Raw genomic sequence first — 288358 nt, 5'->3', positions numbered from 1 at the left:
TCCAACATTGCTTCCTTTGTTGGAAAATAAAGCCTTTTGCTTTTCTTCCTGAGACCTTCTGTTCCTCACTCAAATAATTTAATTATGTTGCATTTGGAAAGAGACTTTTTTTTTTTCTTTCTTCTCATTCCTGTGCAACATTCCTTTGCTGACAGAGAGGCTGACAAGGCAGCTGATACAATGGCTATTACTTTGAGAAGTTTCTAATTTTCTCAAATTAGAATATTTTTGCTGCCCTTCATTTTGCTCATTTTGCTGCCCTTCCACTTGTAGTAAAAATTATAGGGTGCTTGTTCTTTGTGGAACAGTGGGACTCAGCTCCCATGCCAGGGGTCCTGAACCAGTTCCATACTAAGTCCTAAGTCTCAGCAGTAATGCAGTTATTATTGAACATGTCAGTTCACTTGCAGCTTCACTATAATATTAGTACACGTGAGCATGCCAGAAAAATGAGGAGTAGAGCTATAAACCTTGGTCTCAATATGTATTATATGTGTGTGTATAAAATATGCATATTTGTGTACATATATATGCAGGTATATAAATATGTGCATAAAATATGTATATAATATTCTGCTAATTGTAAATGCATCCAGGATAAGTAAGAACAATATTTACAGAAATGTGTGTGACAGATTAGTTGTGAATCTGAACTGGGGGTTGATAAATTCTCATTACCTTTGCCTACCTGATAAATGAAATGACCTGTAAAGCAGCTGCTGAAAATTCAATCAGATACCTGCAAATAGCAAGCATCCCATGTTAAAAAAAATGGATAGGTTCCTGGGAACATCTTGGACTGGAATCACACAGAATGAAAAATAAAGGAGACAGCTTCTCTGTCCGCAGAATCTGCTAGTTTACTTGAGATGGGGGCATGTTTAGTTGCTGTCATCACTCTGTGCCAACCACTTTATGCCAAAATCATTCAAACCACTCTAATTTTCTTCCCATTGCCAGTCCACAGAGAAAACAATCTCTGAATTTTTCTAATCTTGATATTGCCATTAACCCCCCTCCTAAGACCCTACCTATGCACAGGATTGTGTCTGCATAGAGAGCAGAAATCATCAGTACGGAAAACACACACCCATGGTGGAACAATGTGACAATCTATCAATGAGTGGGAGAAAAGTACAAAAATGGCCCTTAATATTTTTTCATATTCCTTTTTCCTTAATTTTTTAAATTTTTGCTTGAAAGATAATTGCTTTATGATATTATATTGGTTTCTCCATACATCAACATGAATCAGCCATAGGTATACGCATTTCCCCTCCCTCTTGGGAGGAAGGGGCCTTATTCTTTTAATTCTCTGTATTTTTGAATACTTTTTTAATGTTTATGACACATTAGTCTAATTGTACACAATATTATTATAAATGATAAATATTGTATAGTTTTATATTATCACATATAAAATACATATAATAAACAATAAAAATGTTATATTGCTCTACAGAATATAAATATTAGAGGTACATGCTCATTTATTAAATTATAAGAATGTGTTATTCTAAAAATTTCAAGATTACTGTTCTAGAGCAGTTCTTTTCAAACTTGAATATATACACAAAGTATCTGGGGATTTTACACAGTGCACACTGCAGCTCCATAGGTCTGGGATGGGGTTAGGAAGTCCGTGTTTCTGACAATCTCCAAGATGACACTGATGCTGTTTAGATTACACTTAGAAGAGCAAAGCGTAAGTATGATTTAATGATCTCCTAAAAGTAATCCTTTCCCCCAATATGTCTCCCTCTGAGAAAGTGGAGATACTTGGAAACACTTTCTCTGTTAAAACTTCTCTCTGGAGGGCAAAAATATTACGTTCTGTTTGTTTGCTTTGGTTTTACTTCAACTTTCCCTGGATAGGTAGAGATTTATAGACATGCTGAAGTTGGGATCCTCTGGGAATAAACTCTGAGACAATGATTGGCAAGCATCAAATTTATTGGGGTGTGTTCTCAGAAGATACAAGTTGTGGGATATATATCAATCAGTCACTAGATAACTCTCTGAGAAAGAAAAAAAAAGTACTCTTGCATGTGATGATGCTCTTCAGCAGTGGGGAATTTTAGGAGAGCTACTAAGCTGAGAATTGTCAACAACCAAGACTCCCAGAAGCTGGAAGAGTGAGGGTCTCTGTGTTAAAGGATAGGGATCTGGGCAGCACACCACAGCATCCACTATAGTTTCTGCTAATTAATACCTTGTTCCACTCAGATACACCTTGTATAATGGGCCCCTCTAGGATTCCAATGGGACTCTTTTCCTGAAGAAATGTAAAATATAGTTGAGTGGGAAGAGCTAGATCTCCCATGATTGATGGTCTTGAATTGCTATGGATAAGCATCAAAGTTGAGCCAAGTGACATCAAGAAGTTTCTAACTGAATAACCTGTGTATCCAACACATTCTTTTCTGCATAGTGTAACAGCAGCCCTGTCTCTTTCTCACAATCAGAATCCCTACCCCTGACTTGCTTTCCTGATGGCCTTGTGAAACAATGAAGCTGAAAGGATGGGGTGGGAACTGTAGCCTAAACTTGAGCAGCAGTCATGCTTTTTTCCTCTGTTAGAAGACTCCTCCTTTTTGGGAACTAGGATCTCTAATCTTGCAGAGCCCCAATTTTTGAAGACGAGGAGCACACGTTTCTCAAGGCACTGAAACTGATAGTAAGTGGTTCCCTCCCAGCTCTTCATCTTGAATTCCAGACTCATGATATAAACTACTGGAATCCTTGATGTATCCTAGAAGATGGAAACATCTTCCCCACAGGGCATATCACCAACCTGGTGCCCTAGTGGTGGCTTGTTTTAGCAGTGTGGCATCATCTGGAGGGCATGGAAATGATAGGCCCAGGCAATCTCATCCCCGGTTATGTACATGTTGCCATACCTTCTTTGTTCTAATCGCTAATAGAGAGATCAGTGCAATTGAGAGAAGAAAATGTTAAAGTGCTGAAGACTCCAGTAGCTAGTTCCCAATTTGCCACCCATGTGATGTCACTTCTTCCAAATTCCTGGAAGGCTAAGTAGAGTGCATTCATCAGCAGATTGAGAACATCATGCCCTACTGCAGAAGAATGCCAAGACAGAGAGATACCAAGTATTACACAATCTAATGTCTACTCTAGTGTGTTGGACTTGTACAGTCTAGTGGATTGGAGTTCACTAAAAAAGAAAATAATGAAAATGTGTAGTCTCAGAGCAGAGGCTTCAGTGCCCTGTGGTGATTGGGAACACTGCCTATATTAGCCCAGTTCCCTGCCCACGCCTGCCCAGTCTCTCACTGGCTGTCAATTAACCTTCACTGAGATACTGATGACAGCTTACGTGCCCTTCTTAGGAATTTCTGAAAAATACTATTTACCTTTTCTATTTACCTTTCCATAACTCTGTATTATACATCTACACATGAACTCAAAGCAATTTCATGTAGTAGATAATATATTTTTCATTTTCAGACAGATGGATTAGGACGCTATATATACAGAAGTTACATTTTGTCTTTTCAACCTTCTCTGTGACCTTATTTACATGATATAGCTTCTCAGAATCCTAGTTTTCTCATCCATAATGTGGCCAAAAGAATGATCCAACTAATGAAAATAAAGGTTTAACAACAATAATGTCCGTCCTATAATTTTCAACTATTATTTGAAGTCATTTCTGGCTTTAATTAAAAAAAAATATATTTGGAGGCAAAGTGTGCAATGTTGTTAAAATTGTGTGTCAGCTGACAATAAATTAATCTAGCACAATTCTGTGAGTAAAGTGCACAGGTGCTTCTAAGTACACATTTTTATAATTACTTTGGCTGTTCATAAATGTTATGTTCACTTTTTCCTTTTCTTTTCCTATAGTTCAAAAACTAAAGTTTTCAGGGAACTGAATGCCAGATAAGTGGGTCCTTTCTCTCACTTATTCTCAGCACTGTCACTGCATAGAAAACATTTAACATTTCATGTTTCAATTTCTTTATCCACAAACTAGAGGCCATCATCCTGACCTGCATCATCAAAAAGCAATTTCTATTAGCAAATTAATGACTGTCGAGGCAGCTATCAATGCTGAGCATCCTTCACATTAGATCAGCCTTCAATTGCCAAACAGAAAGTGAGTCATTCCAGGAAGCCCCACTGGGAACAGGAGCTTAAGTTTTTCTCCTTTCTGGCTGTGAAGGAAAAGTACTGGTCAAACAGAAGAGGAAAAGCAGAGGGGGAGGAGAAGGGCAGGGAGGAGAGGAGATAAACCAGTTCAAGGTTATATTTCCTGACTTCATTCCTGCAATGCTAGCCTCGCCCTTTATGACAAGGTCTGGGGAAGATGTAGTTTATGATGTGCTTCAAGTGTGATAAAGAAGCTGAGAGGTGAGCTCGGGAAGGGTTAGGTGTCCTTGAGGACCGGATGGGCTTGAGTACTCTTTGAGGATGGATGTTATTAAATTGAATTATTATTATTAGCACTTAGACAATGTGGAGAGGAAAAGAGGAGAAAGGAAAGAGAATTAAATTAAAACTGCGGATGGAACACGTTGTGAGAGAATGTGGACAGCCACAGATGACATGTAAATACGGCACAGACAACCCGAGGAGGGCTGGCTACTCAGTAAGCACTCTTTAATCCCACGAGAAATGAGTTTTACCAGGAGTTTTCTTCTGAAAGTTTGGAGGCAAACCCATGCCTCTTGTGTGGTTTCACTGGGAATTGAAAATGTAACTAAATGAGATTGCTAGTTGGCTCTTCGAAGAAGCTCTGTTTGATTCAAAAGAGATTCTTCTATCCTGTTGCCCTGTTTGCCCACAGCATTCCCCCTTCCACAGAATCTTCCTGCTTCTCTTGTCCGGTTTCTGTTCTCTTCTTTCATGAATCAGTTTTGAAATCGCAGCCATAATTTTTATTGGGAGTACTTGACATTTATGAAGTGCTCACCATGTGCCAGGCACTGTGCTAAGCATTTACCATTTATGATCTTGTTTTATCTTCACATGTGCCCTAGGAAGTAGGTTTCCTTGACCTTACTTCACAGTTAAGATTCTTATCTTAGAGAGGTATGGTAGTTTGACCCCAAGGCTCATAATAGTAGGTGTCAGAAATAAGACTCGATTCCAATTCTGACTCCAAATCTTGTGATCTCTATGAGGCCTAAGCAGATACTTATAATCTCTACTGATTTGTCAATCCTACCAGCTGCTCTTCATTGTTGACTTGCCTAGGAGCACAAATCAGAAAAAAAGAAAAAAAAAAAAAAAAAAAGAAGAGAAACTGGGAAGAGTCTTTACTACCCTGAGCAGAATTACTGTCCTGAGGATTATCTTGTACCTGATTTTTATGAACAAGGGGGAAAAAAAAAATTATTAAACCACCAATGGAAGAGAGCTAGAGTCCTGAAAAAAAATTATTTACTATAGATGAGCAAATATTAAACAGTTTTACCATAAAGATATTAGTTTATTTAAACATGTCCCATGGGGCATGTGCTGATGTATATTATTTGTCTATCAGTAAGGATCTACTATTAAAAGATCTCTCCTCTTTAAAATATCATCTTCTCATTCAGCTTTCACAATGGTGACACATTATCCTTTTATTAGGGTTTTCTTTTCCCTCCTTAGTACCTATTTCTCCATGATTCTGTGCCTCTTTTTGATATTTTAAGGTTGGTAAACTCTAGGATCTATCCCTGACACGTCCTTCATCTCCATTCACTCTTTCAGCATATCTGCTTGATCTTCCTTATTCTCATAGCTCTAGTTTGCTTCCATATAGCAATCTGCAAATACCTAATTTCTATCCTAGACTTTCCCTAAACATCAGTTAAGATTATCCAACTAATATTTTAAAATTCTATGTGAATGGCTAGCAGCTATCCCAAAATTTATCTGGCCAAAACAGAAAAAGGCAATTACTAATTTTTTATGGGGAAAAAAAAAAAAAAGATTTTTTAGGAAAAAAAAAAAAGAGAGAGAGAGAAAAGAAAAACTCTCCATCAGCTCAGTTGTTCAAGTAGAGAACCTGAGTATCATCCTTGTTGCTTCTCTTTTACTCAGCCTACCATGCCCTCTCTAGCAAGTCTCATCAATTGCTCCTTCAAAGTGTTTCTCGAGTTGGTTCACTCCTCTAAACATCCATTGTCATTTTAATTGAAGGATTAATATCTTTTACCAAAACTCTCAGAATAAATATCTACTGACCTCCAGCTTCTTCACATGTCCATATTCAATTCATCTTCCAAAAGACCACTGCATGGACTTTTAAAAAGTATAATCCAGATTATACCATTTGCCTGCTCGCACTGTTCCCAGGATGTACCATTTCATTTGAGCAAATACCCCTGACCCTGGCCCACAAAGCTCTCAGTGTGCTGACTCTCATTTCTATTCTCTCTTCCTCTTCCCATCAGGATTCAGTCATTTTGGCTCTTTTTTTCCTTCCTTACACAATCCAAACTCATTCTTGCCTTAGGCCAATCTCCTCTGTCTGGAATGCTATCCCTCCTGACCTTCACAAGGTTTTATACGGCCTCTTATTCCATTATCATCTTAAATGTCACCTCCCTGGAAAGCTAAAGTAGCTTTCAAGTCACAGTGATATCAACCTATTTTACTCATCTGAATAGCATGTATCTCCATCCACTCTTTCCATGCTTATTTTCCATCTCTTCCTTTCTGATTAGGATGCTGATGAATGAAAAGAAACCTTGGCCATTTTCATAATGCTAGTTACTAGATAATATTTAGTACACAGAAAACATTAAATTTTGTTGAAAGAAAGAAAAAATAAACTAATAGGAAATGGAATAAAAAAGAAATAAAAAAAAGAGAGGTCATCTATACCAACACACTGAATTCTTACTGTCTATAGAATGCATTTGAAATATGACGTAAGCATGATGTAACTGCAGTCATGAAGCTGTCACTGAAATTTGCTGAGGCCCGGCAAATGATTAGAAGATAACAAATGAAGACTATGTCTTAAGGAAAAAAAAAAGGTGTTTAAATAAAGGACATGAGGAAATAATGCAATCAGAGAAACTGTTAATAGTTCTAAACAGAAATCCTCAAATTTGCCTGATATAGTGTGGTGAAAAGCAATTTAGTGATTAAATAAGAAAAAAAAATGCAAAGTGAAATCATTGTGAGAAGGTACTATATTCAAAATCACTAGACAAAACACATAGTTACAGTTATTCTAATACAGATCACAAAAATAACACACAAGGAAATTAAAATGTAGGAGTGAGAGACAGAGAGAAAGCTTTTCAAATATTTTCTTTTTTTTCTCAGCAAAAGATAATTATTTAAGAAAACTGAGTATTAGCCCTGATGATTGACTGTTGCTCAAAATTCAAATCAAATCAGTCAGTCTTCTCTGTAACCTGAAGAAAACTGAGTTGCCTAAACAGTTTAGATTAAATTTTATTTAAAAAATCTAATCAACTTGTCTTTATTAAAATTGTTCAAAACCCCACCAAAAAACATGAAAACATATTTTTAAAATCTTTGTTTTTGCTCATAGAATATGCTATGTGCATGCATGAGAGAGAGAGGGAGAGAGAGAGGGGGTGAGAGAAAGGAAGAGAGAGATTTGTGAGTATGTGTGCCACACACATGGTACGTACTTGCCTCATCATCTTTCTATCATCTCTCTGTTTATGCATTCTTAAAATTTCTCTTCTCTTTTGCATAATTTATGTTCTCTGCTCAACCACACTTTTTGTTCTATTTATTCTCTTTTCTTCTACCAGAAGCCCTTTAGTTGATCCAATGTAAATAAAATTAAGCAGTAGTAAGATTTTCTCACTTCTCCTTCTTAGTCACATTCCAATAATAAATAGGCTATCCATCAGCACTGCAATCCCACAGTCAAAATAGAAATAATTCCCTTCCTACTACCATACTATCTACATTCTAGCATTCCATTTCCTCTAGCTTCTTGCAATTGCTTCTTAGTTAATCTCTCTCACATTTGTGCAGAGCAGCAAATAAAATATTTCTGAAATAAATCCATTCAAGACACCTTCTTGTTTAAATTCTTAAATAACTTCCAATTTCTATTAAACTCCAAACACTTTCACATAAGCTGAAAGACCTTCAATCATATGAGAACTTCTGAGTCTTGGAGACTTTCTCAAGTCTTGTTAGACAATTTCATCCTTGTTCTAGAACAGCATGAATTCTATCAGTCCTAAAATATTCTGTGTCCCCTCCTGCTTCTGCACCTCATTATGACTATTCTTTCTTATTATAGTGTCTCCCTTCCCTTTTCTCAGCTAATTCTATTCATTCATCCAATGGGTCAGCTAAAATTTCGCTCAAATAAGCTTGAATCCTCTTATCAGATGTACTAATAGAATAATTACCCTTTCCTCAAATGCTTATCACAATTGTAATTGTGTAATATCTTTTTCCTTCTTAGACTGTAAGCTAACTGAGGGCAATGATATTTCATTTCTGTAACTAAAGGAATTTAACACATAGATGCCATTGCTGAATACTTGAATGAATACATAAATAAATACATAAATAAATCTATAAAAAGTCCATATCTGCAAAAAAGCAGTGGGTGGCATTTTCATGCCTCTCTTTGCTGATAAACTTGCCTTTCACAAGGATGAGAAAACAATAAGCCTCCATAAGTGACTGTAATAAGCAGGAGACCTTGATTAGTAGAGTTGCAGTGACCAGAGACTTGGAGAAAGATGACCACATCATCTTGGAACACATAGCTTCTAGAAAGAAACACGCAGTCTTTAGTAGTTAACCCAGTCCCCCTGATCTGTCTGGTGAGGGTACCAGTAAGCAAGCAACATGAGCACTACAGCTTATTGTGTAGATTTTGCTGCACTCCATCAATATTCAGACTCTTGCCTCTTTCCCTGTGCTTCCTGTCCATTATCAATTATGTTTCCAGAAGCCTTCATAGGGGGAGCAATGATTTAAAAAAATTTTACTTTTATTTTTCTCAGTTCCATACTGATCCCATATTCTTTATGGCAGCTATCATTGGGTAATTTGTATATGTTTTTTTTTTTTTTTTCTGATGCTTGATATGTGTATTCATTCTCTGAAAGAGAAAAATACTAGCTGATTACATATATTCTTACTTCCCCTCTATATTTTCAACTCTCCTCTATGGGAGTGGAGTGACTAAAATGGAAATTAAGTGATGAAGTCATGTTCTAAAGGACATGTGCCGAAGATAGGAAGAGGAACATGCAAACGAGCAAGGATGCTGAAAAGAGCCCTTGTACTTTTAAGAAATTTACTTGGAAAGCAAAAAACCAGAAGGAGGTGAAAAGAAAGAACAAATATGGGATCCAGGTAAATAGTGATTTTACTCCGTACAGAAGAGGAAGAAGAACATGGCTTAGGGTAGATAAGGTACTGTTAAAAATGACAGCAAAGGCAGAATAATTCATTCATCTCTTATTTAACTCCCATTTTATCTATCAAGGAGAATGATCTCCAAACTGTAAAGCATAAAACAAAATGCATAAAGAGTAGATCGTGAAGGAAGATAGAAACCAAGATCTTCAAATGGCATCTGACTGCTTTAAATAAGCTTAATCCTTAGCATATTCACAACCCATGCTGTCTTTTCCATCTGATATTGCAAATACTTGATAATTCTACTTTAGTATCCTAATACCATTTCTGCAACTCTGTTCTGGAATGGTATGCCAAAATACTATCCAGTGGAGCTTTTCTATGAGCCAAAACTTAAGAGACTGAATCTCTAATCCAATAATTAGTCCTTGATTGCTCTTCTTCATAATTTGGATCTTCTACCATTTCTGTGCTCTATCCACTGATGAGAATCTCCTTTACTTCAGCCTGGACTGTGTCCATTACTTGTTTAAATTGTGACTGAAGGTTGGAACCTTTCCTTCTAGGACATTTATATTTTTCCTGCTCTGTTGAATGACTGCAATTGACTTAACCCACCTCAACTATTTAGCATGTGCCCTGTTATGTTCCTTCCCCTGTTTGTAATGATCGAATTTCTTTGCTTTAACAGTCAATCTATATAACAACCCTGTGCTTAGTCGCTCAGTCATGTCTGACTCTTTGTGACCACATGGACTTTAACCTGTTAGGCTCCACTGTCCATGGGGATACTCCAGGCAAGAATGCTGGAGTGGGTTGCCATGCCCTCCTCCAGGGAATCTTCCCAACCCAGGGATCAAACCCAGATTTCCCACAGTGCAGGCAGATTCTTTATCATCTGAGCAATCAGTGAAGCCCAATAATACTGGAGTTACTATCCCTTTGCCAGGAGATCTTCCCCACCCAGGAATCTGACTGGGGTCTCCTAAAAATCAGGCAAGTTCTTTACCAGCTGAGCTACAGGGAAGCCCTTTGTGCTTATTCAAATGCCAAGTCCTAGGTCCAAGAACTAGCACCTTTGTGATAGTTGTGTCACTGTTAGTGACACAAACAGGAAACTTAACTTTTCCTAACAGGTTATCAAATGTGAGGGATCTCTCTGCTTTGTGGTAACGAAGTCTGGGTCTACTTTAACATCTATGAGTTTCATTTTGGCTTTAGAGTCTCTATCTAGTCAAGGCTATGGTTTTCCCTGTGGTCATGTATGGATGTGAGAGTTGGACTGTGAAGAAGGCTGAGCACCAAAGAATTGATGATTTTGAACTGTGATGTTGGAGAAGACTCTTGAGAGTCCCTTGGACTGCAAGGACATCCAACCAGTCCATTCTGAAGGAGATCAGCCCTGGGATTTCTTTGGAAGGAATGATGCTAAAGCTGAAGCTCCAGTACTTTGGCTACCTCATGCAAAGAGTAGACTCATTGGAAAAGACTCTGCTGCTGGGAGGGATTGGGGGCAGGAGGAGAAGGGGACAACAGAGGATAAGATGGCTGGATGGCATCCCTGACTCGATGGATGTGAGTCTGAGTGAACTCCGTGAGTTGGTGATGGACAGGGAGGCCTGGCGTGCTGTGATTCATAGGGTCGCAAAGAGTCAGACACGACTGAGCATCTGAACTGAACTGAAGAGGAATCATCTTGAATACTGCCCCCCATTTCAGCATAGGCTTCCTCAACATTTTATATTTCCTTGCTTGTTTGATTTTGTAGTGTCCTTGACAGGCAAGATTCCTCCCTTTCAAGATTTGTTTTTGAAGTCCACTCATGCTCAGCCTGGTCACCTCTGAGTACAGGGTCTAACATACCTGGATATCAAGAGGGTAATTGCCTGCATGTGTCACTTGTAGAGAACAGGGAAAAAACTTTCTTACTCTCCACCAAAGCATCACTCACTCTAGTTTGTCACACATCATTGAAATGACATATTTTATTCATAAAAAATAACATTAAATTTATAAAAGATAAGAAACTACTACTCTATTTTCTTTTAGAAAAAAATAGTAACAGGTATCACATGGTGTTTTACTGACAGAAATCAAATTAAAATCCTGGTTTTATCATTCTCAGTAGGGATTTTTTTAACTATATTACAATATTTTCTTGTTTTTTAGAGAGAAGCAGAGAGAAAGAGAGAGAGACAGTGAGACAGAAAGAAGGACAGAGAAAGAGGGAAAGGAAGGGAGCAAGGGAGAGAGAAAAACAGAGAGATAAAGAGAATGAGGGAGAAAAAGAGAGAGAAATGGAGAAAGGGAAGGAGGCAGGGAACTGGAGAAAGAGAGAGGTATGGAGGGAGAAAAGAGGAAGACAGAGATAGAGGGGGAAGAGAGAGAGACAGAGAGAAGGGGAGGAAAGGAGGGAGAAAGGGAGGGAGAGAATGAGAGAGAGGAAGAGTGAGGGAGGGAAGAGGAGGAAAAGAGAGAGGGAGAAAGGGAGCAAGGCAGAGAGAAAAGGAGGGAAAGAGAGACAGAAAGAGGGAGAAAGGGAGGAAGAGAGAAGGGGGAGAGAGAGACTGAAAGAGGGAAAAAGGGAGGGAAGGTGGGAGAAAGAGACAGGAAGGGAAGGGGAAAGAAGGAGAAAAGCTACAATATTTGGCTTAACAAGGCATTACCTTTTAAAAAATTACATCGTGTATTTAGAAGTAAAATCCAATATCCAATAGTTAGGGCTTCTGTGGTAGGTCAGATGGTAAAGAATCTACCTGCAATGCAGGAGACCCGGGTTCAATTCCGGGTCAGGAAGATCCCCTAGGGGAGGAAATGGCAACTCACTCAGTATTTTTGCTCAGAGAATTCCCTGGACAGAGGAACCTGGTGAGCTGCAGTTCATGAGGTTGCAAAAGACCAGTAGTTTAGGGGAAATATAAAATAATTTTTCATGAAATATTTTACATAGACTCTGATATACCTATATAAATTATGTATCTCCAAGAGTGAGAGATATAGTATGCAATGCTTCTCAAATTCATAAGGGAGCACAATCCCTTTTTTTTGTTAAAGAACATCTTCATGTATATCTCATTTTGGGAAAGAATGCCTGAATTAATTTCATGACATTAAGAATGTCTGAATTGTTTTTCTTAGTGAATTCCTCAGTACTATTTTCCTGTTTATGAATGTTTTTCTTTGACTTTATTCAGTCTATAATTTATCTCATTTTTGTAACATTTTATTTAATTTCAGTTTCCCATATTCTATTTCCAAAATTTCTCAGTAAAGTTTTTTTTTTTTTTTTGAGACACGACTTAGTGACTAAACAACAAAAAATTGTGAGTTTTGTTGTTTCATTTTCTTTCTCTCTTTCCCTCCCTTTCCAGTTATCTTCACCAATGTAGAGGTTCCACGAGTGCATCTAATTAGTCCAAGAGCTCTAGTTAAGTATGAAGGGTTAGGAGGGCAGTCTTGATTTCTCATCCCACCGAGAAGAGATATCACCTACCTATGCAGAGTCAGCTAAAATATTTATTAAGTTCCTGGTCATGAGGCAAAGCTATAAACTTAGAAATACTTGGCAGAACTTCTCTCAATTTATTTCTTTCATAAGTGAAGGAGTCCATTAAAGGTACTATATTTGGGCCCAGCTCTCCCAACTCACATGGAAGCTTATGCTATTATTTCTATTGGAAGATTCTATTTTCTAATTGTTACTATTAACATGCTTCACAGTTAACTCTTTTTAGAGACCAACAGGTCACTAAATACATAAATACAACTCAATGGAAAATTTTTAAAAAAGATAGTTATCTGATGGAGGCAGATAATGTATGAAACAAACAAAAATTAAATAAATACTCTCCTCATAATTATTTTCAACTATAACAAGAGTAAAATCCACATATAAGATAAAGAATGTTATTTAAAATTTAATATTTCTTTTAAAAATAAAAAAGCTTGTGAAAAGTAAAATATTATTTTTTAGGAAGCAAGTATAATTAGAACATAAAGTCAAACTTTACCATGAAGTATTAAGCAAAAACAGTGGAAATTAAAACTATATAAAAAAAGATAAAAGACAAACATAATAAACACAAGACCTAAACTGCTGATGTAGAGTCCAGAGCAAACATAAGAAATATCGATGTTGGAGAGACAATAACAGTTTTTTCTTTTTAAATTTAAGGATGTGGAACTCTGCATTGAAAAGACAAATGTTCATCTAGTGCCTAGCATCGTGAAATATAATATATCCATATAAGAAAAATTACCGTGATATTTCAGGACAGAGAGTGTTGATGGAATTAATACTCACATGAAAAGTAATGGTTTTATTTATTTTCAAAACAGCAAAATAGAAATGCTAGAAATGAATACTTTTAAAACTCTGAGTAAACATTATTTTCAACCTAGAATTCAGAGAAAATTCAAACTATCAACTGAATTTGAGGACAAAAGAAAGATAAGAAAAGTTCAGAAAAATTTACCTACCAGTCACTCTTTTTAGAGAAGCAACATAATGGTCTGTTCTAGAAATATGCAGTTAGTCAACCAAGATAGATGAATATTTTATAGGCAGGGAAGACTGTAATCACACTGAGAGAAGTTAAGAGAATTCCTTAAGCATAATGAAAAAAAAAATCTTAGAGGTGAGAGTTCAAGTTAGACTGTAGTAAGAAGAAAAGTCTGGTAGGAAAGTCCTCAGAGAATAGAAGGAGATAAGAGAATATATGATATGGTAGAACATTCAGGAAAAATGTGAGGTCTGTGCTTTTTGGATAGAACAAGCAAGAAAAAGAAAGAAAATAAAAAACTGATGGTAAGCAAACTGCTGTAAAGAAAGGGAACTCAGTAATGATATATTATTGGTCTCAGAAGTGAACAGTATTTGTATACTTATAATGTTAACATAACTATTATCTTAGCTAATTGAGTGACTTACTATTTTGGATATATGTGATAGATGAGAGCAGATGTTGTATAAGGAATACTGTCTGAAATCAATTAAAATATTTGCATAGTATTTAGAAATGTGGTGATTACGATAAGACACAAAGAGTGACTCTATAAGAAGTATATTGGGATATAGGATTATCATTAAGAACTCTTTGTATTTTCAAACTATGTGTATGTATTATGTAGACAGACATAAAACTTAAACCTAAATTAGAAAAACAGTGCTTGTTTTCTCTTTCTCTCTTTTTTCCATGAAACTTTCCATGACCACCTCAGTATTCTCCTCTAGAGTCAATAGCAAAACACAGAAAATGATGAGTTACCATTTTCTCACTTCTCCCAAGAATGGTACCTGACTAGCGCCATCATAGATACATGGAAAAGAAGTCAATTCATTATAGTCAAGAGATAGTTTAGGCTGGGCTGTTAAGACAATACTTTTGCTGAATAGGTGGTGAAAGTCTGTACTTGGGCTTTGTTAACCCTAAAATTGCTTTGATTATATTTTGAAGAGTATTTCTTCCCACTACATCCACAATATCTTTATCATCCTGCCTATACTAACTTTCTGCTTTCTAATTTTCTACTCCAAGCCTCTTTCTCAAATTTCCTTACAGGCAGACCTCTAATCTATTTATTATTGTTTTATCATTGCCAAAACATTGCGTGATATTACTTATATGATCCATAGATCTTGATTTAGTTTTGCTAATGAATCCATCAATCTGTGGCCATAGGACTGGAAAAGGTCAGTTTTCATTCCAATCCCCAAAAAAGGCAATGTCAAAGAATGCTCAAACTACCACACAATTGCACTCATCTCACATGCTAGTAAAGTAATGCTCAAAATTCTCCAAGCCAGGCTTCAGCAATATGTGAACCACGAACTTCCTGATGTTCAAGCTGGTTTTAGAAAAGGCAGAGGAACCAGAGATCAAATTGCCAACATCCACTGGATCATGGAAAAAGCAAGAGAGTTCCAAAAAAACATCTATTTCTGCTTTATTGACTATGCCAAAGCCTTTGACTGTGTGGATCACAATAAACTGTGGAAAATTCTGAAAGAGATGGGAATACCAGACCACCAGACCTGCCTCTTGAGAAATCTGTATGCAGGCCAGGAAGCAACAGTTAGAACTGGACATGGAACAACAGACTGGTTCCAAGTAAGAAAAGGAGTACGTCAAGGCTGTATATTGTCACCCTGCTAATTTAACTTCTATGCAGAGTACATCATGAGAAACTCTGGACTGGAAGAAACACAAGCTGGAATCAAGATTGCTGGGAGAAATATGAATAACCTCAGATATGCAGATGACACTATCCTTATGGCAGAAAGTGAAGAGGAAATAAAAAGCCTCTTGATGAAAGTGAAAGAGGAGAGTGAAAAAGTTGGACTAAAGCTCAACATTCAGAAAACGAAGATCATGGCATCTGGTCCCATCACTTCATGGGAAATAGATGGGGAAACAGTGGAAACGGTGTCAGACTTTAATTTTTTGGGCTCCAAAATCACTGCAGATGGTGACTGCAGCCATGAAATTAAAAGACGCTTACTCCTTGGAAGAAAAGTTATGACCAAACTAGATAGCATATTGAAAAGCAGAGACATTACTTTGCCGACTAAGGTCCGTCTAGTCAAGGCTATGGTTTTTCCTGTGGTCATATATGGATGTGAGAGTTGGACTGTGAAGAAGGCTGAGCGCCGAAGAATTGATGCTTTTGAACTGTGGTGTTGGAGAAGAGTCCTGAGAGTCCCTTGGACTGAAAGGAGATCCAACCAGTCCATTCTGAAGGAGATCAGCCCTGGGATTTCTTTGGAAGGAATGATGCTTAAGCTGAAACTCCAGTACTTTGGCCACCTCATGTGAAGAGCTGACTCATTGGAAAAGACTCTGATGCTGGGATTGGGGGCAGGAAGAGAAGGGGACGACAGAGGATGAGATGGCTGGATGGCATCACTGACTCGATGGACGTGAGTCTGAGTGAACTCCAGGAGTTGGTGATGGACAGGGAGGCGTGGAGTGCTGCGATTCATGGGGTCGTAAAGAGTCGAACACGACTGAGTGAACTGAACTGAACTGAACTGAATCAATCCATGAATGTGTAGTCTTGAAGACTGAAGTGTCTCCACAGAAAATGATGGACAATTTAAAAAGTCAAGTCAGAGCTCCAGGTTACCACTCACCAGCTGAATGCACTTGGAAAAAGTTTACACTCTTTGAGGCTTATTTCCTTACTTAGTGATGTTGACAGATTATAGTTAAGCACCTCCTGGAGCTTCCCAGGTAGCTCAAGTGGTAAAGAACCCACCCACCAATGCAGCCAGACACAAGTTCAATCCTGGGTAAGGACGATTCCCCTGGAGAAGGACATGGCAACCCACTCCAGTATTCTTGCCTGGAGAATTCCATGGACAGAAGAGCCTGGCAGGGTAGAGTACATAGCATCACAAAGAGTCGGGAGGACTAAAGTGACTAAGCAGGCATGCAAGCATCTCATGGGGCTGTTGCTAATATCTGGAGAGAAGAGGAAGGAGGTGGTTTTGAGTACTTATCTATACAGAGGTAAAGAGATCTTACAAGTCTTATAGTCCTTCTTGAATGGTGAGGTTGGTCTTCCAAACCCAGTGAAGTATTTAAATTTCCAAAGATGTTCAGAGTTAGCCAGAACCCCCAGCATGGAAGACTCAGTAAGGTGAGGGTGGAGTTTAAATAAAGCAATTCTGAGTACAAGAGTGAGTTTAAATGATGCCCCACATTAGGAAAAAAAAAAAATAGAAGAAAAACGTTTTATGTCCCTCCATATGCTGATTACATACTGAAGTCTTTGAATTTATTGACAAGTTATCAAAAAAAGGTGAGCTGTAGACAGATCTGATAAAAGTTGGATAGCCCTGTGCACAAATAGCTCCCACTGAAGGCCAGCAAAATGAATAATATCTCTGTGTGTGTGTGTGTGTGTGTGTGTGTGTGTTGGATAAACAAACTTTGCCCAAAATAATTCTCCAAAATCTGTTCATCTACTGACTTTCCCCCTCACCATAGGGAAATGAGAATTGAAAATATTTAAATACTGGCAGAGGGATGGGATCTGGGCGGCAAACCAATATTCTCCATTAAAGTCCGAGATTTAAAGATCCATTTATCAAAACCTTTGGTGTGTGCCCAAGTCTTCCTGAATTAATGCATGCATGCATATGAAAATCAATGTTTCCTGCCCATATAAACACTGCAGCTCCGAATCAATCTCTCAAAGCCGAAGAGGGTTAAATATTTAAACAAGCTATGTATTGAAATACATTTTTAATGCCGTGAAGTCATTCTGATGAAAGATTACTCAGGAGCCTTCATTACTGAGTGTAGAGAGTAATGTGGTATTATCGGAACAGATGGCCCAGCTGTCTGTGGGCTCCGGCCCCCCTCAGGGTAGATTCAAATACTACTCCTAGAGTCAGCTGTTGGTAGCCAGTGGCCTGAATGGATGGCTGCCTGCAAGCCACACATCCCTGCATGACAGCCATGCTGGCTGCTGTCTCGGGGAACATTTCCTTAAGGAGTCAAATGCTGATTTGATTTGATTTGATTTCTTTGTGAGCACTTCACACTTCTGTCGCTTGTTTTGAGCAGAAGCTGTTGTTCAGAAATCCAGAATGGACAAGCTGACCATTCTGCTGCTTGCTGTCGGATTACGGCTGGGATACTCTCAAAAGTCTGCATGGGATGTGATTTAAGGCTCCCTATTTTGTTTCCTGTTTCTGATTGAGGCATTATATTGAGTAAAAAGGCCTCTTCATTGTGCTTAAATTTGAAAGTCCTGAGATAAATTTCTTTTGCCTTGATTAGCAGTTATGTGGCTTTGGCAAACTTGCATAATTGCTCTGAGCCCAGCTATATTTATACATGATCACTGATATTCCTTGCTTTTAGAGCTTTCTCTGACCAGATTTTCAGTCCTGTGATTATAGAAAAGAGCCAGAGAGAGAATATTTGTGATAGAGGACTAGATTCAGAGTGAGGTGGAGGGATCTGGTCCCCAAACACCTCTCAAACTCCTTTGCCTTACAGAATCGCAGGTATGTCATCTGTAAAATAAGATGAAATTCCCTCTTCTGTTTACCTCTACTGAACACTTTGAGGCATTTGTTAAAATACTGAAAAATATGTTAAAAGGATACATTTCCAAATGTGAGAACTAGAGGTGAGAAAATAGGGAAGATTCTGACACTGAGGAAAAGGGGTCTGAGGTGGCCAGTGCAGTTTGTATATTTCAGAGCATATGACAAATTTGCAAGTTAAACTCTATGCTGTCCTAAGTCGGATTACTGCAGATGGTGACTGCAGCCATGAAATTAAAAGATGCTTACTCTTTGAAAGAAAAGTTATGACCAACCTAGATAGCATATTCAAAAGCAGAGACATTACTTTGCCAACAAAGGTCCATCTAGTCAAGGCTATGGTTTTTCCAGTGGTCATATATGGATGTGAGAGTTGGACTGTGAAGAAAGCTGAGCGCCGAAGAATTGATGCTTTTGAACTGTGGTGTTGGAGAAGACTCCTGAGAGTCCCTTGGACTGCAAGGAGATCCAACCAGTCCTTTCTGAAGGAGATAAGCCCTGGGATTTCTTTGAAAGAAATGATGCTGAAGCTGAAACTCCAGTACTTTGGCCACCTCATGCGAAGAGTTGACTCACTGGATAAGACTCTGATACTGGGAGGGATTGGGGGCAGGAGGAGAAGGGGACAACCGAGGATGAGATGGCTGGATGGCATCACTGACTCGATGGATGTGAGTGTGTGTGAACTCCGGGAGCTGGTGATGGACAGGGAGGCCTGGCATGCTGCGATTCATGGGGTCGCAAAGAGTCGGACACGACTGAGCGACTGAACTGTACTGAAGTCAGATTAACTAAGTGACTCTGTTCATCGTTGCTCTCCAAACCTTGTTGTAAGTGAGAATATGTCACCAAAAGCCATGTTGAGGGTGAGAATATGTTATCAAAAGCAACCATCTGAGTTTTATTTGTTTGAGTATCAATCAAGTCAAGATTAGAAGCTGTGTGGGCTACCAATAGCCCGTAAATGATGAGTACATATTATGGCTTTGCATTTGGATGATGAGCAAAATTTATAAAGGTAAGTGTGATCATTGGTGAAAATAATTACATTCTTGAGCCAAATGTTTACCCAATTAAACATTTTTGAGGTTTTCTAATCTGCTATCAATCTGCTATTGGTGGCAGGTATTCAGGAAAGAATACTTTACTTTCTCTCTTCTGGGAGAGAAAATAACACACATTCTTCTAAGCAGCCGCAGCTTTCTGTGGGAAGCATGAAAAAGGAAAATTTGGAGAGGATTTAAAAGAACACTTGGCAGCTTTCACATACAGCCTCCTTGTTACAACCCCACTAATTCGACAAGGATCAAGTCATCAACTGTAAGAGGAATTGGAGCCAGACCTTTCGAGTCACAGACTGATAGCTGCCATTTCCATTAGGTAAAGCCTGTCATTCCCTCTGCTTGCTTATTAGCTGTGAAGCTGATGGCTATATATGTACAGCAGGGGCAGGCAGGTGCCAAGCCCTGCAGCCCTGCATTAGTTTGGCATGTTCAGGGTCTCTAGTTTCATTATTTTTTTTCCTACCGACTAACTAGTTTTTACATCCCATCTATTAATTCCACTTCCACCCAGAGGCATTGTAGCTATACCATAGACATCCAACAATGTGTCCCTAGTGGCGATGTCACCGATTCATCCTTGCCCCTTGTGACCCAAGATTGAACCATCTGCTTCCTGGTCAAGTCATATGATTCCTTCTGAACTTATGCTAGTTAAGGTACATGCTTGAATTTGATCTATGTAGGTCAAACCATGAAGCTAATCATGAATCCTCTGGAATATTCCACATAATTTCTCACTTCTATCATTTTGTTTTCTTGATTCCTTCCACCTAGAATATCTATATGCCACTTACTAGGGATGTTTATATTTTTCCCACCCTCTCTGTTCCTATGTAACCTGCATGATTTCCATGAAGTGTATCCTAGCGAACTTTTTGATATGTTCTTTTACTCATCTGAACTATGACACCCTTTGAAAAGCTCTTTTGTCACATTAAGTACAGTATCACACTAGCTAGGTGTTGGGGACGCATTAGCTAGGTGTGGGGACGCACTGGTGAATTGTCCACAGTCCCTATCTCTGTCACATAACTAGCCTGTGTGACTTTGAGAAAATGATGAATCTCTCTCATCTACCATAGGAATGACACCTCCTTCACAAATTGTTATCAGGACAAAATAAGAAAGTGTGAAATTCTTTTGTAAATTTTAAAGTGCTATATTAACACAAGGTATTGATTTTATTATGCCTACTTCCAATAGTATTAGCTCTCAATCATTTGTCTTGATGTATAAAGATCAAGATATTTTTTGTTGGTTTTAGCAGAGTGATTTGCACATAAAGATTGAATTGATTGATTCATTTTTGCCTTCAGATTTATGATCCTAGGTCTAACAATATTTCAAAATCTTGGCAGTCCATGACTGAGGTTTTGAGTTTCCTTTCTCCTTAGTCCTTGCAAGTTCAAATGGAGTTGGTTCCCATCTATATGAGATTGTGATCACTCAAACATGGAAACTCTGTGGGGCTGGAGTGAGGGGCTGTGTTCTACCTATAATCTCATTATACTTTCCTCATAACTTTACAGTTTAGCAAAGGCACCTTCGCCAGCTGTTCTTCACTAACTTTTTTATTTGATTTAACTGATTTTAAAGTCTGCTGACCTCATTTTGGTGTTAGAACTTTTAGCAAAAATACCTTCAGACACAAATAATAAAGAAAAATAAAGAAAGTGAGCAGTAAATTTTGAATGAATTTTTTTTCTCTTTTTAAAGGTATATTCATGTGTATTATTCTATATACTCTTTTGGGCATACTCATGAATAAAAATATTCTAAAACTTATTTTACAGATGAGAAATCCAAGGAAATCAGCTCCAAAATTATAAAGTCTATTTTTTTTCCTCTTTATATCAATGATAAGTTTAAATTTAATTTATTTGAAGAAGTGATTGTAAAATCAGTTTCGCTTCTTATCTATCCAAATTGCCCTACCCTGGGACAGAAAATTGATCTAATTAGATATCTGTGTGAGGAAAAAAAAAAAAATTGGACTCTGACTCTTTTACCCCAGACCACAGATGTCACTGCCATCAGATTTGTAGGCAGATTCAAAGCTTGAGAAGGCACTCAGGCAGGTGCTAGAGCAGGAAATCTGAATGATTTGCTAGTGGAAGACATCATACTTTTGTGTCACCTTGAAGGACATTTATTGTAAGATATAAAAGAAAAATTATTTATGAATGAAAAATAGAGAAGAAACAATAATTGGATATGGTTTTCTTATTTTCAATTTATTTTAATTGAAAAAATTCTTTTAGATGACTTTAAACATAGATTTTTATGAAAAACTCTTTTGTGAAAACCTAAATAAGATACGCTGGTTTTGGAGGTCCTCAGTCTTTTCTAACTCTGACTTTTCTCAGTTACTTCTCTACTTGGATATCAATGTTCATGTATTTGCAAACCATATGCTCTTCTGAACCATGAAGAGAATTGTGGAATCCTCATTCCTTAAAAGGGTGCTCTACTATTGCCTCCAGGAGGTTTTTTTTTTTTTTTTTTAAACAAACAAACAAACTACTGTTATTCACTCTGCAAGCTATGATAGGTGAGCTAATAGCCACCTGACTGATAATAAGTGATGCTACTTTCTGATCTCAGAGGTGTAAAACGTGATGAGACAAATTCATTTTGGTTGTCTGTGAATATATGGAATTATGAATTGCATCTGTAGGCAGGGATTATAAAATGACATGAAAGCAGGAATCCAGCAAATACAGCAAACAAGTGGAGGTCACTCTTGGGTGAGTTGTGGGACTCTCTGTGCTCTATGGGGCTGATACAGCGGTGGAAATGGGAGGATAACCTGAAAATGACTAGCTGCATCCAATAACCCAGGACCAGGTCTACCAAGTCTATCCCATCATTTAGACACTGGACCTGCACAATTCCAATGTTACTTACAAAGCCATCAGCCCAATACTGTTAAGAGGTGGCAGCAGTAAGTTAGGCATGAGGCATCCTAAGTGCCAATCATGCTTCTGTCATTAATTCTCAGAACTGACTTCACTGATCATTATTTTCCTCATCTGAAAATGGAAAGAATCCTGCTTGCCTGCTATTCCTCTGTTTAGGGATCACTATTGGCTTCCATAGACAGTTCTTTAATGACATCTATATACAAGGTAACCAGGTGGACTTAAACTCATTAGTCTTTAACCATGACCCTGTAGCAGAGGGTCCTCATATTACACATGGGGAATCTGAGACTTAAGTCTGCCGAATCATCGCTTTGCTAGTAAACAACAGAGATGGAATTACAATACAGACCTTTTGAATCAAGTCCAGTTTTCTTTTGTTATTGTGTAAGAATAACTGGGAGAACTTAAGACAAAATGAAGGGCCATAGGGGAATATGTGCTAACGATACAGTCACTTTGGATATGGAAAATTTTCTATCTCAAATATTTTAATTAAAGTCTTGTTTCTTTTCTGAATGAGGATATGCACCAATTCTGCTTACTGAAGAATCTTATTCTGTGTCCTTAAGAGTCTTTTTCATGTGTCTCCATTTCCTCTACCATCATCACTACCAAACTGGGATGCTGATTGTTTTCTAAGAAACTTGGACTAAATAAGAATCAGATTGCAAGTCAGTCCCAATAACACCCACAAGATAAAAGATAAATATACAAAATAATCCAGAGTGTGTAAATAGGCATTCACAGAGCTCTTATCATAAACTTGGCATTGTGTTCTATGATTTTATATTTGTCAGTTCAAAAAATGATAAAATTCTTATCTTTCTGATAAGAAACCTGAAGCTTTGACAGTGTTACCCAATTTATCCAAATTCACACAGATAGGTCTTTTAATTTGCTTTAATTTGCTTAGGCCATTCTTTCTATGTGATTCTTTCCAAGTGAGGTGGAAACCAGGGATAATCAAATTCAAATTCCTATAGTTACAGTACAAGACTTATGGTTCTATTGCCAGGGAATTTTCCAGAAAAGGGAATGTGTAGGAATTTCAAGATGGCAGATAGGGGAGCAGACTTTCTTTGACTGTGCCCCATGGCATGGGAATCTTATTTCTCCAGCCCAGTATAGAAACTGTGTCCCATGCAATAGAAGCATGGAGTCTTCACTATTGGACTGCCAGGGGAAGCCCCAGAGACTTTTTACTTTCCATTATGATTTATCACAGGATATCACTGTGCCACACAGTGAGACCTTGTTGTTTATCCATTCTGTGTATGTGTTGTGCTTAGCTGCTCGGTTGTGTCCGACTCTGTGACACTTTGAACTGTAGCCCACTAGGCTCCTCTGTCCATGGGATTTCCCAGGCAAGAATTTTGGAGTGGGTTTCCATTTCCTTCTCCAGGGGATCTTCCTGACCAAGGGATCGAACCAGCATCTCCTGTGTCTCCTGCATTAAAGGCAGATTCCTTACCCCCTGAGCCATCAAGGAAGCCTGAGACTTCTTAGTCTACTGACTACTTTACTTATAAAGGATGCTAGCTTTTTTTTTATGATTTAAAGATCATCTTTCCATAGGAGAGAGGCTTCTGAATAATTATTTTAAAACAAAACAAATAACAAGAAACATACGTGAACAGACACAAATTTGTAAAAATTGTGGGGGAAGCATCTGTGGTGCCAAGGCTAGTCTCCTTTGAAATTATTTTTTGATAACTGGCTAGACAGTCCTTATCCTATTTACATAAAAAGAGCCCTTTTCCATTTTGCATGGATTCCTCAGTCTCAGAGAAAGCTGTGCAGTACACCCAAAGCTACCCTACTTAAACAAGCCTCTGAATGTTGCTGAAATCACCCACCCCTTCTCCCAGATGATAAATGGATGCTTGGGTGAAAAGTCAACACCCTGCCTATTTTATTAAGCCTGACTATATTGAAAGCACTGATCTAGGTCATTTGAAAAGTACAATGACTACCTGCATTAGGTAGTCCCTAAACTTTGACATGGAATAGTTTTATATTTGTGCAGGGAGGAAAGATAAAGCACATGAAACCTAATGCAATACAGGTGTAGGCTCGATTGTTGGCTTGGAAGCTGAAGAGTGAGCAAAGATTAAATGACCATGAACCAAAAGAGAAAAATGGGTTCCTAAAAGAAGTGAGAATTGATCTGGATTCTCAAATTCTTGTTTTCAATTGTCATTTCCATTGGAAAACTTATTTAGTGAAAGAGGCCTCGAAGTTATACGACCAGCATCTAGTAACCTCCCAATCATATTAGGAAAGCCTCTCTCCTCTGAGTTTTCTGCATTTTCCCCTTCTCCTTTCCTTCCTACTGTATGCCTTCTCTCTCTCTCCTTCTACTGCTCTCTGTCTCTTTATACTTCTTTCCCACATAATTTTCCTTATCTTCAAGGCCTTTGACATATTATATCTCCTATGTCTTGTCTTCCTCATGATTGTTTTGCCTTCCTTTCATTATATTTCTCTTCTTCTCTGATATTGCAAAGCCAGTTATAAAGCAAAGAATGCACCAGTGAATTCAGTAGGAAAAGTCCTGGGAATCCTATGTTTGGGTTGCCAAGTATCAAAGAACTTTATGGATCCTCTGCCCAAATTGTGTAAGGGAAACCTCTGACATAGAAAGGTAATGCCTACAGAATTGAAGTGTAAAAGAGGAGGTCCTAGCACAAAGGAGTAAATTGATGTTAGCTAATCTCAACTTTCACCTTGGGCTCATGCTCAGTTATTTTAAAGAAGGAAGAAAAGAATCCCCTACATATTGATTACCTACTATGTGCCAAGACTTGTCCTGGGCACTTTCAAATATTTAATTCTCCCAAGAGCCATCAAGGTGGATATTAGTATCACCCAATTATAGATGGGGAAACTGAAGCTCAGAGAGTTTATCAGCCAAGGTCATGCAGTTGACAACAGCAGAGACTAGCTTCTGTCTCTCTGCCACTGTTTCTAATATGAACTTGATTTCTACTTCCTTTCTCATAAGGACCACTACCACCAGACTATCGACAAAGACAGCAGTTCTAACAGTTGTCTCAGCCTGGTACTGAAGCTTTGATATCCCTTTGTTGTTTAAGGCAGGACCCTGAGGGCCATGCTGAGGAGAGGACAGCAATGTTCTCAGGCAAACCAGGAGGAGGCAGGGCTGAGGGCTTGATCAAACAAGTGTGGGCTGGAAGATACAGAAAGTTGGCAGGTCAGAGGCTACTTTCCAGGGAAGTCAGCTAGGCTAATAGATATCAAAAGCCAAAACAGTCAGGGTCCATAAACTCAGTGATCACAGAAACAGGGACAATGGTTCTATTGAATAGGAGACACGAAGACAAGAAAAGATCCTAGGACAGGCACTTCTTTTATTGCCTGCTGAGTGTGAGCAGCTTTGGATCCTAGGCATTAAAGAAAGTTAGAAGGATCTCAGATACCCACAGGAAAATGGTGCCTCTTCTGGAGCCTAAGACAGAGATGTGGAAATGACTGTGGTCAGTGCTGCAAAGGAATTAACTTTTATATTGATTGGTGCATCCAAGACTTGAGCTTAAGACATGAATAGATGTACTTTTGGCATTGCTTGCATTTCATACGCAGGAATCTCTAGAAACAGTGATGTTTTATGGCCTCCAGTCTCATCATTTCATGGCCATTCCTCCACCTAGAGCCTGACATTAAGTATTATCTATTTATCTTATACCCTTTTCCAATCCCAATCAAAATCTTTTCTCTGATTACATTAGTGGAGAGTAGTTATAGGAGGATAGGACATATTTCTTTGATAGAGGCACTGACTTTGCTCAGATGGAAACCCTGATGAAGTTCACTTAGAAAGACTCTGAGCAAAGACTGAGGTGAGGCAGGGCCCTCTGGATCTCCTGAATTACCAAGAAGTGAGCAAGCAGGTGGCTATTCCACCTACACATAAGGTCAGCTCTGACAGCAGTCAGTTTTTGTTTTTTTTTTTTAATGTGTCCTGGAACCATTTTCTCAGAGTGACATTGACATATGTCCCCATAAATAAATTAGCAACCCTGTCTCAGCTGACACGTTTGGCAGAAACAAGAAGTTCATGTGCCAGTGTGTGGGTTAATTCCCATGCCCATTCCACTGGGAAAGATCAAGTGTATCAGTGCGTGCTCATATCACTGGGAAGCAAAAAGCTTTTCTTTTTCTTGATTTTCATGGAAATACATTTTGACTTCTCTATATAAAAGGTATATGTAGAAGTTATTAAACAGAAAATTAATAGAAAGACACGAGGATGGGTAAAGCAGATATAACATTTTACAATTTATAAAATAGAAATGAAGACTTCACACAGTTTACTCCCCAATATCTCACTGCGCAATGTGGATATTTATGTTTTTTATATTGTAACACTACCTCTGCTAAACCTCCATGGAGAATAAAAACATGAAAAAACGGTAAAGAATTTCTGGTCCCTTTCACACTGTTCCCTCCGAAAGAGTAGTGACTGCTCAAAAATGCCTTTATGCCTTTCTAGACAATCCAGTCAAAAAAGTTTGACAAGTCTTGAATGTGCTGGTTCCAGTGTTAGGTATTCCATGAGGTAAGGAAAAAAAAGAATAAGTGGACAAAATTCCTGTTCCAAATAGTTACCTGGGAGAAGAAATTATTGAAATAAACACAGCATGTTTATCCAATAATTATTGATTGACATGTGAAATGGGTAAGACCCCATGCTAGAATCAGCCTAATTTATACTTATCCTACAAATAGACAATGCTCCTTATCTAGATAGCAGAATTTTACCACAAATGCTAGCTTAGTCCACCCAGTTAAGATATTTACAATACTGTTTGTGCATTCATTTACATATTTTCCCATCACTTACTATGTGTCATTTACTCTTCTAAATGTTGGGATTATGAAAGTGAAGGATATCGATGAAGTCCTTGACCTCATGGAACACACAGTCTAGAGACTCTCAGTCTTTTTTCTTTTTCTTTATATTTTATTTGAAGTATAGTTCATTTATACTCGTATCAATTTCAGGTATACATCAGAGTGATTCAGTCACACACATATATAAGTTTATTCTTTTTCAGATTCTTTTCCATTATAGGTTATTGCAAGTTATTAAGTATAGTTTTCTGTGCTATACATTAGATGTATCTGTTATATATAGTATAATTATACACAGTAGTTTGTATATGTTAATTCAAAACTCCTAATTTATGCCTCTCACTCATCTTTCCCCTTTGGTAATTGTAAATTTGTCTTTTATGTCTGTGAGTTTCTTTCTGTTTTGTAAATGAACTCATTTGTATCATTTTCTTAGATTCTGCATATTAGCGATGTCATATGATATCTGTCTTTCTCTGACTTCACTTAGTATGGTAATCTCTAAGTCCATCCATGTTGTTGCAAATCACATTGCTTCATTCCTTTTTATGGTTGAGTAATATATATTTATTTGTATAAAATGTTCTTTTTCCATTCAGAGACCCTCAGTTTCTTCTGAAGGCAGCACAAAATTAATTTGAGAGTGACCGAACCTATCCAGTGTAATGAGAATAGTACTTTTCTTCCTGATGAGAGTCGACATAAGCTCAAGAAACTCCTGGGCTAGGAATTAGAACAGTTTTTAAATAATTTATCCTTTGAGCATGGTCGATGCAACATCTCTGTGCCTATGTTTTGTGTGCACAATGAGTCATAGATATTCAAGAACTATTTTGAATAATGTGAAAGTCACTAACCTCATATAGCTATTAAAAGTAAATCAAATTACACTAATATTATAATTTAAAATTGGGAACACTTGTACACCCATGGCAGATTCATGTTGATGTATGGCAAAACCAATACAATATTGTAAAGTAATTAGCCTCCAATTAAAATAAATAAATTTAAATTTAAAAAATTTTTAAAGAAAAAGAAAAAAAAATAAAATTTTCATTCTCAATCACATTAGCCCACTTCAAGTGCTTATAGCCACCTGTGACTAATGGCTATCATGTTGAACAGTTCAAAACAAAATATTTTCATCACCACAGAAAGTTCTGTTGGACAGTATTGCTTTAGAAAATAACTTCTGGTGTTAATACCAATGATGGTTGTTTGTCTTTGGGATGTTTGGCTACAGAATTCAATATGTAGCTCTCTACTATGAAGGTCTACATCCTCTTCCTGTACATGAATTACTTGGCATTACTAGGCAAACTCATATAAATATTTATGTTTACTTTAACATTACTCCTCACTTATTCGTGGTTTTGCTGTGTGTGATTTCATTTACTCATGGTCAACTGCGGTCTGAAAATGTTAAATAAAAATTTCAGAAATAAACAATTTGTAAGTTTTAAATTACATGCTGTTCTATGTAGTGTGACGAAATCGCACATGATCCTACTCTGTTTCCTCCTGGACATGAACTGTCCATTGTCCAACATGTCCTCCCATTGGTCACTAGTAGCCCTTTTGATAGTCAGATTGGCGGTCATGGTATTGTAGTGCTTGTGACCAACTAATTCTAATTTTATTCAATGGACCCAATCTGCAGAAGAAGTAATCTGCCAAAGAAAGCTGCCAGAGAGATGCCTTAAAGTGCTCCAAGTGAAAAGTGAAAGTTTTCTGAATTAACATGAAAAGGAAAGAAAATCACACACTAAGTTTGCTAAGATCTATGGTAAGAACAAATCTTCTGCCTATGAAACTGTAAAGAAAGAAAAAGAAATTTTCACTAACTTTGCTGTGGAACTCAAACTGCAAATGTGGCCACAATGGGTGATAACTGCTTAGTTAGAATGGAAAAGGCATTAAATTTAAATAATAGTATATTTTGGGAGTGCAAATTTCTGTGGTAGTTTGAACATTCTTTGGCATTGTCTGTCTTTGGGATTGAAATGAAAACTGACCTTTTCCAGTCCTGTGGCTACTGCTGAGTTTTCCAAATTTGCTGGCATATTGAGTGCAGCACTTTCACAGCATCTTCTTTTAGTATTTGAAATAGCTCACCCTGTCTATCTGCTATGAAGTGATAGGACCAGATGCCATGATATTCATTTCTTGAATGCTGAGTTTTAAACTGACTTTTTCACTCTCCTGTTTCACTTTCATCAAGAGGCTTTTTAGTTCGTCTTTGCTTTGCCATAAGTGTGGAGTCATCTGCATATCTGATTATTGATAATTCTCCCTGCAATCTTGATTCTGACTTGTGTTCCATCCAGTTGGCATTTCGCATGTTGTACTCTGCATATAAGTTAAATAAGCAAGGTGACAATATACAGCCTCGAGCATTATTTTGCTAGCAGGTAAGACGAGCGCAATTGTGTGGTAGTTTGATCATTCTTTGGCACTGCCTTTCTTTGGGACTGAAATGAAAACTGACCTCATTCACTGGAAGTAATGCTCAAAATTCTCCAAACCAGGCTTCAACAGTATGTGAACCAAGAACTTCCAGATGTTCAAGCTGGATTTAGAAAAGGCAGAGGAACCAGAGATCAAATTGCCAACACCCATTGGACTATAAAAAAAGCAAAATAATTAGAAAAAAGCATCGACTTCTGCTTCATTGACTACACTAAAGCCTTTGACTGTGTGGATCACCACAAACTGTGGAAAATTCTTCAAGAGACGGGAACACCAGACCACCTTACCTGCCTCCTGAGAAACCTGTTTGTACGTCAAGAAGCAACAGTTAGAACCAAACATGGAACAATGGACTGGTTCCATATTGGGAAGGGAGTACATCATGGCATCAGCTCCAGTACTTTGTCCACTTGATGAAAAGAACTTATTCATTGGAAAAGACCTTGATGCTGCAAAAGATTGAAGGCAGGAGGGGAAGGGGATGACAGAGGATGAGATGCTTGGATGGTATCGCTGACTCAAGGACATAAGTTTGAGCAAGCTCTAGAAGATGGTGAAGTTCAGGGAAGCCTGACCTGCTGCAGTCCATGGGGTTGCAAAGAGTCAGACATGACTGAACTGAACTGAACTGATATTTTGGGAGAGAGAGAGAGACTACATTCATATATCTCTTATGATAGTATATTTTTATATTTGTTCTATTTTTTTATTAGCTATTACTAGTAATATCATACTGTGCCTAATTTACAAAATAAACTTTTATCATAGGTATACAGGAAAGTAATAGTATATGTGGGGTTTGGTACTATCTGTGCTTTCAGGAATCCACCAGAATTCTTGAAATATATCCCCCACTGATAAGAAGGGACTTCTGTATGTCTTCACCCCCTACTAGTGGAAGCTCTTGAGGGGCAGGGCCACAGACTATTCCTCTATATCCTAAATGCTCAGTACAGTAAGACCTCAATCAATATTTGTGCTCTTGGTGCGGAGGATAATTTCTATATTCAATTGCACCTTAACAAACTGTGAGCTCTGCCTCTAAGCAGCAGAAGGCATTTGTACTACAGAAAAGTCCCGAGGGACAGATCACGAGTTTGGACTTTTGCACATTGAGTTTGATCTCAAAGGCTATTTCTGCACATCAAGCCATCTGGAGATGGAGTGGGTGCCAGGCGCCATGCCTGCGCAGTGATGTATCTCTTCCCTTGGTATTTGAATGCTGTCTTGGCATGGGGCACTGGTGTCCACAATCAGCCGTGGGCACAAAATAAAGTTCTGACTCCTAGTCATGGGGTGCAAACTTGATTTCTTCAGTTCAACTTAGCTATCTCCTGGGACCAGCCACACATCCACTTCTTCAGCTGTGAGTGTTCTCACTCTGGGTCTCCAAAAGTAAAAACACCAAAGTTTATAATAGCAAGAAGAAATTGAGGTTCTAGCGGATGGGTCATATCCAAATTCAATCCATAACAAACTGAAAAATGACGTATGCTCTGGATGATCACATCTGCTCTGGAGGATGAATTATTTTAAGTTAAGTAGACTTCAGCATTATTCAGTTGCGTCAAGGTCCAACTGCCAAGAGAAACAATATTGGAGTCACTTAATGTTTCATGTGATAAAATTGTCTTCTTCTTGCCATTGCTTCCTCCCTTATTGAGGTCCATTTTCTCAGTCCTCTTGTCTGCTTGAATTTCCATCAAAAGAACCTGTGCCATTTTGCCTACAGTGATAGCTTTGGACATTTGAAAGATAAAATCTTTAAAAATAGGTCAGTGTTTGCAGCACATAAGTTTTATTTTTGAGTCTTCTTCCTTGACATAAACTGAGTAAGGTAATTCTTATTTACTATTGAAAATAAAGACTCTGGAGACCTGAAAGCATAAGTGATTATTGAAAGTCACACTGTGAAACTGTGGTGAACCCCAAACCAATGTGGTACTTGAAACAATGTTAGAAGAGAAATTTCATGGTAAGATTTCAGAGATACTGGAAAGGATATCTACCTTTCATACGTCCCTTTGCTTACTAATTATCATGACTATTTGCTTACTAATTACCATGACTATTTGCTAAACACTAAAGCATCATTATGAACAAAGCTAGTGGAGGTGATGGAATTTCAGTAGAGCTATTTCAAATCCTGAAAGATGATGCTGTGAAAGTGCTGCACTCAATATGCCAGCAAACTTGGAAAACTCAGCAGTGGCCACAGGACTGGAAAAGGTCAGTTTTCATTCCAGTCCCAAAGAAAGGCAATGCCAAAGAATGCTCAAACTACCACACAATTGCACTCATCTCACACGCTAGTAAAGTAATGCTCAAAATTCTCTAAGCCAGGCTTCAGCAATACATGAACCATGAACTTCCTGGTGTTCAAGCTTGTTTTAGAAAAGGCAGAGGAACCAGAGATCAAATTGCCAACATCCGCTGGATCATGGAAAAAGCAAGAGAATTCCAGAAAAAACATCTATTTCTGCTTTATTGACTATGCCGAAGCCTTTGACTGTGGATCACAATAAACTGTGGAAAATTCTGAAAGAGATGGGAATATCAGACCACCTGACTTGCCTCTTGAGAAACCTATATACAGGTCAGGAAGCAACAGTTAGAACTGGCCATGGAACAACAGACTGGTTCCAAATAGGAAAAGGAGTATGTTAAGGCTATATATTGTCACCCTGCTTATTAACATATGCAGAGTACATCATGAGAAACGCTGGGCTGTGAGAAGCACAAGCTGGAGTAAAGATTGCCGGGAGAAATATCAATAACCTCAGATATGCAGATGACACCACCCTTAGGGCAGAAAGTGAAGAGGAACTCAAAAGCCTCTTGATGAAAGTGAAAGTGGAGAGTGAAAAAGTTGGACTAAAGCTCAACATTCAGAAAACGAAGATCATGGCATCTCGTCCCATCACTTCATGGGAAATAGATGGGGAAACAGTGTCAGACTTTATTTTTTTGGGCTCCAAAATCACTGCAGGTGGTGATCGCAGCCATGAAATTAAAAGATGGTCACTCCTTGGAAGAGAAGTTGTGACCAACCTAGATAGCATATTGAAAAGCAGAGACATTACTTTGCCGACTAAGGTCCGTCTAGTCAAGGGTATGGTTTTTCCAGTGGTCATGTATGGATGTGAGAGTTGGGCTGTGAAGAAGGATGAGTGCTGAAGAATTGATGCTTTTGAACTGTGGTATTGGGGAAGACTCTTGAGAGTCCCTTGGACTGCAAGGAGATCCAACCAGTCCATTCTGAAGGAGATCAACCCTGGGATTTCTTTGGAAGGAATGATGTTAAAGCTGAAACTCCAGTACTGTGGCCACCTCATGAGAAGAGTTGACTCATTGGAAAAGACTCTAATGCTGGGAGGGATTGGGGGCAGGAGAAGAAGGGGATGACAGAGGATGAGATGGCTGAATGGCATCACTGACTCGATGGACATGAGTCTGAGTGAACTCCCCGGGAGTTGGTGATGGACAGGGAGGCCTGGCGTGCTGTGATTCATGGGGTCGCGAAGAGTCAGACACGACTGAGCGACTGAACTGAACTGAACTGAACAATACTAGAAATATGTGGGCAAATATGGAGAGTATTAAAAGAAGCTCATTGGCCTCTGTATGTTTACAATTCCAGTTTGGAGTGGTTTTGAAAAAATAAAATATCAGAGTAATGTGGATAATAAGAAAAATCAATATATAGGTGATAAATGATTACTAAGCTCAGAGGAGGACAAGTGTTATCACAGGTGAATTATTATTGATTGGGAGGAATGAAATAAAAAGTAGAGATGCATTTTCCATTTGAAGAGTAAGAAAGCAAAAGTAAGAAAATTACATAGATACTGGAAGTCCTATGCTGACTTAGGGGTCTTCCCATGTGGTGCTAGTGGTAAAGAACTCGCCTGCCAGTGCAGGAAAAATAGTAGACTTGGGTTCGATCTCTAGGTCAGGAAGATCCCCTGGAGTAGGGCATGGTAACTCTCTCCAGTATTCTTGCTTAGAGAATCCCTTGGACAGAGGAGGCTGGCAGGCTACCGTCCATAGGGTTGCAAAGACTCGACATGACTGAAGCGACTTAGCACACGCGCTTGCATGCGCACTTAGTCATTGCGGAACATAAGAAATAAAACATGAAAGGCAGACTGGATCTAGATTTTGAAGTTATTTGAATTCCCGGCTAAGAACTTTTGTCTTTATCCTGTGCAATTAAGAGGTACTTTTTCAAAGAATGCTTCAATTCCAACCTGCCCTTCTGACCTTATAATATCAGGCTTATTTGCAATTCCTGCCTTTGTTTTGTGATGCTATTCATACCTTCATTTTAATTGTTTTTCATATCAATTCTAATGGGTTTCAAAGTTTGGCTCACATTCCACCTATTCCAGGAAAGCTGCTTCAACTTATGCAGCAATTATACATAAATTCCAAAACCTTCCACTTACATGTTTGATTATGTATGTTTTCATAATGTTATCTGTTATGCCTAACCACATAACTGTATTGCAGTACGTTATAAGCACTGTTAAAATGTAAACTCCTTAGGGTCAATCTTTGTTTGTATCTCTGTTCTTTTAATGTACAGGTTGAAGTTCATAATAGAATTGTGTTGACCTAAACCGAGGAAAGGCAATTTTTAAGAAGGAGGCATTGTATTTATCCTGGTAAACTTACCGAGGTATAACTCTAGTAACTCCAAAAAAACAAGCTCTAAAGTAATCATTGTATAGTTTCTATTATTCAATTTATGCTTTAGGAATGATGGAAGCAATAGAATACATGATAGACTATAATACGCTTTATTCCTAAAACTACTTCTACAAAGAAAGCTGAATATTTCTTGAGACATTTCAAAGACATTCTCTTAAGACACAGAATCTAATTTTGTGAATACAGAGTTTGTAAAATCATTATTAGCTTTGGCAAAAAGTGCCTAAACTTTTGAAAAATTATTTGTTCAACATTGAAATCCTGATACGTGGGGATGTTGGACTAGTGTGAAGATATACCACAAAGACTTTAGAAAGTCTCTAGAACCTGCAGAGTTTAGGCTCTTGTTCCAACTGCCCCTTGTACATCATTAATTTTAACCAGTTATTGCAATATATGAAATTTCCTTCCTTAAAGACTACAGATCATCAATGAGGTTAGTGCCCTTTTCATTTTTTCTGAAGTCCGGCATGCAAGAAGTTCGTAACCAACGCACGTTTGTTGAACTCAACTGTCAAGTTCCAGGCATTTTACTTCACATCCTTTCAATTAATAACAGATAAGACAATTCAAACTTCATGCCATATATAAATTCTAGGTTCTCCAAGACAAATTAATTGCCCAAGACATTCATGCAGATACATTATAAAGATGGAAAGACCTGGGTACTAAAGAGCCAAGTATTCACACAGCATTCTTTCTATAGATTAGATAGATTCGACATTGTTAACCAAACTGAGAACTTTTCAAAGCATTACTATTTGGAAGTGAGACTTTGGACAGTCTTTACTTTGCTCAGTAAGAGAAAACAGCTTTTGGAATACCATTGTGTGAAAACAAGGAAACTAACACCCCCTAAATTGAATGATTGATCCTACGTATCTGCTCATAATACAGAGGAGAGACAGGAGTTTTTTAGTCCTTTTATTATTGTGAGAAATCAAGCCTCAGGGGACCCAGAGGTGAGGTCCACCCCTCACTAAGGTGAGGTGTTAAAACTCAGTGACCAAATGAAGTCAGTATATGTCCCGACGATATAATTTTTAGAAAACTTCTTCCTCAGCTCATCCAACTGCAGGCTGAAGGTTTTTATTATCCCTCCAACATTTGCTTCCACTCCCTGACATTTTTCTTGTTGCCTGTGATTTTACAAAGCATCCACTTTTCACAAGTGAAAACTGATTTTGTCCAAACAGATGCTTGTTTCTATATTTTGCATTCTGGAAAAAAAATATGGATATGATTTAGTTGGGGAGAGGGCTAGAGAGAGATGGGGAATGAAATCACTGGTGGAGACACAGCTTGGGCTGAAATTAGAAGCCAAGTGAGAGCTGTAAGTAGGAGGAAGGGGGTCTCCAAAGAAAATTTGTTGTATAATAAAATGCTCATTGAAAATATTCTGAAAAAGATCCATAACAAAATTCACACATATCTTTGGCTAGATAATAAAACAGCTTCTCTCTTAAGTTTCTGTGAGAATCTGTCGTAAGCTAGATTTGGACAAGTTATTCCAAATGAGTCAATCAAGTCCTCAATCAGCTCCCCAATCAGCAATCATCTACTGAGCATCCTTTTTCAACCTGATCACTTGTTAGGCATGAATCAGGGGAATCAAGAGAAAAGCAAACAAACAAACAGAACAAATAAACACATCTTAGATGATATCCAGGAGATGCTCATTGTAGAGGTGGGAAACAGGGATAGTAAGCATATCAAAGGCATGAGCCAGAGCAAACAGAATGGAGAGATCCCAGCTACTATTTCTCTGGAGGCACAACTGGCCTGTTGTTCCATAGCTCAATCTTAACACTTCTCAGGACTGGAGAGAAAGCATAGTACCTGATGTCCCACCTGCCCTGCAGGCATCAGAGGTGGTGAGGCAGTGTCCATTCCCCCTAGGTGACCTTGCTGGTCTGAGAGGTACCTCACTGTCCTTTGTGCTGAGCCAGCACATGGGAACTGTGTGTACTCCATCCCCAGCACCCTGAATTTTGAAGGTAGATTTCATCTCCCCAACTAGGGTTGCTGGTACAAATTTTAGGGGCAAAATAGCTTCTTAGAGGAAAGTTCAATCTACTCAATCAAGTACTACAGGAATAAGAGCATCTCACCTTGTGAATGTGGTAAGAGCATCCCTTGGATAGCATCTCAACATTTTACTCCACCTACCACCCCCGTCCCCAGGCCAGGGTGCTGACTAAGAGATTCCAGCTTTCTGCCCAGACACAGGTTATTCACAGCAATGAGTTCTCATGTTCACCCCATTTTTCTGCAGCATCTGAGGAAAATATCATTACATGTGCAAAAGGCACTCCATGACTGGTGCACACTCAACACCACCCAGATGTAGTTGGAATGGCTTCTTTCTAATCCGATTTGGCCTCTGATAACTGCTTCCACTTATACGACCAGAGTTCACTACTGAGGACTTTGCATTCTACATCAAAGTTCATTATTACTTCTACAGTTCAATTAGCAAAAAGATGGCACCAACAAATTTAACAATAGCATACTTATTTCAAAGCTACCAAGGGACAAAGACTTATGATATTGTAGCACTTTTCCCCCTGTTTGTGTTTTCAGCCCTCTTTTATTAAGCAGGCAGATCATTTTTAATTTTAAAATGAAAATGCTTCAAATTATGAGTGTTAGATCTATGGAAAGCCTACCAAACTAATTTTCCAACTTGGAATGAAGATACTGAGGCCCCAAATCTGTACTTTGCTTAAATGATACCAATATGTAAAAGAACCAGCTTTCTAACTAATATCTTTAGGGTCTAGTACTAATGTTTCCGCTTCTTTTTAAGTTCTGGATGCAGAAAAGAGAAGTTAACAAATTCAGAACTGAAGTTACTAGGACTAACTCCTGAGTGCAAGGCATTTTATGCAATTTAATATCTCACACTGGCAACCAAGGCCCTGATCTCTCTTCTGACACCAACTATCTATGCGACATTTGGCCCTGGCTCTCCATGAACTTTTTTTCCCCTTAATTAATTAATTTATTTTAATTGGAGGCTAATTACGTTACAATATTGTAGTGGTTTTTGCCATACATTGACATGAATCAACCATGGGTGTTCATGTGTCCCCCATCCTGAACCCCCCTCCAACTTCCCTCCCCATCCCATCCCTCAGGGTCATCCCAGTGCACCAGCCCTGAGCACCCTGTCTCATGCATTGAACCTGGACTGGCAATCTGTTTCACAAATGATAATATACATGTTTCAATGCTATTCTCTCAAATCATCCCACCCTCACCTTCTTCCACAGAGTCCAAAAGTCTGTTCTTTACATCTGTGTCTCTTTTGCTGTCTCACATATAGGGTCATTGTTATCATCTTTCTAAATTATATATATATGCTTTAGTATATTGTATTGGTCTTTCTTTCTGACTTGCTTCACTGTGTATAATAGGCTCCATTTTCATCCACCTTATTAGAACTGATTCAAATGCATTCTTTTTAATGGCTGAGTAATATTCCACCTGACCTGCCTCTTGAGAAACCTATATGCAGGTCAGGAAGCAACAGTTAGAACTGGGCATGGAACAACAGACTGGTTCCAAATAGGAAAAGGAGTATGTCAAGGCTGTATATTATCACCCTGCTTATTTAACTTATATGCAGAGTACATCATGAGAAACGCTGGGCTGGAAGAAGCACAAGCTGGCATCAAGATTGCTGGGAGAAATATGCAGATGTTTAACTTAGATATTGGTAAATCAAGTTTGTTGTTTGTCAGTCACTAAGTTGTGTCCAACTCGTTGCTACCCTATGGACTGGAGCATACCAGGCTTCCCTGTCTTTCACTATCTCTTGGAGTTTTCTAAAACTCATGTCCATTGAGTTGGTGATGCCAAACAACCATCTCATGCTCTGTCACCCCCTTCTCCTCCTGCCCTCAATCTTTTGGAGAACTGGGTCTTTTTCAATGAGTAGGCTCTTTGCATCAGGTGGCCAAAGTATTGGAGCTTCAGCATCAGTATTTCCAATGACTAGTCAGGATTGATTTCCTTTAGGATTGACTGCTATGATCTCCTTGCTGTCCAAAGGACTCTCAAGAGTCTTCTCCAGCACAACAACTTGAAAGCATTAGTTCTTCTGTGCTCAGCCTTCTTTGTTTAACTTGGGTTTGGAAGGTTTTACAGGTGGCACTGGTGGTAAAGAATCTGCCTGCCAATACAGGAGATGAAAGAGACACTGTTTCAACCCCTGGGCCTGGAAGATCTCCTGGAGTAGGGAAAAGCAACCCACTCAGGTATTCTTGCCCAGAAAATACCATGGACAGAGGAAACTTGCAGGTTACTGTCCATGGGAATACAAAGAGTCAGACATGACTGAATAACTGAGCGCACATAACTTGGTTGTATCACAGAAATAAATGTTTAACTTAATAGTAAACTGTTTGTTAAAGTAGCACATTACATAATCAAATTATAAAAAAAAACAGGCATAAGAATATCTCAACAAACACATTAAAATATTTAGTAGAATTTGATATCTGTATCTATCTATCTATCTCTATACATCTCTAAAAAACCCTATTAAACAATAAACAGAATGAAACTTTCTGATTCTGATCAACAAATCTAATGCGTGGGTTCTTTCTGCACATCAAGCAATTCTCAGACACCATCTGTGTGTCCTATAATTCCAGTCAATTCTGATACAATTAACCTGTGATGCCACCAGATTTCACAGGTTAAGAGTTCGGTCATACAAGACTGCTCCCCCTAACTCCCACCGCCACAAAGTCCAGGTTGTCATTTGTGATTTTGACCAACCAGCTATGGACTGAAAGTTTCCACAACTCTCCCACCTCAGTTCAGTTCAGTTGCTCAGTCATGTCTGAGGCTTTGCGACCCCATGGACTGCAGCATGCTAATATTCTCTGTCCATCACCAACTTCTGGAACTCGCTAAAACTCATGTCCATAGAGTCAGTGATACTGTTCCAATAATCTCATCCTCTGTCATCCCCCTCTCTTCCTGTCTTCAATCTTTCCCAGCATCAGTGTCTTTTCCAATGAGTCCATTGTTCGCATCAGGTGGCCAAAGTACTAGAGTTTCAGCATCAGTCTTTCCAATGAATATTCAGGACTGATTTCCTTTAAGATTCACTGGTTTGATCTCCTTGTTGTCCAAAGGACTCTCAAGAGCCTTCTCCAACACCACAATTAAAAAGCATCAATTCTTTGTCACTAAACTTTCTTTATGGTCTAACTTTCACAGCCATACATGACTGCTGGAAAACCACAGCTTTGACTAGATGGACCTTTGTTGGCAAAGTAATGTCTTTGCTCTTTAATATGTTGTCTAGGCTGGTCATAGCTTTTATTCAAGGAATGAGTGTCTTTTGGTTTCATGACTACAGTCACCATCTGTTGTGATTTTGGAGCCCAAGAAAATAAAGTCTGTCACTGTTTCCATTGTTTCTCTATTTGCCAGGAAGTGATGGGACCAGATGCCATGATCTTCATTTTTGAATGTTGAATTTTAAGCCAGCTTTTTTGCCCTCCTCTTTCACTTTCATCAAAAAGTTCTTTAGTTCCTCTTCGTTTTCTGACATAAGGGTGGTGCCATCTGGATATCAAAGATTATTGATATATCCCCCACTGCAATCTTAATTCCAGCTTGTGCTTCATCCAGCCCAGTGTTTCACAAAATATAATCTGCTTAGAAGTTAAATAACCACGTGCCATGTCCAGTTCTAACTGTGCTTCTTGACCTGCATACAGGTTTCTTAGGAGGCAAGTAAGGTGGTCTGGTTTTCCCAACACTTTAAGAATTTTCCACAGATTGTTGTGATCCACACAGTCAAAGGCTTTAGTGTAGTCAATGAAGCAGAAGTAGATGTTTTTCCAAAATGCTCTTGCTTTCTTGATTATCCAGCTGATGTTGGCAATTTGATCTCTTGTTCCTCTGCCTTTTCTAATCCAGCTTGAACATGGTTCACCTTGTGGTTCACTCTCTTGGTTCACCTACTATTGAAGCCTATCTTGGAGAATTTAGAGCATTACTTTGCTAGCATGTGAGATGAGTGCAATTGAGTACTTTGAACATTCTTTGACATTGTCTTCCTTTGAGATTGGAATGAAAATTGACCTTTTCTGGTCCTTGGCCACTACTGCATTTTCCAGATTTGCTGGCATATTGAGTGCAGCACAGCGCAGCTGGAATTCCATCACCTCCACTAGCTTTGTTTCATAGAAATGCTTCCTAAGGCCCACTTGACTTTGCATTCTAGGATATTTGGTTCTAGGTGAGTAATCACACCATTGTGATTATCTGGGTCATTAAGATATTTTTCATATAGTTCTTCCATGTATTCTTGCCACCTCTTCTTAATATCTTATGCTTCTGTTAGGTCCATACAATTTCTGTCTTTTATTGTGCCCATCTTTGTATGAAATATTCCCTTGGTATCTCTAAGGAGATAACAGATAGGGAACACAGTCCCACCCATCAACAGAAAATTGGAGGAACCAGAGATCAAATTGCCAACATCCGCTGGATCATGGAAAGAGCAAGAGGGTTCCAGAAAAACATCTATTTCTGCTTTATTGACTATGCCAAACCCTTTGACTGTGTGGATCACAATAAACTGTGGAAAATTCTGAAAGAGATGGGAATATCAGACTACCTGACCTGCCTCTTGAGAAACCTATCTGCAGGTCGGGAAACAACAGTTAAACTGGCCATGGAACAACAGACTGGTTCCAAATAGGAAAAGGAGTATGTCAAGGCTGTGTATTGTCACCCTGCTTATTAGCATATGCAGAGTACATCATGAGAAACGCTGGGCTGTGAGAAGCACAAGCTGGAATCAAGATTGCTGAGAGAAATATGAATAACCTCAGATATGCAGATGACACCACCCTTATGGCAGAAAGTGAAGAGGAACTAAAAAGCCTCTTGATGAAAGTGAAAGAGAAGAGTGAAAAAGTTGGCTTAAAGCTCAACATTCAGAAAATGAAGATCATGGCATCTCGTCCCATCACTTCATGGGAAATAGATGGGGAAACAGTGGAAACAGTGTCAGACTTCATTTTTTGGGGCTCCAAAATCACTGCAGATGGTGATTGTAGCCATGAAATTAAAAGACGCTTACTCCTTGAAAGAAAAGTTATGACCAAACTAGATAGCATATTGAAAAGCAGAGACATTACTTTGCTGACTAAGGTCCGTCTAGTCAAGGCTATGGTTTTTCCTGTGGTCATGTATGGATGTGAGAGTTGGACTGTGAAGAAGGCTGAGCACCAAAGAATTGATGCTTTTGAACTGTGGTGTTGGAGAAAACTCCTGAGAGTCCCTTGGACTGCAAGGAGATCCAACCAGTCCATTCTGAAGGAGATCAGCCCTGGGATTTCTTTGGAAGGACTGATGCTAAAGCTGAAACTCCAGTACTTTGGCCTCCTCACACAAAGAGTTGACTCATTGGAGAAGATTCTGATGCTGGGAGGGATTGGGGGCAGGAAGAGAAGGGGATGACAGAGGATGAGATGGCTGGATGGCATCACTGACTTGATGGACGCGAGTCTGAGTGAACTCTGGGGGTTGGTGTGGACAGCGAGGCCTGGCATGCTGTGATTCATGGGATCACAAAGTGTCGGACACGACTGAGTAACTGAACTGACTGAACTGAGCCTGGCCTTGCCAGACAAGTCCAGACACAAATTCTCCCAAAGCCAGTCCCTCCCTTCAAGAAGCTTCCACAAGTCTCTTGTCCTTATTGATCATAGGGCAGACAGAATGAAAATAGAATCACAGAAAACTAATCAAACTGATCATGTGCATCACAGCCTTGTATAACTCAAAGAAACTATGAGCCATATCATGTGGAGCCTCCCAGGAAGGACAGGTCATGGTGGAGAGTTCTGACAAAACATGGTCCACAGGAGAGGAAAATGCAAACCACTTCAGTATTTTTGCCTTGAGAACCCCATGAACAGTATGAAAAGGTAAAAAGATATGACACTGAAAGATGAACTCCCTGGGTGGGTAGGTGCCCAATATGCTACTGGAAGAGAGTGGAAGAATATATCTGCAAAGAATGAAGAGGTAGAGCCAAAGCAAAAACAACACTCACTTGTGAATGTGACTGGTGGTGGAAGTAAGTCTGATGCTGTAAAGAACAATATTACATAGGAACCTGGAATGTTAGGTCCATTAATCAAAGTAAAGTGGAAGTGGTCAAACAGGCAATGGCAAGAGTGAACATCAACATTTTAGGAATCAGTGAACTAAAATAAACCTGAATGGGCAAATTTAATTCAGATGACCCTTATATCTGCCACTGTGGGCAAGAATCCCTTAGAAGAAATGGAGTAGCTCTCAAAGTTAGCAAAAAAGTCCAAAATGCAGTACTTGGGTACAATCTCAAGAAAACAGAATGATCTCTATTCACTTCAAAGACAAATCACTCAATATAACAGTAATCCAAGTCTATGCCCCAACTGCTAATGCTGAAGAAGCTGAAGTTGAATAATGCTATGAAGACCTACAAGACCTTCTAGAACTAACATCAAAAAAAAAAAAGAAGATATTCTTTTATCATAGAGGACTTGAACGCAATTGTAAAAAGTCAAGAGATACCTGGAATAACAGGCAAGTTTGGCCTTGAAGTACAAAATGAAGTAGGGCAAAGGTTAACAGAGTTTTCCCAAGGGAATGCACTGGTCATAGCAAACACTCTCTTCCAACAACACAAGAGATGACTCTATACCTCTATACATAGACATTACCAGATAGATGGTCAATACCAACATTAGACTGATTATATTATTTGCAGCCAAAGATGGAGATCGATACAGTCAGCAAAAAGAAAAGACCTGTTGCTGACTGTACCTCAGATTATGAATTCCTTTTTGCAAAATTCAGACTTAAATTGAAGAAAGTAGGCAAAACCAGTAGACTGTTCAGGTATGACCTACATCAAACCCCTTACAGTGAAAGCTGCAAATAGATTCAAGGGATTAGATCAGATAGACAGAGTGCCTGAAGAACCATGGACAGAGGTTGTAACATTGTACAGGAGGCTATGATCAAAACCATCCCTAAGAAAACTAAACGTAAAAAGGCAAAATGGTTGTCTGAGGAGGCCTTGCAGATAGCTGAGAAAGAAGATAAGCAAAAGATAAAGGTGAAAAAAAATGATATATCCATGTGAATGCACATTTCTCAAGTATAACAAGGAGAGATAAGAAAGCCTTCCTAAGTGACCAATGCAAAGAAATAGAGGAAAAGGATAGAATGGGAAAGACTAGAGATCCCCCACTTTAAAGTGAAACTGAAGTCGTTCAGTTGTGTCTGACTCTTTATGACTCATGGACTGTAGTTGGCCAGGCTCCTCCATCCATGGGATTTTCCAAGTAAGAATACTGGACTGGGTTGCCATTTCCTTCTCCAGGGGATCTTCTTGACTCAGGGATCAAACCTGGGTCTCCTTCATTACAGGCAGACTCTTTACCATCTGAGCCCCCAGGAAGTTTAGATTAATTTGCTAGAGGGGCTTACTGAAGTCAGTAAACAGTTTACTTATTAGGTTATCAGTTTATTCTAAAATAATATACTTTATTATTATTGAAAGAAAGTGAAGTCACTCAGTAGTGTCTGACTCTTTACGATCCCATGGACTATAGCCTACCAAGCTCCTCTGTCCATGGGATTTTCCAGGCAAGAATACTGGAGTGGGTTGCCATTTCCTTCTCCAGGAGATCTTCCCCACCCTGGTATCTAACCGGGGTCTCCCGCATTATAGACAGATGCTTTACCATCTGAGCCACAATAGAAGTCTGAGCCACCAGGGAAGAATATATTATAATTAATATATTCTCAAATAATATAACTCAGGAACAGCTAGATGGAAATGAGTCATAAGCCAATATATTAGGAAAGAGTGTGGAGCTTCCATTTCTTCTACAAGCCATCAGTCTTCTCAAATATGTATGTGATCATCACTCAGAAGCTATATGAGCCCCATCCTTTGGAGTTTTTATGGAGGTTTTTGTTATATAAATATGATTGATTAAATTATTGGCCATTGATTGTTTAACACAATTTCTAGCTCCTCATACCTCTTGAAGGTCAAGGAGATGGGTCTGAAAGGTCCACATATTTAATCATATAGTTGGTTCTCCTGGCAACCAGCTCCCATCCTTAGGTGTTTTCCAAAATCTCCTCATTAACATAAGTTTTAGTGGGCAAATTTAATTCAGATGACCCTTATATCTGCCACTGTGGGCAAGAATCCCTTAGAAGAAATGGAGTAGCTCTTATCACAGAATGTTTCATTGCTTAGTATCTCTGTGCCAGGTATAGGATGAAGACCAAATATATCTTTCTTTCGATAAATCACAATATCACATACTTTATTATTCTGTTAAAAAGAAGCAATCATTTCAGTTCAATCACTCAGTTGTGTCTGACTCTTTACGACCCCAGGGACTGCAGCACGCCAGATTTCCGTGTCCATCACTGACTCCTGGAGCTTGCTCAAACTTGTGTCCATTGAGCTGGTGATGTCATCCAACCATCTCATCCTCTGAAGGGAAACAAAAACCAGAGATGATAATCTACCTAAACTATCACATGGATAAATATTTTAAAGCACTTTCTTTAAAATCAAGAATAAGACAACATGCCAATCATCATCATTTGCAGTAAGGGGTCAGCAACGTGTTAGACATCCCAGGACAGCAAAGTAAGATAAGAAAGGAGAAATTAAAGACATAGAATCAGAAAGATATAAACAAAACAACTTATTTTCAGATGTTATGATTGTTTACATAGAATTCAGAAGGCATTTACAGGAAAATTATTAGTAATAATAAGAGAGTTCAGCAATGCAGCTGTGTATTCTAAGATCAATATACACAATCAATTGCATTTCTATATACCAGCATATTTCAGAAAAATATAATAAAAGAAAATGTTTCCTTTTACAATAACATCCAAAAATATAAAGTATCTGAGAATGAATAAAATAAATGATGTGCTAGACTTCTCAAGAAAATTATAAAATAAAGCCCAACTAAAAGAAGAGATAAATAATGTTTATTGACAGTCATAAAAATGTGACTATTCTCATGTATTGATCTGTGCATCGATTCAATTACAATCAAGACACCAGTAGAATTTTAGTGGAATAGTTAGGCTGATTTCAAAATTTATGGAAAAGCAAATGACAAAAATCACAAGGCTTTTCTCAAGAAAAAGTTGAGACAATTTCACATTCCAGATGCCAAGACATAGTTCACAACTGAGCTAACTAGAAGAGTATAGAATTTGATTAAAGAATTAATTTGTTAACAAACAGGGCTATATTATAAACTGTTTATGCTCCCTAAATGAATATATCAAAGCCCTAAGATGGACAGGTCATGGTGGAGAGTTCTGACAAAACATGGTCCCCTAGAGAAGGGAATGACAAACCACTTAAGTATTCTTGCCTTGAGAACCCCATGAACAGTATGAAAAGGCAAAAAGATAGGACACTGAAAGATGAACTCCCCAGATCGGTAGGTGCCCAATATGCTGCTGGAGATCAGTGGAAAAATAACTCCAGAAAGGATGAAGAGACGGAGCCAAAGCAAAAACAATACCCAATTGTGGATGTGACTGGTGATAGAAGCAAGGTCCAATGCTGTAGAGAGCAATATTGTAAAGGAACCTGGAATGTTTGGTCCATGAATCAAGGCAAATTGGAAGTGGTCAAGCAGAAGATGGCAAGAGTGAACATTGACATATTGGGAATCAGCGAACTAAAATTAACTGGAATGGGTGAATTTAACTCAGATGACCATTATATCTACTACCACGGCAAGAATTCCTTAGAAGAAATTGAGTAGCCCTCATAGTGGACAAAAGAGTCTGAAATGCAATACTTGAATGCAATCTCAAAAATGACAGAATGATCTCTGTTCATCTCCAAGGCAAACCATTCAGTATCACAGTAATCCAAGTCTATGCCCCGACCAGTAACACTGAAGAAGCTGAAATTGAACGGTTATATAAAGACCTACAAGACCTTTAGAACTAACCCCCAAAAAATGTCCTTTTCATTATAAGGGACTGGAATGCAAAAGTAGGAAGTCAAAAAACACGTGGAGTATCAGGCAAATTTGGCCTTGGAATGCAGAACGAAGCAGGGCAAAGACTAATAGAGTTTTCAAAGAAAATGCACTGGTCATAGCAAACACCGTCTTCCAATAACACAAGAGAAGACTTTACACATGGACATCACCAGATGGTCAACAGTGAAATTAGACTGATTATATTCTTTTCAGCCAAAGATGAGGAAGATCTATACAGTCAGCAAAAATAAGACCAGGAGCTGACTGTGGCTCAGATCATGACCTCCTTATTGCCAAATTCAGACATAAATTGAAGAAAGTAGGGAAAACCGCTAGATCATTCAGGTATGACCTAAATCAAATCCCTTATGATTATACAGTGGAAGTGACAAACAGATTTAAGGGACTAGATCTGATAGACAGAGTGCCTGATGAACTATGCATGGAGGTTTGTGACATTGTACAGGAGACAGGAATCCAGATAATCCCTAAGAAAAAGACATTCATAAAAGCAAAGTGGCTGTCTGAGGAGGCCTTACACATAGCTGTGAAAAGAAAAGAAGTGAAAAGCACAGAAGAAAAGGAAAGATATAAGCATCTGACTGCAGAGTTCCAAAGAATAGCAAGGAAATATAAGAAAGCCTTTTTCAGTGATCAAGGCAAAGAAATAGAGGAAAACAATAGAATAGGAAAGATTAGAGATCTCTTCAAGAAAATTAGAGATGCCAAGGGAACATTTCATGGAAAGATGGGCTCAATAAGGGACAGAAGTGGTATGAAACTAAGAGAAGCAGAAGCAGAAGATATTAAGAAGAGGTGGCAAGAATACACAGAAGAACTGTACAAAAAAGATGGTCATGACCCAGATAATCATGATGGTGTGATCACTCACCTAGAGCCAGACATCCTGGAATGTGAAGTCAAGTGGGCCTTGGGAAGCATCACTATGAACAAAGCTAGTGGAGTTGATGGAATTCCAGTGGAGCTATTTCAAACCCTAAAAGATGATATTGTGAAAGTGCTGCACTCAATAAGCCAGCAAATTTGGAAAACTGGCCACAGGACTGGAAAAGATCAGTTTTCATTCCAATCCCAAAGAAAGGCAATGCCAAAGAATGCTGAAACTACCACACAATTGCACTCATCTCACACACTAGTAAAGTAATGCTCAAAATTCTGCAAACCAGGCTTCAGCAATACAAATACATGAACGCTGAACTTCCAGATGGTCACACTGGTTTTAGAAAAGGCAGAGGAACCAGAGATCAAATTGTCAACATCTGCTGGATCATGGAATAAACAAAAGAGTTCCATAACAGCATCTCTTTCTGCTTTTTGACTATGCCAAAGCCTTTGACTGTGTGCTGCTGCTGCTGCTGTTGCTGCTGCTTGTGCTGCTAACTCGTGTCAGCTGTCTCCGACTCTGTGCGACCCCATAGACAGCAGCCCACCAGGCTCCCCCGTCCCTGGGATTCTCCAGGCAAGAACACTGGAGTGGGTTGCCATTTCCTTCTCCAATGCATGAAAGTGAAAAGTGAAAGTGAAGTCGCTCAGTCATGTTCGACTCTTTGTAGCCTCATGGATTGTAGCTTACCAGGCTCCTCCATCCATGGGATTTCCCAGGCAAGAGTACTGGAGTGGGGTGCCATTGCCTTCTCCGTTTGACTGTGTGGATGACAACAAACTTTGGAAAATTCTTCAAGAATTGTGAATACCAGACCATCTGAACTGCCTCTTGAGAAATCTGTATGCAGGTCAGGAAGCAACAGTTAGAACTGTACATGGAACATCAGACTGGTTCCAAATAGGAAAAGGAGTACATCAAGGCTGTATATTGTCACCCTACTTATTTAATTTACATGCAGAGTACATCATGAGAAACGGTGGTCTGGATAAACCACAAGCTGGAATCAAGATTATCTGGAGAAATATCAGTAACCTCAGATATGCAAATGACATCACCCCTATGGCAGAAAGTGAAGAAGAACTAAAGAGCTTCTTGGTGAAAGTGAAAGAGGAGAGTGTAAAAGTTGGCTTAAACCTCAAGATTCAGAAAATTAAGATCATGGCATCTGGTCCTATCACTTCATGACAAATAGATGGGGAAACAGTGGCTGGCTTTATTTTTGGCAGCTCCAGAATCATTGCAGATGGTGATTGCAGCCATGAAATTAAAAGATACTTACTCCTTGGGAGAAAAGTTGTGACCAACCTAGACAGCATATTAAAAAGAACATTACTTTATCAACAAATGTGAAAGTGAAGTCGCTCAGTCGTGTCCGACTCTTTGAGACCCCTTGGATGTAGCCTACGAGGCTCCTCCGTTCATGAGATTCTCCAGGCAAGAATACTGAAGTGGGTTGCCATTTCCTTCTCCAGGAGATCTTCCCCACCCAGGGATCGAATCAGGGTCTCCTGCATTGTAGACAGAGGCTTTACCTCTGAGCCACCAGGGAAGTCTAAAGGTCTGTCTATTCAAGGCTATGGTTTTTCCATTAGTCAGGTATAGATGTGAGAGTTGGACTATAAAAAAAAGCTGAGTGCCAAAGAATTGATGCTTTGGAACTGTGGTGTTGGAGACGACTTGAGAGTCCCTTGGACAGCAAGGAGATCCAACCAGTCAATCTTAAAGCAGATCAGTCCTGGGTGTTCTTTGAAAGGACTGATGCTAAAGCTGAAACTCCAGTACTTCGGCCACTTGATGCAAAGAGCTGACTCATTTGAAAAGATCCTGATGCTGGGCAAGATTGAAGGCAGGAGGAAAAGGGGCCGACAGAAGATGAGATGGTTGGATGGCATCACCTACTCAACGGACATTAGCATGGGTAAACTCTGGGAGTTGCTGATGGACAGGGAGGCCTGGCGTGCTGTGGTCCATGGGGTCACAAGGAGTCGGACACGACTGAGTGACTGAACTGAACTGACCTGAACCCCCAGTGTGATAATATTTGGAAGTGGGACCTTCCACTAATTAGGTTTAGGTAAGGTGATGAGAGATGGGGTTTCTATGATGGAATTAGTGTCCTTATAAGAGGAAGAGACTCGAGAGAGCTATGTCTCTTCACCATGTGTGGATATGGCAAGGTGGACTATCTGCAAACAAGGAAGGGGGATCTCACCAGGAACTAAATATGCTGGCACCTTGATCTTGAACTTCCTAACCTCCGGAACTGTGTGAAATAAATGTCTGTTGTTTAAGTCACCCAGTCTATGGTATATTATTATAGCAGCCTGAGTTAAGACGGACTGGGGCAATTAGTCATTCATACTAAATGCATATGTATATAATAAAATATATATAACAATAGATATACATTTTAAATAACACACTACATGTAGTTTTACATTTTTATAATATTATCTAATATAATGTCACTATCACACATCATATAAGTTACAAGTCTGGGGGGAATAAATCCTTACACATTAAAGATAAAATTTAAATTGTTTAAAATAAAATATAGTACATATGTCTATGAGATAGAGAAAAAAACACAGACTATTAATATAAAAAATTCATTGATGAATTTGACAATATTAAATTAAAAAATGTTCATCTAGTTTACTTGGGCTACCATAATAAGATATCACAGACTGGTGGCCTAAACAACTGAAATTTATTTTTTCATGCTTCTGGAGGCTAGAAGTCCATGATCAAGGTACAAATGGTTTCTGAGATAATTTCTCTCCTTGACTTGAAGATGACGCCTTAGCTTGTCTTTTCTCTGTCTGTATGAGCAGGGAGAAAGCAAACTCTCTTCCTGTTTTTATAAGGACACTAGGAGTCTTGGACTAGATATCCTTTTATATCCTCATTTAACTTTAATTACCTCCTTAATGGTGCTATCTCAAAGTATAGTCACATGGGGGATTAGAAATTCAACATATGAAGTTTGGATGAACAAAATTCAGTCCATAACAGACATCATAGAGATATCAATTTCAAAAGTAAACAGAAGACATAAAGTTAAAAAAGAAACATGCAAGACAAAGAAACCAAATTTAGAACACTTAGACAACTTACAAATTGGTGAGAAGAGACACACAAGACAATAGAAACCGGGCAAGATACTTGAAAGGGTCTTCACAAAATAAGAAATACAAATGGTCCATTGATTTATTAACACATACTCAACCTCATTAGAAACCACAAAACTATAAATTAAACCAGAAGGAGAAATCATTTCACAGCACATGATTTATAAACATTAAAATGTTCACTGGCACTGATTTTGACACAGATGTGGAGCAGTAGCAAGGTACTTTGGTAAACAGCCGGACAGCATGATGCACACATTCTTTGCCCAGCAATTGGAGTCCTAGATACATGTCTAGAGGCAATATGCCACTTGAGAATCAGCAAGTGTGAGCTCCAATATTTGTAACAAAATGAAAAAGGAAATGGCTTGCATATTAATGTTTCTTTTCCGAATGTAAGATCGGATTTTTCTTTCCCCACATGCACACAAGCCAAATTAAAGAGTCATAATGGCTTTCTAAGGGTTTTAGGGTTAAAGACCAAAATCTTCATTATGGTATCAATGCTTATGAACACTGTGGCTTTAGTCGATTTTGTGACATTATCATGAATCTTTTCCTCCTTTCATAAAGATTTCTGGGTCTGTCTACCTCAGAGCCAGTTACCTCTCACCTCAACAGTTACACTTGTTATTACTTTGCCTGGGACACTTTTCCCTCATATTATTATGGTGCTCATTCTTCATAACATTTGTGGTTAGTTAAAATATCTCCTTACATAGAGCTTTCCTGGCCAGACTAAACTTGTTTTCACTCCACCAGTGTCTGTTCTTTATTCTGCTTAACTTTTCTCCATAGCATTTATCATTAGCTTAAATTAAATAATTCTTTAGACTATTTACTAATTTTTCTCACATGAAACAGTCCCCTCCTAGCCATATGGTCTGTTCCTACTAGTACACTTTCATAATGCAATGGGGCGTCTTTGAAAACATTATCCACCTTTGAAATATTTACATGTATTGATAATCATCAAGCAACTGTTTCATCAACAACATGTAAGTTATATAAGAGGGAGACTGTGATTTGTTGTTGTTGTTGTTCATAAATATATGACTAGAGTGTGGCTGAGCCACACTGAGTCCATTTCACCAACTTCATCTTAGCCCCACAGTTCCTCCCACTCTCCTTTCTGCGTAACTGAGCATTACCCTGCTCACAGAAAAGTGTACAGGGAAGTTCCCTATCAACTTTTACCCTTGCCTTCATATGATTTGAAAACTGGAAGAGTGCCTTTTGCTGGTACAAACGGTTAAAGATCATGAGATCCCTGTGCGTGCGTGTGTGCTAAGTCACGTCAATCTTGTCTGACTCTTTGCAACTCTATGGACTGCAGCCTGGTTGGCTCCTCTGGCCATGGGATTTTCCAGGCAATAATACTGGAGTGGGTTGCCATGCTCTCCTCCAGGGCATCCTCACGATCTAGGGATCGAACCCACATTGCTTATGTCTCCTGCATTGGCTGGCAGATTCTTACTACTAGCGTCATCTGATAAGCCCCATGAGACCCCTACAGGAAGGATAAGCTGCCAGTTCCCATTGGCATAAACAATTCTATCCATAGTAGTCAGATTCTATTTTTAACATTGGCCCCTTTAAATTCCCTTACACCCCTTTCTGTTGCACTGAATTACAGCTGCAAATGCCTCTGGGTCACTGTCCACCAGATTCTTTCTGTCTGTATGTAAGATCCCCACAATAAACTTTGTGGATTTGCTGGCTTCATTTTTCCATCTCAAAGCTCCTTCTCAGTTCAAAGATTATTATTCAATATCTTCACCTCACAAGAGTGAGCATGTTACAGAGTGCATTGTGGTAGAGACTTAGTAATTATTCTTTGAATTTGTTCAACTGTGAATGCATGCACATTATTCAATTTCTTCCTTTTGTCCTTTCTCACTGACCTCAGGTTCAAAGACAACTTCAAAGACTGGGCCATCTTCATTCTTCCTTTTCCTGTCATCTTTTGCCCATGGTAGAGCAAGACTGAAAGATAATGATTAATATGTATATACAGTACAGGGTATAAGATACACTGAGTCTGAGATAATATGGCAACTGAAAATCAGGAAAAACATATCAGGAAGTAACATGAAAAAAGGAAAATATAAAGAGAGGAATACATTTGATTTAAGGGAAAAGCTGAGATCCCTAGTAAGTTCAGCTAGGAGACTGTTCTATGTACCATGTTCAAAGTTTTGAGACCACGACATCTTGAAAGTCTTGAAAGAGGTGTGATGGTTTGTCTCTGGCTTCAGATAGGGCAAGATCTTGGCAGCAGTCACATGCTCAGTGTGACAAGGTATGGGGTAGAGAACTGGGAATGCACAGCTGAAGAAGTCTACGTAAAAAAGATAAGGCACAGCACCTGGCACTTGGTAATTAGAATGTGGTGTCCAGGCATGGCTCATGTGCCGGTCACTATCAACATTTGATGGTGAGGTGGGTATTTCAGTATGATAGTCAAAGAAAGACAGTGGCATATGAAAGGTGGGTCTATGGCAGCCAGAGTTCCAGGTGCCAGAATTATTTCCACAGGCTTTTGACAAGAAAATGTAAAAAGAGCAATCTGGATACATAAGAAGCTTTGGTATGGAGGTAAAATGTCTAGCTGGAACCAACACTTTGATACAAAATCTTAATTATTTTATTCATGGTATCACAGGGACTCTTCACTGAATCTTGACTACTCAGTTCCAATTAATAGAATGGAGCAAAAAAAAAGAAAAATAAGTAAAGGAAAGGAAGCTAATAGATATTGGGCCCTTCCTGTGTCTAGGGGTTTTCCCCAGTGGCTTAGCAGTAAAATAATTTGCCTGCCATGCAGGAGTCACTGGAGACATGGGTTTGATTCCTGAGTTGGGAAGATCCCGTTGAGGAGGGCATGGCAACCCACTCCAGTATTCATGTCGGGAAAATTCCATGGACAGAGGAGCCTGGCAGGCTACAGTCCATGAGGCTACAAAGAATCAGACACACCTGAAAAGCATGCATGCACTATGTAAAGCTGTTTTTGTAAATTATCTCTCTTAATCTTCAGAGCTATTCTTCAAGATGGATAAGCATTTAGTGAAGAGTGGTGTTATTGACATCACTTGGGGAACACTTTATCAACAAGAAATCTTTCTGGATGTTTTAATCACCAGTTCCCTCCATCCTTTGAGCATCATTGAGGTGAGTTAATTCTGGAAGATATACCATAATCTCAGATGTTCATTATACAGAAGAGGAGAATGAGGTTCAGAATGGACAAAATATTTCCTGAAAGTGAGTTAGCTAGTGTGGTAGGCATGATAATGTCCTCCCTCAAATCTCTACTTTTTAATTCTTGGGAATACGTTATGATACATGGAAAATGGGAATTAAGGTAGTAGATGAAATTAAGGTTACTAATCAGCTGACTGGATTACCTAACTTGGATCAGTGTAATCACAAAAATCCTTAAAGAGGACAAAGGCAGAAGAGTCATTATCTGAGTGATGGGGTGTGAGAAAAAGACTTGATTGGTCACTGCTGCCTTTGAAGATTGACGTGGTCCATGAGCTATGGCATGGGGACAGCCTCTAGCGTCTGGAAAAGGCAAGAAAGTACATTTCCCTTGAGAGCCTCCATAAAGAATACAGGCCTCTTGATACTGATTTTAAATGTGAGACCCAATCTGAAATTCTGATCTCTAGAAATGTAAGAATTGTGTTGTTTTAAACCATTAAGTTTGCAGTAATTTTCCACAGCAGCAGTAGGAAATGAATAAGTAATTGCAGAGTTCTATCCCAGCTCTCTGACTCCAAAGCCAATGCCATTACCATTTATGCGCTGCCTCAGTGACTATAACCCTCAAAGACAAGAGTACATTTAATCAAGTTCAGATACAAAAGTCCAAGGGTCAGGTTTGTGAAGGGTCAGATCTGTAGGGTGCAAAACCCCATCCTCCATGGAATGAGTTAGGCCATTGATTTGTAATTACACTGCTTCAAGATTGGGTGCAGGTCAGTAGTTCTTAGTGAAAAAAAGTAAAAATGTTAGTTGCTCAGTCATGTCTGACTCTTTGTGACCCCATGGACTATAGCTTACCTGGTTCCTTTGTCCATGGAATTCTCCAGTCAAGAATACTGGAGTGGGTTGTCATTCCTGTCCCAGGGATCAAGCCTGGGTCTCCTACATTGCAGGCAGACTCTTTACTGTTTGAGCCACCAGGGAAGCCCTCAATAGTTCTTAACTTCCAGATGAATATTGGAATCACATCTATGTTTGTAAAAATTCTTTATTCCCAAGCCACCTCTTCCCTTAAATCCTCATATTCCAGAATCAAGAGGGTCAGCAATTAGCTACACTGGGAAGTGGCCGAATTTTTCTCCAGTGCCCCTGTTTCTCCTTCTTATTACACATATACTTCTGTCGTTTAGTCACCCACTCACTTTAATGCTTGTTTTCTCAGTTGAAAGCTACACTTCATAACTTCCCTATATGAGTCAAACTCCAGAAATAATAGGGGAGGAAAATGGATACAAATGAATATATATATATATATAATATAATATAGTGTGTATACACATATACACATACACACATATACACAGAGTTTAGTGAAAACCTGTAATTTAAAGCTTGAATTGGAAGGACTTCCTTGGTGGTCCTTGGTTAAGAATCTGCCTTGCAGTGCAGCGGACAAGGTTTGATCACTGGTGGGGGAACCAAGGGCCCACATGTTGAGCCACCACAGCTACTGAGCCTGCGCATCACAACGAATGATGCAGTGGAGATCTCAATACAGCAGCCCGCTTCCTCCAGAAGTTTGAACTTGAAATGTTAGTGTGCATATGGGTTTTTAAAACAGTATTTCCCATGTATTTAAAAGAACTGGAAATAACAACAAAACCACTAGCTATGAGCATATCTATAAGTCACATAATATTCTCAAAATAACCAATGCCACTGAAAGATAATAGGGTTCTTAGATTTCATATCTGTGACAGAAAATATTTACTATGAACTGGGATATGTTTTCATACCAGGAAACAAAGAAGCTATCAAAAACCTCTGAAGTTGCATCAGAGAGACAATGTGAATAACAAAGATAATAGTTAAATGAATTGGATACATATAGCTTTTATATATCCATGACTTGGCAATGATACTAAAAATTATTAATCACTGTTGGAAGACCCCAGGGAATCAGTCGGTTCTCAAGACTAGGAAATAAAGAAAGAAAAACATTTATAACACTCTGATGCATGGAAGTATGGACCTGATTCTTCACCCTTCCTCCATTTGTGGTGTAACTGCAGATTTCCCCAATTAGAGGCAAAATGTGCCCCCTACCCTCTGACTTTGTCTTAAGCAAGATAATGAATGGATCTAGGGGAAGGGCAACAAAGTACAAGTTTTGATGTCCCCCTGCACTTCTACATGGCCATGAGTAAAACATGCTCCAGCTAGCCTGGTCCAAGGAAGTTGAAATACACATGGAACACACCCAGAGCTAACACGTCAGGTATAAAATCAACAAAGCCACCTCAACTAACTAGCTTTCCACTTAGTGTTCTGTGAGCCATTGTTGATTACTACCTACATACCGAATTTTACTGGGCTTCCTTGATAGCTCAGCAGGTAAAGAATCCACCAGCATGCAGGAGACACAGGAGTCATGAGTTCAATTCCTGGGTTGGGAAGGTACTCTGGAGAAGTAAATGGTAACCCACTCCAGTATTGTTGCTTGAGAAATCCCATGGACAGAGAAGCCTTGGTCCAATGGGATCACAAAGAGTAGGACATGACTGAGTGACTAATCACACAAGCACACACACAATTTTATTATGGATCCTCAAATTGTAGATATATAACATTCATTTTCATTTATTTGTTTGAACACTTTTATAAAGAAAAAAATGTTCCTTAATCAATTATTCGGTTACCTTTACGTACTGTTATAACAAAGGAGTCAATATATCCTCAGTTTTGTCACAAATAGCCACAAAGTCCCAGTTACATTAAAAACTAATCAGGTATTTCTCATATGTTTGTAAAGTTTATAATTAACTTGTAGGGTTGTCAGCACAAGAATCTCTGGTCAATTTTAACATCAAAATCTTAAGAAGAAAGAAAAGAAAAGTAAGCCAAACTTTAGATGCCTCCTGATACAACTGCACACTACTCTTATGAAGAATCCCTGTCCAAGTACCCTGCCTGAATTTGACAAAGGTTCTGCCTTGGCCACGAGTTTATGGAGACAGTGGAAGTAAGAGCATGTCAAAAACCACAGGAGTGTAGTCCTCAAAAGCCAGAACAGAATAATGCTAAGAGGCAGATATCCTGGTTTCTTTACAAGACAGATTATAAGGATTTTTAAAAAAAGAGGAAGAAATTTCTATGAAAAGGAGAGAGTCAAGAAATTTAAGAGATCTATTTTGGATTCTTATTCAAATAAACCAGATATGAAGAAACACAAATATACAGAATTTGGCACTTGTTGGTATTTGATGATGTTAGGGGATACAAACTAGGTATGGAAATTATTTCTATATATGCATAGGTATATGATTCTATACTAAAATGTTTATGGGAAAACATGTTACAATGATGCAGGGAAGGGAAAATGATGGAGAAAGTATGTGTATTCAGTTGCTCATTCGTGTCTGATTCTTTGCAACCCTGTGGACTGTAACCTGTCAGACTCCTCTGTCCATGGAATTTTCCAGGCAAGAATACTGGAGTGGCTTACTATTTCCTACTCCCGGGGATCTTCCTGACTCAGGGATTGAATATTTCTTGCACCTCCTGTATTGGCAAGCAGATACTTTACCGCTAAAATTAGCCATGAGTTAATATTAATAATGAAGCTGTGTGTTGAGTCTGCAGGTATTATTATATTATTTCTCCTTGTATATATGTTTGAATGTTTTCATAATAAAAATTTTATGATTAAAATCAAATATAGTATATCCATACATTGGAATACTTGACAAAAAAAAAAAAGGAATGAAGTACTGATACAGCTATACCACGGATGTAGCTCGAAAACATTATGCTCGGTGAAAGAAGCCACCTAATGTATAATACCATTCGTTGAATAGCCCAGACTAGACAAATCCTATTCTTATGATGAAGCTCTCATACTTTGGCCAGCTGATATGAAGAGATGACTCATTGGAAAAGACCCTGATGCTGGGAAAGGAGAAGGGGGAGGCAGAGGATGAGAAGGTTAGATAGCATCACTGACTCAATGGACATGAATTTAATCAAGCTCTGGGAGATAGTGGAGGGGGCAGAGCAGTCTGGCATGATACACTCCATGGCATTGCAAAGAGTTGGGCACAACTTAGCAACTGAACAGCAACAGGCAAAACCATGGAGACTGAAAGTATATTAGGGGTTGCCTCAGACTGGGGATTAAGAGGACTGAGGTGATGGCTAAAGGACAATAGGTTTCTTTCTCCGTGCTGTGAAAATGTTCTAAAATTAAAGGTGATGGTAGTTGTACTACTCTCTGAATATAGTAGAAACCATTGACCTGTTTAAATGGGTAAATAGTGTAGCATGTTAATTTATCTCAATAAAGCTGTTATTTTTTTTAAAAAAAGTGTTTTTGATTTTTTTTTTCTTTTCTTTTAAAAGTAAAGAAAGGTCCTGGCATCAGCCTTATAAGCCGGCTCTGCAGCTTCGACCTCAGTACTGTTCTCTGCCTTTAACCCCCTGATCTCTACTTACACTCTGACCAATTGCGTGGGTCTCCTACCTACCTCTCACCTTGTGCGTGCTAAGTCATTCCAGTCGTGTCTGACTCTGGGCAGCCTTATGGACTGTAGCCCACCAGGCTCCTCAGTCCCTGGGATTCTATAGGCAAGAATACTGGAGTGGGTTGCCATGCCCTTCTCCAGGGAAATCTTCCCAACCCAGAGACTGAATCCATGCCTCTTATGTCTCCTGCACTGGAAGCCATGTTCTTTACCAGTGGTGCCACCTGAGAAGTCCGCATGACGTTACTTGTTATCATAACGAAACCTGTCCCATGCATCAAGCAGTTTGAATCTGTTTAGGCTTTACGTTGCTATTTCTCTGTTCTGCAATCTTCTCTAGATGGCTCTGTGTGCATATTCTGACCATTATCACTCAAGTCCTGACTAATGAGAATTATGATCTTAGGGTAGGAACTGGAGTAGAAGGTAAACTTTTGCATTGTCACACTATATTACACACCAGGTTGGTAAGTACCTGTATATTATCCTGTCTCCATAATTCTCAGTTACCCTAGTCCATTTTTTCCCATTTCATGTTTTAGGAAATAGAATACTTCAGCAAATATAAAGAAAACAGACCTTGTATTTTTCTGATACACATATTAGTAAGAAAGAACACTTGAAAGTAAAAGCCCTGCTTTTGAAAACAAAACTCAAACTTTTTACCTAATAATTAATATATTTAATGAGAAGTTACAGTGGCCTGAGAGTTAGTTTTGCTTGCTGTGGAACTGATGATGAGCCCATTGACTGGAAAGAGTATATGAGTTGGAAAAAAAGAGTTTAAGTTGCATGTTCTTGATATACACATGATCCTGTTTGCAGTCCAGGAATAAATGTGAATGTTGTGTTCCTGGATCTGTGAGCAGAGGGCACCCAGCATCTGCTTTCTGGCCTAAATTCTGGGAGGCTGGAGTCACATCATATTCCCTGTGCCACTGTGACATTGAGCTGTGGTATTGACTGGAACCAAGAATGTGTCAAAAGGTATCTGGTTCCTGTGGACCCCCAAAAGGAGACAAGGAAAGGGATAAACCTTTTTCATATCTCTGAGAGTATCATGCAAGACCACAATCGTGATGGAGAAAAAAACACAGTGGAAAGGAACAAGGAGGTTGGTCCAAAAATCAGGTAGGAAGTGGAAGTCTCCAGGAATGCCAACTGAAGGGAGATGGCATTCAAGACCCAGAAGAAATGATGGCTCCCAGTGGATATGAACAGGATAAGCACTGATAACTTTGGGCCACGCAACTGCTTCTGAAGGTGTGTGACAGTTTAGGGGACACCTCAGTGACTAAGAAGAAGAAAAGAAATCCCTGAACTGACTGAGTTTAAACCTGGAAAGATAATTTGGACAATGAAATAAATATGACTATATCTTCTGTGATCAAGTGGATTAGAAGACTTAGAGCAGAGATTAAACTGAATTATTAAAAATAAATAAAATTGAAGTTCCAGCACATCTGAGAGAATGATTGAGAAACTGCCAGTCAGATTTTGGTTTACAGATTGGAAACTCTTGGGAGCTGTCACATTCTTGTTTAGAAAGTATGCATAAGATCCTTGTGTTCTGTGAGCAAGTGGATGGGGTTGTTGCAGGTATAGTATTCTCTTCCGTTTACTATCTCGTCTCTTCTCCTTCACTGTTTGCTATCTTCTTCCCAGATAACTTCTTGGGAAACATATTGAAAGTTCTGAAATTTAGAGAAAATAAATAGTTTTCTCCTTGTAAATAGAAATAAGCCAAGTGCTCTTTGGTTGCACAAAAGACTTGGCTTTGCCCATATGTAGAGCAAAAAATAGCACAGACTTATTTATTAGCATTAGTGTTTTTGTGGTTTAATTTGAAAGTGCGGTCTACTTTAGTAAAAAGACTGGCCTAATTAGATCTTTTCTAACTATAAAAGAGTTAAATGCAAAAACACTGGAGTAGAAACCCAAAGTAACTGACACCTTATTCCTGGATTAACATAGTGGCTTTTGATGATTCTCATTGATGATGCTTTGGCAAGTGCCCAAGGATTTGCTTTATGATCCAGCCCTACTGTCAGTGGAGAATCTTGGCCATTCTCAAGTCCTACTTCATATAGCTGGATCCAGTGCCTCCTCTCTCAAACCAGATGAGAAACTCTTTTCATTTCCCACTATGAATCAATCACAGTTGCCATAGCTTCTTGACATAAGTTGCCTTAGGTCCACACAGCACATTCCACTTCATCAATCTGATTTTCTCTTTTCATTAGGATGGCCAACGACCCTCTTCTTTCTCCCATTTCTCCCTTCAGGGTGTCATCTTCCTCTTGATCTGTTTCTACCACTAGCAACTAACTCATTTCCACCTACCAGCAGCCATCAAATTCAAATGTCACAAAAATAAAGTTAGAGGAAAAAAAAGTTTGGTTTACTGTTTCTTATTAGTCTTACTGTTTTTCTCATTACTAGTATTTTTAAAGTACAGGATTATACACTAAGGGCCCTGAAATTAATCCCAGTTCTGTTTTTCTCTAGTTCTATAACCCTGGCAAATTAAAAAACTTGGCTTGCATGTTAGAATCACTAGAGGATCTTTTTTTTTTTTTTGGTTCTTTTTTTAAAAAATATAAATTTATTTGTTTTAATTGGAGGTTAATTACTTTACAATTTGTGTTGATTTTGACATACATCAACATGAATCTGCCACAGGCATACACATGTTCCCCATCCTGAACCCCCTTCCCTCCTCCCTCCCAATACCATCCCTCTGGGTCATCCCTGTGCACTAGCCCCAAGCATCCAGTATCATGCATCGAACCTGGACTGGCGATTCATTTCATATATGATATTATACATGTTTCAATGCCATTTTCCCAAATCATCCCACCCTCTCCCTCTCCCACAGAGTCCCAAAGACTGTTCTATACACCTGTGTCTCTTTTGCTGTCTCGCATACAGTTATTGTTACCATCTTTCTAAATTCCATATATATGCGTTAGTATACTGTATTGGTGTTTTTCTTTCTGGCTTACTTCACTCTGTATAATAGGCTCCAGTTTCATCTACCTCATTAGAACTGATTCAAATTTTTTTTTTTTTTTTAGGGTATAAGGAATTTTTTTTTTTTTTACTTTATTTTACTTTACAATACTGTATTGGTTTGACCATACATCAACATGAATCCGCCATGGGTGTACATGAGTCCCTATCCTGAACCCCCCTCCCACCTCTTTCTCCATACCATCTCTCTGGGTATTCCCAGTGCACCAGCCCCAAGCATCCTGTATCCTGCATTGAACCTAGACTGGCGATTCGTTTCTTACATGATACTAAACATGTTTCAGTGCCATTCTCCCAAATCATCCCACCCTCTCCCTCTCTCAGAGTCCAAAAGTCTGTTCTATACATCTGGGTCTCTTTTGCTGTCTTGCATACAGGGTTATCATTACCATCTTTCTAAATTCCATATATATGTGTTAGTATACGGGCATACACACCGAGGAAACCAGAATTGAAAGAGATGCGTGTACCCCAATGTTCATCACAGCAGTTTATAATAGCCAGGACATGGAAGCAACCTAGATGTCTATCAGCAGATGAATGGATAAGAAAGCTGTGGTACATATACACAATGGAGTATTACTCAGCCATTAAAGAGAATACATTTAAATCAGTTCTAATGAGGTGGATGAAACTGGAGCCGATTATACAGAGTGAAGTAAGCCAGAAAGAAAAACATCAAATATATTCTTTTTAATGGCTGAGTAATACTCCATTGTGTATATGTACCACAGCTTTCTTATCCATTCATCTGCTGATGGACATCTAGGTTGCTTTCATGTCCTGGCTATTATAAACAGTGCTGTGATGAACATTGGGGTACATGTGTCTCTTTCAATTCTGATTTCCTCGGTGTGTGTGCCCAGCAGTGGGATTGCTGGGTCATAAGGCAGTTCTATTTCCAGTTTTTTAAGGAATCTCCACTGTTCTCCATAGTGGCTGTACTAGTTTGCATTCCCACCAACAGTGTAAGAAGGTTCCTTTTTCTCCACACCCTCTCCAGCATTTATTGCTTGTAGACTTTTAGATTGCAGCCATTCTTACTGGCGTGAAATGGTACCTCATTGTGGTTTTGATGTGCATTTCTCTGATAATGAGTGATGTTGAGCATCTTTTCATGTGTTTATTAGCCATCTGTATGTCTTCTTTGGAGAAATGTCTATTTAGTTCTTTGACCCATTTTTTGATTGGGTCGTTTATTTTTCTGGAATTGAGCTGCAGGAGTTACTTGTATATTTTTGAGATTAGTTGTTTGTCAGTTGCTTCATTTGCTATTATTTTCTCCCATTCTGAAGGCTACATGTGATGTCTCATTGGTATTGTTTAGTCACTAAGTTGTGCCTGACTCTTTTATGACCTCATGAATTGTAGTCTGCCAGCTCCTCTGTCCATGGGATTTTCCAAGCAAGAATACTGGAACAGGTAGCCATTTCCTTCTCCACAGGATCTTCCTGACCCATGGGTAAAACCAGCATCTCCTGCGCCTCTTGCATTTGCAGGCAGATGCTTTGCCATTGATTCATCACGAAAACCCCAACATGTGACATCCCAGAACAATTAAAGCACAGTTTCTGGGCTGTAACATAGGCATCCATGCATTTTGACACTCTCCAGATGATTCTAATGTGCAGAATTTGGGAACCATTGTACTGACTTCTTTAAACCGTAGAATGCTAATCAATTTAATATTTATAATTTCACCTCAGATCTTGACTTTGTAGGATTTCATTGATTCTATACATACTAAAGTTCTTTGTAATTTATAAATTAAGTATTTATTAGTATTTTTCATAAAGGACTATATTCTGATAATTAGAAGTAAAATAAATAAAGTTCCTGAGTCTTACAGTAGAGAGGCTTGCATCAACAGGTGATGAAGTTCACTGTACTTGAGTGTCATTAGTTTTAAACCTTCTTAAAGTATAAGCTTCCCTAGTGACTCAGTTTTCAAGACTCTGCCTGCCTATGTAGGAGATGCAGAAGATGAAGTTTCAATCCCTGGGTTGTGAAGATCCCCTGGAGAAGGAAATGGCAACCCATCCTAGTATTCTTGCCTGTGAAATCTCATGGATAGAGGAGCCTGGAAGATTACAGTCCATGGGATCTCAAAGAGTCAGACATGACTTAGTGGCTGAGCACACACAAAGCATAGGATTTCATGAATAGGTAAAGGTGTTCACTGTACTGGAGCATTATTAGCTCTAAGCCCTCTTAAAGTACAGAGCATAGAAATATATATTTCTCTGGCTATTTATATTTGCATTGAAAAACCAATATTTCATACCTCATATATCTAATACCAACCCAGAGAATTCATTCTCATTCTCTCTCTATTTATTTGTAATTCCTTTTTCAACTGTGAAAAAGCTCTCTCTCAACATCCACATAAATATGTTTACTGTTTTCCCAATCCTTTGATGCACATAAAGTACTTTCAAATGTTTTGGCCCATAGCACTGTGAAAAACAAATTTTCTAACGAGAGAATAATGTTTGTGTACAGCTTTTTAGTCTGAGGCATTATATTATATATCAAAATATATTAAAAAATCATTTTGGTTAGTTCTTTATCCCCTTCAGTATGGTCAGGTTATTTGGATTAAAATTATATTTTTTGGTTCTATTTTCAATTCTCTCAAATTTTGCTTGATCATTTTATTATTTATTTTTTGACTATGTGAAAATCAACATTGTTTACAATGTCAAAATGATACAAAGGAATACACAGGAAGGAGTTACTAACTGCCCTTCTATACTAATCCCATTTATTCTTATGCCAACTCTGTTCCTCCACATATTCTATAAGAAATGAAACTCTTTAATCTCTGGTTTATAACTTCTGTATTTTACTTTTGCATAAAGGACTACTGGGAATAAAGAGGTCACAGATACATGTTTCTTCCACTTTCTTTCTTTCTTTTTTTTTTCACTTAAAATTATAGCCTGAAGATGTTCCTAGCAGTCTAATGCTCAGACTATGCACTTCCAATGTGGGGGACATGAGTTTGATCCCTGGTTGGGGAACCAGGAAGCTGCATGCCACACAGTGCAGTCAAAAAGTAAAACCTAAAAAAAAAAAACACACACACTCTCTCTCTCTCTCTCTCCAAATATATATATATATATATATATATATATGTATATATATATATATATATATAGCTTGTATGTGGACTCTAAAAATTAAAATGAATGAAAATTGAATGAATACAACAAAATAGAAAATTCACAAAACAAATTCATAGTTACAATACAAAGAGGGAAGAGGGAGGAGCATGATAAGGTAGATTAACAGACACAAACTACTATGAAGTACTTTAGGCAAAATGAATAAGCTAAAGGATATGTGGGCTTCCCTGGTGGCGCTAGTGGTTCAGTTGAGTTAATCAGTTAGGTCTCACACATTGCGACCCCATGGACTGCAGCACTCTGGCTTCCCAGTCCATCACCAACTCCTGGACTTTGCTCAAATTCATGCTCATCAAGTCAGTGATGCCACCCAACCATCTCATCCTCTGCCATCCCCTTCCCCTCTTGCTTTCAATCTTTCCCAGCCTCGGGGTCTTTTCAAATGAGTCCGTTCTTTGCATCAGGTGGCCAAAGTCTTGGAGCTTCAGCTTTAGCATCAGTTCTTCCAAAGAATATTCAGGACTGATGTCCTTTAGGATGAACTGGTTAGATCTCTTTGCAGTCCAAGGGACTCTCAAGAGTCTTCTCCAACACCATAGTTCAAAAGCATCAATTTTTCAGCACTCAGCTTTCTTTATATTCCAACTCACACATTCATACATGACTACTGGGAGAACCATAGCTTTGACTAGACAGAACTTTGTTGGCAAAGTAATGTCTCTGCTTTTTAATATACTGTCTAGGTTGGTCATGACTTTTCTTCCAACGAGCAAGCATCATTTAATTTCATGGCTGCAGCCACCATCTCACCATCTGCAGTGATTTTGGAGCCCAGGGAATAATTTGTCACTGTTTTCATTATTTCCCCATCTATTTGCCATGAAGTGATGGGACCAGACACTGTGATCTTAGATATTTGGATGTTGAGTTTTAAGCCAGCTTTTTCACTCTCCTCTTTCACTTTCATCAAGAGGCTCTTTACTTTTTCTTTGCTTTCTGCCATAAGGGTGGTGTCATCTGCATATCTGAGGTTATTGATATTTCTCCAGGCAATCTTGATTCCAGCTTGTGCTTCATCCAGTCCAGCATTTTGCATGATGTACTCTGCCTATAAGTTAAATAAGCAAGATGATAATATACAGGTTTGATGTACTCCTTTCCTGATTTGGATCCAGCCTTTTCCATGTACGGTTCTAACTGTTGCTTCCTGACCTGCATACAGATTTCTTAGGAGGCAGGTAAGGTAGTCCGCCATTCCCTTCTCTTTAAGAATTTTCCACAGTTTTTTGTGGTCCACACAATTAAAGGCTTTGGCATAGTCAATAAAGCAGCAGTAGATGTTTTTCTGGAACGCTCTTGTTTTTCCGATGATCCAGCGGATGTTGGCAATTTGATCTCTGGTTCTTCTGCCTTTTCTAAATCCAGCTTGAACATTTGGAAGTTCTTGGTTCATATATTGCTGAAGGCTGGCTTGGAGAATTTTGAGCATTACTTTACTAGTGTGTGAGATGAGTGCAATTGTGTGGTAGGTAGTCTGAGCATTCTTTGGCATTGCCTTTCTTTGGGATTGGAATGAAAACTGACCTTTTCCAGTTCTGTGGCCACTGCTGAGTTTTCCAAATTTGCTGGCATATTTAATGTAACACTTTTACAGCATCATCTTTTAAGATTTGAAATAGCTCAACTGAAATTCCATCACCTCCACTAGCTTTGTTCGTAGGGGTGCTTTCTAAAGCCCACTTGACTTCACACTCCTGGGTGTCTGGCTCTAGGTGAATGATCACACCATTGTGGCTATCTGGGTCCATTAAGATTTTTTTTTTTTATAGTTCTGTGTATTCTTGCCATCTCTTCTTAATATCTTCTGCTTCTGTTAGGTCCATACAATTTCTGTCCTTTATTGTGCCCATCTTTGCATGAAATGTTCCCTTGGCATCTTGAAGATATCTCCAGTCTTTCCCATTCTATTGTTTTTCTCTATTGCTTTTCACTGAATATAACAAAACAGAAACAAATTCACAGATTAAACTCATAGTTACAGTAGGAAGAGGGACGAGGGAGTGGCATGATAGGGTAGGAGATTAACAGATAAATGAATTAGCTGTAAGGATATATGGGCTTCCCAGATGATGCTAGTGGTACAGAACCCAAATACCAATGCAGGAGACAGAAGAAAGGAGGGTTGGATCCCTGACCCCTGGCTTGGGAAGCTCCTCTGGAGTAGGGAATGGCTAAACAGTTAAGTATATCTGACTGGAGAATCCCATAGACAGAGGAGACTGGTGGGCTATAGTCCATAGTGTGATAAAGAGTCAGACATGACTGAGTGACTTTAAACACACATAAGGATATATTGTCTAGCACAGGAAATTACAGCCATTATTTTATAAGAACTTTAAAAGGAATATAATCTATAAAAATATTGAATATTTTATACACCTGAAACTAACATAAAATTGTGAAACAACTATACTTCAATTTAAAAAGTACATGACCTGGATTCACTCCATATCAGTTCATAATAATCATCTTCATTCTTTTTATAATAACTGAATAATACTTCACAGTATAGGTGCTCCAGAGTTCTTCTTTCCAGGCTACTTTTTAAATATACCCGTGGGCCCTTTCAATGTATAGATTCAGGTCTTTCATTTTGACAACTTTCCTTGGGTTATACATTATGATATTGTTCTGCTTTATTTTGTTTTCTTTAGGGACTTCAAATATGTCACCATCATCCTTCTTTGCCTGTCCTTAATTTTTACCACTTTTTTTAAACCACTTTAAAAAATTTCTTTCCCTTATTTTTTTAGATCCATTTCATTCTTCTTTTTCTTCTTCTTCTTTTTTTTTACTTTCTTCAATGACTTGTGATTATTTTAAAATATTCTTTTGGCTATATTAGTCTTTGGGAATTTTTTAAGTTAGTCTCTTTGTGGTTTAAATTTTTCCTTCCATTTCTTTCCTGAGTTCAAACAACCATTTTTGTTTGTTTGTTTGCTTGTCCTTTCTTTCTCCTCAGCTTTTTTTGTTGGCTGATATCTATTCCTCTGTGTGAATTTCTAATTCAAAGCAGTTTCTCTGTCCCAAAATTTTGCTTGGGCACATTTAACTTGAGTTTTGTCTGGTGGTTTCTCGTGGCATATAACTTAATGGAGACTTTGATCACTTGAGGTGTTATTGAATCTCCTTTTCTGATTTTTAAATAATAATTCTACATGGCTTTATCAGTTTTTTCCTGTTCATTTTTTAGTACTAAAATAGTTTAAAGGATTGCTTTTTGTTGTTGTTGTTGTTGTTTGTTTGTTTTAACTATATCAAAGTTCATATATTTACTGGATTTGTGTGAGTGTGTGTATGCATGTGTGTGTGTGGTGGGGATGACATATGTGTCCTCAGATTTTTTTCATGCTGTTGTTCCCTTCGTCTTCAGTTCAGTTCAGTTCAGTTGCTCAGTCGTGTCCGACTCTTTGCGACCCCATGAATCGCAGCATGCCAGGCCTCCCTGTCCATCACCATCTCCCGGAGTTCACTCAGACTCATGTCCATCGAGTCAGTGATGCCATCCAGCCATCTCATCCTCTGTCGTCCCCTTCTCCTCCTGCCCCCAATCCCTCCCAGCATCAGAGTCTCTTCCAATGAGTCAACTCTTTGCATGAGGTGGCCAAAGTACTGGAGTTTCAGCTTTAGCATCATTCCTTCCAAAGAAATCCCAGGGCTGATCTCCTTCAGAATTACATGACTATTAATTTCTCTTTTTTGCATCTTTTAATCTTCACCACTCACTTTGTAAAGTTCCTCTCTCTTTCTGTTTGTTTTCATTCTCCCAGGAAGTATTTTGAAGACTATAACATAGTCTGCACGTTTCTAAGTCCCTTTCCCGTAGACTGTTAGACTGTGTTCTGACCTATCACAATTCTTTTTAATGCTCAATATTTTTACACATAGCATGGACTTACGCAATCTTGCTTTGCTTTTATGTCTACATTATCCCCATGATTAGTTCTGTTCTCCTTTCCCCACAGTTTTTTTCTGGCTTGTATTCACCTGCCACAAGACCTTGCAGTAGGACGTGAAAGCTTGAGATTCTTTGCTGAGATTTATTGCTTTAAAAAAATACAATTGTTTTGAAGCTGAGGTACTTCACATCTTCAAATTACTCTGAAGGTGTGATTTTTTTCTGTATTGTTTCCAGTTATCCAGAATGCTCAAGTTATTAACTGGAAGGAAATTTTGTCTTTGTCTTTGTCAAGGGTTCGGAAACACTACATTCCTTTGAGGCAGACTTCTGTTGTTGCTTCCTTTGTGACTGTCATATCTCTATGCAGTCCTCTAAGTGCCCCTGTTGCCTTTCATGGGTGCCAGAGCAATCAATTTACGATGGAAGAGAGGCCTCTGTCCCTAGAGACAGAGCGCGGCTTGATCTGCTCTTCCCTTTCCCCATGGCTTGTTTAAAAAGGTTTCATTGAATTTCTTGTATGTTGTGCTGCTTGGGTGTACAAAATATTGGCAATGCTTTATAATAAGTAGCAAATCATTATTATGTGCTTTGGTGTTCATCGTATTACCATTAATCATCGTAAATTCACTGAATGTATTCTCACAAATAAGGAAGGTAATTCCAAAGACAGTTTTATTCATGAAACTTTCAATTTATTAATGTATTTTCACCTTTGAAGATACAACACAAGAAGTTAAATCATGTTTTTCAATATCATCAGCATCAAAAGGACTTTTTGGTGTCTGTCAGTACACAGTTCTGCAAAGACCAACCTTTAGCAATTATAGAGGATGGGAAATTCACCTTTTGTGCTCCCTTATTTCCTGATTTTGGAATCACTGGCAAACCCTATATTTTCAGGCTGAACCACACCTGGTTATCCAGATTCACTGACCATCTTTGTCAGTCATTATGGGTACACTCTGTATTTCTCCCTTTTTATTAAACTCTAACATCAAACAAAAAGCATTGATGTCCCTTGGAGACTTCTGTATGTTCTTAGGGAATATTTTGTCTTAACCCAAATCTAGTGCTAACAATGAAAATGTGGGCTTTATAGTGAAAATAACTGAGGAAATTTTATTAACAGACTTCAGTTCATTTCACTTGAAAAACACTCTTTTACTGTTTCAGAAACATGCTTTCAGAAACATGTTTTCAGAAACTGGGTACCTTCAAAGCCTGGCTTCATTGTGTAACATCTGTGTGTCTCTGGCAAGAAATTAACTTTTGAGCTCATTGCCACTTCTATAAAATGAGAAAAAATCATAGCTTCTTGATGGATCATGTTGAGGTTAGGGCAAAGAGAATGTGACATTTTAAATACTGATCCTCACCTTTAAAATAAAGATAAGATAAATGATTATTTGATGATTCAGTGAAAATTCATATGTAAAGAGCCCTAACTTGGCACAAATGTTAGTTCTCCTTCCTTACTGACAGACTAGCCAACCAAATATTTTGAAACCAAGAAGGCAACCTTAACTGGGAAAGCATAAATTTGATGATTTAGGTATGTTTTTACTGTCATATGTGTTTACCAGAAAGGGAGAAGAGAAATCAGCATAGACAGTAGCTTCTAATGGGAATTTGCTATTCTCTATTCCTAAATGAAGTCTCAGAGAGGAGATGGAATGCTGGAAGTGGAACATGTAGAACTGGACGATGCAGCTTTGACAGTGCTGCAAAGCCTGGATGATATCTATTGCATGTGGCGAGGAAGTGACAGGAATAGGATAAAATATCGCTTGCGTCATTCTGCCTAAGCTTTCCTCAGTTGCTGAGCTGACTGAAGATCATCCAGTGCTCTCCTTCCACTGGCATCTCACCATGTAGATCATTCGAGTTTTCAGATTCTCTTTTGATAGTTGAGCCTTCTATTGTGCTAATGCATGCTTCGCTATATATTTTAACACTTGGTATGAGTTTTGCCTTTGGGAACCAAAAACAATCAATCTATCAATCATATAACATCATTCAGATGTTTTAGGGCAGCCATGTTGAAGCTCCAGTACACCACGTTCTACACACAGGAGTCCATCTCTTCCTCACATCATATCATGATACCATTCTGTTTGTCCCTCTGTCTTGTCAGCTCTTCATTCTGCCTGGACAATGGAACTGTCAGTTGAATATCATGCTCCAAATATGCTCTGCCCAACAGAATAAGCAGTGATTGGACTAATCAGGTCCCTTAACTCTTAAGCAAGTATTACCTGAAAACACTATTGCTTTCTGGCAAATAGAATAAGCATCAGTCAAGGAAATCCCCAGAATCTATTTCATGGAAATTGTTGTTTTCTCAAACCCAAGCTTGCTATCCAGACTGTCATTTTTACTTGATAAATATCACCTTATTAATTTGACCCAGTGCTTTCAATCTTCATTTAATCATCTACCAATTGACTATCCTTTTTGCTTCAAATTAAATATAAACATTTTTAAAAAGATTCACTGATTTATTAAAAATGTGTTGAACCACTAATCTTAATACATATCATAGTTGATAATATGTTCATGGATTCTACTTTCAAATAGGGTGGAAACTTATAGGTTAATAAGCTAGATTTTTTAAAAAATCTCTTAAGTGCTATATAAGGGGATTTATATATTTGCTGTTCAAGTAGGAAAGAAAGACACTTAAGGAGAGAGGGGGTACTAAACATTAGTCTTTTACAAATGTTAATTTCTTGATTAAGAAGTGTGTAGCATCATTTGTTGGAAAGTACCTTTTATATAGAAAACATATGCTTAAGTATTTAGGAGTAATGGATCATCATACCTGCAACATATATTCACTTGGTTCAAAAACAACAATAATGCATACAGATATGTATGTATGAAGAGAACGATTAGAAAAAATACCAATTGGGGAAACTGGGTGAAGAGTAGTTTTCTTTCAGCATCTTTGGTATGTTCTTGTTAAGTTTGAAATTTTTCCAAAATAGTTAAACACCAGATGAATACCTGTTGGTCTGAGATGGGGAATTATACCTGCGGTAGAGTTGACAGAGTTGAATGTTGCGCTACCACCCTTTTCATTGGATATTGATTTATATGACATATATATTACAATGTTCAAATAAAGGGAACCCTATTCCTGTGAGAATGTTGAAGGAGTACACTTGATTTTTTTTTTTTTTTAGATAAAATGAGCCAGTAACAGCTAGTATTTGTGTAGATAGAGAGACTGGTAAAGATCTAAAGCCAGTATTTTGGAATTTAGCTTTAAAGAAAAGGGTGATTTTTCCTCTAATATTGCATTAAAAAAAAGAAATCTCTCCTTCTCCTACTAACAACTTAAATCCATTCCTCATTGGAGTTGCAGAATGCTCAGTCAGATCATTGAGTGAATTGACATGTTTCATTAGGTGAAATAATTTGCAGGTCCACTTTTACAAACTGGAACCTTTAAAAAGGTATTTGAGAGTTTCTTGTCCTTCCAGGTTCTGATCCATTCTAACAGATAGACATTTGCCCAGAGTACAAGCTCTTGAGAGGATGAAGTGGTCTATACTATTCTTTTAGTTTCTAATCTAACACCTATGATCTCATGAAGCCACAATGAATTCACAGTCAGAAGACTTGGAACCTAGAATTGATGCCATCAATGACTGTTTGGGTGACTATGTAAATCACTTCTCCTCTCAAAAGCTTTAGTTTCCCATTTGTAAAAGGAGGGTGTGGAATTTGATTTTCCGTCTCTGACATTTTATGGTTCTATGAGCATTTAGTGTTGCTGAATCCTTTCTGCTATGACAGTAATTAGTGGTTCCTTTCTGGATTACTTGGAGTTTTTTGAAAGGTTTATAGCTTATTCTTGATGTAGATAAATGTTTTTAGAATATTTGGTTTTGCCTTTCATGAATAAAAAGGTGATTGAACAAAGCATGCATTTATCATTTCGTTTATTGCCCTGAAACAACAAGTGTAATTTATAAACCAATAGTACTTTAGGGAGTGTTATACACATGTATGAAAAGAACACTTTAGATTAATGTGAGGCCAAGAAGACACCAGTACAGCATCCCCTGGAGGAAGAGATAGGAACTCAACCAGAGAAGAAGCTTAGATACATTTTATTAGATGATATAGGTGATGCTATATTACTTTTACTGGGGCACTAATAAAAGGAGAGAAAAGATCAATGACTCTGGGTTGGTCTCCTCCCTGTTTTCAAAGATGAATGAGAATGAGAGGGTTAGGCTATCAGAACAGCTTCCAACTGGACCTGGCAAATGCTGGAATGTGCGCTAAACGGCACGTCTAAAAGTTACCAAAAAAAAAAAAAACAAACAAACAAAAAAACAAACAACAAAACAAAACAGTCTTTATAAACCATTCAGAGACCTGATTGACTTTTTTGTTGTTATTGTTAAATTTAAGAAATTGCTGGCAAAGCTGTAGGAATTAGAGAAAATCAGAGGTGTTCCACTTTAGTATGACCATGATCAACAAGGAAGAATATCTTTTTAGAAAAAATAGAATTAATGAGAACTTGATAACTATTGGCTGTGATTATTAAATGGCTCACTTTATGAACTTGTTATTTAGTGTGCAGCATCATAAAAGTGATTTCTTACTCAGAATGCCCTTCATTCTCGCATTGCAAAAGCAAATCTCCAATATCTCATTTGAATGTGATTTATACTCTAACTTCCTTGCATTCTTAGTCTCAGTCACATAATTTTCCATGTTTATGGTCACAGCTAGAACTCAACTGTCTCTGAATATCTTACTTCTTTTATTTATATAAAGTATAGCTAAAAATATAGGTGGATGCAAAAATTAACTTTTTGAAGAATTAAAATAAATAAATGTCAGTAAGTTCATACACTAAAGCTTATAAAAATGGTACAAAAGAAGGCCATGTTATGATGTTTTGTAGGACCAATTTACTTTTAATTTACAAAGCATATTAATGAGTTCATAAAGATTAAATGAGTTAATGTACGCAAGGCACTTAGAAAGTGCCTGGTACTTTGTAAGCATTAAATAATGATAATTATTATTTAATTCCATGCCAATAAAATACCAATGATAACAAACAGAAAGGGAGAGAGGAGATGCTATGCATGGGTATACTCAAAATTGAGATAGGTGACATTATAAAGTAAAGGAAAGAGCTAGCCACACAATCAAAATCCGACATAAGAACTCAAAACAAATGCATCATAATTCATTTGGTACAGATCCAAACACATTTCAGCAGTAAGAGGCATCTCTGTTATAGTACATTCCAGCCATAATAGCTGTTAATAACAATAACTTTGAGTCATCAGGAACAGTTGAAATAATATTCAGTATCATCTGTCTAAGGAAGCATGCGAATCTGTAATAAAATTTATAGACTCCTATCCAAATTGATTATGATTTTAATGTTAATGCTTCATATATAAACTCTCTGTACTCTGGAAACCCTATTTTTTAGACCCTTTGAATAATACACATCTAGAGAGAACAGGCTTATGTTAATTTTGTTAATTAAACTTAGTTACTTCTGGCCATAGGTTTAGCTACTCAAAGAGAAGTCCTCTTTCTCAGGGACCAAAATATTTTTCTCAAAGTGCATGACACAAGAATGGATATTTAATTACCCATTCTTATAATATGCACTTCGAGAAAAATACTTTTATATGTATGCAATTTGGGAAAAATACTTTTGTATGTACGCACTTTGAGAAAAATCTTTTTGTATGTAACAAATGATGGATTCCTCTTACATGTTCGGTGGTTGGAGAACAAAATCATTTAGGTTAAGAGAGTTGTCATCATTCAATTTCTGTCTTTGGGTTTGTTTCAGTAAATGTATCTCTTCACAAGAAGCAATGCCCGGATGAGAATTCTAGTGAAAGAGGCTTAAGAAGAGGGCTACAAGACAAAGGATAGAGGAAGGGAAGAAACCTAAGCAGGCATGTCCTGTTTAGTGGAGATTGACTCCAGCCTGACTAATGGCAAACCCTGGAAGATTACTGGCAACATGGGGTTGGTCCAAGAGAACTGGTTTATTCTGCTCCCATGTCAATCACTGCTGATGAATGCAGCCTGGTGAGGATGGAGGTGCGGTGGAGGTTACATCCCAGACAAGGCTCCCAGGTGACAAGTGACTCCTGATCAGTAGAGGGGCAGGTATAAAGAAAATGTGGAAGCCATACTATCTGTTGATACCATGGTTTCTGGGGGATGAACATGGGTGTGCTGTCAGATAAAGACAGTATTGGTGGAGAAAAAAAAAAAAGGGGGAAACACTAAAGCCTACCTTATGAACTACTCATATTCACTTACTTCTCACACTGAGTTCACATTATCCAGGAATAGCTAATCCAAGATTTTGATTGGTCACGATTTCAGAGAAAGAGTTGCTTCTGCAGTTGGTCCTGAACACTAACAATGTCATCATGTCTTCCCATCTAGACTTCCCACATCCACATCCCCAGTCAGCTATTCTAATGGGCCAGCTGGGTTGTCAGGTAGGATGAGCCCTCATGCTAGAGGGATGTGACCCCCTGATACCTTGCCTTTCTCATAATGCCATCATGTTCCCATCCACTTATAGTGATAGGCACAAGAGCACTAAAATACACTCCAGTGAACCACTTGCATGCCAGGCCTTCTTCTCTTGCTCCTAGTACGTATCAGCAGCCCACTTCCTTTCTATGCCTTCTGCTCTATTGACAGGAGAACAGTGAGCTTGACACAGCCACTGCTTTAAAGTTAATAAGTTCTTAGTGAATTCCCTGATGGAAACATCTTGTCCCCGGACCCCAGGATCCACAGTGACAGGGTTGAAAGCCCAAATTCCCAAAGCGGGTCACTGAAGGTCAGAGTAAGAAGCAGCACCTACTCTCACCCCTTGGCTTCCAAACTAGTGCATTCCTCTATCCAGGATACAGCTCCAATGGCCATTGATTTAACGTGTATCTTGTTTTATTTTTTTAAATATAAAAAAAAGAAAGGAAAAAAAATAAAGTGTACCTTGGAATATAATCCAATTAAACAATGGACAGAGAACCTATATAGAAATGTTTCCAAAGAAGACATACAGTTGGGCAACATGGACATGAAAAGATACTCAAACATGACTAATCATCAAGAAAATGCACATCAAAATCACAATAAGATATCACCTCACACCCGTTTTGACAAAAATACAAGAAATAGCAAGTGTTGGCGAGGATGTGGCAACTCTTATGGACTGTTGATGGGAATGTAAATTGGTACAGCCACTACACATCTATCCTCAAAAAATTAAGGACAGAACTCTATATAACCCAAGAATTTCACTTCTGGATGTTTTTTCAAAGAAGACAAAACTTGAAAAGATATATATACCTCAGTGTTCATCACATTATTATTTATACTAACAAAAATATGGAAGCAACCTATATATTCATAAATGAATATATAAATAAGATATATATCTTACATATATATAATATTCATCATAAAAAGAATGAAATCTTTCCATTTGTGACAACATGGATGTGTCTAAAGTATATTATGTTAAGTGAAATAAGTCAGACAGAGAAAGAGAAATACTATACATTTTCACTTATATGTGGAATCTAAAAAATCAAAGAAAATAGACAAATATGACAAAACAGGAACAGATTCACATATAAGAGAACAAATTATCAGTTGCCAAGGGAGGATGGAGATGAAGGAGATGAAGAAGTTCATACTGCCAGTTATGAAGTAAAGTAAGTTACAGGGATGTAAGGTACAACATAGGGAATACATTTAATAATATTATAATAACTTTGTATCATGCATAATCGGTAAAACTTGTTAAATCACTGTGTGAAACTACATCTGAAATGTACAATATTGTAAGGCAACAATATATTGATAAAAATAAATAAATGAATACATGGTCAGTTTCTACCATGGCATAGCTGTACACTAAGAACTCTTTTTCCAATGGTGTATAGTTCTCTGCTGCTGATGGCATGGCTTGCTCCAGAATCCAAAGAGCCTGTCGAGGGCTTTTGTTTTGGAGCTTGCCAGAGGCTTAACCAGGAACACCTACCAACTGTGCATACCTCTAGTCATGTAGGGCTTCCAAGTTTGCGCTAGTGGTAAAGAACCCACCTGTCAATGCAGGACAAATAAGAGATGTGGGTTTGGAAGATCGCTGGGTCAGGAAGATCCCAGGGAGGAACAAATAGCAACCCATTCCAGTATACTTTCCTGAGGAATCCTATAGACAGAGTAGCCTGGAAGGCTATTATCCACGGGGTCGCAAAGAGTCAGACACAACTGAAGCAACTTAGCACGCATGCATGCATTAGTCATATAGGTTCTTCTGGCTTATGGGTCACATGGCTCAAGTGACAAATCTTTACAAAGTCTGGATCTACTACACAATTCTCTCTCGCTCTCTACTCAAGAGCAAGATCAGAGCAGGATCCCAAGTGAGAAATAAGAAGTGAAAGTTCTGCTTCCAGAACTTAAAGAGGCCTGCCAAATATTCTTTCTGGGCACTTCTTTCTTGGTGGTAGAAGTTGCAAATTGAAAGATGCCAATACTTTGAAATGGATGCTACAAGATGTCCAATATTACTGTGCCCCAAAATATGTTATTGATACATCAGGTCTCTTGGTAGGTTGTATATCAAACCATATGGAAAACATCTGCCTTTTCAAAAAAAGAAAAAAAAAAACTAGCCTATTTCTTGGTTCATACTTTTCTGGTTTGATGAACATGATGTCATCAATATAGGGGACTATTTCAATGGTCTCCAGAAGGTCCAGACAGTCAAGTCTGCTCAGACTGTAAAAGAAAATCAGATAAACTACATAGCTTTGGGCCAAAGTACACCTGAATACAACCTGCTTCTGATCCTTTTCTGATGAGTACTAAAAGGAGTAAAGTCATTATTTTCTATTAATTGTCTTTGTAGAGAGAAAGGCAAGGGCCAAATTTTGTTGTTCCAATCACTTCGCCATTGACTGCTGAGTGTCCAAAGAGGAGTACGTGTAACCTCTGGGACCAGGTGGCTCCCCATTTAGACAAGGGCAATTTCTCAGAGAAGGAGTAGCCGTGTGTTACTAACAGGGGATCTGGCAGGGGTACTAACAAACTTACTACAGTATATGATACAGAAGTAGAAACATGTGCCTTCCATAGAATTTTAGGGGAATTCCTCCAAAGTTGAGTTGGCGTATGCTCAAAGAAAGATTAAATTAATATTATAACCTGATAAACATCTTATTCACTTTAGACTAATACTTGCAGATTAATATGAAGCAGATAAATATGATTTATAAAGTATGTACTACTTGGATCAATCTTACTAATAATTCATTTATTTTCTAGTTTTAATAAATATTTGTGTTTTTTCATATATAAAAATTATGCTAATGTGCTTCCCTGGTGGCTCAGACATTAAAGAGCCTGCCTGCAATGCAGGAGACTCCAGTTCGATCCCTGGGTCAGGAAGATCCCCTGGAGAAGGAAATGGCAACTCACCCAACTACTCTTGCCTGGAAAATCCCATGAATGGAGGAGCCTGGCGGCCTACAGTCCACAGGGTCACAAAGAGTCAGGCACAAATGAGCAACTTCACTCATTCATTCACTGATACCAAAAATTATTCAGTCAACAAAAGTGTATTGAGTACTCATTATTTGACAAACACTACTTAAGAGCTGGATTCTTAATCATTTAGAAAATATGTTGACATCTATATTTATTTCTATGCATCATAAAAGGTTATTTCAAAAATAATGTCTCATTTTTTTTAATTTTTACTTTATTTTGAAAATTTTATCTTTCAATATACAGTGAGCTCTTTTAGGTATATCAGAGTACAGATAGGTATCAAACCCACAGGTATAAGTAATTTCATCTCTCTTAAAGCACTTTGCACCTAAGTTCTCCAAACATGAATTTGGTGCTTATTAGATGAAACTCATGTTTTCAGCATTATGGGGAAAAATTAGTAATAATTCAGTCTTTTTCTCAAACAGGGGTTATGATCTTATGGAAATTTTACATAATCTATGCAAAAGAGAATTAGGAAAAAATAAGCACTTTCTGGGAAAGGTGGGTTTGTGTATGCACGTTAAAACTCAAAACAGAGTGCCATGAGTAAGATGTCTCATATACGCCTTAGTCCACAATGGGCTCATTGTTTAGGGATAGAGTATAGAAATATTTGATAAAACATCACCAAATTACTTGAAGACTATAAAATTTAACTATCTGCTTTTGGATTGAGAAAAACAGTATACAATTCTCTCTTTGTTCTTTTCCCCAGAAGCTTGCATGATGTAGTTCCATTTTCAAACAATGTACATAGGTTAGACCATGAAGAAAGTAGCCCTCACTTGAAAGGGAAGCTGAATAAATAAGTAGCTATAATTATACAAGTTGGCTGAAGCCAGGCTGCAAAAAAAGGCTGTGCAGTAAATATGTGTTTTAATTACATGACCCAATACACTAACCATACACTCAATTTTATATATTTTGAATTAAGTATGTTGGTGAATGGGTTTCTATAGTGTTCTATAGTGTGGGGAGGGGTGAGGGCATGTCTCAGGAAAGTTGATGCAGAATGCCAAAGAGAAATGGGCTGTGAAAAATTAAAAGAGCCTTTAATTAGGTATCAAGGTCTAAATGGCATCAGTACTGACAGAATCTTGTCATAGAAAGGTGGCAGCGGGACTGACAGCATGGCAAGAAGTGATGGCTTAAGCACGTTTTGGTCTTTGGTGAAGCTGCTATTATAGTGGGGTTTTATTATTTTATTGGGTGTTTGATCATCTCATTTCTATTATATATTTCCTCTTAACCAGATCATGTATTTATCTATTCATGTATTATGCATATTCTAATTCTTATGTTTAAATATATGTTAGAGAGGACAAATAGTTAGAATTTATATAGCCATATTTCATATATAAATAGTCTATCATTGCTTTTATTTGCTGGGAAAAAAATAAGCCTCATCTATGTACTTCTAGCTCTCCAAGTTCTAGGCCACTCAGCACCATGTATCGGGACTCCAGGAATTTGATCTGACACTGCGGCAGTAGGGATGCCGAGGAACTGATGATACCCTTTGGATCACTACACAGAACTACTGTGGCAACATTACAAGTAAGGCCTGATGAGCTCTACAAGCAAAGAGTTTTGGGATTCAAGGTCCAAAGCCAGCTCCATTCAGTGAGCGATCACTGTGTAGAGCAAGCAGACTGTGTGGTTCAGGCCACCTGGGAGGAAATGCCAGGCACGCGGGCAGGAGGGGGATACAGGAGGAAAGCTCAGCTCCCTCCCACTCTAACAAGGCTGGTCCAACTACAGAATCTACCTGTGTGTGCTCTCAGCCCCTGCTTGCTGGAGGGGGCGGCCTTTAGACAGAGGTCCGCCACCCTCCCCATCCCCTCACTTGCCAGCATCTGAAATAAAGCAAACCTTCCTTTCCATCAACCTGGCCTGTTTACTGACTTTTGAGCAGCGATCAGTCGGAGCCCCCACACGTGCCATTTGGTAACAGAAGGAAGAGGGTTTTGGTTCTAGTTCGGAATCAGAGAAGACTCCATAGACAGGGTAGCAGGAGAGAGGGATATTCCTTCCAGAGTTTCCACAAAGTGGTGTGGAAACTATTTAGCAAAGAGTTCCTCAAGCTTCATCCCAGGGGTTCTCATCTTGTAGGTCAGAACCAACATTTTAAACAAAGATTTGGGTGCTAGTGGCTAAGCTAAGTACCATACCTTGAAGCCAACTTATGATTTTATCCTCTATATCAACAGCAGTATTCAATGTACAAAGTTAAGGACATGCAATGAAATGTTACAAAGTCCTGTTGAAGTTCTTCCTTAAAACTTTATTATTTTTGGCATAATCTTGGATTTGTAAACAAATCTTCATATCGGAACATATTTTCTATTTGACTCAAGTGCATGAGGGAACCACTGCATTTAAATTTCATCACACAGAAATGCCCAACCACATACACTGAGGGATACAGGAAGAAAGGGCCTGGGTGCTGCTCAGTTTTCTATAAACATAGCTGCCCTCCCCCCTCCCCCCCAAAGAAAAACCCTCTGAAATGACTTTCTGATGGAAGAATAGAGCTTTGTTGCATTTCTCCAATGTCAAAGAAAACAAATCAACATGAATTTCTGTCTTGACTGCTTTTCTCACATTTAGGAAGAATAATAAAGCTAAAACCAGGAAATATAACTAATACACTGTCTTCCTACTCTCCATGCTACCACACGAATAAAAAAAATTTCTTCAGCTGATGAAGAAGTTAATTACAGAGCCAGGAATCCAGACTGAGTCTATATTTGGGTAAAAAAACAAAAACAAAAACAAAAAAAAAAACTTAGGATTATATTTTTTAGAGCAGCGGTTCTCCAAGAGTGATCTAAACCAGAAACGTTGGTATTGCCTGGAGTATAGTCAGAAACTCTGGGTGAAGTCCAGAAATCTGCCTTAAAAATCTCCAATAAGTTTATAACCCAGTAAATCCAATGCTATTACTACTCATAGAGTCCATAAAGGAGGCAAGGTGGAGATACTTCAAACAAAGAAGCAGGGGTGAAAATTAAATGTTTACTTTTGAAGGCATGAAATGAAAGATACAAAAGTAAATAAATAAATGCTAATTACAGAAAACAAGATCAATACAAAATTGTTGTCTATATACTTTCTTCAAAGTTTGTTTTCAAAGAGCTTCTAGCCTAATTAATGTTGGTATTCTGTTAGTATTTTAATGAAAATGAAGTCAATCTATATTACAAAATTTAAAAAGTATGCCCTATACCTCAAATACATGATAGAGAACCACATTTTCTGGTAATCCCTCAGAGTTCCTTCTTTTCTTATTTTCAAAACTGGATTTATACTTACTTACCAAATTAGCATGGTCAGAAATGAAACAGTCTCTATTGCTCTTACTTAGGGATCCTTCCCCTTCCCCCTCCCCTACACTTCCTTGTCTCACAATTAGCATCCACTGTACTCTTGCCTGGAAAATCCCATGGATGGAGGAGCCTGGTAGGCTGCAGTCCATGGGGTTGCTCAGAGTCGGACACGACTGAGCGACTTCACTTTTACTTTTCCCTTTCATGCATTGGACAAGGAAATGGCAACCCACTCCAGTGTTCTTGCCTGGGGAATCGCAGGGATGGAGGAGCCTGGTGGGCTGCTATCTATGGGGTCACACAAAGTCGGACATGACTGAAGTGACTTAGGAGCAGCAGCAGCAGCAATTTTTTCCACCAATTATTGTATCAAAATGGTTGTTTTTCACATTAGTATCTTTCCCCTATAGTTATAACGCTTGAATTTCATGCTAGTTACTTAGATGTAAATCTGTGATTAGATTGTTTCAGTTCCTCCTGCTGGTCTCTCTCAAATAACATCTTCAATAGTTTTTCATGTTGAGCAATTGCTTGTGACTAAAGTGTATTTCTTCTCTCTATCTCTCTCTCTCTCTTTTTGAGGGGATGGTAAGGGGAATAAGAGTTTATTAAGAAGTGAGACTGTGATATGCTTCCAGATACATTTTAGTCTGAGTGTATGTGTTGCTTTCAAGCTAATATTTAAAATTTTAGACTTTGTTTCTTTCTATTTACATATATGTATGTATGAAAATATCTATGTATCATTTATCATCTCTCTATCCACGTACACAAAAGATCTTCATAACCAAGATAATCACAATGGTGTGATCACTCACCTACAGCCAGACATCCTGGAATGTGAAGTCAAGTGGGCTTTAGAAAGCATCACTATGAACAAAGCTAGCGGAGGTGATGGAATTCCAGTTAAGCTATTTCAAATCCTAAAAGATGATGCTGTGAAAGTGCTACACTCAATATGTCAGCAAATTTGGAAAACTCAGCAGTGGCCACAGGACTGGAAAAGGTCAGTTTTCATCCCAATCCCAAAGAAAGGCAATGCCAAAGAATGCTCAAACTACCACAAAATTGCACTCATCTCACATGCTAGTAAAGTAATGTTCAAAATTCTCCAAGCCAGGCTTCAGCAATACGTGAACTGTGAACTTCCAGATGTTCAAGCTGGTTTTAGAAAAGGCAGAGGAACCAGAGATCAAATTGCCAACATCCGCTGGATCATGGAAAAAGGAAGAGAGTTGCAGAAAAACATCTATTTCTGCCTTATTAACTATGCCAAAGCCTTTGGTTGTGTGGATCATAATAAACTGTGGAAAATTCTGAAAGAGATGGGAATACCAGACCACCTCACCTGCCTCTTGAGAAACCTATATTCAGGTCAGGAAGCAACAGTTAGAATGGGACATGGAACAACAGACTGGTTCCAAATAGGAAAAGGAGTATGTCAAGGCTGTATATTGTCACCCTGCTTATTTAACTTTTATGCAGAGTACATCATGAGAAACACTGGACTGGAAGAAGCACAAGTTGGAATCAAGATTGCCAAGAGAAATATCAATAACCTCAGATATGCAGATGACACCACCCTTATGGCAGAAAGTGAAGAAGAATTAAAGAGCCTCTTGGAGAAAGTGAAAAAGGGGAGTGAAAAAGTTGGCTTAAAGCTCAACATTCAGAAAACGAAGATCATGACATCCGGTCCCATCACTTCCTGGGAAATAGATGGGGAAACAGTTGAAACAGTGTCAGACTTTATTTTTTTGGGCTCCAAAACCACTGCAGATGGTGATTGCAGCCATGAAATTAAAAGATGCTCACTCCTTAGAAGGAAAGTTATGAGCAACCTAGATAGTATATTCAAAAGCAGAGACATTACTTTGCCGACTAAGGTCCATCTAGTGAAGGCTATGGTTTTCCCAGTGGTCATGTATGGATGTGAGATTTTGACTGTGAAGATAGCTGAGCGCTGAAGAATTGATGCTTTTGAACTGCGGTGTTGGAGAAGACTCTTGAGAGTCCCTTGGACTGCAAGGAGATCCAACCAGTCCATTCTGAAGGAAATGAGCTCTGGGATTTCTTTGGAAGGAATGATGCTAAAGCTGAAGCTCCACTCCAGTACTTTGGCCATTTCATGCAAAGAATTGACTCACTGGGAAAGACTCTGATGCTGAGAGGGATTGGGGGCAGGAGGAGAAGGGGACGACAGAGGATGAGATGGCTGGATGGCATCACCGACTTGATGGACATGAGTTTGGGTGAACTCAAGGGGTTGGTGATGGACAGGGAGGCCTGATGTGGTGCAATTCATGGGGTTACAAAGAGCTGGACATGACTAAGCAACTGAACTGAAACTGAACTGACTCACATACAGATAATTAGCAAATCAAACTATTCTTGGTTTTGCTGTTCAGTCATTCAGTTGTGTCTGACTTTTTGCAACCCCATGGACTGCAGCACACCAGGCTTCCCTGTCCTTTACCATCTCCTGGAGTTTGATCAAACTCATGTCCATTGATCTGGTGATGCAGTCTAACCATCTCATCCTCTGTCATCCCCTTCTCCTCCTACCTTCAATCTCTCTCAGCATTAGGGTCTTTTCCAGTGAATCTGCTCTTTGTATCGGGTAGCCAAAGTATTGGATCTTTAGCTTCAGCATCAGTCCTCCCAATGAATATTCAGGGTTGATTTCCTTGGGATTGACTAGTTTGATTTCCTTACAGTCCAAGGGACTCTCAAGAGTCTTCTATAGCACCACAATTTGAAGGCATCAATTCTTTTGTTCTCAGCCTTTTTAATTGTCCAGCTCTCACATCCATACATGACTACTGGAAAAACTATAGTTTTGACTATTTAGACCTTTCTATTGTTTTCCAAGTGCAAATTCATATACCCTATGCACAGTGAGGCCAAACAACCAAAACATTGGATTTTAGAGCAGATAAAGCTTTATTGCAGAGCTAAGCAAGGAAAACAGGTGGCTTGTGCTCCAAAAATTCCCAAAAATGTTTCAACAAAACATTTTAAACCAAGGTGAAGGATGATGTTATAGGTATGTGATCAGCTCATGCACAGATCTCTGATTAACTGATGCTGTGGTAACAGGAAGCTAATGTTATCAATCCTTAGGTGCAAAAGGTCTGGGAGTTACTGATCATAATCATCAAGTAGTTAATTCAATGATGGTTTAGCATCTTAAAAATTCAGAAAATGTGCATGAAATACTATTATCTGAATATTTTAGGAAAGAGCTCCAGCAGAGGGTACAGGTGAAGGGAGTCTGTCCCAGGAAGGTCCCATATGGTCCTGCTAGGCTATACTATGTCCTCATTATTAAAGTGGACCTTTCTCCTGCTAAACTTTGAAAACTATGACATCAGATAATGAGCCAGTTTTCACAGAAGCTGCTCAAAGATTTCATCAACAAAAAGGAACAAAGACATTGACAGCAGGAAGGGGACATGCAGCTCAGGGAGATGAAAGATATATCTTATGTTTCATTACAGGAGGGATTTAAAAGAAGTGAGACACAGGATATAAGGGAGGATTGGAGAAGCAAAGTCATTGAGTAGCCAGGAAGGTATGAGAAGAATTCTAGAGAGATTTTCTGAAGAATGGAACCAGTTCATCTATTGTATCAAGAAAAGAAGGTGGGACTTATTGAGACAGGTAAGGGCAGGATGGTAGTATTGGGGCTAGGAAGATAAAATAGTTTTCTTTTGATTACTTCTATTTTATCAGTAAAATAAGAGGTAACCAGACAATCAGCTGAGTGATTCAAGGCAGGGGTATTGAAAATGAATAGGAAAAAATGTGAATTACCTGTGGGGGAATATAGTACTGTTTTCTGGTAACAATGAGACCTGTCATCACTGATTGACCTCAGACCGACTCTGAGGTCATACTACTGCTCCCCTGGAGGGAAGAGGAGTTGAATTAAACCAGAGTTGGGGTTGGGACAGGAGAGTAAGAAGGGACAAGGAAGTCAGGAATATGCAAGGCATGATTATAGCAATGTGCCATGGAATCAAGCTATAGAAAATAGGAAGTGAAATTAACAGAAGCCCGATAGAGAAAAAGTAGTAAACACAAAAAGAAAAAAGTATCATTGGTTTTGAGTTATTTATAGTTACATGGAGAGTACTTGTGAAATGTGGAGAGATATAAGTTGGTAGTCAGAGGCATACAACACGAGAGTAAAGCTGTGGATGAGGGCTGAGGAGGTAAGGAGGAAGCTACTGTGGGAGTGGAGAACTCAAGTAACAGAGAGGGTGGAGCCCATTCTCACAGCTTCATCTGTTGCTCTAGAGACTTAACACATTTTTTTTCCAAATGAAACCTCTTCTCTGTTCTTCTAGTATTGTGGTCCTCTGAGACCTAACTGTGAGCCTCACTCATTGTCTGGCTTTGGCTGCCAGCCCTGAACATCTCAGTGGAATGTTCCTGTTGGTGGTCTTTTTTGACAAGCACCCTAAATCCTCAGCTAACTCCAGGATCATTCTCTGGGTCATTCAGTAACTTCTGAATCCTGTTAGAATAGCCTTGGAATCTGCCATTGCTCACTAATTTCAAATGATCCCTCTGCAAAAGTGCCAGGCCATACAGGAGCCTCAAGATCAACTGAGCTCTAGATATCCTGCAGAGGAAACTCTTCTATCTTGAGCATTTTCTCCTCCTCCCATCTAACACAGCTTCATGAGAATTCTCCAGGACCTGGGTCTCTAGGCCTACTTCTTGGGATATTAATGAAGAAGAAAACAAACTTAGATAATCTTTAGTTTTTATATAAAATTGTGCTTTGAAGATCATCTTTTATAAACAAAGGTAAAAAAGTCATATTTGAGAGAAAGCTGATTTATTGGATTCTTTGTCATCTGAGAAATCATTCCCACATTTTCCTACTTCCATTAACCTTGAAGCTAAGTCTTAGAGATAAAGAAGTAAATAGAAATTAAGGGATAAATTAAAACCCATTGGAGAACATTTTCAAAACACTACCCTGTTTTATTAATTTTGAGACACCTTGCCGTATTGGAAAGTGAACCAATGTCAAAATACATGAGTATTAGCTGGACTCGGAGAGTGACTTTCTATGTGACCTCGAGTAACTCACTTCATTTCTCCCAGGTGCAGGTTCCTCATCTGGAAAATGAGAGTGTTGGCTTAGGTGAACTCTGAGGGACCTTCTAGCTGCTGCAATACAGACCCTTAAATGAGGCTCAAAGGCAAAAGTAATATCATGATCTATTGATAAGTCAGTTTTTAAAAATATTTTCACTAATCTTAACTTTTCTGTTATTCAAGGTCATTGGACAAAGATCACGGCGTGCATGAGAGTCTGATGTTTCAGTTACTCCAAAAAGGAGTCATAGATACATATCTAATTGATATTACTGATTCTGGAATAATACAGGCAAATGGAAAATATGGCTTGAAGTTTTCAATGAAAGATTGATAAACTAACCTTTATTTATGCCCCCTTGTTAATGGACACTAAGTTGAATGAATAAAACAAGATGAGCAGAAAAAAAGTAAAAGATTTGGAGGGATCTTCTTACTAGTTCTTAGTTTTTCTCCTTCATTACTGCATGATGCCAGAGTGGAAACTAGCTTTTTTTTTTAAAATTCTTTGCAAAACAGTGAAATGAACTTCCTCCATGCATCTAATTGTGCACTGACCCCATTTGTTGCATTAACAAAATCTTCAAATAAGGCACTTATCTGTATGTCTGTATACTGCAGCACATGGAAAATAACTGTCCATGATCAGTGATACAAAGGAGAAACTGAGATCCTAAAATACAATACCTGAGTTTCAGTAACCTCTGCCAATAGTAACTGTGTATTTAGGCAAGTCACTATTAATTCTAGACCTTGAGTTCCTCCTGTGAGATCAACAAAGTTCTGGCTAGAGTTCTTTCCCACATGATTTTGTTGTAGCAGCTCTAGCAGACTAATACAACACCAAAGTCCTAGGTGGATGTAGCTGGTATACCTTTTCTCAGGTCACTAAGGGTTTGCATTCTCTTATTATTCAGCAAAGTTTATTTTGCTTCTACCTGAATCAGTAATTTAACTTCAGGAAAAGGGAGATGGTGATTTAAGGTTATCTTTAAGAAGAATTTGACCTGAAAGAAGAAAAACAGCCCATTCCTTTCCTGACCAAAAAAACTCTTGGTGGAACAAGAGTTAAGGAAGGAGATAACAATTAAGATGAGGAAGGAAGAACAATTAAGAATGGGTGTGGTCAGATATAAACTCAAACTTTCTGCTTAGAAGTTTTGAGATGAAAAGTGGAAAGAGAGGTATTCCTGTTGAAGGAAAAACCCTAAGACTGAAGAAATTATAACTAAATTATTTTAGGAACTCTAAGAGGAAACACCAGATAGTATATCCAGAGCCAACATGAGACATTTCTAACAACATCATGAGGATGAAATTGTGTGGACAGGGAGTAATCAACTAATACACAACCTTGTTCTGCCCAGTTCCCACGTGGCATGGACACTGAATTGTAACACAGTGGGACCATTTTTAGGGGTGAGGTGGTGAGGAGAATGCTCAGGGAGACGAGATGGGAACAGGGGTGGTTTTCTCTGCTGCCGCTGAGTGATCTGGGTTCTGGCATCAAGAAATATTATAGAATGTTTGAGGACCAGTCAAAGGCTAAATTAGCTGGAAACAATTGCTAATCCCTATTGGAACAAGAATGACAGAGCCAAAATTTGTCATGTTTTGGTGTTTCCAAAGCAAAAGGACACATAGAAGTTGAGGTTCTCCCCACTAAGGCTATGTGGCTTTATACACATCTTCCCAGACTCTACCAGGAAAAGGATTGTGGCAATGTAGAAGCCATCCAGAAGTTGCTTTGCCTAATGGGACTGCTAAAATCATAGGGTGGTGTTAAAATATGCAGATTCAAATAAACATTATCCCCTGCTCCAATTCACCATATGAATGGGCTAAGGAGGAATTCCATTGCAGTTTTAGAGAAATTAAGGTGATGTATAGTCCTTTGCTCTTCAGAGCTGTAGTGTGTTGCTTGCAGACATGTACCTATGTCATCACAGTACATCCATCCATCCCTCCAGGCTGCTTCATCATCCAGGCTGCTACTAATAGCACTTGGGGTCTGCTCTGCTTACACCTCTATTACATGTTAAGGAAAGAGAAAAGAAAAGTTGTAGTATGATGCCCATTTTTCAAGTAGGAGAACAGAAACTTGGTGAGTTTCTACAATCTACTCATGGTAGTAAGTAGTAAATTTGCAATGTATGTCCATATGGTAAGAATATCTATGGCAAAACTGAACACAGTTCCTAGTTCAGGAAAAGCCCTCAATACATGTGAGTTTCATCCAACTTCACCCTTCCAGTTTGAACAATGCTGTTTTGGTGAAAATTTAATACAATTGTAATAAGGAAAAGCCTCCCAGACCTGGTAGTGGGCACAGGTTAAGACCCTGGCATAAGAAAAGGGCTTCCCTGGTGGCTCAGATAGTAGAGAATTTGCCTGCAATGCAGGAGACCCAGATTTGATCCCTGGGTTGGAAAATTCCCTGGAGAAGAGAATGGCAACCCACTCCAGTATTCTTGTCTAGAGAATTCCATGGATAGAGGAGCCTGACAGGCTATAGTTCGTGGAGTCTCAAACAGTCAAACACGGCTGAGCAACTAACAGACAGACACATATGTAAGAAAAATAGTCATACTCCACCTTTCCACTTTATGGAGATGCTATAGAAACAAAAGGATAAGATCAATAATGTTAAAGTATTTAAATAGAAAACATTACATAAATTATTATTAATTATCAATCACTAATCATTTTACTTAGTTTTATTACATCATGCATAAAACTTGATTTTGATATGTTGTTGTTTGCTTAACGTAGAGCACACTGGCAGTTTGGATAAGATTCTTCCCTTCGTTCATATTTTGGCCAAGGTAAAGTCTATACTTGCATATATCGAATAGAAGGTTATGTGTCCATCTAATTTTAAGGCCGCATAGAATGTTCTGCTTCTCCCCAAAGGTTTATATCCACTGATGACTGATGCGCCTACTATTAAAATTTTTTCTTTTGTGACAAATTCTTATGTGAGATACCTTGATGTTACTGTTGCTCAGTCATTAATTTTGTGTCAAACTCTTTGCAACCCCATGGACTGCAGCATGCCAGGCTCCTCTGTCCTCCACTATCTCCTGGAGTTTGCTCAAATTCATGTCCATTGAGTGAGATACCTAGAGTAGTCAAATTTATAGACAGAAAATAGATGCTTGCTAGAGGCTGAAAAGGAAGAGAAAACAGGAAGTTACAGTTTAATGTGTACTGAATTTCAGTTTTGAAAAAGGAAAAGACTTCTAGAGGTGGACAGTAATAATGTTTGTACAACAATATGGATGTACTTAAAACCACTGAGCTATACACTTGAAAACACTCAAGATAGCAAGAAAAAAAAAAAAAAGCATCCAAATTGCCAAGATCGTAAAACTGTCACAATTTGAGTATAACACAGTATTATACACAGAAAACCTAGACTCCAAAAAAACAGAACAAATAAACAAATTCAGTAATGCTGTAGAATACAAAATCAATACACAAAAAATAAATTAATAATGAGCTATCAGAAATAGAAATTAGCAAAATAATCCCATTTACGATTGCATCAAAATGAATAAAACATCTTGGAATAAATTTAATCAAGGATGTGAAAGACCTGTGCACAGAAGACTAGAAGATATTGATTAATGAAATTGAAGAAGACTCAAACAAATGGAAAGACATCCAGTGCTCATGGATTGGAGGAATTGAGACTGTTAAATGTCCAGACTACCTAAAGCAATCCACAGATTCAATGTAATCCATATTAAAAATGTAACAGGCATTTTGAAATATAAGTAGAACAAATGTTTATTTCACATGTTTCAAACAAATAGAATAAATAATCCTAAAGTTTGTATGGAACAAGAGAAGACCCCAAATAACTAATGTAATCTTGAGGAAAAAGAAAGCTGGAGGCATCATGTGCCCTGATTTCAAACTATATTACAAAATTATAGTAATTAAAGCAGTACCACACTGGCATAAGAAAGATATATATGGAACAAATAGAGAACCCTGAAATATTTCCATGTATATATGGTAAATTAATTTCTGACAAAGGAGCCAAGAAGATAAAACAGGTAGAGAACATTCTCTTCAATAAATGGTGTTTGGAAAACTGGACAGCCACACACAAAGGAAGGAACTGGACCACTATCTTACGTATTACAAAAATAAATAAATAAATAACAAAAAATGGATTAAAGACTTGAACATAAGACCTAAAACCATAAAAGTCCTAGACGAAAACATAGGGAGTACTTTCCTTGACATAGGTCTTGGTAACAATATTTTTAAATCTGACTCTGACAGCAAAAGCAGAAAAGCACAAATAAATAAGTGGGACTATATCATACTAAAAAGTTCTACACAGCAAAGGAAATTATCGACAAAATTTAAATACAATCTACTGAATGGGAGAAAATATTTTCAAATCATATGTCTGGTAAGGAGCTTATAAACAAAATAAACAAAGCTCTATAACTCAATAGCAAAAAAGAAAAAAAGCAAAGACAAGCATCGACAACAAAAAATCTGATGGGCAGAAGATCTGAATATACCTTTTTCCAAAGAAGCCATGCAGGTGGCAATAGGTACATAAAAAGATGTTCAGTGTTACTAATCATCAGGGAAATGGAGATCAAAACCATGATGTGATATCACCTCTCACCTGTCATTATGATTATTATCAAAATGACAGCAAATAACAACTGTTGGTGAGGATGTGGTGAAAAGGAAACCATTGTGAACTGTTGGTGGGAATGTAAATTGGTTCAGGCACTATGGAAAACAGTATGGAAATTCCTCAAAAAATTAAAAATAAAATCACCATATGATCTATCAATCCTACTTCTGGGCATATATTCAGAGAAAATGAAAGCACTAACTCAAAAAGACATATAAACTACAGTGTTTATTGCAACATTATTTATAAGAGTCAAGATATGGAAACAACCTAAGTATAATTAATGGATAAATAAAAATTAGTGATATATATATGTGTGTGTGTGTGAGTATGTGTGTGTATATATATAGATGTGTCTATACATATACAATTATATAATTCAGCCATGAAGAGTGAAATCTTGCCATTTGTGATAATGTTGACGGATGTCAAGGAAATTATACTAAATGAAATAATTCATATAGTGAAACACAAATACTGTATAATCTTTCTTAGTGAGGAATCTTTAAAATAAAAAAACAAACAACACGAAAAACCAAAATCTCATAGATAGTGAGAAGAGATTGGTGGTTGCCAGAGGCAGGAGAATGGGGGACTGGGTGAGAGAAATGGGTGAGGAGATCATATACAAGAACCAACTCTCCATAACCACTCTATTTGAGTATATTTTATTTTCTCTGGTACCATGAGACTTTAATAGTGTTCCAAAATGCTCTAATAAAAATATTTTTAATATTGACAGTATTATAAAAGAAATACTTGATTACTATAGAAAAAACAAAAAATGAGCAAAAGTAAAATCAGTTAATCAGTTATGAATTATATACCCAATTAGAACCCTATCAGTATTTTAAAATACATGTTATTTATTAAAAGTGTGTTACATCTATAGAAAAGGAGAACAAGGAATAATTGCAAATTCATATATCCATAATCAAGAGAAAGATAAGTGGTTGCCAGGGGCTGGGCGGTTGGGGAAATGGGAAGAGATTGGTAAAAGGGTAAAATCTTTCAGCTGTAAGACATATAAGGATTGAGGACTTAAGGTTAAACATGATGAATATAGTTGACAACACTCACTGAGTAATTGAAATTTGCTAAATTTCATAGAGACTCAAAAGAGACTCATAGAGTCTTGAAAGAGACTAAAATTTAAACGTTCTCACTAAAATTTATTTATACACACATGCACACGTGTGTGTAGGTTTGACAAGTAGGGTTGTGAGGCATTTAAGGTGTGTACCATGTATGTGCTGCATGTATGCAGTATGAAAGGATTCCTCACAGATGTGTTAATTAAGCAGATGAAAGGAATCCTTTCACAATGAATTGACATATGCATTGGGTCATTGCAAAGTACACTTTGAATGTCTTGCAATTTTATTTGTCAGTTACAAAAATGCTTAAGACAGTAACTTTTATGTTATGCATATTTTACCACAAATAAACATTTTTAAAAATTTCCTTTCGCTTTTTTCCCCTTGGAATCTTGCAGCAGTGACTTCTCACTCATTCACAATCCACATGACTGAATGATTAAAACCTTGCACTGGGGCGGAAGAACCCAGGGGGTGATTATTATATGATGAGGGTGGGGGTGGAGAGAGAGGTAAATGGGAAAAACTTGAGGAGGGAGGAGAAAGAAGACTGGAGATGGTCACACAGAGGGAGAGAGGACACAGGTGTGGAAAGCTCATGGATGCTCTGATATTGTTACATTCACTCAGCAAATACTTTTTACACATTTTACATGCGCTGGGCGCTTTTCTAGGTGCTAGAAAAACACAAGTCAATCAAAAGTAAATTCTTGCCTTGAGGAGCTTAGGTTCTACTGAGAGGAGACTGACAGAAGCAAATGAGCAAGGTAGTGTGTTGGGGGTGATGTGAGAAGAAAAAGAGAAAGATAAGAAATGTAGGTAGTGAGCCCAGATTGTGATCAATGCAATTCCAGATAGAGTGGTCAGAGTAAGCCTCCTGAGAAGGCAACACCTAGGTGAAGAACTGAGGAGAGTTTTTCTTATATTAGGTAAGTTACTAAAATTAAGAGAATTGTCTATGGATGAGGTTTATCTTTTTTGTGTCAGAGACTAACCCTGTTATCTATTTAAAACAGCAGTAATCTTACTACTCATTATTTACCCTGGGGAACCAGCAAGATTTTTCACAAAGGGATGTCAGTACGTCAGATGTGTTCACCTAGAGCCCACGAGCAGGGATGAGGTATTGGACTTCCAGGTTTTTCCCTCTAGAGCTGAAACACTAAGTCAGCCAAGGAAAAAAGGCTGACCAGCCACACTGTCCCTGCTTTGTGCAATGTGTTTTTGTCTGATTTTTTTCTTTTAATTAAGAAAAAAATAAAAAAGCAGAGACGAATAATTGGGTGTCTGGCTGGCTAGGGTTCTGACATGCTTGTCTGAGGCAGTTCTTTTCCTGCAGACATACACTACGTGCAATTTTGTCCAGCCAAAACTGCCATGGGAGCCCAGCTGGGGAGAACTGCAGTTTCAGGGCCCCAGCAAAGGGCAGAACAGTTTTGGAGGGTGGCAGCAGGTGCTGGCGAGTTCTGCTGCAGGCACAGGAGTCCATCATGGTGTCTGTCATCAGCCCCAAGCCTGGCAGACTGCAGGGAAGACACAGGACAAGGAAGGGGACCCAGCATTGGCAGCAGCAGAGGTGGGCCGCCTCCTGGCCAGCACCTTCCAGAAGAGGCACTCTCTCCACCGGCTTGTGCCCACACTGGGTGCCTCATTATTAGCCACTAACAAACGAGAAATCAATATCCACATCAGCTTCATGCCACTGGAGTTCTGGAAAGCAATTTAGTTCCAGGAAATCTAAGTGGTTTTGTGGCTGTGGATGCCAGTTACAGAGTCATTGTGCAAAAAACTGAGAGTGCAGGGGGAGTATACTGATCAAATAAAGTCCAGGGGAATGAGAGTACCCTCTAAAGCAAATGTCAGCTTTATGTTAGCGTGGAAATGCGGGTCCTGAGCCTGCTCAGTGGTGAGAACTCAAGAGGGCTGCACTGAGATTTGGATTTAGACGGGGAGTTAGGCTAGGACCCAGAACAAGAGGGGTGTCTATGCTCACTGAGGTGTAGTGACAACAGTGAGGATTCTAGAAAAGGATAGGGAACAGAGGTTGAGAGGGCAGAAATGAGAGAGTAGAGAGAGTGAGAGAGAGATTTTTACACCTTCAAAATTAGGAAGAAGTCATAAATGGCACTCCCCAAATTGTTAATAATGGTGTATTTCAATGCAGGGGAGATTAAATGGACTGAAGGAAATTTTTCTTACTTTATACAATTTTAAAGGTAGCAGGAATATGGGTAATTTTTTGTTCAGTGTTTTTCAAAGAAAGCAATATATATATACAGACACATAGTAATAGTAGTGTTAATTGCTCAGTCATGTCCGACTCTTTGCGACCCTATGGACTGTAGCTCACCAAGCTCTTCTGTCCATAGGATTCTCCAGGCAAGAGTACTGGAGCGGGTAGCTATTCCCTTCTGTAGGGGATCTTCCTGACCCAGGGATTGAACTCAGGTCTCCCAAATTGCAGGCAGATTCTTTAATGTCTGAGCCACCAGGGAACCCTGTATAAACACATAGAAACATATATACATAGCTATGTCTTCCTGATCATTGAGTAGTGTGTGAATTATATTCGTAAAATTTTAGCTAAAGGAAACCTCATGTGAGAGCCTAATGGAGTTACCCAGTGGACGCACTGCTCCATAAACACACCTAGTGTGTGCTTATTTCAGTGCAAGGCCCTTCCTGAAGCAAAGACAATAAAGAAGGAACTCCTTGCTCTTGTAGTTTCTATATAAAAGGCATCCATATAACATAACCAGCGTCATGTTAGTAACTTGAAATTGGTCATAATGGGGATGTTTATACCATGGAAACTGGCAAAAGTTACAAGCCAGGACTTCAGCTATTTTGTTGATTGCGGAGACACAAGAAAGTTACAGAAAGTGTTAATAAAACAGAATCAACTTAAAAGTGTGTCACATCTGTAGCCATCACACTATGAACAGCAAAAATAAATAAATAAGTAAATAATTGAGGAAACACTTCCAATATCTGAAAACAATTATCTGAGTGAAGATCACTCACAACTCACTGAAAAACACATGCACATACCACATGCATCTCAGTTGTTTCACAACTGTCCACCTCAGTTGTGACTATAAAACAAAGATGGCAAACTACAACCTCTAGGCCAAATCCAGGTTGCCACACTTTTTCGTACAGCATGAGAATAATAATGGTTTCTATATTTTAAGTGGTTAAAAATAAAGAAAAAAGAATATTCCATGATACATGAAAATTATAGGAAGTTGGAAATATCCTTACATGAGGTCTTATTGGAACATCACTGTGTTCATTCATTTAAGTATTGTCTATGACTGCTTTTGGAGAAGGCAATGGCACCCCACTCCAGTACTCTTGCCTGGAAAATCCCATGGATGGAGGTGCCTGGTAGGCTGCGGTCCATGAGGTCGCTAGGAGTCGGACACGACTGAGCTGCTTCCCTTTCACTTTTCACTTTCCTGCATTGGAGAAGGAAATGGCAACCCACTCCAGTGTTCTTGCCTGGAGAATCCCAGGGATGGGGGAGCCTGGTGGGCTGCCGTCTATGGGGTTGCACAGAGTTGGACACGACTGAAACAACTTAGCAGCAGCAGCATGACTACTTTCACATTCCAGTTGCAGACTTCAACAATTGTGACAGGAATTGTGCTCTGCACAGCTTTACATACTTACTGTCTAGTCCTTCACAGTGAAAGTTTTCCAACCACCACTATAAAATGAAAAATCAACCAAAATTGATGCAAGAACTATATTTAGAGTCAGTTCTTAAACATTTACTGGGACACCACTGGGCCAGATGGTCAATAAACTGAGGATGGTAATGTAACTGAAAGTGGGATCTGGCTTCTTTTTGTTCAAAAACCAATAAAGAGGCCAGGCTGGTGGAAAGGAACGTTTCCTTTATGTTGGATGCTGGCAACCGGGGAGTTGGAGGGGACAGACTCCTTTCCAAAGGCTGCCTCCCCACCACTGACAATCACTGGGCAAGAGTTTTGAAGGCTGAGGGAGGGGGCTACATACAGAAACAACACAGTCAGCTCTGACAGCTATGTTGAAATTGGTCATCGGTGGTCTGAACCCCATCATGTTGACAGTTAGCACAGTTAGTCTTCGGTTCCAGGGTCGTTTGTTCCCATTTCCTTGAGGCCAGTTCTCAGAATTGTGCCAGGTTATGTCATGGCTACAATGTGGTCATCATGTGGTTAACTTCTTACACCTGGTGGAGGTTTCAGAAACTACAGGACAGCTCGCAGGATATGGAAGGCAGCTATGCTCACCACTGCACCAACAACATTGCATGTTCACAGCATGTTGTCTATAGCTCTTGAGAAGAAACTAAGATGTCTTGACTATGCTTAATGGCTAAATGATTATTATATTTAATTTTGTTAGACTGTTTTCCTTTGTTTATACATTTTTTAAACGTCTCTGATTAAACTTATTCCTTGGCTAAAGTTTTTCCAAAAGCAAAAGTCAGGCAGAAGGCATGGGGGACAAGGACCACAGGGTCTTGGTCCACTTCAGGAATACAGATCTTAAGGGGAGCAGGGTGGAGAGAAGCATGCATGCTGATGGTAGGGCTAATGGCCTCCTGGCCTTTGGTCCTGTCTGATAACAGTTGGCGGTATCACCTTCTCACCACCCTGTGCAGCTCTATTTACCTTATTCCCAAAGCAGCACATGAGGCCCATAAGGTTCAGAGGCTGAGGTGTTCACTTAATTACTCAGTATCTGGGGCAAAGAGGCCTCAGTCACAGACACTAAGCTCTTCTATCATGACTGGTAAGCACATTTGGATGGAAAGATTTGCTCCCACTTTTGTTCCATATTCCAAACAAAGGTGCTTTTTAGCTAGTGGAGGGTTTAACATCTTGCTTCCCAATGTAATGATTTTCATCACTTATACTTCTATTGTTCTTGGATTAATACTGACCATTTTTGAACAGGCAAATGGGTAACCAATTAGCTTGAATCCTTTACAGTCAGGATTTTCTCTGTGTCTCGATACGCCTTTCTTAATCTTCCTTTTGAAACATGTTTTCTCATTTAGGCCAGAAGTAAATAGCACAAGTAACAGGGTGGTTCCTCCCCCTTCTTCTTTTCTCTCTCCTTGAAAAATAATGCTGAAGGAATTGTTTTGCAGTTGAAAATTAATGTAACCTATTATGTCCAGGAAATTTCTTCAATATATTACTTGCCAAGCCCCTCGGCCATTGTGAAGAAAATAATTTTAATTTACCTCATTTTTCACCGCTGAGTCAATGATTGTTTAACCTAAAATGCCATTGTGACTAAGTGCTCAAACCCCATGGTCCTTGGCTATTTTACGGGGACTCAGCTATTACAACCACAAACCTGGGCTTTTGAAGCACCAAAATTGTCATATTAAAAGGGTCGCTGTCAACTTGCTTTTGTTTTTATTGCTTTTAATTTCTGCTTTTCTTTTTTCTCTGCTATTTATAATATTCTCTTTAAAAGTTCAAAAATAACATCTCTCTCTTTAGCCTCTTGGTTGTTTTCTACTAGTGAGTGTTTCTTTTCCAGCTTTTAGCATGTTTCCAAGGGACAGAGCAATGTCATCAGCTTGGGTGAATTTGACTGTTCACCCAAATGAACCTTTGGGTATGATCCCCATGTGATTCCTTTTAGTTTTACCCAATAGGACCAGGCCAGCCCAGTATCCCAAAGGACTACAGAATCATGGTGATCAAAAGTCCTTTGAATCATCTATAAGTGTTCTAGAAGATTCCACCTCAAATTAAGTTCACTGTCATTTTCAAATCTTAAGGTGCTATTACCATATACATATCTTTTCCATATGCACCTTCCTAGAGAAAACCAAAATTGCTACCACCTTACATTTTGCATCAAGAATATTTCCTTTGTGTTTTCCTGCCCATGTTATATCAGCAAGGTTAAGACTCAGTCTAGGCTCTCCAGAAAGCAGAGCCTGAGAACAAGGCATGCATGTGATGATGCTTTGTGGGGAGTATAGACCCAAGGAATAGAAATAAGGGGTTTGGGGCTAATAGAAGTAAGTCACAGATAGAAAGAGTCAAATATTAGGGCACATTACCAGCTGGCCATGGATGTCTGTAACTTTTGGTTCAGTTCTAGGAAGGTGTATTTCAGGATCTACTCTCTAAAGTCAAAGATGAGGAAGAATTTTCTACAAGTACCTGACCTTGGTTGGTCATGGTTCACCCCATGGATTGCTAACCTAACTGTCCTAAACAACTGGGATGTGCATGCCTAGATTGCAAGCTGAGTGGTTTCTTGGAGTTTCTGACACCATGTCGCAGGCCTGAGGTACTGGTCCAAAGTTGGGTGATTGGACTAAACCAGCAAGAAGCTTCATGGAACCAGAGGAACTGGTCACTGCAGTAGTAGATGGGTAAAAGAGATGAATGAGACTGAGAGATTCTGAAATGGTGAATTAGAGGCATCTGATAAAAATACTTAACTTCAGGGCAGGTGTTTTAATCCACATTTTACAACGGAAAGACAGGGTTACAGAGGATTGAAACTGCTTGCCTGGCTATGTGGCTATTGAGGGCTTCCTGGTTCCAGCCTATTCACGTCCCATTAGGTTGTAATCCATGTGTCAGCATCAGTGCTCCGTGATGCCAGATCCCAAGCTTTCCCCTCCATCCTACAAAACATTGCAGAACCTGGAGGAAGATCTCCCTTTTTCACTCTGAAGGCCAAGAGGAACTTTGTCTTCAAGTTATCCAAAACCTACATGTGTTGGCCACAGCCTAGACAGGAATACATCTATGCATGTATTATTCAAGATTCTTATTAAACAATAGGAAGTGACAAAGTTTCTATGGTTAGTTTGGAAAGGTCATTTACTCATTGAAGTCATTGATGAGGTTATTGATAAACTGCTACTTGATCTCTGTACAATGTTTCTTCATGACAATTATGTTTATAAGGTTTGGAAATGGTTATTTTATTCACTGGATATGAATATTCAATTAATCAACTTTTCATCAAGTACATTCTGTAGTGAAGGTATGAAGATGGGTGCTCTAGAAAATAAAATGGTACTAAAGCACAATCTTTCCCTTGGAAGGTTTCTAATCTAATGAGAAAACATAAAACATAAAACTGTTACTGTCTGTAGGAGGTAAACTCAGTTGAGGTACAGAACTTGAATAGAAAGTAACTGAGTCAGATTCAGAGTTTAGAAGAAGTTTGTGAAGAAGGCTATATGTCAGTTTGACCTTGAAGGATGAACAGGGTTTTACCAGTAAAAGGATGATGAGGGATTAATAACACCCAAAACAAGGAACTCTGAAACTGCACAAAAATGCAAATGTATGGCTAATGACAGATGAGAATGTGGAATGGCTTCAGAGGTTAAAAAATATTGATAAAGGGAAAGAAATAGCAAAAAAATTGAATTGGAAGGTTTTTCTGGTATCAGTCCAAGGAAAGCTTAAACGCCTGCTTGTTTTTTGTTTTTGTTGTTGTTTGCTTGTTTGTTTTCTTTTATTGCTCTCTGAAGCAAAACTTGGATTTTATATCATTGAAAATGGGACAGGAATTATTCATGGCATTTTAGAATGGAAGTGGGGGAGGGTGTGAAAGATATCACCTCGGTTCTTTTTGTCTGATGCTTTTTGACCAACAGGGATGCTGAAAAGTAAAGCACATGGGGGCGCCCCTAACAGCCTCCCAATCACTGGAAACAACTTACTTTGGGCTCTGGGCTCACTGTCCCTAAGCCAGCACAATGCCCCAGCTCCTTCTGTAGGGGTGACTTGTTGGCCCTTTCCAGGGCATTAGGAATCCAAGGACCACCATTCTTCTTAGCCATTCATGAAAAGAACCCAACTCAAGTGTAGATTTCCATGTCTGCTACAGTCCTTTCCATTCCATTATGAGAACTTTTGAGCTGCTACACCTCTTCCCACTGCTAGGATTTCATCCCAAGTCAACCAGGTAAGTAGGTTGACCTTTCCTTACACATAATGTGCTATGTATAGACCACAGCGGGGTGGGGGAAAGGTCTTGCAAAATTTTATCCTACTCTCCAGCAAATACTGTAATCTTTTAACCTCATAAAAATGACTACACTTCTAGGAATCTCAGCCGGTACTAGTTGGGTATCCAGAGAAAAATCAAGTCTACTCTTCATATTGCTAAGATAGAGTTCCTCTCTGTTCATGTTATTGGCATTGTCACCTCTCTTTGTGTATCTTTCAACCTTTCCACTTTCTGTGGTTCTTCCTTTCACCTTTTGTCCACTTCACTCTCTTGAAATCTCCTTGCTTTGTAAGGAAACCATTCTGTGTTCTCAGAATCACCACAGAACACTGCTTCCTTATACTTCTTAATTGTGATGAGATCGTCCCAATACCTTAACCTCCAAAAGTTCCTAGAAGCTCTGTTTCATTTGTTCAAAGTAAGGGAAATGTTACTCTGGAGAGGTCAAATCCCGAGCAGAGACTGTTTATTTACTTCTCCATCTCAAGCGCCGCAAGGCCCCAGGGCCATGTCTGGACTATACTCTTTTATTATTATGTAACACGATTCCTCTTTTGAGCCTCCAGCTAAGTGACTCAAATGTCTTCTGTGAAACTCAGGTATTCACCCATATTTTGTGAAGACTTTGGAAACTGGTTCCAGTCTTTTCTGATATCGTATCTTTTATTAGAGTAAATGATTTAAACACCCAAATGGTAGATCCAGTGGAGACCTTTGACTTCCTAGCCCTTTGTATGTCATGAACTCCGGGGCCCATCACCTGAGATACCTGTCTGCCGAATCACTCTTTATAGATGAGCAAGTGTGGGTCATGCCTTGTGGGTAGTAGCAACATATCAGTGAGAGTCAGAATTTTGGGAAGAAGTTGATCAAAAAGATTAGCAATACTTATAGTTTCAAAAAATATATATGGTAAAGTATAGATAGGGAAACAGTAGAAACAGTGTCAGACTTTATTTTTTTGGCTCCAAAATCACTGCGGATGGTGACTGCAGCCATGAAATTAAAGATGCTTACTCCTTGGAAGAAAAGTTATGACAAACCTAGATAGTATATTCAAAAGCAGAGACATTACTTTGCCGACTAAGGTCCGTCTAGTCAAGGTTATGGTTTTTCCTGTGGTCATGTATGGATGTGAGAGTTGGACTGTGAAGAAGGCTGAGCGCCGAAGAATTGATGCTATTGAACTGTGGTGTTGGAGAAGACTCCTGAGAGTCCCTTGGACTGCAAGGAGATCCAACCAGTCCATTCTGAAGGAGATCAGCCCTGGGATTTCTTTGGAAGGAATAATGCTAAAGCTGAAACTCCAGTACTTCGGACACCTCGTGCAAAGAGTTGACTCATTGGAAAAGACTGTGATGCTGGGAGGGATTGGGGGCAGGAGGAGAAGGGGATGACCGAGGATGAGATGGCTGGATGGCATCACGGACTCGATGGACGTGAGTCTGAGTGAACTCCGGGAGATGATAATGGAAAAAGAGGCCTGGCGTGCTGCGATTCATGGGGTTGCAAAGAGTCGGACACGACTGAGCGACTGAACTGAACTGAACTGAACTGAACTGAAGAGAGACTCTTCATCTCCTGAAAGTGACAGGTAGACAAAACTAAAAATTCCAGGTGAAAGAAGAGAGGAAAAGGCACAAGCTGAAAGAACTGCTAGAACTCATTAGTGAAAGGATGCTGATCCTGTGTCTTGGGCTAGACTTGCCTTTACAGTGTGAAAAGGAAGATGGCAGGAACCACTTTAGAAATGTACTCCCAGAACTACACCTGGAACATTAGAATAGCTCTGCCCCTGAGTTCTCACAGCCTAAAACTCCAAGTGCTGGTCACAATCCGCCAGCTTCCTCTTTTACCACTTAACTCTCACTTTAACAGTGCTTCATCTGAATGAACCCAACCCAACCCAAAATCTCTCCCCCATCCCCATTTCCCCCATTCCCCTTGGCTTTGTTTTTTATTTCTTGCTAAACCCACAACCAACTGAGGAGAAATTTTAACCCATATATTGCCAGATGTTCAAGGGTTTCCTTTTCCTTCTGCAAAGCAAAATCTTGGGTCAATTCAACCGTCTGCCCACATTGGGACTATTGAGAGTTTCTGAAGGAAATCATGTTATTGTACAAAGATTTTAAGACTGTAACAAAGGCCATTTGGAAGTGTGGGTGGGGGTTATAAACAAATTGACTGCAGGTTACTCCAAGTATTTTCTGTCTCAAGAATCCAAGTTAGCCTCTCTGGGAATAAATGCAGTGGAAGCTGGAAGGCAGGAGGCAGGACCTGGAAAGTGGGAGAGAAGAGTTAAGAGTCAATAATCAACGACTCTGAGTCATAAAACCAGAAAGGCATTGAACATTTAGAAGGAGCTCTGGCCCCATAAAGAAAACAATGCCTCTTAGTAAGCATATTATCTGCAACAAAGCAAAACAAATTTTCAAGCATTTTACTGAAACTGCTGGGGAGGGAATTCATGAAAAGTTTCTATTTAGCAAAGGATAGAGAAAGGAAATTAATAATACAGTGCCCATTATTGCTAATTTAAGATGTATAGAATGTCACTGATGTGATCTTTTATACTGCAATGATGTTTTTCCTTTGTTTTCGGGAAGCACAGCAAGGCTGGGAAACAGAAGAGCAGGCTGATTGAAGGTCTAGGTTTTGCAGTCAAAATGCTTGGATTTAATTCTCAGCTCAGCCACTCATTAACTGTACGAACACTGGCAGATTCCTACATTCCTCTATACCTGTTAGGGTAACTTCCTTTTCTCACTTGAGAAAAAGAAATTCTATTATTATTTCTGAACATTTATATATAGAGAGTTGACTATAAGTCATGTATGGTCTAAAGATTTCATTAACACATAGAATTCTCAGAGTGACCCTATTAATTTTATTAATAGTTTCATTATTTCAAAGATGAGGAAACCGAGACATGAAAGATGAAATAACTTGCTCAAAATCACGCAGCTAGAGAGTACCAGTGTCAAATTCCAAACGCTGGCAGTGTGACTCCACTCTGCCTTCTGGTCTACCTGCATTCTTGGAGGGCAGCATGTTAAATGAGTTTACTACTCATTCCAACAATTGGGCAGCAAAGTACCTGCCCCTCCTTTGTCCTCTTAACACCTTCAAGAAGGCCAGCGAGAAAGAGTAAGCTGTGTTTGCCACAGACTGGGCTGGGACTCTAAGTGGAACCATCCTGTGATACTCTTTGGAGAAGTTTATTGGGGATATGTATGAGTGAGGGGAGGCAAGGTGGCGAAAGATGTGGTATTATTTCATTATGATAAATATTGAACATAGTTTTCTTTGAGAAAAAGTAGCAAATAGAGACTGAAGTACTTAACCAAGAGGCTAAAGGAGTAATTAGTGAGGAAAGGTCTGGAGGAGGCAGAAAATATCAATGTAAGAATATTAAAAAAGTAGGGTTCATCTGTGGAGATCTGAGAGCACCAAGGATTTGCAAAAATATAGATAAGTTTGGAGAAGAATGGAAGGTAAATGGAATTATTTCACTCTTATAGATCTTCATTACTCAGTAAATATTTGTCGAACCAATGAATAACTTGTATGTACCTGAAAGGAAAGCCTATGCCTTTTAACTTTTCAAGGATCCTGAACATAAATTTGACACTTAATTAAGGCCGCTGCTGCTTCCATAAATGTTCTCAGACTAAACAATTAATTTTGTTGATTCTTCTCAAACCATACTGACCCATAAACTTTAAACACAAAATAATAGAGCTGGAAGGATCCCTAGAGACCTCCTAACAAGGTCAGCACAAAAAAAGCCATTGAAGTGAGGTATATTGTCTGCAGTCAGTTGTGTTTGCTCTGTAGCCCCTTGTGTTACAAGGTTTTGAAAGAGTTTCCATATTTAAGAAATGAGAGATTTCCTATGAAAAAATGTACTCCCAGCATTGTTGAGATGTTGATTTTTCTTTTTCCCTGGGGAAGGTGGATCTGCATTTCTGCATGTCAGCAATTAGCTGGAGCTGAGGGACCCCTGCCCTTCTAGACAGGATGGTTAGTCAGTTCTCAGAACTCCTTTCAAGTCCTGTGTGCTGCTGCCTGATCATTTCCACCTTCGTCCCAGCCCTGCAGGATGTGAGTTTGTGTCAGGAACCAGGAAACTGAGCCCCAGGCAAGTAAAGGGCTATACCATGTAATGAACACAGTAGCCCCCTTACCTGATTTCCTTCTGGAATAATATCCCAGTGAGGCAATTCTGCTGGGTCTCATTGTGACATGGGGCAAGCTACGGAATGTAAACAAATCACAATCTAAACGGAAATCTTTGATTATACAATGCATTAGTGAGATCCACACTTAGATTACCATGATCAGTTCTGGTCATCACATTATAAAATAAAATATTGAAACACTTGACAATGCAAAGAGAAAGAGATGAGCTTGATCTTCTGCTGTGATTATATTGTATTAATGACTTCCTATCATATTACTGGTTTCTGTAGTCTATTAGAGAAAATAACATGTAATAATATGATGGCAAGAAAGCTAAGAGAGGAGCCATGTTGCTTTTCTAGAGATTTTGAAAAACAATAAAAAAGTATTTTTTTCCCCCCTTGAAAGTAAATAGTGCTTTCCTAATCAGGGTGAAATTATTTATTAATCATTAAGATTGTAAATTAGGGAATTATTTATTCAACAGATGATAAAGTTGTATCACTCAAAAATTATGCTGAAAAAAAACACAATGAATAAAGAAGCTGGTATACTTTACCAATCAGACATTGTATCCAGGGTATAATTTCACATAATGACATAGTGTAGGGAGTAACATAGTTATCAAAGACAGTAATTCTTTTCACAAGGAAGTATGTTACTGAACTATTACAAGGATTCTTGGTAGCTCTCAAAATTTGCTGCTTTTCCAAGCTCATTGACTGTTGATTGGGATGGTGAAGTTAAAACAGGATTCATCCTCTTTAACCTTAGGTATTTTGGCACAAAAATGACAAAATGAAGAGCTTCAAGCAACACTGGCCATTTGGCAGCTCTGATATAATTATATCCAATTTATTTGCTATTCCAATACCATATTTGAGTTCAGATCTTTGTAGCTGCCAACTATTGATATCGTTAACTCCTCTCAGAGAAAGATGGAAGCCATCCCACTCACTTTTGTGATTCATTCCTGTCCTATCCCTTCCCTATAGGTGAGGATATTAATGATTTCTGACCCTTAGATTAGGTGATAGGTTTATAAATGTTAATGTCATACAAAAAAAAAAACACAGAAAGTTGCATAAATACTTTTTATATATCAGATAATACTAATGAAACTTGGGAGCTTTCAGTTTCAGCTTGGAGAAGTAGAAGATGAGAAAGAGCATCTCTCACACATGAAAAAAGAAAAGAGTTGGATGGACTGCAAATTAATGACTTTTCGTAAACTCACCAGAGAACTGACTTCACACACCACATGAATGTGTGTGTGTATATTTATCATTAAAAAGGAAGAATACATAAAGATTAACACTACTTGCTTTTACAACTTCTTCACAACTCTAAAAATCAAAGGAATATGATATTGGTACAATGATAGAAAAATAGATCAGTGAACAGTTCCAAAATAGACCAATATAGAGAAAATTGAATTTCAATAAAAGTGCAAAGGAAATTCACAGAGAAGGAACGGTCTTTTCACAAATCAGTCTTCAGCTGAGAATCAATATGCAAGGAAAATGAACTTTAATCCATACCTGGAACAAGATATAAAATTTTTAACTAGAAATAGATCATTGAAATCAATGTAGAATTTAAATTGCACAATGTCTAGATAAAAATTGAGGACCTTGGTTTACACAATTTTTAAAAAATTTGACACCTAAATCAAGACCTTTTAAAATAGAAAGATAGAATTTTTAAATAAAAACATATCTTAATCCTCTCTTCAAATTTAGTAAAAAGAAAATGAAAATATAAGTGCAGATTAGAAAATATTTGAAAGTCATTTACATGAGAAATAAATTTTATCCAGAAAGTATAAAGAAAACCAAAATTCTTAAATATATGTACAATAAACTAAGGAAAAAACACTCAACATCACTGAAAATTTAGCTGCAGTAAGATATCACTATATATGTGTTACAAGGGCTAAAATGTTGCAAGGACATGAAGAAATTAGAATTTACCTGCACTAATCATGGTGAGATAAGTTGGCACAACCATTTGGAGAGCAGTTAGACAATTTCTTTAAAAAGTCATGCAGTATCCTTTGATCCAGGCATTCTATTTCTAGATATTTATGAAAAAGTAATGAAAACATTTGACCACACAAAGTCTTGTGACAAGAACGTTCAAAATAGTTTTATTTGAAATACCCCTAAACTGGAAGCGACTCCAATATCTATCAATAATTGAATGCAAAAATGAATTTTACTATATCTATAAAATAGAATGCTACTCAAGAATGAAGAGAGTAAACTATTGATAGGTGCAACAAGACTGATAGTTTTCCAAATGATTATGCAAGAGTAAAAGAAGTCAGACAAAAAAAAGAGAGAGAGCATACAATATAGTTCAATTTATACAAATTACATAAAACTCTAATTAATCTACAGTAGCAAAAAACAGATAAGTAGTCGCCCGGGAATGATAATTTGGACCAGGGAGGAGTGAAAGAGACAGATTATTAAGGGAAGAAGGAAGTTTTGAAAGTGATGAGTGTGTTCATTTTCTTGATTTTAGTGATGGACTCATAAATGTATATGTATTTCAAAACATTACATTATATAATTTATATCTATATAGTTTATTATATATAAATTATACCTCAATAGTTTATTTTTAAAATTTAATAATGCCTTTCCATCTCTGAGGATAGCCAAAGAAACAGGAGAAAAATATATTACACTATGTAATATATTTATAAATATATATCTACACATATATGTATACATACTATATTCATTAATGATAGTTATACGACTGATAAAGATAGTCTGTGCTAGGACCATTTGAGATTTGTTATTTGTTCTTGTTTCATTTCAATTCTGCCCTAGTGGTGCATAGTTTTGATGCCCATTTTCTTGAAAAAAGTACTCAGATTTTTTTTGTTTCCTAAAGATTGCCTCAAAGTGGATGATATTGAAAGTGCTACCAAATATAAGAACTCATTTTAAAAATGTCTGGGAAGACTATTATCCTAAAGGATTATTTTCCTCAGGCATGATGGTGAAAATGTAGGGCAAGGATTCTTACCAATAACACTGATCATCAATAATACTAAAGTTAATGAGGGTGCTGCTAAAAATATTAATTGCGCTTAAAATGGCAATGATAATAGTTTTAATTTATTGGAAAGTCAGAGACTATTTCTAAGCCCTTCAAATATGCCATCTGATTTTTATCTTCATAAAGGCTTATGTGATAATCACCATCCCCATTTTCAGATGAACAACCCATAGCACTGAGAGATTAGCATCTTGTTGAGGGGCACATGGTGAGTTTATTTTCTGTCCTCAATGCCTGATACATAGTAATTGTGTGTCAGTCAGGATACTGGCAGGAAGGAGATAACATATCCAAAGTGTTTAATTGAAGAGGAATTATTTATAGCTTTGTGGAAACTCCCAGAGACTAGAAAATGTGGGAACTGCTAGCCATCAAAAACCTTGAAGGGGTAAACAGTCTTCCTAAGGTCTGGAGAAAGCTTGGTGCCATTAGTGAGGGACATTTTTTTTTCTCAGTCAAGAGATTGAAAACCCAATTTTCTGAAAATTGAGCTTGTACTTCCAATGGAGATGTGAACAAGATGACCTAATATTGATTCGATCTTCATTGTCATGAACTTCCAGTGATTCCTTAGAAGTGTTCGTGACTTTTAAAGAGGCACAACAAGGTCATTTTTATAACTGATATTTAAAATTATTTATGATCCTGAATAAAGCATTTTAATAAAAATTTAAGCAAGGTTATTTGAATATAGATTTAAAGAGTTGAACAGAGAATCAAACTTATTCTGTGCATTGCAAAAAGTGGATGGAATATAAAAACACTTAATTGTGTCTTTGTGCATTTTTGAAAACCTTATTTAAATGTCTGTTTGGAAAATAAAATGTCAAGAATATATTGCAACCCCTCTCTTGCAGACAGACTGCTTGTCCCTTGACTGACTGGAAATGTAGTAATTAAAACCTCAGCCATCACGAATATCATATGACACTTCATGGACATAACACTAAATTATTGCAATGCCATCAGGAATATTTATCTTTTGTCTGTAGGATAATTTTAGTAAGTTTTATGTCTAGTTGGCTGAAATGTCTGAGTTTCATTTATAACAATATTTCCATCTCTGGTCGTGGTCTTCCAGAGACCCGGGATCATGTCAGTTCTCAATCCACACCGTACTCTTCTGTACAGAGAATCCTATGGCAGCTTTGATCACAGTGATGCTATCCTCAGCGACCTCACTTCACTAGCAATGCCAAGTTGCTAATGAGAACAAATCCAGGGCTTTTATAATCATCTCATCTGCCCTCTGGACTTTGCCCATCTTTTTAGTCAAAGAGAACACTTGGTAATAAGGATTACCATGGTGTATGTACCATTCATCAGTGAATTTGTTTAACAACCATTTACTGAATTATCTGTTATCTTCAGGAAGAATTATAACACAGGGTATTCACAATGGTGACTGTGGCATTTTGTTTTGGAGGACATTAATGGTAGCAACAGTTGGAGCAACAATGGCTATTGTTATGTGATGGTGGTTTGGTCACTAAGTCGTGTCCAAATCTTCTGACCACAAGGACTGTAGCCCTCCAGGCTCCTGTGTCCTTGGGAGTTCCATGGCAAGAATCCTGGAATGGGTTGCCATTTCCTTCTCCAAGGGATCACTCCGACCCAGGGATCAAACTCACGTCTCCTAACTTGGCAGGCAGTCTTCTGCATTGCAGGTGGATTCCTCACCAACTAAGTTGCCAGGGAAGCCTACTGTTGTGTAGGCTAACTTTTGTACGAATAGAAATTATTGTAATCTCTGGCACAACTACTACTTTATGTTTATAATTCAGTTCCGTTCAGTTGCTGAGTCATGTCTGACTCTTTGCAACCCCATGAATCACAGCACGCCAGGCCTCCCTGTCCATCACCAACTCCCGGAGTTCACTCACACTCATGTCCATCGAGTCAGTGATGCCATCCAGCCATCTCATCGTCGTCCCCTCCTCCTCCTGCCCCCAATCCCTCCCAGCATCAGAGTCTTTTCCAATGAGTCAACTCTTCGCATGAGGTGGCCAAAGTACTGGAGTTTCAGCTTTAGCATCATTCCTTCTAAAGAAATCCCAGGGCTGATCTCCTTCAGAAGGACTGGTTGGATCTCCTTGTAGTCCAAGGGATATTCAAGAGTCTTCTCCAACACCACAGTTCAAAAGCATCTATTCTTCGGTGCTCAGCTTTCTTCACAGTCCAACTCTCAAATCCATACATGACCACTGGGAAAACCATAGCCTTGACTAGATGGACGTTAGTCGGCAAAGTAATGTCTCTGGTTTTGAATATGCTATCTAGGTTGGTCATAACTTTTCTTCCAAGGAGTGAGGATCTTTTAAGTTCATGGCTGCAATCACCATCTGCAGTGATTTTGGAGCCCCCCAAAATAAATTCTGACACTGTTTCCACTGTTTCACCATCTATTTCCCATGAAGTGATGGGACCAGATGCCATGATCTTCGTTTTCTGAATGTTGAGCTTTAAGCCAACTTTTTCACTCTCCTCTTTCACTTTCATCAAGAGGCTTTTTAGTTTCTCTTCACTTTCTGCCATAAGGGTGGTGTCATCTGCATATCTGAGGTTATTGATATTTCTCCCAGCAATCTTGATTCCAGCTTGTGTTTCTTCCAGTCCAGCGTTTCTCATGATGTACTCTACATAGAAGTTAAATAAGCAAGGTGACAATATACAGCCTTGACATACTCCTTTTCCTATTTGGAATCAGTCTGTTGTTCCATGTTCAGTTCTAACTGTTGCTTCCTGGCCTGCATACAGATTTCTCAAGAGGCAGGTTAGGTGGTCTGGTATTCCCATCTCTCTCAGAATTTTCCACAGTTTATTGTGATCCATACAGTCAAAGGCTTTGGCATAGTCAATAAAGCAGAAATAGATGTTTTCCTGGAACTTTCTTGCTTTTTCCATGATCCAGCAGAGGTTGGCAATTTGATCTCTGGTTCCTCTGCCTTTTCTAAAAGCAGCTTGAACATCAGGAAGTTCACGGTTCACGTATTGCTGATGCCTAGCTTGGAGAATTTTGAGCATTACTTTACTAGCATGTGAGATGAGTGCAATTGTGCGGTAGTTTGAGCATTCTTTGGCATTGCCTTTCTTTGAGATTGGAATGAAAATGGACCTTTCCCAGTCCTGTGGCCACTGCTGAGTTTTCCTAATTTGCTGACATATTGAGTGCAACGCTTTCACAGCATCATCTTTCAAGATTTGAAATAGCTCAACTGGAATTCCATCACCTCCACTAGCTTTGTTTCTGGTGATGCTTTCTAAGGCCCACTTGACTTCATATTCCAGGATGTCTGGCTCTAGATGAGTGATCACACCATCGTGATTATCCAGGTTGTGAAGACCTTTTTTGTACAGTTCTTCTGTGTATTCTTGCCACCTCTTCTTAATATCTTCTGCTTCTGTTAGGTCCATACCGTTTCTGTCCTTTATCAAGCCCATCTTTGCATGAAATGTTCCCTTTGTATCTCTAATTTTCTTGAAGAGATCTCTAGTCCTTCCCATTCTGTTGTTTTCCTCTATTGCTTTGCATTGATTGCTCAGGAAGGCTTTCTTATCTCTTCTTGCTATTCTTTGGAACTCTGCATTCAGATGCTTATATCTTTCCTTTTCTCCTTTGTTTTTCGCTTCTCTTCTTTTCACAGCTATTTGTAAGGCCTCCCCAGATAGCCATTTTGCTTTTTTGCATTTTTTTCCATAGGGATGGTCTTGATCCCTATCTCCTCTCCAATGTCACGAACCTCATTCCATAGTTCATCAGACACTCTATCTATCAGATCTAGTCCCTTAAATCTATTTCTCAGTTCCACTGTATAATCAGAAGGGATTTGGTTTAGGTCATACCCAAAAGGTCTAGAGGTTTTCCCTACTTTCTTCAATTTAAGTCTGAATTTGGCAATAAGGAGTTCATGATCTGAGCCACAGTCAACTCCTGGTCTTGTTTTTGTTGACTGTATAGAGCTTCTCCACCTTTGACTGCAAAGAATATAATCTGATTTCAGTGTTGACCGTCTCGTGATGTCCATGTGTAGAGTCTTCTCTTGTGTTGTTGGAAGAGGGTGTTTGCTATGACCAGTGCATTTTCTTGGCAAAACTCTATTAGTCTTTGCCCTGCTTCATTCCGCATTCCAAGGCCAAATTTGCCTGTTACTCCAGGTGTTTCTTGGCTTCCTACTTTTGCATTCCAGTCCCCTATAATGAAAAGGACATCTTTTATATTTATATATATTTATATTTATAATTAGTGGCACATCAATTAAGATGAACTTTCTTTCCACTGTGGCTTTGTCAATAATAGGTTGTGTAATAAATACATAAAATTTAAAAATAATAAAGCAGCCTGTTAGCTATTTGATCTTGGACTGCAAGGAGATCCAACCAGTCCATCTTAAAGGAAATCAGTCCTAAATGTTCATTGGAAGGACTGATGCTGAAGCTGAAGCTCTGATACATTGGCTGCCTGATGCAAAGAACTGACTCATTGGAAAAGATCCTGATGCTGGGAAGGATTGAAGGCAGGAGGAGAAGGGGACAACAGAGGATGAGATGGTTGGATGGCAACACTGACTCGATGGACGTGAGTTTGAGCAAGCTCTGTGGTTGGTGATGGACAGGGAAGTGTGGCATGCTCCAGTCCATAGGGTTGCAAAATGTCAGACATGACTGAGCAACTGAACTGAACTGAATTGAAGGCAGTCTGTATTTCCTAGAGTTCAAGCTTTCCTCAAAGTTCAGTTAAGTCAATCATACATCCTGATGTACCTGGATTTTCTGTAAACATACATTTTGTGGGATTACAGTTCTCTTAAAATATTCTCTGTGTGGAAAATTTTCCAGTATATGAGTTTAATTTCTAGTGCAATTTGGAGGGCAACATTTTTCTTCATGAAAATTTTGTTTGCCATTTTTTTACTTTTCTTGTCAAAATTGAAATATTGAAAAAATTACCATTTCTGGATACCTCATATTCATCAATATAAATATCAATTTCCTGCCATGACGCAGTAGATTAATACTCTCAGTAAGTATGTGTTTCCCAAAGAAAAGTTCTAAACTATGTTTTACCTGCCTCTGTTGTTTTATCCCTTGCCGTTAGTTCTACTTTTCACCTTTTGTGTGTATGTGTGTCTTTATATGGGCATCCTAGGGGCTTCCCAGGTCATGCTAGTGGTAAAGAATCCATCTGCCAACGCAGGAGATATAAGCAACAAAGTTTCCATCTCTGGGTCGGGAAGATTCTCAGGAGGAGGGCATGGCAACCCACTTCAGTATTCTTGCCTGGAAAATCCCATGGACAGAGGCGCCTGGCAGGCTATAGTCCATAGTGTCACAAAGAGTAGGACACGATTGAAGTGACTTAGCATGCACGCACAATGGGCATCTGCCTGGAGCCAGTAGCTCTTAATACATTCTCAATTTTTGGTGAAATAGCAGCAGCATGAGTTTTGGCATTGAACAGCATGACTGGTAAGAGAATAGCCTTGAACAATTTGCTCAAATTCACTGAATTTTAATTTCCTCATTTTCTCTCAAATTTCTTAACCTCTTTCAAAATGAGTTTATTCATCAGTTAGAGAAAATTATAGAATAAAAAGATATCACAGGACATTTTTAAGGTTAAGATGAGGTAATAAATATAAAGTATTTTGCACATGCTTGTGACATAGTAAAAACTCTGTAAATGGTACATGATATTGACATGATCACTAAGTGAGGCAATGGACATGAACTTCTTGGTGTGTAGTATGTGCTTGATAACTATTAGTTTATTTAGTTTCCTCTAAAAATGTATGAGCTCCCATCTGTGTATGTGGATTAAAGTGCATGGGCTTTGTCATTCTCTTTTCTTTATTGCTATGGGGCCATCCTCACTTATTTCTGGGTTCAAAGTTATGTCTCAATAGTTTATATGGCTGGATGTCTTCCTGTAAGGCAATTGTGCTACATATTTTATGCCTAGGGAAACCAAAGAATATAATTATCTGCCTCACTTTTCACTGTACGTCAAGATTTAGTTAATTGACTCCAGTTCATTTTGCCCAGAGCATCTCCTCTGAGACAGATACCATGGTCACTGGTATTAGCTGATAGGAACTGTGGTCCTATAGAGAGAAAAGAGGGATGAGGCTCTCCCAGTCATAGAATTCCCAGTGACCACGAAACAGCCAGTGGCTGGTAATAACTTCCTCTCCCCTCTGACTTGGAATGGATTGCAGGCACTGACCTAGAGGGGAAAGGCTTCATCTCCAAACATCAGCCAATCTCATCTCATTGCAAGGGAAAGGCCCCTGGAGATGTGCTCCTATCCATCATGTGGACAGCTTTGGCCAAAGTGCCCACTACATCACTGGGTTTAATAAAAAGTTGCTGGAGGCTGCAGTACTAGTGACAGATGTAAACCGCTGCATGGCCAGAGCCTACGAGTTCTCCAAAGGTGGAGGTATACTTGAGGAGGAAGAGGAGGAAAGGAAAGAGAAGACAAAAAGAGGAGTGAAAAATGATAAGGCAAACACTTCACAAGAACCATTAATAGTGAATTTAATAAACTGAAATACACCTCTAAAGGAGAAGCCTTTACTCTGAAAAGAAAAAATCTGAGAAGATAAATGACAAAAGAGTACAAAAGATACAACCAAAGAAGTAAATCAGGAAATCATGAAACTTTTCTATTAAATCCAAGCATGCCAGAATTAAGAGAGCAATAGATTACCCTAGAAATTTGAAAGAAATAAATCAAGAAAAATTGTTGAAAAGCATTAACTTTATGGCAATTGTTATCACACAATCTTATCACATAACATGTAAATATCCCTTAATGTATATATAGAACTTCAAGGCTGAGCACATATTAGGCATTTAAAAAAGTTGTGTCAAGTGACTAATGACTTACCAATTAGCCAAATGTCCATACAAAAGACAATCATTACTATTTACACACTTGGTCAAATCACAAGGGTTCAGTTTATATTTTGCATCTCAATATTCTAATTTTTTTCTAACTGGTTATGACCAACCTACATAGCATATTAAAAAGCAGAGACATTACTTTGCCAACAAAGGTCTGTCTAGTCAAGGCTATGGTTTTTCCAGTGGTCATGTATGGATGTGAGAGTTGGACTGTGAAGAACGCTGAGCGCTGAAGAATTGATGCTTTTGAACTGTGGTGTTGGAGAAGACTCTTGAGAGTCCCTTGGACTTCAAGGATACCTCACCAGTCCATTCTAAAGGAGATCAGTCCTGGGTGTCCTTTGGAAGGACTGATACGGAAGCTGAAACTCCAATACTTTGGTCACCTCATGTGAAGAGTTGACTCATTGGAAAAGACTCTGATGCTGGGAGGGATTGGGGGCAGGAGGTGAAGGGGACGACAGAGGATGAGATGGCTGGATGGTATCACCGACTCTATGGACATGAGTTTGGGTAAACTCTGGGAGTTGGTGATGGACAGGGAGGCCTGGTGTGCTGCGATTCATGGGGTCGTAAAGGGTCGGACACGACTGAGTGACTGAACTGAACTGAACTGAATGTCACTATATTCAATAATATGAATGACCCAGCAGTTTTCACATGAAATAGACAATTTTGAAAACTAAGGATTCTTCCTAAGATGTATCATGCATATGCATATACAGGTATGTTCATATGCTCAATTGCTAAGTTGTGTCTGACTCTGCAACTGCATGGACTATTGCCTGGCAGGCTCCTCTGTCCATGCGATTTTCCAAGCAGGAATGCTGAAGTGGGGTGCAATTTCCTCTTCCAAGGGATCTGCCCAACCCAAAGATTGAAATCGTGTCTCTTGCATCTCCTGCATTGGCAGGCAAGTTCTTTTACCACTGAGCCTGCACATAGATAGGCAGGCTATGATGTATTCATACTAAACACAAAGATTCATTCGATGTTGAAAAAAATGGGTCAAATATGGCCCAGGATTTCACAATACTTAAAATCCGTTCTTTCCTGGCATATCATAGGAAAGTGGATCAAAATGCGTATCAGAGAAGACATGGAAGACTTCAGATCCTGGACCTGCAGAGGTCCTTATGTAAAATGTTCTTATAGACTCATGGTGAAGACTTCCTCACCCACATACCTCATTGCCTTGAACAATAATTCCAGAGACTCTCTAGGGCAAGAATCATTACTTCTGTTTTTTTCCCCCCAAATATTTTATATATATATAGCATGTAGAAGGCAAGAGTAAATATAAAACTGCTCACAGTTGTATTCTTAACACTAGAATAGTGCCTGGCTTATCATGGATGTTTAAAAATAGGCATTAAATTAATAAATACACCCTGATTTCAAATACTATAAAATAATGTGGAATCTGGTTTAATTATAGTTGGTACAATGATGTAACAAATATGCAAAACATTTTTTTTTCTCTAAGCTTTATACTAAAGCTGTACCTGTCAGATAGGCCAAAGAATAACTATTAATAACAACTAACTATCTCAGTCACATCTAGTGTAACCAGTCTCTTTCAGCTAAGGATGTTCCAAGAGGTACTGGCCTTTTGTCTGTTTCCTGTTGCAGAGAATGTGAACTATTATATTGTGGATTCTTGATGCATGTTTCTTGAATGAATGAATTCATCAGTGAACAAATCAATAAATGAATATTGGAAAAACTCAGTTTCTTTTGAAATTTAGCTAATTTTTTAAACATTTTTCCCATCCTCCCCTAGATGGGATCCAGATGTATGTGACAGGGGAGCAAATTTGTGTCACAAAGAAGTCAGTGCCCCAAACCAAGTCTGTTCACTTAGTTGAATAAGGACTTCCTGATCTTATTGCATTACTTTCATGCAGTCTCAGCTGCAAACCACTCTTAATTCCCAGATTAACTTTCACTCATATCTCAGTTCTGGCTGCATATTTCTCGTTTGATGCTGCTAATGAATCACTCAATTCCAATTCTTCCACCCCATGGACTGTAGCCCACCAGGCTCCCCTGTCCAATGGACTTTTCAGGCAAGAATACTGGAGTGGGTTACTATTTCCTTCTCTAGGGGATATTCCTGACTCAGGATTTGAACCCGAGTCTTCTGTGTTCCCTGCATTGCAGACAGATTCTTTACTTACTGAGCCATTGGGGAAGGCACATCTCTCTCAGTAGGTCTATTTTACTTCTTGTATCAACGTCTTTTAATTGTTAAGAATCTTTGACACCCCATCACCAAACCCTAAGTTTTTTAACTGAATTATGTTCAACTTTAAAATTTTGATCTGTTTGCTTAGTTGATTTAAATATGACTTAATGTTAACATTTAAATTCAAATTTATAAGAATAAGATGTTAAAATTGAATTAAATTTAAAATAATTTTTCAAATTAAAATGGTGATCTGTTTTTTTTTGTTCATCATAATAACAGCAGATGAATTTATAATTATATAAATCTATACATAGATGATATGAGAGGAGATAATAACAGATGAGAGGCATCATCAGTGAAATTTAGAAAGCTAGAGTTTGGAGTCTGGGTTGATAATCAAACAAGGTGCTAAAGACACAGACATTAAGAGCAAATCTACTTTTTGAATGATGACATCTTCCTGTTTCCTTCTTTCAGCTGACTTCAGAGTACTGGCAACCATCGTTGTCACCTAATCAACAATAGGTATCAAGCTTCCCTCTTTGGAGAAGTATGCATAGATACTGCCACTTGTGGATTTCCAGTAAAATGGCCAAGTTTCTAAGAGCCTTAGAATACAGTTCAATATAAACAAAATTTTACCATCACTCCCACATATAGCTTTCATGCTTTTTGTTATCACGCTCTTAAGTATAAATCTCTATGTAAATATTATTAGAATTTTTTTAAAAGCTCTCCAACAAAAAGGAAAAAGAATATGAATTTAAGTAAAAATGAAAAACACTGAGGGGAAATCAGAGAGTGGAAGAAATATCCCAAATATAAGTTAATACATCATGTGTTCAAGTAAATATCAAACACACAAGGAAAAAAAAAGATTTTGGGAGAGGGAAACTTTCAAAAAATACCTCATAGAATGAGGTTACTAGACAGTGTTCTCTTGCCAACAAAGGTCCATCTAGTCAAAGCTATGGTTTTTCAGTAGTCTTGTATGGATGTGAGAGTTGGACCATAAAGAAGGCTGAGCACCGAAGGATCAATTCTTTTGAACTGTGGTGCTGCAGAAGACTCTTGAGAGTCCCTTGGACAGCAAGGAGATCCAACCAGTCAATCCTAAAGGAAGTCAATCCTGAATATTCATTGGAAAGATTGTTGCTGAAGCTGAAGCTCCAATACTTTGGCTACCTGATGCGAAGAGCTGACTCATTAGAAAAGACCCTGATGCTGGGAAAGATGGAAGGCAGGAGGAGAAGGGGACAACAGAAGAGAAGATGGTTAGATGGCATCACGGACTCAATGAACATGAGTTTGAGCAAGCTCTGGGAGCTGGTGAAAGACAGGGAAGCCTGGGGTGCAGCAGTCCATGGAGTTGCAAAGTCGGTCACAACTGAGCAACTGAACAACAAGTCCTAGTATTCATTATCCTTTTGGATAACTATCCTAAACCCACACTTTAACTAAATTTCAGAGTACTTTTTTTGTCATAACTCACAAATTCAAAAACTTAAATGGAATAAGCAGATGAAGCAAGATTAAGTAGAAAAAATTTTGTATCAAGACCTGATAGATAACACATTAGCCCTTCTGTCATGAGCAAATATAAAACAGGACATAATTTATGTCAATGTTTGTCTGTATTTGGTCACACAGTTATGTCTGACTCTTTGTAACCCCATTGACTGTAGCCCATTAGGCTCCTCTGTCCATGGAATTCTCCAGGCAAGAACACTGGTGTGGGTTGTCATTTCCTACTCTAGATGGTCTTCCAGACTCAGAGATCAAAGCTGCATCTCTTGTATCTTCTGCATTAGCAGGCAGATTCTTTAGCACGGCACCACCTAATTTATGTCTACAGTTTTCAGGAATTATACACGAGACAGTACAACTTTATAATTTCTGAAGGGAGGAAAAAATCCCTAGGTTAGCTCTGTAATCACTCCAGGTTTCTATTTTGTGAAAATTTCCTGATTGTGATACAGAGACCTGCACAAGGATCATAGGGAGCTAAAGAAGCAAAGGCCACAATTTAAAATTGCTGCAGTAGCTCAGTGAGGGGCCATAGCAAGGGAAAGAAGATAGATGCATGAGGGAGGGCAGGCAACTAAGTGGAAGGTCTCCATAAATGTTTGACTGAGAGCTGGGATGTGACTCTATAGGGAAGACTACATGAGAAATTCCAGAGACTGCTCTGGGTTTAACTGTGAACACAGGTATTTGAAATCATGAAATGCTGTAAGATTTAATTCTAGACTTTCTAGAATAGAGAAACATTTTAAATATCACAGGCCTCCAGCTGAGAATTGCAAATTCATACCTTTGGAGTAAATTCCACACACCATGGTTGAGCCTATTCTAGACTGTTCTACAGCTTAAAATCAAACATTAATATAATCCACAGAAGAGGTTATTTGAAGGTAATGAACCAGTAACTTAACTGCCTGCTAGAAAAGAACACACTTAGGATTGTTGTTGTTGTTCATTTGCTAAATTGTGTCTGGCTCTTTGCAACCTCGTGGACTGCAGCATGCCAACTTCCCTGTCCTTCACTATTTTTTGGAGTTTCCACAAACTCATGTCCATTGAGTCAGTGATGCCATCCAACGGTCTTCATCCTCTGTCCCCCCCTTGTCCTGCCCTCAATCTTTCCCAGCATCAGGGTCCTTTCTAACGAGTCAGCTCTTCACATCAGGTGGCCAAAGTATTGGAACTTCAGCTTCAGCATCAGTCCTTCCAGTGAATATTCAGGGTTGATTTCCTTTAGGATTGACTGGTTTCTTCTCCTTGATGTCCAAGTAGATTCTTGTCATTTCTGACTTTTATCATTCCCGTCTTGCCAGAAATGTTCCCTTGGTATCTTGAGTTTTCTTGAAGAGATCTCTACTCTCTGCATTGTTCACTTAAGAAAGCTTTCTTACTGCTCCTTGCTATTCTTTGGAACTCTACATTCAGTTGGGTATATTTTTCATTTTCTCTTTTGCCTTTTGCTTCTCTTCTTTTCTCAGATATTTGTAAGGTCTCCTCAGACAACGATATTACCTTCTTTAATTTCTCTTTCTTTGGGATGGTTTTGGTCACTGCTTTCTGTACAATGTTATGAACCTCTGTCCAGAGTCTCTAAATTTTATAAGTCATGATATTCAGTATTGTGGTGATGTTACTTTCTCAGTTGTGTCTGATTCTTTCTGATCACATGGTCTGTAACTTGTCAGGCTCCTCTGTTCATGGAATTCTTCAGGCAAGAATATTGGAATGAATAGCGATTCCCTTCTCCAGGGCATCCTCCTGATTCAGGGATAGAACCTGGGTCTCCAGCACTGAAGGCAGATTCTTTACCATTTGAGCCACCAGGGAATTCTGATATTTCGTATAGGTCAAAATCATTAATATGAAAGAAATGACTATGTAGGCTGGAATTGAGAAAAAAAATATATATCAGTGGATACCAATCTCAAGCTATCAACTCTCTCAGATGCTGTATGTCTTGGCCAAGACTTTAAAGAATTCTTTAAAGACTTTAAAGAATTATTAGAATGATTATCTAGGACTTGAAGGCAAATTTAGTGATAATAAGTGGATAGACAAAAAGTCTTGCAAGAGAAATGCAAATTTAAAAAGAACTACATGACAAGGCACAAAAGTTAAAATAAAGAATTCAATCTATGGTATAATAATTTGAAGATAAAAATCAGCAAACTTAAAGCAGATCAATAGAAATTATTCATTCTAAAAATAAATAAAAAGAATTAAAAGGTGAACAAAACTTTCTGAATGTTTAGCATAATATTAAACAATCTAACAAGTAATTGTAATCACAAAAGGAAAAAGAGAAAAAAAAAACTTAACAAATTAATAGCTGAAAATTTTCCAAATTTGATGAAGCATATTGACTTCCACAACCAAGAGATGGTGAGAAACCCAAAAAGGATAAATGCAAAGAAAATCACACCTAAGCCTATTAGGGTCAAACTGCTGGAAATCAACAATAAAGAAAAAATCTTGACAGCAGGTATAAGGTAGAAAAAACTCATTACACAGAGGGAAAATAGAAAGAAGTTAGATTTTATTTTTTTATCAGAAAGATACAAGCTAGAATCAAATAAAATTATATTTTAAATAGATAAAGAAAAGATTACTGTTCATCCAGCATTCTTCATCAGAAAAAAAATGCTTTTAAAACAAGAGTAAATATATAGTTTCAAGTAAACAAAAGCTGGTGGATTTGTTGCCAACTGTCCATGCACTTTGGAAAAGGTAATAGGTATTCTTTAGGCTGAAGGGAAATGATACCAAATGGAATCTCTCACCTATAGGAAAAAAGAAGAGCACCAGAAATAGGAGGTATGAAAATAGACACAGCACTTTTTATTTCTTATAATTTCTTAAAGAGACTAGTATGCAAACTAAGAATAATAATATTGGGTTGGCAAAATGTTTATTCAGGTTTTTTCCAGAAAATGGTATGGAAAAAACTGATGAACTTTTTGGCCAACCCAATCTTATTAGTTTTATATGAAATGACTTCAAGAGCATAAAGAGCTATCTGTAAAGTAGGGGAGTGGGCAAATTGGAAACATTATTGCAAAATGATTACATTTGTGACATGAGATGTGCCAACTGGAAAGTGTAAATTGGGAACTGTAAAGTATAACATGATAAAATATTGACTGTAAATAGTTTTTATAAAATTACAATGCATATTTTACCACTAGAATTTGCTTAAACTGTTGCCCACATTCCAAGTCTAGCCTGCTTCTGTATAGTCCATGATAAGAATGTTATTTTCAAATTTTATATATTGTCAGAAAACAAACCTACAAACAAATGAAAGAAATGCACAATGGGACTCAAATGTAATTCCCCAAATAATAAAAATATTTTCTATCTGACCCTTTGAAAAAAAACAGTGTGCTCAATTCTGATATAGAGCAACCAACTAAAAATTCAATAGAGGGAAAAAAATGGATATCAATTCAAAATCAGTAAATGTAAAGGATGAACTAAAAATAAATTAACCAAAAAGAAGTTGATATATGAGGAACAGATAGACAATAACAACAGCAACAACAAAAACCTGGAAGGGACAAATTGGCACAAAATCAAACCTATTAACAAGAACATGAAATGTAACTGTATTGAACACTCTAATGAAAAGGCAGATATGGTCACAGTAAATAAAAATGCAAAACTTAAGTATGTATTATCTATAAGAAACCTACTTTAAACGTAAAGACTATATGTTAAAAAAGAAAAGTTAAAAAATATATATATACAATGCAAATAGTAATCACTATAAAGATGATATGGCTAAATTAATATCAGACAAAATAAAAGACAGATTATTAGCAGAGAGAAGAGGATTTTATGATAATAAATAGGAAAATTCATTAACATATATAGCAATCAGAAATGTACATGTACTAAAGAACAAAGCTTTAAAATGAATGAAGCAAAAACAGGGAAATAACAGGAGAGTCACAATATTGAACATTTTAACTCTTCTCCACCAGAAATTGGTAGAAAACACAGATAAAATATCAGTAAGAGTATAGAAGATATTCACAATGCTTTCAAACACATTGTGCTGTTTGATATTCATAAAACATCACATACAACTACTGCAAATTCACATACTTTTCAAATGTACAGAAAATTTTCCCCATAGTAAATCATAGGTCTGGCCATTAAGTTAGTGTCTATAAATTTCAGAAAAGAAACTTGAAAATTTATGTCTATATTTTCTGATCAGAAAGTAATTAAATTAGAATTCAGTAAAATTAAAAGATTTAGAAAGTCCCAAATATGTGGAAACTTGTGTGTTAGTCGTTCAGTCAAGTTCCACTCTTTGTGACCTCATGGGCTACAGCCCATCAAGCTCCTTTGAAAACTAAATATTTCCAAATAATATAAATTTTTTCTAATTATAAGGGGAATTAGAAAAAATACACAAAAGACCTTATAATGTATGACTTTATTTACATGAAATTCTCAAACAGGTGAAACTAATCTCTGATAATAGAAATCAGATCAGTATCAGCACCGTCCTTGGTCATAGCATAGTGTGAGGGTTAATTGCCAAGTGGCACACAAGGGCTTTTGAAGTGATGATGGAAATGTTTTTTGTCTTGACTGGAGAGCTGGCCACAAGATTTATACATTTGTCAAACCTCATCAAACTATACACATAAATATGTGAACTTTATTGTATGTGAAGTTGATTTTTAAAGATAGTGTAGACATAAAGTGCTACAGCCTGGAGTGAAGCCATTTGGAGACAAAAATTTTATGGACACTAAGCATACCAAAGAAACCATACTTGCGGGCCCTTTGGGGCCACTACTAGCTTCTGAGTTCTGATTACGCTGGCATCAGCATTGTTTTTCCAAGTGATTGTTTACTCCACTTTCTTGGCCCTTTTGCTGTTGCTGAATAACCATCTCCACTTTACTTGAAATCTTATTCATGTTTCTAAGTCCAGAGAATGTCCAAGTATTCTTTAGGCTTTTTAAAGCACACCCAAGAGATTGCCATTTCTTTGAGTACCTAAGATATTGTCCATATATTATTTAGCTTCAAATACAGATGGAGATATAGATCTAGCAAGCCACTTCTGTGCATAGCTCTCAGAGAGCTAGTTTTTGTTTGTTTCATTTTATTATTATTATTTTTTGAAAGAATCCCTTTTTTGGAATACCAAAAAGGACGATTCATATTTAGCTGGTGTCAATCAAAATTCTAAAGATGCAATAAGAGAATAAATAATTCAGCGATGTGACTCTTTCCCCCAACTCATTTGGTGGATATTTTCAAATATAGATAAGTAGAAAGAACAGTATAATGGACCTACATATTTATACATTTTGATCCTAGTTATTAAAATTTGGCCAAATTTGTGCTTTTCTGTTTATAAACAATGTTTAGGAAACCAGAAATCTAAACATTGTTATCAATGTGTATTTCAACATTCCTCCCCAGAAACTAAGGATATTCTCTTGCTGCTGCAAATAACTGTAATACCACAAGCACCTAATAAAACTGACAGCATTATTCCCATGTGGTATAATATCCAGTTTATATTCAAATTTCTCCTACTGACCCCCAAATCTTGTTTGTCAGCCATCTTTTTGAAAAACCAGAATGAATCAAAAGCCATTTGATCAACCAGATTTTGAAAATAGAACATGGTTTACATATATTTAAACCATTTAACATTTACACATCTAACATTGCACACATTATGTATTACACATATAACACACAACATATTACAATGTCATACAATTACATTATATTACACATAATAGCAAGAAGAGATAATAAAGCCTTTCTCAGCAATCAATGCAAAGAAATAGAGGAAAAAAACAGAATGGGAAAGACTAGTGATCTCTTCAAGAAAATTAGAGATACCAAGGGAATATTTCATGCAAAGATGGGCTTGATAAAGGACAGAAATGGTATGGATCTAATAGAAGCAGAAGATATTAAGAAGAGGTGGCAAGAATATACAGAAGAACTGTACAAAAAAGATCTTCATGACCCAGATAATCACAATGATGTGATCACTCACCTAGAGCCAGACATCCTGAAATGTGAAGTCAAGTGGGCCTTAGAAAACATCACTACAAACAAAGCTAGTGGAGGTGATGGAATTCCGGTTGAGCTATTTCAAATCCTGAAAGATGATGCTGTGAAAGCGTTGCACTCAATATGTCAGCAAATTAGGAAAACTCAGCAGTGGCCACAGGGCTGGAAAAGGTCCGTTCTCATCCCAATCCCAAAGAAAGGCAATGCAAAAGAATGCTCAAACTACAGCAAAATTGCACTCATCTCACATGCTAGTAAAGTGATGCTCAAAATTCTCCAAGCCAGGCTTCAGCAATATGTGAAGTATGAACTTCCCAGATGTTCAAGCGGCAGAGGAACCAGAGATCAAATTGTCAACATCCACTGGATCATGGAAAAAGCAAGAGAGTTCCAAAAAATCATCTATTTCTGCTTTATTGACTATGCCAAAACCTTTGACTGTGTGGATCACAATAAACTGTGGAAAATTCTGAAAGAGATGGCAATACCAGACCACCCGACCTGCCTCTTGAGAAACCTATATGCAGGTCAGGAAGCAACAGTTCGAACTGAACATGGAACAACAGACTGGCTCCAAATAGGAAAAGGAGTACGTCAAGGCTGTATATTGCCTCCCTGCTTATTTAACTTCTATGCAGAGTACATCATGAGAAACGCTGGGCTGGAAGAAGCACAAGCTGGAATCAAGATTGCTGGGAGCAATATCAATAACCTCAGATGTGCAGATGATACCACCCTTATGGCAGAAAGTGAAGAGGAACTCAAAAGCCTCTTGATGAAAGTGAAAGAGGAGAGTGGAAAAGTTGGCTTAAAGCTCAACATTCATAAAATGAAGATCATGGCATCTGGTTCCATCACTTCACGGGAAATAGATGCGGAAACAGTGGAAACAGTGTTAAGACTTTATTTTTCTGGGCTCCAAAATCACTGCAGATGGGGATTGCAGCCTTGAAATTAAAAGAGACTTACTCCTTGGAAGGAAAGTTAAGACAAAACTAGATAGTGTATTCAAAAGCACAGATATTACTTTGCCAACAAAGGCCCATATAGTCGAGGTATGGTTTTTCCTGTGGTCATGTATGGATGAGAGAGTTGGACTGTGAAGAAAGCTGAGCACTGAAGAACTGATGCTTTTGAACTGTGGTGTTGGAGAAGACTCTTAAGTGTCCCTTGGACTTCAAGGAGATCCAACCAGTCCATTCTGAAAGAGATAAGCCCTGGGATTTCTTTGGAAGGATGATGCTAAATGAAGCTCCAGTACTTTGGCCACCTCATGCAAAGAGTTGACTCATTGGAAAAGACTCCGATGCTGGGAATGATTGGGAGCAGGAGGAAAAGGGGACAGCAGGGGATGAGATGGCTGAATGGCATCACCAACTCGATAGACGTGAGTTTGAGTGAACTCCGGTGATGGACAGGGAGGCCTGGTGTGCTGCAATTCATGGGGTTACAGAGTCGGACATGACTGAGCAACTCAACTGAACAGAACACAATATATTACAATTCAAAGTAAGTCAAAAGGAGACTTGAACCAGAGCAAAAACAAGATTGATAGGTGAGACAGGACCTAAATAAGTGTTAAAGAAATATAAGCTGCTGCAGGAAGATTTCGGGGAGGGTATGGAAAAGCACTTCAGTAAGAGACTCAGCCCAGCACAGGAAATTTCACTTTCACTTTCAAAGGAAGATGCTTCCCAGGGAGCTCAGGGCTAAAAACCTGACTGCCAATGCAGGAGACACAGGAGATGCAGGTTTGATTTCCAGGTCAAGAAGATCCCCTGGAGTAGGAAATAGCTACCAACTCCAGTATTCTTGCCAGGGCAGTTCTATGGACAGAGGAGCCTGACTAGCCACAGTTGGACATGACCGAGTACACACACACTTCACACAGGAAGATGAGGCTACCACAGCCCTAGAACTGGAAATAATTCAACCACAAAACTGAGCTAAGAATAGAATCATGGGCAAATAAATATTCCATGAAAGTACCACCAAGGTTACATGTATAACAGTTTTTCACTTTGTTGTCTAGCATTTGAATCTCTCCGAATGAGGACAGACACTTTTATAGCACTTTCTGCTTAGCATTGGACATTTGAAGTGGCATGCAATACAAAAAAGAACACTTTTGGCTATAAATTGTGTTTTGCAAAACGAAAGCTGCATAATAATGAATACCAAGGTTTCTCCATTCCCCCCGCCCCCACACACATTTTCATTTTTCTTCTTTGCTCATGAAAAAACCAAATCATTCTGGGAAGGCGTTAGAAGTCAATGACAAAGTAATAGAAAATGCTGACATGTGGAAATCCCTTCAGAGCAAATGAATATAATTTTTAGTGTTATGAGCAAGTTTAACTTTAAGTCAGGTCTGGACAAGAGAGCTTCTAAGAACCCATTCTACCTGCAAGAACTTTTAGGGTGGAGAAGGTACATGGGTGTTTCATGGTCAGGTCACTCAAGATGGCTATTTTCTTCCTCTCTGCACATCCCCTACCTGACCGCTGTCTGCTTCACCTGGATCCTATGATCTTCCTATGTACTTGCCCCCAGGCCCCAGCTAGTGGTTGTTCTTATCAAAGGGGCAGTGAGGGACGGGCTCCTCTACTGGTTTCCTTGGTAACTAATGAGGCCACCTGATGCGAATTCTTCTATAACTGGTAATCTCTCCTTCCCTCTTACACCCAGTCCCAGAGCAAATACTGCCGCCATGTCCTGCCTGCTGTCTGCTGCACACAGTGGACTGTATCTCCAGAACTTTGCTTCAGACATGTAAACTTTCCCATCCATGAAACAACTGATGTCTCTGTTGGTAACTCTAGACTCTTTCTTAGGTCTTGATGCTGGGCAAGTACAGGTCTTGTAAGGCCTGATGGGTATAGCCCAACAGGTTTCGTGAAGTCAGTTACCATGACAATAACGTCATTCAGTTTCCTCATTGGAAATCTTGCCTCAGAGAAGTAAAATGCGGATCACATCAACCCTTGGGATAGAGTATAAATTAATGATTTGCTGACTTATTATGCAGGGCTGCTTTTTGAAAGCAAGAATTGGACTCTAGAGTTGGAGAAAGGGGTTGTTAAGCAAGTTCAGACCCAGGGCACTCTACACAAAAAATACCTGTCAGGAACAGACTAGCCAGCCAACAATCCCAAAGAGCACATATGTACCTCGTGAAATCAGAGTCACAATAGTGCCACTTCAGTACTGATAAGTGGGGAAATAGAAAACAAAGAATCTGTTCCAAACTTCTCTGTGTAACCTCAGAGACTCTCAACACAAAAGTCTCCTTCTAGGTAGAGAATACAACCACTTAAATACATTGAGAAAGATGAGAATATGTATCCAGCCATATCTGATGGTAACTTCAAGAGTAAGCATAAACTTTCCCAATTGAATTCAAGGGAGTTGAGAATTGAGCACAAACAGTATTGACATAAAAGAGACTAGAAAATGGTGTGGAAAGTATCTAATGGATTAAAAAAAATAAAATCTATCAGTCTGCTAAACATTTTCAAGCATCTTAGACACACAACACTCTGCTTTATGTATGCTGTTTTTGTTAAACAAAACATATATTTCATATGTGCTCTTTGGCAGTTGTGTATTGATTCTCTCGCCTGTCTTATTAGGCAATCATACTTTTCAGGATACAATAAAGTATCTATATATTAGCAAATAAGAACTGTAATTCTCTAAATACATACTAAAAATCATTCATTTATTAAATCCATTCATTTTACACACAAGAAAGCCACTCAGAGCCTGAAACTCATTCACCTAAATTCCCATGCCTGTTTCTGTTTCCCACTCCATCACAGATCAATAATAACAAATTAAAATATAGGACAGTGCATTAATATCAATAAAAAGTTACAAGTGAGAGCAGACAGCATTATATATCTGAGTAATTCCTGTGGGCATCACATTACTGCAACATAATATGTAGTACATGTTCTTTTTTACAAATATTTTTATTGAGGTAAATTTTTTTATACTACCAGGAACAGACTTAAAGTATGAAACTCAATGAATTTTGACAAATGTATAAATCCATGCAGCCACCACCACAATCAAGATAATAGAATATTTCCATCACAGGAGAATCTTGCTTTGATTCCTAACACAGCACATTAGTTTAGTCTATTCTTGCTCTTTACATGAATAAAATCACACATATTCATTCTGTTTTGTCTAGCTTTCTAATTTAGCATAATTTATTTGAGATTCATCCATGTGGCAGTTATCAATCTTTTTTCTTTTTTCTGCTGATTTAATTTTGTAAATATATTGGATATACTTATTGAATCACCTACTTATGGGCATTTTGTTTCTCGTGTTTGGTTATAGTGAGTAAAACCTCAAATTCACTCATGAAACAGAAAAAATGTAAATTAATGAGCTAAATGTCCATTTCAAAAATTGGAAAAAGAATGAGGAAACATCTTAAATGTGATCAAAGTAGATAATGAAACTGACATATTTATGAAATAGAAAGAAATCATAAAAAGATTGAATTAACAAAGCAAAAGTTGATCCTTTGCAAAGATGTTATTGCTGAACGTCAAAGGGAAAAAAAGGCATAAAAATAGAGATCAGGACTGAAGATGTCACCACACATCCTGCTGATTATTAAACAATTAGGAGATTTTGTAAAAGAGAACACAGAAACAACTCCCCTTCCCCCCAACAAACAAACAAACAAAAACTATGCCAAAATTCTTAGAAATCCAGTTAAAATGGGACAAATTTCTAAAAACATAAAGAGTATATCTGAGGAAAAGATAGTTATATGAATAATCCTATGACCATTAAAATAATTAACCCAATAATTAAAAACATTCTCCCAAAGGAAACTGTTGTCTAGATGATTCAAGTAGTTTCTAACAAACATTTAAGAAATGAATAATTCTAATTTTATCAGTATTCTTCAGAATATAGAAAAAAACACATCCCAACAAATTTTGTGGGTCTAGAACTGATAGCAAAACAAACAGGAACAGTATAAAAGAAGAAAATAATATGAACATAGATCTAGCAAACTGAGTGTAGCAAGACAAAAATTGATTTTTATGATCACCAAGCTAGTTTTAACCAGGAACATAAGCTTGGTTTAACATTAAATAAATTATCAAAGTTATTCCCTATATTAGCAATTTGCTGGAGAAAAATAAAACAGCTACTTAAATAGATTTTAAAAGTTTTAAATAAATTTCAAAATTCAGTCGTGCTTAAAATGCATAGAAATCTAGGAATAGAAAGGATGGAGAAGAACAAACATAATCTAACAAATTGTATCTCAGAAAAGGAAAGGGCAACTTCATAGTTTCTGGTAAAACGTAGAAAGCTTTTCTCCTGAGTTTGAGGGTTAAAGTAGCATGTCTCTTTCTACTACTTTAATTCAACACAAGTATAGGGATGCCCTAGCCAATACATATGGTAATACATTGATAGATAGATTAAATAGATTATAAGGGGGAAAAAGAGAGAGAGATGGTACAAAAACTGCATTCTGGGGTAAGAGGAAAATTGCCATTATCCGCAAGGGATATTTAGTTATAGATGATATTATATGTAGAAAATTCAAAGGACCTAGGGATGAACTATTAGGAATAATACAATAATATGACATGGTTACTACATACAAACTCATACACAAAAATCAATTTTATTTCTGAACATCACTGAAAATATTCAGACAATAAAATTAAATAATCATATTTATCTATATCTATACATGCCATTTTTATAGATCAAAAAATTAAATTGCTTAGGAATAAGTCTAACAAAATGTGTGTAAAACCCTTCTTGAGACTACCTAAAACTGAAAGACATTAGCAAAATTCTAAATAGATGAAGAAATATAATATGACTATGGATTAGAAGTGTAATGCTATGCAACTGGCTGATTTTTCTTCAAATTCAATACAATTCTGAATCAAATTCCAATATGACTTTTTTTGGAACAGAAAGGATTGATTTTGAAATTCATATGAAAAATGTGAAGGGCCAAGACATGCTGGGAGAATAATGTAGGAAGTCTTGTTGAATAATAATTAAGACAGCATGATATTAGTATAGAGATATATAATACAGTATGTCCAGAAAAGACCCGGGCACATATAAATTTTTTATTTTTGCCAGAGTGACATGTGAGAGCAAGAGAAAGAATAGTATTTTTTATAAAACTTGATAGAAAAATTGAATCTTTATATATAAAAAACTCAGAATTTCTATTTCAATTTCACATCAATTAAAAAAATCACTTTCTTATGGATTATAGACCCAACCACGCAAGATATAACAATGAAGCTTTTAAAAAATGTCATAAGAAATAAAATAAGAAAATAAATCCTTTAGAAAGTAACATAAGACATTTTCATGAATTCAGGATGAAAAAATTGTGTAAACAAAATACCTAAAGTACTGAACATATATAACATCATTAACCAATTTTACAACATTAAAGTTAAGAACTGTAGTTTTCTAGAAGACAATTTCAGAAAGGTCAAGCCATGTAAAGTAAAAGGATTTTGCAATTCATATGGCTTACAAAAGTCTCACTCAAATATAAGAAGAAGAAATGGACAAATTCTTAGAAAAGTATAACTTTACAAAACTGAACCAGGAAGAAACAGAAAATCTTAACAAACCCATCACAAGCATGGAAATTGAAACTGTAATACAAAATTTTCCAACAAACAAAAGACCAGGACCAGATGGGTTCACTGGTGAATTCTACCAAAAATTTAGAGAAGAGCTGACACCTATCCTACTCAAACTCCTCCAGAAAATTGTAGAGGAAGGTAAAGTGCCAAACTCATTCTATGAGGCCACAATCATCCTAATACCAAAATCATACAAAGATGCAAAGAAAAAAAAAAAAAGAAGAGAGAGAGAGAGAGAAAACAACAGGCCAATATCACTGATGAACATAGATGCAAAAATCCTCAACAAAATTCTAGCTACAGAATCCAACAACATATTAAAAAGATCATACATCATGACTAAGTGGGCTTTATCCTAGGGATGCAAGGATTCTTCAGTATTTGCAAATCAATCAATGTCATGCACCACATTAATAAATTGAAAGATAAAAGCCACATGATTATCTCAATAGATTCAGAGAAAGCCTTTGACAAAATTCAACATCCATTTTGATAAAAACCCTCCAGAAAGCAGGCATAGAAGGAACATACCTCAACATAATAAAAGCCAGATATGATAAACCCACAGCAAACATTATCCTCAATGGTGAAAATTAAAGCATTTCCTCTAAAGTCAGGAACAAGACAAAGGCGCCCACTCTCACCACCACTATTCAACATAGCTTTGGAAGTTTTAGCCACAGCAATCAGAGAAGAAAAAGAAATAAAGGAATCCAGATTGGAAAAGAAGAAGTAAAACTCTCACTGTTTGCAGGTGACATGATCCTCTATATAGAAAACCCTAAAGACACCACCCCAAAATTACTAGAGCTAATCAATGAATATAGTAAAGTTGAAGGATATAAAATTAGCATACAGAAATGCCTTGCATTCCTATACACTAACAACAAGAAAACAGAAAGATAAATTAAGGGAACAATTCCATTCACCCTTGCAGTTAAAAGAATAAAATATTTAGAAATAAATCTACCTAAAGAAACAAAACCTATATATAGAAAACTAGAAAACACTGGTGAAAGAAATCAAAGATGACACAAATAGATGGAGAAATATACCATGTTCATGGATCAGAAGAATCAATATAGTGAAAATGAGTAAACTACCCAAAGCAATATATAGACTCACTGCAATCCCAATCAAGCTACCAATGGTATTTTTCAGAGAACTAGAATAAATAATTTCACAATTTGCATGGAAATACAAAAAACCTCGAATAGCCAAAACAATCTTGAGAAAGAAGAATGGAACTGGAAGAATCAACCTGCCTGACTTCAGACTATACTACAAAGCCACAGTCATCAAGACAGTATGGTACTGGCACAAAGACAGAAATGGAGATCAATGGAACAAAATAGAAAGGTCAGAGATAAATCCATGCACCTATGAACACCTTATCTTTGACAAAGGAGTCAAGAATATACAATGGAGAAAAGACAATCTCTTTAACAAGTGGCGCAGGGAAAACTGGTCAACAGCTTGTAAAAGAATGAAACTTGAACACTTTCTAAAACCATCCACAAAATTAAACTCAAAATGGATTAAAGATCTAAATGTAAGAACAGAAACTATAAATCTCCTAGAGGAAACATATGCAAAACACTCTCTGACATAAATCACAATAGGATCCTCTATGACCCACCTCCCAGAGGAATGGAAATATAAGCAAAAATAAACAAATGGGACCTAATTAAAAGCTTTTACACAATGAAGGAAACTATAAGCAAGGCGAAAAGACAGCCTTCAGAGTGGGAGAAAATAATAGCAAATAAAGCAACTGACAAAGAATTAATTTCAAAAATATACAAATAGCTCATGCAGCTCAATATGAGAAAAATAAACAACCCAATCAAAAAATGGGCCAAAGAACTAAGCAGACATTTCTCCAATGAAGACATACAGGTGGCTAACAAACACATGAAAAGATGCTCAACATCACTCATTATCAGAGAAATGCACATCAAAACCACAATGAGGTACCACCTCACAATAGTCAGAATGGTTGTTATCAAAAAATCTACAAACAATAAATGCTGCGGAGGGTGCAGAGAAAAGGGAACCATCTTACACTGTTGGTGGGAATGCAAACTAGTACAGCCACTATAGAGAACAGTGTGGAACTTCCTTAAAAAACTGGAAATAGAACTGCCTTATGACCCAGCAATCCCACTGCTGGGCATACACACCGAGGAAACCAGAATTGAAAGACAGACACGTACCCCAATGTTCACCACAGGACTGTTTGCAATAGCTAGGACATGGAAGCAACCTAGATGTCCATCAGCAGACGAATGGATAAGAAAGCTGTGGTACATATACATAATGGAGTATTAGTCAGCTATCAAAAAGAATGCATTTGAATCAGTTCTAATGAGGTGGGTGAAACTGGAGCCTATTATACACAGTGAAGTAAGTCAGAAAGTAAAACACCAATACAGTATAATAATGCATATATATATAATTTAGAAAGATGGTATGTGAGACAGTAAAAGATAGACAGATGTAAAGAACAGACTTTTGGACTCTAGGAGAAAGAGAGGGTGGAATGATTTGAAAGAATAACACTGAAACATGTATATTACCATATGTGAAATAGATTGCCAGTCCAGGTTCGATGTGTGAGACAGGGCACTCAGGGCGGTGCACTGGGACAACCCTGAGGGATGGGATGGGGAGGGAGGTTGGAGGGGGCTTCAGAATGGGGACAAATGTACACCCATGGCTGATTCATGTCAATGTATGGTAGAAACCACTACAATATTGAAAAGTAATTAGCTTCCAATTAAAATAAATAAACAAATTTACAAAAAAGAAAAAAAAAAAGAGGATTTCCCCTTAGGATAAAAAAAGAGATGGCCAAACTAACACAAAAATGGGAAAAAGAACTGAATAGACACTCTACCAAAGAAAAAGTCTGACTGATCAATAAATATTTTAAAATCTGTTTCAACATAATAATAAGGGAGTTCAATTTAAGTCACAGTGACATACCACTCTCTACCCTCTAAATTGACTAAAACAAAGAAGTGTGAAATTGCCAAATGTTGACTAGAATATATTATGATGAGAATGTCAAACTTTGTTGGTTGAAGTGCAAATTACTATAACTCCTTTGGAAAATCTTTAGTCAATATCTAGCCTTTGAAGAAACAGTTCTCATAGGTATATACACTAAAATAAATCTATGCATACACACAAGGGTACATGAAAAAAATGTTCATAAGAAACAGTATTTTTAACTAGGAAACAATAAATGTGTCCATTAGCAGTATTGTGAATTAATTTAAATCATGATATTTCCATATAATGGATCACTATATTTGCAATAAAAAAGAATAAAGTACAGTTATATATAAGGATGAATTCTAAAATTATAATGCTGATTGACAGAAATTAGACACAAAGGAATATTTAATCTCTGAATACATTTATAAAATACTAAAGAAATTGGAAAACTAGACCATGCCTTTATTTATTTATTTTTTTAATGCATGACCTAGTGGTTAAACAACAGCAAGGATGAGATTACAGTAAAAGTCAGAATAGTCATTGTTTCAAGAGTTTTGCTGGCATTGTATTCTGTCCTGAATGGCAAGGGAAAGGGTTGTTAGAGAAGAATATGCTTATAAAGTGCATTTGTGCTGTATACATTATGTTTAATTTCACAACAGAAGCAAATGAATAAAAATACAGAAATCATATGGTATGCTATAGTATGGCCTATTCCTATTCCAATAATTAAGTGAAACAAAGGCTGTTTTTTTTTTTTTTTTCTGAGACTATTTTTCTTATATCATTATCTTCCTTAATGACCTCAGATAAATGAGGCTCCTCTCTGTTATGTTTTCATATACACAATATACCATCAAAAATGTTGGAGAAAGATAAGGGTTTTCATTATTCCTTGGATTTTATTTGAAAATTAAGTTGCATATAACATAGCCAAGAGCCATTTGCAAACTGATTTCAAAAGGTAGGTCATGATTCAGCCCCTCGCAGCCTTGATGGTGTGTCTTTAATTAACAAAGCAGAGGCTCTAATGGAGAGGCCTCTGAGTGCCACTGCAGTTAATGGCCTGTTAGTGTTTCATTTTAAAGGCCTGGGGATAGAGGGCTTAATGCAGGAAAGAGGACTTGGAAAACAAATTAAAAAACACCAAGTGATTAAGCTCCTTAAAAACAGTTCCATGTAAACCAAAAAAAAAAAAAAAAAAAAAAAAAAAAGAAGAAGAAGAAGAAGAACGAAAAAGAAAAAATACTGGAAAATACAGCATCTTCTCTAATATCATGTTTCCTCCTGCCTAATATAGTCAGTTCTTCTTAAAAATAAAATCTCTAAAACAAATCAATTTTGGTAATGCATAGTCATTTCAACACCTGATAGTAATAAACCCCTTAGGATGAATGACGTTTAATTTCTTTTGAAGATTGTTATCTTTTTGATCAAATAACATTTCATTACAACTGTAGTTCAGTTTGCCCTTCTTTTTCAATTTTAAAGCATTATTTTAGTAGGTGCAAAAAATTAAATACCAGAAAGCCACGATTTCAATGTAGAATAGCCAATAGCTAAGCAACTTTCTCCAATGGAATATAATGAATCCATGAAGAATAAGACCTCTCCAAAACAAAGAATGTGTGTTTGTTTCCTAGACAAATAGATCTCTTACAGGTATACATGTACATATATGTTTGAGGATGAAATAGCAATATATTCTGTAAAATAAAAGCAGAGGAAAGGGTGGTGCTTTCCTTGAAAAAGACAGGTACAAATTTTCCTTCTATTAAACATAGCTATCCTCTAGCAACTACATATACCAGAATGTGTCTTTAGTGGTATTCCATTACGCTTTAGCCTTCTCTCCCTTCTTTAATCTCAACTGAGATTTAGATCCAGCCAACAAGGCTGAAAAGACTGCCTTACAAGTCATTTTAACTCTTAAGAATTAGATATTTTTCTGGCAATGTGGGTAATGGACCAGACTTTGCAGCCATTATTAGTAATTTTTCTATACTAAGATCTCAAGTCTCAACTTTGAATCTCTGGGTATAAGCATTTTTTACTCCCCATATTTGCTTTCCATATGATATTCTTTAGTAGTTGGTAATCTTTTTGAATGTCATAATTTGTCTCAAGGGTGACCCAAGGGAAATTTTGCTTTTTTACGTTGACTTGCATATGTTGATGTGGTGATCATGGAATTATTTTAGGTGAGTATATAGTAAATACTGGGCTTCCCTGGTGGCTCAAACGGTAAAGGATCCGTCTGCAATGTGGGAGACCTCAGTTCAGTCCCTGAGTTGGGAAGATCCCCTGGAGAAGGAAACGGTTACCCACTCCAGTATTCTGGGATGGAGAATCCCGTGGACTCTATAGTCCGTGGAGTCACACAGAGACAGACATGACTGAGGGAATAAGACAGCATAAGGTGATAAGGTTAAGTCGTTCAGTCGTGTCCGACTCTTTGCGACCCAGTGGACTGTAACCTACTAGGCTTCGTCCATGGGATTCTCTAGGCAAGAATACTGGAGCGGATTGCCATTTCCTTCTCCACGGGATCTTTCCGACCCAGGGATAGAACACGGGTCTCCTGCATTGGAGGCAGAAGCTTTAACCTCTGAGCCACCAGGGAAGCCCAAGACAGCATAGCACATAGTAAACACACTCTCACCCTATTGCCTACCCACTACATTAATATCCTCTCTCTAATGCCTGCTTTATTGACTGTGCCAAAGCCTTTGACTGTGTGGATCACAATAAACTGTGGAAAATTCTGAAAGAGATGGCAATACCAGACCACCTGACCTGCCTCTTGAGAAATCTGTATGCAGATCAGCAAGCAACAGTTAGAACTGGACATGGAACAACAGACTGGTTCCAAATAGGAAAAAAGTACGTCAAGGCTGTATATTGTCACCCTGCTTATTTAACTTCTATGCAGTGTACATCATGAGAAACGCTGGGCTGGATGAAGCACAATCTGGAATCATGACTGCTGGGAGAAATATCAATAACCTCAGATATGCAGATGACACCACCCTTATGGCAGAAAGTAAATAGGAACTAAAAAGCCTCTTGATGAAAGTGAAAGAGGAGAGTGGAAAAGTTGTCTTAAAGCTCAACATTCAGAAAACTAAGATCATGGCATCCGGTCCCATCACTTCATAGGAAATAGATGGGGAAACATTGGAAACAGTGTCAGACTATTTTTTTGGGCTCCAAAATCACTGCAGATGGTGATTTCAGCCATGAAATTAAAAGATGCTTACTCCTTGGAAGAAAAGTTACGACCAACCTAGATAGCATATTCAGAAGCAGAGACATTACTTTGCCTACTAAGGTCCGTCTAGTCAAGGCTATGGTTTTTCCTGTGGTCATGTATGGATGTGAGAGTTGGACTGTGAAGAAAGCTGAGCGCCGACGAATTGGCGCTTTTGAACTGTGGCATTGGAGAAGACTCTTGAGAGTCTCTTGGACTGCAAGGAGATCCAACCAGTCCATTCTGAAGGAGATCAACCCTGGGATTTCACTGGAAGAAATGATGCTAAAGCTGAAACTCCAGTACTTTGGCAACCTCATGCGAAGAGTTGACTCATTGGAAAAGACTTTGATGCTGTGAGGGATTTGGGGCAGGAGAAGAAGGGGACGACAGAGGATGAGATGGCTGGATGGCATCACTGACTCGATGGTTGTGAATCTGAGTGAACTCTGGGAGTTGGTGATGGACAGGGAGGCCTGGCGTGCTGCGATTCATGGGGTTGCAAAGAGTCGGACATGACTGAGCGAATGAACTGAACTGAACTGAATGCCAAACCAGCCTATTCTGAACTTTGCTTTGATAAGAAATATGAATTCATTTAGTGGAATTTTTTTAGTTGTATGTTTCATGCTTTGCAAATGCATACACGGTGCCTTTTGTGCAGCAGACATTTGTTGTCCATAGGTTTGGGTTTGGTGTCATTAGATCTTTTTTAAAAAAACACAATCCTATCTAAATAATCTAAAATGCCAGTTCTTTGTTTTTTTGCTTGTTTGTTTTTCATGTTTTTTTTTTTTTCCCTTGGATGTGCTGTTTAGACATTTTTTGATCCATTGTCTTCTTTTATCAATAATGTCCTAAGAAATACTAAGTTCTGGAAACTGAAGACTGAAGTACACAAGGTCAGGAAGAGAGAGTAAACCATTAACCTTTGAGGTTGATGTGGAATTTGTTCACTGAGTAGCTAGGGCAGAGGAGTCCATGTTGGGGTGGGGTGTGGGGGAATACTCTCTAGGGCTGAGGTATAAATCTCTATCTTGCCTGTAATTTAAAATCTTTGATGAACACTTTATCATGAAGCATCATCACAACACTAGGAGAAAAAAACAATATTAAGAAAAAATTCACAACAAGAGATGCATATTTACATATTTTAATGAAAACAAATTATCTCTCCTGAAGGCAATTAATTATCAAATTATTTAATTATGTGACAGTAGTGAGGGGGAAAAAGTGTTTGAGGTTTTTCAGTAAATTCCAGTTTTAAATAAATGGTTATTTGGGGGAGGGAAAGATGGCGGAGGAATAGGACGGGAAGACCACTTTCTCCCTCACAAATTCCTCAAAAGAACATTTCAACGCTGAGCAAACTCCACAAAACAACTTCTGTAGGCTGGCAGAGGACATCAGGCAACCAGAAAAGCAGACCATTGTCTTCAAAAACAGGTAGGAAAAAATATAAAAGACGAAAAAGGAGACAAAGGAGGTGGGGAGGGAACTCCGTCCCAAGAAGGGAAGCCCGTCCCGGGAAGGGAATTTTAAGAAGAGAGGTTTCCAAACACCAGGAAACACTCTCCCTGCCGAGTCTGTGGCGAGCCTTGGAAACACAGAGGGCAACATAACAGGAAGGAAAAATAGATACATAATTAAAACCAACAGATTACAAGCCCACCAGTAACTGCCCCAGCGGAAAAGCAGCACAGATGCCTGCAGCCGCCATTGGGAAGTGGGGGCAGGGCAGGGACGCGCGGGAGGCACGGGCTGCAGTGCTTTGTAAGAATCGGGCAGGAACGCCCCACGCACAACCAGGACGATCTAACTTGGGCTAGCAAACCAGACTGTGGGATAGCTACCACGCAAAAAGCTCAAACATAAGACACCGCCAGGACCGAGCACAGAACAAAGGACAGAACGGTAAAAGCCGGCTGCAGACCATCCCTCACCGGGGACAGGCAGCCAGAGCCGTAAGGACTGGAAAGGGGCAATTGCAGACCCAGAGAGACTTTACTTACCTAACTGCAAGCAGGCTTCTTTGCTAAGACTTCTGGGGGTGCTGGACAGTCACAATCTGCCTCACGGGGTGCGCCAGCGGTCCACCCAGAAAGCTGAGTAGCAGTGGCAGAAAAGGTGACAAGCCGCGGTGATTGCGCTCACCAAACTCCTGAGCTACTCGGACCTGGGAAGGGCACAAAGCGCAGTCCCAGCCGAATTTGTGCATCTGAGGGCTGCCTGAGCACCGAACCTGAGCGGCTTGGACCGGGGAAGTGCACGCAGCCTAGGGCCGGCCCCAGACGGTTCCCGGCTGAGCATCGTAGAGCCGAGCGGTTTGTGCGCCGCGAGAAAGGACAGGTCAAGCGGGGCAGAGATACTGTGTGCACACGACAGTGCTATTTGTTTGCAGCATCCCCCCTCCCCACAGCGCGACTGAACTAGTGAGCCCAAAAAACCAGCAAACAGAAGAAGTTAAACAGAGGGAACCACCTTGGAAGTGATCCCACACGGCCCAAAACATCAGAGAAGGGCCAGGTATATTTTTACTATTTTTAAAATCATTCCTTTTTTTTTCTTTTTTGTTTTTTGTTTTTTCTTTTTTTCTCTAACTTTTTTTTAATTGTTAAGTCTTCTATTTCTCCTCTAATTTTTATTTCTATAACCTATTATTACTATTTAAAAAAAAAGACTATTTTTTTTTTAAGGCAAACACCATATATAGTCCTTGGATGGTTGTTGGTGGTTTTTTTTTTTTGTTTGTTTTGTTTGTTTGTTTGTTTTTTAATAATTCTTTTTTTTCTTTCTTCCTTTTTCCTTCTGCTTTTCTTTAATATTGTATCTTTGAAAATCCAACCTCTGCTCTAGATTTTTAATCTTTGCTCTTAAGTTTTTGTTGTCAATTTTGTACATTTAAAAACCCAAACTTCACTACCCAAGTTTACCTGAGAGCGAGATTACTGGCTTGACCACTCTCTCCTCCTCTGGACTCTCCTTTTTCTCCACCAGGTGTCCTCTGTCTCTTTCCTCCCCTATCTCTTCTCTATCCAACTCTGTGAATCTCTGTGTGTTCCAGACGGTGGAGAACACCTAAGGAACAGGTTACTGGCAGGATTTGTCTCTCTCCTACTCATTCCTCTCTCTTATCCTCCTGGTCACCTCTGTCTACTTCCTCCCTCTCCTCTTCCCCGTATAACTCTGTAAATACCTCTGAGCGGTCCAGACTATAGAGCGCACATAAGGAAGTGACTACTGGCTAGCTTGCTCTCTCCTCTTTTGATCTCACCGCATCTCATTCCAGTTACCTCTAACTACCCCCTCCATATTCTCTTCTCCTTGTAACTCAGTGAACCTCTCTGAGTGTCCCTCAATGTGGAGAAACTTTTCATCTTTAACCTAGATGTTTTATCATCAGTGCTGTATAGATGGAGAAGTCTAGAGGCTACTGTAAAAATAAAACTGAAAACCAGAAGCAGGAGGCTTAAATCCAAAGCCTGAAAACATTAGAGAACTCTTGAATTCAGGGAACATTAAGCAGTAGGAGCTCATCAAATGCCTTCATACCTACACCGAAACCAAACTCCACCCAAGGGCCAACAAGTTCCAAAACAAGACATACCACGCAAATTCTCCAGCAACACAGGAACACTCCCCTGAGCTTCAATATACGGGCAGCTCAAAATTATCCCAAAACCTTTGATGTCTCATAACTCATTACGGGTCACTCCACTGCACTCCAGAGAGAAGAAACCCAGCTCCACCCACCAAAACTCCAACACAAGCCTCCCTAACCAGGAAACCTTGACAAGCCACTGATAGAACACCACCCAAAGTGAGGAAGCTCCATAATAAAGAGAACTCCAGAAATTACCAGAATATAAAAAGGCCACCCCAAACGCAGCAATATAACCAAGATGAAGAGACAGAGGAATACTCAGCAGGTAAAGGAACAGGAGAGTTGTCCACCAAACCAAACAAAAGAGGAAGAAGTAGGGAATCTATCTGAGAAGGAATTCCGAATATTGATAGTGAAAATGATCCAAAATCTTGAAATCAAAATGGAATCACAGATAAACAGCCTAGAGACAAGGATTGAGAAGATGCAAGAAAGGTTTAACAAGGACCTAGAAGAAATAAAAAAGAGTCAAAATATAATGAATAACGCAATAAATGAGATCAGAAACACTCTGGAGGCAACAAATAGTAGAATAACGGAGGCAGAAGATAGGATTAGTGAAATAGAAGATAGAATGGTAGAAATAAATGAATCAGAGAGGAAACAAGAAAAATGAATTAAAAGAAACGAGGACAATCTCAGAGACCTCCAGGACAATATGAAATGCTCCAACATTCGAATTATAGGAGTCCCAGAAGAAGAAGACAGAAAGAAAGATCATGAGAAAATCCTTGAGGAGATAATAGTTGAAAACTTCCCTAAAATGGGGAAGGAAATAATCACCCAAGTCCAAGAAACACAGAGAGTTCCAAATAGGATAAACCCAAGGCAAAACACCCCAAGACACATATTAATCAAATTAACAAAGATCAACCACAAAGAACAAATACTAAAAGCAGCAAGGGAAAAACAACAAATAACACACAAGGGGATTCCCATAAGGATAACAGCTGATCTTTCAATAGAAACTCTTCAGGCCAGGAGGGAATGGCAAGACATACTTAAAGTGATGAAAGACAATAACCTACAGCCCAGATTACTGTACCCAGCAAGGATCTCATTCAAATACGAAGGAGAAATCAAAAGCTTTACAGACAAGCAAAAGCTGAGAGAATTCAGCACCACCAAACCAGCTCTCCAACAAATTCTAAAGGATATTCTCTAGACAGGAAACATGAGAAGGGTGTATAAACGCGAACCCAAAACAATAAAGTAAATGGTAACGGGATCATACTTATCAATAATTACCTTAAACGTAAATGGGTTGAACGCCCCAACCAAAAGACAAAGACTGGCCGAATAGATACAAAAACAAGACCCCTCTATATGCTGCTTACAAGAGACCCACCTCAAAACAAGGGACACATACAGACTGAAAGTGAAGGGCTGGAAAAAGATATACCATGCAAATAGAGACCAAAAGAAAGCAGGAATGGCAATACTCATATCCGATAAAATAGACTTTAAAACAAAGGCTGTGAAAAGAGACAAAGAAGGCCACTACATAAAGATCAAAGGCACAATCCAAGAAGAAGATATAACAATTATAAATATATATGCACCCAATATAGGAGCACCGCAATATGTAAGACAAATGCTAACAAGTATGAAAGGGGAAATCAACAATAACACAATAATAGTGGGAGACTTTAATACCCCACTCACACCTATGGACAGATCAACTAAACAGAAAATTAACAAAGAAACACAAACTTGAAATGATACATTAGATCAGTTAGACCTAATTGATATCTATAGGACATTTCACCCCAAAACAATGAATTTCACCTTTTTTTCAAGTGCTCATGGAACCTTCTCCAGGATAGATCACATCCTGGGCCATAAATCTAAACTTGATAAATTCAAAAAAATCGAAATCATTCCAAGCATCTTTTCTGACCATAATGCATTAAGATTAGATCTCAATTACAGGAGAAAAACTATTAAAAATTCCAACATATGGAGGTTGAACAACACACTTCTGAATAACCAACAAATCACAGAAGAAATCAAAAAAGAAATCAAAATATGCATAGAAACGAATGAAAATGAAAACACAACAACCCAAAACCTGTGGGACACTATAAAAGCAGTGCTAAGAGGAAAGTTCATAGCAATACAGGCATACCTCAAGAAACAAGAAAAAAGTCAAATAAATAACCTAACTCTACAACTAAAGCAACTAGAAAAGGAAGAACTGGAGAACCCCAGAGTTAGTAGAAGGAAAGAAATCTTAAAAATTAGGGCAGAAATAAATGCAAAAGAAACAAAAGAGACCATAGCAAAAATCAACAAAGCTAAAAGCTGGTTCTTTGAAAGGATAAATAAAATTGACAAACCATTAGCCAGACTCATCAAGAAGCAAAGAGAGAAAAATCAAATCAATAAAATTAGAAATGAAAATGGAGAGATCACAACAGACAACACAGAAATACAAAAGATCATAAGAGACTACTATCAGCAGTTGTATGCCAATAAAATGGACAACGTGGAAGAAATGGACAAATTCTTAGATAAGTACAATTTTCCAAAACTGAACCAGGCAGAAATAGAAAATATTAACAGACCCATCACAAGCATGGAAATTGAAACTGTAATCAGAAATCTTCCAGCAAACAAAAGCCCAGGTCCAGAGGGCTTCACAGCTGAATTCTACCAAAAATTTCGAGAAGAGCTAACACCTATCCTCCTCAAACTCTTCCAGAAAATTGCAGAGGAAGGTAAACTTCCAAACTCATTCTATGAGGCCACCATCACCCTAATACCAAAACCTGACAAAGACGTCACAAAAAAAGAAAACTACAGGCCAATATCACTGATGAACATAGATGCAAAAATCCTCAACAAAATTCTAGCAATCAGAATCCAACAACACATTAAAAAGATCATACACCATGACCAAGTGGGCTTTATCCCAGGGATGCAAGGATTCTTCAATATCCGCAAATCAATCAATGTAATTCACCACATTAACAAATTGAAAAATAAAAACCATATGATTATCTCAATAGATGCAGAGAAGGCCTTTGACAAAATTCAACATCCATTTATGATAAAAACTGTCCAGAAAGCAGGAATAGAAGGAACATATCTCAACATAATAAAAGCTATATATGACAAACCCACAGCAAACATTATCCTCAATGGTGAAAAATTGAAAGCATTTCCCCTAAAGTCAGGAACAAGACAAGGGTGTCCACTTTCACCGCTACTATTCAACATAGTTCTGGAAGTTTTGGCCACAGCAATCAGAGCAGAAAAAGAAATAAAAGGAAAAAAAGAAGAAAAGAAGAAGTAAAACTCTCACTGTTTGCAGATGACATGATCCTCTACATGGAAAACCCTAAAGACTCCACCAGAAAAATACTAGAGCTAATCAATGAATATAGTAAAGTTGCAGGATATAAAATCAACATACAGAAATCCCTTGCATTCCTATACACGAATAATGAGAAAGTAGAAAAAGAAATTAAGGAAACAATTCCATTCACCATTGCAACGAAAAGAATAAAATACTTAGGAATATATCTACCTAAAGAAACTAAAGACCTATATATAGAAAACTATAAAACACTGATGAAAGAAATCAAAGAGGACACTAATAGATGGAGAAATATACCATGTTCATGGATCGGAAGAATCAATATAGTGAAAATGAGTATACTACCGAAAGCAATTTACAAATTCAATGCAATCCCTGTCAAGCTACCAGCCACATTTTTCACAGAACTAGAACAAATAATTTCAAGATTTGTATGGAAATACAAAAAACCTCGAATAGCCAAAGCAATCTTGAGAAAGAAGAATGGAACTGGAGGAATCAACTTGCCTGACTTCAGGCTCTACTACAAAGCCACAGTCATCAAGACAGTATGGTACTGGCACAAAGACAGACATATAGATCAATGGAACAAAATAGAAAGCCCAGAGATAAATCCACACACATATGGACACCTTATCTTTGACAAAGGAGGCAACAATATATAATGGAGTAAAGACAATCTCTTTCACAAGTGGTGCTGGGAAAACTGGTCAACCACTTGTAAAAGAATGAAACTAGATCACTTTCTAACACAACACACAAAAATAAACTCAAAATGGATTAAAGATCTAAATGTAAGATCAGAAACTATAAAACTCCTAGAGGAGAACATAGGCAAAACACTCTCAGACATAAATCACAGCAGGATCCTCTATGATCCACCTCCAAGAATTCTGGAAATAAAAGCAAAAATAAACAAATGGGATCTAATTAAAATTAAAAGCTTCTGCACAACAAAGGAAAATATAAGCAAGGTGAAAAGACAGCCTTCTGAATGGGAGAAAATAATAGCAAATGAAGCAACTGACAAACAAATAATCTCAAAAATATACAAGCAACTTATGCAGCTCAATTCCAGAAAAATAAACAACCCAATCAAAAAAATGGGCCAAAGAACTAAATAGACATTTCTGCAAAGAAGACATACGGATGGCTAACAAACACATGAAAAGATGCTCAACATCACTCATTATTAGGGAAATGCAAATCAAAACCACAATGAGGTACCACCTCACAATAGTCAGAATGGCTGCGATCCAAAAATCTGCAAGCAATAAATGCTGGAGAGGGTGTGGAGAAAAGGGAACCCTCCTACACTGTTGGTGGGAATGCAAACTAGTACAGCCACTATGGAGAACAGTGTGGAGATTCCTTAAAAAATTGCAAATAGAACTACCTTATGACCCAGCAATCCCACTTCTGGGCATACACACCGAGGAAACCAGAATTGAAAGAGACACATGTACCCCAATGTTCATTGCAGCACTGTTTATAATAGCCAGGACATGGAAACAACCTAGATGTCCACCAGCAGATGAATGGATAAGAAAGTTTTGGTACATATACACAATGGAGTATTACTCAGCCATTAAAAAGAATTCATTTGAATCAGTTCTGATGAGATGGATGAAACTGGAGCCGATTATACAGAGTGAAGTAAGCCAGAAAGAAAAACACCAATACAGTATACTAACACATATATATGGAATTTAGAAAGATGGCAATGACGACCCTGTATGCAAGACAGGAAAAAAGACACAGATGTGTATAACGGACTTTTGGACTCAGAGAGAGAGGGAGAGGGTGGGATGATTTGGGAGAATGGCATTCTAACATGTATACTATCATGTAAGAATTGAATCGCCAGTCTATGTCTGACGCAGGGTGCAGCATGCTTGGGGCTGGTGCATGGGGATGACCCAGAGAGATGTTGTGGGCTGGCAGGTGGGAGGGGGGTTCATGTTTGGGAACACATGTAAGAATTAAAGATTTTAAAATTTAAAAAATAAAAAAATAAAAAAATAAGCATTATAAAAAAAAATAAAGTATTACTCAGTCAACAAACAAACAAAAAAAGATTACTTTGCCAGAAATGCATTATAATATACTTATTATGTAAGCAATAGACACTGAAATGTTGGTAAATGCTTGTTTCAAGGGTAAATTTAATGGTTTATTTAAAATTTTGTTTTTGCTATTCATTTTCTTTTTCTCAGCATTTTGAGGTTAATCTCAATAATCCAGCAAATGAAAAATCCAGAAGTTAGAATACATTAAGATAGTAATGGTAGGAATTCATTATATCCGAAAGGAAATGAGTGGACCATATTTGTCTTCATAAATTTATTTTCTAATTTGGTTACTCTGATTTATTACAGCAATTAATCAACTGTTTTGTTAATTGTACATTTGCTGTTTAGTCATTCAATTTCTGTTTTCATTTTAAAAAACTGAAAACTCAGAAAATAAAAAATAATTCTTGAAAAAAAAAAAACAGTTATTTGAGTCTGGATTCTTTATTAAGTAAGTCTTTACTATAATCTCAGGATATCAAGCCATTTTTTTCTACTAGCACTACACCCAAATGCAGCAATTATGCAATTAGACAGAGATTGCTCTTGTGGATTTCTTTCAATTTTGAATAGACATTTAGAAAGTGGTAGGAAAAGTATATACAATAGAATTCTTGAGAAACATAGGATGACTTTGAAAAATTTATTCAAGTAAAACCTCTCATTGATTGTCATGTCAATTTCTCAGCTTGCCTGTGGAAAGATAAACATAGGAAAACAGAATTTAATATTTGAAACGAAACCTACAGATTATCTAATCCAGCTCTGCACATAAGCACTACAATCTGTCAGCGGGTCATCAATTTTTACTAGCATGAAATGTGTGGTGTAGAATTCACCATCTTAGAGTTGTTGTGGAAGAACTCAAAATTCTTAAAATTTTGCCTATCAGATTAATTTCTGCTTTTTCACAGCACAAGATGTGTCTAATTACTACTCCACCTTTAGTCCATCAAATATTTATTATATTGGTTTTTTTTTTGTGTGTGTATGTGCCTTTGTATGCCTTTTTCGATTCAGATTCAACCTCCCCTTACTCTCAAGAACCCAAGACATAGCATGATTTACCTATTAGCCACTGTTATGGATCCTCTCATTTGAGGAGCTTGAGCAGGTGAATATCTTCCATGAAGTTTATTTTCCCAGACTTGGCAAGATATTTATAGTGGAATTGGCACCATCATCACAACAGATCAGCCCATCAAGTGCTGAAAAGCCAAGAATTCTCTTTCCTGTGTTCCTAAAATAAATTTAGAGTTAACAAAGGATACTGATTAACCACAAAGATGCCACAGCCAGACCACTCACATCATCGTGTTAGTCATGTGACCACAGACAAATTATTTGACCTCTCTCTGTCATTTTCCTTATCAGAGTAATTAAAGTACCTACCTTGTAAATTTACCATGAAGATTAAATAAGTTAGCAATTGTAAAGTGCTTAGAAATATGTCTCAGTTCAGTTCAGTCACTCAGTCGTGTCCAATTCTTTGCGACCCCATGAATTGTAGCACGCCTGGCCTCCCTGTCCATCACCAACTCCTGGAGTTCACTCAAACTCTTCCATCAAGTCAATGATGCCATCCAGCCCATCTCATCCTCTGTCATCCCCTTCTCCTCCTGCCTCCAATCCCTCCCAGCATCAGAGTCTTTTCCAATGAGTCAACTCTTCGCATGAGGTGGCCAAAGTACTGGAGCTTTAGCATCATTCCTTCCAAAGAACACCCAGGGCTGATCTCCTTTAGAATGGACTGGTTGGATCTCCTTGCAGTCCAAGGGGCTCTCAAGAGTCTTCTCCAACACCACAGTTCAAAAGCATCAATTCTTCAGTGCTCAGCTTTCTTCACAGTCCAACTCTCACATCCATACATGAACACTGGAAAAACCATAGCCTTGACTAGACAGACCTCTTTTGGCAAAGTAATATCTAGAAGTATGTCTAGAAGATAATAAATGTTTTGCAAGTGTTTATTGGTTCCCAAATTGTCCCCTGTACATGGAGGGTAAGGAGAAACCAATGAAAGAGTTAGACCACATGAGATGGGTAGGTGGCAGGTTAGTTACACAAGGGACCTTGCATGTGAAGCTGATCTTGAGCATCACAAGATGAACAGATCCTAGCACCTGCCCATCAGATTCTTAAGATTTTATATAGAAGACTGAACTGAGTCCAGATGTTTGCAAAGTCACATTACTCTTACAAGTCATCCTTTAAAATGATTCCTGCTGTGGGCAGAAGTTATGTTTTAAGCACAAGACAGGAGGTGGGGATGGTGAAGAACTTCCTATTACCTGGGTTTAGTTTGCATTTCAGTTGGTGGTCATGTCTTCTCATGACTTCCTCCTACCATATTTGTTAAGTAAATGGCTGAATACAGGTCTTTATGGATATTAAATTCTTAAGTTTGCTTGGGGTCAATTATAGGCTTCAATTTTTCACATGTATTTGTTTAGTAGAGTGAGTCTTTTGTTATTTTTATTTGTATTTTGCTTCTGATATGGCCAGATATTCAGCTCATTTCTCATAGCTCCTGACGCTTTCAGAAAATTCAAAATAAATTTGTTCTCCCCCAAAAAAGAAATACTATATGGCACTAATACATAATATTATAAATAAAGGATAAGCTATTCTGCATGGCTGGGGTAAAAGTCCAAATGCCTATCTGTAGCTGGAGTGAACCTCAGCAAATATATACTGAGGCAGCCTGGAAGTATCTCCATAGATGCTGGGTTTTGAAAAAATGATGGGGATAAACTCTTTTACCCTATTGAGTTAAAACTATTTTTTGGTCCTGAAATGTATTTCAATATGTGTAGCAATTGTTCCATTCTCTATACATTTCATAAACAGAAAAGTTTCAATCTACCCTTAGTTACAAAAGTATGGTAAAAAATGTCTGAGTTCGACATATAAGACAGTGATATTTCTGAAATATCTGTTCTCACTTGCTGTTATTTAACATTTTCATCTGTGTGAATCACATAATCACTCAGTTCACCTCCTTGCATTTTTCTCGAAACAATGCCTGCCCCAATCAAGGTTTGTCCTATCTACAGCAACCCCCATGACCTGAATGCTTATTAATTCTGTCAAGAAAAAAAACAATAAAGTTTATAAATACTTTATTTACACTTTATGCTGCCTCCTAGGAATCCCTTCTTTTCTTTGTGCTGAGAATCCTTCTGCTCTTTTACCCTTTTAAGAGATTTATCAATGAAGCATGTTCAAATACAGATAAAGATTAGTAAATCTGACATCATTACTTAGTAAAAATTGGCTTTGTATCCTGAATATCAAGAACATTTTTGATCCTTGATTTAACTGGCACATTACCTGATCATCAAAAATTCATACTGAAAATCAAAAGTGATTATTTAATAACGTTTTAAATTTTTTACCCCCTATATTTTAGATATCAAGGTCTGTTGTACCTCCCTAGGACCGCCACAACAAGTTATCTGAAACTTGATGGTTTAAAATAGCAGATATTTATCTTTTCACAACTTCAGGGCCCAGAGCTTGGAAATCAAGATGCTGGGGAATGGAGCTTTCTCAGAAAGCCCCAGGGAAGTGTCTGTTCACTGCTTTTTCCAGCCTCTGGTGGCTCCAGTTCATTCTCGGCTTGCTGATGCGTCAGTCACTCCAGCTTCTGCCTCCATCTTCACATGCACTTCTCTTATGTGTCCCTTGTAAAGACACATATGGATGAATTTAGAGCCTACCCAGGCCTAATCCAGGATGATCTTATCTTAGGACCCTTACACTTAATTACACCTGCAAAGACCCGTTTTCCAAATAAGGTAACATTCAGGGATTCTGAGAATTAGAAAGTCACATATGTTTTTAGAGACCACATTCAATCCAAGATAAGGCCCAAAGGCTTAAATTCAAACATACTTATTAATTCCCTTTATTACTTTTTTCTCTGCTATGCAAAAAGGGTGATGTGTTCAGAAAACGAAGTTAGAAGTTTAGAGAATGAAGATGAGAGTGATGGTGAGGACATTTGAAACCATAACGGAAATGATAAACGGAATAAAGCTGTTTGTTTTGGGAAAAAAAAAAAAAATTTAAGCAGGGAAGTGGTGATGTTTTAATAGCTCCCTGTGTATATTGGTATATTTAAGTATGTTTTTATTAAAGATGAAAGGTGGAATTGACATCTATGTAGTTCCTAAGGGGTAGAATTTAAACTGATGGTCAGTAGTTACCAGAAGATAGATTATAGGTTCAATCTGAGACAAACGTTTCTAAAATGACTGTCCACAGTTACAATGGATGTCTTAAAAGATAGCAAATTACCTATTGCTGAGGGTATCCATATATAGTCACATATAAAAGTTGTAAGATTAATTAAAACCTCTAAATGGTTTTTAAACTGATTCTTCTGTGATTTTAAATCACAATACATATTACAGCTGTTGAAACCCTTTGAAATTTCACATGTTCTCTAAGTAAGAGTAGGGTTTTTGAAATTTCACATGTCTCTGAGTAAGAGTAGGGTCTGAGTGCGTGTATTTAAGAAGCTTCCCAGGTAATTCCCCTTATAACTGTTGGTTTAGATTGACTGATTCCAAAGTGTGATCCCAAACCAGATTGAGAGGCACTGGTTTAGAAGATCTTTAAAGTCCCTTCCAACCCTGAGATTTTTATTTCAAGAGATGGAAGAAAAGGACAATTTATTTAATCAACAACAAATCTAAAATTGAATTGAAAATGTGAACAGAGATTCATTGGCAGGACTGCCAGCAAACTCCACAGAGGCCATATTGTTCTGTGTATTGTTCCTCTAAGCCTGGATAATCATGCTCAATGATGTATATTCACTTTAAGAGGATTTTTCAAGTGGAAAATGTCCCTGAAAGGTTTAAATACCATGAATGAGCCCAAACTCATCATCGTGTCACGGGAGCAGGGGCCACTGAGAATACAATTACAGAGGGAAAATTTAAAAAAAAAAAAAGGAGAGATAAAGCCTTGGCAATTTGATGTAGATGAGACTGAGGTTATTATAGCAGGGTTAACTACCTAGTATGGAGGGAAAACGGGCATTTTGTTATGTACCAATCTAATTGGCTAACATTTGAGAAGTGAACTCTAAAAAACAAACTTTAAGCTTTAAGTAATTATGAAAAGGGGGAAAAGAAGATCACAGACTTAAGAATCAGATTCTAGAAGAATAGCAGGTGCAAACATTATCCTTTCAGTGAACATTTGGATATAGTTGTAGCATCTCTATCATGTGGATCAACATGGGTCTGCTCTTATGCTGCATGTAGAATAGCATGTGTACTTTGGATGTAGAAAGTTTTGTAACCACTAAACCAGCACATATTTATTGCATAGATCTTGGGTGAGCAATAATACCTTAAGATTCTTCTGCTTGCAAGGAATGAGAAGATTAAAACCTCAAATTGATTTTAAAACAAAGAAAACAATTTATTGATTGATATATTGAGAAGCAAAGTTTTTAAGGTTTCAAAAAAAAGTTGATCTGACAGCTAATTGATGATCTACCTAAGAAATAAGGTTTTTAAATTGTTTAATTGGAGGATAATTACTTTAAAATATTGTGATGGTTTTTGCCACACATCATCATGAATTGGTCACAGCTATACATGTCTTCCCCCATCCTGAAACCCCCTCACACCTCCCTCCCCAAACATCCTTCTGGATTGTCCCAGAATATCAGCTTTGAGTGCCCCGCTTCATGCATAAAACTCGCACTGGTCATCTATTTTACATATGGTAATGTACATGTTTCAATGCTATTATCTCAAATCATCCCATCCTCACCTTCTCCCACTGTGTCCAAAAGTCTGTTTTTCACACCTGTATCTCCTTTGCTGCCCTGCATGTAGGATCATCAGTACTGTATTTCTAAATGACATACATGTGTGTTAATATACAGTATATGTCTTTCTCTTTCTGACTTACTTCACTCTGCATGATAAGAAACTCCAGTTTCATCCACCTCATTAGAACTGAGACAAATGGTTTCCTTTTGCTTTTGTTTGGTTGTTTTTGTTTTGTTTTGTTTTTAGTTTCTCTGCTCTGATATCCTGGGTGCTGACTTTAGTTCAACGTCGACTCTACCTGTGGTTGTGTCAGAATTTCATCTACCAAATGAAACTACTTCCCTTTCTGTTCAGGTTGGTGGGAGAAAGGATTTCTCTTTCCCTTCCTCATCGTAGGTCATATGTTCTTCCCTGAACTGATCACCACGTCAAGGGCCTGGGATTGGCTTAGGCTAATTAGCGCTGATGTTTGCACTGCAGAGATAATATCAATGCCTCTTGAACTAACAGAAAGATTCCTTTTTAAAAGGAGAATAATGTGGATGCCAAGCAGGCAATGGGTGATAGAAAGGTCAGATGAGACCTTGCTATAAGTATGGAATTTTTTCTGGAGATAATACTACTGATAAGTTTTTGCTTAAGCCTTATGAACATAAAGTTGTAAGTGATATGTCTATCCATAAAATATTTTTATATTTGTCACCTTATCTTCATTTTTTACTTTCAAAATAAAAACTCAATAGACAAGCCAGAAAACCATTTTATTTTTATCCACATGTGAAGTCTCAGGGCATACGTTTTGCAATAAACCCAGACACTACAGTCTAAATTGAGTATATGTGTAAAACAGAAGGCAGTTTCTTTATGGTTAAAAATAAGGATGGACACCTCAGAGAAGGTAGCATGATAGGATATCAGAAGAGCAAGTAGGTTCAGACTCCTTGTCTGCACAAATCTGAAGCAAATGTACAGACTTCCTTGGTCCTTAATTCACTTACTCACTTAAAATATGAACTTAAGAAAGCAGAACCATTCTTATTGCCTTAAGAGTTGACACCATAAGGTTCTTTCAAGTACACACATTTTTTTCTTATTATCTTACTTTGGACTTGAAACCAGTGGCTGAGAACAACCACAGAATAGGAACTAGAGGGTTCTGAAAAACAAGAGATAATTGTTGGGTCAGTCTCAGGACATTCAGTAATACAAGGAATTTCCCCTGAATTGCCAATTTCTTACTTTAGTAGGAAGACATATCTATCTAAAGATCACCATGTAGTTAGCCAAGCAAGGTGGTACATTGGTCTTCTTTCAAGAGAGTCTTTATATACTGGTTTATTGTTTGTGTGAAGTGGAAGTTGAATGGTACACAAAACAAAGCAATCAAGGGGTAGTTGCTGGCAGGCCCTGTACCACTGATGCATCAGCACAGCAGATAATCAGAAGCAGTCACTTTGGAAGGCAGCCTGCTTCTGCTGCTAAGTCACTTCAATCGTGTCAGACTGTGCGACCCATAGATGGCAGTCCATCAGGCTCCCCCATCCCTGAGACTCTCCAGGCAAGAATACTGGAGTGAGTTGCCGTTTCCTTCTCCAATGCATGAAAGTGAAAAGTGAAAGTGAAGTCGCTCAGTCATGTCGGACTCTTAGAGACCCCATGGATCACAGCCTACCAGGCTCCTTCATCCATGGGATTTTCCAGGCAAGGGTACTGGAGTGGGTTGCCACTGCCTTCTTCTGGAAGGCAGTCTAGACACCTGTAAATATGAGAGCCTGCTACACAAGGGTCTCGCCTTCATCTGTACACTCTTAGGCGGCTTATCAAAGTATTTGGGGGATTGCATTCAATCTTTCCCTGGTAAATATAATTTTCTCCATTGGTCACATTTATAGTGTTGATTTAGAGCCCTTATAGACAGGCACTTGGGGCAAATGGCTCAATGACGGGCTCCTTAATCATCTTCTGCAGCTTGCAGTTTTTACTGTGCCTGCCTTGGCTTCCTGCCTTGGCTCAAAAGCACAGCCCTACTAACGTGAGCATGATTTATAGGTGATCTCTTGTTAATAGGAGAGAGAATGTGATGTAATTGAGAAGACCCTGGACTGAGGGTCAAAAGAGGTCGATTTGCTTCCAAACCTGCTACAAATTAGCTTTGTGGCTGTCAGATTAGGTGCATCATCTACTCTTGGCCTCAGTTTCCTTCTCTGGAAGGTGAGGGGTTTGGATGATGGTTTGTCACCCATGAGTTCTTTTTTTATCTTCCCATTATTTATGCTTCCTCTGCTTACGCACTGTGATACCCCCACCTGCATCTGGAGGGCATTCTTTCTTTCCTATTAAAAGAGATAAAGAAAGACTATGAATGCTTCTCATATTCTTACCTAACTCACAGATATTTTGTAAAAGTAAATGGCATATTTTAAAAATGTATATGCTGAGTGCTGAGTATGTGCATGCATTTTTCTGATTATTTTTTTCCTGCTATTATTTCTACCTATTGGTTGTAAACTTGGAAAAAGAGGCTTTTGTTTTGTTTCAGCAAGTGGCTGTTCTAAGCAGGCACATCTCTGTGGCTGTAAAGTCTTTTGGCAACAGGAGCTGAGTATTTTGGGCAGAGTATCTGATATGACAATACCAATATGATAGCAATAATCCTCTGTTGGTCTCAGTTATCAAGGGAAAGCATTCATGTAAAAGTGTTTCTTTAATACTGCATTGTTTCAAGAGACAATCGTGAAGTAGTATTATGAATTTATCTTCATGTGCATTATAATGAATATTCCTTAAAAACAGGAACTGTTATCTGATCTATTGACTGTTGTATCCTCAGCCCCTGGAACAGTCAGTCCTTGGCTCATAGAGAGAGTTCCACAAATATTGCTGAATTAGGATGTCGTTCAACCTAGTTTAGGTAAGAGAATGAAGAGAGGGGTAGGTGGTTGGTAAGTCCGCCCATCTTGACCTCAGATTCCTCGCTCAACTAAGAGTAGCCCAGCTGAAGCTTCCCTAACTACACCTAACACCTTCAATCAGAGTATACCCTCTGCTCTCCATTCACGTCCTGCATATCTGCTTCCTCCCTAATGTACCACCATGAGCTTTTCTCCCCATTGTTGCCTGATATGCTCTCTGATAATTCTGATATAGCAGAGATTTTCTCCATTACCAGCTGTTTACTTAGCAAAAGTGCCCTTTAATAAGAGTTATCAACTTGTGGAAACATTAGAAGAATAGTTGACTATTATACCCCATCAAATTGACACGGAGTATGTAAGAAATGAAATTGACTATGGCAAGGTCTAAAGAGAAGATGTGGTCATAAAAGTTATTTTTACTGTGTGCGTGTGTGTGTGTGTATTAGTCACTCAGGTGTGTCAGACTCTTTGTAATGCCATGGACTGTTGCCCTCCAGGCTCCTCTGTCCATGGAATTCTCTAGGCAAGAATACTGGAGTGGATCACCATTTCTGTCTCCAGGGGCTCCCCCTGACCCAGGGATTGAACCCAGGTCTCCTGCATTGCACGCAGATTCTTTGTCATCTAAGCCACCAGGAAATCCCAAATACTCTGTAAATATTAGTAATAAAACATTTCAAGAATGAAGAGCTATCTTGTCTGATGCTAGCAGCAGAAGGGAGACTTGTATGATACTCAAGGAGTATAAGCTAGTTAAGGGATGATAAGTGATGCATTATTTATTAGAGAGAAAGGCCCTCACATTCTATCTTCTCAATTGCTATTTACTGAGATTGCAATTAACATTCTGCTTAATAGAGATTGTCTGTAAGTAGACGGGAGAGCTAGTGTTTTAAATGACACATAAAAAATAAATTTGAGCAATTAAAATCTCCTGAGCATGCTTTAAACCTTTGATGGTTCTGCAATCACTACCTGATGTCCAAGTTACTTTGGGGTTATTTTATGAACATTTCTCCCAGCACTTTCTTTTACAGATGACATATGCTCAATAAGTATTTGTTGGAAGAGTGGCTAGATATGAATGGACATCAATAATCTTTGCATTATTGTAGATGGGTAAAGTGAGAGTAGAGAGATATTCAGATATTTCACTGCCAGAATATTGTCATTAAAAGCTTTTCAATCTCAAAGACTATCGTTTCTTTAGAGATGGTGAAGTGATTGCTTGGCATTACATGGCAGGGCAAGGATACAATCCCTAGTGTATTAAACTGCAAAGTAGGATTGTCAGATAAAATAGAGATGCCCACTTAAATTGGAATTTCAGGTAAGTGAATAATTTTCCAATCCAGTTCAGATGCTGTCGTGTCTGACTCTTTGCAACCCCATGGACTGTAGCATGCCAGGCTTCCCTGTCCGTCACCAACTCCCAGAGCTTGCTCAAACTCTTGTTCATCAAGTCAGTAATACCATCCAACCATCTCATCCTCTGTTTCCCCTTCTCCTCCTGTCTTCAGTCTTTCCCAGCATCAGGGTCTTTTCCAACAAGTCAGGTCTTCACATCAGGTGCTCAAAGTATTGGAGCTTCAACTTCAACATCAGTCCTTCCAATGAATATTCAGGGTTGATTTCCCTTAGGATTGACTGGTTTGAACTCCATGATGTCAAAGGGACTATTAAGAGTCTTCTCCAACACCACAGTTGAAATAATCAATTCTTCAGTGCTTAGCTTTCTTTATGATCCAGCTCTTTCATCATTATATGACTACTGGAAAAACCATGGCTTTGGCTAGATGGACCTTTGTGGGTAAGATAATGTCTCTGCTTTTTAATATGCAGTCTAGGTTTGTCATAGTCTTTCTTTCAAGGAGCAAGTGTCTTTTAATTTCATGACTGAAGTTACCATCTGCAGTGATTTTGGAGCCCCCCAAAATAAATTTTGTCACTGTTTCCATTGTTTCCCCATCTATTTGCCATGAAGTAATGAGACCAGATAACATGATCTTCATTTTTCAAATGTTGAATTTTAAACCAGTTTTATAACTCTCCTCTTTTACTTTCATCAAGAGGCTCTTTGGTTCCTCTTTGCTTTCTGCCATAAGTGTGGGATCATTTGCATATCTGAGATTATTTCTATTTCTCCCTGGAATCTTGATTCTAGCTTGTGCTCTATCCAGTCAGGCATTTCACATGACTACTCTTCATGTAAGTTAAATAAACAGGTGACAATACACAGCCTTGAAGTATTCCTTTTCCTATTTGGAACCAGTCCATTGTTCTATGTCGAGTTCTAACTGTTGCTCTTTGACATGCATACAGATTTCTCAGAAGGCAGTTAAGGTGGCCCTGTATTCTCATCTCTTTAAGAATTTTCCAGAGTTTGTTGTGATCCACACAGTAAAAGCTTTGGCGTAGTCAACGAAGCAGAAGTAGATGTTTTTCTAGAATTCTCTTGCTTTTTCAATGATCCAATGAATGTTGGCAATTTGATCTCTGGTTCTTCTGCCTTTTCTAAATCCAACTTGAACATCTGGAAGTTCTTGGTTCACATACTGCTGAAGCCTGGCTTGGAGAATTTTGAGCATGACTTTGCTAGCGTGTAAGATGAGTGCAGTTGTAGTCTGAACATTCTTTTGCATTGCCTTTCTTTGGGATCAGAATGAAAACTGACTTTTTGAGTCTTGTGGCCACTGCTGAGTTCTCCAAATTTGCTAGCATATTGAGTGAAGCACATTCACAACATCATCTTTAAGGGTTTGAAATAGTTCAGCTGGAATTCCATCACCTCCAATAGCTTTGTTCATAGTGATGCTTCCTAAGGCCCAGTTGACTTCGTACTCCAGAGTGTCTGGCTCTAGGTGAGATATCACACGATTGTGGTTATCTTTGTCATGAAGATCTTTTTTGTACAGTTCTGTGTATGCTTGCCACCTCTTCTTAATATCCTCTGTTTCTGTTAGGTCCACACTGATTCTGTCCTTTATTGTGCTCATTTCAAGTCATTGTATATCTAATGTTGAATATTTTAGGATAGATATGTCCCAAGTATTGAATATATTAAATATGAGTGTGTCCCAGATATTGAATGGGACATACTTATCCTAAAATGTTATTCAATTATTTATCTAAAATTCAAAGTTAACTGAGCAACCTGTATTTTTATTTGCTTAGTCTGGCAAACCAGTTCCAAAGTCTTACTGTTCTACACACAATTTCTGTGTGGTCTCCTCTTTAATCTGATATGATTTGGGTCTTTAGGCATATTTGGAAGCCAATTCTCTGAGATTTCATGTCTCCTTCTGCTCCCCATGACTGAGAAAAACAAAATCTCTGCCATGTTTGTCTCTTGCCTTAGTCTTTTTCACAGAGCTCTTCCATTTGCTTTAAAATCTCTGATCATTCTCCCAAATTCTACTCCTACAAATTCAATTGCCATCAGGATGACTTATTATTACCTCAAACTCATCTCATGTGTAAGCCAGACTCTTCTTTCCTGCCACTCTTTCTCCTCCTCTGAGTTCCCTGGTTTTTTAATGTAATAGCCAATTTCCAAACTGTCAGACTTGCAAAACCACAAAATGTCTGTGATCTCTTCCCACCCTTCCTCACTGCAGCCACATCCAGTCAATTTCTTGGTCTGTCATTCCTTTTTCAAAACATTTCCTCAGCTCTTTCTTTGCACTGCTGAGGACCTGAGCCTTAGAAGAGGCTCATATCACCTCATTTTCAGACCAAAGTGGTGGTTTCCTGATAGCTTCATCTCTCCCTCCTCCAGGCAATAGTGCCAAACTCCTGCCAAGGTTAATATCTCTAAATTATAAGATTTTCAACAACAGAAAGACAAATATCCCAATAAAAATGAATAATGTATATGCGCAAACGATTGGCAGTAGAGAAATTACAAATGACTAAGAAATAGATGAAAAGATATTCAAATTCACCAATGATTCAAGGAAATCCATATTAAACTAATAACAAGATATCATTATATGACCAGAAAAAAGAAATGAAAAGAAAAATAACAGCCAATGCTGAGAAGAATGTAGAGAAAAAGTGTCCTTTCATATATAGCACTAGAAATGTGAATGAAGCAATCTAGCATTATTCATCAAAATTAAAAATACATACCCTGGAGTAGGAAATGGCAACCACTCCAGTATTCTTGCCTGGAAAATTTCATGGGCAGAGAAGCCTGATGGGCTATAGTCCCAGTTGCTGCAAAGTCAGACACAGCTGAAGCAACTGAACACCGTATACAAAAATGTATATGTTTTTTGACTAGCAATGCTACTCATAGGAATCTATCCAGTATAAGGAAACCCACCAGTACTTAAACACATATGCACAAAGGTATTTGCTGCAGAGGGCTTTGAAATAGAAAAGCAATTCAAGAAACAAACAAAAAATCCTTGAGGAGAAAATGAATACCAAGGAATTAGAAATGGTTGAATAACTTACGGTCTAATCACACCATAGACTATTATGCAGCCATTAGAAGAATAAATTAGTGTGTTAGCACAATAGAAGTTGATTAAGAGGGCTTTCCATGAGTGAGAAAGGATGTAGAAATGTTTATAGATGATCCCATTTTTAATAGTGACCCGACCCATTTATGGACTTGTATCTTTATAATGCGTCTGAACACACACACACACACATATACTCATATGTTTATATGAACATGAAAAACATTGAAAGATACATTCACAAAGTTGTTAACCTGAGTTACTCTGAGCAGGCAGTCATGGGGTTAGATGTGAATTGGCAGGGGCAGGAGAAAATGCCAAATATTAAATATTAGTTTTGCATCCCTTACCACAGCTTCTATTGGTCCCCCATTGCCTATAAAATAATAATAAAGATTTAGTTTTTACTAGCTGACCTCAATCTATCTCCCTTACTTTGCATAGCACTGTATCCTATAAGAGCTTTCCATCTCAACCAAAATTATCATTTTTACTGATCTCTCCATTTTTCTTGAGTTTTCTCTTGGCCCTTTGTTTTGCCGAAGACCCATAATCACACAGATGTGTGATTTTTCAACCATCCCTTTAAGAAATCACTCAAATTTCACTTGCTTTATGAAGTTTCCTCTTCACTCTGGCCTTCTTTTTGTATTCTTTCTGTAACTGTGCTGTTTCAAACTTTCACAGTGACTCTTCCTTCCAGACCTTCCTGATCATCCCACCAACTCAATTGTGCAGGACAATTTCCACCGACCACAGAGCCTAACGGACCTGCTCTGAGACACCCCACCACTGATCAGCAGAATCATCAGCCCTGCTCTTCCAACTCATATTTAAACCCAGCTTTCTGTGTCCAACACTGCATTTTCTTCATTAAACCTGCTTGCTATACTGTCTTCTTTTTTTTTTTTAATTTTTTTATTTTTACTTTATTTTACTTTACAATATTGTATTGGTTTTGTCATACATTGACATGAATCCACCATGGTATGTACATGAGTTCCCAATCTTGAACGCCCCCTCCTCTTCTTCTGAATGTGAAAGAATGTCATCTCTTGCCTGTCTTTCAAAGACTGATATTATCTTATTTCTGGACCTTACCTTCTGTCTCTGGTTTCCTGGACTCTTGACCTTGCCTTTCTTCAGGCATGCAGTGGAGGCAGTTTGTCATAGCTCCTGTGAATTCTGGCCTACACCCCCACATACATTTAAGGGTTAAACATCCTATTGCCGTTAGTGAAGCCCTGCCTTTGGTTAGGCATCAAGATTAGAACTTTGTAGGCAGTAACCATACAAGTAGTGTTTCATGATTAGCCCTTTTACAGATGATATATAAAATGAGGCAAATTGTCCTGGGTGTGACACATGATTGGCAGAGCCAGAACTCATCTTGTGAAACCTGTGTTCCCTTCCACCACCTTCTACTAGGCAGGTCTATCTTCAGCTTCAGAATCAGGAAAGGGAACACCAACAGGCTAGCATGGTAGGAAGAGCCATATCCTACCAGAAAGAACACAGAACTCTTGGCAAATGCAGTTGCAACTGGCAGGAGTCCACACGCAGGCTAAGATGGGAGCCAGGCGACTGGGACTCATTATGGGAGGCCTTTCTTTGGCCTCACAGGTGATGTACTCTGCAATTGGCTCAACACCTACTTTAAAATCCCTGTCTGCACTTGCCTTGTATGCGTTTACCTCTTATCTCTAATGTATCTTAGTCAATGGTAAGGAATCCACCTGGCAATGCAGGAGCCACAGGAGATGTTTGATCCCTGAGTCAGGCAGATCCCCTGGAGAAGGAAATGGCAACCCACTCCAGTATTCATGCCTGGGAAATCCCATAGACAGGAGCCTGGTGGACTGCAGTCCATGGCGTCACTAAGAGTCGGACACAACTGAACGACGGAGCATACGTGCACGCGCATTGACTGTTAACACAATCAAATCACTTTCTGGATGTTACCTATCCAGTTGTGTCCCAAGTCTAGTTGCTGCCTCCCTGAGTAACAGCAAACTCATCCTGGGAACTATGTATTAGTTCATGTCTGTCTGGTGCTTCAGGTGTGTGCAAGGCTGTCAGCACATCCTTCAGGCAAATGAGTGAAACATAAGGCCCTCAGCCAGAAGGGGTACATCTCAACCTATGTAGAGTGTGCGCCTGACTTAACTCCCTGGGAATTTTAGAGAAGCGATCCCATGGCTGAGGGGCCCAGGTTTCCTCTCCCTGTCCCATCAGCACAGTCTCCATGAGCTGCGGTATTCGCACATGCCCAGCATGCTGCCGGCAGGGATCAAAGACAGTGTCCAAAGAGGCAGAAATAGCAGAAATCCAATTCTGATGCCTTCGCAGCTCGCAGTCATTTAGCATTTCATCTCCATGAATTTCCCAGGGTGCATGCCGGGGTTATGCGTATTTAAGTTTTGACTCTTTGCTGCCCATCATCCCATGCCCTGAGTATTCAGATTCCCACCATTAGTCAAAGAAGAGGCACATGGGGTAATAAAAAGACAATCAACTCTGTAACCTGATCACATTGTTTTAAATAATTCCTAACTCAGAATGACCATATCTCTACCCTTTAGCTGCCACTCCACGGCACCCTTTACCTCTCAGGAATTCTCACTTCCATTCTGGCCTGATGAGGTCAAAATATATCAAAAACCACCCATTTTTAACATGATTCTTATCCATTTCTTTCTCTCAAAACATCAAAGCAGTCAGGGTGTGCTCAGAAACACTGTATATCAAGAGACTGGGTTCTCTGGTTCTCATTTGAACTTTCTTAGGTTCTTGCAACACTAGCTAAAGTTCAGTCAGTTTGATGTTATGACTTTGAGTTTGACGTTTAAGGCGCTATGAAATAAACATCAATACAATGCTGGCTCTTGTTTCATTTGAACTATTTAGCCCTCTAGGGCAGACTCAGGCAAATCCAGAAATTTGAGTTTCACCGATTACTAAACTTTAAAGAAGGACTGAAGTTATGGATTAAGGGAGTCTAACTTTCAAAAAAACTGCTTCTAATTTAAAGTAAACAGCTCAGGCTCCTCATCAGCATTTCCTGAGCCATCTCTGGTTAAAAGTTGGCCCCATTGGAAGTCAGTGTACAGCCTGTCTCTATTCTTCCAGAATTACAGGTTGCCATGGTTACAGTGGCTTCTGGAAATGAACTTCATAATTGCTGCATATTGCATATAAACAGCTGGATTCCCTCTTTCAATTTCACTCTGAAACAATGAAGGCCCAAGAAAATGTCCTTGTATTTGAATCGTTGACATGCTAAAGATCATTATACTGGGAGTAAACCATCATGGCATAGAGAATCTTGAGGAAATGATGAAGTCAAATTCCCCAGGCTCTATATATGTAGATGAATGTAAAATGCATATGTGTGATTCCACAGACACAGAATCAGAACACCTGAAAAGCTGAAAAAATCCTCCCTTTCAAAAACACATTAATCCAATTCCTGTTATACAGGATGTGAAACAGAAACTCAGAGATTGAGAATTTACTGTGTAAATCTCATGGCAAGGCAGGTATAGAATGGGATTTAGAGAACAACCTGGTGCTGTGAATATGTCTTTAGTTTGAGACTCAAAACCTGGGCTTGAGTTCTGGCTACCAGTTGGCCATCTGGTCTCCAAGTGTCATTTAATCTGGCATTTCATCTATGTCTGTAAATTAAGAGAGCTATTTTGAAAGTTTTCAGTGCATATAACTGCCAGTGTTGTCTTTGCTTATCAATACTGGAGACTGAGAAGCCATGATTAAGGGCTGTCTCTACTCTAAATGCCTTCTCTACTGTCCCTCCACGGGCTCCTAAGAGTTTCACACTATATTTTCTTTAAGAGAAGCACATTGATGTGATTGTTAAAATAATATTGCTGTGCAAGTGGTGCAGCCTTTAGTTAATCACATAGCAGTATTGAGGATGTGATGAACATGTGTGTGTGCTAAGTCACTTCAATCATGTCTGACTCTTTGCAACCCTATGGACTGTAGCCCGCCAGGCCCCTCTGTCCATGGGATTCTCCAGGCTAGAATACTGGACTGGGTGGCCATACTCTCCTCCAGGGGATCTTTCTGACCCAGGGATGGAACCCACATCTCCTGCAGCTCCTGCATTGCAAGTGGATTCTTTACTGCTGAGCCTGCATGGAAGCCCATGTGATGCCTGGATGAACAATAAGAAAGGGGCTCTTTTTAGAGAGGATGGCTGGTTGAAAGGGACATATGTCCTGGAGGTTTGTGGGAAACCCAGCTTAACAGTGAGTATTCACCTGGTGGATAGAATAAAAGGAGGATGCAAAGGGGATGCCACACAGAAAATGAGGACAACTGTTTCACAAAATGAGAATTTCTTTTCTGTGCCTTTAAATCCATTCATGAAGTTGTCCTTCTCTGTGAGAAAATCTCAGAAGGCTGCCAAGGAAAGTTACACATAGACAAGCAATGCTATAAGATAGTAATTAAAAAAAAAAAAAAGTTAAGAGCAATTGACCACACACAACTCTTGATAGAGGATCATTTCTTTTTCCTACCTAGAGCTAGCACTGGTAACATCCTAGCTCTGCACGTAAAATCTCTGAGGCCAGCCTTCTTGCTCCCCAGGACTATGTAGCCTTTGTCCTGTGAAGGACTGATGTTCCACAAGTTGAGCTCACTGCGGATTACAGCCTGTAATAAAGAGAGGATGTTCGGCCTCCTCCTTAGAACTCAACTTACTTTTCAGGCAAGGAACTGACCAGCGTATTTTAGGAGTTTTGAAAAGAGAAATATGCAATGCTGTGCAGCAAGTGCTCTAGTTGCCTTTGTTCCCCATATAGAGGTCACAAACTACCTATTTTAAGAAAAAAAGCAAATAATAAACAAACAACAAAACAAACACAAAAAACAATTTTGAAAAACAGTTCTGTAACTCCCAGGGCTACAACTAGGGCTGAGGAAGACCACTCGCAGCCCTTCTATCACTCCTCAGCTGAAAGCAATCTTCCTGGTAATCTGTGGACACGGGTAGAGCCTGATCCATCTTCCATCCCCTCAAAAATGTTGTGTGTCCACTGAGGTTCTTTCTAGATACTTTCATGATTTAGATCTTGTCCCCCGACTTTTGTTTTCCACTTTCCTCATCTATGTTCCCTGTTGTCCCAGTCACTAATGACATCTTTTCAGCATTAAGTCCCCCACTCCATGAAATCCTTACCTTTCCCCTTGGGTACATATCTCCCCCAAAACATTAGATGTTCTTTGAGGAGAACAATTAGGCCCTTCATATTCTGGATTTCTTTCAAAGGACATAGCTCTGAAAAGCTATTTGTTGATTTTTTTTTTTTCTTGAAAAGTTGATATGCCCTAGAAGTTTTATACTCCATATAATCAAAACTATGATTTTTCCAATAGTCATATATGGATGTCAGAGGTGGACCATAAAGAAGGCTGAACATCAAAGAATTTATGTTTTTGAATTCTTTTGCTGCGGAAGACTCCTGAGAGTCCTTTGGACAGCAAGGAGATCAAACGGCCAATCCTACAGGAAATCAACACTGAATATTCATTGTCAAGACTGCTGATGAAGTTAAAGCTCTGATATTTTGGCCACTTGATATGAAGAACCAGCTCATTGTAAAAGACTCTGATACTGGGAAAGACTGAGGGCAGGATGAGAAGGGGGCGACAGAGGATGAGATGGATGGATAGTATCACCAACTCAATGAACATGAGTCTGAGCAAACTCTGGGAGATAGTGAAGGACAGGGACGCCTGGTGTGCTGCAGTCCATGGAGTCACAGGGAGTCGGATGCAGTTTAGTGACTAAACAACAGCAAACAACCACAAAAAGTTTGAAGGCCAGGAAGAATGAATAGAAATCACTCACTTATCAACTTTTTGAGTGTCTACTATCTGTGTGAAATTTTGATAAATGATACATTATTTCTTCAAACTTTTATTTAGGAACAAAGATAAAGTAAACTAAAAATGAGACATAGAGAGAAGTTGGAAGTTTCTGCTAAGAGAGGGACTTTGAGTTTTTACCATTACTGTTTAGAACCCCAGGCTTACAAGTTCTCTCTCTATTTTTATTTCTGTTCATGTGTGGGGAAAGCCAGAGGGATATTTCTGGGTTTGTTGAGGAAAAGATGGAGGTGTAGGAGACATTAAAATAAGTTTTTCTGGCCTCTACTTCCAAGGCTGTACTGAAGACCAGAAAGATATATGGATACAGAGCCTCTGGCTAAAAAACTGTTTTGCAGAGTTCATTTTAGGAAAATAAAGCTTGCCTCTGTTCACAGACAAGTCAGAAGATTACTGAGTGGGGGTAGAAGTGGAGAGGAGTAGTATTAGCAGATAGAACTTTCTGTGGCAGAACTCTGTACTTCCTTGTCTTATGTAATCCTTATCCACTCACCCAGGGCTGTCATTCCTGCCTCCGTGCCCTCAAGAACAAACGCAGCCAGTATAGTGACATTTTAATAATAATACTTTGTACTTATACAGCACCTGTCAGCCAGTGATCTCAAAGTACTTCCCCTGAGATTAACTCATTAATCCTCACAAGGATAAGTGACTTTCCCAAGGTCACAGAAAAGTGAACATCAGGGATGGGTGGAAGCCTGAACTTCCCTGCTCACATCGAAACTCAGAGGCTGTCCACTTGCCTGCCTATCTGCCATGAAACTGCCTCTCACATAGCCCATACTTGCAAAGCCACCATGCCTTTGTAACTGCACGCTTGGGTTTTCCATGGAAATTGTTTTGTTCAATCAATCTAGTAATAATCAAACCAGCTTTGTTTAGAAAATCCCCCATCCATAGCTGGAAATGTAAACATTCTTGAAAGGGGGCAGAAATGATTAGAATGTACTACCCTGTAGAATGTATCACCTTATGTTTTAGATTTGGGGGTTAGCTGCACACATTTTGCTCATCCCAGCAGACTAAAGTATGTGGGGGAAGGCATTTTAACTAGATCTGCTTAACAAACTGCTTCATGAGCAGGCTGACTAAGAGGAAGATTCAGCACTCAAATGTGGCTACATCCTCTCTTTCCCATGGAAGTAAATAATATCCAGTTTCAGGGGTTTAAGCTGGCACAGAAAGGATGCCCAGGGCAATAAGAACACAAAGTCTATGTGCTTGACAAGGTAATTAAGACAAAGAAGTGAGTGCCAAGTAAGTATCTTATACATACACTAAAATATTTTAGAAGAGAGAAAAATTAACCAGAGTTAGTGCTATCAAAAAAATTTCATGTGAGTAAAATTTAAACAAGGCCCTTGGGACAGGTTGGCTGGAATTGAGGGGGTATGGAAGAGTAAAATCATCATAATAATTGCTATGTATGAATCCCCTACTATATGCCAGATACTTAAATATGCATATGCTTCTGAATACAACAACCTCATATGAATGATTATACACAACTTGAAGTTGAGGAAGAAGGATCAGAAAAATATTCAATAATTAAGTAAAGGGGACAGAGCAAGGAAGGGGCAGAAATAGTATTTAAATTCCCCTGTGCAACGCCTATCTGGTGATCATGTCCCTATACCATACCTTTGTCTCTTTTACTCTTCAGGTCAGTTCAGTTGCTCAGTCATGTCCAACTCTTTGCGACCCCATGCACTGCAGCACACCAGGCCTCCCTGTCCATCACCAGCTCCCAGAGTTTCCTCAAACTCATGTCCATTGAGTCAGTGATGCCATCCAACCATCTCATCCTCTGTTATCCCCTTTTCTTCCTACCTTCAATCTTTCCCAGCATTAGGGTCTTTTCAAATAAGTCAGTTCTTTGTATCAGGGAGACAATGTATTGGAATTTCAGCTTCAGCATCAGTCCTTCCAATAAATATTCAAGTCCAATTTCCTTTAGGATGGACTGTTTGGATCTCCTTGCAGTCCAAGGGAGTCTCAAGAGTCTTCTCCACAGTTCAAAAGCGTCAATTCTTCGGTGCTCAGATTTCTTTATAGTTCAACTCTAACACCCATACATGACTACTGGAAAAACCACAGCTTTGATTAGATGGAACTTTGTTGGCAAGTTAATGTCTCTGCTTTTTAATATGCTATGTAGGTTGGTTATAACTTTTCTTCCAAAGAGCAAGCATATTTTAATTTCATGGCTGCAGTCACCATCTGCAGTGATTTGGGAGCACAAAAAAATAAATTTTGTCACTGTCTCCATTGCCTTCCCATCTATTTACCATGAAGTGATGGGATCAGATGCCATGATCTTAGTTCTCTGAATGTTGAATTTTAAGACAACTTTTTCATTCTCCTCTTTCACTTTCATCAAGAGACTCTTTAGTTCTTCACTTTCTGCCATAAGGGTGGTGTGATCTGCATATCTGAGGTTATTGATATTTCTCCCAGCAATCTCGATTCCAGCTTGTGCTTCATTCAGCGCAGAATTTCTCATAATGTACACTGCATACAAGTTAATTAAGCAGGGTGACAATATATAGCCATGACATACTCCTTTCCTGATTTAGAACCAGTCTGTTTTTCCATGTCCAGTTCTAACTGCTGCTTCCTGACTTGCATACAGATTTATCAGGAGGTGGGTCAGGTGGTTTGGTACTCCCATCTCTTGAAGAATTTTTCACAGTTTTTTGTGACCTACACAGTTAAAGGCTTTGGCATAGTCAATAAAGCAGCAGTAGACGTTTTTCTGAAACACTCTTGCTTTTTTGATGATCCAATGGATGTTGGCAATTTGATTTCTGGTTCCTTACTTTTCAATGATGTATAAAAGCAGGAGGAAGGCCTGGGCCATGGCATGAGGTGGGATCCCTGCAGTGCTGTCTTATCAGGGATATATGGGAGCATAGACGGAAGAAGTCTGCAGGTGGGAGTTGAGTCTATAGAGTTCCATGGCCTTGAGTGCCTAACTCAGGAATTTGGATTCCCTCCAACAGAGGTGAAGATTCTGAAAGCGTTATAAAGCAGGATGTCTCCAGAGGGCTATGGTAGGAATATTGTACAGGAGCATCACGGACAGGGCCAGGGAAGGGGAGAATCCTGTGAAGAGCCTCTGGTAACTGTTCAGACATGGGATGGCTCTTTCAGACCTTCAAGTACCCTTGGTGAGAAAAGATGGATGTAAGAACTAATTTTAAAAGAATACTCAAGGGGATGTTGTAGCTGTCAGAGTCATCCACTTGGACCAACTGAGGACCAGGATCATGAAAGCCTCAAGATGCCTGACTTGGCCCTTTAAGAGAACACGTCAGGTTGAACACACTATGCTCAGTTTTCCTCTGGAGGAAGACTGAGAGCAAAGACCCCCCACCCTTCCTTCCTTGTCTTTCTCAGATCAGACCCTCTGTGGTCAGAAATGTCTACCCTTATGCAACTGTAAACTCTCCTGCTTTTATTTAAACAGTAATTTCCTATAGCTAGAAGTTGGTCAATTAGGGCCCTTTAATATTGTATTAAGGAGTGATTTGTAATCCAGCAGTCGGTGACTTCTCATAAAGAAGAGACTGTAAGACTCCACGGCCTCGAGGAATCCACATGTGTTTTGGAGAACAGATTCAGATCTGAATTGACTGCAGGAGAGAAGGTAGATTTTAGGCAAAGAATTTGGGGTAGAATACAGTTATATGACATTTTCTCACAAAGGGGCCTGCATATATCAATTGTCCTAATTCCTTCTGCAATTGACAACCCATTCTTCCCCCCCCCCCCCATGTACTGTTAACCTGCTTATTTCTGTCCACTTCCTCTCTAGAGAGAGGGCAATATCACATAGAGGGGAAATGCAACTTGCCTACATTTCAGCTCTGTTTTCTCTGGGCTCTTATAAAATAGAGACAATAAGAGTTGACAAGCTCAAAGTGTGGATATGTGCTGAGTTCAGTTCACTCCCCTCCAGAGACCCATTTGTCACAGGTTTAAACAAAGAACTACTTGACCATCAGTTGCAAGCATGGGCTTCATGGTGACTCTATGCCAGAGAAGACTGAGGTGCAGGATCCATGGCAGCTGGTGGCAGTGATAGGGCCAAAGGGCCCAGTGGAGAGAGTCCACTGAGTCCATGGTGGCCATAGAGTTTATGTTGGTGCCCAGTATGGGGCCAAGAGGAACTTGAACTCTGGGTGTTGAAGTCCTGCAACACCAGGCATTGGAATAACCCAGGAGCCCCACTGGCAATATAATAGTGTTGTATTGAAAAACTCTCCAGCAGCCAAAAGGTAACACATTCTTTTTTCCATAATCACTGTTCCACCCTCTTCTTTAAGGATTGGCAAGCAGGTACAGCAGTGTAAATCTTTAATTGAATCACCCTTTATATTTTTAATGAGGAATTTCTAGGAATAATGCCCCCCTCAATATAAACTGTCTAACTTCTGATAAATGCAAAGTTAGTATTTCAAGCATTTTCAGGGTAGTGAAAGTTTAAAAAAGTAAAACCAGGAAACCCTCGCCAGATCATAGGATGCACGAGGTCGACCTCTGCCCTCTCCTTTCATGGAGATTGCAGCTGCCATTGAGGATGCGGCGCTGTCACCAAAGTGTGCAATTGCCTCATTACAAGAGCGAGGAGCTGCATCCTGGGAACTTTCCCACCCCCCTGAGGCACAGAGACCCAGGATCACAGCGGGAGATGCACCCCCTGCCAGCTTTTATTGTATGCTAATGCAATGGGGCCATCAGTCTGAAGGCTGTCTATGCATAGAAACGGGATTTCTTTGTGTCTAGTTGGAAGTCATTTGAAATTCCAGCCAGTAGAAATGAGTATGAGTGTTGCAGGAGGGAGGGAAAAAAGAGGAGGACATAAAGTAGAAAGGGAGGGTGAATGGGAGAGGGCAAAATAAGGATTAGTGAGGGAAAATGAGGAAAATTCAGAGCGCTTTCTGCTTTAATGAAGTATAACTTGAACAAAATGCAGAGTAAGCGGTGATACATTTCACATCACCGAAATGTATCCACGAGGCTGGGGTTGCACACAGCAGGGGAGCCCAAGGTCACCCAACTTCTGAAGGATGAGAACTGAGCCCAGGCATGTCTCAAGAGAGTGTTTTTCCTTGGGGAAGAACTGCCACTTACTGTGCCCCTTTCCTTCTTTCCAAAAGGGACAGAATCCTCCTAATGTAATGAGAAAGGCTTCCACGCTCCCTTCGGGATACCTTGCTTTCATAGCTGCATCTATTACCGCAAGTGACTTTGCAGACACTGTTATCAAGTTAGCAGGAAGAACTGAACAAAGGAGGGAGGGTATGAAGAAGGGGAACCTATATATGCTACCATGTGTAAAACAGATGGCTGATGGGAAGCTGCTGTATAGCACAGGGACCTCAGCTTGGAGCTCTCTGATAACTTGGAGGGGTAGGATGGGGGTGGGAGGGAGGGAGGCTTAAGAGGGAGGGGATATATGTATACATATTCTGATTCACTTTGTTGTACAGGAGAAACTAACACACTGTTGTAAAGCAATTGTTCTTCAATTAAAAAAGAAAGAAAAACAGAGGTAGGGAAGAGAAGATAAGGGAAGTAAGAAGGAAGACAGGGATGGAGGGAGAGCAGTAAGGAAGGAAGGAAGGGAAGGAAGAAAGGAAAGAGAAATGTTTCCCTAACTGGTCTCAGCTGTATATTAGATCAGGCACTGGTCTTAACTCATGGCAGTTGTATATATTCTTACTTCATTTCCCCTGATGGATAAGGATAAGGGGCTTGTGGAAGCTTCCTCATGAGAGAGACTGACTGTGGGGGAATCTGGGTCTTGTTCTGATGGGCAGGGCCAAGCTTAGTAAATCTTTAATCCAATTTTCTGTTAATGGTCTGGCTATGTTCCCTCCCTAATGGTTGGCCTGAGGCCAAACTATGGTAGGGGTAATAGTGGTGATGGTGACCTCCTTCAGAAGAACTAATGCCCTTATTGCTGTATCCAGTGCCACTGATCACACAGCAAGCCACTTTTTACCAATCCCTCCCCGAGAGACTCCTGGACACACGCAGGCAAGTCCGGCTCAGTCTCTTGTGGGGACACCGTTCCTTTTTCCTGGGTCCTGGTGTGCACAAGGTTTTGTTTGTGTCCTCCAAGAGTCTGTTTCCCCAGTCCAGTGGAAGTTCTGTAATCAAATCCCATTGGTCTCCAAAGTCCAATTCTCTGGGGGTTCTCAGTCCCTTTGCTAGATCCCCACATTGAGAAATCTGTTCTGCATCCTAGAACTTTCTTAACAGTGTGAAAATTTCTTTGGTATAATTATTCTATAGTTTGTGGGTCCTCTACTCAGTGGCTCTATAGTGGGGCTAATGGTGATCTCCTCCAAGAGCGTTAATGCTACACACCAACAGACCAGGCCACCTCTGGTCTGCAGCAACCAGAGCCCCTGTCCCTACAGCAGGTCACTACTGGTCTGAGCCTCTACAGGAGACATTCAAGATTTATACAGGATTAAAGATTCACTTAAAGTCAAAGATGAAGAAGTTGTATATAGTCAGCAAAAACAAGACCAGCAGCTGACTGGCTCAGATCATGAACTCCTTATGCCAAATTCAGACTTAAATTGAAGAAAGTAAGGAAAACAACTAGACCTTTCAGGTATGACCTAAATTTAATCCCTTACAATTATACAGTGGAAATGCCAAATAGATTCAAGGGACTAGATATGATAGACAGAGTAACTGATGAACTATGGATGGAGGTTCATGACATTGTATAGGAGGTAGGGATCAAGACCATCCCCAAGAAAAAGAAATGCAGAAAGGCAAAATGTTTGTCTGAGGAGGCCTTAAAAATAGCTGAGAAAAGAAGAGAAGCTAAAGGCAAAGGAGAAAAGGAAAGAGACACCCATTTGAATGAAGAGTTCCAAAGAAAAGCAAGGAGAGATAAGAAAGCCTTCCTCAGTGACCAATGCAAAGTAATAGAGGAAAACTATAGAATGTGAAATACTAAGGATCTCTTCAAGAAAACAAGAGATGCCATGGGAACATTTCATGCAAAGAAGGGCATAACAAAGGACAGAAATGGTATGGACCTAACAGAAGCAGAAGATATTAAGAAGAAGTGGTAAAAATATACAGAAGGACTGTACAAAAAAGATCTTTGTGAGCCAGATAAACATGATGGCACTCACCTAGAGCCAGATATCCTGGAATGTGAAGTCAAGTGGGCCTTAGGAAGCATTACTGTGAGCAGAGCTAGTGGAGGTGATGGAATTCCAACTGAGCCATTTCAAATTCTAAAAGATGATGCTGTGAAAGGGCTGCACTCAGTATGCCAATTGAAGAAATTGGCATTCTTCAAATTTGGAAAACTCAGCAGTGACCATAACACTGGAAAAGGTTAGTTTTCATTCCAATCACAAAGAAAGGCAATGCCAAAGAATGTTCAAGCTACCCCACAATTGCACTCATCCCAAATGCTAACAAAGTAATGCCCCAAATTCCCAAGTGAGGCTTCAACATAATGTGAACTGGGAACTTCCAGATGTACAACCTAGATTTAGAAAAGGCAGAGGATACGAAGATCAAATTGCAAGAATTCTAGAAAAACATCTACTGCTGCTTCATTGACTACACCAAAGCCTTTGACTGTGTGGATCACAACAAACTGAAAGGTCACAACAAAGGTTGGACATGCAACAACAGACTGGTTCCAATTGGGAAAGGAGTAAGTCAAGGCTGTGTATTATTACTCTGCTTATTTAACTTATATCCAGAGTACATCATTCAAAATGTCAGGCTGGATTAATCACAAGCTGGAATTAAGATAGCCAGGAGAAATATCAATAACCTCATATATGCAGACGACACCAATGAAGAAAAATTAAAGAGCCTGTTGATGAAAGCAGAAGAGGAGAATGAAAAGCTGGCTTAACACCCGTGGTGGATTCATGTTGATGTGTGGCAAAACCAATACAATATTGTAAAGTAAATAATAATAATAATAATAATAATATTTTTAAAAACCTCAACATTAAGAAAACTAAGGCATCAGGTTCCATCAGTTCAGTTCAGTTCAGTTCAGTGGCTCAGTCGTGTCCGACTCTTTGTGACCCCATGAATCGCAACACGCCAGGCCTCCCTGTCCATCACCAAATTCTGGAGTTCACTCAGACTCGCGTCCATCGAGTCAGTGATGCCATCCAGCCATTTCATCTTCTGTCATTCCCTTCTCCTCCTGCTCCCTATTCCTCCCAGAATCGGAGTCTTTTCCAATGAGTCAACTCTTCGCATGAGGTGGCCAAAGTACTGGAGTTTCAGCTTTAGCATCATTCCTTCCAAAGAAATCCCAGGGCTGATCTCCTTCTGAATGGACTGGTTGGATCTCCTTGCAGTCCAAGGGACTCTCAAGAGTCTTCTCCAATGCCACAGTTCAAAAGCATCAATTCTTCAGTGCTCAGCTTTCTTCACAGTCCAACTCTCACACCCATACATGACTGGATGGAAAAACCATAGTCTTGACTAGATGGACCTTTGTTGGCAAAGTGATGTCTCTGCTTTTCAATATACTATCTAGGTTGGTAATAACCTTTCCGGTTCCATCACTTCATGGCAAATAGATAGGGAAACAGTAGAAACAATGACAGACTTTACTTTTTGTGCATGGTGACTGCAGCCATGAAATTAAAAGATGCTTGCTCCTAGGAAGAAAAGCTATGACTACCCTACACAGCATATTAAAAAGCAGAGCCACTATTTGCCAACAAAGGTCTGTCTATTCAAAGCTCTACTTTTTCCAGTAGTCATGTATGGATGTGAGATTTGGATCATAAAGAAAGGTGAACATCAAAGAATTGATGCTTTTGAACTGTGATGTTAGAGAATACTCTTGAGAGTCCCTCGGACTGCAAGGAGATTAAACCAATCAGTCCTAAAGGAAATCACTTCTGAATATTCATTGGAAGGACTGATGCTGAAGCTGAGGCTTCAGTTCTTTGGCCACCCAGTGTGAAGAACTGACTCCTTGGAAAAAACCCTGATCCTGGGAAAGAATGAATGCAGGAGGAGAAGGGGATGACAGAGGATGAGATGGTTGGATGGCATCACCGACTGAAGGGCATGAGTTTGAGCAAGCTCCAGAAATTGATGATGGACAGGGATGCCTGGCAAGCCTCAGTCCATAGAGTCACAAAGAGTTGGACACGACTGAGTAACTGAACTGAACTGCATCTTATTCCCATATCATCCTTCAACAGTGGCTATAATGGGAGCTACATAACATGGTCCATGGGGTGAGGAGGCTCTACAGTCACTCTGTTCATCATTTTCTTCTTGCACATCTTCTCCACCTCCCAGCCCTTGAGACACACAGCTTCACCCCACGGCTGGGTCCTTCATCTCCTCCTCCAGTTGAGATTGGGGCCTTTAAACAGGAAGCTGAAGCTACCTTACCTCTGTTTTGTTACCTCATGAATAATATAATGAAGAGTTGAGAAAACATCTAGTTTTCAATATACCTTTGTGGAGTCATTTTGTCTGATGTAGATTAAAAAAAAAAAAAAAAAACACAAATCCTTGCAGTATCTAAATTTTAGCTCTATCAGAAAAAGAAGTGTCTCATTGCATAATCTTTGGAAGGAAAGAAAAGTGTTCAGTAGCTTTTCATGTTGACACATCCCTCATATCAAATAGGATTGAAACCATTTGCTATTGGAGGTACAGGTCTCTGGGATGACCTTATGGCATTGTCGGGGCAAGAGGCTACCAACAAGCCCCTTTCTCTTTATCAAAATCCAAGTGCATCTCCTGTGAATTCACATAATCATTTTGCTCTATTTAAAATTCTAAACTCTTTCCAGCACTCACCTGGACCATCCACCTTGACTCATGGGCCACAGGAATGTGTGTGCTTAGTCTCTCAGATGTGTCTAAATCTTGTGATCCCATTGACTGTAGCCCACCTTCTCCTCTGTTCATGGGGATTCCCCAGGCAAGAATACTGAAGTGGGCTGACATGCCCTTCTCCAGGAGATCTTGCCAACCAAGGGATCAAACCCAGATCTCCCGTGTTGCAAGTGGATTCTTTACCATCTGAGCCACCACGGAAGCCCACATAACTCTTACATTCATAAGAAGGTGGGATATTAAAGAGTTAGTGAGGTTGATTTGGAACAGCTCTGGGACATAAGTTCTGCTACTAGTGTGCTGTATAATAGTAGACAAGTGTCATCCCTTATCGTGCCTCAGTTTCTGTCTGCAAAGCGAAGTTAAATTGCAATGAGGTAAAAACTACTATCTCACAGACGTCATACCCCAGGTTTAAGTCTCCAGCCCCACAGCAGGAATTCTGCAAAAACTTCAATCCTGGACACTTCCAATGACTTTCTGCTTTAGAATCCATGGTTTTTCTGACTCTCTTAAAGCTGCCTTGTCTTACACAAGATTTTAATCCTAATGTCCAACAAGGTCAAAGAGAGTCAGCTTCTCAAATGAAAAGATTAATGTTGCTATGGATGGGAGAGAAACCAGAGGGAGATTGCTGCCCAAGCATGAGAATTCTATCTTGTAGGATTTTTTTTCTTCTTTCCACAGCAAATAAGGTTTATGGATTGCAATGAGGAGTCTGTCACATTAAAATAAGTCTTTTTACAGTATTTCCCCATTTAAGCCTCACATGGGCAGCATGCTGGATTGGGCCTGGAAAGGCAGACTCACTAGTTTTTCAATTTAGTTTGTTAATAGCCTGCCTTTCATAAAAGCATCAGGCACAATCACACCCATCCCTAAATCAATAAGATGATGCAGCAATGCCTCACAGAAATGATATTTTTGAAATAAATATATACCATTTCAGCCAGGCCCGTTTGACATCAAATTTATATACTCAATAAGAAAGCACAATTAATGGTCCCGAACTGTATTTTCCTTCACCTATTTCACATTTCAAGAAGCACAGGATTTCTTAAGAAAAAAAAAAAAAAAATAGAAGAAGGAAAGAAAAAAAAAAAAAGCATTCCATTCATAAATGGAATGAAGGTATTAAAAACAACAATGCTGGGTTCTTGCTGCCTCCCTTCAGCCCGTCTATCTTGCCTCTAATCTCATTTCTCACTTGGTTCTGATCTTTCCACAGATATTACCTTTTAAGAGAAAAAGTCTGTGAAACCCCATGTAAAACAGAATCCTTTTCTGTCCCTTTCTTCTGCTCTTCATAACACTTCTTGCATTATACCTTTATCGTCACCCCGCCTCTCAAGATGTAAGCTCCTGGGTCAGGGGACTTTGTCTTCCTGTTCAAGATTGTAGCCCCAGTCTCCAGAAACATGCTTGGCTTCTGGTAAGTATTCAAAAGAATTTTGTGAATAAATGAATGGATAGATGAATGAATAACTACCCCACTTCCTCTCCAAGTTGTATTGATCATGAAGCTGTGCAATCACATTCATATAGTAAAGTAGCTATATGTAGAATATGAACACCTTCCTCTTATTCACTAATCCAATCAATCAGTAAGGTGTGTTATTTTTATGACACGTCCCTCTGATGTGCGTGTGTGTGTGTGTATTTGTATATGTGTAGTATGAACATGTGGTAGGAAAATATTCTATTATAAATGATATAATATTATAACAAAGCTCCGCTAATTAAGGAATACTACCAATACTATTGGGCTTATCTATATCCCTCCACGGTGTCCTAACTTGCTTTATCCTTACCTTCACAGGTTTTCTGTTTTCCTAACTCTTCACTTAACACTTGCATCCATTTATGCCAGCCTAAATTGTAGCAAAAGTGGAGGGAAAAGAATGCTGTGAAATATTACTATGAGTCACTAGAGAAAAACTATTTATGGTCTTCAAAAAATTTAATGAAGACAAGAACCTACATTTTAACTTCTTTAAAATTACACTGGGTTGCTGAGTTGTGTTTTATTTAGTCCAACACATGTTAAAGCTAGACTGCAAGGGACCAAAGATCATGCTTGGGTTTTGTTTGATTTTGTTTGATTATCTCTGCATGAGACTTGTGAAGGTACCTCTCCAGCTATAACTCAAGCAGAATCACTTTCCTAAACTAGCGCCAAGAGTACATTTTCAGAGAGTGCCTAGGTCTATTGCAACTCAAGAAGCTTGAGTTGACCCAACAAAAGCCATCATTGTCGTTGGACTGCAAACACTAAGGAAGATTATAAAGATTTCAGTCAGTTCAGTTGCTCAGTCAAGTCTGACTCTTTGCAACCCCATGGACGATAGCACTCCAGACTTCTCTGTCCATCACCAACTCCCAGAGCTTGCTCAAAATCATGTCCATCGAGTCAGTGATGCACCATCTCATCCTCTATTGTCCCCTTCTCCTGCTGCCTTCAGTCTTTCTCAGTATCAGGGTATCTTCTAATTAGTCAGTTCTTTGCATCAAGTGGCCAAAGTACTGGAGCTTGAGCTTCAGCATCAGTCCTTCCAATGAATATGTAGGGTTGATTTCCTTTAGGATTGACTAGTTTGATCTTGCAGTCCAAGGGACTCTCAAGAGTATTCTCCAACACCACAGTTCAAAAGCATCAGTGTTTTGACACTCAGCCTTCTTTATGGTCTAACTCTCACATCCATATGTGACTACTGGAAAAACCATAGCTTTGACTAGACAGAACTTTGTTGGCAAAGTGTGACTCTGCTTTTTAATATGCTATCTAGGTTGGTCATAAATTTTCTTCCAAGGAGAAAATGTCTTTTATTTTCATGGCTTCAGTCACCATCTGCAGTGATTTTGAAGCACAAGAAAATGGGGAAACATTGTTTCCCCATCTATTTGCCATGAAGTGATGGGACTGAATGCCATGATCTAAGTTTTCTTAATGTTGAGTTTTAGGCCAGATTTTTCATCTTCCTCTTTCACTTTCATCAAGAGACTCTTTAGTTCCTCTTCGCTTTCTGCCATAAAGGTGGTGTGATCTGCATATCTGATGTTATTGATATTTCTCCCAGGAGTCTTGACCCCAGCTTGTGTTTCATACAGCCCGGCGTTTCTCATGATGTACTCTGCATAAAAGTTAAATAAACAATGTGACAATATATAACCTTGACATACTCCTTTCCTAATTTGGAACCAGTCTGTTGTTTCATGTCCAGTAGACTACATTAATGACTGAATTTCAAATTTGAGGGAAAATATGGACAGAAATAAATACTTTAAGAATCAGCCTCACGTGATCATAATCAATTAAAGTTGAAAATTTGCCTCAGCAGTATTTGATATTAGGTATTTTGTCCTAATTTATACAGACATCCATTTTCTGAAGAAATCAGTCATTTGGAGGCAAGGAGAAAGAAACAATGTCAAGTCAAATCAGATCCACGAGGAGCTTCACTGATAAACACAGGCCTTAGGAACTCGTCTCTGTCCTGAGACTAAAATGGCTTTGGAACTTCTGGTTCAAGCTATTTGATTAAAAAAAAAAAAAAGCTTGAGGTGTCTGAAGGCTGTCTTTCTCATGTGCCCTTTCCATGTACCACTGAGAAGTTACTGAGCTCGTAACTGAAGGAAGAGGACTGTTAATCATGTTTAGAGCATGCCACTGAAACAGTAGTGGAATAAACAGCTACAGAGGAAGAAAATTGATGGCCTCTATGGGAGAATTTAAAGAACCAGTATCTATCTACCATGTTGTGGGACATTCTGCCAAATTGTGGGGCAAATAAAGGGAAAAAAAAAAAGGTATATATAATGGTCTCTTCCTTTCAGGAGAAATAAACTATATGCAAACCAATGCACCATAAGTTTCACAAGCAGGATTATGGAAAACTGCTGTTTGGTCAAGCAGGCTATAGATAAGGATACATTTGAGCCAGAATTTGAAGTGTGTCATTATATCAGGTCTTTATGAAAATAATCACATAAATAAAATAATACTGATCATTCTAAATGCTGATTTTGGATTCACCGTGAAACGTCAGTCTAATTCATTAGGAATCAGTAGTTACTCTCAGTTATGGATATACGATGTGCTAAGCAATGCATTTCATCTAATCATCACAACTTCCCTATAGAAGTAGTGGGCATAATTATTGCTGCTCTTTTACAGATGAGAAAACTGAGGCATAGGGAGATTAATAACTTGATCAGTGTCCCAGAGATGAAGGATCCAAAGCTCCAATCATAGTCTACCTGATGCCAAAAGCATTTAACTTAATCCTGCATTGATAATAAAAGCTAAATCTCATTGCATATTTGCCATGAACTGTTCCAAGCACTGTGTGAGTGCTATTCACTTAACATTTAACAACAACACTGTCCAGTAAATGCAAAAGTTTCTCTTTTTACATATAAAGAAATAAGCAAAGAGAGATCAAGCAATTTGTACAAGGTCACACAGATAGAAAGTTACAGAGCTGAGATAAAACCCTGGAAGTTGATTGGAAAGTCAAGTTCATCAGCCCTGCACCCTAATGCCTCACAAGTGAAAATGAAAGTCACTCAGTCATGTCCAATTCTTTGCAACCTCATTGACTATACAGTCCATGGAATTCTCTAGGCCAGAATACTGGAGTGGGTAGCCTTTCCCTTCTCCAGGGGATTTTCTCACCCCAGGGATCAAACCCAGATCTCCCACATTGCAGGCAGATTCTTTACCAGCTGAGCCACCAGGGAAGCAAGATACACATTACCCAAATTGTTCTCCATGTACCTAGTGCCCATTCTGCCCCTTAGGGTGATTTTTAAGGGGTAGCAATGTGTTAACATTTATGCGCTGATTAGTTTTCACTATTCGTCTGATTAATTACCTAATTTTTAAAAATTTTATGTATAACCAGAACAGCTATCTTGACAATGAAAAAGTATATAGAGAATGATCAGAGAGATGTGAAAGTTCCTATTGGCTCAAAATTTCTCTACAGATCCTAGTCAAGATTTGAAATTTCCAATGTGTTGGTGGTAAGAGAGACCTTTGTTCGAAATAAAACCAAGTTGTTGTTAGATTGACTGACCTTCCTTGAAAGAATGAACCAGTGAACTCAACAATTAGGACAGATAAGGAGAATGAGGGGCACTACAGGCAGAATTTATGGAAGGCTGTCTTGGTACTCAGTAGCAACACTCTGGACACTGGATACTTTGGATGGAAAGAGCATCTGATGAAAGAGAAGAGAATCTGTGATGGAAAGGGATACACACCCTCAATGATCTCTGCATCATTTCCTGTGGCCTGATCTTTGTGTCAGGAACCAGGGCCAAGACCCACAGAGCAACAGAGGAATACCAGCTGCAGTGCGGCCACATCCCCACATCTACAGTGGGTACAGACTTTAAGAGAGACCTGTACTGTGTACAACATGAGGTTCAAAACGTGAATGATAATGGCTAGTGTCAATGACTTCCTATTCAGCATGAAGGCAAATCTCCCCTTTCTCTACGTGGGGGCTTATCTGTTGTAACTGCCTCTGTTGCATGTATACTCCTCATTCAGGCACTATGATTATGAGGTCAGTTCAGTTCAGCTCAGTTCAGTCACTCAGTCATATCCGACTCTTTGCAACCCCATGGACTGCAGCATCCCAGGTCTCCCTGTCCATCACCAGCTCCTGGAGTTTTCTCAGACTCATGTCCATTGAGGCAGTGATGCCATCCAACCATCTCATCCTCTGTCATCCCCTTCTCCTCCTGCCTTCAATCTTTCCCAGCATCAGGGTCTTTTCAAATGAGTCAGTTCTTCATATCAGGTGGCCAAAGTATTGGGATTTTAGCTTCAGCATCAGTCCTTCCAATGAATATTCAGGACTGATTTCCTTTACAATGGACTGGTTTAATCTCCTTGCAGTCCAAGGGACTCTCAAGAGTCTTCTCCAACACCACAGTTCAGAAGCATCAGCTCTTTGGGGCTCAGCATTCTTTATGGTCCAACTCTCACATCCATACGTGACTACTGGAAAAAAAACATAGCTTTGACTAGACAGACCTTTGTTGGCAAGGTAAGTCTCTGCTTTTTAATATGCTGTCTAGGTTGGTCATAACTTTTCTTCCAAGGAGCAAGTGTCTTTGAATTTCATGGCTGGAGTCACCATCTGCAGTGATTTTGGAGCACAAGAAAATAAAGTCTATCACTGTTTCCATTGTTACCCCAGCTATTTGCCATGAAGTGATGGGACCAGATGTCGTGATCTTAGTTTTCTGAATGTTGAGTTTTAAGCCAACTTTTTCTCTCTCTTCTTCCATTTTCATCAGGAGCCTCTTTAGTTCTTCACTTTCTGTCATAAAGGTGGATCATCTGCATATCTGAAATTATTGATATTTCTCCTGGCTATCTTGTTTACAGCTTGTGTAACCCAGTGTTTCTCATGATGTACTCTGCATATAAGTTAAATAAAAAGGGTGCCAATATACAATCTTGACAAATTCCATTCTTGATTTGGAAACAGTCTGTTGTTCCATGTCCTGTTCTAACTGTTCCTTCCTGACCTACATACAGATTTCACAAGAAGCAGGACAGGAGGTCTGGTTTTCCCATCTCTTTCAGAATTTTTCATAGTTTGGTGTGGTCCACACAATCAAAGACTTTGGCATAGTCAATAAACAGAAGTAGATAATTTTCTGGAACTCTCTTGCTTTTTCGATGATCCAATGGATGTTGGCAATTTGGTCTCTGGTTCTTCTGCCTTTTCTAAATCCAGCTTGAACATCTGGAAGTTCACAGTACATGTGCTGTTGAAGCCTGGCTTGGAGAACTTTGAGCATTACTTTACTAGAGTGTGAGATGAGTGCAATTGTGTGGTCGTTTTAGTATTCTTTGGAATTGTCTTTCTCTGGGACTGGAATGAAAACTGATCTTTTCCAGTCCTGGGCCACTACTGAGTTTTCCAAATTTTCTGGCATATTGAGTTTAGCACTTTCACAGCATCATCTTTTAGGATTTGAAATAGCTCTACTGGAATTCCATCATCTCCACTAGCTTTGTTCCTAGTGATGCTGCCTAATGCTCACTTGACTTCACATTCCAGAATGTCTGGCTCTAGGTTGGTGATCTCACCACCATGACTATATGGGTCATGAAGATCTTTTTTGTATAGTTATTCTGTGTATTCTTGCACCTCTTCTTAATATCTTCTTCTGTTAGGTCCATACCATTTCTGTCCTTCATTGTGCCCATCTTTGCATGAAATGTTCCCTTAGCATCTCTAATTTTCTTGAAGTGATCTCTAGACTTTCCCTTTCTATTGTTTTCCTCTATTTCTTTGCATTGATCACTGAGGAAGGCTTTCTTATCTCTCCTTGCTATTGTTTGGAACTTTACATTCAAATGAGTGTATCTTTCCTTTTCTCCTTTGCCTTTCACATGTCTTCTTTACACAGCTATTTGTAAGGCCTCTTCACACAACCATTTTGCCTTTTTGTGTTTCTTTTTCTTGGGAATGGTCTTAATCTCTGCCTTCTGTACAATGTCACAAACCTCTGCCCATAGCTCTTCAGGCACTCTGTCAGATCTAATCCCTTGAATCTATTTGTCAATTCCACTGTATAATCATAAGGGATTAGATTTAGGTCATACCTGAAAGGTCTAGTGGTTTCCCCTACTTTCTTCAATGTAAGTCTGAATTTGGCAATAAGGAGTTCATGATCTGAGCCACAGTCAGCTCTCAGTCTTGTTTTTGCTGACTCTATAGAGCTTCTCCATCTTTGGCTGCAAAGAATATAATCAATCTGATTTCAGTATTGACCATCTGGTGATGTCCCTGTGTAGAGTCTTCTCTTGTGATGTTGGAAGAGGGTGTTTGCTATGACCAGTGCGTTCTCTTGGCAAAACTCTATTAGTCTTTGCCCTGCTTCATTCTGTATTCCAAGGCCAAATTTGCCTGTTACTCCAGGTGTTTCTTGACTTCCTACTTTTTCATTCCAGTCCCCTATAATGAAAAGGACATCTTTTGGGGGTGTTAGTTCCAAAAGATCTTGTAAGTTTTCATAGAACTGCTCAATTTCAGCTTCTTCAGCATTACTCGTTGGGGCCATAGACTTGGATTGCTGTGATATTGAATGGTTTGTCTTGGAAATGAACAGAGAGGGAGTTCTGTCATTTTTGAGATTGCATCCAAGTGCTGCATTTTGGACTCTTGTTGACTATGATGGGTACTCCATTTCTTCTAAGGGAGTCTTGCCCACAGTAGTAGATATAATGGTCATGTGAATTAAATTCACCCATTCCAGTCCACTTTAGTTCACTGATTCCTAAAGTGTTGATGTTCAATCTTTCCTTCTCCTGTTTGACCACTTCCAATATGCCTTGATTCATGGACCTAACATGTCTGAGTGTTTAGAGGAACACACTTTACCTCCTGGGCCATCATATGTTCAGTTACTTACTCTTGTGATAGCCTCCGTTTGTCAAATATACATTATAGGTGCTGTTTGTAAAGACAATGTTCCCTACTCTGCCTCAGATGACATCCTAAGCAATACTATGAAGTTAATATTCTTTTTGTAATATAAATTTTTAATGAAGTATAGTTGATTTGTAGTATTATATTAGTTGCAGGTATAAAACATGGTGATTCAGGATATTTGTAGATTATATTTCATTTAAAGTTATTATAAAATATTGACTATATTTCCTGTTCTGTACAATATATCCTTGGGGCTTATTTATTTTATGCGTAAGAGTTCATACTTCTTAACTTCGTCCTCCTTTTCCTCTCCCCATTGGTAACCACTAGTCTGTTTTCTATATTTGTGAATCTGTTTCTGTTTTTCTACACTCATTTTTTTTTTATTTTTCAGATTTCACATATGATAAATAATAATGACAAATGGCAAATACAATGATAATGACAAATATATTTGTCTTTTCCTGCTTAACATTTCATTAAGTGTAATACTCACAAGTCTATTCATGTTGCAAATGGCAAGCTTTCATTCTTTTCTATTATTGAGTAGTATTCCATTGTGTAAATACATATATACAACATATGTTTTTTATCTGTTCATCTATTACTGGTCACTTGGGTTGCTTCCATATCCTGGCTGTTGTAAATAATGCTGCTGTGAACATATGGGCTCATGTATCTTTTCAAATAAGGGTTTTCACTTTTTAAGATATATGACCAGGCATAGAATTATTGAAGCATATGATAGTTTTAGTTTTCAGTGTTTTGAGGAATCTCCATAATATTTCCATAAACTGGCTGCACCAATTTACATTCTTATCAAGAGTATACAAGGGTTCCTTTTTTCCCACAGCCTCACTGAAATTTGTTACTTGTATCATTTTGATGGCAGCCATTTTCACAGGTGTGAGGCGATATCTCACTATAATTTTGATTTGCATTTCCCTGATAATGAATGATGTTGAGCATCTTTTCATGCGCCTGCCAGCCATCTGTATGTCTTCTTGGAAAAATGTTTTTTCAGGTCTTCTACCCATTTTAACTTGGATTCTTTGTTTTCAGATACTGAATTGTATGAACTGTTAATATATTTTTTACATTAAACCCTTGTATGGCTGATAAAGTACAGAAATGTTATAGACCTAACAGAAGGAGAAGATATTAAGAAGAGGTGGCAAGAATTCACAGAAGAACTGTACAAAAAAGATCTTCACCACCAAGATAATCACGATGGTGTGATCACTTACCTAGAGCCAGACATCATGGAATGTGAAGTTAAGTGGGCCTTAGAAAGCATCATTACAAACAAAGCTAGTGGAGGTGATGGAATTCCAATTGAGCTACTTCAAGTCCTGAAAGATGACGCTGTGAAAGTGCTGCATTCAATATGCCAGCAAATTTGGAAAACTCAGCAGTGGCCACAGGATTGGAAAAGGTCAGTTTTCAGTCCAATCCCAAAGAAAGGCAATGCCAAAGAATGCTCAAAATACCGCACAATTGCACTCATCTCACATGCTAGTAAAGTAATGCTCAAAATTCTCCAAGCCAGGATTCAGCAATATGTGAAACATGAAATTCCAGATGTTCAAGCTGCTTTTAGAAAAGGCTGAGGAACCAGAGATCAAATTGCCAACATCCGCTGGATCATCGAAAAGTCAAGAGAGTTCCAGAAAAACATCTATTTCTGCTCTATTGACTATGCCAAAGCCTTTGACTGTGTGGATCACAGTAAACTGTGGAAAATTCTGAAAGAGATGGGAATACCAGACCACCTGACATGCCTCTTGAGAAACCTATATGCAGGTTAGGAAGCAACAGTTAGAACTGGACATGGAAAAACAGACTGGTTCCAAATAGGAAAAGGAGTACGTCAAGGCTGTATATTGTCACCCTGCTTATTTAACTTACATGCAGAGTACATCATGAGAAATGCTGGGCTGGAAGAAGCACAAGCTGGAATCAAGATTGCTGGGAGAAATAGCAATAACTTCAGATATGCAGATGACACCAGCCTTGTGGCAGAAAGTGAAGAGGAACTAAAAACCTCTTGATGAAAGTGAAAGTGGAGAGTGAAAAATTTGGCTTAAAGCTCAACATTGAGAAAACGAAGATCATGGTCTCATCCCTTCATGGGAAATAAATGGGCAAACAGTGGAGACAGTGTCAGACTGTATTTTGGGGGCTCCAAAATCACTGCAGATGGTGACTGCAGCCATGAAATTAAAAGACGCTTACTCCTTGGAAGGAAAGCTATGACCAACCTAGATAGCATATTGCCAACAAAGGTCTGTCTAGTGAAGGCTATGGTTTTTCCAGTGGTCATGTATGGATGTGAGAGTTGGACTGTGAAGAAAGCTGAGCACTGAAAAATTGATGCTTTTGAACTGTGGTGTTGGAGAAGACTCTTGAGAGTCCCTTGGACTGCAAAGAGATCCAACCAGTCCATTCTAAAGGAGATCAGTCTTGGGTGTTCATTGGAAGGAATGATGCTAAAGCTGAATCTCCAGTACTTTGGCCACCTCATGTGAATAATTGACTCATTGGAAAAGACTCTGATGCTGGGAGGGATTGGAGGCAGGTGGAGAAGGGGATGACAGAGGATGAGATTGCTGGATGGCATCACTGACTCGATGGACATGAGTTTGGGTGAACTCTGGGAGTTGGTGATGGACAGGGAGTCCCAGCATGCTGCAATTCATGGGGTCAGAGTCCGACACGACTGAGTGACTGAACTGAACTGAACTGAATGGCCATATCATTTGCAATTTTCCTTTCCCATTCAGTAGGTTATCTTTCATTTTTTTGATGATGTTCTTTGCTGTGCAAACCTTTTAAGTTTAATTAGGTTCTATTTGTTTATTTATTGTTTTTGTTTACTTTTCTTTAGAAGAAAGATGGAAAAAATATAGCTAGTATTTACATCAAAGAGTTTTATGCCTATGTTCTCTTTAGGAGTTTTATAGTTTCTAGTTTTACATTTAAGTCTTGAATCATGTTTCAGTTTATTTCTGTGTATGATGTGAGAAATTTTTCTAATTTCATTCTTTCACAAGGAGCTGTTCAGTTTTTCCAACACTACTGATTGAAGAGACTGTTTTTTTCTCCATTGTATACTCTTCGTTCCTTTGTTGTAGATTAAATGTTCATAGGTGTGTGGATTTATTTTTGGACTCTCTATTCTTTTCCACTGATGTGTATGTCAACACCAGTACCATACTCTTTTGATTATTGTACGTTTGTAGTGTACTCTGAAGTCAGAGATCATGATACTTCTAACCTGTATTGTTTCTCAAGATTGTTTTGTCTTTTCACAGTCTTTTAAGTTTCCACACAAATTTTTTATTTATTTTAGTTTTGTGGAAAATGCCATTGATATTTTGATAGATAAGGTTAATGTTCTCAATCCCATCAATGCATGAAAAAATGGACAGTCAGGCACCCCGTAATTTACTCATAGTTAAAAAACTTGTGGGGACCAAGCCAGGATTTATTCTCATTTCTGTTTGATTCCAGAGATGATGCATTTTACCACTGCTGCCTTTCTGTTTTCTTATACTGTGCCTAATCTTTTGTTGTAAAATGAAAAACTAAATAAACAATTAAATAATTAAACTGTATTCCTTTTCAAAGATATATTTCAGGTATCAGTATGCTGGAGGCCTCAGGTTTTGATGCAAGTGGGGAGGCTGAAAGTTACTGCAGATTCTATCTATTAAAAAGATTAGAACAGTCTCTACGCCATGTTCCAATATGCTTGAGTATTCTCAACACTTGAAATCTTGATTGTATCTCTAGTTTTATTTACTGTTATTTCAAGTGTGACTGATTTCTTATTTGGAGATATACATGCAGGGATAGTGGGGGGGGTCAGGAATTTGTGGAGAAGAATATAATTTAATTTAAATTGTGTTTTTAAACATAGCAGACACTTGGATATCATTCTTTATGCACTAGAATATTTCACTCAGTATATTTATCTGTGCACACTTAAACCTAAAATACCCCACCTCCTGAGTCTGCACTTGTAGTCAGTAGCACTACAATTTGGACAGAGGATGCAAATCTGAGACTTGTGAATCCTGGGTGTTTATTGAGAGACAACAGAGGCCATAGGTCAATCTAACATGAACAGCATGTTCTTCACATGGTAATGACTATGAACTAGAGAAAACAATCAAGAGGTAAGCTCATCCACTGGCTACAGAAGCCTAACTGCCAACTCATTGCAGCAGATCTAGAAAATAAAGAAGAATCTATAACAAAAAGGAAATATAAAGTAATGTTTAAAAAACATGAATGTCTGTCACAATTTATTCATAAAAGATTGGTTGTGTCCATTAAGTGGAAGAGATGATGAAAATTCAGTCATTTAGACTCACATCTCTTTCATCTATGGAGATAGACATTATCAATGGTTGTAGATGTTAAGTCAAAGTCAGCATCTGGCTTATCTATATAAGCTTTCCTGATTCCTTACTCAATCTAGCCAACTTAACCATCTGTCTTGGTGGACAAGAAGATTCTTTGCAGTGAAGATCATTGATCTGAAATCATTTATTCCAAACAGCCATCACTTGAATCTGGTGTTTAGTGCAATCACCTTAAAGATTAAGGTGCTTTTTAATGAACGATTAGCACACAGGCCACCGATGCTACAAAGCTTTCAGGAATTGGACATCATGTGTTCATTGGCCCTGCACTGATTTCCTGCAGGCTACTAATTTGTGATTTGTTGGAGTTCACATCAGCATGGAAAAGTTAATCTACAAGCTGTCCAGAATGGGATTTTTCAGGTTACCAGTTTAGGAGGCTGCAGCTTATCTCATCAAGACTGAGAACTCACTGAAGTCTTAAACTCACCACTTTCCTGCTGGTCTTCATCATTCAAGAATTCTTGTCAACATCTATACAGAACTTTACCCTCCCCAAATGACTTCCACACAGAGCATCTAATTTCATCCACAAAATAACTTCCACCCCACCCTTCCATTACTATTTTTCTCACTTTAGAGTTGAAGAAACAGATTTAGATAATCAGGATGTGGCTCAGACAGAAAGACACAGCAGAGCTAACAACTAATCCAAGACTTCATGGCAGTAAGCTCTGTGTTCCATCCCCCCTTTCCCCTGCCTGGGTCCCTGACCTAAATCTGACCCTCCAGAATTTCCTTCAGTTCTGTCACTCCTCCCAGTGATGCTGCTTCCACAATTCATTATGCAGACACTCCCTGCCCCTCCCCCAGTCTTATAAGCTTCCCTCTTAGAGCTCTGTTTAAGTATTAATATGTCAACCAATTGCTTTCTTTTGGTTTCTACTTCTCAGTGGAAAAAAGCTTTTCAACTAACTTTCAGAGCCAATAAACAGTAATCTCATTCATAGTGCAGTGTAACTGATAATATCTAAAAGTACATGACCTTTCAGAATATTTGGATCCTGAGATAAAATTAATTGAAGAGGCCAAGAAATTAATTTCCAATAATTGAATTTTAGACATGATAACTGGGTTGGGATTGTTTATCATTTGACTCTGTGCACACTTACATCTACTAAACCTTTTTTTTTTTCAAGGTCTGCTTTTGCTTTAGGGTAATTTTAACTAAAATTGGTGTTGGGAAACTGATTATGGAATAATGTGGTGGAGAATGAATGAAAAAGAATGACTTCTAGAAGCATCTTTGACCCTCAAATCTTTCTTTCACTACCTATTATAAGGCTTAAAATTCCAGTCATTTATTCCTTTAGGTTACACATTTCTCTACCCATATATCTCTTTAAAAGTGGAAAACGGTCTGAGAGCAGACTTCATTAAGCTATTTTCGATGTCTAATACTTCATGGTAAATGAGATAATTAGATACTTTTCTCAATCAGAAGAATAGCCATAGCACATGCCTGAAAAATGATAAGCGCTCAGTGACTGTAACTATCATCATTTTATTATCATGAAAATGGGGGCAGAGTATTACATCTACATTTAGGGCCACTGTTAATACGGAGATGTCAATGGATGTGTTTCCTTAACCACTGGTGCTTTTTTTTTTTTTTAAACTGTAATCAAGAACAAAATATTTAACAACTCTGAGTCTCAATTTCTCTATTTAAAAATGACATAATTCTACCTCATAAGTGATTGTATAGATTAAGTGACATAAAAATCAGTGGAGGTAGTGAAATATACTTGGATTTGAAATATAAGGAATTGATTTAAAATAAAGGCATCTTCCATGGGTGCCCAAGTGACAGGGATGACATAAACCCAGCTGCCCCATAAACTCCTCAGGTTTCTGGTCTTATTCAGCCCAGAGGCTCGTGGCAAGATCACTGTGCCCAAGAGATTGTCCTGCATGGAGACAGTCTCCAAACTATGGGTTCTATCAGAGACAGCTAACTTGCAAGCTTCTAGATTTTTCACGGTCAATATTTCAAAAACACTTTTTGGAAATAATTGGGGAACGTTCTCTGAGAGCTCTATGGATTAAGGAGACTGAGATCTTGGAGTTTAAAAAAAATTGTACATCCTGCCCACCACCATTTATAGAATTGCTCTGAATGGTGCCTCTGAGCAATTCAGGCTGGCAGATCCAAGGAAGTATGCCCCATAGACTCATTCATCCACACCTTGGGTGAATTGATGTCACTCAATCTCATCTTCATGAGTCTGGTGGGCATAATCATGATCAGATTCTAGGCAGCCATACCTAGAGTCCTTGGTGAACCCCCCATAAGCATGTAAACCCCATCAGGAGAGAGGTCCCTCAATAAGTCTAGTTACACTGTTTCAGTGTCATTCTGTAGTTGTTGTTGATCTTATATAATTTTTAACAAAGTTATTTATATTTAAAGTTGAAATCACAATTTCACAAACATACACATACTGAAATAATTTCTATAGTCAAACTATTTAATATAATCTATCTTTCCTTGTACGGAGGAACCTAGTAGGCTACAGTCCATGGGGTTGCAAAGAGTCGGACGCGATTCATTTTGTGTTTGTGTGTGTGTGTGTGGGGGGGGAGACGTGAAACATCTGAAATCTGATCTCTTAACAAGTTTGCAGGATTCAGTAACATATTAATAACTCTGTACATTAGATCTCTAGACTTTTTATCTTATAAAACTGCAACTTTGTGATCTGTTTCCCCAACCTTCCTTCCCCTGGTAACCACTGTTCTATTCTCTGCTTCTCTATTTTCATCCCTATGGTGGTATAGTGTGAGAGGCAGCCATCTAGTCATTCTTGAACACTAGAAGTAAACAAAAATACCATCATTTAGCATTTCTTTGGCCATTGAACTGGATAGTCTTGATCTATATGCATGGTGTCTCCACATAATTCCTTGAACTAACTTTCTGGGATATTTTACACTGTTGGCTACAACAGTAGCACCTTTTGGCCACCTCTGTAAAATACACATTGAGAGTGAACTCCTGAGATAGAATTTCTGATTCATGTACTTTCCATCAATGGTGTCCATATAATGCTGAATATGGTATCAGCAATTCTACAGCAAGAACCCCCGTTGTCTGTCAACTATACTATAATTTGGGGCAGGGGGAGGTTAAGTGCTTGATTACTGTGGGCTTTATCATGTTTCAATATTTCATTTTGCCCTAATACATTTCTTCAGAATGAAACCACAAAGCACTGATGAAAACAAAATAAAACTTGAAATAAACTTATTTGGACCTTAGACACCTGTGTTATGGGGTTTATCTGGTTTAGGGGACTAAACCAGATTCTTACAACACTAGCTCTGTGTGTCACAATTGAAGCCTCTTTCACTATTCTGAGAGATATCATGGGAGAAGACCAACTCCAGAGACTTTCCAAAATTGACTCCAGTGAAAGTCTACTGTTTCAGTTGGAGATGGAAAAAAAAAAAAATCCTTACTTTGTTGTTGAGTGTTACAATACACAGAAAGAGTGAGGGTGCCTAGTGGTAATGTGTCCAGAACAAACTTCCCTCTTCAGAATGTGCCTCAGATGTTTAGGCAAATATGAGGAACCCTGGTCCCCTCAGAGAATGTTTGAGTGTCAGAGAGGGTATCTTGAATGTTCTTGACTCTAATAAACCTTCCTTACCAAGCCCAGAAGGGCCTGGGATGAGCAGTTTTAGCCACAAATGGACAAAAAAGTGCAGCCACATTTTGTGCTTGTGGACTTTTTCATTTCTAAGGATTCCAAACTTCTTGCTCTCGTATGACACTCCCTGTCTCCATCCACATTCTTCAAATTTGGTTTCTGCCTTTTTGCCTCACCGCTTGAAAGGACATTTATTCCAGATTTTCCCCTTAATCTTTTAAAAATGTTCTGTCTGCTTTGAATGTATTAGATATTATTATTATTATTATTATTATTTACCATGCTGCATGGCATGCAGGGATCTAGTTCCCTGAGCAGGAATCAAACACATGCCCCTTGCTTGCAGTGTTAATCACTGGACTGCCAGGGAATTCTTGCTTGGATTTCTTGTTTGGCTTCAGATAGCGTTACTACCCTAGCCTGCTGTCACATGGGACACTGTCCTCCCTGGCCATAAACCAGGTTTACTGGCCATCCAAACCTCCAGCAACCCTCCCAAAGCCTCAGCCTGGACCAGCTCTCAAGCAGGAGTACTTGGATAATTACTTCTTGGATAAGTACAATGTAACCATAAAACTCCTTCTCAAAATCTCAAACTGTTACCCACCATATTTTTAAATTTCTGCTTTTATATTCCCAAGGCTTTGCCTAAAGTTTCTGATTCTGTTGGAAATATACACACACTTGGAGAAGGTAAATTTTGCATATTATCAAACATGTTTACCTCCATATAAATTAAACATTCATATCTTTTTAAAATGTAAAAGGTAGGGTAAAAGATTGTGCATCCTAACCTCCAGACTGCAGGTGGGGTAGAAAAGTGTGACTCTGAGGAAGAAATAATGTTTTCACTCCTAAAGATGAAACTTTCCACCTTCTCAATATTGTGAGGTGCTGGCTTCTGTGTATCACTTTTCTCCATGAACTACAGCCACCTGCCACAAAAGTTTTTGATAGGCACTCACCCCTGTTTGGATTTAAGCTGTAAATATTTGCCCAGACCCTAAAACTGATGCCTGAACTTTACAATGCGCATATTGCATAAATATATGTTGATAAATAAACTTGCAAGCTGGTGTATGCGTTGCATGTAAACTCTTTTTTAAGCAAAGATTTGAATTTTATAGACTGTAAAATATGGATATTGCTCTATTTATCTTGATGTACCTCTATGAAAAGGTGACTGCTGTGATTGGAAAGTCATGCCATATAACTAAAATAAGGTACTTTATTTGGAATTTTAAGATATCTCCTGCCCAATATGTATAACCATAACTACCTTGAAAAATTAGTTGTTTATTGCATAAATATTTTCAAGTGCTCTGGCTATAATCCTGAAGTGGTTTATAAGCATTGTGAGAAAGGAGGATCTGGCCACTGATATAAAAAAAGGCTTCAAGAATTCGAGTTGGCCAGCGTAGATCAAGGAGGCTAATAAGGAGAGGCTACATGGTATGGAAGAACAATGTCACCAAACATCAACCACAGTGGCAAACTCTGGCCAAACTATTGGGGAAAGGATTAAAAAAAAAAAAAAAAAAAACTACTCTTATTTTTTAAGTATTTATACTGGAAAAATGTATTCTTAAAAAGACCAGATTGTAAATGTTTAAGGCTTTGTAGGGGGTCAAGCCTGGCCTTTGTTGCAAATATTTCTTCTTTTATTTTTCTTGTCCTTTAAAATAATAATAATAATAATAAAAAACCTATGCTTTAAGAAGAAAAGTAAATGCCATTCCTAACTCATGGGCCATAGTCACTTACTTCAGCTCTAGAGCAAAGCTTTCAAGACCCATTTGAACAGTAGAAAACTTCTGTTCAAGAGAGACCTTATGTCAACTGCAGTTATCAAAATCAACCCTAGTGAGATGGCTGGGATGCTATTGGTGGTCCCAGGACACTGGCTACAGTGCTGTTTCTTCTAGATCCTAGATATCTGTGGGGCAACTATACAGAGTGCAAGAGCTCTTGGGAATACAGTATAAATAGTTAGGTATTGGTGCCCCAGAGAATGTGAAGGACCTTCAGCAAAGTAACAAACCATATGCAGTTATAAAAACAAAAACAAAGTCAGACCTTACATCAACAAGAAAGGAAAGACTTAACAGGCTGACAGTGATGGTCTGTGATTTTTCCTGTGCTAACTACCATGTTCAGTAACCTAAGCAAAAACTTCATTCTTTATCTCTTACCTGCACCATGCCTTGGATAGAAATGCGTTTACAATTTACTCATTTCCTTCCTGTCCCAGTTCTTCCAGAGAGAGTGTACTTTTATCTCTTTTCACCAGAATCACTGTGCAAGTCTCTTAACTGGTTTCCCTGCAGTCTCCTTTTAGACTCTCCATTCTCAGGCTTCAACCAGCCCAACTCAGAGAGGATAAATTTTGTAATTCCATTACTTTGATTTTGTCTCCTCATTTTCTCAATGACCTGAATCCAATTCATCCCATTCAATCATTGATCAGATATTATAATGCCCAGTATTCATTGTGCTGGTGACTGCAGAATCCACAGATATACATTATAATCTCTGCCTTCTCTTAGAAGAGATAAGACAGTGACAAAATGCCTGTGATAGAAGGTAAAATGAGACAAGAGTCATTTGAGTAGCACAACCAAGTTCAATCAGGTAGCTATAGAAACTTTCTGGCTGGTGAGATTGGGAAATACTTGAGAAAGCATTGAAATTTACTAGGAAGTCACTACAAGAGGAAGAAGCTTGCAGGGCATTGTGATAGAGAGAAGGGCAACAGCAGAGGCAGCGAGGTAGGAAGGGAAGCACATGAATGATTCAGGAAATTATGGGCATAAACTTTTAGTAGCTGAATGATGGAATACCCCTGGAGAATGAGTTAAGCCAAGTTTGTGGCAGTGCTGGAATACCTAGCCATGTTGTTTGAACTGCATTCAGTAGACTTAGGAGGAAAGTCAGTATTTTTTGAAGTCCATAAGCCTTATGCCCTATTATTAGGTGAATGCATGTTTGGTTTACTCAGCCATGATGTAATGAAAGGGCTTTACGTTGAGATTAGGGAACTCATAGATTTAAATGTCTATTATAGCTACTTCTATTTCATCTTTCTAGGTTATCAATAAATCAAAGGAAAATGAACAAAATAATCTTCTCCATGTTTATTTTGAATGTGTGTATGAATGATAAAGTGCTGATGTCACACACAAAGTTAAGAAAGAGTTTGAAACTGTGGAAATAAAGGTTGGCTGTGGAATTTCCAACAGCCAGTGGGTTTGTGTTTGGTAAAACGGTAAAATAAAAAAAAAATTTGTCCTTAACCTTTCAACCTATTATGGCAGATCAAGTCTCTCTGCCAGCCTCACATTAGATCATGAAATCCTTGGGGAGAGAAGCATATTTTCTTTGATTCTTGTTTGTATTCCAAGCACATAGTAGAAAGCCTGGCTCATAACAACCACTCAGGAAATGTTTGAATGAATGATCCCTATAAACTTTATCAAAGCCTCCACACTGGAGGAAAATCTGTAACTAAATGCATGTTAACAAATAAATGATTATCCTTAAGTTAAAATTAATTTCCTTTATAAGAGATGAATATGGAATAGACCATTGCCAAGTAAGTCTAATTTTAAAGGCAGCACACACAGAAGAGGAAGCATAGAAGGGCATCAAGGTCTATGCAGCTGAGTTCCCAATTGACTGCTGCCTGCTTTTCCTCCACCAGGGTCCCTAGATTTCCTATTTGAAAGCCTAACTTTTTCAAGTACAACTGTCTTTAAGTTGTCCTATGGCAAGAAAAGGGCCTACAGAGAACCTTGAGTGAGTCAGACCCTCCAGATAACCCTTTTTTTGTTTGTTTGTTTGTTTTCAGATTGTGAGGAACACTTTGTGATTCCATCCTCTGCTGAATATCACCAAACTCTAAGTCAGTGCCCTGATTACTTACCCCCCCTGTCTGGAAAAAAATTATTTATTCTTTCACATGGAAATACTTGCAGAGTTGGACCTTCATTCTGCTGTATTGAGCTGTATTTGTGTTAAATTCCTTTCCTTCAGCACTCAGGAGTTTTGACATGTCTTGGGTTTCTCTGATGACAAGCCTACTGCATAAAGCCTAGACAAATGAATGTCATTGGTCAAGGTGGTCATGTGTCTATTTAGAGTGGGAAGATGCTATGATGATGTAATTTCAGGCACCTAAGGTATCTAAAATGTCTGTACCCAGATACATCTTTTGCATTCATGTTAAATGTGCTATTTTTACTTTCATTTGAGATGATACCCATTCTCCCCGCTATTTTCTGTAACATTCAGAACAGTTTTGGAGAGAATATAGCAAGAATACAAAAATTGCAATAGATACAAATACCATTGTGGATTTAATCCAAATATATAACTTATATATGGCGGCAAAATATTACCACAACGCTAAGAACTAGTAGAAAACCTTGTTTAGGTTGTATATTTCATTTGCAGTAAACATATCGAAAAAATAGACTAACCAGCTCTTTTTTTTTTTTTTTTCTAGATACAGAAATTCAGCTCAAAGAACCACAAATTGGGGATTTGGCAAAGAAGGCTTTGTCTCAATAACTTCTTTCCACATATGGACATGATGGTTTTCAGAACAAGATCGCAGCTGAGAGATAGCATTTCCTGGATAGGTGTATTTTTTTCCTATTGTTGCTATAACAAATTACCATGAACTTGATGACTTAAGATAAATTTATTATCTTACAGTTCTGAAGGTCAAATATCTGAAATAGGTTTCCTGGGGCTAAAATCAAGTTGTCTGCACAGCTGCATTCCTTTTGGGAGACTCTGACAATTCATTGTCTTGCCTTCTCTTGCTTCTAGAGACCACCTGCATTCTTTGGTTTGTGGATCCTCATTTCATCTTCAGAGGGAGCTATCACATCACTCTGAGTGAGCTTTCAGTGTCACAATTTTAACTCTCCTGCCTCTCTCTTTCACTTATAAGAATGCTTGTGATTACATGAGACCTGCTCATATAATCCAGGTTAATCTTCCCATCCCCAGATCTTCAGCCTAGTTCTATCTGCAGAGTCCCTTTTGCCAAGTAAGGTAGACTATTCACAGGTTCTGGAGATTGGGACGTGGAGATGCTTGAGGGAGTCATATTCTGCATGGTATAACAAGCTTGGCAAAAAACAAAAACAAAAACCCTTGGAGAAGAGACAGCAAAAAGAGTAGAGGGGATCAACTGTATGGTGACAGATGGAAACAGAACTTTTGGTGGTGAACATCCTGTAGCATATACAGAAGTCAAAATATAATGTAGTACCTGTCATATGATATAGTGTTATAAAACAACTATGCTTCGATGAATAAATGTTTTAAAAAGTTCCAGGGGGAGAACTTTGGGTAATCTTGCTTCTGTGATATGCTTGTGTCAAATCAATCTATGTGGCTAGGAGGACTGTATACTCTGATGGGTTGACCTGGGTCATATGAGGCGAAGTTCCTTGTGGGTACAGAGATGATGGTTTCATCAGTGTGCATGCAATGGTTTCACTGTAGGAAAAAAAAAGATAATTTCTTATTAAAGTAAGGCAAAGGGATGCTGGGAAAGGAAAACAATCACTGGCATTCACTGCATAGACAGATAAATGGGGATATTTGCCTAGTTCCCAACCCTTGTGAGAAGGACACCAAAATTTAAGCATTAGCATAACTTTTAACATTTAAGAATTCTCCTTTAAAATATAAATATCAAAGTTTGAAGTGAAGTGAAGTGAAAGACTCTCAGTTGTGTCTGACTCTTTGTGAACCCATGGACTATACAGTCCATGGAATACTGCAAGTCAAAATACTGGAGTGGGTAGCCGTTCCCTTCTCCAGGGGATCTTCCCAACCCAGGGATTGAACTGAGGTATCCCACACTTCAGGTGAATTCCTTACCAGCTGAGCCACCAGGAAAGCCCAAGATTTGGTCTCAGCTGGAGTCTGTGCTGTACTTAGTGAGTCAGTCATCTGACTCTTGTGACCCCGTGGGCTGTAGCCTGCCAGGCTCCTCTGTCCATGGGGATTCTCCAGGCAAGAATACTGGCGTGGGTTGCCATGCCCTCCTCCAGGGATCTTCCCAATTCAGGGGAATCAAACTTTGGGCAGGGATAAATATTCATGTTGAATCGTATATCTATATAAAACTGTTTATCAAAACCTTATTCTTTGTGTTAGAATTGGCTGAAGTAATAGAGTAATTTGGGGGATAAAGTTAGAGGGCCTCAAAATGAAGGGTCTCAAAAAGGCTGCAAGAGAAGGTGAAAAATATGAGGTGTGTACCTAGCTTCTCACAGTGTGATTGTGGACCAGTTCTCACTCTTCTCATGCCAACATAAATGGACCCTTTTCATAAATGGGGTCTTTAGTTCCCCATTTATCCACTCTCCTATCACCTTCCTTAGCATCTTCCCAATCTGGAAACTATTCAGAACTTTTTGCTCAGAATTCCCAGCACTTATGCCTGCAAAATGGCAAGATGTGCTCTGCCCCGGAGCCCCAGAGGAAAGGCAATTGTTCATAGGCAGGGCCATCCCTCCACTGGCAGCAGCTTTTCTGCATTTGGGCATTAATTCATAATCAAACATTGATGAATCATGCTATTTTACTGAAAAGTACAGTCCTTAAGTCAACCACCTAATCTAAGGGAAGAAATTAAACTCTAAACCAACATAAACACATTACAAGTCATTAGTGTAATTAAAAAGGAATGTATAATTAAAACATTTGTGTATTTTAGCTCAAATTCATCTGCGGTCGGAAATTTTAATGAACTGTTCATCAAAGAAGTCTCGGGAGTCTGGGGATAAGTTTAGCATAACAAGAAACTGAATGTTTTCTTCCCTCTGCTTCAGGAGCCCCATTCCCTCTGGTTTCTAAAAAGCAACCTGTCATTGGTTCCACCAAACTAATAATGATTCTAAGTGGTTATGATTGCTTCCGTGTTTTAAACTGATGTTATCTTTTTATCCCTTAAGAATCATGTTTTTCATAATTACTTCTCTTTTGTCCTTTCCTTAAGACAAATGATTTTGTAATTAGCGATGAAGGAAGGAGTCATCATTCCAAGACATCTGTCAAGTTGTCAGGAAGGATGTCTCCCTGTAGCTATATTTAAACTTTCTGTTTAATAGCCTCTTGCTTTATTTCACAAGAACATCTCTGCGGAATCATGCCCAAGATCCCCTAATGATCAGGTTCTATAAAACATCCAGCAATTAGACTGTAAGAAATATAGCTCCCCAGAATGTCCTTTCTATTCCTAATGTGCACCTCTCCCTCCTAACACTCCCTTCCTGCATCTCTCCACCCACCCGGACCTTCCCTCTCCAAGCTCTGTGATCTCTAGGGTTAGGCTTTCACTTGTGACATAGTGGAGTGTATCAACGATTCCTCAGATTTTAGTTGTAACAACGCTCTGTCTCCAAATGAATGAATGGCAAGGTATTGTGAGTAACACAATACCCAACCCCCCACCCTGCTTGGAGGGAGCAAGCCATATCAGTGCTGTGTATTTTTCATGCTTCCTACAGAAACATGTGCATGCTTACTTCCATCTTTGCTGTTCATCTATGGCTTATATAGCAAGGAAAAGCCTCCCAGTGACTACTAAAGCCTCATTCCTTAGGAACAGAATCCAGACTGACAGAAACATGCTGAGGGCTATGGAGAGCCCATCTTATCACATTCTCAAGATTACTGCTGATCTCCAATGCCAGTGCCATTCTGTCAACAGCCAGCACCCTAAATCTCACAGAAATCTCAAGCTGCTCTAATCACTCACTCTTTATTCTTCCATAGCCTGTTTAACCCATGACTCTGGTTCTTCATAAGAGAAAGATAGATAAAGGGAGTGCAGAGATTTTCCAAGAGTCATAGAGAAGTTTCTGACAAATCCAGGGACAGCAAAATTTGGGGAACTACTGTCTGATTCTAACTTTTCATCTGGTCTTAGCAGAGACACAAAGACAACTGAGGGCTTTGAGTTCCTTCCATGTGTTAGATAAGTCTCAGTTTACTTCTCCTTCCTTCTGAGCATCCTCCCAATTTCTCCCTTCAAAATGCCCATACTCTAGCTTGGGTCCTAGGGACCTGCCAAACTTTTAACTGCCCTAAAAATTAAGATCAAACTATTGCTTAGTATAGTTTTCCTCACAGGGTTAGTTACATTTAACAGCAGACTCTTGAAGATCAAAAAGACAATATAGAGAGATCAGGGTGTTGAGGCTTCTATTTTCTGATATGGTAGGGAGATTGGTGCTGATTTTCTTCTCAGCACATCCCATGGTGGTTTCTTACTCTTCCTGCCTGAGTTCTGTGCAGTAGCAGAGTGCAAGATATAGGCAGAAGTATGACACACTTAATGGCTAGGATGCTTAGGACAATAATTAAATCAGTCTGTTTACTTTCCTGGTTTGTTTCCCAATGGGTTCCTCATGGAGTTCACAGATCATGATTATAGTTAAAATGAAATAAACTCACAAAACGCCATCAAGCTTGCAATTCTCTTTTTCTATTCCAAATGGCACTCCTCTTGTAAGGCTATTTGAAAAAGTCCCTTCACTCCTATTTCATCGTTTTAAAACCATTGTTCACATCAGTGTCAGACCTAAAATACTGGTTGCAGCTCTGCCTTGTCTTTCTGCTGTCAAGAGGCTGAAAGGGCTCCTGAACACCTGTGGGTTAATGCAGAGCTTCATGTCACCTGCCCTCACCCTATCCATCCCGGATGCTCATCATTTCGAAGCAGTGGACTTTCTAAGCTCATTAAATCAGGCACTGCCCTTTGCTCCACCCACTTACCTGAATTCCTATTGATTCAAGTTTGTGGGCACTATTTCAGAAAGTAGAAATACCAAGAAGATCTGAAAATACCATGGAGCCACCATGCCAGCCCTCATCTCTCCACTTCTGGAGTTCTTTCACATGAAGGAAAAACAACAACAACAGCCTATCTTGTTTAAGCCACTGCCATGTCCATTGCTGATTGCCAGCAACTGAATGCAGTTCTTGGGAATGATTATTTTCACCTATATCACCTGCTACTTACCCCCATTGAAGATTAGATGATACTTGTCTCCCAATAATTGTTGCTTTTTTGGTGTGTTTATTCATTTGTTTTACATGTTGCCATGAATATTCTGAAATTCTGAAAATATGTGCACTCACTTGGAAGGCACTGCCCACCCAACACCTCCAAGGTTCACCCTTGGGCTCTCCTCTGCTGTACTAGCAGTGCCCTGCCTGCCAAGGGGAAAACCATACAAGCCTGCAACCATACCTCCTTCCCGTTACTTCACTTGCCTCTAGTTGCTAACTAATAAGACTTTGGTTGATTACCAACTCTTTATGTGAACTTGCAAAACTATAGAGGTACAGCTTGAATGCAGAAAGGTACTTCCCTGGCGACTCAGATGGTAAAGAGTCTGCCTGCAATGCGGGAGACCCAGGTTCAATTCCTCAGTCAGGAAGATCCCCTGGAGAAGGAAATGGCTATAGACTCCAGCATTCTTGCCTGGGAAATACCATGGACAGAGAAGCCTGGCAGGCTACAGCCCATGGGGTCACAAGAGAAACTGACACACAACCCCCAAAACGCTTTTTCTGAAATGCTTTTCAAACTATAGAGGCTTAAATGTTGTGGGTGGGATTAATGAATGAATAATGGAATATAGGTGGCAAAATTTTTGTATTTAAAAAATAGAACAGGGACAGTTAAGACATTGTAAGAGTATGACTGGTGAAAACATTTGACCTAAAGAAGCTCCAAAGTTTCACATGCATTTCCATGATATGAACTAAGGAATATTTTTTAATGTTATGATGAAATTTAATGATTCTTGTTTGGAAATATTATAGTGTCACCTTTGGTCTTTCTCTTCTTAAAGCAATATATATTGATATGTTAGGGATCTACTAGTGCTTGCATTTAAAATGTTTATGTTTTAAGGGAAAAGAGAAGACTTTGAGCATAGATGGAATTGGGGCGTGGGATGGGAAATACCACAAAATAGAGAACAGATTTTGGCCTCCAAGAAAGGGAAATGGTGAGAACAAAGACATCTTGATTATATGGAATCTGCACCCTAGGAAGAAACCTGAGAGTTAGAAAACGCCATGAGTTTGAAAGATGTAAGAGAAGATATAGACATTCCTCAAAAAATTAAAAATAGATCTACACACAAACCAACAATTCCACTTCTAGGTGTATACTCAAAAGATATGAAGACAGAAATTCAATGAGATTTACGTACTCCCATGTTTATTGCAACTTTGCACACAATACCAAACATAAGGCAACAACCTGAATGCCTATCAATGGGTGAATGAATAACAAAGATATATACATAATGGGATATTATCCATCCAAGAGGAAGGAGGCTATCCTGACATTTGCAACAACATGGACAGACCTTGAACGTATTATCCTAAACAAGGTAAATGAGACAGAAAATCTAAAATAGTCAAACCTGTAAAAAAAAAAGAGAGAGTAAAACAGTGGTCACCATGGGTAGAAAAATAAGACTGACTGTGTCTCAAGGTCCAAACTTGTAATGAGTACTAAATAAGCCATAGAGATCTAACATATGGTATATGGGATATAGAAGATACTGTTGTACTAAGTACATAATGTGATAAATATCATTAGAGCAGCAACCATATTACAATATATATACATACAATACTATATGCATTGTTACGTGCCAAATGTATCCAATTGGAGAGAGAGAGAAAGAGACACTGAGAGAGAGGGAGAAAAAGAGTAGAAAAGAACCATACCTCATTTTCCTGTTAGATTCTCAAGAAATAGCCATATCAACCTCACTGTAATATTGAAGCCAAAGAAAACCTTTCATGACCAAAATGTATGATGTTGATGTACTTATGTGCCATGTGTTTGCAGAAAGAATCATTGAACACAAAGGAAAGACAAGCCAAGGAGAAACATGAAGTACAAGGCTACAGAGTTCACTTGACAGAGGCCAAAAAGATAATTTTGAGTCATGCATCAAGCACTATTGTGCAAAACCCCATCATGATTGAGCCTTTAGGTTGGGAATGATCTTTACAGGGCTTTTCACCTCAGTGTGAACCCCTCTATGGAAAGTAAAACATTGGGTACAACATTTTAATATGAAGATGTTTATGAGGTCACCATTTAGGGAGGCTGATAAGATTTTAGAAAAATGAGAATTTGAGGACATCAAGAAAACATAAATAGGTAAAGAGACTGAAGCCCTGTTCCAAGATAACAGTGGAGTCAGTCGTACAGGTTGCTTCTTGTTTGCAAGTCCAGAATCAAGTTTAGAAATGCTCTCACATATATTTTGTTTACATGGTTGTCCACAGGTCCTGCTTACACCCTGAGTTCAGTTCAGTCGCTCAGTTGTGTCCACCTCTTTGTGACTCCATGGACTGCAGCACTCCAGGCTTTCCTGACCATCACCAACTCTCAGAGCTTACTCAAATTCACGTCCATTGTGTCGGTGATGTCATCCAACCATTTCATCCTCTGTCGTCCCCTTTTCCTCCTGCCTTAAATCTTTCCCAGCATCAAGGTCTTTTCCAACGAGTTGGTTCTTGCATCAGGTGGCCAAAGTATTGGAGCTTCAGTTTCAGCATCAGTCCTTCCAATGAATATTCAGTACTGATTTCCTTTAGGATGGACTGGTTGGATCTCCTTGCAGTCCAAGGGACTCTCAAGAGTCTTTTCCAACACCACAGTTCAAAAGCGTCAATTCTTCAGCACAGCTTTCTTTATAGTCCCACTCTCACATCCATACATGACTACTGGAAAATCATAACCTTGACTAGAGAGACCTTTGTTGGCAAAGTAATGTCTCTGCTTTTTAACATGCTGTCTAGATTGGTCATAGATTTTCTTCCAAGGAGAAAACATCTTTTAATTTCACGGCCGCAGTCACCATCTGGAGTGATTTTGGAGGTCCCCCAAAGTAAAGTCTCTCACTATTTCCATTGTTTTCCCATCTATCTGCCATGAAGTGATGGGGCTGGATGGAATGATCTTAGTTTTCTGAAGGTTGAATTTTAAGCCAATTTTTTCACTCTCCTCTTTCACTTTCATCAAGAGGCTCTTTAGTTCTTCTTTGCTTTCTGCCATAAGGGTGGTGTCATCTGCATATCTGAGGTTATTGATATTCCTTCCTATTGATATTCCTTCCCAAAAACTTGAATCCAGCTTGTGCTTCATCCAGCCCGGCATTTAGGATGATGTGCTCTGCACTCTACATATAAGTTAAATAAGCAGGGTGACAATATACAGCCTTGACATACTCCTTTCCCAATTTGGAATGAGTCAGTTGTTCCATGTCCAGTTCTAACTGTTGCTTCTTGACCTGTGTACGGATTTCTCACGAGGCAGGTCAGGTGGTCTGGTATTCCCATCTCTTTAAGAATTTCTCACAATTTGTTGTGATCCACACAGTCAAAGGCTTTGACTTTAGTTTCTACTAATTTTTTCTGCAACAAAATGAAACCAGTTGATTACATAATCACCCATTCATTCACACATTCACATACATATGCCCCTTCACACATGCACACTACATTTTTTGGTTTATACTGGGATTATTAAATGTTAAAGGAAATCTCAATGATATAAGTATCCTAAAGGTGCTAGGTCCATGGGCCTTTCCTGCTAATCTTAATTTTTTGTTTTGTTTTGCTGATAATGCTATCATTGATCTATTAGAGATATGTGTTTGTTCATGGTCAGAACAATGACTTTTTAAATATGAGTATAAAAAGGAAAGAGATAAAATAAATAGTAAAAAATGAAAAGAAATCTAAAGGTGATGAATGAGACTGTTTTCATATTAAATACAATAAAAAAATGTTTCCAACCATTTCTGTTGTTCAACAGAAGATTCATCTCTCAAATGAGTCAATTTCCTATCATTCTATGAACACTGGTAACAAAGAAAGGGTGTCAAAAGAGATCTTGTTAAATATCCTCAGCTAGATACAAAAACCATGAACTTCTTGAAACTTTGTCTAGCTTTTTGACTTGATTCTTCTACTATCCCATGTGAAGGATCCTTTCTGATGGAAAGTATACATTACCAGCTCTGCTGTGTCCATGAAATTTACATCTTCTCCAGACATGCATGTTTCAAGGTGCACAATTCACACTGAGGCTTTTGAAAATTGTTGATGTTAGCAAGATGGGTGTTTAGGTGAACTGGATCTGTCAGAGTAAATATTTTCAAGATGTCTCTGGTGATTATGTTTTTCATTAGGGTTTCCAGTTACACTTGGTATAATTAATCCTAACATATTTTTCTGTAATCTTATTCAGAAAAATGAAATATCAGAGGATTCTGGTAAGTAAATTTCCTGGCTATGGAGATACTACTCCAGAGATGAAGAAGCAAACATGATGGCTACTATTGTCTTTGCAATGATTCTTGAAAATATGTTAATGAATATCAGGTTTCACAGCCCTTAGGCAAATAAATATTTAATTATAATGATGAGTGTTCATCTTAAAATTTTAGGTTACATCTAACATATTACGACTTGAGAAATTATACATAAAATGTTTTAACCCTACATCATCTCCTGCAATACATTGCCTTAGGGTCTGGAATGCAGCCATTTAAATCTTATCCTGATTTTCAGTTAGACATGATGAGTTAAGCACACTTGTTTATTTCTTATTCACTCTTGAAACTCCTCCACAGAGGGACATCAAAAGAGGCAAATTACACACACACACACACACACAGAAAAGCCAATAAAAATGCCAACAAAATTCGAGAAATTAGAATGAAATCAACAGAAGACTACTGTCTAAGCATTTCAGAGGAACCAGAAATCTGAATACCTGCAAGTAACAGCCAAATATTGGCCAAATTATTAATGGCAGAGACCTGGAAATGCTAGATTTAGAGACACGAGCATCTTGGCTAAAAGTGCTAGGTTGATTGCAGCCATGAAATCAAAAGACGCTTACTCCTTGGAAGAAAAGTTATGACCAACCTAGACAGCATATTCAAAAGCAGAGACATTACTTTGCCGACTAAGGTCCGTCTAGTCAAGGCTATGGTTTTTCTAGTGGTCATGTATGGATGTAAGAGTTGGACTGTGAAGAAGGCTGAGTGCTGAAGAATTGATGCTTTTGAATTGTGATGTTGGAGAAGACTCTTGAGAGTCCCTTGGACTACAAGGAGATCCAACCAGTCCATTTTGAAGGAGATCAGCCCTGGGATTTCTTTGGAAGGAATGATGCTAAAGCTGAAACTCCAGTCCTTTGGCCACCTCATGCGAAGAGTTGACTCATTGGAAAAGATGCTGCTGCTGGGCGGGATTGGGGGCAGGAGGAGAAGGGGACGACAGAGGATGAAATTGCTGGATGACATCACTGACTCAATGAACGTGAGTCTGAGTGAACTCCGGGAGTTGGTGATGGACAGGGAGGTCTGGTGTGCTGCGATTCATGGGGTCGCAAAGAGTCAGACACGACTGAGCGACTGAACTGAACTGAACTGAGCAGTTAAAACTGGAGGGTAGGATGGAAGTCATTATAGGAGCAAGTAATAACCTGGGTACCAGTCCTTGTGCTTCCCAGGTGGCACTAGTGGTAAAGAACTTGTCTGCTAATGCAGGAGACATAAGAGACATGGGTTTGATCCTTGAGTTGGGAAAATCCCCTGGAGGAGAACATGGCAACCAACTCCAATATTCTTGCCTGGAGAAATTCATGGACAGAGGAGCCTGGTGGGCTACAGTTCATAGGGTCGCAAAGAGTAGGATAAGCCTGAAGCAACTTAGCACGCCCACACACATGCACTAGTCCTTACCTTGCACAGCCAGGAGACTCAGTGAACCAATGGGGTGAAAGACTGGAGGCTTGCTTTCTGGAACAATGAGACCATAGACATAGTAACCTTAGCTAAAAGTCAAGGTGAAAGTGGTGTATCAAAAATGGATTATTAACACATATAGGTGGAATCTAGAAAAATGGTATAGATGAACCTATTTTCAGGGAAGGAAAGGAGATACAGAGAATGAATGGACTTGGGAACACCATGAGGGAAGAAGTGAATTGGACAAACGGAGAAAGTAGAAGCAACATATATACTCTATCGTATGTAAAATGGACAGTTGTGAGAGGTTGCTGTATGACACAGGGAGCCCAGTCTGTAGTTCTGAGATGACCTAGAAAGGTGGGAAGGGGGGAATGGAGGGAGGCTCTAGAAAGATGGAATACATGTATATTTATAGCTGATTCACATTGTTGTTTAGCAGAAACCAACACAATATTATAAAAATAAAAAATTAATAATAACATAAAAGAGAAGAAACAGATTACTCATGAAAGTGTAGCTGTTATTAAACTAATCAGATCCTAGCCTACTCTTCCTTATCTTCTTAAAGAATGCCAGGAAATTGAGCTTTTGCTTCTCAAATCAGTATTTGTGACTCAAGAGACAGTCTGGCCAAGGTGGAAGAGCTGTCACCCCCTGATTAACCTAGAGTGACACCCACAATCTGACAGTCCTTGCTCGTGAGCACAGAAATACAGATCAGTTTTTAGTGCCTCACTCTTAATAATGAATATATCACAAGTCATCACCAGAGGGTTGCAGAAGGCCTGAAAAACAAGAAGAAAAAACACATTGAAGCAAAGGGATAAAATAAGACCAGAAAAAACAATGTAATGAGAAAAAGAAAAATTTCTGAAAGTCTAAAATTCAAAGAAAAGAGTGAAGACATTGCATTTTTGAAGTGAAATTGAGCACTTCACAAAAGGAACACATTCAAAAAAAGAAAGGGATATTGAAAATTAAACATGTACAGCAAAATTTTAATAGTTCAACCCAAGCAATAAAAGATAAAGAAAACTTTCAAAAAGCCAAACAAGAACACAGCAGGACATAAAAGAGTGTAGGTAAAATAAAGCTGGGGCATCTGTACAAGATTATAGGACAAAAATAATAAGAGTTAGAGAAATGGAGAATGGATGAAACACAGTTATTATTTTTATCATAGAAATAATGCAAGGGAACTCCCCAGATCTAAAGGATATATTTCCATATTTTATAAACAGAGGTCACCAAATATCATGCAAAGTATCAGCAAAAGATGCCACTGTGAGATTCCAGAATTTGGGGGCTAAACAGAACAACTTAATTTTCTATAGACAAAAAAGGAAGGGTATTTGAAACAGAATCATATCTCATTTTTCAAGGGAGGTATCTGAGACTAAAAGGAATGGAGAAAATGTTTCAAATTCTCAAATTCACCTTAGAATTTAATATCCAGCCAAACAATCAGCTGTTGTACAGCTGAAACCTACAAAACATTGTAAAGCAATTCAGTTCAGTTCAGTTCAGTCGCTCAGTCGTGTCTGACTCTTTGCGACCCCATGAATCGCAGCACGCCAGGCCTCCCTTTCCATCAACAACTCCTGGAGTTCACTCAGATTCATGTCCATCGAGTCCGTGATGCCATCCAGCCATCTCATCCTCTGTCATCCCCTTCTCCTCCTGCCCCCAATCCCTCCCAGCAGCAGAGTCTTTTCCAATGAGTCAACTCTTTGCATGAGGTGGACAAAGTACTGGAGTCTCAGCTTTAGCATCATTCCTTCCAAAGAAATCCCAGGGCTGATCTCCTTCAGAATGGACTAGTTGGATCTCCTTGCAGCCCCCTTGCAGTCCAAGGGACTCTCAAGTCTTCTCCAACACCACAGTTCAAAAGCATCAATTCTTCGGCGCTCAGCTTTCTTCATAGTCCAACTCTCACATGCATACATGGCTACTGGAAAAACCATAGCCTTGACTAGATGGACCTTAGTCGGCAAAGTAATGTCTCTGCTTTTGAATATGCTATTTAGGTTACTCTCCAATTAATTTTTTTAATATAAAGGAAAAATAAAGATGAGCTCAGACATTGAGTTCTTAAGAATGTATCTCTAAATCACTCCTTTTCAGAAACCTGTTATAAACAGTTTTATTTAAATAAGAAAGATGAAGACATGTTATTGAGGAAATTGGGCTTATTAAATTCTCTGAATGATGGTGATGGGTAATCTTAACACTATAGATGTGTCTAGAGTGTACTCAGCCTAGACTGAAGCAAGGGGAAGGCAGATGCAGGATCAGTTCAGTTCAGTCACTTAGTAGTGTCTGACTATTTGTGACCTCATGACTGCAGCATGCCAGGCTTCCCTGTCCATCACCAACTCCTGGAGCTTGCTCAGACTCATGTCCATCGAGTCAGTGATATCATCCACCATCTCATCCTCTGTTGGCTTCTTCTCCTCCTGCCTGCCATCTTTCCCAGCATCAGGGTCTTTTCTAGTGAGTCAGTTCTTTGCATCAGGTGGCCAAAGTATTGGAGTTTCAGCTTCAGCATCAGTCCTTCCCATGAATATTCAGAACTGATTTCCTTTAGGATGGACTGGTTGGATCTCCTTGCAGTCCAAGGGACTCTCAAGAGTCTTCTCCAACACCACAGTTGATAGATAAATCCAAAGAAAAATGAAAAAAGTGAAACTGATGACACAAGTAACTATATGACACTAGTGACTTAAATCACACTAGTGATTTAAAGACAAAAATATACTCTCAGAAAAATTTGTGGTAGTTAGGAAACTAAACCAAAAAAAAAAAAACAAAAAACAATTATTAGCTTCAGAGAAAACAAAACGTTGGGCAACAATTACGTTGTAATCATAGTTCATGATGACATTGTAGTGTTAACAGATTAGTTATATATAGTTGGGTTTTCATCATCTTGCTGCACAGAATTGAAAACACTCTTTTTAATCACATTCTGTGTGTACTGTGCCCTGTCATCACATACCACATGAATGTGTGTGTGTGTGTGCACATGCACGCGCATGTGCGTGCTGCTCGTCTTTCCATCTAAACTAGAAGCTCTTTCGAAAGAAGCAGTGCCTTTTGTTTCTCTACTCCCCCCACAGTAGTGGGCTGATATCTCAGTAAAAAAATGCAAAGCAGAGAGCAAACCTTTAAATAACTAACATCTAGGTCTAAGGAAAAACAAACAAACAAACAAACAAAAAACTAGAATTCACTCGAGGTGGATGAAACTAGAGCCTATTATACAGAGTGAAGTAAGCCAGAAAGAAAAACACCAATACAGTATACTAATGCATATATATGGAATTTAGAAAGATGGTAACAATAACCCTATATGCGAGACAGCAAAAGAGACACAGATGTATAGAAGTCTTTTGGACTCTGTGGGAGAGGGAGAGGGTGGGATGATTTGGGAGAATGGCATTGAAACATGCATAATATCATATAAGAAATGAATCGCCAATCTAGGTTCAATGCAGGATACAGGATGCTTGGGGCTAGGGCACTGGGATGACCCAGAGGGATGGCACAAAGAGGGAGGTGGGAGGGGGTTTCAGGATGGGGAACACATGTACACCCATGGCAGATTCATGTTGATGTATGGCAAAACCAATACAATATTGTAAAGTAAAAATAATAATAATAATAAAGATAAATTTAAAAAAAGACAGAAAAAATATTTATTTTAATTGGAAGCTAATTACCTTATAATATTGTGGTGATTTTTGCCATACATTGACATAAATCAGCCATGGGTATACATGTGTCCCCCATCCTAAACCCCCCTCCCTCATCCCTTCTCATCCCATCCCTCCTCATTCTTCCCATCCCTCCTCATTCTTCCCATCCCAGTTGGCCCAGTGTACAGCTCTGAGTGTCCTGTTTCATGCATCAAACTTGGACTGATGATGTATTTTTTATATGGTAATATACAAGTTTCAATGCTATTCTCTCAAATCATCCCACCCTTGTCTTTTCCCACAGAGGTCAAAAGTCTGTTCTTTATACCTATGTCTCTTTTACTGTCTCACACATAGGGTCATCATTACCATCTTTCTAAATTCCAAATACATGTGTTAATATGTTGTCTTGGTGCTTTTCTTTCAGACTTACTTTACTCTGTATAATAGGCTTCAGTTTTCATCCACCTCATTAGAACTGATTAAAATCTGTTATTTTATTAGCTGAGCAATATTCCATTGTGTATATGTACCAGACTTACCTATTTGCCTGCCGATGGACATGTATGTTGCTTCCATATCTTAGCTATTGTAAACAGTGCTGCAAAGAACATTGGGGTACATGTGTCCCTTTCAATTCTGGTTTCCTAGGTGTGTATGCCCAGCAGTGGGGTTGCTGGGTCAGTTCAGTTCAGTTCAATTGCTCAGTTGTGTTTGACTCTTTGTGACCCCATGGACTGCAGCATGCCAGGCCTCCTTGTCCATCATCAACTCCCGGAGTTTACTCAAATTCATGACCATTGAGTCGGTGATGCCATCCAACCATCTCATCCTCTGTTGTCCCCTTCTCCCCCTGCCTTCAATCTTTCCCAGCATCAGTGTCTTCACATCAGGTAGCCAAAGTATTAGAATTTCAACTTCAATATCAGTCCTTCCAATGAACACTTCAGACTGATTTTCTTTAGGATGGACTGGTTGGATCTCCTTGCAGTCCAAGGAACTCTCAGAGTCTTCTCCAACACAGTTTAAAAGCATCAATTCTTCAGCACTCAGCTTTCTTCATAGTCCAGCTCTCACATCCATACATGACTACTGGAAAAACCATAGCCTTGACTAGATGGACCTTTGTTTGCAAAGTAATGACTTTGCTTTTTAATATGCTGTCTAGGTTGGTCATAACTTTCCTTCCAAGGAGTAAATGTCTTTTAATTTCATGGCTACAGTCACTAACTCCAGTGATTTTGTAGCCTCCCAAAATAAAATCTGCCGCTGTTTTCACTGTTTCCCCATCTATTTGCCATGAGGTGATGGGACCAGATGCCGTGATCTTAGTTTTCTGAACTGCTGGGTCATATGGCAGATTTTCAGTTTTTTAAGGAACCTCCAAACTGTTCTCCATAGTGGCTGTACTTGTTTTCATTCCCATCGACAGTAAGAGGGTTCCCTTTTCTCCACAACGTCTCCAGCATTTATTGTTTGTAAACTTTAGGATAGCTGTCATTCTGACTGGCGTGAGAAGATACCTCATTGTGGTTTTGATTTTCATTTCTCTGATAATGACTGATGTTGAACATTTTTTCATGTGTTTGTTAGCCATCTGTATGTCTTCTTTGGAGAAATGTCTTTTTAGTTCTTTGGACCATTTTTTGATTGGGTCATTTATTTTTCTGGTATTGAGCTGCGTGAGCTGTTTGTATAGTTTTGAGATTATTTCTTTGTCAGTTGCTTCATTTTCTATTATTTTCTTCCACTCTGAAGGCTGTCTTTTCACCTTGCTTATAGTTTCCTTCTTTGTGTGAAAGCTTTTAAGTTTAAGTAGGTGCTGTTTGTTTATTTTTTCTTTTATTTCCATTACTCTTGGAGGTGGATCATAGAGGATCCTGCTGTGATTTATGTCAGAGAGTGTTTTGCATGTTTTCCTCTAGGAGTTTTATAGTTTCTGGTCTTATATTTAAATCTTTAATCCATTTTGAGTTTATTTTTGTGTATGGTGTTAGAAAGTGTTTTGTTTTCATTCTTTAACAGATGGTTGACCAGTTTTCCCAGCACCAATTGTTAAAAAGATTGTCTTTTCTCCATAGTATATTTTTGCCTCCTTCGTCAAAGATAAGGAGCCAACAGGTCCATGGATTTATCTCTGGGTTTTCTATTTTGTTCCATTGATCTATATTTCTGTCTTTGTGCCAGTACCATACTGTCTTGATGACTGTGGCTTTGTAATATAGTCTGAAGTCAGGCAGGTTGATTCCTCCAGTTCCATTCTTCTTTCTCAAGATTGTTTTGGCTATTCAAGGTTTTTTGTATTTCCATAAAAGTGTGAAATTATTTATTCTAGTTGTCTGAAAAATGCCATTGGTAGCTTGTTAGGGATTGCATTGGGTCTATAGATTGCTTCTGGTAGTATACTTATTTTCACAATATTGATTCTTCTGATCCATGAACATGGTATATTTCTCCATCTATTTGTGTTATCTTTGATTTCTTTCAGAAGTGTTAAATAGTTTTCTATATATAGGACTTTTGTTTCTTTAAGTAGATTTATTCCTAAGTATTTTATTCTTTTCATTGCAATGGTGAATGTGATTGTTTCCTTAATTTCTTTTCCTATTTTCTCATTGTTAGGAATGTGAGGAATTTCTCTGTGTTAATTTTATATCCTTCAACTTTATTGTATTCACTGATTAGCTCTAGTAAATTTCTGTTGGTGTCTTTAGGGTTTTCTATGTAGAGGATCAAGTCATCTGCAAACAGTGGGAGTTTTACTTCTTCTTCTTCTCCAAATTTGATTCCTTTTTTTCCTTTCTTTTCCTTCTCTGATTGTTGTGACTAAAACTCTCAAAACTATGTTGAATAGTAGTGGTGAGAGTGGTCACCCTTGTCTTGTTCCTGACTTTAGGGGAAATGCTTTCAATTTTTAGCCATTGAGGATAATGTTTGCTGTGTATTTATCATATACGGCTTTTATTATGTTGAGGCATGTTCCTTCTATGTCTGCTTTTTGGAGAGTTTTTATCATAAATGGATGTTGAATTTTGTCAAAGACTTTCTCTGCATCTATTGAGATAATCATATGGTTTTTAATCCTTCAGTTTTTTATGTGGTGTATCACATTAATTGATTTGCAAATATTGAAGAATCCTTGCACTCTCTTGGTCATGATGTATGATCTTTTTTGATATGTTGTTGGATTTCATTTGCTACAATTTTTTTGAGGATTTTTGCATCTATGTTCATCAGTGACAGTGCTCTGTAGTTTTATTTTTTATGTGGCACCTTTGCGTGCTTTTGATATTAGCATGATGGTGGCCTCATAGAATGAGTTTGGGAGTTTACCTCCCTCTGCAATTTTCTGGAGGAGTTTGAGTAGAATAGGTGTTAGCTCTTCTCCAAATTTTTGGTAGAATTCACCTGTGAAGCCATCTGGTCTTGGGCTATTGTTTGTTGGAAGATTTTTGATTACAGTTTCAATTTCCACGCTTGTGATGGGTCTGTTAAGATTTCCTATTTCTTCCTGGTTTATTTTTGGAAGGTTATACTTTTCTAAGAATTTGTCCATTTCTTCCAAGTTGTCCATTTTATTGGTATATAGTTGCTGATAGTAGTGTCTTATGCTCCTTTGTACTTCTGTGATGTCTGTTGTGATTTCTCCATTTTCGTTTCTAGTTTTGTTGATTTGATCCTTCTCCCTTTTTCTCTTGATGAGTCTGACTAATGGTTTGTCTATTTTATTTATCTTCTCAAAGAACCAGCTTTTAGTTTTGTTGATTTTAGCTATGGTCTCCTTTGCTTCTTTTTCATTTATTTCTGCCCTAATTTTTATGATGTCTTTTCTTCTCCTAGAGTTTCCCTGGTCGCTGAGATGGTAAAGCATCTACCTGCAAAGTGGGAGACCCAGGTTCAATGCCTGGGTCAGGATGATCCTCTGGAGAAGGAAATGGCAAGCTACTCCAGTACTCTTGCCTGGAAAATTCCATGGACAGAGGAACCTGGTAGGCTAGAGTCCATGGGGTTGCAAAGAGTTGGAAATGACTGAGTGACTTCCCTTTCTGGAGTCGTAATCACCTCCCCGGTCCCAGCTGCTTGGTTTGCTGGGTGTGCCGTGAAAGCATTGCCTCAGGTGTGCTCTGTGTCTCCTCTGGGGAGCTGACCTCAGGCTGCAGCCCTTCTGGCAGATGTCAACTGTCCAAGATCCCAGGAAGAAATGGCTAGCAACTGGGAGCCTGCTCACAGTTTGGTAGAGGGTGCCAGTCCCTGGGGTCAAGATTGGAGGAGCTCTTACCTTCTGGGTCTGGCTGTTGCACGCCTGCCTCTCTGCCTCTGGCAGGGGGAGAGGGGCCTATATGCAGCCAGCTAGCTCTCCTTTGGTATTCGCTCAATCCCTTGTTCTGTGAGAGGGCCAGGCTGCGAGTTAGAGCCTTTCTCAACAAAGTTTTCCCTCTTTCTATTTTTTTTTTTTTTTTCCTCTCTGACAATCCCACAGTTTGGGTTTCTATCTCACATTATCTCCCTCAGATTGGCCTCAGGACGTTTAGGCCAGGTCCTTACCCTAAGGACTGATGATGCCACCTACGCCTCCCTGTCCAGCCCCCACTCACTGGTGGCGGATGCAGGCTTCTGGGCTACATCTCCACTGGCAGTTGCAGTTAGGCAAACATTCTGTGGGTTTTTTTGTTTTCCTCCTGGTTATGTTGCCTTCTGAGATTCCAAAACTCTGCACAGACCTACCTGTGAGAGGGTTTTCTACTGTTTGGAAACTTCTCCTCCTTCACAACTCCTTCCCCAGGACAGGTCTCTATCCCTAACTCTTTTGTCTCTCTTTTGGTCTTTTATATTTTGTCCTACCTCTTTTTGAAGAGAATGGGCTGCCTTTCTGGATTCCTGGTGTCCTCCACCAGCATTCAGAAATTTTTCCATGTAAGTTGCTCAGCATTCAAATGATCTTTTGATGAATCTGTAGGGGAGAAAGTAGTCACTCCATCCTGTTCCTCCACCATGTTGGGACTGCCCCCTAGAGTTCATTCCTAAGAGGACTACATAGTAATCACCACAGACAAGATATGTGGAATAATGCAAGTATGATAGTTGTTTGTTTCCTGGATGCTAAAAAAGGGCTGATCGCTGTTCTTAGCTGCTTTATTTGCCTTAACTCATTTAAGCATCAAATCAAATCTACAAGTTGAATACCATCATAATTCTCATTTTACAGAAGAGAAAACTGAGTCAGTGTTGAATGTGAGGGGACCAAATGAAAGAATGTATGCTTCTACTTGCCCAGCCAGATCATGTGTCTTTAATTTCACTGGCAATACTCTCCAGAATTTTCTTACTTATCTTCATGTCTGGTTCCCCTCCAGAACCTAGGCTCTGAGGACAGGTAGACACTTCTTTCACACTTTCCTGCAACTCAGGCACTTCTAAGTGGAGCAGTTTGTGAGAGTGAGCACTCAGCACTTAGGCATGAGCTGAATACAAGAGAACACTGTGGTGGATGAGAGGCCTGCTGCACAACTGCTGACAGAATGTGGACCAGCATGGCAGGGTGAGATTGGAGCAGACTGGGATCTTTGACGATTAAATGATCACTGACCACAAATGATTCTAAAAAACTGTTTCAAAATGCAAAAGCTAGGCAAAATGTTTTATGTGATGTAAAAGGAAATGTATCTGGGGTGATTTTAAAACGTCTCCAAAAACAAATCAGAACAATATTTATACAATTTTTGTTGTTGTTGTTGTTAATTTGTATTGCTAGTATGTTATCTTTGGGAGATTTGAATCAGTGCAGCTTAAAATGGCTTTAACATGTATTTTCACTCGTCTTGATGCAGTAGTAAATGGGATTGTTTCCTTAAATCTTATTTCTGCTATTTGAAGTGAGTCAGACAGAGAAACACAAATGTTATATGATATTGTTTTTATGTGGAATCTAAAAAATTGTACGAATGAACTTATTTACAAAACAGACTCAGAGACATAGAAAACAAACTTATGCTGTCAAAGGCAAAGTGGGGGAGTGACAAATTAGGGAGTTTGGAATTAAAATATTCATACTACTATATATGCAATAGATAATCAACAAGGATCTACTATATAGCACTGGGAACTATATTCACTATTTTATAATAATCTATAATGGAAAAACTCTAGTAAAATAATATCTATGAGTATATATGTATAACTGGATCACCTAGCTGTACACCTGAAACTAATACATTTTAAATCAACTCTATTTCAATAAAAATTTTAAAAGGCATGTATTTTCAAAATAGGTACAACAAGTAAGATGCTTTCCTGATGGCTTAGTGATAAAGAATCCTCTGATGGAGGAGATGTGAGCTCAACCCCTGGGTCAGGAAGACCCCTTGGAGAAGTAAATGACAACCCACTCCAGTATTCTTTCCTGGGAAATCACATGGACAGAGGAGCCTGGTGGGCTGCAGTCCATGAGGTCACAAAGAGTTGGGCATGGCTTAGGGACAACACACATGCATCCACAAGTGAAATGATTTTGACTAAGTTTCAAAAGAGTATACATAGAAGAAAACTGGCTCTGCTTTATCATTTCACATGATTTTGTTACTTTCTCACTTTGCCATGTATGTAAAAAGTTGAAGAAAGAGATTTCTTAAAGAGATGAGAGAGGCACTAGTTTTCTTAATCGAAGGGAACAAAGTGATGCTGCAAAGCCAAAAGCTCTGCTTTGTTAAATTCTGATTAAATGAAGTTTCTGTTTTTGCTGTTTTGTTTGTTTTTCTGTAGAACATCACAAACTTATCCTACAATCAATATATGCTTTTATTTATGTCTTTACCAAGCTAGGGGACTTTGAATAATTGTCTGAATTTTAGTCCCTCCAGTGCAAGGCATTTCAGTCTGAAAGGATTTCTGAGCCCTTTGCTGTGTGTGCGTTAATTAGAGTTGGTTTCCTGATCTTTGCTGTCAGTTTTCTCTGCTTCACAATTTGAGAGACAGCAAGGCTTAACCAATCCTCAAAGGTCTCTGGAGACCATTTCCAGTAGCATTACTGATTTATTTTTGTCTTGACCAGATGGCTCCAGGTTCCTGGGACTGTACAGGAGTCCTTTTGATTACCCTATTTATCTCTCCCAGTGCTCAATTTAAGGGTCAAATCTCATGTAACACATTTGCTAGCAGGATAAACCATTCAAGCCCACTACTGCTTGGGCACCACTCCTCTGACATATGCTCTGTGTTTCATTACACACCAAATTATAAGATTTAGTGCATGATTTTATAAATTTCAAAGCAAAAGCAGGCAGTTTTTTGAGGGGTGTTGTTTGCTGATCTTTGGAACATGCAGCCAACAGAAGGTCATGAACCAGGAAGACTTTTCAGAAAAGAGGGGTCTCTGTGTGTCCCCCAGGGCTCTCTCACAGAAGCCTTACTTGCTTTATGGAGGTGGCCATGAAAAAGATGAACAGAACATTTTTAATGAAACCAATAAAAATGCAAAGGAAGATTTAATGTTTAAAGAAACAATAAATCAAAACTGACAACTGAAATGCAATATTTCACCATGAGATTGAGGAAATCAATTCATCCAAAGGGCACACTTGGCTTCTGTTAAAAAAAAAAAAAAAATCCCACATACTCACACAATAAAAGCTATCATATCAGGCAAAGCTAAATAAGCTCTGGTTAATGGATTTTGAAACCTTGAAAAACATGCATGAAGCCAGACAATACAAAGTCTCATGGTATTTGGATACACACACATGCACACATACACCACAACATCTATAATCTAAGAATCATAAATTACCATGATTAGGACCTTCTTTAAGATAGGGCATCAGAAAAATCGTCTATTTTTCAAGATGCTCTATGGGCTCAAGACTGTCTAAGTGTCAGATTATTTATTTTGATTACTAAATCATTTCCCTACTTCTCATGTAATGAAAAATATAAGTGCATCCTAAAAACAGAAATAATAACCTTGACTTCTATCTTCAAGAAGAAAACAAAGAGAATTGGATGCTTTAGGCACATGTCATCAAGCTTATGTAGAGTGACCCTGGGGAAAATTAAATTTAACAAAAAGTATTCCTGCCTCATAAGTGCTCACAAGTCAATGAGAAATTGTCATCTGCACTACAAATTATATTCAATACAGTTTATAGCAAGGGCTATAGTGGAGATTAAAACGTGCGCTAAAAATGGGCCCATGCATCTTAGGATGGTTTTAAGAGAAGTTATGACTTGATGTAGAGCTTGAAGGATGATATGGAAGATAGGAAGCTGATGTAAGTGGAGAAACAGAGAAAAGATTGAAGCGTAGAGACTAATTTTAACAGTGCATTTAGGGAGTTTTGGTTCAAGATGGCAACACCTGACGACTAAGTTCCTAACCTCACCTCCTTCCTTGGAGATACTGAACTTATAGCTATGCATGGGAAAATTTTCTTTGAAACAAACAAAACTAAGCTAAAAACTGGCAGAGGAACTCATTTATATAGGGCAACTAAAGAATGTAGGAAAGAGTGTAGGAAAGGCTGAGAAAAAATCTTGCCATAAATTTTGCCTCCCAGCACAGTGACCCACAGTTGAGAGGTAACTCAAAACTTAGAGCTTCTCCCAGGGGAGAGGAGTGTTTGGACACCAGACATTCCATCTTTTAAAACTTATACCTGAGATACATCCGAGTTCCCAAAATATCTAGCTTTGAAATCAATGGGACTCATGCTGGAGACCAGAGGGCCATGGCAAACTGAGGAATTGCTTCTAAAGGACTGGCACACAGGCTCATTTTCTCCAGGGCTCAGTGAAGAAGCAGCTCATTGGAAACTGTCCAGATTTTATGTGAATGTGAGACTTATTTCCTAATCTTAAAGCATTAAGGAGGAGGAGGAGTGGTCTACTGAGATATTCTCTGTGGACAGATGCTGAAGGGTGCCACCTTTCTTCTCTCCCTCTGTCTTGCTGAAGCCAGCTAATATCATGTTTGTTTTTTTCCTCCTCTTTCCCTTTCTCGTAGTTTATTTTCTTTCTTTTTCTCTTTATTTTCTGTTCTCCTTTTCTTTATCTCTCCCTCTATTTTTCCTTTTCATGGCTCTATGTATGTATTCCTGGAAAAGTAAATGGGAAACCACTCCAGTATTCTTGCTAAGAAAATCCCATGGACAGATTAATCTGGCAGGCTACTATCCATCCATAGGGTCACAAAGAGTCAGACAAAACTGAGTGACTGAACAATTGCTTAGCACCTATATGTACCACCTCCTGCTTCATTATAAAGCATCTGGTGGAGGGAAGCATGTAATACATCTGGTGCCTGTTTTTTAATGTACAGTGACCTGCTTTTCTTAAAACTCAACATTCAAAACACAAAGATCATGGCACCTGGTCCCATCATTTCATGGCAAATAGATGGGGAAACAATGGAAACAGTGAGAGACTTTATTTGGGGGAGGGGCTCCAAAATCACAGACTGCTACTCTCAGAGCAATTCACAGATAGCAAACTGAAACAAACCCAGTCTTTCCCCAGAAACATTAGTCTGAGGATTGGCACATACTAACAGGGGTCTGCAGAGATACTCTCAGGGAATGGAGGACAGTGAATGCAATCTTTGCATTCTCCCATTGCCTCTTTCCAGCTTGCCAGCATCTTCCAGAAAGAAGCTTATAAACTTCTTTGTTGCCCAGATGGCCATGCCTGCTTCCAGGGGACACCTCTACAACACCTGACTTTGATGGCTAGAGGGGCTTATGCTCAAGGGGTCCATAGGACTGTAACCAATGGATAAAGTGTTTTTAAACAACTATCACCCTGAAGGTACAACAAAAGGCAACAGACCCAGAAGCTCAATCTTTCTATGAAAGAGGTCTAGTAGTTTATAATTATAGCTGCAGCCTGAGGGGCTAGTTTCTGATTAAACACACATCTAAGGGCTGACTGTAAGCCTTTTCTAAGACTGGGAGGGTGGGCCCTATATTTGCACTCTGTTTTCACTGTGCTTCAGAACATCAGTTTATCTTGGAGGGGAGCTCCCATGTGTGTCTGATGCCCTATTTTTTATATCTGCTACCATAGTTTTTGTTGTTGCCACCCAGAGGATACCCCTTGATTACCTAGCTCTAATGGCCAGGGGCCCTATCTACAGGACTGTAATAAATGGAGACACAATTCTTGGCAGATCACCTGACTCAGGGCATTGCACAAACAGAAGATTCAAGCACACAGCCAGTCTTTCTGTGAAAAAAAGCTAACAAGTTAGTCTTGGAATTTTGGCCTTTGGGGCAGGCATCAGGTTTGGTACCCATCTAGAGGCCACAGAGGTGTTCTCGGGGAACACAGGCCAGGGAGGCAATCTTTGCACTCTCCCTCTGCCTCTCTACATCTAGCCAGGATCATTCAGCAAGAAGTTTATACACTTATCTGGAGTCCTGATTTCTGTGACTGCTGCCCAAAGGGCACTTCCAGATCCCCTGACTATGGGGGTCAGTGGGGCTTATACTAGCAGTCCCACAGGACTGTATATATTTGCATTCTTAAAAGCTTTTACCTGAGAGTCTGGTTGATGAAGATTTTTCCAGACAAGCAAAAGCTAAAGAAACATGGCACTAATTAGTAATTGGAAAACATATGAAAGTATAAATCTCATGGTAAATATACAGTAAAAGTAGTGGATGAAAGAAAAATTAAGACCCATCTATATGTGGCTTATGGAAGACACACTTCAGACAGAAAAAAATATACAAACTGAAGGTGTGGTAGTAGAGAAAGTTATTATATGCAAAAGGAAACCAAAAGAAAGTTGGGTAACTATACTTAGACAAAATATGCTTGATAACAAGGGATTATAGTAAGAGACAAAGAAAGGCATTGCATGATAAAAGGGTCCCTCTGGTAAGATGACATAACATTTGTAAATGTTTATACTCACAACATGTGTGTGCATGGTCAGTCATTCAATCATGTCTGACTCTTTGTTACCCCATGGACTATAGCTTGCCAGCCTCCTCTGTCATTAGGATTATCCAGGCAAGAATACTGGAGAGGGCTGCCATTGTTTCCTCCAAAAGATCTTCCTGACCTAGGGATTGAACCCATGACTCTGGCATCTCTGCATTGGCAAGCAGATTTTTTATCACTGAGCCACCTAAGAGGCCCTGTGAACCCAACATGCTGCTGCTAAGTCGCTTCAGTCGTGTCCGACTCTGTGTGATGCCATAGACAGCAGCCCACCAGAATCCTCTCACCAGAATCCTCTCATTTCCTTCTCTGGAACCCAACATATGAGTGTCTAAATATAAAAAGCAGATAGTAACAGATCTAAGGAGAAGGTGATGGCACCCCACTCCAGTACTCTTGCCTGGAAAATCCCATGGAAGAAGGACCCTGGTGGGCTACAGTCCATGGGGTTGTGAAGACTTCGACATGACTGAGTGACTTCACTTTCACTTTACACTTTCGTGCACTGGAGAAGGAAATGGCAACCCACTCCAGTGTTCTTGCCTGGAGAATCCCAGAGACAGGGGAGCCTGGTGGGCTGCTGTCAATGGGGTCACACAGAGTTGGACACGACTGAAGTGACTTAGCAGCAGCAGCAGCAGCAGCAACAGATCTAAAAGGAAAGAGACAGCACTATAGTAATAACATGGGACTTTGATACCCTACTTACATCTATGGCTAGATCATCCAGTCAGATATGCAATAAGGAAACAAATTAAATGATATAGTGATTAAATGGGCTTAACCGTATTCATTCCAATTCCAAAGAAAGGCAATACCAAAGAATGCTCAAACTGCCACACAATTGCACTCATTTCACACATTAGTGAAGTAATGCTCAAAATTCTCCAAGCCAGGCTTCAGCAATACGTGAACCATGAACTTCTGGATGTTCAAGCTGGTTTTAGAAAAGGCAGAGGAACCAGAGATCAAATTGCCAACATCCACTGGATCATGGAAAAAGCAAGAGAGTTCCAGAAAAAAAAAAAAACATCTATTTCTGCTTTATTGACTATGCCAAAGCCTTTGACTGTGTGGATCACAATAAACTGTGGAAAATTCTGAAAGAGATGGGAATACCAGACCACCTGACCTGCCTCTTGAGAAACCTGTATGCAGGTCAGCAAGCAACAGTTAGAACTGGACATGCAACAACAGACTGGTTCCAAATGGGAAAAGGAGTATGTCAAGGCTGTATATTGTCACCCTGCTTATTTAACTTATATGCAGAGTACATCATGATAAACGCTGGGCTGGAAGAAGCACAAGCTGGAATCAAGATTGTCAGGAGAAATGTCCATAACCTCAGATATGCAGATGACACCAGCCTTGTGGCAGAAAGTGAAGAGGAACTAAAAAGCTTCTTCATGAAAGTGAAAGAGGAGAGTGGAAAAGATGGCTTAAAGCTCAACATTCAGAAAACAAAGATCATGGCATCTGGTTCCATCACTTCATGTGAAATAGATAAGGAAACAGTGGAAACAGTGTCAGACTTTATATTTTGGGGCTCCAAAATCACTGCAGATGGTGATTGCAGCCATGAAATTAAAAGACGCTTATTCCTTGGAAGGAAAATTATGACCAACCTAGATAGCATATTCAGAAGCAGAGATATTACCTTGCCAACAAAGTTCCATCTAGTCAAGGCTATGGTTTTTCCAGTGGTCATGTATGGATGTGAGAGTTGGACTGTGAAGAAGCTGAGTGCTGAAGAATTGATGATTTTGAACTGTGGTGTTGGAGAAGACTCTTGAGAATCCCTTGGACTGCAAGGAGGTCCAACCAGTCCATCATAAAGGAGATCAGTCCTGGGTGTTCATTGGAAGGAATGATGCTTAAGCTGAAACTCCAATACTTTGGCCACATCATGCAAAGGGTTGACTCATTGGAAAAGATCCTGAGAGGCATTAGGGGTAGGAGGAGAAAGGGATGACAGAGGATGAGATGGCTGGATGGCATCACCGACTCAAGGGACATGAGTTTGAGTGAACTCTGGGAGTTGGTGATGGACAGGGAGGCCTGGCGTGCTGTGATTCATGGGGTGGCAAAGAGTTGGACACCACTGAGTGACTGAACTGAAGAGATATATATAAAACATTTCATCAAACAGCAACAAAATACAAATTCTTCTCAAGAGTGCATGGAACACTCTCTAGGATGGATCAAATGGTAAGCCACAGACCACATCTTAATACATTTTAGAGTGAAGTCATATTAAGCATCATTTGTAACAATAACAGTGTGAGACTAGAAATAATTTCAGAATAAATCTGGAAAATTAAAAAAAGTATGTGGAAATAAAACAGCATGCCACTGAACACCAATGAGTCAACAAAGAAATCAAAGGCAAAATAAAAATTAAAATCTTGATAGAAATGAAAATGAAAACTTATGGAATACAGTGAAAGCAGTTCTATGAGGGAGGTTTCTAGAAATAAATGCCTACTTAAAGAAAGAAGAAAAATATTGAATAAACAACCTAACTTTACACCTCATGGAGCTATAAAAAGTAGACAAAGGAAAACCCAAAGTTCGTAGAAGGAAAGAAATATCAAAGATGAGGGAAAAATAAAAAGGCAACAAAAAACTAGAGACTAAAAGAGCAATAGAAAAGACCAACAAAAGCAAGAGCTGATTATTTGACAAGATAAATAAAATTTGCAAAACTTTAGTAGACTCACAAAGAGATAAAGAATTCAACCATTGATAAATTAAATCAGAAATTAAATAGTAGATATTACTTTTCATACCACCAAATACAAAGGATCATAAGAGATTCTTTTAAATTATTATGTATCAGTTGATTGGACAACCTGAAAAATGTATATCTTTCTAGAAATATATCTAAAAAGTGAGTGAGTGAAGTTGCTCAGTCATGTCTGACTCTTTGCAACCCCATGGACTGTAGCCTACCAGGCTCCTCCGCCCATGGGATTCTCCAGGCAAGAGTACTGGAGTGGGTTGCCATTTCCTTCTCCAGGGGATCTTCCCGACCCAGGGATCGAACCCTGGTCTCCTGCATTCCAGGCAGACACTTTAACTGCTGAGCCACCAGGGAAGTCCTGAAATATATCTAAGACTGAATCATAAAGGACTAGAAAATCTGTACCAGTAAGGATATTGAATGAGCAATTTAAAACCTCATGACAAACAAACATCCAGGACCATAACTTCACTGTTGAATTCTATGAACAATTCAAAAACAAATTCATAAGAATACATACCAATTCTTTTCAAACTCTTACAAAAAAATAGAAGAAAAGGGAATACTTCTAAACTCATTTTATGAGGCCAGCATTACAGTGATGCCAAAACAGGATAAGGGCATCACAAGAAAGGAAAATTACAGACCAATATCCCAGGTGGACATAGATGCGAAAATAATTAACAAAACATTAGCAAGCAGAATTCAAGAATAAATTAAAAGGATCATACATCATGATCAAGTGAAATTTATTCCAGGGATGTAAGAATGATCCAGCATTCACAAATCAATCTACATAATGAGCTACCTTAACAAAATAAAGGATAAAAATTATACAGTGAAATCAGCAGATGCAGAAAAACATTTGATAAAATTAAACATCTATTTTTTATAATTTCAACAAAGTAAATATAGAGGGAATATTTATCAACATAATAAATACCATATACATAAGTCTATAGGTACTTCATAATCTGTGGTAAAATCTGAAAGCTTCTCATCTCAGACTACGAATAAGAAAAGGATGCTCACTCTTACCACTTTTATGTAACATAATATTGGGAGTGTTGGCTAGAACAAATTAGGCAAGAAAAAGAAGCAAAGGATATTTAAATTGGAAAGAAAGATTCAAAACCATACTATTTGTAGATGACATGATATTAAGTACAGAAAAACCTAGACTCTATCAAAAAACTGTTTGAATAATTTAATAAATTTAAATAAATAAATAAATTTAATAAATTTGCAGGATAAAAATTTATTGTACTTATACACACTAATAGCAAGCTATCAGAGACAGAAATTTTTTTAAAAAAATCTAATTTAAAACTGTATTATAAAAAAAATCCTAGTTAAAAATTTAACCAAGAAGATAAAAGACCTATACACTGAAGACTATAAGAAATTTTTGAACAAAACTGAAGAAATATAAATAAATATTAATAGAAAGAGAGCAAATGCTCATGGACTGGAGAAATTAATACTGTTAAAATAACCTTAAAACCCAAAGCAATCTACAGATTCAATGCAATTAACTCCTATCAAAGATCAATGCCTTTTTAAAAACAAAAATAAAAAAGGAAACTTAAAATCTATATTGGATCATCAAAGATTCCAAATAGCCCAAACAATAATAAGTTGGAATAACAAAGCTAGATGGGCTTCCCTGTTAGCTCAGTTAGTAAAGAATCTGCCTTCAATGCAGGAGACCCAGGTTTGTTTCCTGGATTCAGAAGATACCCAGGAGAAAGAAATGGCAACTCATTCCAGTATTCTTGCCTGGAGAATCCCATTGACAGAGGAGCCTGGCAGCTACTTGCATCCATGGGGTTGCAAGATTCAGACACAACTTAGTGACTAAACCACCATTACCAACAAAGCTAGCTATCTCATGCTCCCTGATTTCAAATTATATTACAAAGCTATAGCAATCAAAACAGTATGGTTTTTGCACACAAAAAAATAGACACATAGATCAATGGAACAGAATAGAGAGCCCAGGTGTACAAATCCAGATGTATATGGTCATTTAATTCATGATGAAGGAATCAGAAAATTAAAAGGAGAGGAAAGTCTTTCGAATAAATGGTGTTGAGAAAACTAGATCACCAAAAGAATGTAAAAAATTTTCATGCAAAATAATGAAACTGGACCACTATCTTATACCATAGCCAAAATTACATTAAAATGGATTAAAGATATGCATGTAACACCTAAAGCCAGAAAACTCAAAGAAAACATAGGTGGTAATCTTCTTGACATAGGTTTTAGTAATCATTTATGTTGTTGTTTTTTTTAATTTCGCAGCAATAGCAACAAAAACAAAAACAAACAACTAAGACTATATCAAACTAAAAAGCTTTGCACAGTAAAGAAAAAACTAACAAAATGAAAAGGCAACATCCTGAATGAGAGAAAATATGTGTATCTTATATGACAGATAAGGAGTAAATATCCAAAATAGATAAAGAGCTCACATGTGTCAACTGCAAAAAAGGAAATTAAAAGAAAAAGGCAGGTGTTCTAAACAGATATTTCTTTCCAAAGGAAAAGGCCAATCAGTACATGCAAAGATGCTCTACATCTCTAATCATTCAGTTCAGTTAAGTTCAGTTCAGTCGCTCAGTCGTGTCCAACTCTGTGAACTCCGTGAATTGCAGCACGCCAGGCCTCCCTGTCCATCACCAACTCCTGGAGTTCTCTCAGACTCATGGCCTTTGAGTCAGTGAGGCCATCCTGCCATCTCATCCTCTGTCATCCCCTTCTCCTCCTGCCCCCAATTCCTCCCAGTATCAGAGTCTTTCCTAATGAGTCAACTCTTTGCATGAGGTGGCCAAAGTACTGGAGTTTCAGCTTTAACATAATTTCTTCCAAAGAAATCTCAGGGCTGATCTCCTTCAGAATGGACTGGTTGGATCTCCTTGTAGTCCAAGGGACTCTCAAGTGTCTTCTCCAACACCAAAGTTCAAAAGCATCAATTCTTCGGTGCTCAGCTTTCTTCCCAGTCCAACTCACATCCATACATGACCACTGGAAAAACCATAGCCTTGATTAGACGGACCTTTGCTGGGAAATGCAAATCAAAACCATGAGATGTCACATCATACCTCTTAAAATTGCTATTATCAAAAAGACAAGAAATCAAAGTATTAGTAAGAATGTGGAGAAAATGGAACCCTGTGAACTACTGGTGGGAATGTAAATTGGTATAGTCACTATGGAAAGCAGTATGTGCATGCATGCACAGTTGCTCAGTCGTGTTCAACTCTTTACAACTCCACGGACTATAGCCCACCAGGCTCCTTTGTCCATGGGATAATCCAGGAAAGAGAATATTGCAGTGGGTTTCAATTTCCTCCTCCAAGGGATCTTCCTGACCCAGAGATTGAACCAGTGTCTCCTGTGGCTTCTGCATTGGCAGGTGGATTCTTTACCACTGAGTCACATGTCAGTTCAGTCACTCTGCCGTGCCCTAGTCTTTGCAACCCCATGGACTGCAGCACTTCAGGCTTCCCTGTCCTTCACCAACTTCGGGAGCCTGCTCAAACTCATGTCCATCGAATAGGTGATGCCACTCAACCATCTCATCCTCTGTTGTCCCCTTCTCCTCCTGCCTCAGTCTTTCCCAGCATCAGGATCTCTTCCTATGAATCAGTTCTTCACGTCAGGTGGCCGAAGTATTGGAGCTTCAGCTTCAGCATCAGTCTTTCCAATGAATATTCAGGACTGATTTCCTTTAGGATTGACTCGTTGGATCTCCTTGCAGTTCAAGGGACTCTCAAGAGTCTTCTCCAATACAACAGTTCAAAAGCATCAGTTCTTTGGCACTTAGCTTTCTTTATAGCTACACGAGAAGCCTGGAAAACAGTATGAATGTTCCTCAAAAAATTAAAAAGAGAACTTCTCTAAAATCCTTCAATTCTACTTCTGATTATTGTTCAAAGAGAATAAAAATACTGAGTTGAAAGATGCATGTTTATTGAAGCATCATTTACAATAGCCAATAAATGGAAAATGCCTGTGTCCATTGGTGATGAATGAATAAATTGTGGTATGCATATACAATGAAATATTACTCAGCCATACAAAAGAATGAAATCTTGTAACAACATTGGTGGACTTTGAGGACATTATGCAAAGTAAAATAATTCAGATAGAGGAAGATATAAATATTGTATATTCTCACTTACATGTCTAAATTAAAACAAAACAAAACAAAAACAAGCTCTTAGATACAGAGAACAGATCAGTGGTTGCTAGAGATGGAGAGTGGGGTTAGGTAAAATAATGAAGGTAGTCAAAAGATATAAATTTCAAATTATAAATGTTATGAGTATGCAGTACACAACATGATGGCTACAGTTAATAATACTGTATTGCATATTCAAAAGTTGCTAAGAGAATGAATCAATTTTTTTATTACAAAAAAATATGTTTCTAACTGTGGATGGTGACTGATGATAACTAGACTCATGTGACATTTGTTTTTCAATATATACCAATGTAGAATCATTACTTTGTATACCTGAAACTAATGTAATATGCTAATTATATCTCAATTTAAAAATAAAATTAAAAAATTTTGTGACTAGATAAAGATAGAAGAAAATTAGGACAAGCAATATATGAGAGACAGGTAGCATCTATGCTGCAGGTGAGGTGAAAAAATACAGGATAGAAGGATACGATACACAGTAGGTAACAATTGAACTAACTTAATACAATATTGTAAAGTAATTAACCTCCAATTAAAATAAATAAATATATATTAAAAAAAAACAGAATTAACATGTCCAAATCAGGGAAAAAAATAAAATAAAAAGAAGATATTCAGGAAAGTTAAAAAAAAAATGGCTATATACGGGCTGCTCATTCTTGGCACTATGCCAAGTGGTTATTATGCATTTTCACATTTAATCTTTTTTGCAGCTCTTCATGGCAGATATTAACCTACTTTTAGAGATGAGTATGGTGTGGCTCTGCAATGTTATATTAGTTGCACAATGTCTCAGAGTTTATAAGTGGCAAAGTGAAGATTTCAAGCCTCTGTGTGACATAGCAACTTAGGGATGCTGCAAAACCATGTATTGGTGCCAGATAGGAAGCAGCAGGAGGCTCTGACTGATTGGCCAGGCAGCTTACCAGTGCTTACTGTGCTACTCCCCACTCATGCGTTTTCTCTTCCTCACTCCCACTTGCATTGCCCCTTGTACTCATCCCTAAACCATCCAGTCCCACAGTTGCCAAAACACCTCCGTGGCAGGTCCAACCCTCAGTAACTGACTTAACTTAATAACTTCATTTCCAGCTCAATACTCCATCATCTCCTTGCATTGTTCTGGAAATTTTGGTTCATACATATGTCTTTTTTCCTAAAGAAACAGCTATTTATTTAAGGAATGCAACAATTTTCTACCTCCCTTTTGTTAATCTTCCAGAGAATTAACTCCATACGCAAATCAATGTATCAATTATGCTTTTCCTTAAGATTCTGCTCAGCCCCACCCCAAATGCTTGTTCAAGTCTGTGTTGAGTGCTTCCCTAGACAGCCAATTCCTAGAACACAAGTTTTCTGTATGTGAGCCTGATGTGGGTCCTAGAACATATAAAATTTCACCTATTTCTCACAGGTGTGACCTAGCAGGTGTTGGAGAATCAGGCCAGAGTAACACAATGCCAGAGCTGAGAAAGAAGGGTTAGGATTTGCACATGAGTTATCATTCTCTGGGACAAAGTTCCTCTTCTGTGTGGTCCTGCCTTACTCTGTATCTAAATATTTCCACCAGATCACTACTCAATTAGGCATTTCTTGAACCTCGTGAACTTTTGTTAATGTTTATACATGGCTTCGGAGAAGGCAATGGCACCCCACTCCAGTACTCTTGCCTGGAAAATCTCATGGATGGAGGAGCCTGGTAGGCTGCAGTCCATGGGGTCGCTAAGAGTCTGACACTACTGAAGTGACTTAGCAGCAGCAGCAGCATCAAATATGGCTTAATCACAACAAGAGTATTTCTTTTAATGGTCTTTAAATGAATAAAGAGGCACTGATTTTAAACTAATGCAAACTGAACATTCAATTCTACCTGAAATACTTAAAATGAGTGGTGGTTGGGGGGTCAGTACACATAAATGTTGTAAATGCCTGATGCATTTCACTTTTATAAAAAGAAATTTTAATCATTCTGTAGTACACTTTTCAATAATACATGTATTTTGCATATTAAAAGCAATTGTTGAATAGCTTTGAAAATAAATTTTTATAGAAACCAGTTTTTACAATGTGAATCAATATGCTTGTTCATCGTTTTTGCCTTTTTTTTTTTTTTGGTTTGTTTCTTCCTTCAGTTATATGTCAACTGTCACATACCCTTCTGTCATCAGACATATATCTAAGAGCCCACTTCTAGGTCACTGCTTCTAATTCCTGTGGGAAGAGACGTTAGAAAAGCAAGCTTGTTAATGAAATCACAATGTCTGAATGAGGCCCGACGGGAATAAAATGCATAGGCTTAATGCCTGGGCTTTGTCACAGCTGTTTTAGGAGCTTAAAGCCCTTTCATGACATCTTTCTTGTCCACATCCTTGGTTGAGCTGGCTGCATCCAATACCTTGGACAGATATTATGGCAAATATAAATTTTGTGTAGAATCTCTTGCATGGTCTTTGTTTAGAGACAGTAACAAAGGGACACACAATGCTCTTGATTCTTAAATCTATAAACTAATTTTGGAGAGAAAAATCACATCACAGATATGTTACCCATGAAGCAGATAAGCGTCAAAAAAGATATAGCGACATGAGTATGGAGCCAATGTTCCTTTGAAGAAGTTTGACAAGCATGGTCTGGAATAGACACTTCTGGCTGGGCAAAACCATAAGAAAGCCACATGGGGGGGGTGGTTAATAACTCAGGAGGGCTTGCTATCTAACTAACGGGAGATGCAATGATTTATTTCCAAGCAAGGGAGAAGGTGAGGTTTTAGATTCACTGGATCTTCAGTACACAGTTCCCTTGTGTTCGTGTGTACTCAGAATGTCTTTGGGATTCTTATCGGCTGCTTCTAATTTAGACCTTTGACTGCCCGCTTTTTCATAGAACCAGGCCCTCTCTGAAGTCACTCCTTATGAAGCTTTGTGAAAAAATTGGACAGCTTAGGACACACACAAGTAGAGGGAGGAATACAGAGAAGCAGAGAGACAAGAAAGTGGGTAGATTTTATTTTTCTGCAGTTAGCCTTTATTTTTTAAATAACCTTGTACTCCTTTTCAATTTCCTCTCAGAACCGTTTTTCCTCTGCTCGCTCCCTTTTTCTTCATTATTTTAATGGCTACATCTTTGCTCTGATGTGTCAATGGGAGTGGAAAATCCTGTGAAGCCTGGGCTTAATGAAACGCCAGCTGGAACAGAGGGATAAAGTTTCTTTGGAGCAGCTTCAAAGGGATGCGGGCTAGGCAAGCTCTGGGACAATGGTGCCGGGCCTGAGGACAGGGACAGCCTGGCCAGCTGGCCCAGCCTGGCCCTAACGAGGCGTGAAGGGATGAGGACCCACGTCACTTAACAGTGGGGGGTACAGGATGGGGGATTTAAAACGCACACTATACACAGGCTGCATCCTTAGATTTTCACAACAAATGGTATTCTCAGGAAATGAGGGGCCAAAATGTGACTCCTAGGGGAAGAAGCATGAGCTAATTTTGCTCAAAAGCCTTGGCTTCCTGAATGCTGCCAGGCATCGCCTCTCTCCACCTCCCCCCGCCCCCCCCCCCATTTTGGCATAAATTTTACATTTCTTTTTATAAGAGAATTACCACAGAAACCTTAGTTTTGATAGGAACTGAGAGAGATTTATGAACACTCATTGGTCATTTTTGGTCAGGTGGCATTTCTCTTTTCTTTTTTGTGAATACAGCAGGCAAAGTGACTTGGAAATAGGCTATAAATCTACAGCCTTTCAAACACCATGTCTGGTTGTCGGCTCCATTCAGACCTCCGCTTCCGCAGGCCCTTGTACTTTGAATGACATCAAACATTACCAGCTCCAGCTTTCACTTTGCAAGGGATGTTTACGAAACTGCAAGGAACATAAGCCTCTACCTAGTTAATTTTGTGTGTTAATATGCTTTGTATAAAACCTACTGTCTCACCTTTAGTATTTTGCTATTGAGTATATTTGATCAATGATATTGACTGTCTCATTTTATTAAGTTAACTCTCAGAATTCTTTAAAAAAAAAACATGGAGATGAGTGGTTAGGTCTTTACAAACTGAGTCCTTCAAAAGCTAAGATGCTTCATGTCCAGAAAAATCATCAGAAAGATCATTTTCACTCATTTCTCTTGCTTATGAGAACTGACAAAAAAGGATTTGAGATGGTTTATGTTCCAAACAACAGATATTGAGATATCAAGCTTGATATAGTCCCTGCTCCTCATAGCCCAGAAAACATAAAATATGGGCTTTCTTTCACTTCAGTTGCATATGCCGAAGCAAATCACCCACCAACTGCAGCTATTGAGCTACCTGACAAGGAATAAACCCTCTTAGGAGATTGTCCTGCCTTTAGGAGACTTTCCTATGATCAAGAGAGATAGGACTCTTCATTTTGTTATTCAGTCACTGAGTTGTGTCCCACCCTTTGTGACCCCATCCTCCACTATCCTCTGGAGTTTGCTCAGATTCATGTCCGCTGAGTCAGTGTTGTCACCCAGCCATCTCATCCTCTACCATCCTCTTCTCCTTTTACCTTCAGCATCAAGCTCTTTTCTAGAGTTGGCTCTTTGTATCGAGTGGCCACAATATTGGACCTTCAGCTTTAGTATCAGTCCTTCCAATGAGTATTCAGGATTGATTTCCTTTAGGATGGACTGGTTTGATCTCCTTGCAGTCCAAAGGACTTTCAAGAGTCTTCTTCAGCACCACAATTCAAAAGCATTGTGATCCCTTCATGGGTCACAGCCTTGTCATGGCCAAGGGGCTTGTGTAACTCAATGGAGCTATGAGTCATGCCATGCAGGGCCAACTGAGATGACAGATCATAGTGAAGCATTCTCACAAAGTGTGGTCAATGGGAGTAGGACATGGCAACCCACTTCAGTATTCTTGCCATGAGAACACCATAAACAGTATGAGAGGGACTCTAAATATCAGCTTCCTTTTTCATTAGTCAAAAACAGAAGATTAGCAGAAATTTCATATAGTCCAATCTAAGTATAGGGTAAATTCTAAAGAAGAATTACAGCTCATTCTTAAATGATGCAACTTTGAACCATGCAGACACACTAATGCCTGGATTTTTTTTACAGTAGTAAATACTACAGTCCAGTCCAGCACCATCCACAGTTAGTTGACTTGGAGGATGTAGAACCTCCGATATAGAGGAACCATGGATACAGAGGGCAGACTGTAGAGTTAGATTCTAGACTGTGTGGGGATTAGTTTCTCTCACCTTCACATTATTCAAAGGTCAGCTTCATGTATAGGATTATATAGCTTTGGCCAAGACTTTCAAAAGGAGATAACACTTAAGGTTGTTTGGTATATAGAGAGGAAATGATATTCCAGAGAAAATTCCATAAACAAAAGTCTAAAGGCAAGGAGTGACCTTGTCAGTGAGGAGAATTACAAAAATCCAATATAATGGTTTAAAATAATTCAAGGAGTCAGAGTGTCTGGGGATGGTCTCAGAGAGGTCAGCAAGACAAGAACAAACAGGATTTTGAGTATCAGGCTTGGGCTTGATTCTGTAGGTGAGAAGGGGAGGAAAGGGAGCGTTTTGTTGACTGTAGGGATCAGCTAAGTAGAGCACGTTGGAGATGTGATTCTGGTTCATCTATGGAGGATGGGTTTGCAGAGGTTGGTCCTCCTTGATTTGCTCCCTTCCACACACAAACCTTCTCTGCGCTTCTCTGTCTTGAACTGACCACCATTTCCAGGCACTTTGTCCTCTCACTGCTGGTAGGGAATCAACAATGGATGGCATTGGCATAAAGCTGAGAACAGAGAGAGGAATAGTTTGCTATGTTTATACTTCCCAGCCTCCCCACACATTTATCAGTGTTTGCACTCTCCTATGGTCATACAACTTTCAGGCAGTCCCTCTTTTTGGATACAGCCTTTTGGCATGAGACTCCATCAAGGGTAGTCCTGGCTTTCTGCTCTTGCTAGTACGGGTCCTTCATTGAATCCTTTGGCTTCATTAGCCAACCACTCACCTCTGAGAATGTTTTTTTTTTTTTTTTTTTTTTTTTAATTAACCTCCTTTCAGTTTAACCCCCTTGAGCTTAGCATCTCAATTATTGGCAGGACTTTGATAGAGAATGCTATGATAGCTCAATGTAGAGAAATGGGGGGGGTAATGGTACCAGATATATTCTAGAAGAATTCGGGGCGTAAGGGTTAGCAACTGATTAGACTAGGCACTCTAAGACCTATCAATATGAGGTCATTCTTTAGAAGGCCAGTCAAAAGAGATCTCAAGGGGCAGAGGTTTGTGTTCAAGGAGTCACAGGCAGGGCTATAGGTACCGAGGTGAGTGTTGATCCTAAGGCAGGAAGAGTTTGTGTCCAGTCCTGTCTTCTTCAAAAACACAGTGTGGAGTATTACAAAGCACTAAACCTGGGTGAAGTACAACATATTGTCATAATGATTGCTAGACTTTCTTTGGGTATTTTTATTCCTAGATTAATCTGTTTGGGTCATATATAGCAGCAAATCAGAGGCTTGCAAGTGGACAAAAGATGATAGAACTCTGAACTCTAGTCTAACTAGGGCCGTCTTTCATTTAAGTCTTATTTCTCTTCAAAATACTTAGTCATGTGTCTGTCTATCCACTTCCAAAACTAATTGTTATTGAATATTAGGAGTAGAAAATAACACAAAGTCACCTATAGCATTTTGTCATTGTCCCTGAAGCAGCTTTGCCTTTCAGCGGTTTCCATGGGGTTAATGTTTCTCCTGAGTGATGGGGATGAGGCCATTTGGCAGTGCACCCAGGAGGGAACAAAGGTTGGTGCAAGATAAAATCAAAGAGAAAGCTTAGAGACAAATATTGCAATATAGCTGTCACCCATCTCTTCTTGAATCTAGTACATTTAAATTGCAGAGCTGGTAATACTTGTATAATCAACCAGGTATTGACTGGACCTTAATACTTTTGGTGAAGATACCACCATCCTACTGAAGCAATGCTCAAAAAATAAGCAGATAACTAAAGGGTCTCTACTCAAAAATGTGTTCTTTTCGTACCTTAACTGTGGGTGTTTTGTAGGAGTCTGTGGACTGATGCAGTGTGCTAAGGTTGTTCTCTGCCTTTATCCAAGCCTAGGAGGGTTTGCTGAAGGCCAGAGTGCCCATGAGCAATTTTCCTCCAGTTGTCACTATAGCAACAGCCACTCACCCTTGGTCAAAGGTGCCATAACCTGACACATTCTGCCTCAAAGCAGTAAAAGCCAATTTCACAACCCTCAATCCTACCTGGCTTCATATAGGTTTTTTCAAAATTCAAGAGCAAAGATGACCTGCACACCCATTCAAACCTGAGTCCCAAAGTTCTACCTCTCACCTAACCAGAATTTTCAGCAGGTACATGATTATTTGCTCTATCAGATCCATCTCGCATTCCTCAATGTTTCCAGAAAATGCTCAAAGATGTTGAGATCCTGAACTTACATCACTGAAAGTGCAGCAACACCTGTCTTCCTGCAGCCTTAGCTAGTAAATCCAACATATTAGATGTTTCCTGCTGTTTTCTGTACATCTCTACCACTGTGCTTGGCATCATTTGTTTGTGATTCCATAGAGATTATTGTTGCTACAATAAAACAAGAAGACCATAGTAAGGATGTTAGGAAAACCTAAGTTTCTGCTACAAGGAGAAGTCTCATGCATGCTTCCATTTATCAGTACACGTTTAGTGAATTCCACTGGTAAAACTGCTGGTGATAAGACAATGCTCATCTCTCAGATGGAGAAGGAAATGGCACCCCACTCCAGTACTCTTGCCTGGAAAATCCCATGGACTGAGGAGCCTGGTGGGCTACAGTCCATGGGGTCGCAAAGAGTCAGACACGACTGAGCGACTTCACTTTCACTTTTCACTTTCATGCATTGGAGAAGGAAATGGGAACCCACTCCAGTGTTCTTGCCAGGTGAATCCCAGGGACAGGGGAGCCTGGTGGGCTGCCATTTATGGGGTTGCACAGAGTCATACATGACTGAAGCGACTTAGTAGCAGCAGCAGCAGCATCTCTCAGAAGGGCTGAAGATCCATCAGAAATCTCTAATAATACTGCTTACATCTTGCTGAGATACATTTATATAAAAGCGATTGTGTAACTGCTGGAATTAAAACTGAATGAATTTCAGAATCAGTTTTCAGTCTCTATTTCTGGGTTAATTTTTATAGACTGAGGTGTTTATGACTGTGGTTTTACCATGCTTGACGGACGTTCATTTCTTCCTCATGGAGGAGGGAGGGGCACCACTTACAGTTTTCGAAGGACATGGCCAATTCACCTTTCCATCTCCTCCTTTACTTCTGATGTAAGTGGATGCCTCTTCCCTGAAAAATTCACACTACCTATTTTATTTTCATAATTTCTGGCTGTAGGAAATGGATGGTCAGGATAGCCTTATATTTCTTCCTAGATAAAAAGGAAGGTATGGAGATATTTTTAAGGTCTGCTATCTTAGTAGCCTCAACTACTTGGGAAGTCTTTAAGAAAGGGTTATTGAAACTGAATTCATCACATTGAAACCTCACAAGCACTTGAAGATGTATTTGAACATTAAAGATATTCAACCATATAGCAGAAGAGATTAATCTCAATGAAATAATAAGTGTAGTGTTTTCACATGAGTTAGGAAAAAAGCTATTTTAGCTGGATGTGTTACTTGATGAATTCATATGTATTTTTATTTGCACAGTCACTCTTAAGTGCCTAAAGTCTGAGTGGAACTGGGGCACCTGCACAAGAAAGCCAGGGGAACAGTTTACATTTTTAAAATGTGGTAAATGCACACACACACACACACACACACACACACACACACACACACACTTGAAACACTATGACACAAAATTAAATATCATTAATTATGAATTGTCCCCAAATGCCATAACAATATGCCATTAAGTGATTCCTTATGGAACAAAGCTGCTATGTACTTGGCCTTTCAGGACATTGGTCAGGATCTCTTTGGCTGTCTCATGTTATATACCACCTTAGGCATCCAATAGAACGCTAAGCCCAAACATGAGAACCACACTTGCATAACTCATATTAGGGAAGGGTGCCATGAATTCCCTAGACCACATCTATAAATCTTTCCCTGCCTGGGAATCTGTTGAACCTAGATTAAGATATTTAACACTGCTAGGATTCTTCATGGCTCCAAATACTGGGAGGCTTTGGTTTTTCTATTCCATATTATTCTCAGTTTTGGCTGCAAGTTGCTTTCAAAGTTAACACCCCCCAAACTTCCTGGTGAACTTTGCTCTGTCAGGAAGATACCCTAGCTTGTTCCACTACAGTGACTCATTTTCACCTGCAAATCACTGATCCGTTCACACATATTCATGGTGCCTCAACCAAGTAGCTGGCTGTGGACCACATCAATGAACAAGACAGAACAACAGCCCCATCCTCATGGAGCTTATAGTCTGCTTTACAGAAATGATGACTCCTTCTTCTTGCCCTTCTCTGTGCTACCAATTTGTCAGACCCGTTTTTCTATGAAAACTAAATTTCTTCCCTCTGAAGCTTTGCATTTTCTAAGATGTGCACTATGTATTAGTCTTTAATGAGCAACACTTTGATTGAGTGTAAGCTTGCCCATATATAGTTATCACACCTATTTAGCTTGAAGCACCCACTTAAATTCTCATGATTCTGCCATATTTCTTTGCCCTCTCTATAGAACCTACTAGGTAGATACTCATGACTTTTTCATTCATTGATGATTGCATATGCTCTCTTTTTCTATAATAGTCATCAGAGTAACCTGTTAAGAAACATTTTGCTCTTGTAAGACATTTTAACCTTTGTATTGGTATTTATTATTTCTAGTACATACACACATGGTCTTTTCACTTCTAAGGAAAGCAGCAAAAAGGAGTATTATTCTAGTTTCAATTGAAGGAAAGTTAAGGGAAATTTAGGGATTTGCTCAAAGTCACAGAGCAAATTTGTCCTTAAACTATTAAGAGTAGCTTCAAAGTATCTTAGGTCCTATCTTGTACTTAGTTCCTTCCACATTCCAAAGGGCTCCAGTATTATGACACAACTGGCCATGAAGTTCAATCACACTTGAGGCAGAACAAAATGTGTTGTACAAGGGCTTTCAATTACTTGTGAGAGGGTGGGAGACACACAACTATGATTGAATTCTACAGGTAATTCAAAGACTTGCGTTAGTTCAGCATTCTCCTCACAAAATGGAAACAAGTAGCTTAATATAACACACTTCATCTCCTTTATGAAATTATGTTTATATTTGAAGAGTACAATTCCAATTCTACTGCCCATAGTTACAAATCCTATCTTTAAAAAATAGCTTGTTATATGATCTTGAGCATGATTTTGAACTTACCTATATGGATTTCAAATTACCTAAAGGAAAAATAGGACTAATAACCTGTTCCCTGATGGTTCATGAAATATGAGGTTATAGGAGGTTATATACTGAGAATGTACAGCGTTATATTTGTTAGTATAAAAGAGGACCATATTAAGTGAAAACTCCAATCCAAGACCCAGTCTCAACACAAGGGTTATTTTCAACTACCAATGCGGATATGAATTTCTCCTTCTTGAGATTCACAGAGTTCATAACATTCATTCCATGGAGCTGGTGCTTAAATACAGCCTGTACTAATCACAGTCTTGTCTTCTTCCCTTAATAGAAAGATTATAGTAATTCATTCATAGAGTTCCTCAACATTTTCAGTCATTTCATTTATATGATCTCACTGGTTTCTAAATAAAACCCATTAGTGTTAGCCAAACGGGATATTACAGTTTCCTTTCCTCATGGGCAGTGGTGGATTTGCCCAGTTGGTGTAAAACCAGGATGGGAATCCTAGTCCTTTATACTCTTGGTATTGATCTTTCTCCACATGGCTTCCCCTCATTCATTCTTATGAGAAGCACACTTCAATGGGAGCCTGAGATATGACTGTCTTTCTATGGCACAGAACCATGCTCATAGAAGGAGCTTTAAATCACTTAATTGAATGAATGAATTCACAACTCACAATAGTGTCATTGATCATTTGATTTAAAAAAAAAAAAGAAAAAAAGCTTTAGCCTCCTTAATTTGTTTGTTTCCCAACCATCTATTGTCTGCTTTACCTAAGTGCAAGAATTAGTTTATGACAGGAGAATATGTGACATTTAGGTAATGGACAAAATAAAAATTCTTCATATGTAATCACTTCATTATTATACTAACTTCAGACTATGATTTTCTATACCCAAAGGAAAGAAATGTGTGATTATAAAGGTTATTATTTCTATTTAAAGTATAAATGTGTTTAAGCAGCTATAATCATTTTCTGCAATGGGTTGAGAGAAGGGGTAGCCTGGAGAATTGGAGGCTGGCTCTCAGCCTCAGGACTGAGGGCTGTGTGACATTTGTCAAACCAATTAACCTCTCTGTGTTTGAGAGCTTCCATGTTTTGAGGAGGTTAAAATAATACTTGCTTCCTATAGCTGTCTACACCCACAAAATGAAAGGAATGTCTTCAGGGAGTTAACACAGTTATTCAGATGATTCAGGCCAAAATCAATCCTGCCATGAAATAAAAACAAAAAAGTGTGCATTTGGACCTCAGCTGTCCAGATTGCCTGTCGACATCAATCAAATTCACAGAATAAACCGTTCAACCCTCTGCTTTCCTTTGCTTGTGTTACGAAAGTACCTTTAACGGCATATTAGTTTAAGACCAATGGGTGAATCATTAATGGCTTCAGGTCACTTAACTTACAGCCAAGAATACTTGAAGCACAAGGAGGCTTTGGATTATTGGAAGGCTTGGGTGTTAAAGGATAAACTCAATGTCACTCAGTCGTGTCCAGATCTTTGTGACCCCATGGTCTATGCAGTCCATGGAATTCTCCAGGCCAGAATACTGAAACAGGTAGCCATTCCCTCCTCAAGGGGATCTTCCCAAGGATCAAACTCAGGTCTCCATCATTGCAGGCAGATTTTTTACCAGCTGAGCTACCAGGGAAGCCCATTAAAGGATATGTATGTCTCAAAGTCAACTTAAAAATCAGTATTTGAAGGGAAAGGGGAGAGAAAAAAGAAACCCAGGTTCAGCTTTGTGTCAGTATGTGTTAGACATTGTGGCAGGAGGGGTGGAGGGTGTGGTTCATTAATATTCTTACTTCATTCAGTCTTTGCAATGACAGAATTTGGTAGAAAGTTACAGAAGAGGAAAATGAGTCTCAGGAGAGTGAAAATCCCTCAATCATACAAACAAAAGCTGGCGCTCTGGAGTCTGGACCCTCATTCTAAGTCCATGAGCTGCCCACTGCATCATACTTGCCCTTAGTGACTCTAGATTTGATTAAATAAAAATAAGTAAATATCAATGAGTCCCTACAGAGTGCCAAGCATAAATGCTAGGACCATGTATAAACATGGTCCTACTATCATAGAATTTTGCCTTCACAAGTGAGAGTGACACACACTATTATTGTTCTTCAGTCATTAAGTCAGGTCCAGCTCTTTGTGACCCCATGGACTGGAGCACGTCAGGTTTCCCTGTCCTTCACTATGTCCCAGAGTTTTCTCAAACTCACGTCCATTGAGTTGGTGATGCCATGCAACCATCTCATCCTCTGTCGACCCCTTCTCCTCCTGCCTTCAATCGCTTCCAGCATCAGTGTCTTTTCCAATGAGTCGGCTCTTTACATCAGGTGGCCAAAGTATTGGAGCTTCAGTATCAGCCCTTCCAATGAATAGTCAGGGTTGATTTTCTTTAGGATTGACTGGTTTTGTCCCTTTGAAGTCCAAAGAACTTTCAAGTCTTCTCCAGTACTACAATTTGAAAGGATCAATTCTTTGGTACTCAGCCTTTTTATGGTCCAAATCTCATATTCATACATGACACACATTAGCCTGACAGTAATGGACCATGAGCCATCTGTGTGGAAGAACAGAGAAGGGGCTGCCACAAACTCTTAGAAGCACCTCTAAGGGACGCAGTAGGAGAATATTGCCCCATGAGCCCAAAATCACCATCAAGTTGTCTGTTCAGTTCAGTTCATTTCAGTCGCTCAGTCATGTCCAGCTCTTTGCGACCCCATGAATCGCAGCACACCAGGCCTCCCTGTCCATCACCAACTCATGGAGTTCACTCAGACTCACGTCCATTGAGTCAGTGATGCCATCCAGCCATCTCATCCTCGGTCGTCCCCTCCTCCTCCTGCCCTCAATCCGTCCCAGCATCAGAGTCTTTTCCAATGAGTCAACTCTTCTCGCGGGTGGCCAAAGTACTGGAGTTTCAGCTTTAGCATCATTCCTTCCAAAGGAATCCCAGGGTTGATCTCCTTCACAATGGACTGGTTGGATCTCCTTGCAGTCCAAGGGACCCTCAAGAGTCTTCTCCAACACCACAGTTCAAAAGCATCAATTCTTCGGGGCTCAGCCTTCTTCACAGTCCAACTCTCACATCCATACATGACCATAGGAAAAACCATAGCCTTGACTAGATGGACCTTAGTCGGCAAAGTAATGTCTGCTTTTGAATATACTATCTAGGTTGATCATAACTTTTCTTCCAAGGAGTAAGCGTCTTTTATTTCATGGCTGCAGTCACCATCTGCAGTGATTTTGGAGCCCCAAAATTTAAAGTCTGACATAGTTTCCACTGTTTCCCCATCTATTTCCCATGAACTGATGGGACCAGATGCCATGATCTTCGTTTTCTGAATGTTAAGATTTAAGCCAACTTTTTCACTCTCTTCTTTCACTTTCATCAAGAGGCCTTTTAGCTCCTCTTCCCTTTTTGCCATAAGGGTGGTATCATCTGCATATCTGATGTTATTGATATTTCTCCCAGCAATCTTGATTCCAGCTTGTGTTTATTCCAGTCCAGCGTTTCTCATGATGTACTCTGCATATAAGTTAAATACGCAGGGTGACAATATACAGCCTTGATGTACTCCTTTTCCTATTTGGAAACAGTCTGTTGTTCCATGTCCAGTTCTAACTGTTGCTTGCTGATCTGCATACAGTTTTCTCAAGAGGCAGGTCAGGTGGTCTGGTATTCCCATCTCTTGAAAAATTTTCCACAGTTTATTGTGGTCCACACAGTCAAAGGCTTTGGCATAGTCAATAAAGCAGAAGTAGATGTTTTTCTGGAACTCTCTTCCTTTTTCCATGATCCAGTGGATGTTGGCAATTTGATCCCTAGTTCCTCTGCCTTTTCTAAAACCAGCTTGAACATCAGGGAGTTCATGGTTCACGTTTTGCTGAAACCTGGCTTGGAGAATTTTGAGCATTACTTTACTAGCACGTGAGATGAGTGCAATTGTGCAGTAGTTTGAGCATTCTTTGGCATTGCCTTTCTTTGGGATTGGAATGAAAACTGACCTTTTCCAGTCCTGTGGCCACTGCTGAGTTTTCCAAATTTGCTGGCATATTGAGTGCAGCACTTTCACAGCATCATCTTTCAGGATTTGAAACAGCTCAACTGGAATTCCATCACCTCCACTAGCTTTGTTCATAGTGATGCTTTCTAAGGCCCACTTGACTTCACTTTCCAAGATGTCTGGCTCTAGATTAGTGATCATATCATCATGATTATCTGGGTCATGAAGATCATTTTTGTACAGTTCTTCTGTATATTCTTGCCACCTCTTCTTAATATCTTCTGCTTCTGTTAGGTCCATACCATTTCTGTCCTTTATCGAGCCCATCTTTGCATGAAATGTTCCCTTGGTATCTCTAATTTTCTTGAAGAGATCTCTAGTCTTCCCCATTCTGTTGTTTTCCTCTATTTCTTTTCATTGATTGCTCAAGAGGGCTTTCTTATCTCTTCTTGCTATTCTTTGGAACTCTGCATTCAGATTCTTATATCTTTCCTTTTCTCCTTTGCTTTTCACCTCTCTTCTTTTCACAGCTATTTCTAAGGCCTCCCCAGACAGCCATTTTGCTTTTTTGCATTTCTTTTTCATGGGGATGGTGTTGATCCCTATCTCCTGTACAATGTCACAAACCTCATTCCATAGTTCATCAGGCATTCTATCTATCAGATCTAGGCCCTTAAATCTATTTCTCACTTCCACTGTAGTGCTTGTTAGATTAGAATAAATATCTTTGTAGAATTGTTAGAGGACAATGGGTATGATTTTCCTTTCTTTAAAATTCTTGATGGTGGTAGAGTTTGCAGTTAAGAAGGTGTACTTAGTTATCAGATTCTCCCCCAAAATATTAACCAGCCTCATTAGTAGTATCCGTGTTGGCATGTTATTATACCAACTAACTCAATTGTAGAATGTTAATATTTACAAGATTTGGGTTGTTTAACTAGCAAACTGGAGATTTAGATTACCTGGTCCTATGCAAATCAAATCAGTGGAAAGCAAAGCTAAGTATTCTCAGGAACCTGATTTTAAATAAGATTCCTGACATAGGAAGCAGAATGGCAAAGGATGGTGAAATAAACCAGAAAAAAAGATCTGCACAGTATCTTGGCCAGGATAAGAATAAAACCCTCAGTGGTCTGTTAGGTGAATGTAAATAGAAAGGAAACTGTATTGGACAATGATAAAAAGTGCCTGCAGATGAACAGAAACTGATTGGTGATGTTCCAGTTGGACAGACAAGCAAAAAAGTTTGAAAAGTTCCCCCCTCCTTATTGAAAACTAGAGTTGTAACAAGGCATTTAGACTAGAGGCATGCTCCCCAAAGGCCCCAAGCAAAGAACTGCAATCAAAGGAGACAGATGCTTAACATGCAATGCTGCAGCCAGAAAATAGGCTAATGAGATTCCAGGCTGCTTGTCCACAAGGCCAGCCATCACAGTGTCACAAGGCAGGGAGGCTGCTGTCCCTCTTATAACCACTCTTCTGAAACTGCATGTGTGACATGGCCTCTGATCCTCCACAGCTTAATAGTGATGCTCTCTACTTAGTCCAGCCAGACTGCAGAGGGGGAGCAGGGTGCTGATTAACTGGCTGGAAGGAGGTGCCTTCCTGGAAGTCTGCAGTGGGTTTGTGTGTGAGGCAAACCAAGGTCACATGAGCCATGGGGATGAGGAAACACATATTCAGAACTCTGTCACATTTTTGGTTGGGTTGATTAGGATAAGGGGGCTATCTGAATCATGCCATGCACATGCTGGCCAAGTTTCACGAAGTGAGCCCACCTTAAAAAAGAGCAAAATATAGATCTAATCTTCCTTCTTTACTGGAGAAGTGAATTTGTTTGGCATTTGCTTTAATGTTTTAACAAAGAATAAACAAAAAAAAGAGTTTACATGCCTGTTTCTACTTGGCTGAAGAAGGGAATGCATGGTTTTGTCAGGGCCAAGAAATGCTGAAAGGAAAACATAACAGATGAGGTCCAAGCAAATGTGGGGCATTGTCACAGCCCTTGTACTGCTTGTGTAAATCAAAGACAAGTTTCTTAGCCCTCCAAACTCTTAGTCCTATGATCTATCTCAAGAAGAACATTCACTCTGCAGTGAAGGGTCAAAAAATAATGTGTGTTGAATTAATAAAGAAGTTACAAGTATTACGTGTAAATGAGGCATCTATGATTAAAACGTTTTTATTCACTGTTTTCCTGGTCAATAGTGTTCAGGAGAAAAAATCAAGAACATTGGAAAAAGTCAGTGATAATAATAAATACACAGTCCTCACAGACAGAATGCCAGTTGTATTCTTGAAAGGATGATTTGAAAACTTCCATATTTATTAAAAATCAGGGTGAAATCATGAAAAGTAGGAGAGGGCCTATTGATACGCCCAGTGTTCACTGGCTATTTAAGAAGCCTACTTAACTAGCCATCTGCACTTGTTAAAATCATTCTCTTTCAAAATTGCCTAGAGGTCCCATTTATGCGCATAGAGATATAGATGGTGCTGCCGTGTACAGCTGCACAGGCTTAAACAACTTTGCTGCCACATTCACACAGACTGCAGTGAGAATAGAATCTCTCGAGTTGTGTAACACAGAGACCCTAAATCTGGGAATAACTCTAGAATAATTGTTCTAGAAGTGTTTTAGTCTGTATACAACCCAAGTTTCATTGAAAATAAATTTCTCATATGTCAGATGATTTTTTATTTCTTCCACATCCAACAAATGTGAAAAGTGTGTGCATGCTAAGTAGCTTCAGTCTTGTCTGACTGAATCTATGGACTTTAGCCCACCAGGCTCCTCTGCCCAGGAGATTCTCCAGGCAACATACTGGAGTGAGTTGCCATACCCTCCACCAGGGATCTTTCCAACCCAGGGATTGAACTCACTTCTTTTTTGTCTCCTGCATTGGCAGGCGGGTTCTTTACCACTTTACCACTTTCACCTGGGAAGCCCAATGTGAAAGACGGTTTAATGCAAATGTTGCTTTTGAGGAGAGTTATGTGCATCCTCACACGAAATTTCTTTCTGAGCCTGTCTGTCTAAAATGGGGTTGGAAAAATTGACTCTAATGTGTAGAAATTTAAGCATATGGCAAATAGGTAAGGGGTTACTTTGAAGAGATAGCTTAAACACTATTCATGAAAACCTTCCCTTCCCACAGAGCTGCCTGGCAATATAAAGGAAACTGTTCCTAATTTTCAACTTTAAAAAAAAAAAAAGTTTCCAAGGAAATGAGAGTGTTTCATTTTCCTTCTATGGCCTAACTTTCATCACTATCAATAGTTATGAGCTGATGACTCTGACATTATGATGGCAAACTGAAGGTTGATGGTGTACATTTTCACATTGCATACATTATTCTTAGGGGATAAAGTGCTTCCCCAAATGCAAACAAACATACATTTATTTACAAAGTTATGGTTACCAAAGAGGAAATGGGGGGATAAATTAGGAATGTGGAATTAAAATATACACTCTGCTATAGATAAAATAGCTAACCAACAAGGACCTACTGTAAATCACAGGGAGTTATGTGCAATATGTTATAATAACCTATAATGGAAAAGAATATAAAAACAAGACTATAAATATATATATACACACACACACATATATATGTATGCATATATATGTATCACTGAACCACTGAATCACTTTGCTCTATACCTGAAACTAACGCAGTATTGTAAACCAATTATATATTAATAAAAATTAAATAGCTATTTTAAAAAATTTATTTCTTGTAAATACCTGCCAGGACATATTCTTAGTGGAGACTTATTATATTAACACTTTATACAGTGTTTATTTTTATTTATTTATTTATTATTATTTTTTTACTTTACACTATTGTATTGGTTTTGCCACACATCAACATCAATCCGCCATGGGTGTACACATGTTCCCAATCCTGAATCTCCCTCCCACCTCCCCCTCGACACCATCCCTCCGGGTCATCCCAGTACACCAGCCCAAAGCATCCTGTACACTGCATCGAACCTAGACTGGTGATTCGTTTCTTATATGATATTATACATGTTTCAATGGCATTCTCCCAAACCATCACACCCTCTCCCTCTCCCACAGAATCCAAAAGACTGTTCTATACATCTGTGTCTCTTTGCTGTCTCACATACAGGGTTATCGTCGCCATCTTTTTAAATTATATATATGCATTAGTATACTGTATTGGAGTTTTTCTTTCTGGCTTACTTCACTCTGTATAATCAGCTCCAGTTTCATCCACCCCATTAGAACTGATTCAAATATATTCTTTTTAATGGCCGAGTAATACTCCATTGTGTATATGTACCACAGCTTTCTTATCCATTTGCCTGCTGATGGACATCTAGGTTGCTTCCATGTCCTGGCTATTATAAACAGTGCTGCGATGAACATTGGGGTACACGTGTCTCTTTCAATTCTGGTTTCCTCGGTGTGTATTCCCAGCAATGGGATTGCTGGGTCATAAGGCAGTTCTATTTCCAGGTTTTTAAGGAATCTCCACACTGTTCTCCTAGTGGCTGTACTAGTTTGCATTCCCAGCAACAGTGTAAGAGGGTTCCCTTTTTTCCACACTCTCTCCAGAATTTAGACTTTTTCTCCAGCATGTAGACTTTTGGATCACAGCCATTCTGACCTGCATGAGATAGTACCTTATTGTGGTTTTGATTTGCATTTCTCTGATAATAAGTGATGTTGAGCATCTTTTCATGTGTTTGTTAGCCATCTGTATGTCTTCTTTGGAGAAATGTCTATTTAATTCTTTGTCTCATTTTTTGACCAGAAGCTCTAAAACTCCTAGAGGAGAACATAGGCAAAACACTCTCCAACATAAATCACAGTAGGATCCTCTATGACCCACCTCCCAGAATACTGGAAATAAAAGCAAAAATAAACAAATGGGACCTAAATAAAGTTGAAAGCTTCTGCACAACAAAGGAAACTATAAGCAAGGTGAAAAGACAGCCTTTGGAATGGGATAAAATAATAGCAAACTGACAAACAACTGATCTCAAAAATATACAAGCAACTCCTGCAGCTCAATTCCCGAAATATAAACAGTGTTTTATACACTGTTTACGTCAGCCATCCTGATCCCTCTCTGCCTCCAGTGTCCCCTTTTTTTGAGGCCAGTTGAGAAGAGAATGACTGAATGCTATCTGATGATTTTCACCTATGCTCTCCAAGCCTCACTCCTCTGGCCATTGCCAGTCATTTATCTGCAGGGAGCTAACTTGGCCATTTTGTTCTTTAAGTTTGATTGGAACCTTGGGAAGCAACAACAATGGTGGCCATTAATTTTCTCTACAAAAAATGTGTTTTCAGGGTTGATATTCCCTGTGTAGTTTGCAAAAAAAAAAAAAAAAAGTTTCATCTGTGATATGTAAAGAGCTAACAATATTTTAAAAACTTCTTGGGCATATATTTTTAAAAATAAGCTCATTCCCAAAGGATTTTATATTTTATGTTGGCTGTGTTGTTTAATCATTGTTATATTCTTACTTGATCTTTGCACAAATTTGAAGTTGTTATTTTCTCTCCTATTTTCGGATCTTCTCTGTTCCTCAGTTTGTATCATCCTGGTAATTTGTAAAATTCCTTTGTGTCCCTGTAGAACTAGCAAGTGGGCTATAGGAAAACAACAAAGGTCAAGTCTCTTTCTCCATGGGGGCCACTGAGAATTGGAGCTGCTAGAAGCCTGGGAACTTGAGAAATGCTCTCTTCACTTGAACTATGGTTATGTCCTTCACTACAAAATTTATGCTGTCAAATGGGAAAAAATAACTTGAATTCATCTAGTGAGACTTCAGTTGATTATTAAACTATTATTAGTATTATTGATTATTAAACTATTATTATTGATTATTATTATTATAAATTAGTATTGACTTTAGTTGGTAATAATCCTTTATTAAATGTTTACTTCCCATCAGGTGCCATTTTGAGCAGATTTGTACATTTTTCTGGGACTAGTAGCTCAGTGGAAGGGAAGGTCAACTCAATATATTAAAAAAAATGAACATAAAATCAGCAGCTTAGTCATGTAACTGAGGGCCAATATGGTACACTCTACAGGAATTTACTTTGTAAACAGTTTTGAGGAAACTTCTAACTCTGCCTAGAAACTTCAATCTTCTACTTGTTTTTCTTCTCTCTTCTCATCCTCATTTGAGGCTATTTCCCTAGGTCTTCTGTCTATTGACTATACAGCTAAGGCCATCCTTAATTGAGGATATTAAAATTGGAACCTGTGAGACACCTTCTTCATTTTCTATCTTCATCTCCATTTCTACTGTCATCCCTTCATGTGGGACAGTGAGACAGATGTGTATCTATTATTTTGCTCTATATAGAGATCATAAATTTTCCTCCTTTCCTGCTCGAACTGCTTATAATTTATGTCTCTGTGATCACAATGGGGATGAGCAAACAAGGATAGCTGAATCAGCATAGATGTCTTAGCTTATATCTGCATTTAAAACAAGTAAGCTTGATAAACTCATGCAGCAAAGGGTGTGGATTTTACTGTAGGTAAGTTATAGCTCAACTCAGTAAGTACATTTTTTTATTTACTAAGATCTGGATTTGATCGTCATGGAAAGAGTTACCAGCTTTGCTCTTCTGTGCTTTAATACTTTATCTCTATTGAATATATTTTTCTGAAAACAATCACTGAAACAGTGACAGAAATAATATCATTTTCCAATATTCATAAGCATGAACTTGAGGCCATAATATTTTCAGATCTACCTTCCCTCTGATTTCTACCAATAAGCCTTCCCTGACCAGATCTTCTAACCAGTTCTTCAAAGAGGAGGAGATGGTTTATATTTGGGAAGCACCTCCTAGTTAGAAGAGTGATTTCTCACATGTTAGCATCACTTGATTATCTTTACTTTTCAGATGAGGAATGTCACGTCTGGAATGGTTAAAGAGCTTGTTGCACTGCACACAGTTAGGGAGTAACTCAAAGTAACCCAAGCCCAGGGCTGCTGACTTGACCATTGTTTCTGTCACGTTATATCACCTCCTGGATGCCCTTTCTTAGTTTGATTTAATCTGAGGCACTTGGGGCTTCCCTGGTGACTCAGATAGTAAAGAATCTGCCTGCAACATAGGAGACCCAGGTTCAGTCCCTGGGTCATGAAGATCCCCTGGAAAAGGGAATGGCAACCTACTCCAGTATTCTTGCCTGGAGAATTCCATGGACAGAGGAGACTGGCCAGCTACAGTCCATGCTGTCACAAAGAGTCAGACATGACTGAAGAACTAACACACACTGAGGCACTTGAAGACAGTGGTGCCTCTTTTTCAATCGTAAGTGGACCCTTGTGTCTGCAAGCACTCAAAATAGTAACTTCTTCCTAACTTACAGTTTGATTTGAATATGATATGATGATATGGACCCAATCATGGTAAGGAACAATGATTATGAATATGAGCATCTCCACACAAAGGATATGTGAATACAAATGTCTCCACATACTTTATCAATTTATCCTGCACTTTCTATCTTTCTCAACTTCTTCAAATCAAACTTTCTCTCTAGAATATCTTTACTATTTTTTATGAAATTTTCCTCCTTTAAGACCCTTTTCTGAAAGTCTTCCATTCTACTCAAACACTCATTCCCCATTAACAAAAATCCCTTTCTCTGAGAAATTGTCTTTAAGGAAATCAGATTATTGTATCCTGCTTTCCTTTTGATGCTTCATTTATCTTTTAGTCATTCATTGGTTTCTATTTAAAGCACAGGTTTCTGCTACTGTTAATATCAAGGGTGACATATTTTTCTGCTCTTTATACACAATTGCCACATGCTCAAATACTTTTTCATAACCTGGTTGATTATAGCTCACTTAGATTCCTCTTTGGGATTATTCTTGGAAACTTAAAGCTAAATATTTATTTTTAAAGAAATTCTGCTCAACTTGTAAACAACTCTGTCTTAAATATCTATTTTCTTGTTCATAAAACCTACTGAATCCCACTGGGTGGGCCATAAGGGGCATGCACTGAATGTTTTCCAACATATCTAGAGTCAGATATTAATCCATTGATTCCACAAATCCATATTGACCTCCAAGTCTGTGAAGACCCTGTGCTGAGCCCTGTTGTTATGAAAGATTCAATTATGCAGAAAGACGAGATCTGGCTTAAAAACAGTTGGGATGAATTTTTACCAAATCATGTGTAAGCTTTCTCACCAAAACCTTCACCTCTATATGCAGTATTTGTATGTACAAAGACTAGGAATGTAATACTCCATTTTCCTTTCTTTTCTTAAATGCACTGAAAGTAAATTAAAGTGTGCTGGAATAATGATAAAATCAAAAGCAAAACCACATTAAGTTTCATTTTAAAAGCATGGGGTGTCCCTCTGCTCTGTTTCACTAACCGGCTTTCACTGCAAACCAGCATAGTCTGATTGTCCTTAAATATAAATACTTACATCCCTAAGGAACAGGAGGAAGCAGAGAGGCATCAGAAGGGGAAGTATGCTAAGAAAGGCATTGATACCCTAAGGGACAATTTTTATCTCAAGAGAACTGACCTTTTAGAGAAAGCAAATTGAATTATCTTTCTCATCCTTTATTTTTGCTGTGACATCATTAAAATGCATGTTGCATACCAATACTCATTGTTTTGTATTCACAACCTTAAACTAAAATTAATCAGTTGTCACACGGACTTAATACATGTGTTAATGGTTCCTGGCCAAAAATTCTGTATCGTTATAAGAAAAGCAGTTTTATATATACACCCTTGAGAAAAACAACAGAGGAGAATTAAGTGGTGGACACTGAACATTCTTTCCTCTGTTCAGAAGATAGCAATCTCTTCATTCTCTTCTCTGTTTGTTGAACTAGCACTTCTGATTTGATGTTTGACATGACATTTATTGCCGCAAAAGGAGGAAACACTATTTTGCCTAAGTCTAATTAATATAAATTAGATCCTACAAAGTTTAATAAATACATGAATTTAGATAAGAAGCACTTATTAAGCTCTGATTTGGAACCCAGATTCTTACCATGGGTTTTTTATTCAATGCATATTCATTGAGAACTTGAAGAACTGTGAAAAATTTTTTATGAATAGCTCAAAGTTGTCTTTAAAAGATAAGTAAATGTAACAGACATCACTGTGTTTCAAGTGCTCTACAAAGGATAAACATATTCTCAAAAAAGAGGGTTAGGAGACAAAGGGAGGGCTTCTCAAGGGGGTCATCAAAACTGAATGTTGCATAGATTTAAGGAAAAAAATTAAAGAGGAGCAAGATCAAAGGAAAAAACAAAAACATAATTAGCTCATCCTTTTAGCACTCTACATGAAAGATAAGGCAATGTGGTCCGTGTGAAGATAGTGATATTGAGGATAATAAGAAGGTGTTGAATTCAACCCATGTTAAGGAGGGAAAAGAGTCAAAGTGATCCATTGGATGATCGGATGCAGAAGGCATTCAGGTGCAAGAAAGGCATAGCCTCCACCTTCCAGGACTTAATATTCTATTTGAGGAGATACAAGTTGGAAATATAAACTCTGATATTTTAAAGCAATTGAATGTTGCAGAAGTAGCTGAACTTTGTGATGAGCAAATATCCTGCAATGTTATTTGTTAACCATAGGGCTGGCAATAGTGACTTTCTACGTTATGACCACTAATATATGGAAAAGATGTGGCACTAAGAGATAATCTAAAAAAACCAGTACATATTGTTGTAAAATAACTAGTACCACATTAGGAAAATAGCACTGATTATATGTTAAACGGCTGAAGCAAAATGTTTAATTAATTTAAGACTTTTTTTTTCTTTTATATGTCTCTGAGGAAGAAAAGAATCATTTGCTTGTACAATTAGGGAATTGAACAGACATATTTGTTTCAGAATATCTTTAGGCAATGGATTACTCACCTCCCTAGGTCAATATTTGATCCCTTTCCATCAATAAGCTCTTTCTGCTATCTGACCATGATCCCTCCAATTTAGTTAAGGCCTTTCACTTTTATTGGGTCTGCTCAGATTCCTTTTTGCTCTAAGAAATGGAAATGTAGTTATTCCCTCAGTAGGGAGTGGCTTATCAGTACAATCTCATGTGTTCTTGCTATGCTGAGACTATGGTTATTTTCCTTTGTTTCCTTGGCTCATTTTGAAGAATATGTTAGCATATTTCCTTGATACTTGCATACGTTTCCTAAATCTGCATCAGATAGTCACTGTTATATACAAGAGGAAAAATAGCAACATATCTTTATTTTTCTGAAATTTTTATTTCTCCTTTGAAGTTTTCTCTCAGAGAAATGGTTATGAAAGTTTTTTCCATGCAACACATAAACATGAAGCATATCCAGTGAAGTCGCTGAATCCCTTTAGTATACAGAAACATTCTGTATGGGACCTGGAGCAAAGGAAGGTCCTGACCTACTGACATCATATGGCACATAGATGTCCATATTCAATCATCAAATACTCAGAAAATGTCTGGCCTAAAAAATTGTATGTTTATATATATATATACACATATACACAAAGTTAGAATATTCCAGTCATTTCTTTCAGGGGAGACTTCCAGCCAGTCCACATTTTTCCTATATTTGTTATTCTCTGCTCAAATGTACTCCCAGGAAGGGATCTCATCTAATTGAGGCATGTATTACAGACTGCGTATTACAATTTTCTGGAAGGCTTTATTTTAAGCCTTCTTCACTTCTGTGAGATAGAAGGTGTTGTTCCCTGCTAAGGAATGCAGGCGCTAAGAAGCAGGTGGTGGAGTCTGTCAGGGGAATAGTAGGGGTCCTCCCCAGAGCCCTTTAAATGCTGCCATAGACCCAGTCTATTCTGAGTCTATATGAAGCAACTGTGCATCTGAATAATGACTCAGTTCTTTCTTCCAGCTGTTAATGTTGGCGACCCACAGAGTCTGAATTTAGAATCCAATGCAAACTCTGAGGTTCCGTCCTTCACAGAAGATAACATGAATACAGTATCTGAGACTGCTTGGTCAGATCTGTACTGAAAATCTTGATTTGGACCCACTAATTGCTGGGACGCCTTGGTAAGCTACTCAGAGCTTCAGTACTCTTTTCTGTAGTGTGGACAGTGAAGACTGTTCCACATGGTTGCTATAAGGATCAAATACGTATATGTGTAAAATCCTCAGCCTAACAAATTGTCCAGATCATATGGTCTAAGTATCCTTTCCACTCAACTTCTTTCTAAATCTAAATCTGGGAGCTTTGCTCATGCCGTTCTACTTCCGTTCCAAATTCTTATTCTCTGAAGCATGGAACAATACAGGGTGGGGTAAGGAGGGTATGTAAAATAAATTTATTATGGGTGACTGAACTATATGAAGAATTCAACATACCACAGACTTTCTAGTAACCTGTAATTTATATTCAACTGTAATCATTTCCTGGGTTGGCTAAAGGAAAGACACATATTCAGATACTTACATGTATGAAGCATCCAGTATAAATGTTTACTAGTGTATTCATGGTTGTATCTCTATAAAGCTTTAGTGTTTGCCAGGACTCCCTAAGTTCATCTGGTCTACCTCCCTGGTGCTAAGCAAAGTAGTGTGTGCTGTGTCCAATCTCCAGTCTGGATTAAACATGACAGAGGATGGACTAGGATGCATTGCATCTGTGAATCTGTATACCTTTACACATAGAGATATAAATAAACTTAGCTCTATAAATATAATCTCAGAAAGATAAATCCAAAAGCCAAATTGGAAGTACAGAAATTGCACTCACTCAGTTACAAAACCGCCAGCTATCAATGCTAAACAACAGCTAAGGACTTTCCCCTTAGGCCAGAAGTTTCCTTGAAATGACTTAGGATAAACTATTATCAACACTAACTTTTTTTCCATATATTAAAAGTATAAAATTAAATGGAAATTAAAAAGTCATCATGAGGCTTTCATTTCGATTTTATACACATAAGGGTGTATTTTGTATAGGATTCGCAAATGCAAAGATTCACTAGTAAAAAGGAATGGTTGAATTACCAAATGCAAATTGCACATATATCAAAGGTGCTCTTTCACTTTCTGAGTTCTATGTCTGTCTGCAAGGCTGTGTGTGTGTGTTTGTATGCACAAGTATGTGCCACAGTAGCCATCTATTCACAACCACCATCCTGTAAACATTTGCTTTTTAAGTTCACCCACCTCATTCGAATAGAATTACTTAAATTATTTAGCATCTAAAAGCACTAAAATGCACAAGGGCCCAGTTGGCAGTTATTTTATGCCTATTAGGCCCTGCAGCCCACAATAAAGAAGGAAGGAGCTGGGCTTCTTCCAGCATCACAATGACACACTGTTCACACATTAAAAGCTATACAACAGAGGCAGTTGATGTTTATGGGATCCTGTTTGCATGATGCCACTTTGGTAGCTCAGCTCTAAGGTTTCCTTTGAAGAGAGAGGGGATGGAATGTATAGAAATGTTGATAGTGAATTCCACCCTTCCTCTTCAGCTGAGGTAAAGGGTATAATTTCCAAAATGACTTCATCTGGAATTCAGATAACATTTGACTCTTCCCATCCCTTTGTGAGACCTCTGTCCAAATGAAGGGGAATAGTCACAGAATCTCTTATTTTATTTCCTGCATGGGGCTCTGAATACACTGGACCTGAGCATGCTAGTGTTTAATGCCTTTTTATGGAAGCAAATTTGCATTGGTAATAACTAGGATATAGATCTGTTATGTAGTGTGCTATTCTCTCTCACCCAATGACAGATTTCCAAAATCTCACCCAGAAAAAAGTCTGAAAGGATTGGGGCTGGGGCTGGGCAATCCAGATTTCTCTGCAATTCTCCTTGTGTAAAACAAAAAGTACTTGGATTTCTTTAGAGTTATTAACCTTGGGCGTTGAATATATTAAGGTCCAGTGTGTGTTTGCAGTGTGTGCACAAACCATGGATATGTTGAATGTTTGAGTATTTATTATCATGTAGTCATTGACGTGTTGCAGAGTCAAATTCATCATTTATACAAATAACACATTTATACAATGTGGATAAAATACAGAGCCACAAAAATGATCAAGGAGATGAAAGCCTTAACATATGAAGTGGGATTCAATGGATATAGGGTGTGTAGTTGCTGCCAAGGAACTATGGTATCACAGCCTCTGCCTGAGGGTTGTAAACCCCTGAAGAGGAATTTGCAGGCTAGTAAAAGGGGCATTACTGAGAAGGAAATGAGCAGAGAGGAGTTGTCTGCATATTAGGGAAAAAAGTTTGTTGGAGTAGAAGCTATTAGGCAGCAGAATTACCTCCCCAGAGAGACAATGGAGTCTGTGACCCCATTACAGGAGAGTTAGAGCCTAGAGGATGGGCCATTTGCCCAGTATACTCTAGTGAGGACTCCTTCCTAGCCTCTGGAGACTCAAAGGGACTGGAGGATGAAATGTGATTCTCCACTTCTTATCATTAATGGTTCCAGTTTGGTGCTGATATGAATACGGAAGGCAGAATGCCCAAGCTACCTGCATCTGATGCTAAGGTTAGGTTTTATAATTCTCTGATGCATATTTAGGTATTATCATCAGACTCTCTTTTCCTAAACCTTTGATATGTTTAAATGAAATAAAACCTCTAGGTTGCTTTGGAAACAGCATCAGTTGATGCATTCTTTAATCTAGAGGCATTCCCCCAAATATTTTTTAAAATGTGCATGTATGTCCTGTGGGGAGTTGGGTAGAAAATGAACCTGTTTGAACTGCAATTCATCTCAAAGTTAACTGTTTTATGCAGCCTATATTCTGTGTGTGCATGCCAAATCGGCAGCCATGCTAATGGAATATTAATATATTCTTACTAGGCGGATAGATCGAGGTTTGAAAGGAAACAAAATAAAAAGAAAAGAACAAACGAAAGAAATTGGAGTCAGTTGGACTGTGGGGTCACAGCCACAACCCCCGGGGGAAGGACAGGGGGAAAGAGAGGTAGTGCTTTCTCTTTATCTTGTGGGCAATTACTGACAATTTGTTCTGGCCAGTAAAACTTCTGATATTATCATGGTTGCTGAGTAATTTATCATCAAAGTTTAATGTGAAAACAGGTGACTGTGTAATCACCAATCTAGGAACAGAAATAGAATCGTTATTATTTCTGCCTGAAGAGAGAGATTTTTTTTTTTTCTGTCAATTGACTTAACGGCCAAAAGGCTGTTCATCATATCACCATGAATTATAAAACCTCTATTAAATATTCATAAAAGTTTTGAAATGAATGTGTGATAGAGATGAAAGCTGGGCTAATTTAAATACCTACCAGACCTGTCTTAATTACAGAGGTAAAATGAGATATAAAAATTATAGCAGCAAGGAAAAAAAAAAAAACTTGAAACAGTTCATTCCGCACATTATAGGAAATGCCTTTGTAAACCACCAAACACAATGCCCAGAGCTCACACGGCAGCACAGATTTCCGTCTCCCTTAAAGCATTCCTGAAGAGGAGTTGGTGATATCTTTCTTCCACAGGAAATAGAAAGGAAACATCTTTGGGACTTTAGCCCAAATGATTTGTGCTGGCTATTCACAATATAAGTAAAAATGCCTGCTGTAAGAACACAGCCATTTGCACCTGTTCAAGTCCTGAGGAAAATTTGCATGAGGCTGAATAAATGTCAGGATGTGACCAAGAGAAATCCAATGAAAACTTCCTCTAATTTTTCTTACTATTACTGTATGGATTTCTTGGACTGGTGAAAATACCATATGATCTCTTTGGTTTGGTTTTGGTTTAAAGCTATTGTAACCTCTTCTACCTTTTTAAGAGGGACAGTTTCCACAGGAGGTAGACTGGTCCTAGAAGAATCAATAAGAAGCCAGGATATATTCACCTTCCCAAATAGCCTCAAACATAATTTGCTAAGTAAAGAATTTCCTATTCCTCCCCAAATAAGGATAATAGAAATGCAGTTATAACTCTGATCTTCCATCTTTAGACAAATATTAAACCTGACATTAAGAGTTACAGTATTTGTGAATTGGTCATTAGTACATAATTGGCATATATCTCAAGGTGATCCTGCGCTCTCAAATAGGTTTTAACTGAACACAGATGTTTTTATGGGCGTACAGAAAAAAAAAAAAAGAAAAGGATACTTTTCAGGGGTATAGGTCTGTGTTATATCATGATGGACTTTTAGGCTAAAAGGCTTGGCCAGCTGGCTTGACCTTGAGTGAGGTACTTTACCTTGCTGAGTCCCAGCACCAACATCTGTAAAACGAGGGATTAATTTTGTGGTGGCTAAAAACCCATCCAAGTCAAAAATTCTGTGAGTCTACAATTATAAATAGGATGATAAGATGTTCTCTCTTAGGTTGCCACCCAGGTGAATGAACTCCAGTTTTAATTTCCTTTTTGGTGATAGGAAATCTGAAGACAGGCAAGGTTAAATGACCCACCTGGAGGCCCAGTGCAATCAGTGATGGAATCATAGCCTTGTTCACAGCCCTGGTTCCTGGCCTCCAGTTTCGCCAACTTATTAAAACCAAGACTTTCAGGATGTTTGCTAGGATCTTATTGCCTTATTCATATTCACATCCTGATGACACCATTGATTCAGTGTAAATGTTCTATTTCTTAAATATTTCTTAAATACATTATCTTTTCAATGAAATTGTAGACTCCTTAGCATACCTGTATAAGATGTATATGAATCTTTGTATTTATTTAATGCTATTCAATGTCCTTTAAGATAATGTGTTGTATAGTTCTTCTGTGCATTCTTGTAGAGTCTTCTTAATATCTTCTTAGTATATGCTTCTATTAGGTCCATACCATTTCTGTCCTTTATTGTACCCATCTTTGCATGAAATGTTCTATTTGTAGCTCTAATTTTCTGGAAGAGATCTCTAGTCACTCCCATTCAAGAATACACTGAAGAACTATACAAAAAAGTTCTTAATGACCCAGATATCCATGATGGTGCGATCACTCACCTAGAGATAGACATCCTAGAGTGCAAAGTCAGGTGGGCCTTAGGAAGCATCACTATGAACAAAGCTAGAGGAGGTGACAGAATTTCAGCTGAGCTATTTCAAATCCTACAATATGATGCTGTGAAAGTGCTGCACTCATAATGCCAGCAAATCTGGAAAACCCAGCAATGGCCACAGGACTGGAAAAGGTCGGTTTTCATTCTAATCTCAAGAAAGGCAATGGCAAAGAGTGTTCACACTACCACACAATTACAATCATCACACACGCTAGGAAAATAATGCTTAAAATTCTCCAGGTCAGGCTTCAACAGTAAGTGAACCAAGAACTTCCAGATGTTCTTAGAATCCTTAGTTCTAGGATTTAGAAAAGGCAGATCAAATTGTTAACATCATTGGATCATAGAAAAAGCATGAGAATTCCAGAAAAACATCTACTTTTTCTCATTGACTAGGCTAAAGCCTTTGACTGTGTGGGTCACAGCAAACTAAGGAAAATTCTTAAGGTGATGGGAATACCAGACAACCTTACCTGCCTCCTGAGAAATATGTATGCAGGTCAAGAAGCAACAGTTAGAACAGGACAGGGAACAATGGGCTGGTTCCAGATTGGGACAGGAGTATGTCAAGGATGTATATTGTTGCCCTGTTTATTTAATTTGTATGCAGAGTACATCATGCAAAATGCCAGGCTGGATGAAGCACAAGCTGGAATCACGATTGTAGTGAGAAATATCAGTAACCTCAGATGTGCAGATGAGACCACCCTTATGGCAGAAAGTGAAGAGGAAACAAATAGCCTCTTGATGAAAGTGAAAAAGCTGGCTTAAAACTCAGCATTCAAAAAATGAAGACCATGGCATCCAGTCCCATCCCTTCATGGCAAATAGCCTGGAAACAATGGAAACAGTGACAGATTTTATTTACTTGGTCTCCAAAACCACTCAGATGGTGACTGCAGCCATGAATTTTTTTAAAATAAATAAATTAAAACAACTTACTTTTTGGACGAAAAGCTATAAACCAATTTAGACAGCTTTAAAAAAAAAAAAAAAAAACAGAGACATTACTTTGCCAACAAAGGTCTGTCTAGTCAAAGCTATGTTTTTTCCAGTAGTCCTATATGGTTGTGAGAGTTGGACCATAAAGAAAGTTGAGCACCAAAGAACTGACAATTTTGAACTGTGATGTTGGAGAAGACTCTTGAGAGTGCCCTGGACTGCAAGGAGATCAAACCAGTCAATCCTAAAGGAAATCAGTCCTGAATATTCATTGAAAGGACTGATGTTGAAGGTGAAGCACCAATATTTTGGCCACCTGATGCAAAGAAGTGACTCATTAGAAAAGACTCTGTTGCTGGGAAAGACTGAAGACAGGAGGAGAAGGGGATGACAGAGGATGAGATGGTTGGATGGTGTCACCAACTTAGTGGACATGAGTTTGCACATGGGCCAAGGGTTGGTGATGGACAGGGAGGCCCGGAGTGCTGCAGTCCATGGGTCACAAGAGTCAGACACAACTGAGCGACTGAACTGAACTGAAAAAGGATGAGTTTTACTAGTGATATATAACAAATATTCAATGCCTCTGTGATAAACATAAAAAAGACTAGGGAAATTGGAAGAGAAGAAAATGTAAAAATAAAAGAAAGCTCTAAAAGTTCTTTGAATTTGTACATGTGATATGTATTTTTCAAAATAAAGGGAATATCTCTCTAATAAGAAAAATATAAGTAGATGAGGAAGAAAACATACATTCCAGTCAACCAGCTTGATACTTTGGCTTCATGAAACCAAATAATCATCCTGGGTGGACTGTCATGTAAATTTTCATAATAAATTGATGTATATTTCCTATTTGAAATTTTCTCTCAACTGGGTGCCCTGCCAGTGGTAGGGATATACAATGGGTTTCTCTCTCCAGATTATAGAAGGGAATCTGGGAACAACTTTTTGAGCAAGTCACTTCTAGGCAAGATACCCACCAGAATGCATGTCCCATTTTTATAGCACTCTAGATCAGTTAAGAGACTACTCTCCATGAACATGTTGCATTTAACCAGAAGAACTTTTAACCGGCCATTTATTGTTATTCTTTCCTCTGTGGAGATGAAAAAGCCAGGTTAATGCCTTTCTTGTAATAATTCTTTCTGTATTTAAAAACATAGGCTATGCCTATAGGTATATTTGGTTTAGAAAAATATAGTTTAAAAAAATGTATTTAGCCATAGGTTCCTAATTAAAAAAAAAAAAATGACCACTTTGCTATATTTTTCTTTCTGCAAAACTCAACTTTTGAGAAAGCAATCTCTGATCATGTAAAGATTTGACTTGTTATTTAAATAACTTCTTCAGAGTGTGTATTTAAAATTATTCAGTAATGTAAGTTTGTCATCTCTGGCTCAATCTTTTACTTTATCCACAAATTTCTAAAACACGTATAAGCAGTGTTTTAAACTGCCCTCTCCCTGCAAAAAGCAGTTCCAGGGTCTACTTTGAAACACTATCTTGGGTCATTTTATCACAGAAATGACGACATTTTGCTGAGGGCTCAGAACAGTAGAATGTCAGAATTTATGAGCACTCATTTTAACTACCTGTTCTATCCTTTGAGGCCTTTTATCAGCACACCTGAGGGTTTATAGCTCAGCCTCAGCTGAGATGACATCCACCTGTTCCAGGGAGGAAAGGCAGACGTTGGGAGGCTTGCTGTGAACCCACACTATGCTATTTGCTTGGATATGATGGCTTAAGCCGTACATACAACCACCATATTGGTACATCGTGTGCAATGTGAGGAAGCAGAGATGTGAGAGCTCTAGTGACTTGTCCAAGATCACACAGGCACTAAAGAAGATCGTTGTTTTTAGACTATTATTTCGTCCTAACACTAAACCCAGATTAGTCTTGCTATGATTTTCCCCCATTATTCTTAATTCTACCATTTAGAGAGAGATTTTATTTTTTCACCTTACTACCTCCAATAACCATCCATTCTTATCTTATGATATTGCCTTGTGTTTCATGAAGAAATTAAAAGTTTTTCAGGCAGGAATTTTCAGCTGTCAAAGCCACCACTTAGGTGCAATTATGTAAACTCCTGCTGATTGACTGCTATGCCAGATGACTGGTGCTACTTTGAACCCATGACAATCCAGAAATTGCCTCATTTTTCTGTTCCCCTTAAAGTAAAACCACTCATCTTTTCTATATCCATTGTAACAGATTCTTCACTTCTCAATATATCTTAAGTCACTGCAGCTGAACTTCATCTTTCTTCTCACCCAAAGTCAGCTAGCCAATGTCAGTAATCCACTCCATTGTGCCAAATTCAAGAACCACAGTCATGTTTGACTCTCTGCAACCCTACAGACCTGGTGTGCCAGGCTCTGTCTGTCCATGGGATTTTCCAGGCAAGAATACTGGAGTGGGTTGTCATGCCTTTCTTCAGGGAATCTTCCTGACCCAGGGATCTAATCCATGTCTCTTATGTCTCCTACATTGGCAGGTGAGTTCTTTATCAGTAGTATGAGCTGGAAAGACTTTAGTTATGTTATGAAGAGGACCAAGAAGTATGATGATATTTGAGAGGATTTATTGTTATCTTTATAACCTGTTATTATTTTCTGAATAATTTTAATATATACATATAAATCAAAGTTTTCTGGGAACACTACTTCGTGTTATTATATATTTATATGAACTATAAATTACATAGCTCATTAGAAGCTATTTATAAAATGTAAATATATATAAGCAATGCCCTTCACCTAATAATCAGTTTTGCATGGTTCCCCTGTATCTGTGACCTGACTTAAGCAGAACCAAGCAGAGCTGCTGTAATGTGAGAGATCTATTTTATAAAGAGCTGGGAATAGTCCATGACAACTAGAATTCATTACCCAGAAGGCTGGGAAGAGGATGGACTATTCAAGCACTGGTTTCTAAACTCCCCACCCATCTCCCTCTAATGCTACCTCTTGATATGACCAGCTTTATTGCTTTTTGGTTTAAAGGAGACTACTCTTTTGTCTCCAGTGTGGTTTGAACAAAGAGTAAAGGGATTCCTGGCTGTCATAACTTGACAACAAACAAAAGAGATAAACTCTGCAAAAGAACATTATGCTCAGACATGGTCACGGTGGATTGTAATCCACTGTGATAACTTGAAATTCACCAAACACACATGAGTATTTATGTCAAATTCTCTGTGCTAGAGTGTGGATTGAAGAAGGAGAGGTGCTGAATACTGTGGAAAGAGTTAAAAGGGAGCCAGAATATCACAGCCCCAATGCATTCCCATAAAATTAATGAGAAATGACAAACACTCATGAAATTGCAGGGAAAACCATGTCAGTTTATATTATCAAGTGCTGAATGAATGATCTCCAAAAATTGAGATGATGAGGGGTCAGCTGAGTTGAGCGTCAAGAAAAGGAAGAAAAGAATGATTTGTAAGAGAAGGAATGATCGTAGCTGGGTCTTGTGGATGGAGGGGTGGGCGAGAAGCACTCTAGCCAGAGCAATCTAGAAATAAAAACTTAAGCAGAGAAAAGGAGCTATAATTGGTGTAGAAACGAAAGGAGAGTTTAAATGCAATGGAAAAGGCAACAGGCAGTAAGGAGGAATCCGATGGAGTCCAATTAAACGGCATGTCAAAGTTTGGATTTTAGTTCATAGGTGCTAGCAAGTCACCAGGAGAAGGTTACCGGACGGGCTCTACCCAGCTTGTGTCTGTCAAGGGTCCATGGGAAGTGACCTGTCCTCTGTGATCACCATACCTACACCTCACCCTATACCTCTGCCCTTGACCTGCAGTACATGGACCCATGGACAATGGGAGTGGAAAGGATTGAGGGTGTCAGAGGACAAAATAAATGTGGAGTGAGCATGTCTGCTTTTCTGAGAGAATAGAAGCAGTATTTATATTACATGGATGTAGATGGAGAAAACATTCGCGCTAGTTTTGGGGAGTCTGTGAAAACTTTCTTTTTAATTTACAATGATATTTTGTTGACTGTCTAAACTTAACTTTTTCTCTGTTCATAAATTTTCTTAAGAGCAAAAATAATCCTTTGATGAAGAGTTGGCAGTGCCAAAGTTCTTTTTGTAAGGAAAAAAAAAAACCCACTGAAAATCCTCTCTTGTTGTGGGTTTGTTTTGTGTTTGTTTTGTGTTGCTGTCCTTTCATTCTTTAAAAAATGATGCAAGGTAAAAGGCTTCCCTTTACTTTGTCCACTTGGTCATTTATAGCAATCAGCCAGCTATTGTTCAGTGAGTAGTCATTAACTGCATTGCATTAGGTCAGGAACTTTGAAAGAACGTGTACAAACTCTAACTTCCAGCACGTTATGAATTCTTGGAAAACTGAGACTATCAATTTATATTATTAACTTTGTGCCATCATTTGAAAAGTATATATTAGAGAAAGTGCTATCAGAATCCATAGAAAGAAGAGACTCCTTTCCACTTGAAGAAGTCAGAAAAAGAATCATAGAGATGATTTTGAAGATGGATACCAAAGGCTGTGTGATGTGGTAAGCTCAACAGGGTTGGATTCCAGGTATCAGATATAGCAGGTTTGAAGAGACGTGGTGGGAAACAGCAGTGAATATGCTGGTCCAGATAGAGTGGGTGGGTACACTGATTAGGGATGGGGACTTATTATATGGTAGTAGTTTCTTTTTTTTTTTTTTAAATTTTAAAATCTTTAATTCTTACATGCGTTCCCAAACACGAACCCCCCTCCCACCTCCCTCCCCACAACATCTCTCTGGGTCATCCCCATGCACCAGCCCCAAGCAAGCTGCACCCTACGTCAGACATGGACTGGCGATTCAATTCTTACATGACAGTATACATGTTAGAATTCCCATTCTCCCAAATCATCCCACCCTCTCCCTCTCCCTCTGAGTCCAAAAGTCTGGTATACACATCTGTGTCTTTTTTCCTGTCTTGCATACAGGGTCGTCATTGCCATCTTCCTAAATTCCATATATATGTGTTAGTATACTGTATTGGTGTTTTTCTTTCTGGCTTACTTCACTCTGTATAATTGGCTCCAGTTTCACCCATCTCATCAGAACTGATTCAAATGAATTCTTTTTAATGGCTGAGTAATACTCCATTGTGTATATGTACCACAGCTTTCTTATCCATTCATCTGCTGCTGTAGTAGTTTCCATTTTTTAAGTACTTAGTATTTCCGAGCCCTATGCTTCATGCTTTTAATACACTGTCAATTAATTTCCCAATAAATATATTAGTTAAAAATAATAATGTTTTTTAATACTCATCACATCTTTAGGTACTCCAGTTCCAGTCCTAAGTGGTCCCTTACTTGTAGTGGATGTAGACTCCTGCCCAGATGAGTAGCCTAAAGTGATTGAAATATACACATCCTCTATTTTTTGAAAGTTCACCATTTCATTTTTGCAAAATAACTACATAAGTGCTTGTTTTCATTAATTGATAGAAATCCAAATAGAATTTTCACTTAAAAAAAAAAAAGACACAAAGTGAAAATAGCATTCAGCTTTGGTTTGCAGTGAGCCATTATAGAGGCAGGGGGCAACTCTAGCAGAGACAGTGGTACCACCAAACCCCTTCCCTGGAACTACACCCAGCATCTCAGCATCAACCTGCCATAACTTTGAACTACATCTGTGAGCATCTGTGCTCGATTTATTTTGTGCCTCCATTAGCAAGATGTGTCCTAAAGTAATTGCTTGTTCGCTTTACGCCATTTCAGCTTATGAAAGGCTTCATAGAACACTCTACTTTCAGAAAGCAAGGGAAGCCTGTACTCCCTTTTCATACTTCTCAGTAATTGGCTTGACAATGCAAAGGCCTTGGCTAATTTGAACCAGTAATAAGGAGGAGGCCACATTTGGAAGCTTCCAGCAGTAAAATGTTTTGCGGTCAGAGGAAAACAAAAGAGGGTTGTCTCTCTTCTCTAGAGGACATGAATGAGAATCTATGCTGCTTGGGTGATGCTAAGAGCATTTGGGGATGAGAGAAAAACCAGTGTGCGGTTAAAGCCCATACGTATCAAAGGGATTCCCTGGTGACTCAGATGGTAACAACTCTGCCTGCAATGCAGGATACCCAGGATGGATCCCTGAGTCAAGAAGATCCCCTGGCGGAGGTCATAGCAACCCACTCCAGTATTCTTGCCTGGAGAATCGCATGGACAGAGGAGCCTGACGGGCTACAGTTCATGGGGTAGCAAAGATTTGGATATGATGGAATGACTAACACAGAGACACATCAGAAAGACACAGCAGAATAACAACAACAACAACAACAAAAAACTAGCGGGGTGGGGCAGGAACTGAGCTCCAGTTACAGCAGGCATGAAACATACACTCAACTACCTTTCAGGGAACAATATATTCATGGTTTAAGGCTGTTGGATCCAGATCCCTGAAACCAGAAGCTAAAAGCATCCTAATACATAATTTAATACTCATGGCAACACCATGAGATGTATACTAGCATAATACCCCACTTAACCCATAAAGAAACTGAGGCATAAAGAGACTGAAAAACTCACCTAAAAGCATATACCCAATAAATGTTGGAGCCAGGGTTTTAACCAAGAACATGTAAATCCCTCTTATTCCGTGCACTGTCCTGCCTCAGGAGGTACATATATAATGTGCTTCCAGAAAGGAGAAAGTGGAGGTCTAACTTTTGTCCAGTTGTGTCAAAACTGAAGATCTCGGACTGGATTTATAGAATGCCTCTGACAAAGAGGGTCGCCACTCTGATCTCAGAAATTATGATAGTTGACATTTTAGAGATTTTACAGTGTGTCAGGCATTGATCTAACCACTCTTTAAGGGTTGACTTAGTCTTCCCTAAAACCTTAGAAGGTATTTCCTATTATTATCTCTATTTTAGCAATATTAATACACTAAGTCATAGCAAAATTAATTCTTACATTCATCGGTATTCAGAAAGCATATATCCTGAACACTGTACCCAGAGTTTGTCAGGCATTATATTAAATTGTTTCCAGTCTAATGTCAATGAAAAAAAAATGTTATTAGTATTTTACAGACAAAACACCAAGTTTAGTAACTTGCCGGAGAAATAAAATTGGCCAATGGGAGAGTTATATTTAGTATCATTTATATGTTATCCATCCTTACAGCAAGTTTCCATTCAGATGGAGCATAAAGTATGGGGATCTTGCAAGCATGGGCTTAGGATGTCTGAATTCTATGCTTGGAGAAAATCCCACTTTTCCTGGTTTACCCAGAGCAGCAAGCACTCTGAGGTTCAGGGAGTGCCTCTGCCGCAACCCAGCTGGTCCTTCCTTGTCTGGAGATCCCTGAAGGCCTGGCTCTCAGAGGGAGAGCCCTGGACCTGAGCCTCAGTTTTAATCAAGTTGGACATGTGGTGAAAGGAGCTTTCCTGGCGGTATTGCTATATTTCTTTGTCTGGCCCCAGGTTACACACAGAATCACAATGGAGCAAGGCAACATTTCTATAGATGGAAGAAAAAGAGGTCAGTGGAATTTCCTCTGCATTTCCGAAGGTCTATGGCTTGGCAAGTTTTTTATTCTGGTGCTCATCTCATCTGTGTCAGCTCACCTTCTCAGTAGATGTGCTCTGGCAGGTTGGTGGCCGATATTTGCTTTGACAAGAGTAGGTTTCCCAGTGAGCGCAGTGGTTTAGTGCAGCAAAAGAAATCTGTGCTGCTAAGCCCATGCTGACACTGTTTCCCACCCATAAAGCTTTCCAGCCTGGCAAGATCTGGGGGATGAGCCTCAAAAGTTATCTGATGTGACTGATGAAACTGGAGTGTGCATCATTCTGTGATCTTAATTATTCTTCGATGGGTTTGGAGGATTTCACATAAAAAGGAAGAGTATATCTCAAAGAGTGGATTCCTTGAATATTAGCGCTGGAAGGAACCTTAGAGATGATTCAGTCTTTCACCCTAGATGCAGACAAAGTGAACCTCAGAGAAGTCAAGTATCTTGTTTGAAGTCACACAGGCAATTTTAATCACAATCCAGGGAAGACTCAATGTTTAACCACGGGTCATCCTCCTTTTAGTGACATTTTTGTACTTATTTCTGCTTCACAAATGATTATGTGTTTAAGCCAAGTATCTACTTGTCTGTTCAATGTACAACATGATGAGCTCAGGGAGCATGTGAAACATAATGCACTGCAGGAGGGAACTGAGGTAGAAAAAAGGGCAAACGGGGGAATAACAGGGCATCCACAAGGGAAATATAGCCAAATGCAAGTTTTTCTCCTTCCTGTTTACAAGAATAATCTCAGTTATTTGTAAATGACTTACTCTGAAATTTTAACAATAAAAACATAATCAAATATTTAGAAAGACTACCAATGATCCTAAATGCTATATATTAATAATCAAACTTTCACTTAGGTTTATTTGTTAAACGAATAAGGTAACGCTCTTGGGAATCTCATCTGCTTATCAAAGGCTGTTAGACATCAATGTTTAGCCAAAAGGCTGAGGAGGTACAGGATGGTCTAAACTATTTGCCAGAAAAAAAAAAAAAAAATTGAAGTAGTAGTGGGAAGCCTAACATTTGCAAAGGAGTCCAACACAGTACTAAATTAGCCTAAAATAAAACAGTTTATCTCATGGGATATGTGGAGACAGCCAGTCCTTTATGAATAACAGACACAAAGGTTTTTTATTATTACCCAAAAACTCATGCTTGTAATATCAAGTATGCATCACCAAGAGTCAAATAGTGATGTTTGGGTTTTACAAAAAAGAAGAAGAAGAAAAGAAATGAGGAATATTTAAAGGCACTAGTGCATTAATTTTAAAGTGCTCATTTTCTTTCTTTTTTTTTTTGGTTTCAGATCACTGAACTTTTGGTTACTGTTGCACAGAACACTGTTGAGCTCTCAGAGAAATCAGAAGACTGGAAAAGAGGATGTCTGGTGGGAATATTTGTTTCCTGTATGTGGGGGACAATGTGACTTAAGGCTCTTTATTGGTTAAATTTAAGGAAGAACATAGTTCACTTTCTTTGACTTTTTACCTTTTCCTTCAGTGCCTCTGACCCCATCCTGTCCCTACCTTAAATGCCTTTCTCTGCTGATTATGTCAACAGGCTCTGACTTGCCAAAGCAGGTGGTAGGGATTTGTGAACACTGATTTAGAAAAGATTCTGAAAAAGTAAAACAAAACCAAAAATCTCTGATCTCAGGGAGAGATTTCCATTCTCCTACTGAAAAATCCTAAAGAAATATCACATTCCTTATTTTGAAAAAGTTTGAGCACTTAGCTCAAGTGAATGTAAATTAAATGTTCATCATTTTATAACTTACTGTATGAAATACAATGATGTCTTATTGATAAAATATTAAACCTGTAATTTTTCATTGGATTCCCTTGGATTTTCTTGAAGTTGCTGCCCCTATAGAACTGTGCAATTTTCTTAACCTCAGTCTTAAGTTTTGAGAGCAGAAAGACAACAACCTTCAGTTTTCTAAAGTTCCTACTGAGGACATAAGCTCATGAAGACATTCTGTTGCTCCAATTCAGGCCAGTGTCTAAAGTTTAACAATTCTTCTGATAAGAGCTTAAGGCTTTAAGAAGATTCTCAGAAGATGGTGCAATAGGAAGCATCAGAAATCTGTTTCACCATCGACACAATTGCATAGGCAACATCTGTCTAATGTAATTACTTTGGAAATCTGGAATCTATTGAAGCCTTTCAACTTCCATGGGAAGCCTCTAGTGGTTAATTGTGGTTATTTTCAATCAATTTCAGCTGTTAGTTCAGAAGAACCTACCCTTTCCCCACCCTCAGCCCCTTGGCAGGTAGCTATGCATATGTCCCTGGAGCAGCTTGCACACAGGAGCCAGGGTGGTCAGTATGAACATTGTCCAGCAAATATCAGGGACTTGTGTTCTAACCGATGAGTGCTGATTCTGACCACAGAGGTACAGGCCTTGAAACAAGCCACCACTGTTGCACTCATGCCCACTGTTGCAATCTCCTTCTCTTTGGTCTGAAGAAATTTCAAGGGAATTTAAACAGATGGCATGTTTTATCCGCCAGCAGTTTTTTTTTTTTTCTTTTCCCCTTTTTGGGAGCTAGACATTGAGGGATGGGGCATTCAAAAGCAACCACATATATGAAGAAAATTAGATAATATTTCACATATGCATGGGAAGCTGTAGGCTCAGAAAGGATATGAGAAGACCTTGAATTTACACCCCAGGCTGACCCTCTACATGGAGACAGCCTATAACCATAAAAACAAGACAAACGAAACAAAACAACAAACACTGGGGGAGGAATTACCATATATTATAAATCTCAATTTTCAACAGAAAAAAAGTACAAGACATAGAAAAAAACAGGGAGTTATGACCCAGCTGAAAGACAAAAAAAAAGAAAGAAAATGTTTCTGAGAAAGACCAAATGGCAGACTTATCAAACACTGTCTTTAAAACATCTTTAGATGCTCAAAGAACTAAAGTAAGATATGCAAAAGTCAAGAAAATAATGTATAAATGAAGTAGAAATATTAATGAAGAGACAGAATACCTTAAAAGCAACCAAAAAGAAATTCTTGTTCTAAAATATACAATAAAAAAAAAAAAAAAACTAAATCACTAGAGGGAAGAAGATGAAGGTGAATTTGAGCAGGCAGAAGAGGATATCAGTGAACTTAAAGATATGACATTTGAAACTGAGTCTTAGAAACTGAAAAAAAAAAAAAAAAAAAGAACACAGAAAATGAGACCTGTGAGATACCATCAAATGGGTCAATATACTAATGGGACACCATAAGGAGAATAGAGAGAGAAAGGGGCAGAGAGATTTTCTTGAAGAAATAATTGCTGAAAGTTTCCTAAGTTGGAATGACAGATACAAATTCTAAATAGTTCATTGAACTCTATGTAGGATGAACTCAAAGAGATTCACACTGAGACATATTATAATCAAACTTTGGAAAGCCAAAGACTAAGAGAGAATCTTGAAAACAGCAAGGGAGACACGACTCATTACATGCAAGGCATTGTCAAGATTATCAGCAGATTTCTTGTTAGAAACATTGAAGGCCAAAAGAGAGTGGATTTATATATTTAAAATTTAAAAGAAATACATTGTCAATCCTACATCTAATAAAATCATCCTTCACTGTGAGGAATAAATTAAGACATTTCCAGATAAACAAAAGCTAAGGGAGTTCATTACCACTAGTCTTGTACTATACAAAAAGCTAATGGACATCTAGGAGGTTAAGATGAAAGGATATCAGAGAGCAACTCAAAGTCATGTGAAAAATTTTTTGAATAGATAAAAAATCATAAAAGCCAGTATTATTGTAATGATGGTTTATAAGTCCACTTTTTCTTTTCTATGTGATCTAAGAGACTAATATATTCTTTTAAAAATGCAATTAGTCTAAAAGTTCCTATTATTGTAACTGGTTCTGTAATTTGCACTTTGTTTCCTACATAATTTAAAAGATTATGCTAAACAAAAATTGCTAGATAATGCTCTTTGGGCACACAATGCATAAAAATGCAATTTTGTAATGCTAATAACTAAAATGGTTGCAGACAGAATTTTAAAGGAATGGAGTCTTTGCATGCTATTAAACTGGTATAAATTCAAGTCACATTATTTTAACTTTAGCATGTTAAATGCAACCCTTATGGCAACTACAAAGAAAATATAGAATATCCACAAAGGAAAAGAAAAGGGAATTTTAACATGCCACTACAAAAAAAAAAAAAAAAATATCCAAGCACAAATGGAGATAGTAATGCAGGAAATGATAGACAAAAAACTAAAAGGCATATATAAAACAAATAATAAAGTACCATAAGTGAATTTCTTCTTATTAGTATTACTTTAAATGTAAATGATTTCAAGTATTCAATCTGACAGAGATTTAAAAAAATAAAGATTCAACTCTATGTTGTTTACATGAGACTCAATTTAGATTGAATGAGGCAAATAAGTTGGAAATTAAAGGATAGAAAAAGTAATCCTAAATAAATAGTAACCAAAGCAGATCTGGGGTTGGCTTTAATAATTTAACAATAGACTTTAAATCAAAAGGAATTGTGAGGACTCAGTTTTGCAGTGGAATGGAGTCCTCCTGCCAATGCAGGGGACATGAGTTCTATTCCAGGAAGACTCCCCATGCCATGGAATAACTAAGCCTGAGCACCACAAATACCAAACCTGTACTCTAGAGCTTGTGAGCTGCAACTACTGATCCTGCATGCCACAGCTACTGAAGCCTGCACCCCTAGACCCTGTGCTCTGCAACAAGAGAAGCCACCACAATGAGAAGCCAGCTCACTACAAGGAAGAGTAACTTGCGTGAAACAACGTAGACTCAGTACAACAACAACAACAAAAATTGATTAACTGAAAAAGAGATTGTAAAAAAAACAAATAACCTGATATATTAATAAAATGTTTAATATATCGAGCATATGGCAATTATAAATGCTTATGTACCTAAACTCAAAATATATGAAGCACCCAGATGTAAGGCCATCAAAATACATGAAACAAATACTGACATAGTTTAAGGAGAAATATAGTACCACAATAGTTATTGGGGAATTCAATACCACCCTCTCAATAACAAATGTAACAATCAGAAGATAAGCAAGGAAACAAAGGATTCAATCAGTACAAAAAATTTAACTTGATCTAATAGATATATATATAGAACACTTTACCTAATAACTAAATATACTTTCTTAAGATACCATGGGGCATTTCCCAGAATACACAATAAAGTGTGTTACAGATTAAATAAAACTTCTAGAAGATCACATACTGTAAAAGTTTAATGACATTGGATTTTACGATGATTTCTTGGATATGACAACAAAGACGCAGACGACAACAACAACAACACAGACAAAGCTGAATTTCATGAAAATTAAAAGCTTTGTGCAAAAATTAAAAGCTCAATGTCATTATATTGAAGAAGCAGCCCTTGTAATGGAGAATGCATTTCCAAATTATATAGCTAATAAATATACAGAATATATATAGAACTTCTAAGTCTCAATAACAACAAAAAACACAATATGAATTAAAAAATGGACAAAAGTCTTAAGTAGATATTTCTCCAAATAAGATGGAAAGTGGTCGATAAACATTTGAAAGGATGCCATCACTGATGAGGTAATGCCATATCTCATTAAGAGAATAAAGATAAATGTTACAATTAGTTTCTACTTCATACCCATTAAGATGACTACTATTTAAAAAATTAAATAAGAAGTGTTGGTGAGATTATTCAGCCTTAAAAAGGAAGGAAATTTTGACACTTGTCCCTACATGAATGAACCTTGAGGACATTATACTGACTTAAATAAGCCAGTCACAAAAATGCAAATGCTATATGATTCCACTTACATGCTTTTGTGAAAAAGTTTTGCTGAAACACAAATACACCCATGCATTTATATATTGTCTATGGTTGCTTTTGTACTAAAACAAGAGTTGAGTAACTGCCACAGAGGCATTTTCCCTTACTCTTAAAATATTTACTATGTGTCCATTTACAGGAAAAGTTTTTGCAACTCTACTTTAGAGAATGTCAGTAAAGACTTTCTTTAGAGAAGAGATGAAACCTAAAATCCACTGTTTCAAGACTGACAGTACAGAGAGGGAAAAGGAATAAAAAGAGAGAAGCAATTGCTAAAGAAGGAAGCAATTTGAATGAAGGCATGGGATGAAAAATAAGTGTGGATGAAGATTTCTGGAGGGAAAGGGCTTATTTCTATTGGATGGGAGAGATACAGGAATGGACAAATGTCATGAAGCCAGATCAAGGAGAACCCTTGAAGAAAAGAGGAGACAGGAAGAAAAATACCAAATATACAGGTGATAAATAAAAGCTGTGGAAGGATTTGGGGCATGAGATTGGTATGAGCAAAGTCATATTCAAGAAGTTTATGATTTCCTCACCGACTCAACTGATAGGAGTTTGAGCAAATTCCTCCAGGAGATAGTGAAGGACAGGGAAGCCTCCGTGCTGCAATCCATAGGATAGCAAAGAGTTGGACACGACTTGGCGACTGAATGACAGCAATAAATATGCCTTAGACAGAAAGTGGATATGTAGCTGGAAGATACTCTGATGCCTCAAAATGGTGATCACTGCAGGCTAGGAAGGCTTTTCCAGGTAAATTTTACATCTTTTCTGAATCTCTCTGGTGCAACACTAGTGTACTTGATGGCTAAGGAAAATAGGAAATCAGGCAGAAATGTAAAACTCTGCTATATGACAAGAGGCAATCTCTGTCCTCTACCTTTTAATTTTTCAGAGTATTAGCTACCATTAATTGAGTATTTATAGTGAGCTAGGAATTTTCTTCTGCATTGGTCTTACAATATTTTTTTTCTTCTTATTTGAGAAAAACAAGGCTTAGAACTAAAGATCTTCCCAACTTCCCAAAGGTCACAGGCCAGCAGAGTGGAAGCTTCTAAATAGATGGGTCATATCTGTTAACCACCATGCTGCCTTGACAGCCTATCCATGGCCACATGTCCCTTCTGTACTAGAACTGGAGGGTCTTGCGATGTCTATTCAAAGCCCTCAACTTAATGATGAGAAGACAGGAACACAGAGAAGGGGAAAGGCAAGCTAATTTGCTATCATTTGCTCTTTTGCAATTTCTTGGCAGCTATTTTTCTTGCAGGTTTGTGTTTCATGATCTGGATTTGGGGTGGTTGGACCTGAACTAAAAGGCCATTTCTGTGACCTTGTGGGAACTCACCCTATAATTTATGGTTAATTGTCTTCAGGGAGAGTCATTTGCAGGAGATAAAATCATCAACATTTGACCATGTCTGATGTGAAATTCCTTTTAGATCTGATTAGTGAAGGAGAGGGAGGGGGAATGAAGAATAAAAGAAAACAGTTTGCTGTAGCTGTGGCAAGAGAGAAGCTGTCTCTCAAACGATGACGTTGCCCTCAAGCCAGCTCTTCAGGGAATGGAGAGAATAAATTACTGGGATATGATTTTAGATATGATATCCCAGTTGAGCCAGGAAGTGTTTGCAATTAGAAGGTCATTTGTGTGGTTAACAATGTTGCCACAGCCCCAATACTGCTTTCTTCTGAGCCACAGTAAGAAAAAATCATCCAAATAAGCGTGGGTTATTATTTTTTTAAAGGAAAGCTGAAGAGCATTTACTTAGTCCTTAGTGTGTAGCAGGCAATGGGGAATATCTTTCATCTAAATGAAAAATTGGAAACATAACTTTTATGCCTAGATACTATCAGGGAAATCAAGATATTAATATACAGGCTGAGAGGAAATGAAGCTGAAATGAATTCTCTCCTTTTATTTAATGGCTGAAGTTAGGATTTTTTTTTCCAGTGGAAAAGTAAACCAAATGCCATTTATTTTAGCTAATTGTAAGCTTTGTGGCCAGATTGTTCATGTTTCTATTGCATTTCAGAGCACCTAGCTTTGTGCTGTGATATAAGAAGTGCTTTGAAATGCCAGCATTTTGTTAGATGGCTTATAATCTAGACTCTGTAATACTTTTGGTTAGACCAAGAGACTTTTATGAAATTCTCCTTATGGAAAAGTGTCTGCCCCACACGTTATTTATTAAGGAAATTCAAATGTATATTAAACAAATATGAGCTGTGTTGCAGTGGAAAGATGTTGGACCACATTCTCAGGCCTCCAAATTCTTTACTGCCCATCTGAAGCCAGTGTATGTTTTACAGTGTGAGAAGCTGGGCAAATTTAATTGTTGTTTACTTTGATATGGCTCTGTACCCACAGCCTACTAGACTCTCCTTGGCTCCTCAAGCTATGTAACTTTTGGCGCAGAAGAAAAGCAAAAACGGAAAACCACTCCAAGAGGAAAAGGTAGGGCAGAGTTAGCATGCCACACTGGCTATTGAGTGATGCGTCTCAGAGGGAGGGCTACTCCAGAACATTGTGACAAGGTTCACAGTTCATCGAAGGATCCAGAATCAGGTTTGTGGAAGCATCCAGACACGCACAATCCTGAGGGAAAAATGCTTACTTAAATGAAAGAAATGCCTTCAGTATTTTACTTTGTCATACAGAAAGTGCAACCCAACATCCAACATACACCAGGAATATCAGCATAATATCACTTCTTTTCGGTGACTAAGAGAGACAGATTCGCAAGTGGGAGGATGATACTGTATTTAGAGATGACTTGCAGAAAATTCTTGATGTGATGGGACATATATCTGTTTATCAGCTTCAGTGACCTTTACATATCAGTGTCTTCACATAGCCCATACTGAGCACTGGGGCAGCACTGCCTTAACCACTTGGACTTTCTCACTTGGCAATGGATTTGACTAAGGAAGTATACTAGTGTGCAATGAGGTGAGACTAAGTAATGTATATGAGTACAGAAAAAAAAAAAAAAAAAAAAGAGGACTCAACAGTGTCCTGGAAGAGCATACAGGTAAATGCTTCAAAACTTCAAAAGTAGAGGCACACAGGGTCAAACCTGAAAGAAAAAGAAAATTAATATACACATTCATTTACACAGTTACATGACTGAATAGCTCATTCAATTCAGAACCACTACAAAATTCAGCGTCTCCTCTACCCAGCAATGATTAGGAAGAAGCATTTTTGTAGGAAAAGGACATGATTCCACATGATTGCACATCTCTTCTACTCAGGAGTGGGATATAAGCAGTGTAGATGGGGAAAGATACTCTCCCACCACCAAATCACACACTTCTTAGCATTTCTACTGAGTGTCTTCTGGTGGTGGTGGTGGTTTTTTCACTAAGTGTGTCTGACTCTTGAGGCACTGTGAGCTATAGCCCAACAAGCTCTTCTGTCTATGGGATTTCCCAGGTAAGAATGCTGGAGTGGGTTGCCATTTCCTTTTCCAGAGTGTCTTCAAGAGTATCTTAAAGCCTGGCCTGTTGTATTTTGTTATTTCTATGGTAAATGGGCTTGGAAATTTTGTTTTTTTTCCAGGAATATCTGGGTTTAAACCCAATTTTGCTGCTTCACCAGTGAATGACTTTGGGCCAATGTCTTATCCTTTCTGAACTTAAGTATTCTTATGTGTCAAGAGAGTCTATTATAATACTTAATATTAGGGCTGTGGGTGTGAAAATGAAATAGGTTTAGTTAAGTAGATAAAGATGGCATTTAGTGTATGTTAATTATTTCCCTTTAATACCTTGGTAGGATAAAAGCAAATGGTAGAGTGGCAAAATCTTTTGATTTGGTGTCAGAAGACCTTGATGTTACAGACAGCATCTCACTTGGGTGTGGCCTTGCAAAAAGCAGGGAGCCTGTCTGTGCCTCAGTCTCCTGGCTAAAAAAAGAGAGGATTCATTTTAAACTGAACATGCGGATGTCTTCAGGAAAGTACATGTCACACAAAGCTGCGAGGGAGGCAGCATAGAAATTTTAAAAGTTGCTGAGAAGGGGGAAAGAATCTTTCAAAATCTATTTGAAATTTTTGTGAATGCCAGGTCTTTATCTTACTGGTTTTGGGAAAAGAATATATATATATATATATATATATATATATATATATATATATATATATATATATACACACACATATTTTTTCATGGAGAACATAGCCTAATAATAATGTGACTACAAGCTCTAAATAATCTGGACACATGTTTCTTAATATCAAGGATACTGGTAATGCCTACCATTTATGAGTGCACATCATGAACAAAACTAAGTTGGTGCTTCATACAAAACATTTCTTTTCTCTCCCAAAGAGCCTGGATTAAGGTGAGGAAATCAATTGCAGATTGGTTAAGTTTAAGATCCCACAAATCAGAAATAGTGTAAATGGAAGTTCAACCCATGTCTCTTTGGCTTTAATTGGAGTCTCCCCTAAACCAAAGCATTTATTGTACCCAGATTGATACTGGATTTTCAATTTGATACGATCAAGAATCAATACCTATTCAATTCCTTCAGCCAGAATTTAAATCTTTCTTGATATTTCTCTTCAGTTTGCTCCCAGAAGCACGCCTCTCATTCCCTTTTTCCTAAATTTTGATTTCATACCATTGTTTTAATTGTGAAGAATCAAACCTTGCTCAAAGGACACACTTCAATAATGACTGAGAGTAACTGAAAGAATATACTTTGGAGTTTGAAGCCACTTCCCAAAAGTGGTTCTAGAAATGGCTCAGATGACTAAAATATTAGTATGAACTCCTAGGCTGACTGTTTTGACTCTGAAAGGATCTTTTTAAAATGAATTTTAAAAATTTAGCCTTAGTACCTCATTAAATTCCTGGCCATCCTCACTCCCAATAACTAAAGTGTAGGAGCTCTATATTGATGAGAAAGAAACCCCAACAGAGAAGGAAAGAACATATGGAGCCTGTCCCATCTCTTATGTGACTTTTGTGAGTTACTTGCCTAGGAAGTAACTATAGCAATCATCAGTCTGTTTTCCTTCTAGGGAATCTGATCGCAAACTACTATGTTTACAACAGATAAATCTATTGCTGAATATGTTTATGTGTAACTGAGGGACCCAGGATTTGACCTGTTAGTCTTTTTCTAGTTGTAAAAGGCAAACCAAAGAGAATATTCATGGTAACCAGAAGGCTTTGTGTATACAGTTTTAAAACACTGTTGAAATCATTCTTGGATTTGTTTGAACAAAGATTCTTCATATACCATATGGTTTGGTGATGTCTCAGCCTATTGAGCACCAGTGTTCTGGCTGGACTGGACCTTGTGGCTCTTATGATGATTGCAAGGAAAACTTCCATTGTAACCCCATTTGAAAACTTAAAACATAAAGATTTACTACTTATAATGCTTGGAATTACATAGTACACCTGGGGACCAAACAGCGAGGTGACTGGTAGAGAGAGAGAGAGCACATGGGCTGGGGTTCTTCTTTTATCAGGGTCCAGGGTGGGGGCCTAGGGTTACATAGGCTTACTCTTTATCGTTAATTTAAAACATAAGAGCAGAAATTTAAATCAAAGGAAAAGAAAAAGTAAGTGACTGAAATGAGCAATTATTGAAATCTACTAAGATCTTTACAACAAAGGAAACTCAACTGGGGATGTTCTACTCTTTGTCTCCTCTAGTGGCTGGCAATGTATTGATTGAGATTGCTTTCTTTTACATGAATGCCAGCCTCCTTGGCAATCAAAGCTTATGTTAGGAACTTGCATTTCAAAAAGAAAAACAATGGCAGAACAAATGTGAGGGCTCACATAAGTGAAAGTGAAAGTTGCTCAGTCATATCCGACTCTTTGCGACCTCAGACCCCATAGACTGTAGCCCACTAGGCTCCGCTGTCCATTGACTTCTCTAGGGAAGAACGCAGGAATGGGTAGCCATTCCCTTGTCCATGCGATCTTCCCAACCCAGGGATCAAACCCAGGTCTCCCGCATTGCAGGGAGATTGTACACCATCTGAGCTACCAGGGAAGCCCGAGGGCTTACTTTACACATATCCTAAACTGTTAGGCTTCAGTTCCTCAATCAAAATGAAGTGACAGCACCAAATGACTTATCTCTAAGATCTCTTCTAATTCTACTAAATTGGATCCCAGATTTCACTGATGACCACAAATAGAAAGTGCGGTGAAAATTTTTAGTAATGAGCTTTATTTCATTGGGAATGTGCTGATGGACATATTATGTATAAGGTGGGATTCAAGTAACATCTTTTTTTCCCCTGCATTTTCTCCATACTATCTTCTTCAAATGATGAATTGCTCTAATGTTCTTATGAAAAATCTGTCATTATGTTTTACTGATATTGAATGTTTCAATGTATGTACACATTTCCTATCTTGGCTAATTCCATCAAACACTGCAATTCCTACCAGGTGAAAAGTTGCATCCAAACATGAGGTCAATAATACAATTTATTCAACAAATATTTCTTGAGCAAACTGCATGTTAAAGAGCTAAAAGAAATGATTCTGTTAATATCTTGACCTTTAACCTTCTCTATGACCTGGAGCACTCTCTTGCATCAGTATTTTATTTTAGATTAACTGATTTGGAGAGACAAATCTTAAGGTCTTTTGCTGGCTCTAAAATTTTATTATTTTCTTCACTGTGCTAAGCAAAGTATATACAGAATAACTTAGAGCATCCCACAAAGAGATGCGGAAAAGGAGTACATCAAGGCTGTATATTGTCACCCTGCTTATTTAGCTTCTATGCAGAGTACATCATGAGAAATGCTGGGCTGGAAGAAGCACAAGCTGGAATCAAGATTGCCAGGAGAAATATCAATAATCTCAGATATGCAGATGACACCACCATTATGGCAGAAAGTGAAGAGGAACTAAAAAGCCTGTTGATGAAAATGAAAGAGGAGAGTGAAAAAGTTGGCTTAAAGCTCAACATTCAGAAAATAAAGATCATGGCATCTGGTTCTATCACTTCATGGCAAATAGATGGGAAATAGTGGAAACTGTCAGACTTTATTCTTTTGGGCTCCAAAATCACTGCAGCTGGTGACTTCAGCCATGAAATTAAAAGACACTGACTCCTTGGAAGAAAAGTTATGACCAACCTAGATAGCATATTGAAAAGCAGAGACATTACTTTGTCGACAAAGGTCCGTCTAGTCAAGGCTATGGTTTTTCCAGTGGTCATGTATGGATGTGAGAGTTGGACTGTGAAGAAGGCTGAGTGCTGAAGAATTGATGCTTTTAAACTGTGGTGTTGGAGAAAACTCTTGAGGGTCCCTTGGACTGCAAGGAGATCCAACCAGTCCATTCTGAAGGAGATCAGCCCTGGGATTTCTTTGGAAGGACTGACACTAAAGCTAAAACTCCAGTACTTTGGCCACCTCATGCAAAGAGTTGACTCATTGGAAAAGACTCTGATGCTGGGAGGGATTTAAGGGCAGGAGGAGAAGGGGATGACAGAGGAAGAGATGGCTGGATGGCATCACTGACTCGATGGACATGAGTCTGAGTGAACTCTGGGAGTTGGTGATGGACAGGGAGGCCTGGTGTGCTGCGATTCATGGGGTTGCAAAGAGTCAGACAAAACTGAGCGACTGAACTGAACTAAACTGAACTGATTGCTAGCGGGGAGTCCACGAAGGTGTTTGAATAAGGCAATACTACTGATAGATATTTTAGATGGAATAAGATAAAATTCTGAGGCAGGCTGAGTAATGGAATTATACTATGGTACTTAGCAGGGAATTCTTTATGGTAGAGAGAAAAATTGGGCAAACTTATGGAAAAAAGATGAACTAACCTATTATGTTACACCTTTCCACTGTTTAAACAGATTGATTTGTTCTTATTGTGTCAATATTTTAGCAGTGAATATTACTATTTGCAAATACATATTTGAAAGCAGAAAACACTAAGAAAGAGGTATATTTTTGTTTTCTATTTATATTTTTAAAATATTTATTACTTAGACATCATCTAAAATAAGACAATGTCATTAGGATACCCATACCTGCCTTGCTTTCATAAACGGAAATGGAACACTTAAAGATAAAATTCTCTTAGCCCCTGTGGGAATCAATAAAGCTTGAAAGATAAAACTCTGGTTAGAATTTTTATGAATCGGAGTGAAATTTTATTGAGGACTTCTAAATACATAATATAGTTTTACTTTTTATTGCGTATTCTCTTGCCATGTCGTTCCCTCCATTGATGAAGACTCTACCTGCAATGCAGAAGACCCCAGTTCAATTCCTGGGTCAGGAAGATATGCTGGAGAAGGGATAGGCTACCCACTCCAGTATTCTTGGGCTTCCCTTGTGGCTCAGCTGGTAACGAATCTGTCTGCAATAAGGAGGAGCTGGGTTCACTCCCTGGGTTGGGAAGATCCCCTGGAGAAGCGAAAGGTTACCCACTCCAGTATTCTGGCCTGGAGAACTCCATGGACTGTATAGTCCATGGCATCGCAAAGAGTTGGACACAATTGAGCGACTTTCACTTTCACTATCAAAGTTGCAATAATGATAGTAGTACTGAGTTCATTGATTCATGAAGCTTAAATAAAATAAACATTCAAAGTTAGAAAAAACTGAATTTAAGAGAACATATATTTTCTAAAGTTGTGGTTGCTTGAATTCATTTTAGCGTTCAGTTCACTTCAGTTCAGTCACTCAGTCACGTCTGACTCTTTGTGACCCCATGAATCGCAGCACACCAGGCTTCCCTGTCCATCACCAACTCTCAGAGTTCACTCAGACTCACGTCCATCGAGCCAGTGATGCCATCCGGTCATCTCATCCTCTGTCGTCCCTTCCTCCTCCTGCCCCCAATCCCTCCCAGCAGCAGAGTCTTTTCCAATGAGTCAACTCTTCGCATGAGGTGGCCAAAGTACTGGAGTTTCAGCTTTAGCGTCAGTCCTTCGAAAAAACACCCAGGACTGATCTCGTTTAGAATGGACTGGTTGGATCTCCTTGCAGTCTGAGGGACTCTCAAGAGTCTTCTCCAACACCACAGTTTAAAAGCGTCAATTCTTCAGCACTCAGCTTTCTTCACAGTCCAACCCTCACATCCATACATGACCATTGGAAAAACCATAGCCTTGACTAAATGGATCTTTGTTGGCAAAGTAATGTCTCTGCTTTTCAATATGCTATCTAGGTTGGCCATAACTTTCCTTCCAAGGAGTAAGCATCTTTTAATTTCATGGCTGCAATCACCATCTGCAGTGATTTTGGAGCCCCCAGAATAAAGTCTGACACTGTTTCCACTGTTTCCCCATCTATTTGCCATGAAGTTATTGGGACCAGATGCCATGATCTTTGTTTCCTGAATGTTGAGCTTTAAGCCAACTTTTTCACTCTCCTCTTTTACTTTTGTCAAGAGGCTTTTTAGTTCTTCTTCACTTTCTGCCGTAATGGTGGTGTCATCTGCATATATGAGGTTATTGATATTTCCCCCAGCAATCTTGATTCCAGCTTGTGCTTCTTCCAGCCCAGCGTTTCTCATGATGTACTCTGCATAGAAGTTAAATAAGCAGGGTGACAATATACAGCCTTGACGTACTCCTTTTCCTATTTGGAACCAGTCTGTTGTTGCATGTCCAGTTCTAACTGTTGCTTCCTGACCTGCATATAGGTTTCTCAAGAGGCAGGTCAGGTGGTCTAGTACCACTGCTTAAATCTGTTACCTATTTAATAGTCAAGCCTCAGTTTCCTTAGCTATAAAAAAACAACATCAATACCAACTCTTCCTTGGGTTAATTGGGAGGAGTAACAAAATGATATCATAAGCATAAAAAGGAAACAATGGCTGACACCTTATTAACACCCTCCATAGCTCATAGTAGTTTGTTGTATCTATAACTTAGGCACATTAAAATTTAGGATGGTTACAGGGAACAGGGAACAGCCAAGCTTTGATTCATTTTAGATGACCTTGAGTTGTAGAAAAAGAAATACAATTACTGACAACAAAATGACCTTAGTGCTGGATTAAAATGTACAGAGGTAACAGAGTTTAAAAAGACACTTTACGTATATCACCAGTTCTTTTTCAGAAAGAAAATACATTTAGATAGATAGATGGATATACTGATCAATTGAGTGATTGGTCAATAGATGCTCATACAGCATTTGAGTGACTGTTCCAAATCATTTTACTAAATTCCCTAGCATACTTTGTCTTCTGTTTTTAGGAATGAAAAAAAAAATCCTGTAATAATCAAAGTAACACATGTTAAGGAAGATAATTTGGAGAACAGAATAAACTATAAATGATGAATGTGAAAATTGCGTAGAAACTTTCTATCAAGAGGTAAAAAGACTATTATTATATTAGCATATTTCCTTTCAGTCTTTTTGTGGTTTCATTAGTTGAATTCATACTTCCTATGAGATGTTATATCCCTGCTTTTACTTAAAAGCATATTATGAGCACAGTCTGACTTTATGAAAATTTAAAAAAATATATTAAATAACTATAAAGTCCCCTCATGTTACCCCGGGAGAAGGCAATGGCACCCCACTCCAGTGCTCTTGCCTGGAAAATCCCATAGACGGAGGAGCCTGGTGGGCTGCAGTCCATGGGGTCGCAAAGAGTCGGACACAGCTGAGCGACTTCACTTTCACTTTTCACTTTCATGCACTGGAGAAGGAAATGGCAACCCACTCCAGTGTTCTTGCCTGGAGAATCCCAGGGACGGGGGAGCCTGTTGGGCTGCTGTCTCTGGGGTCGCACAGAGTTAGAAACGACTGAACTGACTTAGCAGTAGCAGCATGTTACCCCAAAATTTCCAAGAATCTAGGTAATACATACCTTTTTCACACGACTTTTGTTTTCCAAGTGGTGAAGGAGTTGGGGAGTTAACCAAATAAGAATTTGTTGAGGACCAGTTGAGGTTCCTTGTATTTTGCTAGCCTTATGGGATGGAAAAATATAGAGTATTTGGAGAAAATACAAATTCAGCTAAATACAAAGAATCAGAGCTTGGAATTTATAGTTGAGATGCTTAAATGAAAGGAAGAAAGGAGGAAAGAAGGGCCATGAGCAGCAGGGAAAAGGAAAAGCAAAGGGCCATAAAACAGTGATTTTCAAGTTGTGGGTCTTGAGCCATTCGCAGTCATGATTAGCATTTATAAAGAAAATGAAAACTGATAGACTAGAAAACATCAATGAGCATTGCACATAGTTCTTGTAAATACTGTTTATAAAATGTAATTCAGTCTGTCATAATAGAAAATTTATTCTGACTATGGATCTTGGGAAGAAACTATTTAAACAGCATTATATTAGACTATTAAAACTTTAGTCATTGTATAGTTACTTTAGTCCATTAAACCTATTCCTTAGTTTTATAGAAGCTCAAGATCCAGAGTAGAAAAAATGATTTGTTCAAGGACACACAGAGTCAAAATCTGATTCCTCTCTGCTGCCCTTTTCACACAACACAACAACAAATATTAAGTTATGGATTTTTTTTATCCTGTCAAACTCACAATGTATTCCATATCCAGTACCCCCTTGTTTCCCTTTCAGATTGTTCTTAGTTTTAGTGCAAGCCTGATGACTAATTGGAGCCATCTATGTCTTTTTTGTCACTCTGAATGGGGGACTTGGACAAAGCAATGGTTTGGAGACAGAACTAAAATTACAGTTCTTGATTCAATGGCATTTGCATTTCTAGCCCTACAGTGTTTTATAATCATGCTGTAAATGTAGTCAATGCCAAATTTTATAGTGATTATACAAATAAACACTATGTGTCAACAGAACATTCTATGGTATTATGCCTTTAAGTTAAAATTTATCAAAATAAAATGAGCAGGGGGTGGATATAGAAGTACAATGTAGTATACATTCTTCAGAAGACTTGCTCAATAAGTACTGAGTTTTGATCGATTGATACAGTGTCATATTTGACTAAAGAGGTGGGGAAGTTGCTACTGTCGCTTTGTGCTGCATGGCAGCAGAATGCACTATTGATTTTATATGTTGGATGGGTTGTCAGAGTATAGTGCATTGTTGATTTTGACTTTTATAGCCAACATGTTTCCTTTAATTGGATCATTTGTAAAAGAGAGGAGGGGACCTGTTCTCCTTTGACAGTGACTGATTACAATCATTTCATGTTTGTCAATATTTGATAAACCCACCCTTACCCAACAACATGGCTGCCTTTGTTCATTCTGGTTCCACTTCTCTATTTACCTTAGTATCACTGCAACTGATATGCCCCAACTTTCACTAACAATCCATGACTATATTTACTCGTTCAGTAACAGACAGTCAATATTTCCTTAAGTTTGCCAAACAAGTCCCTTCTGAAAATAACAACCAGTGCATTCCCAGCATTCTATTTGGTCTCCAGCCCCTACTGATACAGTGTTACAAATTGTCAAATTATGCAGGGTGTTATAGATATTCACTAGGAATCTTTAGTTGTTGTACATTGTGAACTATCAGATCTCAATGTGGAAATGAGAAGATAGAATAATCCATTGCCATTAATAATCTTTACCTTCTCATTTTAGTATTTTTCCACACCTGTGGACTGTAGCCTGACTCATGGAGATCATGATTCTTAGAACTTTTCAGTCATTCCCAGAAAGTGAAAGTTTTATATATAAATTAAGGGGAATTGTTGACCCATGTCTTGCCTTTGTTGGAGAAGGCAATGGCACCCCACTCCAGGACCCTTGCCTGGAAAATCCCATGGATGGAGGAGCCTGGTAGGCTGCAGTCCATGAGGTCGCTAAGAGTAGGACACTACTGAGTGGCTTCACTTTCACTTTTCACTTTCATTCATTGGAGAAGGAAATGGCAACCCACTCCAAGGTTCTTGCCTGGAGAATCCCAGGGATGGGGGAGCCTGGTAGGAGGTTGTCTATGGGGTCGCACAGAGTCAGATATGACTGAATTGACAGCAGCAGCAGCAGTTTTGCTTTGTTCTAGATGTCCATTTATTTGGCTGTTGCTGATTTTATCTTTTGTTCTCTACAATCCTCTAATTTCTTCCCAAAAGGAGAGAAAGTTTACTGATTTGGCTGTTGCTTTTGTTTTTCTATACAATAACTAAAATCCTCCTAGCCCCCTTTTTCACCTGAGTTCTTTATACTCAGAATTGGAAGTGTTTCTGAGGTAGATTAACAAATGTCTTTAGGAATAGGAATCTTAGTGGGGGAAAAAAAAACAAAAAAAAACAAAAAAACAAAAACAAACTGCAGTTCAGTTTAGTTCAGTTCAGTCAGTCAGTCGTGTCCCACTCTTTCCGACCCCATGAATTGCAGCACACCAGGCCTCCCTGTCCATCACTAGCTCCCGGAATTCACTCAGACTCACGTCCATTGAGTCAGTGATGCCATCCAGCCATCAAATCCTCTGTCGTCCCCTTCTCCTCTTGTCCCCAATTCCTCCCAGCATCAGTGTGTTTTCCAATGAGTCAACTCTTTGCATGAGTTGGCCAAAGTATTGGAGATTCAGCTTTAGCATCATTCTTTCCAAATAAATCCCAGGGCTGATCTTCAGAATGGACTAGTTGGATTTCCTTGCCATCCAAGGAGCTCTCAAGAGTCTTTTCCAACACCACAGTTCAAAAGCATCAATTCTTCAGTGCTCAGCTTTCTTCACAGTCCAACTCTCACATCCATACATGACCACTGGAAAAATGATAGCCTTGACTAGATGGATCTTTGTTGGCAAAGTAATGTCTCTGCTTTTCAATATGCTATCTAGGTTGGTCATAACTTTTCTTCCAAGAAGTAAGCATCTTTTAATTTCATGGCTGCAGCCACCATCTGCAGTGATTTTGGAGCCCCCCAAAATAAATTCTGACACTGTTTCCACTGTTTCCCCATCTATTTCCCATGAAGTGATGGGAGAAGATGCCATGATCTTCATTTTCTGAATGTTGAGCTTTAAGCCAGCTTTTTCACTCTCCTCTTTCACTTTCATCAAGAGGCTTTTTAGCTCCTCTTCACTTTCTGCAATAAGGGTGGTGTCATCTGCATATCTGAGATTATTGATATTTCTCCCGACAATCTAGATTCCAGCTTGTGCTTCTTCCAGCCCAGCGTTTCTCATGATGTACTTTGCATATAAGTTAAATAAGCAGGGTGACAATATACAGCCTTGATGTTCTCCTTTTCCTAGTTGGAACCAGTCTGTTGTTCCCTGTTCAGTTCTAACTGTTGCTTCCTGACCTGCATATAGGTTTCTCAAGAGGCAGGTCAGGTGGTCTGGTATTCCCATCTCTCTCAGAATTTTCCACAGTTTATTGTGATCCACACAGTCAAAGGCTTTGGCATAGTCAATGAAGCAGAAATAGATGTCTTTCTCCCCAGGTCCATAGGTGCCCAATATGCTACTGGAGATCAGTGGAGAAATAACTCCAGAAAGAATGAAGGGATGGAGCCAAAGCTAAAACAATACCCAGCTGTGGATGTGACTGGTGATAGAAGCAAGGTCCAATGCTGTAAAGAGCAATATTGCATAGGAACCTGGAATATCAGGTCCATGAATCAAGGCAAATTGGAAGTGGTCAAACACGAGATGGCAAGGGTGAACATCGACATTCTAGGAATCAGCGAACTAAAATGGACTGGAATGGGTGAATTTAACTCAGGTGAACATTATATCTACTACTGCAGGCAGGAGTCCCTTAGAAGAAATGGAGTAGCCATCATGGTCAACAAACGAGTCTGAAATGAAGTACTTGGATGAAATCTCAAAAATAACAGAATGATCTCTGTTCGTCTCTAAGGCAAAACATTCAATATCACAGTAATCCAAGTCTATGCCCCAAGTAATGCTGAAGAAGATGAAGTTGAATGGTTCTATGAAGACCTACAAGACCTTTTAGAACACCCCCAAAAGATGTCCTTTTCATTATAGGGGACTGGAATGCAAAAGTAGGAAGTTAAGAAATACCTGGAGTGACAGGCAAATTTGGCCTTGGAGTACAGAATGAAGCAGGGCAAAGACTAATAGAGTTTTGCCAAGAGAATGCACGGGTCATAGCAAACACCCTCTTCCAACAACACAAGAGAAGACTCTACACATGGACATCACCAGATGGTCAACACCGAAATCAGATTGATTATATTCTTTGCAGCCAAAGATGGAGAAGCTCTATACAGTCAGCAAAAACAAGACCAGGATCAGACTGTGACTCAGACCATGAACTCCTTATTGCCAAATTCAGACTTAAATTGAAAAAAGTAAGGAAAACCACTAGACCATTCAGGTATGACCTAAATCAAATCCCTTCTGATTATACAGTGGAAGTGAGAAATACATTTAAGGGACTAAATCTGATAGATAGAGTGCCTGATGAACTATGGACTGAGGTTTGTAACATTATACAGAAGACAGGGATCAAGACCATCCCCATGGAAAAGAAATGCAAAAAAGCAAACTGGCTGTCTGGAGAGGCCTTACAAATTGCTGTGAAAAGAAGTGAAAAGCAAAGGAGAAAAGGAAAGACATAAGCAC

This window comes from Capra hircus, chromosome 24, assembly GCF_001704415.2.
Source record: "Capra hircus breed San Clemente chromosome 24, ASM170441v1, whole genome shotgun sequence".
Classification (NCBI taxonomy): Eukaryota; Metazoa; Chordata; class Mammalia; order Artiodactyla; family Bovidae; genus Capra; species Capra hircus.
The sequence above is the reverse complement of the archived record's forward strand: the minus strand, read 5'-3'. Positions refer to the sequence as shown.